Source organism: Anastrepha obliqua, chromosome 5 (assembly GCF_027943255.1).
Source record: "Anastrepha obliqua isolate idAnaObli1 chromosome 5, idAnaObli1_1.0, whole genome shotgun sequence".
Taxonomy (NCBI): domain Eukaryota; kingdom Metazoa; phylum Arthropoda; class Insecta; order Diptera; family Tephritidae; genus Anastrepha; species Anastrepha obliqua.
This window is the reverse complement of record NC_072896.1, coordinates 128,491,775-128,741,030: the sequence shown is the minus strand read 5'-3', so window position 1 is coordinate 128,741,030 and position 249,256 is coordinate 128,491,775. Positions and strand designations below refer to the sequence as shown.

Genomic DNA, 249,256 nt, shown 5'->3' with positions numbered 1-249,256 from the left:
TTCACATGCCGGACATGTGTTTGGAATGTCGGGGTCGATTCTGGATATATAGGAGTTTAACCTGCTACAGTATCCAGAACGTAGTTGTGCCAGTGTTACACGAGTCTCACGGGGAAGTTGGAGGTCTTCGTCTGCAATAGGTGGTGGTTGGACTCCGATTACGGCATTCACAGGACGGGAGTTCATGAAGGTGGTGACGGTCTCCCGGTGTATGTCGTTTATTGACTGTCTAAATACTGTCCGGTCCAGTAGGTTGCGGTCAGTTTTGTCTTGGATTTCGTCAGCGTAGTCTAAAAGATGTCTCCTGACGTGCCTGGGAGGCGGCTCAGGCTCAAGCAGGTGTCTGCAGGGGTGAAACCTGCGGTAACATCCAAGCAGGAACTGCTTGCTGAGCAGTTTGTTGTGCTCCACTACTGGGAGGATTTGTGCCTCGTTGTGTAGGTGTTGAATGGGAGACATTAGGAGGCACCCGGTCGCTGTCCGAATGGCGGTATTTTGACATGTCTGTAGCTTTATCCACTGCGTGTCACTAGTTCCAGGCGACCAGACAGGCGCAGCATAGTTCAGAACCGACCGACTAATTGCCTTAAATGTCGAAAGCAACAGTTCTCTGTCTTTGCCCCAAGTACTGCCAGCCAGCGATTTGAGGACCTTGTTGCGATTTTGGACTTTAGTGGCTATTGCGGTTATGTGCGCAGAGAAGGAGAGCAAGCTGTCAAAGGTTACACCCAAAATGTTGGGGTTATTTACCGTCGGAACTGGTATGTCCTCGACTTTTACCTTAAGGGACAGCTTGACCTCCTTTGTCCAGGTGGTGAAAAGGGTCGCCGTGGACTTGGTGGGGGAGAGTTGGAGATTCCTCGCAGTGAAAAACCGAGAAAGGTCGGTGAGGTAGTCGTTCACTTTGGAACACAGGCCATCGATGTCATTGCCCGACGCCATTATCGTGCAGTCGTCAGCGTATGAGATCAGGGAAACTCCCGCTGGTGGTTGGGGGAGCTTCGAGATGTAGAAGTTAAAAAGCAAGGGACAAAGGACACCACCCTGCGGTACACCTTGCTTAATCTTCCTCTGCTTTGATGTTTGATCTCGAAAAATCACTGACGAGTGCCGACCGCTCAGGTAGTTCGCGGACCACCTCTTCAGCCCTGGCGGGAGTGTCGACTGATAAATATCATCTAGTAGCGTGGAATGGCTGACTGTATCGAAAGCCTTCTTCAGGTCCAACGCTACTAGGACAGTCCTCTCGCAGGGGCGGTTTTGGTTAAGCCCTCGATTTATCTGGGCGTTTATGGCGGTGAGTAGAGTAGTGGTGCTATGCACTCGTCGGAATCCGTGCTGATGTGGGGCTGGGGCCAGGTGTGTCGTGTAGAGTGGGAGTAGGAGGGCTTCAAGTGTCTTCACTACTGGGGAAAGGAGAGTTATCGGCTGATAAGATTCCCCTTGGTTGGCGGGTTTCCCAGGTTTCAGTAGTGGGACCACTCTCCCTGCTTTCCACTTGTTAGGGATGATGAGAGTGGCCAGGGACAAATTGAAGACCCTTGTGAGGAATCCTACTCCCAGGGGTCTCAGATGCTTCAGCATCAGCGCGTTTAATCCGCCAGGGCCAATGGGTTTCGATGATTTCGACTTGTTGATGGCCCCCTGAACATCATCACCGGAGAAAGTAAGTGGCGCACTGTCGTTCGTCAGTTTGTGCAGCCTTCTGGGAACACGACGTTTGGTTCTGTCGCCCGGAGGATGCAGTATGAGAAGCCGGCTAAAATAGCTCGCGCATCTCTTCGGGTCCGACGAAGTACAACCGTTGAAGGTGATAGCCACCTTGTCGTTGTGCTTCGTCGGGTTCGACAGGGACCTAACGGTGGACCAGAGCTTACTCACCCCAGAGGTGAGGTTACAGATCTTCAGGTGCTCAACCCATTTGGTCCGCTTATGTTGGTTTACCAGTTGCCGGATCTCCAAATTGAGATCCCTTATGCGGGGATCCCCGGGATCGGCCTGGCGTAGGTGATCACGCTCGTTTGCTAAGCTGGCTGCTTCGGCTGGGAAATAGGGACGAATGTCCTTAAAACTTCCAGCTGGGATGAAGCGAGCCGCAGCAGCTGTGAACACCTTGCGGAATGCGCGTTCGCCTACGTGCACATCAATTAGCTTTTTTAAAGTTAAAGTAGGACCGGTGATTCGCGGAAACAAAGGCGGCAGGTCTCTCAATCAAGACGATAATGGGCAAGTGGTCTGATGCAAGCGATAGCATAGGTCGCCACGCTATGCTATTTATCAGACCCGCGCTAGCTATTGTTAGGTCAGGCGAGCTGCTGCAATTGCCCACTACCCTAGTGGGGGCGTCGTCGTTTACACTGCAAAATGTCTAATCGTCTATCTGCTCTGCCAATAGCTGTCCCCTACGATCATTTGGCAGGCTTGAATGCCAAAGATCGTGATTCGCGTTAAAGTCACCTACTACCAATCGGTTTTCTCCCCTGATGAACGCACCAATATCAGGGAGATATCCTGCCGGGCAGCAGGTGACAGAGGGAATATACAGGGTTGGCCATATTAAACTGACCCATGTGATTATTAAAAAAATATGGAAAAGAAACATTTTTTTGTGTTTCATTGTAAAAAACATTTAATTTAGTTCAAGGAGATTCGTTTACATCACTTTTTGAATATGATATCGCGCAAGTGGTCGCCCTTAGCACGTATTTGGATATGTACAGGGTTGGCCATATTAAACTGACCCATGTGATTATTAAAAAAATATGGAAAAAGAAACATTTTTTTGTGTTTCATTGTGAAAAACATTTAATTTAGTTCAAGGAGATTCGTTTACATCACTTTTTGAATATGATATCGCGCAAGTGGTCGCCCTTAGCACGTATTTGGATATGTACAGGGTTGGCCATATTAAACTGACCCATGTGATTATTAAAAAAATATGGAAAAGAAACATTTTTTTGTGTTTCATTGTGAAAAACATTTAATTTAGTTCAAGGAGATTCGTTTACATCACTTTTTGAATATGATATCGCGCAAGTGGTCGCCCTTAGCACGTATTTGGATATGTACAGGGTTGGCCATATTAAACTGACCCATGTGATTATTAAAAAAATATGGAAAAAGAAACATTTTTTTGTGTTTCATTGTGAAAAACATTTAATTTAGTTCAAGGAGATTCGTTTACATCACTTTTTGAATATGATATCGCGCAAGTGGTCGCCCTTAGCTCGTATAGCGTAATGTGCCCGTTTTTCGGCGTTTTCCATAGTTTTGGCCAGCGTCTCGGCCGATATGGCGGCTATTTCCCGTCGGATATTGGCCTTAAGTGCGCCTAGTGTCTTTGGCTTGTTGACGTAAACCTTAGATTTCAAATTACAGAAAAAGTTATAGGGTTACTCAATGGGTCAGCTTAATATGGCCAACCCTGTATACGTTAAATATTTCGAGCTCGGAATCGCCTGTCCGGACAGCTATGCCTTGACATTCTAAGGTGCTGTCCCTGCGGTCGATTCCTTCATCGATGAGACTATACTGCACTGTGTGGTGGACTATAAACGCTAGGCTAGATCAGAGATGACCTAGCGTGCAGCTTGGTTTCTTGGACCGCACCTATTTTAATACTGTGCCGGCTCATAAAGTCAACTATCTCGTCGACCTTACTCGTGAGTCCGTTGCAGTTAAATTGTAGAAGCTTGAAGCTTCTCGGTAAAGTCTGTGTAACTCGGTGGGTGAGGGACGCGTGGGGTTGTCTACGTTGGACCTGCTGCGCAATCCACTGTGGTTGTTGCGACCTGATGGTGGTGGGCGGCCGCGCCTCCGGGGGCGGTAGTGGGTGCAGAGCTCTGCAGCAGGGGGCAACGTAGGCAGTTGTCCACTCACGGGTGGTGCGCAGGCTGGAACATCTCCGAAAATGGCACCAGCCATTGCAAGAATTGTATTGGACTGATACCAGATTCCTAGGTATTACGGTCTGACACACGGAACAGACTGTGCGGGGGACCAGGAGCTGCTGGTTTGTCCGCGCACTGGAGTTGGAGCAGGAAGGAAGGGGAGTTGTGTTGCTCCGATAGGCTCCTCACCGTGGAGGTGTGGGTTATGGTGACGGTTGGTAGTGCCGGTCTATCAGGGGGAGTAGTAGCCGTGGAGGCATCAGACGCCTGCTGGCGGGAGCAACACATGGCCACATACCGTGTGGACAACTCCCTGTGTGACTTAAGGCCTGAACAGGCGAGTGTAGGACGTGGTGTAATTAGTGTGGTTAGGATTAATAATGGACTAGTGATGACTATAGAGAAAGCTCTGCTCATACTTTCGATGTACTATGTTTATGGCGTTGTAAAGCTCATACAGTTCATCGTTCCATCGCCTACGATAATCACCGTCGCCAACGTGCAAAAGTCCAAAAATATTCCGCAGAATCTTTCTCTCAAACACTCAAAGGGAGGCCTCATCGAATATTGTCATCGTCCAAGCTTCTGCGCCATATTATAGAACTGACATGATAAGAGCCTTGTAGAGTCTTAGTTTTCTTCGTCGAGAGAGCACTTTACTACTCAATTGCCTACGTTGCATTTCAAGGCTGACATTGTTATCGGTGTTAATGCTGTTTCCTAAATAAACGAAGTTTCTTACAATCAACAGTGATGTGGGTGCCGATAGACGAGAGCACCGACTGTTTGTTTCATGACAGGAGTGGCAGGCAGAGCGCAATTAAATTCCAATCGGCAGGCAAGCTTTCATACGACAATATATTGTATAGGAGCTGATGCATACACCTTACCTGCTCCATGACGCGGCTTTGTTGTTCTTTGGCCGCGTTATCGCTATTGCACCTCGCCTTGATCGGATAGCGGAACGACAGTCCCGTCCTCAACGATAGGGGTATCGGGGTCTGCACATTACCTGTGTCATGCGCAGCTATCACTGTTTAACAAGTTCGAGAAGAGTTGCCTCCATAATTTAAGTATGCTCTGGATGTCAGTAACCAAATCGCCGTGTTTGTTCTTACAGGAAAACGCCCCGGTCTTGAAACCTTCTGCAAGTCGCCGAACTTTTTGGTAGAATTTTCGGGCGTCGTTCCTATTGGCCAGCATCTCAAGCTCCTCGCATTCACAAAATCGGCCTCTCGTTTTTTCTTCCTGGTAATACGTCTCTCTTCCTCTCTTAGCTCCTGGTAGCGATCCCACATTCCACATGGCTCACGTTGCGACCGAGATTGCAGCGTGGCTCTATCGGCAGCATTCTTTCTTTGCGCAGCAGCTTGACATTCCTCGTCGTGCCAACTGTTTTTTCGGGCTCGTCAAAATCCTATTTCTTCTTTGGCGGCGGTCCGTAAAGAACGAGAAATGTTTCCCCAAAATTGATGTTTCGTCATTCTACTTTTATTAATTTTATTCTTAAACCCCTGCCTGGGTTTACTGGTTATTCTTTAATTCAGTATAGATATGGAAGTGTAATTATTACCTCAGCATGTGTGTTGATTTTATTTCATATATTCTGCTTGTTTCATAACTTTACATTGCAAGGTCTATATGGTACTCTAGACAATGACTCGTTTACACTCTTAAAAACAAACGACTAATTTCTTTATGCAATAAAGTAGTTAATGTCCGCTCTTCTCATCATTAAAAGTAAACTCTTTAAAAACGAAATAAGTTTAGAAAATGACAATTTTTCATTGCGGGCATTATCCAAAGACAGAGAGGATTCCTTTGAAGTGGTTTTCCAGTTATCACTGGGCGATTACTTTAATGTTTTATCGTTGTAAATGTAACCGGAAACAGGATATTCAGTGGGGTATATGACAATGAAAAGGTATAATTCCTCCATACGTTTTAAAATGTACGTGTGTGCATGTGTGTATATGTTTTGCAATACTTATAATTCGCCGTTATTAATTTGTGTAATGGATTCTGTTTCACAAAATCAATTACCCTTATGAGCTTAACGCTAACTATTATCAGCGATCTAGGATTTTTTTATAGGCACTTCATTCATTAAATATCCATACAGTATTGAAAATTATGTACTCGTAGATGCGAGTTTATAAGCTGAAGGATTTACGGCGTTCCTGCGGTAGACGTATTTTAACACTTTGATAGTCGCGGATAGACACTTTGGTAGATTTGGTGGGACGTAGCATGACCACAATTTGATTATTAGCATGCCGTACAACAAAGTAAAACCTTCGATTGTCCAACATTATCACATCGGCTATAACGAGTTCTTGCGACGTGCTTCGCAGGATAATTCAATTTTCAAGGATATTAGAACCATATTATTTATTCTGAAAGCGACTGGCCTACTGCCGATCTATGAGGAAGTTTCCAGTTATGAAATAGGACCACCCACAAAACCTAATGTTTACTATTCATTTTTCATACGTGGCTTCGTGCAAGCACTCACCATTTTCAATCTCTACAACCTTGTGACGCCTGGGGCGGCACAGCTTTTCTACTCCTACAGTGATACAGATAATGTGAATAAATGGATAGAGATATTGCTGTGCATGCTGGCACATTGGGCAACTGTCGTAATTTGTGCGAGAAATTCAAAATCATTTTTGAAAATCATCAACGAAATTTTAAAAGTGGATGAGGATGTATTCGAACAGTTCGGCACGACGCTGGAAAATAAATGCGGCTTCTTGCTGAAATTTATAGTGGGAATATGCATTTGCCAATGGTATTTAATGGTCCTTCAAGTACTAGCGGCCAAGGGCCCGCTTACCGTCAATTCGTACATATTCATTGTCTTTTACGCAGTGCAGAACAGCATGTCAACAATTTTCATTGTATTTACGGCAGCTTTATTAAGAATCGTCAAGATGCGTTTTGCTCATCTAAACACGATTCTGAAAGGCTACACGTACACTAAGCAACGTAAGCTGCGCCGTTTTTTAAGGTGTGGTAGAAATGCTCATTCGATGGATTTGGAATGGATGGATTTTGCGGAGGATTCCTTGTTTACATATCGCATGCACAACAAATTACTGCGTATCTATCGCTCAATTAATGACTGCTGCAGCTTAATTCTGGTGACATACATGGGCTACGCTTTCTACACCATCACCACCACTACTTATAACCTCTTTGTGCAAATAACAACACAGAGCCCTACGTCCCTAAATGTATTGCAGACTTGCTTTGCCTGGCTAGCAATGCACACCTGTGTACTGGCACTGCTGTCGCGGAGCTGCGGACAAGCCACTGATGAGGTGAAAATCGTATTACATTTTATAGAACGAAGTTCTTTTAAAGCAATACATTTTTTTGAAAGGCTAACGGGACGTCGCAGGTTTTGTCACGTGTCTATAACAAATCCAAGGATCTCAAAAATATCGTAAACGCATATTTTAAATAATCACTTATTAGATTAATTTCTCCGTTCAATTATTCATTTCAGGTTGACAAATTTTTGACAAAGAGCATTAAACAAGAGGTGCAATTCACTGCTTATGGTTTTTTTGTAATTGACAACTCCACACTTTTCAAGGTATTACCTGCCAACACTGCAGATAAAATCCCGTTTATTTGTGTTTTTTAGATTTTTTCAGCTGTAACAACTTACCTGGTTATCTTGATCCAATTTAAGCAGCTAGAAGATTCCAAGCTAGAAGACGACTCTGTTTAAGCTTAATACCCAATAAAAAATGCTTTTCTTAGGTCATTATTACCAAAATTCCATTTTTATTCAATCATGCTACACACAGAGATATACAAAATTCTTCTACAAATATTAGAAATTGCAAATGCGTTTTGGTGTTTTTCCTTCAACCACTAGTTCTTAAAAAGTAAGAATTACAAAGCGAAAATGCTAAAGTTATCCATCATGACATACAAGTGCTGCAAAGAGATCTTGATGCACTGTACTCTTTTCCTCAGCTTGTACTCACAGTGTGTTTATTTATTGTTTATAATACATACAAACTCAAATAGCACACAAAATATTAAACGTAATTTTGCAGCACGATTTTGTTTAAGTCTTGGTTGAACATAAAAGAGTAGGGAACTCATTTAGCAGTTGATAAGATTCGATTTTCGCCTTGTTTCGCCAAATAGAAATGAGCAAAATCTGTCCAACGCGAAAGCAGCTATTGTATCTGCCAACAAAACAAGCACAAGCTTTTTGCGAAACTGAAATTAAAAAAGTTTTATTTTAATTAATATTGATTAAATTCAAATAACAAACTAAAAGGTAAATCTAATAACTAGCCATAAATTGCAACACAATTTAGTTTCCAGTAAGAAATTAGTTTGACTGATTTCAGCAATATTCTTGTATACAACTCACATCTTCTGGAAATGATACGATTTCAAAGGTTTCAGTCAGATCGGATGATAGGTCCAAGGATAGGAATAACACTAGTCCAGTTGACACCAGTATGGATGTCAGTAGAGGGCGGTTTTCACGTAAACTCTCCATAAAAGGATGCCCCTGCCAAGATTCAATATATTGAAACGACTTAAAACTAAAATTCACATATTTTATGAGTCATTAATACCTTGTGATTGACCGCAAATGTGGATACTTGTAATGCAAGGCAAATTATATAAACAGTGCTGTTTATAATGTTTGGTTCGAATGTTTGTTTTTCTTCTGGATCCATATCTATGTAGAGCTTTATCTTTCCTTCCCTGTTGCAAAGTGTTTACTGTATTTAGGTGCCTCTAAAGGAATAATTAAAGAAAAATCAACTCACCTCACCGGTACATGTGCGGTTGCCTCTTGTGTTAAGTAGTAAAGTGCGCCAAAATGAACGGCAAACTGAGAAAGTATGGTTGATATACTGTACACGTTAAATATATTTGGCAATGGTGCAGTTTTCGATAGTGTTTTTAGCGGCTAGAAAAGGAAAAATATGAATGAAATTCCGTGTACGAGTAGTAAGTTTCGATCGCTACGATTTGATTCTAAATCTTACCTTCGAACGTGTTATACAGAGGAAGCAAGCAGCAATGAAAAGCCCTTGCAGGGTTGCTTGCATATCACTGAATTTGACACCGTCAATGTACAAAACAGATTGGCAGTAGGCTGATATGAGTGCGTTAAGGGCTAAAATTTTGAACATTTGTAGTGTTGTTACTAAAGTGCAGCGGCCCTGTTTGATAATGTGATTCACTACGGAAAACGGAAAAAATTACTAACAACAAACGCTCATAGATAGACTATGCTCAACATACCGCACATTATCGATGATGTTTTACTAGTAAACGGCGCAGCTATACTAGCATCCCCTAGTTTAACGACAGACGTCTCCTCATAGATTTCCTTCAGGTCCGATTGCAGACGTGCCTGTGTAGCATTAAGATTTTCCCGATGGCGTAAAATTGCTCGTTCACGCGATGAAAGGTTCTGCCGCTCCGCCGCATTAGCGGCAGCACCGCCAATATTTCTATTGCCCCCTAAACCGCGAGTATTGACGGAGTTACCGCCAGACGAAAAGGCGCCTGCCTCCGTGGTAATTGATCCTGTGCCATTGGTCACTTCTCGTTTCTTTTTCGCTTTTGTTGGTGCATTACTTAGAAGAGAGACACCTACATGTGCATGTTTCAAAGCGCCTACGTCGTTGGTTCCGTCACCGCACATCAGAGTGTAATATCCGAGATGCTTTAAAGAAGTGATAACGAACTCTTTCTGTTTCGGTGCAAATCGTGCGCACACTGTAATATGTGGTAATATTCTTAACAAATACGAATTTTCGTGCTCCCTGAGGTATTGCAAGCCCTCGCCAGTTATACACAAATCATAGTCACTTAGCATATCTTTCAAATCATGCTTAAGGGAATAGAAAGTATCTGTATTAACCGAAATCCATTTCCATTCTATACTTTTGTCGGTTTCAACCTTGCTGGGTGTGAAGATAAGCAGTTTTTTACGTGTAAAGCGCACCTCTTTGGCTACATGACAGGCTGTTAGTGGATTATCACCAGTTATCATAACAACTTTGTGCGACGCGTGTATTAGCTCTTTGATTACGCTTTTGGAGTCTGGCTTTATGGGACACGATATTATGACAAAACCAGCGAATGTCAAGTTGCATTCAACGTCCTCCCGCTTTAACTCGCGCACTCGCTGGGCATCCATTTGACCGAATTCCTTTATACCTAAAGCCAAAACGCGAGCGCCGCGACGCGAGTATTCAAGAAATGTCTGAAAATAATTCAATTATGGGAAGGAAAAGATCAGACTTTTTTTGGAGAAACGGTTAATCTATTAATTACTATATTTACCTTTTCATAGTTTTTAGGCACTTCTTTTAGCATTTTCTGAATAACTTCGGGTGCGCCTTTCACTGTACCAATATAAAAAACATCATTACTGAATGGCACTAAATAGCCTGCTAACACCGACATCCTTTTTAGAGCCGATGAGAAATTATAGCGGTGAAACATTCGCAAAGGCCTTAATTTGCCACGTTTTGGAATAACGCTGTCTTGCTTTGTAAGACCCCAATCGACCGAGGTGAGTATAGCCTTTTCAAGGGGATCACCTACCATCCCGTCGTCAAGCATCACCAAGGAATGACAGGAGGCGAGCACTTGAATTGTCTTGTCTTCTGCTTTATCCATTGGCACTATAGCATTGTCGTCGGCCAAACCAGCTACACCTTCAACCATCAAATTGTCTGAGGTAAGCGTTCCAGTCTTGTCGAAGCAGCAGATTTCAACTTTTCCAGCAAATGGTATACGGAATGGCTCGGTACAGAAAACATACAATTTTGATAATTGCATAAGTGAAGTGTTGACTGCCAATGTCAATTCAATAGGGAGGTCAGGAGGTATAATGGACGTCAATATGAGCGTACATTCCAAGAAAAGTTTATAGCGGCTACGTTCTGAATCCTCTGTACCCTTAATCCAAACATAAGCGGCAGCGGCCACAGCAAACACCATTAGAAAAAGGATAAACGCAAATGTTTCCAAATTATTTTCAGTGACGCGGTTAACACCGAAAAGAATTGTTCGCAACAATTTTCCCTGAGATGTATTGAAACCATTGCGCAGTACATAACCTATACAACCTCCATCTGGAGCTCGCATTGCATCTTTTGTGGGAGCAGTGTGTTGTACCACTTTAGTACCACCGAAAAGAACAGACAGTTTACTCTCACCTTCCATATCCAGTTCCACATCCAGATTATCAAATGTTTCCAATGATTCTTTCATTTGTGGCACCGACTCACCTAAAAAAGTATATTTTATTTTTTTAAAGATGAATATCACATCTTAAATCAAAAGCTCCTCTCCTACATACCTGTCAACATACTCTCGTCTACGATGCAACTGCCACGCAGTAATATTATATCACAGGGCACCAAATTGTCGCTTTGCGATCTTGTTATTGACAATACATCTCCAGGTACTAGCTGATCGGAGAGTATTTGCCGCCACTTATTTTGCCTAAGTACATTGATCGAATATGGTTTGTTTCCCATTTTTCTAATTTCGGCCATATTGTGAAGTTGCTGTCCAACAAGAGTGCATTCAAAAATAATCATCATAACCAGCGTAAATAGCGAATAGTACCAATATTCATCCAGACACCACAACGCCACCGAAAATATTTGAAACACAAAAAATGGCGCCGTGGCACGCTCGATAAAAAGCTCATGAAATTCCGGTACGACCATTTTCATCTCATTCATCCCATATATTTGCTCTGCCATTTTTAGTGCAGTTTCCGTTTCGTGACCTCGGCTACGAGTATAATGACTTAAGAACTCGTGAACGGGAAACGCAATTCCTCGAAAAAGACGCTTTTCATCATCCCAAACATATTTTGTTTTTTGGAAAACAAAGTAGTATTGCTGTTCGCCGTTGGGTAATTTGCTGCAATGCACGTGCACTAACTGAGAGGAGCCATTGTTTGGTGTTGGCACGACTTTGGCCAAAACGCCTACTCCCGGCGTTTTAACTTTACGGCAGTTAAGAAACGCAAGCAAATGCACACTCCAGTAGCAACAAAGTAAAGAAAGTATCTGAGCAAAAGCTATTACAGCTACCGTGATAAGGCCGGCCTCGTAATGAACATCAATCCCATATATAAAAATCCATGCATAGAAAGTAGCTAAATACAATAGAACAAATGGCATTACTATTCCACTTAGAACTATTGGATTTCGGACGTGCAAGGTCACGTATTGTATCAAGTCATCAAGAGCTCGTTCTTTCTTTTCATATTTGCCACTTTTGTATGTTGAAGTTGTAGCTGATTCGGCATTGGCATCTTCCAAGTATCCGTGCTTCATTATTGAATTCTCCATTTCTCCGCTACTAATGTTGACAATAAACTTCTTTTATCAAACACCTTTATTAGTGTCTCGAATCCATAATTCCCGATTAATTAACAATTTTATTCGTCTACCTATTTTTTTATGATGATTGTCATAAGTTAGTATGTCAGATTTGCCGTTACTGACGTGTCCTGATGTTACCACACGAAAAAAAAAAACAAATAAAAAACGTAACCAGTAGCGGTGTTCTCCACTAGCAAATTCATTTATCGGACATCGAACATTAGTATTCGTTTTTTTTTTACTTTATCAATTTTTATTTCATAAAATATATAAATATCAATAAAGTTTGATCATTAGAATTTATAACTGACGCTATAATAATCATTTCGATCCACGGAAGGGCTCATTCTTAATTAACTTCGAATCAACCTTCGCATTACGTATTTCGTCAACTAAATTTTGAGAACGTCAAATAAAAAATGTTGCTTCATTTGTAAGTAAGTTGGTCTTAATTTCCTTCTGAATTAGGAAACAATCGTTGTTCCCTAATTTGTAAGGAAAAGAAAGAGTAAGCCAAAACAAAATTAAGAAACGTTGAAATTGTTAAGCTTTAATAATGAAAGCAAAACAAGATATTTTCAAAAATGTATTATGTCGAGAAGCTCGCTGAATACATCAAGAATTATGGAGGTAGTCTCCTCCAGATGTCTTCTGAGGAACTGTTTCACCTTCATGAAGAGCTGTTGCAGCACCTGCATCTTTTAAGAACTGTAGTTGTGTTGCTGTTACAGCATAAACATTACCTGTACATATACGGGAATGCTGTTGGGATGGCACTCCTTGGCCGGATATAAATCCGTGTCGTTCCGGTAACGAAGAATCGACTGCTGCGGGAAGGATCTTTTAACAACTGCTGCCATTTGCTGGCCCTTTTTCTTATTGCTGGAAAATGGAAGGAATAAGTTAATACAATTTTCGCTATAAAATTAAGTAAATTCTTAAGAAGGGCAGCTGGGAGCTGTAGTTTCGACGATTGCATATTCTTAGATGAGATTAATTTTACTTTACCAAACGCTTCGCTAGTCATATTAAATAGGTTGCGTTTGGTTGAATGCTAAATAACTACATAAAGTGTTGTCACCTCGAGCATCGCTCGCGAATGAACTTGTCTTTTGCTATGACTTCTTTTTATCGCACCTGGTTGCCACTCTCAATCGGAGATGCAAGTGCATTAGTCTGATTTCAACTATCCGCTTGGATCTCTCGACCTTGGGATTTTCTTTACACTCTATACCACCAGGTCCCCGAGATAGTGAATCCACGTTTCTATGTGGTCCTCTTTATGAAAGTTGAGACGAATTTCTCCAGCGTCTTTTGCTTCTACCTGAGCTCGCCTTCGGTTGACTTCGAGGCATTCTACAATTACGGGCAATATTTACAGTCTTCCCGCAGTTTGAACACATTATATCCGAACTACTGAGTCGTACCACTTGAGATAAGGACTTTCGTATTACTCTTCTAATGGTTTCTTCCAGCGAGGTAGACTCTTCAACTTCAACCCGATGGACTTTGTGCATTGGCTTGCTCAAAAGAGCTGTTGTTTTCTATGCCAGTGAAAAATATACGGTTTCAGCAAACGCCTATTTTCTCGATGAGTATGCTGTCCGTTTCGTGCCTGAATCTTGTATACTGCTTAAAAATACCTGCCACTTCATCTTTTCCGCGAAGTCTGCTGTTTCCTTCGCACACGCCCAATCAGCTAAACGCTTGATCTCTGTCCCATATTATGCAAGACCCCATTTGTCTTTTGGCAGCGATTCGTCAAATCCATTTGGAACATTCGTTGCATGTGCCCGTAATGTTTCTTTATTGCTGAGCTTTTGATGTGTGCGACGACATTTCTGATGTTGCAGCCATAGGCACACAGTTATGCCTATGCCTGGTGAGGGTCCTGGATGCCTTACCTTCTTTTTCCCTCTAGTCGATGATTCCTTAGCTTTCAGTTGAAACACTTAATTATCTACATTGACGTCCTTTATCTCTATAAAAGCTCTCACAGACATGACTGGAACTTTGTTTCCTGAAGCTGATAAGCCATGCCGTTCCAACGCCTTCTTAAGTTGGATACGGATTTATTTGAGAAAATACTTTCATGTTGAACGCATTTAATTTTTAGTTGCTTGGAGTAATATCTATATGCAATATATTTTATGTAATAGCTCATTTATTTTTAAAATATTAATGATATGTGTATTAGTAAGATGACTTCAGGTAATTAGAATGCAGAACAAAAATAAATTAATTAAAACTATTGTAAATGAAATAAATTCAAGTTATAACAAAAACCAATTACTATTATTTATGAAGAGTGTGGTATTTTTCAAAGCAAGTAGCACAAGTAGGTTGTCTAAACATTCCCATGGCAGCCGGTTCTACGTTACCGGAATGAGTCGAGTTTTTATTCCCGACCAAGGGCGACCAAGGGCTGCGAAGCTTCAAGCTTTTGCAACTGAACTGCAACGGACTCACGAGTAAGATTGACGAGATAGTCGACTTCATGAGTCGGTTCGGAATCAAGATAGCTGCGGTCCAGGAGACAAAACTGCACGCTAGCTCCCCCCTGATTACCAGGGACGGCTACAATGTGCACCGAAAGGACCGCGAGCGAGACAACGGTGGTGGCCTAGCGTTCATAGTACACCATTCAGTGCAGTATCGTCTTATTGATGAAGGCATCGACCGCAGGGACAGCACCTTAGAACGTCAAGGTATAGCTGTCCGGTCAGGCGATGCCGAGCTCGAAATGTATAATATTTACATACCCCCTGTCACCTGCTGCCCGGCAGGATATCTCCCCGATATTGGTGAGCTCATCAGGAGAGAAAACCGATTGGTAGTAGGTGACTTTAACGCGCATCACGATCTTTGGCATTCAAGCCTGCCAAATGATCGTAGGGGACAACTATTGGCAGAGCAGATAGACGATTCGACGTTCAGCACTGTAAACGACGACGCCCCCACCAGGGTAGTGGGCAATTGTAGCAGCTCGCCTGATATAACAATTGCTAACGCTGGCCTGATAAATAGCATAACCTGGCGACCTATGCTATCGCTTGCATCAGACCACTTGCCCATTATCATCTCGATCGAGAGACCTGCCGACTTTGTTTCCGCGGATCACCGGTCATACATCAACTTTAACAAAGCTGATTGAACCAGATTCGCGGAATTTACTGAGAACATCTTCGCAGCCCTACCCACTCCCACCGATCTACGCGCAGGCGAACGCGCATTCCGCAAGCCGCCGCGGCTCGCTTCATACCTGCTGGACGGATCCGGGAATTACGTCCCAATTTCCCAGCCGAAGCAGCCAGCTTAGCAAACGAGCGTGACCGCCTACGCCAGGCCGATCCCGGGGATCCTCTTATAAAGGATCTCAATTCGGAGATCCGGCAACTGGTCACCCAACATAAGCGGACCAAATGGGTAGAGCATCTGAAGTCCTGTAACTTCACCTCTGGTGTGAGCAAGCTCTGGTCCACCGTAAGGTCCCTATCGAACCCGACGAAGCACAACGACAAGGTGGATATCACTTTCAACGGTCGTACTTCGTCGGACCCGAAGAGATGCGCGAGCTATTTTAGCCGGCAATTTATATTGCATTTTCCGATCGACAGATCTAAACGTTGTGCCACCAGACGGCTGCACAAACTGCCATACAACAGTGCACCGCTTGCTTTCACCAGCGGAGAGGTTCAGGGGGCCACCAAACACATGAAACCATCAAAAGCCATTGGCCCCGACGGACTAAACATGCTGATGTTGAAAAAGCTGGGTCCATTGGGAGTAGAATACCTCACAAAGGTCTTCAACCTGTCCATGGCCACTCTCATCATTCCTGATAAGTGGAAATTAGGGAGAGTGGCCCCACTGCTGAAGCCTGGGAAACCCGACAACCAAGGGGAGTCTTATCGTCCGATAACTCTCCTTTCCCCAGTAGTGAAGACGCTTGAAGCCCTTCTACTCCCACTCCTCACCGAACACCTGACTCCAGCCCCACACCAGCATGGTTTCCGTAGAGTGCACAGTACCACCACGGCACTCACCGTCATAAACACCCAGGTAAGCCGCGGACTGAACCAAAACCGCCCCTGCGAGAGGACTGTCCTAGTAGGACCGCGACAGGATGTCTCCTAATGTCCCCTATCCAACATTTGCATGACGAGGCGCACATGCTCCCGGTTAAGGAGCACAACAAAATGATCGGCAAGCAGTTTCTGCTTGGGTGTCACCGTAGGCCTCACCCATGCAGACACCTGCTCGAGCCTGAGCCATCTCCCAGGCACATCAGGAGACACTTCCTCAACTACGTGGACGAGATCCAGGACAAAACGGACAGACCACTCCAGGATCAGACAGTGTACAGACAGGCAATTAACGACATTCATCAGGAGGCCCTTACCACCTTCTTAAGCTCCCGACCCACGAATGCCGTTATCGGAGTCCAACCACCACCTATCGCAGACGAAGAGCTCCAGCTTCCCCGAGAGTCCCGCGTAATCTTGGCACAATTACGTTCTGGATACTGTAGCAGGTTAAACTCCTACCTATCCAGAATCGACCACGACATACTAAACATATGTCCAGCATGTGAAGGTACCCCGCACGACACTAAACACCTCTTCACATGCCCCATCAAACCCACTCATCTAACACCTCTCTCCCTCTGGACCCAACCCGTCGAAACTGCCAGTTTCCTGGGCCTACCGTTAGATGAGCTAGACGAAGACGACCGGTAATTACACTACACTGACAGGGCGAAGATACTGCTACAACAACAACAACAGTAGGTTGTCTAAACTTAAATAACGTCTTAGGCAAGTCATCCTCTTCTAGGGCAAACAAGTGCATGACGTGTTTCAGATGCAAATGTACGCAAGGGGTTAAGTTCACTCAACTTGGCATTTTACGATCCTGTTCTATGAGACTTTATTCACCAATCCCATTTCTGACACCAATTTTACGTTTTTCATCCAATATAACAGTTCTCTATAATTTCTCAGAGTTCGTTCACTGGATTACTAAATAAAAGTGAAAAAATAATGACAACACAACTTGCTTGCTGTATAGAATTTCAGTGCTTAATCGCCAAGAATGAATGATAGCGCCTTCCGAATTCGCCGTGTCGTAAGAGCGGATGAATGAACAAGCAAAAGGAAGGGAAATTACTTGTTTGTGGAGAAGAAGCAGAGAACGTTAATTATAGAGAAGTCTCACGAGCTACGAATAGTGTGAATTGTCAAAAATGAAGTGAAACCGCGAACACTATTTCACCTCGCATAACTCGACAGCGGGGAAGTTCTTAACAGAGCTGATTGCAGTGAATTATGTGCAAGTACATTGGCTCTGCTCAGTTTTTGGTTTCTGTATGAAATCAAATTGACGAATGCCGACGGCATTTTGCAAGGCATTTGCTTGTGCATTTTTATGTTCCCTTGATAAACGAAAATTTATTCAATTTATATTTTCAAACAAATACAACCAAATAAATATTTAAAATCCAACATTTAAAATCAAAGTAACTTTAATGTTTGTTGCTTTAATTTTAAAAGAAGAATTTAATGTGCGCTTTAGTAAATTTGATGAAAATTTTTACTAATTTTTCGAGTCGAAATTTATTTTAGACAAGAATTCAAAGAGCATATTTGTATATTGATGAATATATGTATATGTATATCAATATGTGTATATATACATATATTTTGTTAGTTATATTTGTGCAAATGCAACAATGACCTATCTCACGAGCATCGCCTTATCATATTTCATGCAATAACTAGGGAATAAATATTCGAATGATCGAATTCCTGCAAATGCTAAAACAACTTCTTCTGCATATGCATCGACGTACATATGTGCATGCGCGTATATGCACACTTGATGCCCTAACTACATATATCTATCTATGTACGTTCAATTGATCAAATCAATAAATTCTGTATACAAAACGCTTCATTACCAGGTACACAGGAAGATGGCATATGCAAATATAAATATGTGAATTGAATTCAAGTAAAACAATGCTTATTAATATACACATATGCATGTACATACAACCGCACACACATGGCACTCACTTTATTCCTCAAAATGCGTATGTCGTTAAAAGCTAAAATTCTATGCCAGCGACTACAAGAACAAAATGCAGTCATAGACGCAGGCGTAGCGGCCATCATTCTAGTTGCCATAGCGGTGAACAGTCGCGGCGGCGCCGAACAGTTTCCATTATTGTACTGTGCAACAAAAACTCATCATCAAAAAATTCATTGGTAATTCGAGCTCATAGTTCTAAGAGCAAGAACTTTCATTCATAAAACGAGCCGCCCATATGCCAGTTTTCTCGACAATTCGAAAATAGTCAATATTGGAATATTTCGCGTAGAACTATTTGCCAATATTTGATAAATCTTCAATTTTTGTCAAGTCGAGTGCCCGCGGCTTCGTACATACGTGTGTATATGTGCAATGCTGTGCCTATGAATGTGCGCTGAGCCTATGATGCGCGCTGGATTTCTTGAGAAGTTTTACCGTTTTATCTTGAGCTGTGGCTGGTGAGCATACATACACACAGCATATACATATGCGCAAATGTATATAAATTCACAAATTTACATTTGCATATGCCATCTTCCTGTGCGCCTGGTAATGAAGCGTTTTCTAAAGAGGATTTTGATTCAGTTGAAGGGATTCAACAAAGTTTTACAGACACCAGACAGACAGACATAACATATGTATATAATTTTGGATGATTTGGAAAAATTCAAATGTATATAGGTCATATTAAAAAGCTACCTAACATTCTTTGCTTCTAATCACCAAGAAATTCTTATCGACTGCTGCTAAATTTACATAATTCAGCCCCTTACTGTTAATTTTTGTTGAAAAATGTGTCTGTGGTGAAATTGTCTTCGCGAGACGAGTACCCCTCGAAATTCCATACGTTCCTGTCATTGAGACTTCTCTACACATTAACGTTCTCTGGAAGAAGAGTAGCCGAAAGCAATGGAAACAACCAAACACAAGAAGTTATACGCACACACACACTTGTTTGCCACGGCGTCTGTTGCACAAAAACGCAAACCAACTGCTTCTGGAGGCTTTATATTAATTTATACTTTCACCTACTAGGAAAGGTGAAAGTGGCGGTGTTACCTCTGTTGCATACCGTCTGGTTAGTATTGATAATAAAGTCGTAAAAATACTCACCTCGTTCGTTCGTCTCCAAACTGCCCCATAGAGAGTGCCTTGTGTTGGCATCGCATCCGAGTAGCAGGTTCTTATTTCTGGCTTCACGCACAAGCCGACGAGCCTACGGGGTGGTGCTGGCCGATCATGTGCCATGTAGATGGAAGCCAGTATGATGCCGACACCGTCAGCGGCTTCTATCTCCACAGCCGTCACATCCTGTGAACAATATGATGGGATTAAAAATATGTCCAAATGTTTCTTAGCTACAATACAAGATCTGGGGTTACCTTCAGTCTGTTTGCAGAAAAGGTTGTGTTTGTTTCCAGTAAACCCCTTCACCTCGGTGCTCCGCACCCAGGGTTCCTGGATTAATGCGATGTCGACATCCTCCTCCGGCAGGAGAACGGTTAGGTTGTCCGTTACAGTTCGCGAGTGCTGCAGGTTTCTTTGGACAACCTTGAGACCCATGTTGCTGGTCGCTTTACAATTTGACGACCCCGCCAAGCTGCACTCCCGGGTGCTGCTCATTGGCGCCATCGTTGGCGCCGTCAACCTCGTCCTGTTCATCCTCCGGATTTACAGAGCGGAATATCTTCAGTTGCGTTTTCCTGAAGCCGAACCGAAGTTTACTGCCCACTTTTCCCAGTGGCTCGATGCTCTCCTCCGATATTTAAAGAAGGAAGGAGACACTGTTCTTTTGCGGGGCCTCCGCTTTGATGATGCTCCAGTCATTCATCGGAATAGTGTGGTTGTGTGCCTGCAAGTATGGAATTAGTTGCTTAGCTTCGAACTCCATTTTCGGTATCCACATACGAGCCCTCGGTCGTCGAGGAATTTCGCTGGCCGGGATTAGTTTGAACGTCAAACCTTCCCAGTCGTTCTGGATCTTGTCCACTCTGTTAAGCTTATACCTGGACCGGCTTTTTTTAACGTTTTGACGCTTTTGCTCCTTGGCATCAGCGGATGTGGATGGTTGATTTAAGGTTGCTGGCGTGCTGTGGCCCACCATCTGGGGACGCGTCTTATAGGGATAACAGGTTCCCCCAAGGGTAATTTCTTCTACTTTTGTTTTTGAAGTGAAAACTTCTTTAGAATCGTTGGGAGTGATTTGAGGAAAAGTGAAACGAAAAAGCGACCCTCTTGGCTACGAAGCGTTATATTATATGTTGATATAAACGTAGCGACGAACTAAATAAATAAATAAAAATAACTTTTATTTTTTCTTGTGATTCGAACCAAGGATTTTGGATCGGAAGCTCACATTGCTAGTCGCTCGGCTACCGCGCCATGCTGTCATCGCTGGCCTAAAAGTTATTTAGTTACGAAGCGTTATATTATATGTTAATATAAATAATTTTTGTGAGCGTGTAATTCTCAAAAGGTTTATTAGAAAATCTATTGAAGTAGGTAGTGTGGTATCTGTTCGTATCAGCTTAACATCTGATAGATCCTCCATCGGAGGACAACAAATGTTAAACTAATTTTTGGAAATGGGCGGAGTGTTTTAGGGGCTTGCTCTCCACCTCTGCCACGGGTTGACCCGGTATTGCAGTACCGCCGGGATTTCGGCCTTGAATAAATACAAGAAGAAATATACTAATACATTTAGCTTTGGTGGGAAGAGGCATAAATTTTTATATGAATACATGTAGACGAAAATGGAATTTGTTTTTTTTTTTTTTGAAATTTGCATTGTAGGACATTTCTGATTATTTATTGAAAACAGTTTTTTGGTTTAGATACTGAAAGTCAGTTTAAGTGAATCGGTATAAATATTTCGTACATTAATTTTTGTGAGCGTGTAATTCTCAAAAGGTTTATTAGAAAATCTATTGAAGTAGGTAGTGTGGTATCTGTTCGTATCAGCTTAACATCTGATAGATCCTCCATCGGAGGACAACAAATGTTAAACTAATTTTTGGAAATGGGCGGAGTGTTTTAGGGGCGGCTTGCTCCACCTCTGCCACGGGTTGACCCGGTATTGCAGTACCGCCGGGATTTCGGCCTTGAATAAATACAAGAAGAAATATACTAATACATTTAGCTTTGGTGGGAAGAGGCATAAATTTTTATATGAATACAAGTAGACGAAAATGGAATTTTTTTTTTAATTTGCATTGCAGGACATTTCTGATTATTTATTGAAAACAGTTTTTTTTATTAAAATTGATTTTAGAAGAAAATTGAATTTTTTCCAAGGTGAATTCATACACTAAGCTAAGTAAAACGTTTCGTAATTCAATTTTATGTTGACATCCAAATGTACACGGCGGAAGAAAAAAATAACAAATCAGCTGTGTTATTGCTACCACCTCCAAAAGATTCGCCTTGATTTTTCATATAAAAATTATAAATATCATCACTTGTGACAACTGTACCCAGTCGATCGACAGTGTGTGAATCATCTTTAAATTCTGCAAGAATACCCCAACCTGCGCAGCGCACAGTAAAATCGACACAAAGCTGAACGCAGAGCACAATCGTACAAACACACTAACGTACATACATACATATATACGCTCGAATACATTTTCTTACTGTGCTCAGCCAAGGCTGGTAGTCATGCACTGTGGCGATATGAACGCACAAATGCACATACACAGGCACGAACATGAAATCAAACAGCTCGCCATGTTTAAGTGAATCGGTATAAATATTTCGTACATTAATTTTTGTGAGCGAGTAATTGTCAAAAGGTTTATTAGAAAATCTATTGAAGTAGGTAGTGTGGTATCTGTTCGTATCAGCTTAACATCTGATAGATCCTCCATCGGAGGACAACAAATGTTAAACTAATTTTTGGAAATGGGCGGAGTGTTTTAGGGGCGGCTTGCTCCACCTCTGCCACGGGTTGACCCGGTATTGCAGTACCGCCGGGATTTCGGCCTTGAATAAATACAAGAAGAAATATACAAATACATTTAGCTTTGGTGGGAAGAGACATAAATTTTTATATGAGTACAAGTAGACGAAAATGGAAGAAATTTGTAAGTCTGTTTCTTCGGTCCGTTTGGGTATTTTTTTTTGTCAACATCGAAACCAAAGCATTTGTATCATATTTTATCTATCATAAGCCACTCGTATCATTTGTTGAAATTGAAAACATTGAGGATGAATAATAATAAAATGAAGAAAATAAAATATGAAGTTTATAGCAATATTATAATGAACCTATAATTATCACGCTCCTAATGCTGCTTTCGTCTCATTCTCTCTCAGTTTGTTTTACGGAAGGTTTCACTTCTATCGCGTCTAACCGTTAGACACGTATTTTTTTTTTTTTTGTATTGCGGATTGAGCTGACATCAGACTTGTCAAAATCACGAAAAATAAAGTACCTGGCAAGGTGGATTTAATAAGGTGACAGCATTCACCCAGCTGAATTTTTCGCCGTAGGGATGGCTTACGTCAAAATGATATGCTTTGTTTGTATGTATTGGTATGTTTGCATTCGTATGTTTACATTTGCTTGCTGATTTTGACATGATGCTTGCACCAAACGCAACAACAAATACATGTAGGGTTTTACTTATATGTGTTTGCTGTCACCTGTAATAAATTCGCCTTGGTACCTGGGTTTTAATGGCGTCATCTGAGTTTCTCAATTCGCCTTGCTTAACCACTTCACTTTAAGTTACCGTGTGAAGGCTGTGTTTTAATGGCGCCGCCTTAGACACTCAATTTGCTTTGTTTAATTACTATTTTAATTTCTAGATGTGGTAACTCGTATTTTCTGGCAACTTCTGTCTTGTCATCTGGCATTCATGTTTTTGCTTGTGGCACTTCGTTTTCATTAGTTTGTGTCAAGGTGGATGTATTATAAATAATAATATAATAAATTCGCCTTGGTTTGTGTAATGTGAAACTCAGAAATCTTGAGATGAAGGAAGGTCGTTAAATCGTTGTTATAGCAGCTCACTTAACCCCCTCAGTATAACGTAGTCGTCAGTCAGTCGTCTTCGTCTAACTCATGTAACTCCTAGAAAACGTGCTGTTTTGACAGGTTTGGTCCAGATGGAGACGGGTGTTATGGAGCATGTGAATAGGCACTGAGTGGATGAATAAACTCGGATTTTTCCCGATCAAGGGTTCAAGTAAACTAGCTCTGTCTAGTGTACCGTCTAGTTTCTATAGCTTTTGCCTACTCTTCCTCTACACAAACTTGTAATTCCCCATCTTTTTGTTTGTTTTATCATGGAGTCAGACGATACAGCGAATTCGAAAGGTATAACCTTATATCAAGGCGAATTTATTATAGGTGACAGCAAGGTGGATTTATTAAGGTGACAGCATTCACCCAGCTGAATTTTTCACCGTAGGTATGGCTTACGTCAAAATGATATGCTTTGTTTGTATGTATTGGTATGTTTACATTCGCTTGCTGATTTTGACGTGATGGTTGGACCAAACGCAACAACAAATACATGTAGGGTTTTACTTATATGTGTTTGCTGTCACCTGTAATAAACTCGCCTTGGGTGACAGCAACCACATATAAGTAAAACCCTACATGTATTTGTTGTTGCGTTTGGTCCAAGCATCACGTCAAAATCAGTAATCAAATGTAAACATACCAATACATACAAACAGAGCATATCATTTTGACGTAAGCCATATCTACGGCGAAAAATTCAGCTGGGTGAATGCCGTCACCTATAATAAATCCACTTTGCCTTATATTCTATCATATTTCAGGTTTATTGATACCAGTCGCTTCACCTATTCATTACTTGCTAACTTAACGTCTCGACACTAAATTTATCGAAGTATGGCATCATTAGTTGATCTTGAGTGTGGTGACGTTAGCACATGTCTATTTTATACAATGACTGCCACATGAACATGAACATTTGACTGTTTCGCTCATAGATAATATAACACGTGGATTGCCATTATAATTCAAAAATGTTGGTTTGAGAAATAAAATTTGCAATTTTCAATTGGAGGAAGATGTCGTATAACAGCTATGGTAAAATGGTAAAGTAAGGCAAAATATTTTATTTATTTAGTTTTTGAATCTATGAACTGAACTGAATAAAACAACAATTTGTCAATTATGCATGTATGTACATACATATATGTAGTATTAGTTAAATTTGTATGAAACTATACTGCTGGCTTATTTTTTAGATGATCCTGATTATGTGACTTGATTGTACCATGTGAAGAAGCTCTAGTAGTGCCCTACGGATGGTTATAGAGTAAGTTCAATAAAAAATTACAGTAATGATAGGTATTTTCAATTATGATGAGACCTATAGATGGGGACATCTTAAAGTCAATGCAAGATTCATCAATTACTGATAATTCGGAACAAATAAATATCCTTTTTTTATGGAGTGATCCCTTTAAACTTAGTCTTTATTTTTTTAGATTGCCCTGATGTTGTTGTTGTTGTTGTAGCATCATAAACATTGCCCATACTTACATACGGGAAATGCTGCTGGAGTGACAGTATGACTGTCGTGGAAACGAGATTGCCCATGATTATAAGAGTTGATTGGACCATGTGAAGAAGCGACTAGTAGTGCCCTACGGAGTAAGTTCAATAAAAAATTACAGTAATGATAGGTATTTTCAATTATGATGAGACCTATAGATGGGGACATCTTAAATTCAATGCAAGATTCATCAATTACTGATCGTTCGGAACAAATAAATATCCTTTTTTTATGGAGTGATCCCTTTAAACTTAGTCTTTATTTTTTTAGATTGCCCTGATGTTGTTGTTGTTGTTGTAGAATCATAAACATTGCCCATACTTACATACGGGAAATGCTGCTGGAGTGACAGTATGACTGTCGTGGAAACGAGATTGCCCATGATTATAAGAGTTGATTGGACCATGTGAAGAAGCGACTAGTAGTGCCCTACGGAGTAAGTTCAATAAAAAATTACAGTAATGATAGGTATTTTCAATTATGATGAGACCTATAGATGGGGACATCTTAAATTCAATGCAAGATTCATCAATTACTGATCGTTCGGAACAAATAAATATCATTTTTAATGGAGTAATCTCTTTAAACTTAGTATTGTTTATTTTTTAGATTTCCCTGATTATGTGAGTGGGTTGGACTATGTGAAGAAGCTACTAGTAGTGCCCTACGGATGGTTATAGGGTAAGTTCAATAAAAAATTACAGTGACGAGAGGTATTTTTAATTATGATGAGACCTATAGATGGAGACATCTTAAATTCAATGCAAGATTCATCAATTACTGATCGTTCGGAACTAATAAATATCATTTTTAATGGAGTAATCTCTTTAAACTTAGTATTGTTTATTTTTTAGATTGCCCTGATTATAAGAGTTGATTGGACCATGTGAAGAAGCTACTAATAGGGCCTTAAGGATGAATATAGAGAAAGATACCATATATAAAAAGCTATAGTGGCGACAGATATTTTTGTTGTAGCAGCATAAACATTCCCCATACTTACATACGGGACAGTCCTTGGCCGGATATAAATCCGGGTCGTTTCGGTAACGTAGAACCGACTGTCGTATGCTGCTACAACAGATATTTTCAATTATGATGAACGAATGGATATCCTTTGTTTTAACGAGTGATCATTCTTTTGTTTTGTTTGCTAAAGGCCGATTTATTTTGTATACATATTTGAAATCTGAAAAAAAAGTACGATTTTTCGGCAATAATATAATAGTATGCACTGATTATTCAAACAATAAAAAAAAGTGGTTGTCTGTAAAGTCGGTTTACTGACGATAGTTTAACGTGACAACGGCCCCTATTATGAGCAACATTCGATCTTCGACTGTAGTCGAAAGTGCTGATCGAACGAATTTTCATTTGGTATTATGCTGCTCATTCGTTGAAGAATAGGACTATTGCGAATTTCGATCGCTCGACGCATTTACAATAGATAATTTTTTCTCAGCTGATACAGCAAATCAAAATAAAAGAAAAACCGATTGTATTGAAATTCTTTGCTAACAACATTTTTAAAAGTTAAAAAAAGTATTTTTTGTGAAAATGAGTACAACGGAGTTGTGGTTGGACGATTTATCGGACGATGAAAGATTAGCGGAACTAGCTAGAAGTAGAAAACAGTTGAGGGGCGCATCCAACCCCCTAGAAATGGCTTCCACTGAGTACGTTTAGAATTTTCAAAAAGTGTTGACGTACTTAATATTACAGAAATTTCCTTACAGATTTTTAAAGAACTTTAGATTATCTTAAGAGGCGTTTGTGAACCTACTGTCCAGTACAAAACCAGTTACAGCAGTTCACCCGAGCCAAATCCATTCCAAATATGTTAAAGCTAGCCACAGTTCTGCGATTTTATGCTCAGGGATCGTACCAATTGAGTATTGGTAATGAAGGTATGCTAGGACTTGCTCAACCCACTGTGTAGGATGATGCTGAAGATATTGAAGTGGAGTCAAATAACGGAGATGTAGAAAACATAAGAAATGAAATTTTGAGAATATTATAGAAAAATCTAAAAAGTATTAAATAGAAACCCTTACGCCACAGTTTCTGTTTTATTTTTGTTATAAATTTTCTTTATTCAATTATTCGTTATTCGAAAAAAATATGTATTTCAGTTCCTCTACGTATTTCAGCCCATACCTGCCAAGGGAAAATAAAAATGTATTTCTATAAACATCACAAAAAAACCATTATTAAGCTTAATCCATTTTGCTGCCGTTCTCACTGGTGATCCCAAGCAATTCAGCTCCGTTGTAAATTCCTCCCATTTTTTTGCTGCTTCAATTTTGGTGCAAATCCCTTTTGCGAATTGTGGATTCTCTTTTCTAATTGTTGTTTGGTATTCACGACTTTCGACCTGCATAAAATTAACAAAATTAGTATATATTTATTATTTGGTTACTATAAAACCATAAATAATCGCAAACAACTTACACTTTAACAAGTTTTCCCACAATACGCTACACGATCGAAAGCAAAATTGCATTCGACTCTAAATTCGGTAAACAACGAAAATTTCGATAGGGTTGCACCGCTCATAATACCAAATTGGCATTCGATTTTCGATCTTCGACAACCAGCGAATATCGAAGATCGAATGTAACTCATAATAGGGGCCAACGTCATAAGAAAATACTGATGCAAGGGTTGCAATTTTCAAAACAAAATTTTAATTTTATTTGTTTGATAGATATTTTGTATGGATATAAGAGGAGGAGGTAAATGGAATTGCAATGGAATAGGTCAAGTTACATTTACACAAACGTGAGAAATGCCGAAACATTTATCAAATTCATGAAAGATATGTTCAATTTCGATTGTGCATCAGACGTTAATAAGTCAACAACACTAAGAGGCACCATCATCGATTTGCCTTTTTCAAGACACTTTACACTCGAAACACTCCCTTTCATATCCTACTTTTTCTATCATCGCCCTATTCTCAACAGAGAAATGGTTCATTACCAGGCACTCAGGAAGAAGGCATATGCAAATACAAATATGTGAATTTATATACAAATGCGCATATACATACATATATATGCTCACTCAAGTAGGACAGAGCCAGATGTCGAACGTTGCCGAACGTGGGGGCCGCTTGTGCTCTTTGTCGTTCATTCCGTGTGTCGTTACCTTGCTCATTAGTGTTACCTTGCTCATTGCCGTTACCTTGCTCATATGTCGTTACCTTGCTCATTGCCGTTACCTTGAATGAACTGCAAGCGAAAGCGCGGAACGAACGACAAAGCAAACAAAGCAAACGAACGGCAACGTTCGACATCTTGCTCTCTCCTACTTAAGTGAGCGTATATATGTATGTACATATATGCGCATATGTACATATATAAATTCACTTATTTGTATTTGCATATGCCTTCTTATTGATTATTATTAATTTGATTTACTTGAAGAATTTAAAATAAAACCAAGTTTGTTAATAATACCTGTTGTTTTAATGTTATTATTATTTTTTGACGTGATAACGTCTTATAATTCTATGTAGCCAGCTGCACGCACCAAAAAATGCGTCGTTATCTTGCTCATGCGTCGTTACCTTGCTTGAACAGCATGTTATGTTATGTTATGTTATGTTATGCTATGTTATGTTATGTTATGTTATGTTATGTTATGTTATGTTATGTTATGTTATGTTATGTTATGTTATGTTATGTTATGTTATGTTATGTTATGTTATGTTATGTTATGTTATGTTATGTTATGTTATGTTATGTTATGTTATGTTATGTTATGTTATGTTATGTTATGTTATGTTATGTTATGTTATGTTATGTTATGTTATGTTATGTTATGTTATGTTATGTTATGTTATGTTATGTTATGTTATGTTATGTTATGTTATGTTATGTTATGTTATGTTATGTTATGTTATGTTATGTTATGTTATGTTATGTGATGTTATGTTAAAGTATATTATGTTATGTTAATGTTAACTCATTCTCTATATCCATACAAAATATCTATCAAACAAATAAAATTAAAATTTTCTTTTGAAAAATGCAACCATTCAATTAGTATTTTCTTATGACGTTATCACGTTAAACTATCGTCAGTAAACCGACTTTACAGACAACCTCTTTTTTTTATTTCATTTTTATTAAGTATAATAAAATAAAATATTTGCCCTTTTGGTAGTACTCACATTTTAAAAATTCGTTATTAAAAATACTTTTGCAAGGAAAAATTTTTGGGATCAGGTGTAAAAAAAAACCATAAATAAAAAAATTCTCCAAGGCGCTTAAAAAATAATACCATTTCGGTTTAAAAGCAATTGTTGCAAACTTCAACTTTGTGTCGCTTACTAAACCTTGTCTTTGTGCTCTCGACATATGCTTTTATTGCCCTTCGCACACGCGTAAGTAGATTTGTTCATTCCGCGCTTGGTTTTTAAAAATTTGTCTGTTTTTAAAACTAATTTTTCCATCCTGAAATAACAAAAACACAGCTTTACCTCTAACTCGAGAACAAAATGTTGCTAAAAAGAAAGCTGAAAATTACGTAAATATTAATTATTAGTCGAATCGATTAACGCAATTTTCATAACTACAAAACAGCAACACTTTCTGCAATGACATCGGCAAGTGAGAATTCGCCATATTTGAAACCGATCGGCAAAGTGAGAGAAAAACTGATACGAAGTATAAATTATGTTAGTCGGGTAAAAAATGCATGGGACTAAATTTTATGTTGAAATAAAAAAATATAATTATAATTAAGTTAAAGTTACATTCAAATTTAAGTATATTTATATGAATTATGTAAATAATTCCGAAAAAAGCTTAACCAGCGGGTACTCTGCCACGACCTTGAAACATCATCATCGACTCGGGGCCACGGATAACTCTCGACATAAGTTCCCAGCACACTTTTGCAGGTAAAATACTGTTAAAAATATATAAGTATATACATACGCATTTAAGTGTTTAGGAGACATAAATACACACACATACTCACCATTTGAGTGGGGTGAATGTGCGTATTGAGTTGGGAAGCACACACCACACTTCGTTCTTTCGAATTGCTTCTAGTATGCGGTCAGCTACATACTGAGGCTCCAACATTGGAAACATGCGTGGTCGTACACCAGAGAACATTCCGGTATTAATGTAATATGGACAAATCAAAGTCATGTGAATACGATCGTAGCCATGTGTCTTCAAATCGGTCAATAAACTTTCATGGAATCCGATGCAGGCAAATTTCGTTGCACTGTAATCACTGCACCCATAAGTACCTAACATACCAGTCACTGAACCGACTGTCACAATGTGGCCATGGTTATTTTGCATCATATAAGGCAAAAAAGCTTTTACAGTCCAATAGTGAGAAATAATGTTAATGTTATAGGTGTTCTGTATGACGCGGTCCGGAAGATCCCAGAATGGGCGGCAACATACGACTCCAGCGTTATTGCACAGAATTTCGACATTACCCACTTCGTTGATGGTTTGTGCAGCGCGCTCGTATACTTGATCGCGGTCCGATATATCAACAACGTATCCTTTGCAAGTGTATCCATTACGGCCGAGCAAATCAGTAGTGGTTTTGATGGCTATGGAAAGAGGGAAGTAATGGTTGTAAAAGTCAAAATGTTTGTGGTTAAATACTGTGCCTCTACGTTACTAAGAGCATGCATACCTTCTAAATTAATGTCCCAGATGACGACGCGAGCATTCATTTTGGCAAAATTCAGCGCCAACAACCGTCCTACTCCACCTCCACCCCCGGTGATTAACACAACTTGTCCCGAAATGTCCTATGTATAGAAATTGAAAAAAAATCGTGTCAATACATACATATGCATATGTAAGTATGTAGATATATGCATGCGTCAATTCAAATTACAATAAAACGCATAAATGAATTTGTATGTATATTACAAACTACTAACAGTTTTGCATTTATTCACATATTTGATAATATTTGATTGATGCCTGTGTGTATGAAAATTTGCATGATGAAAAGTGAAAGTTGTTAATACGCATACTTGTTCAAATGTGTTCATATACGAGTACAAATACGTACATATATATGTAAGAGTATAGGTGAGGTAAATATTTAGTGTGTTGGTGTTAATAAGCATATTTGAAAATGAGCCATGTCGGCAAAGTACATACATATATACATATGTACATCCATACTTAAACTGCATCAGTTGGAGATTCAGTAGCTGAATTCTCAATAGATGTCAATAACTCTGGATAATACGACCAATGTGAATCTAACTATCGCGAGAACGTGCGCTCACTCCGTCGTAGTTCCCGAACCCAAGAATTGCGTACATACATATGTACATACATACGAATATATGACCTGTGAAGCGATATTTAAGTTGAAGGCGCCCATTCGAAAACCGAATGAAATCTACCATCGACCATTGTGTATGTGACACGCATGCGTGATAAGTAATTTATATTCGTATATTCGTATGCGAACTATTGCATTTGTTGGTATATTGTTTTGTTTTCGCATATCAATACATACGAAGGCAACGTATCATCATTATTTGGTTATTTTGTACTTCAACAAATCACGAGTTGGAAATTTGCAAAGAACTATAAAAACATGTAAAAGAAATAATTTTGAGTAAACTGCAAAAAGTTTTTTGTTTACGACGATAATACATTTATGAACCGAAATATTTATTTAGACGTCTAGCACCTTTCTTATTTTGTTTTCTCAATATTTTGGGTTTTTAAAATGCCTTTGAAAAGAGCTGTGCACTATTGGGGACTTACGTTAGGTGTTTGGCTGAGCTCCTCCTTCTATTTGTGGCGTGCGTCTTGATGTTGTTCCACAAATGGAGGCACCTACAGTTTTAACCCTTTAGCCTATAGCCACGAGTCTGACTCGTGGTAAAGAATTTGTGCCATAAGCGAAAACAACGAGTCTGACTCGTGGTAAAGACTTTGTGATCAATTGATTATGATTACTTCCTAGACATCTTAAAATTACTATTTGTACCTAAACATTGTTTATTATTTCACAATTCCTTTCGTTGCATTGAAATATATATGTTACGAAAAGTATACACTTTGCGCCAGTTCGGGTACACGGCTGAACAGTTGAATGGCACGGCGCGCGAACGAATTTCTTGCGTATTATAGCTCGCGCAATTGGTAGATATCGTGTAGGCTAAGGGGTTAAGTATACTCCGAACGTCAAATGTTTTGTGTCTGGAGTTTTTTCATGGCGGAAATACACTCGAAGATTTTGCCATTGCCTGCTATTAGAAACAACCTATGCTTCATTTTGTTGTTTTATGCACGAATATTCGGACCTACGTTCTCCGAATTCCGAATGGTAGTCACACACCAACCCATTCTGCTACGGTGGCCGCCGAAATAGATTAATGTCGATACACTCGTATATGTACATAAAAAATTGAGGAGTTCCACATTCGCGTCGTTGGTCTGGCCGCAATGAGTGAGAGTCTGGAAAGTCTCTATTTCGCCATACGCAGGTGCGACTTAATGCGTATGTACATTCTGTAAGAAAAGTACCGGGAATTGTTCAGTAAAACGCAAAATAATTGTTTAATCATCAAAATTGATTTTATCGCCTTCAAAATAGGCTCCATTCGAAGCAATACACATATACCAACGATTAGTCCAGTCATTAAAGCACCTTTTAAACGCGTTTGGAGCGATCTTCTTCAGCTCCTTCAGCGAATTCTTCTTAATGGCCTCTATCGACTCAAAGCGGCGTCCGCGGAGTAGCAGTTTAAGTTTTGTGAAAAGGAAAAAGTCACAAGGGGCTAAGTCCGGTGAATACGGTGGATGTTCGATGATTTTTGTCGAGATTTTGGTCAAAAAAGTGTTCACAATATGAGCCTTGTGAAACGATGCGTTATCATGGTGCAAGATCCATAAGTTTACTTTCCATAAATTGGGCCGTTTCCTACGCACATTCTTTCTCAAACGTCGCATAACTTCCAAAAAATATTCTCTATTTACCGTAAAACCATTTGGAATGAATTCCGAGTGCACAACACCATGATAATCAAAGAAAACGAGTAGCATGGTTTTCCCTTTTGACCGACTTTGATGTGGTATTTTAGGTTTCGGCTCATGTGGATAGCGCCATTCAGCCGCCTGTTGACCGGTTTGCATGTCAAACTCATATACCCACGTCTCATCACCTGTTATGATGCGCTGGATAAACATTGGGTCCGAATTCACTTGCTCAAGCATGTCTCCAGCCACCTTCTTCCGATGAATTTTTTTAAAGGAATGCAACTATCTTGGAACGAGCCGAGCAGCCACGCGTCTCATGCCCAATTGATGGTGTAAAATGTTGGGAATTGATTCGTGAGACACGCTAAGGTCACGAGCTACCTCTCTCAAACTTAAATGATGGTTTTCCAGCACCATTTCCTTGACTTTGTCGACGTTTTAATCCATTGAAGACGTTGATGGGCGACCAGATCGGACCAAATCTTCCACGACTTCTCGGCCCTCTGCAAAAGCCTTATACCACTCGTATACCCGTTGTTTTGATAAAGCACACTCGCCATAGGCTATCTGCGACATTTTCAACGATTTGGCAAACAAAATCCCGTTCAAAACACCAAATTCAAGACAAATTCTTTGTTCGATATTTTTATCCATGGTGAAAATCGCAGGGCACACCTGCGGTTGACTGATTTAATTAAACGCCAAAAACAAGCAATTGACAGATCACGTTCAAACTCTGCGACACTATAGAGGAACAGCAAAAAAACAATTTAGTACACATATGCCGCTCGCTTTTTAAATGAACAATTCCCGATATTTTATTGGCAGAATGGGCTTTCTGCTTTACGTATCTAGCTGGTACTATCAGATAGAAGAATAAGAAATTTGAGAATTTACGCACAAATAGCGAAATAAAGAAAATGTAGAGAAACGGAAATATAACACAAATTAGCAAGTAAATAGTTAATGATCATTATTCATACTTAATCCGTGGTTTGAAATAATTGAAAATATTTGGAGCGATTTTTCTAGTTTATAAGTTAAACATTTCGACAACGAATACCATTCTCGTTAACAAAATGAATGGAAACGTCATAAATAAGAGTAAAACGATAATTCAGCGACTGTAAAATGGAGAATAAAATGAATAATGAAGTAACTTTTGTTTGTTTATGTCATTAACAGCTCTTTTTACAGCAACTGAGTTCAGTTAACACTAACTTACTGTCTGAAACTATCTGCTTTATTTCTTTTAGGGTATAACCCTATGATCAAAAAGTATCGGGAATGTTTAATTTAAACGAACCGCGCACGTGGGAACCGGTCCATATTTTTGCCTTATGTTGGTAGGACTATAAGACACACATCTATACTTTTTAGCGCCATGGGATCATTAGTGTCTGCCTGGCCGGCTGGAAATGCCGGCAAATAATTCTTGGATTTTGCAGGATTGATCAAACACCAAGTAAATACCATCGTGCAAGCACCGTATTTACCTAATATGGCCCCGTGTGACTTCTCTTTGCTTCCCATGTTGAAGTTACCACTTCGTGGAAGGAGATTTTAGTCGATAGAGGAGATCAAAGAAAATACGACGAAAGAGCTGAAGGCCATCTCTTCGTCGGGCTACCAGGGGTGCATGGAGGATTGGGTTAAACGTTGGCACATGTGTGTTACTTCAGACAGGTCATATTTTGAAGAAGATAAAATAAATTTGCCTGAAAGTTAACTCTGTTTGGTTTATTTAAACATTCCCGGTACTTTCTGGTCATGGGGTACTCTCCTTCAATGTTTCCTGCAATAAATTTGTAAATAAATTAACACCCACATACATATGTATGCAAAGAAAGATTTACCGCTACTACAAAATTGCTGATTTGTTTAAATACGGTAAGTCTTTATTGTAGCATGCCCCCGCGTTTTGCACGTCAGCTTTGTGGCAATAAACGAAATGTATTCGTTTTGACAGACGTATTCGTACATATTATTCGTATCAAAGCATCTGTCACCCTTTTTGGCCTCTAAAACTTCCAGACTTTTTTCTTCGTGGATAATTATGTAGGTTTTTGTACATACAGCGCCTCACAAAAGTATTCAAAATTCTAATTTTCTTAGTAAAGAGTGATCAGATTGGAGGTACTTTCGCAAATAGAGGTTTTTTTGGCAGATCACGCCCGACTACTGTCAGACTAAATACATAATTTTTTTCACTATTCATTGACATGTCATAAAAAGGCTTACGCCTCAATAACATTTACAAATCGTATAACTGTATTACGAAAAACGACGATCTGTGGAAAGTGTTAATCGCGTGCTCAGGCCAACTTTGGTGTTCAGCGAGGAGCCGTATTTGGGCTGAAGAGCAACCCGAAGCCATTCAAGAACGGCCATTACATCCATTGAAAACAACCATTTGGTGCGTCCTATGGGCTGGAGGAATCATCGGCTCATATCTCTTCAAAGACGAGGCTGACGCCAATGTAATAGTGAATGGCAAAAACTATGGCGCCATGATAAACGACTTTTCGATGCCAGAAATTGAAGTCCGTGATCTCTCCAACATTTGGTTCCAACAAGACGGTGCTATTTGCCATGCAGCCCGTGAAACAATGAATTTACTGCGTCGTCCTTTCGGTGAGTAATTTATCGCTCGTGTCGGACCAGTGGATTGACCACCAATATCGTGTGATATTACACCTTTCATCACTTTTATTTCAGGGGGCATGTAAAGTCTAAATGCTTTGTGGATAAACCAGTTTCGATTGAGACATTGGAAGCCAACATTACTGAAGTTATTCAAGAGATACCAGATACTGACCGAAGTCCTCCAGCGAGTGATTCAAAATTGTTGTTTAAGGATGGCCGAATTACGGCGCAGTTGCGGCTAACATTTGAAAGGGATTATCTTTAAAAAAATAAATGTCATGAATAATTCTACACAAACATAATAAAAATTGCCAATCAATTGGAATTTTCGTTGTTTTATTTCAATTTAAAATTCTATACCTCAAAAATTATATGCCAAGGTCAACATTTCTCAACGCCAGACACAGCTGTTGAAGCCTTTAATGAGCTCGTTTTAGAGGTAACCACTTCTGAGTGGCAAAGTTCAAGCGAATGCCGAAGTTATTGACTGCCAATGAGAATATTTTGAAAATCAATAAAGTAATTTTCATTATTTGACTGTGAAAATATAAAAGGCAACCCTCGTGTAACCGGCTTAGCGTAGACAAAATATGTAGGTAAAAAAAATGATTTTCTGAAGTTGATGTCGAATAAATGTATAAGTAGGTAAGTACGGTACAATTGTTGGCGTATACCGATGATATTGACATCATCGGCCTTAACAACCCCGCTGTTGGTTCTGCCTTCTCCAAACTAAATACAGAGGCGAAGCGAATGGGTGTGGTGGTGAACGAGGACAAAACGAAGTACCTCCTGTCTTTAAACAAATAGTCGGCGCACTCGCTTATCGGCACCCACGTCACTGTTGACAGTTATCATTTCGAGGTTGTAAAAGACTTCGTTTATTTAGGAACCAGGATTAACACCGATAACAATGTCAGCCTTGAAATCCAACGTAGAATCTCTCTTTCCAACAAGTGCTACTTTGGACTAAGTAGGCAAATGAGTAGTAAAGTCCTCTGCCGACGAACGTATGGCGCAGAAGCGTGGACGATGACAACATCGGATGAAGAGACGATTGGACTGTTTGAGAGAAAGATTCTGCGGAACATTTTTGGGCCTTTGCACGTTGGCAACGGCGAATATCGCAGGCGATGGAACGATGAACTGTATGAGCTTTACGACGACATAGACATAGACATTCGATGCGGTACCAGCTGGTGGAAGCAGAGGAAGGGGAAGGCCTCCTCTGCGTTGGAAAGATCAGGTGGAGAAGGAGTTGGCTTCACTTGGTGTGTCCAACTGGCGTCGGTTAGCACGAGAAAGAAATGACCGGCGTGCTTCGTTAAACTCGGCCAAAGTCACGTAAACGGTTATCGCGTCCATTAAGAAGAAGTTATGTACGAGTATCTACACGCACAGTTAGATCAATAAGAAAGGGCCGAAGATGAAAAACCCCTGATCTTAACTCTGCGGTTAATATATATAAAAAGCTTTTGCCAAAAGCTTAATTACAATTTAAGTTCTCTAAAGAGACATGATTACCTTCTGGTCTGGCATCTGAAACATAAAGTACAAACTTGAGCTTCCAATAAATGTGTGCATACATTACATACACAAATTGAGAGCACCATATATGGGTGTGTATGTATGAACATTTTTATGCTTATACGAGTTCAGTTTCGTTTTAACATGCCAATGTAACGAGGAATAGCAGTTTCTGCAAGCGCTTGAGCAAAATTTTGACAGTAAAATTTGACGACTGGTATAATTGCTCTAAGAAATGCTGCATATTTCAGAAAATATATATGTACCTTTTTTAATTAAATTATAGATTTCTGTAGTGATTTTTTTGAAGTGAAAACTTCTTTAGAATCGTTGGGAGTGATTTGAGGAAAAGTGAAACGAAAAAGCGACCCTCTTGGCTACGAAGCGTTATATTATATGTTGATATAAACGTAGCGACGAACTAAATAAAAATAACTTTTATTTTTTCTTGTGATTCGAACCAAGGATTTTGGATCGGAAGCTCACATTGCTAGTCGCTCGGCTCGGCTACCGCGCCATGCTGTCGTCGCTGGCCTGAAAGTTATTTAGTTACGAAGCGTTATATTATATGTTGATATAAATATTATATGTTGATATAAATAATTTTTGTGAGCGTGTAATTCTCAAAAGGTTTATTAGAAAATCTATTGACTAGGTAGTGTGGTATCTGTTCTTATCAGCTTAACATCTGATGTCATGATAAATGTTAAACTAATTTTTGGAAATGGGCGGAGTGTTTTAGGGACTTGCTCTCCACCTCTGCCACGGGTTGGCCCGGTATTGCAGTACCGCCGGGATTTCGGCTTTGAATAAATACAAGAAGAAATATACTAATACATTTAGCTTTGGTGGGAAGAGGCATAAATTTTTATATGAATACAAGTAGACGAAAATGGAATTTTTTTTTTTTTTTTTTGAAATTTGCATTGTAGGACATTTCTGATTATTTATTGAAAACAGTTTTTTGGTTTAGATACTGAAAGTCAGTTTAAGTGAATCGGTATAAATATTTCGTACATTAATTTTTGTGAGCGTGTAATTCTCAAAAGGTTTATTAGAAAATCTATTGACTAGGTAGTGTGGTATCTGTTCGTATCAGCTTAACATCTGATAGATCCTCCATCGGAGGACAACAAATGTTAAACTGATTTTTGGAAATGGGCGGAGTGTTTTAGGGGCTTGCTCTCCACCTCTGCCACGGGTTGGCGCGGTATTGCAGTATCGCTGGGATTTCGGCCTTGAATAAATACAAGAAGAAATATATTAATACATTTAGCTTTGGTGGGAAGAGACATAAATTTTTATATGAATACAAGTAGACGAAAATGGAATTTTTTTTTTTTAATTTGCATTGCAGGACATTTCTGATTATTTATTGAAAACAGTTTTTTTTATTAAAATTGATTTTAGAAGAAAATTGAATTTTTTCCAAGGTGAATTCATACACTAAGCTAAGTAAAACGTTTCGTAATTCAATTTTATGTTGACATCCAAATGTACACGGCGGAAGAAAAAAATAACAAATCAGCTGTGTTATTGCTACCACCTCCAAAAGATTCGCCTTGATTTTTCATATAAAAATTATAAATATCATCACTTGTGACAACTGTACCCAGTCGATCGACAGTGTGTGAATCATCTTTAAATTCTGCAATAATACCCTAACCTGCGCAGCGCACAGTAAAATCGACACAAAGCTGAGCGCAGAGCACAATCGTACAAACACACTAACGTACATACATACATATATACGCTCGAATACATTTTCTTACTGTGCTCAGCCAAGGCTGGTAGTCATGCACTGTGGCGATATGAACGCACAAATGCACATACACAGGCACGAACATGAAATCAAACAGCTCGCCGTGTTTAAGTGAATCGGTATAAATATTTCGTACATTAATTTTTGTGAGCGTGTAATTCTCAAAAGGTTTATTAGAAAATGTAATGACAAGGTAGTTTGTTGGTTGTGTATGGTTATCGCTTCTCGGCCTTATGGCTAAGATCAAAGTGATCAAATGGGCGGAGTGTTTTAGGAGCTTGCTCCACCTCTGCCACGGGTTGGCCCGGTATTGCAATACCGCCGGGATTTCGGCCTTGAATAAATACAAGAAGAAATATACAAATACATTTAGCTTTGGTGGGAAGAGACATAAATTTTTATATGAATACAAGTAGACGAAAATGGAAGAAATTTGTAAGTCTGTTTCTTCGGTCCGTTTGGGTATTTTTTTTGACAACATCGAAACCAAAGCATTTGTATCATATTTTATCTATCATAAGCCACTCGTACATTTGTTGAAATTGAAAACATTGAGGATGAATAATGATAAAATGAAGAAAATAAAATATGAACTTTATAGCAATATTATAATGAACCTATAATTATCCCGCTCCTAATGCGGCTGCCGTAGCCGAATGGGTTGGTGCGTGATTACCATTCGGAATTCACAGAGAGGTCGTTAGTTCGAATCTCGGTGAAAGCAAAATTAATAAAAACATTTTTCTAATAGCGGTCGCCCCTCGGCAGGCAATGGCAAACCTCCAAGTGTATTTCTGCCATGAAAAAGCTCCTCATAAAAATATCTGCCGTTCGGAATCGGCTTGAAACTGTAGGTCCCTCCATTTGTGGAACAACATCAAGACGCACACCACAAATAGGAGGAGGAGCTCGGCCAAACACCTAACAGAAGTGTACGCGCCAATTATTTATTTTTTTATTTTTAATGCTGCTTTCGTCTTATTCTCTCTCAGTTTGTTTTACGGAAGGTTTCACTTCTATCGAGTCTAACCGTTAGACTGGTATTTTTTTTTTTTAAACTGAAATGGGAAAATTTGGCAACTTTTGGCAAAGGAAAACATAAAAACCAAAGTTATGTATGAATTCATGTAAAAAAAGAGGTTGTCTGTAAAGTCGGTTTACTGACGATAGTTTAACGTGATAACGTCATAAGAAAATACTAATTGAATGGTTGCATTTTTCAAAAGAAAATTTTAATTTTATTTGTTTGATAGATATTTTGTATGGATATAGAGAATGAGTTAACATTAACATAACATAACATAACATAACATAACATAACATAACATAACATAACATAACATAACATCACATAACATAACATAACATAACATAACATAACATAACATAACATAACATAACATAGCATAACATAACATAACATAACATAACATAACATAACATAACATAACATGCTGTTCAAGCAAGGTAACGACGCATGAGCAAGATAACGACGCATTTTTTGGTGCGTGCGGCTGGCTACATAGAATTATAAGACGTTATCACATCAAAAAAAGAGGTTGTCTGTAAAGTCGGTTTACTGACGATAGTTTAACGTGATAACGTCATAAGAAAATACTAATTGAATGGTTGCATTTTTCAAAAGAAAATTTTAATTTTATTTGTTTGATATTTCATTTCATTTCATTTATTGCCCAAAATCATTTTAACATAGGAGTTTACAAAGTTATGATAAAATTAGATTATTATACGATCAAACGAACTTACCTGAGTGAAGTTCGATCGTAATTATGCTAGCTGTCTCGTCCGAAGAGATCAATTGTAACTTGTAGTAACGCCAGTTGCCAGATCTAGTCACAACATTTCACAATAAAAAATAAAATTTTTACCAGGTGGTAACCCTTTACTTACGCTCCATTTTCCCGCTTTCCTCATTAATTTTACAATTTTCGACAAATCGAACCGGGGCCATAATGAAAAAAGGAATACTTCTTCATCTTACCCTTCCTGTGGTGGGTGGGTTTGATCTCTTCGGACGAGACAGCTAGCATAATTACGATCGAACTTCACTCAGGTAAGTTCGTTTGATCGTATAATTATACTACGCTGTCTCGTCCTCGAGATCAATTATAACTTGTAGTTATTTACAAAAACATGAGATTTGTCCTTCGCTTTAAGATCTTTAAAAGACCTACACTTTATTTAAGTATTTTTATTAGTCTCAATTCTAATAAGAGACTTTGCAAAACCTGTTTCATTAGTTATTGGTCGATTATAAAATCGAGCGAATGTTTCCGACTTCTTTGCCCATCCTGCCGTCTTGCGAATAGTTTCCACATCGATGCCCTTCCTAAACGCCGCCGATGTTGATGCATGACGCGTGCTGTGCGCTGAAAACTGCTTTATATCAAGACCACTCTCCATCATTGCTTGCCCCACTAATCGTTTGGGACATAGCTACCCTGTAAGGCTTCTTAAACGTTATAAAAAGATTTTCGTTTGTGTGACTTCTCAACTCTCTTGTCTTATTCAAGTAAACTTGAAGAGTTTTAACTGCGCATATTTTGTTATTTTCAATAAACGTCGGAATTATTAAATTAGGTTGTGTGTTACCCACCGCCGTAGTTTTAATTCTATCAGGTATTTTTATAACTGCTAAATTATCTTGGAAAGTTATATTAGCCGTTTTTATTTTCAACAAGGTCTGCACTCTTTGGGCAGTAACCAACAATAAGAGCAATGCGAGTTTTTTAGACAAGTCATCCAATTTTAATTCGCTGTTCTCTTCCCGACTTGAGTAAAATTCTAAAACTATACTTGGATCCCATGTCTAATCGTATTTGGGGCGTTGTGGTTTTATTACGGACACTCCCCTGCAAAATTTTCTGATGGTTGGATCTCTCCCAATATCCCACGTTGACAATAACGATATCGCCGACCTATAGGTGTTAAGAGTCCCATACTGACTTTTTCCCGCTGCCAATGGTAATAAAAACTCTAATACTGCCGCCACCGTAGGTTCAAAGGGTGAGATGTGCCTTGTCTTACAAAAGGAGTACCAAGAAATAATCGGCTTGTTGTACTGCTTTAGTGTATTTTCGGATAACGATGCTAAAATGAATTGCAACGATTCATTCGGTGCTCTTTTCTTAATAAATGCTTCCCTGATAATTTGCCTGCAATCAAGGTAAGTGATTTCCATGCTGGGTGAAATTCTCTGAAAGGAGAGTGCAGAAGAAGAATATCCCGGTTTAAGTATATTGGTTGACTTATAAGCAATTCGTTAAACAGTGGAAACCAAGGCCGAGATGGCCAATTTGGCACAACTAAAACCCCTTCGGCTTGATCATTGATTATTTTCCTGATTACTTTTAGTATAAGCGCAAAGGGAGGAAAAGCATAGAACTTCAGACAGGACCAATCTACTGCAAATGCATCTACAGCTGATGCCTCTGGGTCCGGAAACCAAGAATAAAAAATTTGACACTTTTAGTTAATGTTTGTGGCAAACAAATCAACATGTGGTTTACCAAAACACAAAACAATTTCTTTGAAAGCATAGTCTGCCAGTTCCCATTCTGTTTCTTCTGATATTATACGCGACTCCCTATCAGCTTCAACATTTCTTGATGATTTAATATATGTAGCCCGAATCCATAAATTCCGGTCTTGACACCACCGCCAGATTTCTCTACTAAGCTTTGTTAGTTTTTGGTACCGAATGCTACCCATTTTGTTAATATAGCTAATCGCTGTAGAGTTGTCTATTCTAAGCAAAATTTCTGCAGATTTTAACGCAAATGCAAAACATTTTAACCCATAAAAGGCAGCTTTGAGTTCAAGCAGGTTGATGTGATCTTGCTTCTCTTCAACACTCCACCAGCCATGGGAATAATTACCCCCACATGAAACTCGCCAGCCAGAAAGCGAAGCATCCGAAAAAATTTCTAAAACATACTTTCCCTCTCTTATAGGGTTATTTGCTCGATCGATATTATTAATCCACCTATCAAGATCTTCATGAATGCACACATCAATATGAACCTTCTGCTCATAGTTTGCGTTATGCTTTCTAAGAGCTAAAACCTTTTGCCTCTCTAACTGCTTCGTGTAAACCATTCCATATTGCACAGCAGGGCAAGCTGCCACAAACTGCAATCTTTACCATAGGTTTCGTTTTCAAACTTTTTGCTGATGATTTAAGTTTGTCCCGCTTTTCCTCCGGAAGCCTCATACAAAAACATTGCGTATCGATTATAAATCCTAAAAATTTACATATGCGAGAAGGCTCTAACTGAGATTTTTTCACGTTAATCTTAAAACCCAAACTTTGCAAAAGAGACGTAGTCTCCGCAATGTTACCTTTGCAAATTGAAACCGAGTCTCCCATCAATAGTATATCATCAAGATATATAACCGATTGCCACCCTCGCGATCTTAGTTCTTTGATGACTGGTTTCATTACTCTAGTAAACATGTACGGAGCTACCGATAACCCAAACGGTAAGCAATTGAATTCATACAATTGTTCTCTGAATGAAAATCTCAGAAATTTCCTGAAATTCCTGTGAATCGGTATCAGAAAATATGCATCTTCAAGGTCGACTGAAGCTAAAAAGGCATTTCTTGATACTATCTGTGTTACCGTTTTCCAGTCCTCAAGCTTAAAATGAGGAGCAGCTATAAATTCATTCAACTTTTTCAAGTTTAAAATAAATCTTTTCCCCCCGTTTGGTTTTGCAATTAAAAAATACGGTGAAACAAATTGCCCTTCACTTGGAATACACTCACTTATTGCCTTTTTTTTAAGAAGATGTTTAATTTCTGCTTCATAGTCTAAAATTTCCTCACTCTTAACATCAGGTACTTTGGGTGCCTGTTCTTGTTTTACTGGTGAGGAGAATGGAATTTTATATCCAGCTATGGCTTGGAGTATCCCCTCGTCTGAGGTGAGTTGCCTCCATTGGTTTATAAAAAATCTAAGTCGTCCTCCCGTATTGCTTACCTTATCTAGCGCCGGTGATTGCTGCGGTGTTTGCTGTCCCGATGGTAACTTACTTTGTTCCGAGGCAAATTGCCACCTGTCTGGTAACTCTTCTTCTGGTTGTACTTCCTGACAGGGGGTTTTGAGTTTAAATATTGCTTCTGAGTATACCCCGACGCTGCTTTCGGAGCTACGGATTTTGTGCTTCCTGAAGCCGATCTTAGCATATCTTTGCCTGCCTTCTCTAACGTTGACGCTGTCTTGACTCGTTCCGTAAACGATTCGCCAAATAGTAGCGTGTCAACTGGACCCTCTGTTGCAACGTTTTTTGATAGCAAATTGAGGCTAGGTAAGATGAAGGAGCCTCTGGTTGTGGATAATTTATAATGTAAATCCGTTAAAATTCTGCCAGTGTCTCCAAGAGCTGCATTGATGGCTTTGCTTGCTTCGTCTTCTGGGTTTTGTTTCAATGTTTTCGAAAATGCTTGACCCAACGCGCTCAATGCTGCCCCCAGTTGATTTTGAAGCGCTAATTGATAGCTATCCTTTTTGATAGCCTGAGGTGCCAAGGTTAATTTCAGTTCCGGATTCAATGCTGGCCCGCCCAAACCAGGACAGTTCTCTGGTATTGGATATTTTCCCAAAAGTTCATCAACGTTTTCTTTTGGCAGTCCTGATCTTGCAAGCGCCAGCCAATTATCAGCAATTGGTTGACCTATTTTTAACCCTTGACTAAGTGCTGTAATGTTTGGCCCAATGTACGCTAACATGGAATCAGGGAACCCTTCTTCTGGGCCTGGAGACATTGGCGATGTACCCGAGTATCCGTGCTGTACGCCTGCGCCGCTTGCTGACTCGCTCGGTAAATTTGAGCTTCTATTAATATTGTCAGGTGAGTTGCCTGACTCCCGTGTCGTACCTCGCGGGTGACGCTCGCCGGGATTAGTTTCTTGACGTGTCGTTCGTCTCGCGATACGCTCACCGTCATTATGCTCAGAATTTCTAATAGACCTTTCGCCACTTCTTGAACGTGAAGAACGGGTAGTACCCCTGCTAGAGGATGATGATGAATAACGCCTACGTACATAACCTCTATACTGAGAATTTCGGCTTGCCTGCTGCGTCGTATAGCGACTGCTTGAACTGTAATCTCGAATAACGGAACGCCGATTTTGCCGCTTCGTTTGATGGCTTCGACGCTTTTCATGGAAATCGTTTCTACGACTTTCCACGTCTCTCTCTAATTGCGCAATTCTACGCAGAGCATCATCTAAAATTGTTTATGAAGCATCCATTTTTTGTTCCACAACCAATTTTTTATGATTAAATTTAATAAAGTTTCAATTATCGCTTGAGTAATAAAAAAACACGTGTGATCTGATCTGCACAACAAAACGTAATGAGGAAAGCGGGAAAATGGAGCGTAAGTAAAGGGTTACCACCTGGTAAAATTTTTATTTTTTATTGTGAAATGTTGTGACTAGATCTGGCAACTGGTGTTACTACAAGTTATAATTGATCTCGAGGACGAGACAGCGTAGTATAATTTAGCATTATCCTAACATACATTTGTATTTATCTAGGAGTTTAAAACTTATTTTTCTTTTGATTTTACAATAGGTTATGATTATTATTTGGAATGTCTTTGGCATAATTTTAAAACTTATTTATATTCTCCCAAAAAGGGCTTAAAAAGGGGATAACGTATAATAAACTTCTATAATTTATTTGACTATAAATTGATCAATGTTATAAACATAACATAACATAACATAACATAACATAACATAACATAACATAACATAACATAACATAACATAACATAACATAACATAACATAACATAACATAACATAACATAACATAACATAACATAACATAACATATCATAACATAACATAATCACGTCAAAAAATAATAATAACATTAAAACAACAGGTGTTATTAACAAACTTGGTTTTATTTTAAATTCTTCAAGTAAATCAAATTAATAATAATCAATAAGAAGGCATATGCAAATACAAATACGTGAATTTATATATGTACATATGCGCATATACATACACATATACGCTCACTTAAGTAGGAGAGAGCAAGATGTCGAACGTTGCCGTTCGTTTGCTTTGTTTGCTTTGTCGTTCGTTCCGCGCTTTCGCTTGCAGTTCATTCAAGGTAACGGCAATGAGCAAGGTAACGACATATGCGCAAGGTAACGGCAATGAGCAAGGTAACACTAATGAGCAAGGTAACGACACATTTTTTCGTGCGTGCAGCCTCTTACATCGAATTATAAGACATTATCACGTCAATAAAATGCACTCAGTTCATATAATTATTTTGATTGAATTTTGCGTGAAGGATTTAGATAGCTAAGGTTTGATGTTAAGGTTATGTTAATTTTTTACAAAAGGTAAATACATATCCCATAAAGTCTGCGTTCACTTAACAAATCTTTTTGTTGTTTAAAAACATATTTTGTTTATTCATCCATTATTATTTCTTATTATTATATTATTATTATTATTTCTTCATTGCATTCTTAAGTTACAAAAGCAAAAAAAGAAAAACGAGATTCTTCACTTTCATATATTTACAAGTTGCTGCAATTACTTACCGTTATGTATGTTTTGAACTTTAGATTTATATTGACTTTTTAATCCACTTAAAAATATTTGTAAAGTGAACGCGGACTTGATGAGCTACAGGCGTGAAAAACGTACGAATGTTTGTACTGGTTGTATACCGTTTCGTCTCATTACATCCAAACGGCGCAGTCAAAATAAACGTGACAGATGTGCGTCAATCTACATCTACTTAAATATGCACAAGGTGGCACAAAACTGTTACCCGATCGGAAGATTTATAATTTCTCATTAATCATATTTGACATTTGTGAACTAGACAGCTGCAGTATACAAACAGACAAGCAATGGCGCGCGTAAGAGTCAAAATAAAGATTTCCATCCCTCAAAATAGTTATTTTATTTAATAAAAAGTTATTCAAAAACAGAATTGGGTGATTAATTTTGCACCACCTTGTAGATGTATATGCATGTACATATGTTTATTTGTCGATATTTCGAATGTTTTGTCGATAAATACGGAAACAAAGTAATTCTATTGTTTTACCTTTTATGTACATATGTATATTTGTATATATGTATTTATATATTTATGAACTTCCATTTGAATTTTTATTGGAATGGAATCATATATACACGAATATACATATAAATATATAAAATTACATATTTATGAAAATGAATGCATAGAAATTTGTATAAATGATTTCGCTCACTTCGGCATCTTTTGAATATTAATTCATTTTGAGTGTGAAGTTTGCCCAACATCTAAAGATTAAGGTAAGACATGCGAACAGAAGTATGGGCATAGAAACGTACATGCACGTACTTTGTCTGATTGCATTCGTTTCGAAACTGTTAGGGCTTCTACTGAATTAAGATCGTTAAACTGTTATATGTAGGCTTATCTTTGCACTAAAAATCACATAAATATTTATATAATATAATGCAAATGCTATAAAACAGCCAAAATCAAAAAACTGTGACACACGTATATACATACATTAGCGTTGCCAAGCCCGGGATCTCGTTGGTTGTAAGTACCGGTAATTCCGGGATTAGTTCACATTCATCCGCAGACGAAATTTTTGTATTTTGCCATGAAATACATAAATATGAGAGCGCAATAATGCTAATTCAAAAACATGTGCAACACACGCACGTGCTTTTTGTCGGCGAGTTATTTGGTCATTAAGGACCAATAAATATAGATGACGATTAGAAGACTCTACTTTTGTATGCTTAGCTACATATTATCAGTGGTATTAAGTGGAAAAAATAGTAATAATTAATAAAAATAAATTTTTAACATTAGCTGGCAGCAATACGAACAAATTATTAGTAAAAAAATAATAATTGGCGTGTACACTTTTGTTAGGTGTTTGCTATTAGAAATAACTTTTTCTATCTTTTAGCTGCTTTTTTCGCTCGGCCCCAAAAACAAACAAACGCTAAACGGCGAACGACTTGGACTTCAAAAATCACTGTAACCGTCAAAAAATGTTAAATGAGAATACTTTTTTTTTGCTTAACCATTTTAACCTGTGAACGACTTTCGCATTTTGACTTCAAGACTTGTTTGTGCTATTTTGACCCAAATGATCTATAAATTTCAGCAATTTCCTGGGATTACACTAAAATCTCTCCTAGCCTTACCGCTAATACATATGCGTACATCCCTGACTGTCGATATAGCTTTGACTAAAACATTCACTTGGGTATTGACATGAATGAAATACTTGTATTCCGCCCTTGGTGTAATGATTTCCTTTTAGAAATATGCGAGTGCAATGTAACCAACCGCTCTATAACTTGAGATCAGTGAGTTCGTGTCTCAATTCTTTTGTATAAACTTTTAATCAATTCGCCTAAAAACGCTTATACACACCTTCATTTTTCTGAATCGATTCGGTAGCAACGAGTAGTAAATGGACTCCATTGTATAGAAAGTAGTCTTGACGAAAAACACCAGCAAGTCCCAGATAAATTGGCAAATTGCATACAGAGGATTTTCCATATGAAGAAGCCGCGACGGATCCGTTGAAGTGGGTCCAAACATTTTAATGCTTTTTACTTCTGTTGTCGCCTTCTTTTAATATAGATTGCTTGTTTGTAGCTCTGTTAAGTTCGTTTCACGCGAGAAATTTTAATCACAAAGCGAAAAATGAAAGACACCAACAATTGGCAAATACGTTGCTTATACTTTGAAATTTTTACGTTCATACATACATAATTTTATACGCGTCAATTATTCCAACCAAATGGTTGCCTATCATTAAGTTATTGTCCAATAATGGTTTTATATACCATTTTTTGTTTTTATATATTTACTTGTATATATATATATATATAAAGAAAAGTTAAATATTTTCCGTAAAAGGAATATTGTGCAAGTAAATATTTCTAGCTTCTTTGCATTTAACCGCGAATTTCTCCTTAATGCAATCGCGAATATGCGTATGAATTGCCAATGTTTTCTGGTTTCTACTTTCCCGCCGCTATGACCGATAGCTTCAAAACCGCGACAACGACTGAATTGTAAATTTGGCTTCAAACGAAACTCAACAATGGCTTGGCCACAAATACCTCAGCAAATAAATAGACACCGCATGGACTGTGCCGGCCGCTTGTGTGCATTTACTTGTATGTACATATGTATGTGTTAACAGCTGTGCTTTCAAAAGTTACATGTTAAATGTGCGTGTGATTGTGACTAAAATCAAATGTCTCAAATTCGTATGCACTATAGGTGAAATGAATACATTTTTGGTCAAAACCTCCATTTTCAAGTATTACAAACAACAAAGCGTTTGCTCTTTTGACCAAATAGATCCTCCAAATATAAAGCAACATATTAATATTTGTTTTTGTTTTCCAACAGCTGGTTGTTCACCTATAGACTTTTGAACTTACCATAAAATTTTTTAAATATTACCAAACCATACCTACATAAATGTGTTAGTTGTCTTTGACGAGCTGCAGTTGTGCGAAATAATCAACATCAAATATATTCTGCAGATTGTAAGATTGAAAATGAAGTTTATTTACAATAAGCAATTGTTTCAGATATTGTATTTTTGTAAACAGAAGTGTAAAAGCTTTCGGATTCAAATTTGGTGGTTGGCTACGAAGAAAAATACGATAGTACTTGATGGCGTAGATGTGGCAGTAGGATCAAAAGATGACCCCCCGCTTCATAGTTATGACAACTCAAATCGTAGAAAAAGAATGAAGAGAAAATTATACCGAAATGTCTAGTATTTATGAATTTGTAATATTTTCTCTGAGAAAAGTCTCTATTAACTCATCTCGGGGGCCACCGTAACCGAAGATTTTGGTGCGTGACTACCATTCGGTAATGCACGAGTTCAAATCTCCGTGCATGAAACATCAAATAATAGAAAGAGTGGTTTCTAATAACGGTCGTCCCTCGGCAAGCAATGGCAAACCTGCGAGTGTATTTCTGTCAAACTGAAAAAACTCTGCATAAAAACCATCTGCTGTTCGGAGTCAGCTCAAAACTTTAGGTACCTCCATTTGTGAAAGAACATCAAGTAGCACGCTTCAAATAGGAGGAGGAGTTCAGCCAAACACCCATAAAGCTACATTTAAAAAAAGCGAAATATTACATAGGCTAACTTCATAAACTTATATATTAAAAAATATTTTCGGTAACCAATGGCTGCTACTGTTTATAAAGTTTCTAACTCAACCAGAATTTTTAGAATTTCCTAAGCATGCAGTTTTAAACCTATTGAATTTTAATACAACCAAGTGCAAGTTTCAAGTGACTACAAAATACCGTTGATTTTTTGTTTTTTTTTTTGTTTTAAAGGTGTTACGCTTTTTCTTCTGCATAAAAAAATTCGCGCGTGTACTTTGCAAGGAAGAAAAGTTGTGACACCTCAGCGAAAACGAAATTGGAGCCGATGACATTTATCTGATCTCCACATCACTGCCATTTAACTACTGGTCGAAGGGGCTACTGCAACCTCAACTACAGTCATTTAGTTTCAAAATTATTTACGAGGGCTACACATGTATGTATTTTCGTTTGCATAAGTACCGTTAAAATCATTATTTCGTATGCGCCAGTTGAAAGTACAAACAAAAAATATTTTCAGATTTGACTGATACTCCGCACTTCATAGACTTTCTTCACAAATTAGCACATCTACGCAAATGCCAATGCAAGCGATTAAGGGGTAACACCACTGTAGAAATTTCAAAAAATTGATTTTTTTTTAAAAGCTTAAAAAATTCTTTGAACCTTTTAAAATAGAGAACAAAAAGTTTTGTACGTTACCGAAGTTTATTTCATAAATATTTTAAGCTTTTAACCAAGCGTTAGTGACTGCTACCTAACGACTTCTCCAAATTTCCAAACTTTAAACGCGTTTTTCTCAAAACACGTTTTCTGAAACTGGCACGCAGCATAACTCAAACAATTTTAAATATTTTTAATCAGGTTTTTCACTACGTCTGTATAATAACCTTCTTAAGAGAAGAGCGTAGGGGATTTTCGATAGATTAATTTAAACGATTGTTATAATTATTTAAGTGCCGTTTTTTTAGTCCAAAATAGAGTCTTTTCCTTCAAATGCTTGCTAATTCCACAAAAATAAATATTTTTTAAATCTCCTACGTGTTTCTCTAGCTATTCTTATCTAGATTAAGAAAAAAAATGTTTCTTTGTTCCAGATTGAAATTTGCACCCTCTGTGCTGCGTGCCGCGGAGCTCTTTCAAGAGAAACCACATTACAAAAATGTCTCCTATGCCGCCATTTTGTAAAATTTTTCGATCAAACTTTGTAGTTCTTTATTTTAGTATATAAGTAATAACTTCCCAAATCAGAGTGATTGTTTTCCCCTTCCTTCTAAACAAAAAAAATCTTTAAAAATCGTGTTTATTTTACGCGTGTACAGTGGTGTTACCCCTTAAATTATATTTTTGAGTATGTGCGGCCAAATGAGAGAGTGTCTACGAAAGTGGGTGTTTATCTCAAAAATAAAATTTAGCAAGGTCAAACTCAAAATGTATTTTTTGATCTTGAAGGGAAATAATTTGAAAATTTTCAATTTGTAAATGGACCAACATAAATTTGGAAGGAATAATATGTGATACATTAATCCGCGATCCAAGGAGTTTCATTCAGTTCTCTGAGTTGTACTCCTACTTTGAATAGAAAATATCGGATGATAGATATCGGTTCTTCTAACAGCAGTCCCAAGTTCTAAAAAGAACGATTGAAGAAAACGCCTTTCGCCATGTAACCATTTGGTTGCTGTGCTTCTTAAGTGATCATCATAATTTTGTACCTATTGAACTTTTTTTGTATCTATTAGGTCAGTGTACGTGTACACAACACATTATTAACAATTTTGTTTTAAACTTGCCTGTGACTGCAGAATGTATCGCTTGCTAGCAGTAGAGATAGCCATGGTGACCTTTCAATGCTTTATCACACGTTCTGACAACAAATCTTCCACAGCTGTTAAGTAATTTTTATTGCGGACCTTGCTTTTTGCCTTGCCCTTTCTTCCGTTTTAGTAAAAAAGAAACAAAAAATTTAAAATGCAAATAGCCCAGTTTACCAATGGATAATTTGAAAAGCACAGAATACGGGCATAAAAAATGGAGCTCTATATTACTATTATTTACGTTTCTTTGACTACCTTTCCAATGATGTACTTGGCTTTGTAAACGGCAAAGTAGTTTTGGAGATACGAGTATTAACGTTTTTAGAATGTGTAAAGTTTACCTGGAGAAGGATGGTTCCATGTGTAGAAGTCCACGCAAGTGGGGAAAGTTACTGACCGCCATTCACTTGGGAGTGGCCAGGACGATTCTTCTGCATATGGTTCAAGCAGCTCACAACATCCGGGATTAGCCCACGTATCCTCTGGGTAGCTTCCGAACATCCGTTCAGGAGTGAGCTAACGTGAGAAGGCGAAGCATTCCAGGATAGCTGGTTGTGCGCTGGGTTTGGGACCCTCCACTTAAAAATCCCCCCCCCCAATGAAAACAGCAACAAAGCCTCGGATGAGAACTACCTTTACTGATGACGACCCCTGCAAACGAAATAAGGATAACGAATTGAGGGCATGCACCTGGAATGTCCGGTCCCTTAATGGGGAAGGACATCACTGCCATTTAAGAAATGCGATGGACGGGGCAAGGCAAGAAAAACATAGGACCTTGCGACGTCTACTACAGCTGCCATGTAAAGGAGCGCAAATTCGGTGTTGGATTTGTTGTGGGAGAGAGACTTCGTCGCCAAGTGTTGTCGTTCACTCCGGTGGACGAGCGTCTCGCAATAATCCGCATTAAAGCCCGTTTTTTTAACATTTCGGTAATTTGCGTCCACGCCCCGACTAAAGAGAAGGACGATGTGACCCAAGATTCCTGAGCGCTTGGAACGTTCCTATGAGCGCTGCACCCGACACGACATAAAAATAGTCTTGGCGACTTCAACGCCAGGGTGGGCAAGGAGGGAATTTTCGGTCCCACAGTCGGAAAATTCAGCCTGCACAACGAAACATCCGGTAACGGACAGAGGCTGATCGATTTCGCCGGGGCCCGAAACATGGTAGTCTGCAGAACCAGATTCCAGCATAAAAAGATACACCAAGCTACCTGGCTGTCTCCTGATCAAAAAACACGAAACCAGATCGATCGTGTTGTGATAGATGCAGCAAAAAACGTATATCTACCTTCGCAAAGAATGTTCGACATCGAAAAGATGCAATCACAACAGACAGCCAGAAGATTCGCGACTCGACTCTCACTCCTGCTCTCAGAGGTACTCCCCAACAAATCGGCATGCACGAGCAATGGAGCAATATTTCTCGTTCCCTACGTACCGCCGCCGAAGAAGAAATCGGATTTCGGAGAGCTCGAAAAAACAGTTGGTACGACGAGGAATGTCATGCTGCCGCCGAAAGAAAAGATGCTGCCTATAGAGCCACGCTGCGATCGGGCGCAACGCGAGCCGTGTGGGATCGCTACAGAGAGCTAAGAAACGAAGAAATAAGAAGCCGAAATACGCGAGTGCGAGAAGCTTGAGATGCTGATGAACGAGGACAAAACGAAGTACCTCCTGTCTTCAAACAAACAGTTGGCGCATTCGCGTATCGGCAGCCAGGTCACTGTTGACAGTTATAATTTCGAGGTTGTAAAGGACTTCGTTTATTTAGGAACCAGCAATAACACCGATAACAATGTGAGTCTTGAAATCCAACGTAGAATCTCTCTTGCCAACAAGTGCTACTTTGGACTAAGTAGGCAAATGAGTAGTAAAGTCCTCTGCCGACGAACAAAACTAACACTCTACAAGGCTCTCATCATGCCCGTCCTAACGTATGACGCAGAAGCTTGGACGATGGCAACATCCGATGAAGCGACGCTTGGAGTGTTTGAGAGAAAGACTCTGCGTAAGATTTTTGGACCTTTGCACGTTGGCAACGGCGAATATTGCAGGCGATGGAGCGATGAACTGTATGAGCTTTACGACGACATAGACATAGCGCAGCGAATAAAGATCCAGTGGCTACGCTTCCTGGGTCATGTCGTCCGAATGGATACAAGACTCCGGCTTTGAAAGTATTCGATGCGGTGGTACCGCGTAGTACCGCGTATTCGATGCGGTGGTGGTAGCAAAGGAAGAGGAAGGAAAGATCAGGTGAAGAAGGAGTTGGCTTCACTTGGTGTGTCCAATTGGCGCCGATTAGCACGAGAAAAAACGACTGGCGTGCTTTGTTAAACTCGGCCAAAATCGCGTAAACGGTTATCGTGCCAATTAAGAAGAAAGTTTACCTGTTTTGTAGGTGTAAAAAAACCTGTTGGAAGGGATAACAATTTTTCCTGAAAGTTTTATTTACATTTATTAACAACTCAGTAAATATCGCTTACCAAGGTCCATTTTACTGGAAGGTTTTGTTGGGCGTAATCTATTGGGCAATCTTGTGGCGAGGGAGCACTAATTTACATTGACTCGGTTTGAATTACGTTTTAGGGTCCTCCTTTTGAGTGGCGATACACTTCTAAGCTGGCAATGTGTGCGAGTTTGAAGCAACGCTTCATTGAATTTCTCACATCTCGACATATTTATCAGTAAATTCAGCATCCTATTTCGCTTAGAGTGATAAGTCTCCGTGTTAAAAAAAATTACAATACAGTTGGCTCCAACCCATTTTCGAACTACAGCATTAACTTTTAATGGGTCACATTTATAACCTTGCAAAATGAGGAAAGATAGTCTGAAACGCACAGGAAAAGCAGCAAACTCATAATTTTGCAAAACGTGCGCAACTCAATTTCACTTTTTAAAGTTTTTTATTGCTATGTTATTACAATTTTTTGGACAGTACTACAGTTGTAATTTTATTTATTTATTCATTGAAGAGTTTTTCTCTTTAATAATTAATTACAAAAACTTGCATTAATTTCGCTACAACATAGATTTAATTAAAAATGCTGCTTTTGGTTTTTTTAATTGGCAAAAGTTAATAAAAGTGACAATTCGATCATTTTTAGAGACGGGACATATTTGCCGCTGATCTGCCAACTGGGGCAATTCTGAAGGCAAATCAGTAATACTCCTCTCACATTTTGGAAATGTTAGCAGAGGAATATCGGGATCGCCTTCATGAAGCGGTCAGAGGTAGATATCTCTTATTTGGTCGAATGTCACTTGTACAGAGATACATTCTCTACGTATGCGCATTTGCATTTTGTTACTCCTTTTGTGGTATTTTACGAAAAGTCTATACTTTTTTGCACCATATTTTTGTGGAAAGCCACTAGCTCGTTGTTCCGAATTTGCTTGTAAAAACTACAACTATTCACTCTAAGAATTTTATAATTTTTCACTAATCATTATTTGATTTTGTTAACAAATCGTCTACAAAATCTTCATTGCAAAATTTATATTTGAAATTCTTCCCGGAGATTTACAACCGTATAGGAGAGAGGGAAAAGTAACATATTCTCACTTGTTGGTGTTTTTGTTTGTGTGTTTATTAAATATACCCTTGGCTTTCGTTTTCTTCTCTCAAACCAAAATCAAGGTCTCAGCTAAGGTCTAGTAAAGGGATGCCGATCACTAAATTTTGCTTATTTTGGAAATTAGGAAAGGTACCGGGAAGAGGAACAGCGGGTAACAACCAGTACAGGAATATTTGTGCAAAATGAAAACTTTTCTGCTGGTAGAAGCATATCTTCTGCCAATAGTCGGAAACGCGCCTACCAAAAGTGCCGTCGAGAACTTGTTGGAGTGTAGCCAATCTCTTTTGCAAATTTTCTACGTCGTGATGGAGGCGAACATTATTAATTATACTTTCATCAATACGGCGCGATTTCCTATAAATACGAGTTATTGGAATTTTGTCGTTCAAGAGAGGATGCATGGGAGATTACTTACTCTTTCAAATCGGTTAACTCGGCTTCAAGAAGTTTCACTTTGTTCATGGTGCGCTCCAAATCAACTTCCTTCCTGATCAACTCTACGCGATATTTATCTTCAGTTTCGCGACTCTCTTTGCTTAAATAGTACAGCTGATAAAGCAAAAACAATGAGAAATACTACTTGTATGTATGCATGTTCGGCATAAATGTAAATGAGCTTGGCTGTAGAAGCCTGAGCAAAAAGTTAAAATATACGGCTTGCTTTATGTTCCTATGTGTGTGTTTCTATGCTTGCGTGTGGTTATGAATACATACCTCATTAATTAATTTGTTTTTCTGATTTTCTAGCACTTGTACCGAACAGTTTTCTTTAGCAAGGGAATGGCGCAAATTACGCTGCTCAACCATTGACTGAAAAAGCTCAGCTTTCGTTTGGCTTAGTATGCCACTAAGTGCTTCAAGCTCCTTGTTTTTATTTGCCAAATCTTGTTCCAGGAGTGCACGTTCCGCTTTCAGGCTATGGACGTTGCTGTTGAGGTTCTCACACGAGGACTTTGCCTGAATTACACTTTCTAGCGAACACTTGAGCTGGCAAGCGAGGTCATCATTTCGCTTCTGTTCGACACGAAACAAAGTGTTGTAAACATGAATCTGAGTTTTGGCCTTTTGTGACTGACAGAGAATAAAATTAAACCTTGGTCGTAACTTTATTTGTAAACATTGTGTACTAACCCCTCTCTTCAGTTCTTCCACTCTCAATAACAAACGTTTAACATCCTCTCGACGGCGGCGCCAGGCATTCAACATAATTGTGGTAAAGATGCGTATACTCGCTAGTCGCAGCTCCGTCTCCGCAGGGTACGGATAATACGCACTGGGTTTCGCGCTTGTTTCGCATTCAATATACCGGTTACTACTCCGTTCCATAAGCATTGAATTATTATTTGGCTTGTATTCCCGGCAACCGGAAAGACTTGAATAATTATTGGGGAAACATTTTGTTATTGAAAAAGTGCTGTGGGAAGTGCACTTCGGGTTTTGGAAATTGCAACCTGGCAACTCCGATTCTTCTTCTCCTCGATTGGAGTCAATGCCTAAAGTGCCGTTGAACATTGTCTTGCCCTGGGTCTAGCGGCAACATATGTAAATAAATGCATGGATAAAATAATTTTTTTGTACACCGGTGCAGTTACTCATAGCAATATACATATATGTAGGTATACATACATATGCAGTTATATATATATTCCCATAGCCATGAGGTTGTGGCGTATACTTACATAAGTATTTTTCGTATTTTTACCTGGATAGGTAATTCTTGCTAATAAAATCGTACTCGGTATTCGTATGCAAAGATGATACAAATTTAGGAACGCAGTGGAATTTCGAATTTGAACGGCAGTAACCATAGCCACGTCACCAGCCCGACTACGAGAGATGTATTATGTTCGTGACCCGAAATCACTTTGACTGAAATAATTTTCCAAAATCTGGTTGCTAAAGTAAAACTGTAAAACTAGTCTCCAAAACCTGAATTCCGCTTTAAAATTTTTCGTTTTTTTAAATAAATGAGCATATCTTGAATATGAAACCAAAAGTTACTTTTATTACTTCCAATTGAAAGTACTATATACGGTGTTTTCAATACCGTAGAGACTACCCCTTAGGAAATAGGGTAAAACATTTTATTACAATTTGTTGTCATCCTCCCACCTAAATGGTGTTGAGCTGGCAAGAGGGTGATGCCATATCAATAAACCAGCTGGAGATTATGAGCGAAGTTTTCTTTCGCTAATACTATCACCCCTATCATTCAGTTGCTAATAGCACAGGCCTGCGAATTCTCGCTTTTTTACAGTTTCTAAAACCGCTATGGGTGTTTCTTGAAGGCTTTTTTATGCTGAAAACGAATATGACCTTGAAATTGCTCCAGCACGTCAGGATTTTTGGCAATTTGAGGTTAAATAGTCAAAAAATGCAGATTTTGGCGCAAAAGCGGCAGACATTGGTCTCGGATAGACCAATATTGTTTAGATGGTACCTCAGGCTGCAGTGACCTGTAAGGTATCCGGTTAAAAGGCGCAGATCTACTCTGTTTAGTGAGAGAAGTTTGTCAGATATTCCTTTGTTGGGACTTAGGAATAGTTTGGCTTGACGCTGACCGGCACAGTTTAGCCAGTGTGCGGCAAGTTTTCTTTCCTCCTATTTCCTAAGGAATTCATTAATGTGGCCTTTTGTCAGTCCACAGAAAGGCTCAGAACCAGTAAGTTGCATAATTGTTCCTTGTTTTGCAAGGTCGTCAGCCATTTCATTTCCCTCATGTCCCGGAATCCAACATAGTGTTACTGTGTTGAGGTTTCCTAACGTGTTTAGGAGGTTTAGGCAATCGTTTACCAATTTGGAGGTGATGGTTGTTGATAGAAGGGCTTTTAAAGCCGCTTGGCTATCTGAAAGTATGTAGATGTGAGTACCTCTCATTTTCCTTCTAAGGCATTCTCTCACACATATTTCAATGGCATGTATTTCTGCCTGGAATATTGTTGGGTAGGATCCCATCGGAATCGATTTTTTGAATTTGGGCCCATTGATTCCTGCCCCTGTTCTACCATTTTCCAATTTGGACCCATCAGTAAACCATAGCTGGGAGCCACGTTTGAAAGTGATAGAGTTAGTTCTCCAGTCTGTTCGTTCATTGATTATAACTTGGAAGTTCCTGAAGAGTATTGGTTTGGGTGATAGTATATCATCCCTATGAAGAATGGGACTATGTAGGAAGTCTTCTAAGATCTTTAAATGTCCTTTCATATCCCCACTTTTAAGTTCAGATATACCTTTTAGTCTTAAGGCACTCGAGCGAGCTTCCCTTTCAATTAGAATTGGAAGCGGTGGTATGTTCAGGAGCACACCCAATGCATCCGTGGGACACGTTTTCATAGCCCCTGTAATACCAACACATACCAGGCGATGCAGTTTGCTTAATTCGTTTGCCGCCTTTCTTTGCTTGACCTTGGGCCACCATGCTAAGGATGCATAAGTGACTATGGGTTTTACAACTGTGGTGAATGTCCAGAAGGTCATTCTGGGGCTTAGTCCCCATGTCTTACCAAAAAGCCTTGTACAGGCAAAGAATGCCCTTGTGGCTTTTGAAGTAACTCTCTCAATATGGGAGTTCCACGTAAGTGTTTTGTCAAGACTAACGCCAAGATAGTTCGCTTCTGTCGAGAGTTCAAGTGTTGTTCTATTAAGGGTCGGACATTTGAGATTTATGTTCCTTCTCCTAGTAAACGGTACAAGTGTTGTTTTGGATGGGTTGATGGAGAGCCCTTTTTCCGTGCACCATTTGTTTATTATTGTAAGGGCTTGCTGCATGCGATCCGAAATGGTTTCCTCATGGCAGCCTAATACATAAACTACTAGGTCATCAGCGTAACCCTGAGTGTGAAATCCTAGGTTATTCAGCTTGTTGATATCGATAGAAGTGCTCGAACTAAATTTGCACTGATAGGTACATCAGCTGGAATTGCGGCAATACGTTTGGATGGTGGAGAAACATCGCACCAAAAGTTCAGGCATGAAGTTTTCCACTAATGTAAACTTATCATATGGGACGGATGCACGATGGTTCACAAAAAATTTGATCGCACACTGAAAGATTTGAGGGGAAACGGACTGTTTTTCCGTGGACCATTCATTTGGCCTGATGATTTTCGAGAAACTGCCGGTTATACGTTCGGTTGTACAACATTTCGGAAACCACTTGCTGAATATTGGGAACAGAAAAATGACAATCGGCAGATTCCACCAACCAAAGGCGTATTCGTGCAAAAGGTTTTCCCAAGTAACGCGCGGGGTTACGAAAATCATTAGAGGCTGAGTGCACATGCGGCTGCGTACAACAATGTCAACGGCCCCAATTTCAGAACTCACAACGGAACACCATCCACGCTTTGATGAATCAAGACGGAGATGATGGCGAGCTCACGCGGCGGAGAACTTCTGATTTATTTGTGTATGTACCAGATGGAAAGCGAAAAGTTTCGGTAATATCCTAATAATAATTAAAACTAAAACGACACTGAATTATTTTACCGATGAAAATGTAAATGTTCAATTCAAATGACAGAAACTATGGTGAGTTGCATAATAACGGGTTTCCTTGAATTTCCTTTCTCCTGAGATCGCAGCAGCAAATGCGACGGGTAAGCCAGATACCTGTTAAAATGACTTCACTAATTTCGCAAAATTTTTATATAAAAAGTTTACTTTGATTACAAAAGTGCTTAAAAAACTACTAATTTTTGTTCTAGTCTCTGGAAAAAACTGAATACTTTACACTTGTGATATTTTTTTCCCTTTTTTTAAAATTCTATAAGTGTGTAAAAAATTACTACATAGCTCTAAAAAAGAAAGCTTTGCAACTAATAATTTGTATGTTTTCGACGAAATTACTATCTTTAGTGTAGCCTTCCTTTTTTATTCCTTCAGTAAAAACAAATTAAACAACTAAGAAGATTAAATTCGGTCCAGACGGGACTTTATATACCCTTGCACGTTTTAGTAAAATTTGGTTTGGGCTGGATGTTAATTTTTGTTTCAATAATATTGGCATATGTCGGATCTAACTGAGGTGGGGAGTAGCACGTGTACCAAGTTTGGGCGGATTTTATTAAGTCGTTATCGAGATACATGCATTTACTCAAAAGTGGGCCTGGCACCTCCTATTTTCCAACACTTTACCCGCGTCGTGTCCTCTTCTGTGTTCAGCATTACTAGCAAACCTAAGAAATTTTAAATAATTTAAAAGCGGAGATATCTCGTTTTTTCCTTCTTCGACCAATTTCGCCCATTTTCAATACCAACTTACCTGGCATAAAAAGTATTAAAAGAGTGCAACAAGTTTCATTGAAATATATATATACGTATATTAATTTTACCTGGAGTTACCGTTTGCATGGACAGACGGACTGACGAGCAGACATAGCTAAATCCACATCCTGCCCATTCTGGGCATTTTGGTATTTATAACTATAGACATCTCGATCTCCCGTTATGTAAACAAAATTGTAAATTATTAAAATATCCGATGGCGTTAATTTTATTTTTTTGTCTTCATTAAATGCTTTTGGTGCCCTTAATATTTTTTTCGTATCATCTTTTCAACGCCCGCTTTCAAATGTAAAGACAAAATTGTTGTACTGCTTTATAAATACAATAAATAATAAGAAAAAAGAACGATCCGTTCTTAAAATGAAATTTTCCTGTTCCTTTCCTGGCAAGCAATTACCAACTGGCCTACTTTTTTCAGCACTGAATTATTTTGCTAGTGGGTGCGATTACAAATTAGTGCTCTTGCTTAAATAAGATGAGTTATCATTTCATTTCATATTGCACAAAGAATTGAACTAAAGAATTGATGGGCTGTGTTATTTTAGCTCAAAGGAAATGTGTGTAGAATATACTCAGTTACATTAGTTTGTTACAGAGTGTAAAAGTAATTTAACACTCATACTATGAAATTCACAATAATTTCCTCAGAATTTCTCAGAAACGGCCAAGGTCAAATGTTAGTCGGCCGGCATGCGAATTCTCCCTTTGAAAATTGTACACTCACTTCGATTTTCTACACAGTTCATGGCAAAGCACACATTGCCATAGAAAATACACTTTCGTTCACTTTCACCTTCGCATTGAACCCAGGCGTTTGCGCTTCTCAAGGACATCGGTTTCGACAATCACTGGCTTTGCGGTAGTTGTGTAAGTAAAAAAGTTAAAAAGCATTAAAAGCGTGCGGAAAGTGTTTCATGTTGTTGCGTGTTTCATATGCACATAACTACGTACTAATACATATATACACACATATAAGCATAAAAGTAAACAAAGCATGGGAGACACCCTGCAGAAAATCTGAAGTATTTTCACTATTTTCACTTTTTCCTACACTGGGTCTGCCATAAAAAACGCGCACTCCTGTGGCACGAGAACGAACTAACCCGATTCTAACAAAATCGGCACTTAATGATGAACGCAAGTTTTGTTTAAAAAATGCATTAGTATGCTCACACCAAAGTTTAAAGTAGCCTTGATGTTTTAAAATACCATTTTTGAGCGCAACTACTGCGAAGAAAATTCTTTTTAGGGTAAAAAAATAAGAAAGTTACTGCGAACTCTAATGAGTCATTGATAAAGCAAACAAATTTACAGACCGTTCCATCGTGAATGTAAGCCCTTTTCCAACAACTTCCTATTGAAATAATTTAAAATTAAGTGAAGCGAATGATACAGGTACTTAGAATATTAATTATTGTTTTTGCATAATTCATTAAAACTATTTAGTTCCTTTTCCTACAGGGTACTCTTGTGCAAATGAACTCGTCAGCATGAAAAGGACGCTCTCATTTTTGAAAATGTGTGTTTGTGGTCTTTAAATGTTTGATTCGCCAATTTATCGGAAGAGATTCGTCGTCAAAAATGTTTACATTGTTTGATCAATTCAGCTCATGTACAGTGGGGCTTAAGTGTACAATGTTTTGCAATTTTTTATTTGCAGGTAAAGCTTTTGCAAACTACATAAATGTTATCTTTATGAAATGGTAGGTTTTACAATTGACTGAGTTGAAATGAAAGTCGCTCTTGTACTCTTTACACATCAGTAGGTACCATAAATACATTTGCATATTTTACAAAGTTCTGTGCCTCGTATGTACATTATAATGGCAGATTAGGGAGTAAAGCATAGTACACGTTCGCGTTTCATGTAAAATGGGTGTCAAAATCCATACAAATTACATTGCCGTGAAATGTGCGTGAAATTTCGTATGAATGTCTCGGCCAAGTTGTACTCAGTTCACACCGTGAAAACACCGCGCAACATGCCGCAACATTTTTTCCCATCAATTCGAAATGCCATTTAAATTTGAGCGTAAACTGCCAGTTCGTTTACGAGAGAATAGAATGGATGGTACCATAGTTCCATATGCAGTAGTCTGTCTGATGGTTAGTGTTGGACAGAGGTCTAGGATGTGTGGGTTTCCTACCAAAATTACCTCTGAATATCAAAATCAGAACAAATCTGCTACCCACTGTGACATGTAAATGAAATATGAACACTTTTGATAGCTTGCACTTTTGGCATGCTTCTCCTCCTCAGCCTTGGAATAACAAAAACAAGCATTTTTTTCTTAATTCATTTCATTTAATTATTCGTAAATATTAAAGAGAAAAGTGTATTGAAAAGTTAAACCACATTTGTCACACTGTAGTTGCACGTGTAAATGGCCCACGGAGCAAATGCTATGAGACAATCATTATTTATTGACGCTTACCTAATTTTTACATTGCAAAGTTTATTTACTTGAGCAACATTTCATAGTGGCGGCATTTACCTTATTTAAGTACGAGGGTTGATGTATAGTATGCATGCGGTTCGAGCGTTGTATCGCCTAATTACTGGGGCTGGGGTGCCAAAGCTCGCTTCTCCAGTTGAATCAAATTACAATGGATTTATTGGTAAAAACTACATTAGTTACCTTATTTCATAGCATGTAATCGTTTGTGTCAGAGCAAGTATTATAGGAAGCCAAAACGGAATGTGAAATTATGTACATATGTACATACATATGTATGTATATGAAATAATTCCAGGCTGGACTAAGTGGAGACCATTAGTCACCAAAAATCGTGTCAGACGACACATATAAAATATCAATAACAAACTAAATGGCTCAACAAAAGCAAAAACTGTAAGATGCGTGTATCCTTTTCCAAGAAATCCAGTGTGAGTCATATTGCTTTTTCGAAGGAAAAGTGGGTTGTTAGGCACATATATACATATGTATTTAAGTGACAGGATATTCATGTACATTAAAAGTCTCTCGCAAATACTATTGTACTTATGCATGTACATGTGTGTATGTATATGTAATTGCATGTATGCATGTATGTTTGAGTTGTAGTAATATTGCATAGGTTCTTGTGTTGTTGCAGAAAGCTTTTCATTCATAAAAGCTAAACAATTTGTATTGCAAGTAAACGAGTATTTGTGCTGGTGCAAAGTCGAGAGAGAGAGAGAGAGAGAGAGAGAGAGAGATATTTACTTGGGGCATTGTGTATTTGTATGTATTGTGAGAATATCGGTAATTGGTAGATTCGCAGTATCATGTGTGAGTAACAAGCCTATGGATCTGAAAATATTGCGGTCATATTAGTACAGGAAGGGGATAGGATTTCTTTCCACTTTGTTGTTGTTCACTAACTTTTTGACAGAGAAAATATTTAGTATTCACACTAACTTTTTTTCATTAAAATTGTTTCAGCGTTCTGCGTTTTATTATCGGAGAAAATGCATGTAAGAACTCACCTTAAATCATCTGAAATAATGAAACCCCAGTTAATTAATTTTTACTGCATGGAATTCCATTAGTATTTACAACGTTATGAACAGGCTCCCAATTATCTGATATTGTTTACCTTTTAAAATTCCAGGTCAAATTGACCTCCCTCGCTTAAAGTATTTCAACTATTTCTAAGATTTTGCTTGAAAGCTGCGTAAAAACAATTAAAATAAGTTAAGAGCAGGTTCTTTAATTTTTAGATATTCTCGATCGTTAAAATCGTCCAAGAGAGTTCGTTGGTGGGGTGTCTTTTTCAAAAAAGAAACTGGAAATGCGCTTGCCTTCGATCGATTGCCATTTGCAGATAAGTTGACAGCGTTTTTAGGCCAACTGTTAATGGTATACATTTTGACGATATTTAGTTTCAATAAGGCGATATGAAATGCCGTTAATTTTTTCCCGGGAAGAATATTTTGCAGCAATTTGGCCCTCAAAATCACCCGTTTCCCGATTGGACTTCTTTCTAAGAGGTCAACTCGAAGATCGAGATTAAGTGAATAAACTAGAATCGATTCCCTATTTGATGCATTCTTGCCGTCAAAATATTATTTGGATTTAAGAAATAAACTCTAAGTTGAAAAACCCAGCAGATACTTTCAAAAGATAAAATGAAAAAGTGTCGCCTTCTAAATCGAAGTGAAAACTTCAATTGAAGTTATGGCGGCAGCACTGTTCAACGGGTGTGAGCAATCAAACTGACAAGTGGGTGTACATACATACATACATATACTTGTATGCATATACATACATACCTGAATTATTTCAAATTATATGGAAGAGATGACAATCACGTTGATAAGTCGGCATAACAAGTTATGAGCAACAACTGTGGTAGTAATACGAGTAATGGGAGGTGACTTAAAGAGCGTTGAGCTTAAAACCCCTGTAGTGGATATGACTCTTTTCATATTGTCATCATTTTGAAGAGATCATGTCCGATATTGTTGCTTTAGTCTGCAATTCGCTTTCACGTTGAGGCGTCGTGTTTTATTACTGAAGTCACAGTGGACGGAGTGTTTGAACGTTTTCGACGTGTTTAACGTGTATGTCTGAAATGCGTAATTCACGGGTATATTAAATGTCGTCAATTAAGCGGTTAAGGATTAATCGGAATTATTAATTTGAAAAGAAAATCACGCAAATGAACTCATACAAATATAAGAATATTGCTTGGTGCTTTTCTACTGCATACTTACATGCCCTATGTACATACATACATACATATGTATGAATATACGTATATAGAAAATTTAGCTGAGACACACTGACCATTCGACGGCCATATGTATGTATGGACATAAAACAATACTTTTATATGTATGTAAATTGATTTCGTATAAATTCACGTATATATACTTACGTATAAATAGTTACATACTATATGTACATAAGTATGGATATACATACATACATACGTAAGCTACAATGCAACCCCACTGAACGTTTATGTCGATCACGTATTGTTGTCGACACAAAACGGCTATCAATAAATATGCACATACATACTTATGTACATATGTATGTACATGTGAAAGAGCAGATATGTAGCGGGAACTTGTAGCAAAACATTAGTGGAAAAATTATAACCACACTCGTAATGGCGGAGCTAAGAGCAGTGAGTTTGATTAGATTGATTCAATCGCAGAATATGATAAAACAGCAAATGCATCCAGATACGGTTTCACTACATACATATGCGCATGTGAACATACATATGTATATTTTATAATCACTTTACGTTAAAACCCTTGCATTGAGTATCTATTATTTCGGCCAATATTTAGAAAGGGTTATTTATATTTCTGAATATTGTGTTTATCAGTCGTACCACATCGGCGCTGACACGACCAGCACCCTATTTCAACAACGAAATGATAGAATTATACACGGTTTCAATTTCTTATTCCAATTTGTTTCAATTGATCATAAAAGGCTTTATACAATTTCCTTATACTGTTCTAAGTAGTAGCTGCCTTGTTTACAAGCAAATAAAAGTCGGTGGTGCCTTAAAATTTTTTGGACTTTCCCAAAGAGTCATTATAATTGATTCCGATCGGCAAAGCAGGCACTTGCTGATCAACGAGCTATGTATATACACACATGTGCACATAAGCCGAAAGTTTTGTGAGAGACTGTGTGTGTATATGTATGTATGTACATGAATACTTATGTACATATGTGCGTATAGAAATTATAAGAAAATGGAAATTAAGAGAAAAACAACACACACAAAAATAACCCAGTGCATATAGGAAAAATATTTAAATATTTTAAATATATTAAATTGAACTCAGCAGAGGAAGCTTATTTCTAAAGAAAAGTAGTTGAGAGGTTATGACTAACATTTATGCGTTCCGTATTTTGAAAACGATGCAAATCAGTCGATTCTCTTTAACAACCGATCTAAGTAAATTAGAGTGCGCCAGAGAGTTGAATTGAGAAAGCAATGCGAAATGTCATGTGGATCGCTACATATGTATTTACATACATACACTTTCTTAAATATTTCATTACGAAATCAAAATATGAGCTCGGATAGTTTCTCTTCCTTTGCAGCTATCTTTGTTCAGTTGGTATATAAAGCTAAATACACACCAGGCCATGTTGAAGCAACCGTTGCCTCGTGTGTAGCTGTGTTGCCAATTGATTTTCGTGTTGCTGCAACCGTTGCCTAAAATATCAAATAAATTTGATTTTTGGGATAGGTTGCTGCAACCGTTGCTTCGTGTGTATCATTGTTTACTGCTTTTACTCGTTCAGTTCGTTGAAAACAAGCAAAGAAGAAGGTTCGTGCGGAGTAAAATAAAGTGAAAAAGAAAAAAATGGCAATTGAAAATAATGAAAATTATGTTAATTTTATTAACGAATATAAAAATTTGATAGAGCTGTGGGATATAAGTAGTGAAAAATATAAAAACAAAAATTTTAGAAAAAAAGCATACGAACAATTAAAAAATGAATACAATAAAATTGATAAAAATTTCAAGTCCGCAAAAGAGTTTCCTGTTGCAAGATACCGCAAAGTTATTGCCAGTCTAATTTCTGCTGATATTGCCTCTCTCATTATGGTATCTTGTTTCGTTATTTTGGCCTTTACGAAGTCCAACAATTTTCTAAACAGGGCTTCGTCCATCCTCATGTAATTTTTATAGTCCGCTGGCTCATTTTCCTTCAGTTCTTTCAGCAGCCTCTCGTTCGAAAATTCGATTTTTTTTCAATTTTTGGACCAAATTTTATTTCTCTTCCTTTGTTGCATCTCTTCTCCTCATTTTCGTACAAAAGTTCGTCAATTATAATAAGAGAAATAATTTTACGTATTTCGTCGATCATTTAAAAAAATTAATTTTACGTATCTTCCGCTTGTACCTTTCCTGCACCACAGTTATACACAATACTGAGATTGAAGCAACGGTCGCAACGTGTTTCTTAAACAAAGGCAACCGTTGCTGCAACACGTTGCTTCAACGGTTGCCTCGTGTATATCTAGCTTAAGCGCTAATTACTCTTCGCCCCTACTTGGGCTTGCTGCTGCCTGCCTCTTTGTTCTGAAGCAAATATTCCTCGCTTTTAATGAGCGGCAGAGTGGAAAGCGTGTTGTATCCGCTGCTCGTGATTGGGCTGATCGTGTGGTGTTTAGCAGTACTGAGCTGAACATAAAAACAAAAAACCGGTTTTTCATATGCACAACAACAAACTAATATCCACACGTAGATGCATGGAACAGGAAAAAAAACCGTAAAAAAACAAAAAAAGAACTTAAGTGAACTCACACAAAGACGTACATATATATGTATGTACATATATCCGCGGAAAAACGATGAAGTGAATTTTGTTTAACTAAAGTGAATGCGAACTTTTCAAAGCAAGCACAAGTTTACACATATTTTCGATGCAGTCCGTGCATGCATACTTGCATACATAAATATATGTACATAGAAGTATGGTAATAGTTACAGCCCTTCGCGAAACGCATATCAACATACGTTTGGATCCACATGTTTTTTAGTATCATATACATATGTATGTAAGTATGTACAATCCGTAACAAAAATATTGAACACACATGTAAATTTCCTGCGAAAATCTAGCTCATAGCGTTTTCTTTTCTCGTAAAAATGCAATGTTGTCAACCACCAAAAACGTTTCCACATATATTTTTCAAAATCCCCTAAAATTAGCCTAAAATCAACGAAAATCCCCAAAACACACGATTGATTAGCGAACAGAAAAATCTGTAATAGTAAAACATAAACTGTATTATTGATGACTTGCATTATTATTTTTCAAATCATACATTTTTGGATTGCATTGTATTATATACATATATGTATGTACATATATGGAATACACACATATGTACAGCTGTTGACAGCTAATTAGAAACGACACTTATTTCAAAATAAATTTTCCATTTTCTTTTTAAACACGTATTTTCATAACTTTTTGCCAATTTTATTTAAACATATGATAAACTTAAAAACTAGTGGAAAACAATTTTATTAAATATATATATATTTTTTTAAAGCATGTGAAATGCACGATTTGGATAGGGCAACTAATTAGAAACAGTAATGCATTATCAGATCAACATAAAGATTATGTTAGTATTTGGTTCCATAACCCTTTTGCTTCAACACTGCCTCACATCGATTGCGCATTGATGTAGTGAGATTCTGACAGCGCGCCACAGGTATTGCTTGCCATGCCGTTTTTACTTCGGCAAAAAGGACATCCATATTTGGGATATTTTTGACACTCACGGCTTTTTTAACGTCCCCCAGAGATGCTCTATTGGGTTTAAGTCGGGACTGGATGATGACCATTCCAAAACATTGATGGAATTTTCGTCGAAAAACTGTTTCGTCAACTTTGCCGTGTGCTTTGGATCATTATCCTGTTGAAACTTCCATATAACAGGCAAATTTTCCTCAGCCCACGGCAACATTACATTTTTTAGTATATCGACGTATTTCTCCTTATTTAAAATTCCATCAATCCTATGGATTGGGCCAACACCATTCCACCAGAAGCATCCCCACACCATGATTGATCCTCCACAATGCTTCACTATCCGTGAAACGTAGCGAGGATTAAATTCTTGGTTGATTGGCCGTCGAACATACCTTTTACCATCTGGGCCTACGATATTTTTCCATTGTTTTGGAGTCCATGACCAATGGGATCTCGCAAAGACTACTCGCCGTCTCCTTTGTATCTTGGTTAGAAGGGGGTTCTTGCGTGCTGCTCTGCCATGCAGACCAGATTCGACCAGACGCCGAGTAATTGTCCTCTTGGATATTTCGAAATTATATTGATCCTGAATTTCCCGTTGGATGTCGGTGGAAGTCTTTTTTGGGTCTCTTTTGGAGGTGATTGCTATCTTGCGGTCAATTTCTGCTGAAGTTTTCCGGGGCCTTGGAACATTGGAACATTGTCAACAGTCTTAAAAAGTTGGATATGCTTTAAGGCGTTAAAAACCATTTTTTTTGAGTATTTGACTTGCTTAGAAATTTCACTGTACGACTTTCCAGCTTTACGAAGGTCAAAAATGGAGCTCCGCAGGGCAGGTGTACAGCTGCTGCTTTTTCCCATTACACATCTTGAAGACGAATATTTTAGTTGCTTTTAAACAACCAATTTAAAATATATACATACCAAAAAGTCGATTATATTACTATTAAAATAACACAACTTGCCGAATATGCTTCCATTGAACAACTGTTTCTAATTACTCGTCTCAGTTTATTTACCTTGAACTAAGTAACCCATGCACTGCGTTGGATAATATTAACGGTACTTCCATTTCACAACTACAAAACTAGGTGCATTGGGTAGTAAATAGAGTAACAAAAGCAATGCAAATGATTTTAAGAGAAAAAATAACGGTAAATTTAAACAGTTTAATATTATGCTCATCAAGCGTTTATCAAAAGGGAGCGTTTCTAATTAGCTGACAACAGCTGTATGTATGTATGTATTTAGCATTTTAGAAGATGGATTCAATTTAACACATAAATAAATAATAGTAAGCACAAATATTTTCTTCCTAAATATTACACCTCAACCAGAAAGAAGGATTAATAATATTAATTGATAATAAATAAACAAATATAAAAAAAAAAAAAGAAGGAGCAAGGCTATTTGATTTTGAACCTTTTTTATATATTGATAGCAATTAGCCCTTCGGTTCATTTTTTCGAAAAATTGAGGGTCCATTTCTGTGATGTTCTGTTTCAGCCATTATGTGGGTAAAATAATAAAAATATTGTTAAAAGCTACAAGAGAGAAAAAGCGGCCTTAGTTTTTAGTGAAATCAAAGTTTTGAAGACTCAGGTAGCAAATTATTTGTTGCATTATATCTCTTTTAATAAAAGAGAGCTAACCTCCTGAATTTATGATAGCTGACCATTCGAATTTTTTATAGACATTTTAAAACATCAGCTGGTGCTACTTCTATGGAGAAACAAAAGAGAAAAAAGCACTCTGCACTACGACGTTCTACTATACAGAGGCACAAGTTCGAAAGTGATTTTTCTAGAACCCGCATTCAAACATTACCATTGCCACAGTCAACAGTCATAATGTTGTCAAATATGCAGAAAGTCATGCTTTGCTATCAGGTAATCGCACGTCAGCAGCCGGCGTACCGCATAGAGAACATAGAAGTAGAATTGCCGCCTATTGCATAAGTGTATATGCACATACATACAGATACAAATATGTTTATGTACATGCATATATTATATGTATTCTTGGTCGTTCTATTACTACCGCTGAGAGCTATCAATAATGCTTATCAGGTCATTTTATGGTTTGCTTGAGATTGGGCCTGTGAATTGGGTAAAAAAGTGGTAGTCCCATTAATGATTCTGATACGATTTATACAATTTTAGTTCAGCCTTCATTTATATTCACCTAACCTCTGGAAATGTCAATCTGACAGTCAATGAAAGTTTTCACATTAGAGTTAAGAGCGGTTAGTTCGGCTGCGCTGTTTCAGTCACAGAGTAGATCTCGACTAGAAAAATGCTGCAGTAACTGGGAGCTTTTTAAGTTCTGAACATAGCAAAGCAATTCCCACCAGTTTTTTTATGCGCCCGTGGAGAAATTCTAAGTGTGGCTATGACACCAAATCCCCCTCTCCCATCCATCCTGGTTTGTATGACGTGCGGTTCCTTCTTCAAATTGGGGAGAGGAATAGCGTACTTCGAACTGCTGCTCAATTCTCGTATAGGTGTATTATTTTGTCCCATATTCCTATATCCAGTGCCTGGGATGGCTCGTCGTAATTAAAACCATATGTATATTATAGTATTTTCGCATCTACTTAGAGGATGGAGCGATTCCATGTCAAGTGATCCAAGTATTTTGGACGTAGTCTTACTTTTTATGGAATTGGTTTACTTGGACGCTTGAGCATAAGAAGAAGTAGAGTTAGGAGTTCAGTTGAGCTAATTTCCTAGTTTAGAATGAGCAACTATGGAGAAGTTCTATTGTACTGATTTTTTATTTTATTTGTAGTGAGATTCACATCAACCGAAATCATTAACAAAAATATGAAAAACGGTTTTTAACAAGTAATTTTTTTTTTTTTTTTTGTAAATATATAAAGGGTCTTTCAAAAGTGACGTCTAGATGGCAATAGTGAATAATTTATAGTTTTTTATGTTATATCTAACATTTGTAAGTAGACAGATCTAGAATTTTGCACGATAGAATAACGTCTTAATCTTATTATAAATATTCTCGATGTTTAAGAACAATATATTGCAAAATTCGTGTTATAGGTATCATGGAGGACATCTAAATGATGTAATTTTCAGTTCTGATTTTTAAGAGCCATTAGAAGTTCGCCAGTGTTCAACGAGCTTCTTCTCCCTCCACTTCCTGAGAAGTTCGTTGATGTGGCCCTTTGAAAGTCCTAAGCTTGATGGTCTGCTATTTTATTTCTCTCATGTCCTTCATGTCCAGGAATTATAATGTGTTGAAGCTCCCTGTTACGAAGGTTCAGGCAGCCGTGTACTAATTTTGAGGTGATTATAGTTGAGTATCTGACTATCTGAAAGTATGTAAATGTGGATTCCTCTCATTTTTCTGCGGCGACATATCCTCAAAAAATTATTGAATCCAATTGATGAATTTAATCATTTATGTATATTATAATATTTTTCCTCATGTATATCACTCTGAGGTCTAATTGACATACGCATAAACAAATTATAAACTCTGCAAATATGCATTATTTCTGTGTGAGCGTTTTTCTGTGCATCAGCTCCTGCACTGCTCGGTCGGACAATGAAAACAAAATAGTCAAAACATAATATTTAGGAACATATTTTTCTTTTTCTCTCTCTCTATCTCTCTTCACAACAAATATTGCGGTCGCCAGAAGCTTCCACATCGCCGGTATTCTCGTATTCTATATTAACAAATTCATATTTTGCCGTTTTTCTTAGAATGATGTTGCAAAAGCTCAACGCAATACAACTCTAGCCCCCTATTTGTCCGCTGCCGCGGCTTCAACTCGTTCCACTACAATCAAATACTAATACAAACATCAGTCCGTTACTAAGGTGGATTAAACTTTAACTACAAAACAGTTCAGTGGTATTTATTAACATTTCCAACATTCATTCGACCAACCGACCGATAGGCAGCACTTTTACTACTATGTGCTAGGCAATATACAAATTGACCATGATAATTCTAACTCAATTCATTGTTAATTTAACGTTAATAGTGGACGGTTGTAAAGCACGGCGTATAAGCAACATTGGTGCCCAATTTACGGGCGCATTTAGTGAAAAGTATACGTGAATATGTGAAGTGGAAAGCAGCAAATACACAGATATTTTCCAGTTCCAAATTTCCCAGCTGAAGTGATGAAATTGATCTCAATAAACAGAATTTAAACTACGTTGGAACGAGTCGTGGCAAAAAGTGTTAAATATATTAAATACTGGATTGAGTACAACTTTAATTTTGATCTAAGTTTTTATGAAAGGTGAGGATGTCCAAAACTCCCAACGTGAATTGTTCAGTAAGAAATTATATACTTGCATATCATAATGAATTTTGTGCGTTTTTTGATAACATAATTGAAAAGGTTTAATACCAATAAGTGTTTTGTGGCAAATATGTTTTGGTATTATTGTGAAAAGCAGTTTGTTGCTTATATATGTGTGTGTGTGTTGTATAATCGGTACTTGAATTGGTTTTGTGAATGAGTGAGTATTCAAATATTCGAGTGAATATTTAAAATTTTTATTAAAGATTCAGATTCACCGAAACTCTAGCTCTGCACTTTCTGAGAGGAGAAACAGAAGGCTTTCGATTATTAATTTTCATCAAACTGCGCGCGAAAGAAAATGTGTGCTGATAAAGTTCGGATAAGATTAGGAAGTGTTCTGGACAGCGCGGTGTCAATATTTTTGTTTTTGTACCACTGAATAAAAATTGACAAAATAAACATCAACAAGAAGTTGAATACAAGTTTCCTCTTGGTAGCATTTACATATGCCTGATGGTGCTCAAGTATTTTTTCATTTGAAAATTTTGTTTGTCTCTTAACTCAAGTTATTCTAATTTTTGATTAATTAAGATATAAATTTAATTCAGTAATTAAACTACGGATTACTAAAGACCAAATAATCGAATTTTTGATTAGTCATATCTTTGAATAAAATGATTAATCACAGCATTTACTTGTATGTACGTATGTACATAAAGTCTGAATGTTTTCTATAGCAACCCATAGAGTTAGTAAAATACCTTTTTTATTTTATACTTTTAGATGCTTACTTTTTGAAGCATATTTTTTATAGATATATTTTTTTAATTATTCAATTATTTTTCATATTGCCATATGAACACAAGGAATCATTGAATAATCATTCAAGTAATGCTCGCTGTGAGTAATCAAGTCATTGGTATGTAACTGGAGTTTTAGTCTCTGACCATGCAGAGTAGGGCCGATTGTATATGGTGTTTTTCACAATTTTTAATTTATTTTTATTTTTATTATTTATTAATCCACAAATACTAAATCATTCAAAATTTAAAACGTATAAAGCGAAAAGTACGGTAGTACTTTGAAAATATTTCATATTATTAAACCAAAACCAATTCAATGGCCACAATGACGGCCAAACCAAAAAGCCCTGATACACAAAATTGTTAGTTTCCTGTGTATAGTAGCTTCTTGTGTAGTAGTGCAATGACGGAAAACCTGTGAAGATACACACAAACAAACATATGTACACATACACATACATATTGCCAATTTGCTGGAAGAACGCCATAACTCAAAAAGAGAAAAATTCTAGAATTTACTATTTCTCTCTAAGTAAAAGTAAAGACACATTTTCATTAATAATACCGTTAATAGTTATCGGTATCGATACAGCTTAAAAGCTAGTAGTTTCTGCATAGTTGACCAAGTCTTTTTTTGTTTTGTTTAATGACAACAAATGTCAAAATATATTCAAAAATGATTCAGTAGGGATGTCCCATAAAATAAATTTGTTCACACACATGTTCCAGAACCTTTTAAAGGGTACTCGGATAGTCAGAATTTTATGCCAGATTTGCAGTTGAAATGGTCTTAAATGATAATAAATAATATTGGTGTGTAAAATCAGAGCATTTTGTACAGAAAACAAAAAGCAGCAGCAGGCGTCGTTTTAAAAAGTGAAGCAATGATATTTTATTAATAAATCATTATAAATAAAAGGAATCAGTCATAAAAGCATGAATATTATGGTAATAGGTCCACCCCTTGCTTCAATAACATTTGCACATTCGGTTGTACTCGCTGTATGCCGCTCCACTCGTGAATTAAAGCATTTTTCGGGACTGTTTGCGATGTTATGCTGCTATGTTTTATCTTACATTTTAAAATAGCTCACATGTGCTCTATGGGGCTTAGATCTGGAGACTGTGCCGGCCAATCTAGCAAAACCATGTTGTTGTCTCTAAATCAACGCATCGTAGTCGCTGATTTGTGACAAGGATTATTGCCTTGGTTGAATTGAACTCTATCAAAATTAGTGTGACCGAAAATACGCGTTAACGAAGGCAAAAGTACAGCTTCGAATACATTTATGGACTTTTGACTGTCCATGCGACCCTCGCAAATGAACATTTCGCCGACACCACCAGCAGCCATGTAGCTTCAGATCATAATACTCTTTCCCCCATGCTTAACAGTGGGCACCACATAATCCGGATGGTTTTCCTTGGCAAACAGTCAGCTCACGAATGTTACTCCAGGTGCCCCAAATATTTGTAGGAAAGGAAAAAAATCGTTTTATAAGATTTGTGTTATTTCCTCGAAATTGGATTAGGGTGACAAGCTATGGTTGTTGATATTTTAAAATGATGCAATCTAAACCTCTATCGAAGGTCGATTCATCAGACTACAGAACATTCGGCCAATCTTCCTCCGTAAAATGTTGGCATCGGATCGTCCATTCTAAACGCTTTTTTCGATTTTTTTCTGAAAGCCACGCTATCTTTCGAGCTTTGTTTAAAGGAAGACTTCGGAAAGCACCTTATTCTAGCTGTTCGAGGACTAACGGGTTTTCCTATTTCTTCCGACAGGGCAGCTAAAAGGGCGGAAGAGGATTTTTATGAACTTTAAGAGACTTGCAGTATTCGGTTTTCCTGTACACTAGTGAGGGGTTTCCATTTGTGGAACAACATCAAGACGCACACCACAAATAGGAGGAGGAGTTCGGTCAAACACCCAAAAAGGGTGTACGCACCAATTATAGTATAGTGAGGGGTTTACTTCCACTTTTCGATTTATTATGGTGCGATTTTGTCCCCGCAAAGAGCTTCATAGCACAATCTACTGCGCACCGTGATCATCCCACCAATTTCCAACCTTAGACTTTTGTTCCTCACTAAAAACTTGGATTCTTACTCTTTTGTCGTAACAAAGTTCACCTTTAGCCATTCGATAAAAAGAAATTATTTATGTCCGTTGACAATTTTCCTTCTATTATTCACTCATTGACTACCGAATTTAAAATGCCAAAATATTTTAAGTATTTCTTTAAAAATGCAACTTTTGAGACTTTACGCACCAAGTGTGCCATGACTTCTCCCGTAACACAATTTATTGTTGTAATCAAAGATTAATCATTAACGATTTTTTATGGCCGGAATTGGATGGTATTGATCTTGTCAAGAATAGCCAATTTATATTTATTCTGGTTAAAATTTACATTTAAAAAACTTGTAAATTATAATTAATTAAAAGAAATACGCAGATGTCAGGAACATCCACTCGCACCTTCAACGAACCGACGACTACTCTTTTCGAACGTCAACCAGCGAATGCCCTCTCACATGCAAACTGTCGGTGACAGCTCGGCCTTTCCTGACATTTCGTCCTGCATGGACGAATCATCGTCGTCATCATGAATGTCTAATTCTGGACTATTAGCGCACCATGGTTTGAGATTATCGGCGGACAGCACATTGCAATAGCGGCGCTGAGTGACCATCGTATCCGGTAAATCTTCCACGATATAGCGGTCGTAGTTTAATACCTTCGTCACCTGGTATGGACCCTTGTACATAGGATCGAGTTTGTGGGATTCACCCGTAGCTGTAAACACATTGTAATTACCACCAAGTCACCAACTTCGTACTTGTGCGGTTTCTGATGTCGTTTGTCGTATCTCTCTTTCCATTTCGTACGTTCGGTCATAATATTGGACGCTGCTATGTCGCGTTTCTCCTCCATGTCTGACACATGGACAACTTCATCATGCATAGCTTGGATCATTCGGTTGTGACTAACATCCCTTGGATCGAAGTAGAACACAAGTTCGTTTGGGCTGTATTTCGTTACCTCATTCTTCTGCGAATTTATACTCCATTGGATGGCCATCAATGACTCATTCCATACCTTGTTATTTTCCACTGTACATCTTAGAGCGTTCAATAGAGTTTTATTCGCGCGCTCAACCTTCCCATTGGCTCTTGGAGTTCTGATAGCGGTTTTGACATGCTGGATGCCCTTTTGGTTGAGAAAGCTCTCGAACAGTTTCGATGTGAAGGCTGTACCACGATCCGATGTAACACGCAGTGGTTGCCCGAAAATAGCCATTACTTCTTCCATTGCTTTGATTACTGGCTCGCCCTTAGTATTTCTGACAGCTTTGAGCAGCACATATTTGCTGAATCCGAAGACAATAACCAACACGTAGACGTTTCCCGATTTACTCCTGGGAAACGGACCCACATGATCGATGTGCAAACGTCTGAATGGTATCGGTAGTACATCGGCAACATGAAGTTCACTCTCCCTCTTACCTCCCTTGACCTTATTCAAACAACATTCTTCGCAAGCCGCAATATATGATTTCACGTAACGTCGCATTCGTGGGAACCAGAAGTGCTTTCTAAGACGGTCTAATGTTTTCTCCAGTGCAAAATGTCCTGCATCGTCATGACTTGCTTTCACTACCCGCCATCGCACTGCCTTTGGTACTGTTAATTTCATTTCGTCTTTAACCTTTCTAAATAATCGACTGTTATGCATCGTATAATCGGTTTTCATTTGCTGAATTGTAGCTTCATCTGCCGTTTCTTTCCCTGTAATTATATCGCTTATTCGTTTTAAATTTTCATCTTGAAGTTGCATTGAGTAAATCCAATCATCAGTTGTGGTGCCTCGGTTAAGGTTCAATACCTTTTCTGCAACAGTGTTTGTACTTTTCGATATTTCAACAGGCGCTCGACTAAGTGTGTCTGCGTGCTGCATCTTAGACCCAGGTCGATAGTTACATGTAAAATCAAATTCTTGTAGTCTTAACCACCACCTGGCAATGCGCGGCTTCAATGCTGTAGTGGACTTAGTTGTTGCAATTGCATTGCAGTCCGTTCGTACAACAAATGGTGTGCCGACTAAATAAACTCGTAATCGTTCAAGTGTCTCTACGATCGCCAATACTTCTAATTCATGTGATGGATACGTAGACTCAGCTGCATTACATCGTTGTTTTAATTTTTCAAACGCTGTGGCATGTTCGTCTGTCTACACGTATGTTTGTGCCTTCTTTAGTAACGTTGTTAGCGGCGTAGCGGTACTACCATAATCTGGTATAAACTTCCTGAAAAAACCTGTTAAGCCAAGGAATCGACGGACTTCACTTACATTAGTGGGTTGAGGAAAAGCTTTAATTGATTTTGTTTTCTCCTCACCAGGCTTAATACCATCTTGGCTTACGATATGGCCTAAGAATTTAACATTTCTTGACATAAAAGTACATTTACTTGGTTTTAGCGTGAGACCAGCATTTCGTACTGCCTCCAAAAACTCGGCTAGGACATCAATACCTTCACTAACATTCTTTGTTGCAATTATAACCTCGTCAACTTAGCTTATAATTTTGTTTCGGCTTCTCAAACCACGTACAAGTTGAATAATCATCTCCTGAAATACCATTGGCGCATTTCGAAGTCTAAGTGGCATTACATTATACTCGTATAACCCCTCAGGTGTCAAAAACGCTGTGAACTTCTTGCTCTCCTCATGTAATGGAATTTGATAATATGCTGCAGTCATATCAAGGGTGGTGAAAAACGTATTACCCCCAAGCTTTGACAACTGCTCTTCTACTATTGGCATTGGAAATTGTTTTTTTATCGTGACCGCATTCAGTGCCCTAAAGTCAACGCACATTCTATCTTCCCCATTTGACTTCTTCACTATTACAACTGGAGCTGCGTAAGGCGATGAGCTATGACGAATTATATTGTGCTTAAGCAAGTCGTCAATTATCGTGGACAGTACAGGTCTTTGGATGAACGGCACCTGGTACTGCCTACCTGTAATTGGTTTCTCGGTGCTGACAAGGATTTCCATAGTTGTTGTTTTATAACGTCCAAGCTTTCCTAAATCTTCTGCAAAACAATCATCGTATTTTTCAAGTAAATGAAGTACTTCATGCATTTCATCTTTACTTAATGATACGTCCACATTAAAACCGTGTGCAGTATTTTTCTGTATTTGCATATTTCCCGACTGTATAACTAATGAACAATCTTTTTGACACAAAACATCTCGTCCAATGAACAGATCGTATGGCATAAACTCATCGGGTACTATCTGCAATTTCGTATTCAGTGCGATGCCTTCTATAACTAAATTTACTTCAATTTCTTCTTTGCTTTCAACGCTTGCACCCCCAAATCCCTCTAGCTTTCTAACACATGCTTTCTTTTCCGCATTGGTTGGTACTTTGGATTCGGATATGAGTGATGTGCCGCTGCCAGTATCGATAAACGCCGAATACTGGTCACCATTCAGCAAAACATTTGACATTAACGGTGGCTATCAATTTTCAGTAACTACCTTCGCAACCGTTGATTTTTCAAAGCGGCAAGACTTAGAATCGTGTCCCACCTTGCTACATTTTGCGCATCTTTCCTTTCTTGGAGGCTTTGGACATTTTGCTGCAATGTGTCCATACTCGTTGCAATTAAAACATTTTATAGATTTCTTCTCTGTAGTAACATAGCGCGTTACCTCGTTTACATTTCTACTACCACTATCTGTACCTTTGAACGCACAATATACATCTGCTAAACTACACAATGCAAACTGTCGGTGACAATCTGGACAACGTTTATTTTCAACAAGACGGCGCTACGTGCCACACAAGCAACGAAACCATTGATCTTTTACGGGAAAAGTTTCCGGACCTTGTTATCTCTCGAAGAGGTGATCACAATTTGCCACCGAGATCTATTGATTTAACACCTGGTGAATTTTTTCTTTGGGGCCACGTGAAAGAGAAGGCTACGTTAACAGCCCAGGGTCGATTCCATTTTCATTTTTCTTTGAATATCAAAATAACACCTCTTATTGGAAAACCCTTTATATTATTTAATATATGTACATACATATATGGCTAGCAATTTCAAAATGGATTAGGAAATATTAAAATCGAAATTAAAAACGATTATACTATTTATTGTATGGCGCCGTCCAGGATTAATGTTACTCCAAGAGTTGAATAAGGATCCTTCGTCGTCTTTTGCTTTTAGATAATTTCATATTTAGTTTGCATATCTGTGCTAGCAAAGCATATCTACATATCTATAGACAAACATAAAGAATTTTTATTGCGAGTCGGTTGTGTGCAGGTTCTTTTATATTTATTAAATTTTCAGAAAAATCAAGCACATAGTATTTAAGGTATATAATTTTCTTTGCCCGTAAACACATTCCACGCGCACCTAGGATATTGGGGACATATTTGATTGCTCATCGTTTTCTGGGGAATTTCACAAATTCAAGCCATTTATTTAATTTTTTTTACCTATGTCCATACTATGTGTGTATGTGTTTATGTTCAATTTAAAAACGTATAAATACCTGCCGGGTAGGAAAATCGTAAACATGAGAAGTAGCGAAAGTTTCAAATTAAATTATGACTGCATGTGGCTTCCTTCGGAAGTAAGAACCAACAATATTTCTACGAATCGTGGCGAAAATTGTATGTTTAGTTTTCGTTATGTGAAGTAGACGAAATTTGGGAATATCCCGAATGCATAAAAACATTTTTACTTCGAATGTTTTAGTCGCGCTGATGCCATGCAACACCAAGGGCTAACTTGTGTTGGTATTTGAAAGTATAACTCTTTTCCTTCGAAAGTCGTTTTGAAGTCTAAAGAATATTGTTTTCTTTCAAAAAGCGCATGTTGCATTTACCAAGTTTCAATTTTTTATCTATTTTCTGAAACCTTATCTTGCAGCACCTAGTTTCAGAACATTAGAGGAACTGGTAAGCTGATGGTCTGTGTGATAAAATTATTTATCAACTTCTGTGAAGACTATGCCTGTGAAATATATTGTAAATGCGAAGAAGTTTGCTTGGATATTTGAAAGATCGAATATACGGAATAAATTAATAAATTTGTTTTATGGCATTTTTATGAATTTAGTTGGGAAATTTGGGAACTTTTGGCCAATCAGAAGGAATAAGCTTTTCTTCTATGTGAAAAGATTTTGTGTTATTCGGCTCTCAGCGAATTTGACAGAATAAACTGAGATTGTGTTGGGGATATACGAAAAAATCAACCAATGACACTTCGCTGCAGTCTGAACAACGACTGATTGGACGAGTGTGTGAATATGTGTGAAATGAGCGTGCAGAATTCGACTGGTGTATCCCCAAGTGACGTGGCAGCCAAAGTTACACTCACAATTTTCTTTTTCACCATAGTTAAAGAGCAAACCTAGTAAGTCTATCAGCCTTGTGTGTATACCAATCCTTGTGACAAATCGCATATGCACAAAAAAACCAGGTGTAGACGCGTAGTTAGAGGAAGTAGTTATAAAGTATTTTTAAATTGCCACAGTTTCTTTCGAAGCATCTTCCATATTTCACCGAGTGAACGTCGATTGTGCCAATAGTACATATGCATGTATGAACACAAATGTGGAAGCCATGTGAGCACTAACTTCTGATTAATCTTGCAAAGAGATTTTTGAGAAATACATACATCAAAGGAAGTGAAGCTATGTTGGCAGCCCAATCGCACTTTTACTCAAAGATTGAAGATTAGTCATAAACCTATTTAGAACCATTTGCTTCAGGATCGTCGAGAAAACACGAAAAACGTTGAGCACTATTTATATTTACATATGTATGTATGTATGTACCCGTATGTATGTAGATTTTCTCTTTGTGTTAAATGCCCAGATTCCAGGTTGTTTGTAAGCTGCGCTTTTCTGTAAGCTTTCACGTGAGACTTCAATATTTAATCAAAGCAAAACAATTTCGGAAAGCACATTCCTTGCTACGTCTAATGGTCTGTTAGCTCGACAGATATGCAAATACATTTTCTTTGTGTCTGTTGTGTTTGTGTCGCTGCGATTATTGTATTTAAATATCTCTGCAAAGTTGCAGTGGGTGTTCAAATGGTTTGTTTACATTTTGCTCACATACATATGCTTATATGCGTGTATAATTTCACATACGTCTATATGAATGTTTTCTGAATGAAAATGTACAAATATTGAGTGAGTCAATGATAAGGAATTCATATGAAATGAATATGCTTATATATTTTTTTAACCCTAGAACACACACCCGGGTACAAATGTATCCACTTCAACTTTGAAGTGTTGTAACTTTTGAACCGCTATACCGCTAACTTCGGATCTAGGAAGATTATTTAGTTTTGAGTTCAAATTCAAAATTTGAACCAGATCGGACCATTGGTTCAGGAGCTACAGCCTTCCAAACACATTATATACGTAAACACACACCCGGGATACGTTTGTACCCCAATAGTAAAAATCCTCATAATAATCAAAAAAAAAAAAACATTTTTTATATTATTTTTTTATTTGAAAAATTAAAAATATTCATTTCACACATTATATTATTGACTTTTATTATAAAAATTATAAAAATGCATCTTATATCTAAGGAAAATCATGGCAAATAGAGCAATTTGTTGATGGGACCGAATGTTCAAGACACATTGGCTTCTTACATTTGGCGCACAGCTTTCTGGTTTTTCTACGGCGTTTTTCCTCTTGTGCGTAACATAAATAGCAAGATCCGGCCACAGGTTTTGGCGTGCGCGCTGCGGCAGATGTTGATGCTGCTGTTGACACCATTGATTCCAGCGGTCGGTTGAAATATGCTTCAATAGCAATTTTAGTCGAAAAATTTCGCGTCACTTGACGATTCATGGCTCTGGCTTCAATAATGGGCATACACAATGCTTCAGCCAAGCTGCGCAGGATCTGCTTACGCTTGTTGTTTGTTCTCCAAGGCAACATAGGGTTATTCAAATCGTAGACAATGTAGGCTGCAAGAGCTGTAATGTCCAACATGTTGAAGAACATCGCTAGTGGCCATCGTTTTGTTTGTCTTTGTGTTGGATATTCCGCAAACATTTGGTCCATTCGATCAACACCACCTTTGGTACGATTATAATATTCAATTATTTCAGGTTTCCCACTGTCAGCTATTTCAGCATCATTATGCATGGTCGAAAGCAAAATTACTGCTTTATTTTTTTTGGGAACATAAGAGCACATTGTCACATTATTTTTGAGGAATATATGATTTGTTTTTGCGCAAAGTTCCAACGATCGTGAGTTTCCAGGTGAGAAGCAGTTCTGCAACTGGCAAGGTCGTAAAAAAATTGTCCATTGTAATGTTTCGGCCATTTCCTTGGTATTTGGCAGACAAATCCTTCACCACTCGTTCGCCTTGGTTCGTTTCCCTACCAGTTTCTGCTTGGCCAGTATATATTTGTCCATGCAGTGGATATGCATTTGTGGCATCGCAAATCCACCAAACCTTGACACCATATTTAGCAGGTTTTGACGGTATGTACTGCGTAAACCGTGTGCGTCCACGGTAAGGAAATAATTGTTCATCAATCGTCAAGCATGAGCTGGGCTTGTAATGTGCAGCAAGATTATTGTTCATCATCGTCCACAACTCACTGATCGGTACTGCTTTATCAGTTAGTAAGCGTGTTGCACGAGTGTTTTTATCGTCGAATCTTAGGAACCGCAATATCGAACAGAAACGGTTGACTTCCATTGTGGCGCGATATAAAGGATAGTTTTTGACGCTCCATAAATCTCGAACATGTTCTCCATTGCTATGGTTCGCACCAGTCATAATAAGTATGCCAAAAAATGCATACAGCTCTGTTATTGACACAGGCGTCCATGACTTAGGAGTTGTGTTTGGATGCGCATTGTTGTAAGCATTATAAGTTTCTTTTGCTAACTTATTTGTGTGGCGCATAATTATATCAGCCATTTCAACGTTCATGAAACATTTGAATGTTTGCTCTATTGACAATATTTCAGTGCATCTAGCTGGTCCAGAACGTTCTCTTATAATATTTTGTCTGAGTACCTGACGACTTACATTTGGTTCTTTCATCCACTCAGTACCATCACGTGCAACAAATTGTTCGCCACTAGCAGGTAATTCATTATTTTCTTCTACTTCTTCTTCTTCATCGTCTTCTTCATCATCCTCATAGTCCGCATAATCAGGTAATACTTCTGCGGCACTTTGCGAAACTTCAGCATTGTCATCAGCAATTTCAATGTCATTGAATTGAATTTCTTCTTCACCTTCTGAGTCAAAGTCACAGGGAGCGTCATCGTCACAAATTTCATCAAATAAAGATTGTATATATGATTCTCGCTGTTCCTCAGTTAGCCGGCATAATAAAAAAAATTAGTATATGTTTACATTGTTGCTTATTTTACATTTTTTACCTTCTATATGCTGCACTTGATAAATATTCGTTTCTTCTTGAAGTCATTTCGTATCCAGTTATTTATAGTTTCAGTTATATTTATTTTCACTTATATTTTCACTTCTTACACTTTTGAGCACCAAAACAATAATGAAAATATCAACAGGCAGCATTTATAACAAAACCTCGTGTGAAAACAACCCTTGCAGCTGCATATAAAATACAAAAACCAGTTATACCAGTGTATTTGCTACCTACGTACCCATACCTTGCGCGACCTTTTTGCACATATCTTTTGAACCAGGTAGAATATTTCAATGAAATAAAAACCAAAATGTGTATTCGTTGTTACTCTACAAGTAATATATATTATTAAAAATTATATTATTTTGTTTTGCATTTATCAGGACAACAACAAAAACAAAAATCCACTGTTGCATGTCCTGACTTTATTTGCCCATATCGCTGGAACCAGTAAGAATATTCGAATGAAACAAAAGACAAAATACTTGTTATATATTAAAATATACATTTAAAAAAAAAATCATAGAAATCGGTTGAATAAGCATTAAAAAAACCGCAAAATAAGGTCCCGGGTACAAACGTATCCCGGGTGTGTGTTTACGTGGTATTTTCTGGGTGTGTGTTCTAGGGTTAAGGTACATAAGAATGCTTTTTTTTCGCTAAAGACAGCTGACAGTTTGGCGCACTCTTTGGGCGCGTGGTAGACACCATCACATGCACTCTGCAGGAAAGTGCACTTTTACCTAGCGAGTACGCTCCTCGTGAGTTTACAGATTGACTAGTCCGCGTCGTTTTTCTTTTCCATAAAAGCAACTGGTGAATTTTAGTTGGCATTGGGACACTGGAAAAGCCAATTATTCTTTTCTTTTTTCAACAATTCGGAACTAATACTAAATTCTGCACAATAGACTTGTTTCCTGGCACTGCCACGTTTTTGATAGTTTCTATTAAGCAACATTAATACTGAAATGAATATTTATTCGCAAACTAAAGTCAGTTAAACAATTATAGTGTTATCTTTTCACTAAACAATATCACCTCATAATGTGCAACATTTGGAAAAAACTAAAAAAAAGATCAAGAAAAATTTAAACCTACTATATTTAATATAGTGAAATTGAACGATTTGCTTTAATTTTTTTGTAAGAATTAAATTTCGTGTAACTAATATATTTTGACGAACTTTTGTACAAAATACCCAAAAATCAGACGAACAACGCTCACTCTCACAGCCATCGCTCATATTACTTCGTTGCCATCGGAACAAAAACTTATTGGATGAGCGTGTGAATACGTGTGAAACGAGCGAACACAATTCTGCTGCCGAGTCCCCGGTGACGAGACAGCCGAGTTACTCTCAACATATTGCTTCGGATGGCCAAACCTGTTAACCTATCACCCTTGGAAACAACGGCTGATTGGGCGAGCGTAAAAAACGTGCGAAATTCGCGGGTACAATTCTGCAATTGGCACTTCTTGTCTCGCTAGAGAGTTTCACTGTTCGCCAAGCGAAAAATTTGTATGTGAAAGCAACAACGATTCAGCGAATATCAAGCGACTTAGTTTATAACCGCTTAGCTTCCAAGCCCCAAGTATAAGTAGTTAATATTTTTTAATAACGTTTCGCATACCTTGAAAAACAATGATTTGAAAAACAATGGAATAATGACAGTTTAAGCGACGTATTGAGATGCAGAACGCTTGTCTTTTGATCGTCCTATCAAGCCATTTTGCATATTTTCAAGAGAAATGTGTTGCTACATACACTACTTACTAGGTGTTGTTGGGTCGAGGGCAGTTAATATTTGCATATTATCGACACATAATGAAGAGTAATTTTTTCGAAAAGAAAAACCGCTATGAGACTCATGCACATCTTGCGCAACAAATTAGAGGAAATTAGCTGCATTTAATGTGATATCAGAGTCGAAGTAGCATGCAAAATCGTCAACAGTTTGAAAGCCACAGTGTGTCAGCTTATTTTCAGATGCGCGCCACATATAGCGTTTATTTTTAACGCCTAAATAGAGGCTCCATGTCCATTAACTCTTCTTGATTGGTGCGATTACCGCTTACGCGATTTTGGCCGAGTTTAACGAAGCGCACCAGTAATTTCTTTCTTGTGCTAACCGGCACCAGTTGGACACACCAAGGGAAGCCAAGTACTTCCCCATCTGATTTTTCTATTGTAGAGGAGGCCTCCTCTTCCTCTTCTATCACCAGCTGGTGCCGCATCAATATCTTTTAGAGTGTTTGTATCCATTCGAACAATATGACCCGGCCATTGACATTACGATTGTCAAATAGCCCTAATCTATTTTTTCAAAACAATACCTTATTTACTGAAAAATGGCTATCCGAGGTTTGGTTATCCGAAGCAAAATTAGGAGAGCAACTTTGGCTGCTACGTCACGGGGCTTTTGTCAGCAGAATTGTGCCCGCTCATTTCACACGTTTTCATACGCCCGTTCAATCGGTCGTTTTTAAGACGGCAACGAATAATTTGTAAACAAAGGGAAAAATAAAGTCAAACAAAAATATAAATTAACATACGTAAAGATAGAGTCAAAGATGATAAAAATAAAGGTAAAGGTAGAGATAATGCTGATTAGAAAGATGACAAAGAGAGAGAGGTAGAGATAGAGGGGATAGTAATAAAGATAAGTGGGCACAGATACAGTTTTACCTGGTTTTACCAGTTTTACAGTTTTATCTGGATTTGAATACAAACAATTAATTGTCCTAAGCCTTAAACGCTTTAAACTGCGTATCCAACTGTTATACACTCTCAATCTATTGCCCGTCAAAACTCTGGTTCGCCTTTTTTCCATGAAAGCAACTTTTTAATTCTGCATAGGAAACTAGAAAATTAAACAATTGCTCCAGTTTTTTCCTACAGGGTATGCCCGAATTGATTTGAAGGTACACTTGTATTGCCACATGCATACACCCATTACACGAGTGTGTGTACACAAACATTTATGCACGATTTTCCCGAAGATTTTGCTGTTATCGAAAATTTATATTTTCAGTGTTTAACGGCAAGGCTTCACGATCGCATCCATCTAGATAATTTACTTTTCAAGCGAAAGACCGGAAGAGATTTCAATCTGAAAAACGTCAAAAACACAAACGTCAAGGAGTAAGCATTCGTCGAATTTGGCAGCGCACGAACGCTGTGCCAGAAGTAGAAAACAAGCACAAACATGAAAATGAAAATTTTAGGCACAAATAATGGAAAAAGGCAAAATATTACTATTTGTAATAATGTACATATGTATGTATGTATGTACATATATTTAATCGCAAATGGAGTCTAATGCTTGCGAGCAAATGATTGGTAATTAATATGCCTTTATATCTAGAAAGGATTTACATGTATATGTGTATGTATGTAGATATGTCTATGCGGTTTTCTATTAAATCGGTATTTCGAAATTTCATCGTGAACAACCTTCTAATATACATATGTATAGTGAAGGCGCTTTTTTTATTTTTTTATAAACCAATATGCATCGAATATAAAATTACCTTTCATTTGATATACAATTTGTTATAAGAAATTCCATAACACGTATACGTGTGATTGTGTTTGCTACTGTATGGCAATGCGTTTGTTCGCTATCAATTTCGAGCAAATTTTGTTACTTTGCGACGTGCAAATTAAAGTCATTTTATTATTGTATTTTAATAGGTTTTTTATAAATAATAATTAAAGTCAAGATATGCCAACAGTTTTAAATTTTATAAAGTGAGCGTGGAAGTGAAACAATTGGGATCAGTCCTAATCTTCATAGGTAATATTGAGTGGTTAACAAATAACTCGCAAAAGTATAAGCTTCCGGTCGTGAAATATTTGGAGAGCAGAGGATTCCAGCTTTTCACCCTCAAAATCCGTTGTACTCACATTTAAGTTTCCCCATTTGTTGTTCTATGATAGTAGACTTTGTAAATTTCATTGAAGAGAGATTTGTGTTTACCTACAGGGCAAAAACAAAATAGGTGTAATACTGTGGCTCAGAATGGGGATTCGCTTCTTCCAGAGCTTTCTTTCTGCACTCATCAGCACAACCCCATTGCAGAAGCTGTGGGGGCCTTTCAGAGAAGGAGACTGTTGAGCACTTTCTCTGTAAATGTCCGGGTTTGGCAGGTAGATGATTAACATCACTGAGTGCTCTTTTCTTCGGCAGCCTGAGGCAGTGCGCCAACTTAAATTCCATCAATCGTCTCCATTACATCAACAGTTCTGGTTGGCTATAGATATATTCCTGTTGGAGGTCTCCTAATGATATCAAAACGGCGCTTTAGTGCTACATGCGGAGTGCCTGAGTGGTACTTCAACCATTTCACCACCTACTTACCCATGGGCACAGACAGGTATGCTAGGGCGAAAGCACCTTTGCCTTCAGGAGTTTCTGAGCAATTTGTATACCAGTGCAGGGTACACTCTTGCAGTTTGCTTTTGGGAATAAGGGCACTCCAGTTTGCTTTATTGTCCAGTTCAATCTTGAACCTCTTTTCAAATCTTAGGGCCTTAGTGTTACAATCTTTAGATGAATCGGTAAATGTGATCTGGAAATACACCTTTTAAATATTCTTGGATGATATTATGATCAAAGCAGATATGTCGGTACCGTCGATAAGGTTGTTCTCGAAACTTACGCAACTTACGTATGTTGTCATTGGTCTAATTATCATGATGTACATGAAAAATGAAAGAAAAAGAATACTCATATGTTAAGTGCTTTTAAAAGATAATAATCAGCGTTGCCAGATAACTATATATTCAATAAAATCTATCGTTGCTACCATTAGCTATAATGGCTGCACCTCTTTGTATACTTTGAATTTGCTTGAAAAGTTTTAAGCGTCTATATTTGTTTTGCTTAACAATTGCCTATTCAACAGAGTTGGACTGTGAAGGCCAATTCAACACTTCAAACTCATTTTGCTGTTTCCACTCTATACACCTCCCGCTTCGATGCTTCGGATCGTTGTCTTCTAGTAAAACCCAAGGTTGGCTAGTTCTTCCAAACATCTTTGCAGCTGACTTTAAAGGTGTTTTTTTGGTAAATTTCATTAATCAAATCTGCACCTGCACCTGCATCTGCGGTAAACACTAATAAACGATCAAATCCTTCTTCGCAGCCCCAAATATGAACCTTAAGTGGATGCTTAACAGTTGGTTGAAGTTGTCGATTATCAGTAATACTTCAGATTCAAATACCACGCCTAGTTCCGTTAGTTCCGTAAGGTCTTTCACATGATAAAGAACAACAGTGACTTGTCTACTATGTGAGGAGAGACTGCTTTCTAGCGGGGATGGTTGACGTTATAGCTGTTCGAGCTATTGGCCTTGTCTCCATGTACTTTTCCATCATATTCTTTTTAAAGAGTCCTCGTAAATGCCCGGTGAGGCCGAGTTTGGCCCGCTTTGGGCCGAATGTCATCAGTAGCTCCATTTAAAATGCGCCAGGCTGTGTGAAAAGCCTTTAAAACTGCCGTTATGTGCTTTTAGTAGTCCATTCCACTCTGCAAGATAGGGTGGCACACCTCAGTGTTCTGGTCCTAAAAGACCTGGTCTGAAAAAAACTGCCGATCCCTGGGCTGTGTGGTTGGTGCAGGGTATTCCATCCGCTTATACGCTCATATTCGAGTGCATCTACATGTATGCAGTAACATTCCAGTCCTCCCTGTCGCGGTCGTGCTCTCGCTCGTTGACCCTTGTGCACCTTGAAGCCGTTGTCCTGCAAATAAAGAAGCTTCTTTAAGGGGGGGGTAAGGGATAAACGCTAAAAAAAACACTTTTTTCATGAATTTATTGTAGCGAAACGGTTCAAGTCAGTTTATTAAAAGTTGTTGCATGTTATAAAGTAACATTTCAAGAATATTTGATAAAATTTTCATGTAAAAATATTGCAAAATGAGTGAATGAGAGCACATTTACGTATACGTCTTTTCAAAAATACATTTTGCAGTAGTCAGCATATCTCAGCGTAGAATCATCTGAAATCAAAAAAATCGAATAATTTAGTTAAAGTATGAGTTAAACTTCCCCCCAACGTTTATTTTGACGATTTATTTTCATTTTCAGCCATTTGGTAGTCGTTTGAAGTAAAAAGTGATTTTTGACGAAAAAATGCCGCCATTTTGTAGGTGTAAAACCACCTTAATATCGCAGGCGATGGAACGATGAGCTGTATGAGCTTTACGACGACATAGACATAGCACAGCGAATAAAGATCCAGCGGCTACGTTGGCTGGGTCATGTCGTCCGAATGGATACAAACGCTCCGGCACTGAAAGTATTCGATGCGGTACCAGCTGGTGGTAGTAGAGGAAGAGGAAGGCCTCCTCTGCGTTGGAAAGATCAGGTGGAGAAGGACTTGGCTTCACTTGGTGTGTCCAATTGGCGCCGGTTAGCACGAGAAAGAAACGACTGGCGCGCTTTGTTAAACTCGGCCAAAATCGCGTAAGCGGTTATAGCGCCAATTAAGAAGAAGAAGAAGAAGAAAACCACCTTAATATAAAAAAAAATGGCGAAAAAAAAACGTTGGGAGGAGGTTTTTTATATGTAAAATATGTGTGCAAAATTTCAAAAAGATCGGTTGAGTAGTTTTCAAATGCCAATGACTACGCACTTTAAAAAAAAAGGTTCGAGAAAACCGCGTTTAAAGTTTGTAACGGACTACGTGCGCAACTGCTGCGTCTCGGCAGATGTTTGAGGCGGCTCGGCTTTATGCTCTATAACTTAAAAAGTTTTGCTCGGATTGACTTAAAATTTTAACACGGTATTTTTGAAATGTTTTACTACAATAACATGCAACAAAAAAAATCGATTTTTATCCCTTACCCCCCCCTTAAAGGTTTTGTTCCCTAAATAGCGCTGGCACCATTTTACCTTCGCTAGACCGCTTTAAAAAACCATGTAATCAAAGTGCCTCAGGGGTGTTTAGCTCCTTACAGTTGTATTTAGCGCCCGCGCTCGCTGCCGGAATTTGATCTGGCTGATCGGTAACTAGGGCGACCAGCATCAGACTAAGTGCTCCTCGGCGATGTACGGCCCCTACCGTGAGATGGAACTGCTCGATTAGTGGCTAGCCCGGCTGCTGATACCCGTTGTTTCGCCACGAGATTTACCTAGCTCTCTCTATGACCCTCAAGTCAGTCCAGCTCACGGAATCTTAAATCTTGCAATGAAAAAGCCGCACCTTTTTTGGTGCAACACCCTAATGCACATAGGCATACATATATGTATGTATAGTATATTGCATTGTGCGACTTTGCAGTACTTTAAAAATACCCCCAAATGTGATGGTAAACACTAGCGTCTCCATCCTCGTCTTCATATTTTTCGTTTTGAAACATTGGCTGGCTTCCAATTGTACTATAGAATTTTAGACGTCATGACGTAATTAACGATGTCTTTTTCTTTCGTCCGAATTAGTTCTTGAAGCAAAACTTAAATAAAATATTAGTACAGGAACGAAAAAAAAATCTATATGGGGATTTTATCGAAACCTATGCACACATCGCCTGTCTACAGATTAGTACATAGGCACATACATACATACATATTTAATTATTAATAATTGGTTTAACACACTTTTTAGCTGCAATACTGTTGTAATGGTCGTTTGATGGTATTGCAGCTCACGTATCTGGATGCCGCAAAACAAATGTTTGATTAAATCAATTCATAACCAGAGGAATACGATTTTTTAACAATATCACACACACACTTGCCTATGTATTAGTAAAAAACATAAGCGCATATGACTTACATTTGGGACTCTCTACAATTCTTTTTTTGTATAAAGAAAATTGCAAAAGTTCTCTCTTCTGACGCGTTTACATCCATGCGACGTCATGATACTAAATTTCGCCAATGACACAACCCCGTATTTACATACGTATGTACATAACTAAACACATCAGTAGAGAAAAAACACTTGGCATTGCTCATTTGAGATCGAAAGACAGAGATGATGTGGCTTTGACACGCACGCATGCATACAAATAAAAATATACCTAAATACATACATAGGTCCATAATAGCTCCCATCAAATTATCTATGTCTAGACATTTACGTTAATCAGAGAAAATTGGAGGTCTTCTGTCTAAGCAAAAAGACGACATTGGTTTTTATGTTAGTATCTAGAAGAATTTTAAGAACTCCAGAGTTCGCCCAATGATAGAAATTCGACTGTGGCCTATCTAAAAATCTGAAGCTTAAGCGTGGTTTATTATTCAGTTGATTAAAAATTCTATTAAAACTGTATCAGTTCAATGTTGTTTTGCTATACAAAATTCAAGTTGGTAAAAATTCCAACTATTTGGTTATTACCACAACGATAACAATGCTACTGCTTACGTATAACATAGAATATTCCTCTAAAATTAGTTCAACATCAATCGCCCTTTAAATTTCAATATTCAATAGATTAAAATTACCTTTCAATTTTCTTAATTTGCACCATTTGCCTTGAAGTTACCCAGAATATTCTCTGATTTCACATGGCATAAATTTCTTGCTTAAAATTTTCTTTTAAATTTGATAAGATATAACAGACACGGCGAGGTACGACCGCCTGCTTTACAATGTCGAAGCTATGTTTTTGTTAATTTTCAAAATACCAGCATTACTTAAAATGCGTTGTTTAAGTTTGCTTCGTTAAGTTTTTAGATCTTCAAGTCGCTTGTTTGGTTGTTGATTATGGCAGCAAAATCTACAGAGCCTTGATTTGTCATTCGAAAGATGGTTAGGAAAATCTTCATCTCAAATTTACGGTGTTTATATTGAGGTTTCAAACGGCAGATGATTAATAATATTAATAATGATAAAAATCGTTTTCATGATGAAAACATATGCGAAGGAGAAGCGAGTCGAGAAGCGATATCTTCAAACTTCCGTCCCAGGGACTAATACCGTTAAAACTCACACAAACACACAAAATATCGCCAATGTGATCACGAATATGATCTTTCGAAATGCATCGTCCCAAGCACTACTCCACGAAAACGTGACACTCGTACTTTCTTTCGTCCGTACATATGTATGTATCTTTCGAACAAAAGATATTAATTAAATTCGATAAAGAAGCATAGCAGAAATTGGTTTCGCCATTTTTGATGTCACTTATTTATGTATAAGTATACCTGTAAAATGCATTCCCGTGGATTATAATCATGAGCGATGATATGATAGGCTGGACTCTTTAATTTGTACTTATGTATGTACCTGCATATGTTTGACTGATTTATAGTATTCAATGAAACATTGAAATTTAAATTCTTGTTTGCTTACACTGCCAAGATAAAACTCAATGAACCTTTGCGATTCACAGTTCACGCCTATAATATTGTTCGCCAATGTACATTAATACATACATATATGTATTAAACGTATGTATGTAAATGAATGTGTATAAGCATGTATTTTAGTCGCGGCACATGTTTCAATAATTTTGCGTTAGTTTAGTGTTCAAAATGTTTTGTGTTGAACATTTATGAAGGTACAAAAATGTATTTTGGGCTTTGTTAGCGATTCGGGCAGTCGGTTTTTCTCTTTTCAATGATAAAATTTTCTTCGGCTCCGTGTAGACTAATGGACCAGAGATGGTTGGAATCGCATATGAAAAATTTCGAGTTTTAGTATTTGCCGACGACTAACATTGTGATCATCACAAAATCTGTTCGGAAGAAGAAAGTCGCAGTTGGAAAAAGTAAAACATTTGTCTGCATCGGTCATCAGTTCGTTACCAATACGATGTAGGATTTATTTTTGGTGCAAAATAAATTGGCTAGAGAGCAAATTAGAGTCAAAGAGACAAAGTGTGCTCAAAAGCCATGTGAAAAATTAGTACATTGCAAGAATACTGAAACTCGCACCGAAAAAGTCAGATTTTAGTCTAAATGACACAGGCTAAATAGGCTCAAGCAGTATATACATGCATACGATCTTGCGAAAGAAATTTTTCTTTTTTGCATTTTTCATAAAATTTACAGAATTTGAAACGAAATTCAACAAAAACTTTTTTTTTGCAGTTAATTTTTATTAGACACTGCTATGTATCCTAACCAAGGTAACGCTCTTATGGGCGGAGGACCAAGTGTAAGTCCGAATGGGGAGCAACTGCAACACCAATCTCCACAGCATCACCAGCAGCAAAATTTAAGTTATAATGGTGCCCAAACGAAGCAACAGCAAGCAGACTTGCAACTAGCGACTCCCAATAAAAAAATCGCAAAAAAGGCATTTGTCAAAATTGTAGAGCAACCCGCAAGCAAAGCGTTGAGATTTCGTTACGAATGCGAAGGTCGTTCGGCTGGTTCGATACCCGGCGTGAATTCGACTCCGGAACTGAAAACCTTTCCCACCATCGAAATTGTCGGCTACAAGGGACGCGCTGTGGTAGTTGTTTCCTGCGTGACTAAGGATGCGCCATATCGGTAAGTAAATTATCTTTATGCTCTAACCAAAATATACAGATATGCTAGAATGTATTATAAGTGCGCAAGTGCGTGTCGATATCTTACCTACTACCTTTTCAATCTACATTTCCTTTCAAGACCGCATCCGCACAATCTGGTAGGGAAGGAGGGATGCAAAAAGGGGGTGTGTACTTTGGAAATCAATAGTGATACGATGCGTGCTGTATTCAGTAATTTGGGTATACAATGCGTCAAGAAAAAAGACATTGAAGGTGCTTTGAAAGCACGGGAAGACATTCGTGTCGACCCTTTCAAAAGTGAGTGGTAATAGAGATTTTGAAGATTTGAAATAATTCGATTATGCTGTATCTAAATAATTGAATGTATTTCCACAGCTGGCTTTTCACACCGATTCCAGCCGACCAGCATAGATCTAAACGCGGTGCGACTGTGTTTTCAAGTGTTTCTAAAGGGCGATATGGGTCGTTTTACAGTGCCTCTGCCACCCGTCGTCTCGGAACCAATTTATGACAAAAAGGCTATGTCGGACCTCGTTATTCGTCGGATATGTAGTTGCTCGGCTACAGTGCTAGGCAATACGAAAATAATTTTGCTCTGCGAGAAGGTAGCTAAAGAGGACATTGCTGTGCGATTCTTTGAAGAGAAAGATGGTGTCACGATTTGGCAAGCTTTTGGCGAATTTGAACAGAATGATGTGCACAAACAGACTGCCATTTCATTTAGGACACCAAAGTATCATAACACCAACATTACCAAACCAATCGAGGTAAACATTTTGGAACATTTTTTTATTTAAAAACTCAGACTGCAATAAGAGAGAATTAATTTAAATGAACGAATAATTTATTTATTATTGTTTCGTCCCACCTATAACTTACAAAATGTCTGAGTTTCCAGAACTTTGGTTTTGTCCTAAAATACAACAGTTTCTAACCCGTCATGTTTTCGTAGGTATTTGTACAACTGCAGCGGCCTTCAGATGGAGCAGTTAGTGATCCTGAGAAGTTTCAATACTTTCCGGCCGAATCGGGTAGGTATTCTTTAGAGAATTTGCGTCGAACCCTCAAACGGAAGCCCGACGATGACATATTTCAAGAAATATTAGCAGCAGCTGGCGAAATAAAGCCAGCAGTTGTTGATGTAATAGATTTGGATACACCAACCGCAGATCCACAACAGGAGGTGAATTTAGGTTTTAATAACGCAAAAACAGTAGAAGCAGAGGAAGCAGATAAACGGCGTAAGGAGAATGAAATTGATGCGATAATCGACGAGAAAGTACGGGAGCTGGAACAAAAGGAACAGCTGGGACAACAGCAAGAAGTGGCACAGCAGGCTAAACCGCAAGAACAAAAAGTTCCAGAACAGCAGGAAGTTCAAACCGGCATGGAACAGCAGACAAAAGAGGTGAAATTGTCTGCATCGGGAGAACAAAAACAGCTCTCCGTCAACGATAAAATCACTGCGTGGATGAAATCCAACGACTTGCAAGACAGCGAAGGTTCTCCGCCTCCTGACGGAGCGGCATCCATTGCCTCTATCGATGAGGATAAAGTTCTTACAGCTCTATTAGATGAGGCTGCAGAGCTAGACGAGATTTATACACGCCATGTGGTACAGCGCGCCTCATATAACGCTATACTCAGTGGAATGAATGAGATTAAACCTAAACAAGATACTCAAAATACCCCCATGGAAGTGGACGATAGTTTCGATGATGCTGCCACGTACAGTAGCTTACAGAAAGCATTTAAGAATCCTATTGATATACCATTGGATGATTTGATGCCACCTACCCCTCCAGCCTCCCAACTTGCTCCAGAGGATGCACAACATTATGATCATGTCGATACTTTCGCGTTGAGTACCGATGAGGCTCTAGCAGCGCTTGAGCAGTTATCAATACCACCGCTTCAACAACAACAACGAGCTCAGCTAGCAGTCTCACCGCCTCGCCCTGTTGCACCGAAATATCTGTCCCCACACATGCATGTGACCGCAGCCGAAGAAGAGAAATTGCCTCCTCTCCCTCCAAAACGTATTCGGAAACAAGATGGGAGTGTGGAAAATCAGTCAATTGAAGCGAATATTAGTGATGTAGCAGATCGTACATCTCGCTCTCCTGTTCCGATCATAATCAAAAAGACTCCAGATCAATCGCCACTTTCAAAACGTTTACCTCCGAAACCTGGCAACGGAAGTAATTCTAATACTTTGCCAAAGCAAAAGAAACCAGGTTTCTTCTCGAAGATCTTCTCTCGACGTAAAAGTAAATCGGATCTAGCTCAAAGTGGTAACGTCGGTCCCACCTCAAACGAATATACACCAAATTTGAGCCGAGAACCTAGTATTGGTCATTTCCGTATGAATGATCCGATTAGGGGCTCAGTGAAGTCCCTGCAACCAACTTCTTTACCAACAAGCCCCTATAAAAATGAACTTGGTAAGACAACAAAGCCAAGTCGTCCAGTTGGGCGTAGTGTAAGTAGCGTCTCCGGCAAACGTCCTACACGTCCAACTGCTGATGTCATCCACATACCGCTGAAGGGCGACAGTGTCAACAGTCTACCACAGAATGAGGCATATTCTCATGCCAGTACGGTAACACTAAGCAATACACTCGATCGCAAAACTGTTTCTGCACTGCAACTTGCCGATATTCCAATATGCGAGGGCAATATGGAGCTTGTAGCGATAGCAGATCGCCAAAGCTTGCGCAATCTATGCGAAGGGGCTTTCAATGTCCAACTTGATCCCGATGTGGACTTAACAGAAGCGGAGCATTTCGCGCTGTACACTAGCATACCCCCTCAGGCGACGGCAAGCGAGTTCGATGAAGCTTCTGCATATTATGCAGCAGTCGATGCAGGAGAAATTTTAACTCCAGACGAGATTGCGAGGCGTTTGGCGGCTGCGAACTGCATAAACTGAAAGCAAACATTCGAGGAGCTCTGCCTGAGCAAGGAATTTACTGTAATTAATAATTGTGTGTAGAAAATTTGATTGTTGGCCAAGCTTAAAGTCACAGTGGAGCGGAGTGTGGAAGTATCCTACTATATTTTAGCCCAATGGTAGCTTCCTTTCTCTGATTTGAAACGAAATTTGCATGAAATGCGTAACTGCGCACACACACATGCATGTGTTTTTTGTCACATATGTATGTCTGACTTTCAAATGTACTTATTTTGAAATGCAATCTTTAGAAACATTTACATACACACACACACATATGTAAAAGAATTTAAAAAAAATAAAATGTAAACTGTGCCGCTGTTACAAAAGGTATGCCTCTTAAATTTAAGGCATTTTACTTAACCTAAACGAAGGAGTTTGTTGAAATTGTTTTTATATATATACACACATACACATAGAGGAAATGCTCAAGTTGACACTTTTTGAATTTTAGAAAATGTATTCAAAATGGCTTTGAATGGCATTGAAGCATTTTGTTAATGGAAGACGGACTCAATCTCTTGGAAGCCGCCAAGAAAAATTAATTTGTATGCGTTAAAGACGACGTGTTTTTTATAAACGAAATTTTGATAGAAGAAACGGCTGCCATAAAGCTTTTACTAATGCAGCGCCTTTCACATTTTATAATATTAGTCCTGTGAACGCGTAAGCAAACTAGATAAAATTGTTGTTGTAAACTTATGGTACTTATAAACATTGGTATGCCCTACAAATGTTTCAAAACTCAACTATTGTATTTACTTATTTGCATACTCTGACAAATTGAAAAATAATCAATTCAACTTATTTATACTACTACTTAGTTTTGGTATAAAAGTTAATTTTAAGTTCGATTAAGGCCTTGAAATTGTGTATCTCGAATATTAACGAAATACTTGTACTTGTGGAAATAACTTTTATAAGAACTAAATTTTAGCGTTCTTTGAAATATTACTTACATGCATAATAAATCAAGAAATAACCCTTTTGATTGTAGGGCCAGAGGAATTAAGACGAAAACGTCAACGGACTGACGGTGATTCAATACATCTCTACCTGCAACAACAACAAAAGAAGATCCAAAGTGATCATCCGGGTGGTCGTAAGTCTATTTGCTCTTTTATTCGAAAAGTCCACTATTCTACGATAGTTATTTTAATGCCTAGTTGTACTTGTTGCGCTATTAGTAGTGGTGCTGGTGATGGTGATAATTGGGTGATGGGTGATGGTACTAATTTGCTTTTACTCGTATGCCGACATTAGTCCTTTGATTGTGAATTTCGATGCTAATCAAGTCACTCTATTGAACTTGAATATGTTGTATGGTGCACCTGGAGCTGCGCGTGCTTCGTGCAAGTGTCAATATATGTATGCAATTTTTGCGCATGTGTTGGGTACTTCGATAGTTGGTACTTCGCAGATTGCCGTTACGGCGGTGATTTTATACATTCTATATCTATTTCCCTTTCGCATGGTCATGTGAAAGCACAAAAGCTAGCGGGCTCAAGCACTGAACGTACCTTTTCTGCAAAATGTTGCTGAGTCATATTATTCCGAAGTGTATTGTTGTCTTACGTCTATTTTCCACCAGGTCCTGGGCCGCTTGATATTACTTTACATTTTGGGCGAACTAGAATTCTTTCATCGATGATGTTACTCTACATTAGCCGGTGTTTTATATAACTATTAAACAAACCAGATGGAAGAAGAATTTGATATTAATGAAGAAAAAAATAATATTGAACTAAATGTAACAATGCATACCTGATTCTAACTGAGAAGATTGAACATAAAGGACAGGATATGAAGTATTACTAAATTAAATTTATTTCTACTTTTTCGAGCTAGAAATGTAATGCCAAGAGGTGACCACAATTAAAAAAAGATCTATTGATCTATTAATTTTTATAATTAATGACCAAAAAGAGATCGATCCTATAAACTTTCATACATCCGATTACAAAGGAAATATCTTTAATTTAAATATATCACAAAAACAAAAAAACAAAAATAATCTGAATTTCCAAAATCTAAAACATGACTTATATACTTGCCCGGACTCATACTTAGTCTTTTATATCTTGATAGGGCATAATTTTTTGGTTGCATACCCAATTTTCCAATAGTAATAAATGCAGATGAAATGGAATAATAATATTTTTTGTATCTGCAGTGTGCCCAATGGCCGATAAAATGAAACACATATGGAAATGTCAATGCTAGGTTTCTGATTTTAGTCAAAGACCTACAATACAGTCATTACAGCCTTTTGTAAATTAAAAAAAATTGAAAATTCTTAGCTGGCAATATGAATACGCAAATGAACCGAACGACCTAAAATGAATCTTTGAACATAATTTGCTTATATATATGTATAAATAGACAAATAGTCTGCACTACAACCACACAGACCGTTTTCACCATCCATTCAGACCGAAAGGTTGAAAACAAACCAAACGGCGGGAAAGTCGAGGTGGGTTTTTTGTAAAAGCTCTTGGAAACTCAGAGATGTTGAAATAGATCGGAAATAGTGAGTGAGCTAAAGCTTTAAAGAAATATTACAACGTATGTATGTATGATATGAAATGATATGGAGATGCGAAAATCATTACATACACAAACGGTTGTTGCCTTAAGGTACCCAATGAATAAAAAGTATGGTTCTCTTTTTTCAATGCAGTCCCCTTTCTTCTGTTAATCAAATAAAAATAAAAGGGCGTCTTATTTATACGAATATTGAGTCACGCAGGTAGTGTTATTAATAACGACTAGTAAGTAGCTTAGATTGTAGTATTATCAGCCACCCCCCACCCCCCTCCGTCCCTAACATATGTAATTGCGTTGAGTTTGGTCGAGCCTCTTCTCTACTTTGTGGCGTGTGTCGTAATCTTGTCCTACCATTCTATGCCTACTGCGAACGGCACGTGGTTTTTAGCAGAAATATTCCCGGAAGTTTGTCATTGCCTGCCGAGAGATGGCAGTTATTAAAAAACTTTTACTATAATCTAAATTTGTGGGATGAGAATCTTTTGATACGACGGCCGCCTTACTTACTTGTACACACTTTCAAAAGATATCAAGCAACACATTAAAAGAAATGTCATAATTATTAACATTTTGAGAAAGAGACCAAAATATATCAATGAAACGAAATATTGAAATGCCAAAACTACTTAATAGCTCTGTTGTAATTTCATAACCACCGTCTAAGCAAATAAACGAAAATATTTACGGGAGCACTGCATCTCGACTTTGAAAGTCACTTCAAGACATAATCCACACAATTTTTAAAAATCTAAGTAATAAACAATCCGCACAGGATTTAAATAGACATAACAAAATCCCGCCATATCCCGAAAATAAAGATAACAGAATACCCAGACAAGGCAAAATCACGAAATTTTGAATTCTGACAGGACATTATCCAGAGGAACGGCAGATAGTTTTTATGAGTAGCTTTTGACAGAAATACGACTGCTATCAGAAAAAACTATTTTTATTAGTTAGTGTTTTGTGCCGGGGGTTCGAACCTATGAATTTCCTAATGGCAATCACGTGTCTAGCCATTCGGCTACGGCCCCCATTACGGGTACCATTAGAATAATTAGCATAATTTTTGAAATCATACCGGATATATACAGATACATTACCTGTATATGTGTGCGTGTACACATTTTTTGACAAATGCAAACACAACAAACAAAAAAGTTATTTCAAATTATAAATGAAAAGCAAACAAAGATATTCAACGTACCTACGGAAGAAAATAAAAAATTTAATATTTAGACTGATATTTAGAAACAAATATTCACCCACAAGAAAAAATATTAGAGCCAAAAGAGATATGAGAAAACACAATTATAGACAAAGCTTTGCAGCTAGATATTTAAAAAACTCTTCTTTGAAATTGTTCTCTTTTTTAAACAAGAATGTTTTGATACTTTCTACCCATAACATCGTCGTTTTTGTTCTTTTATCTTCGTTTACTTTTCCATTTTTGTGTCACTAGCATTTTTCCTTAATTAGTTGTGAATTAAATTATAAATATTTGTATGCATAGGATCCATGATATAAAAAAACAAGGTAGTTTCATTGACATTTTTGGGGACTCTGACCTTTTGGGTTTAAGAGTCAGCCAAGGTTTATGCAGCATCTGCTCACCAGGACGTGCAGTTGCAAGCGGGTCGTTATATAAATGAGCAACAAACCAAGTATCCTGAGAAGGTCGATAAAAAATCCTTTCAATCAACTAGCAATCTAATTGAAACTTTTCCAAATTGCTCACGGTACAACACAAAAAAACTAAACAAAAAACATTTCTTCGTTGTGAGCAGCAAACAATCACCTTTGCAACCAACAAACGTCTTGAGTGAAATTAAAGGCTGGATAACGGGGGGCAATGAAAGTACAAATACTGTTAAAAAGATCAATTAAGAATATGCACTCTTTGTTTCCCTGCTTTCAGAATAGTTGGAGGACACTGCGTCCTTAAATGAAACGAATTCACTAACCAATATAAAGTGGATGGTTTGGAGCCCCCTTTGAGGCATATGTGAGACTAACGCAGTACGAGTACAAAACATGCAAAACGTGGAAATATATTAAACAAAATTTTGCGTACATAAGTAAGCTTATAAGTACTTTCCGAAGGAGTCCTAATTAAACCAAATGTCGAGTTTTCGAATTGCTTAGAAGAAACTTGTTTAATTTTTTATTATTATAATATTGATTGGCCATTTGCTTAGTACTGCACCAAATTGCAAAGAAAATTAGCTCAAGAGTAAAACTCTATAAAATTCGATAATTCTGCAGTGGTTTTTTTGGGTAGGACCTTCTTTAGAATAAAGCATCTTGACCGAAAATTAAAGAAGCCAAAAACTTAAATGCTAGCAAAAAAATTAAGAAAACTACATCAACTAATTTGTTGGTTTTAGATTTAGATTTATTTGATGTTTGACGTTCGACCTCATGGTCTTTTCTGTCCTCTACTCATCACAGTATCTCATCCATCGGAATAAAATGCTTGGCTCTATTTTGTTGCATTTAAATTTGTTTATTTTGTTAGAACAAAATGACTTAGTGAAAGAAATCGTTGTTTATTAACATCTAAAGCTTTTTAATAAATAAAAGTGTCAAACGCAGATTTCATTTTATTTCCTCATATCTGCGCTGCACTATTCTTCAAAGGATCTTCTAAGCGGTTGAAAAATCTATAAAATTTGTCTATTCATCTTGTCTCAAATACAATATTTCATAAAAAATCTCCCTTCTCCAAAAATTCCAATGTGACAACTGGAGACATTTCCAAAATCTGATTTTTAATAAAAAACGATAATAATGAAACTGCCTTCTTTTTGCATCGTAGCAAGACCTATCAGGCAACCTAACCTGCTATGCCGGAGATTAGTCCAGGCAAAATATATAAATAATGAAAAAGTAATAACGCGATTTTTTTGAATGACGATATATTTGCTGTGGATAATGTCTTGTCGGGATTCTGTACTTCGGGATTTCATCAGCATCCATTATTTACAAAAGGCTTCGAAAGTAAATGTAGGATTAAACGCCTATGAGCAGGTTTAACAAAATCAGCACTAAAGTTAAATTTATAATAACTGTAAAAATTTATAAGACTTTCGAACAACACGTATTAAATGTAACTGTTAACAATATTAAAAAGAAAATATATATATGTAAGTACAATAATTAAATAAATTTGTATTTAATACTTTTGCATTGCTCTGGAGGGAAAACTGTGGGGCACACTTTTCAAAGAATATTTATCTAACAATTTTATAAAAATAGGAAACAAAATTTTTTATCGTAGGTATACCTAAATATGTACGTACAAAAGTAGGCTTGTAGTAGCAATAACCATGAATAGGCAACTCAGCCATAAATGATCACAAGTTGAACTTTTCGCGAGTCAAATGTGACTAAAAAAGCAGAACTACTCTGTGCACATTTAAATTAAGGAGAAGAAAAAGAAATTATTCAAAGTGGATAATGTGGCTTTATGGCATTAGAGTTTGTATTTTTTGAATAATAGTAAAATTTTGGAATAAAATCACTTTAAAAACGATTAGATGATTGTTGTTCTTGAAGTTTTTTAAATTGCATTGGCCCGGAAAAGGTAATCAAGTTTCTTAGGTACGTACCTCACTAATGAAATTCTATTTGCTTAATGGCTTTTCGTGCTCATGTCTTCCGACCCTTAGCAGCTTTTTAAAAACAATTACTCAATATTTTTGCAAATATATTCAAATCATGTTTGTGTTTGCATGCGAGAATTTATTATGATAATACAAGAATTTTGTGTTTTTTTGAACATTTTTTACGAGAATTTGTTAATAATATACATAAATGTACATATGTATGTATATGAAAAATGAGCTTTGCTATTAGTTTAGATTCTAGAATTATTTTTATGTTGCTGTTGTTATATCCCCTTGTGAATTGAACGCTGAACACTGAACACTTTTGCATCAAAGCTATCTTAGCCTGAATTCTGAATGTTGCAACAGCATTAAATGTTTGCACGACAGATTTTTTTTTAATTTTAATGTCATTTAATAGAAATTCTAACTAAGTATATACGTATGTATGTATGTATATGGGGCTTCTTCGAGACAGGAAATAAAAGCGGCAGTATTGCAGGACTTACAAACGTCTGCCACCTTGTTACAAATGCTAAGCAAATACTTTTCGGAGGTTCGGCACTCATAAGTAATTTGCCTATAGTGCTGAAATATAAAATCAAAGTATGCATACGTCAGAAATTAACTGCAATATATTTTAATATGGTAACTATTTTGCTCACATTTCGTTTTCCAAGGCAATTGTGCCAACAAAATTTTTACTGCGCTAATTTGAAAGGCTTTGCGCGCAACCATGCCCTAATTTTTGACGTTTAGAAGGCTAAACTTTAGCCAAAGTTGCCTGAATATCACAGCGAACGTGAAACTAGCACGCATCTTGAACTACAGCGGTTGCGATTGCACCCAGTAAGTGTTAGTATGTGCATACATGTGTACATACATATGTGTCCCCCTCTATGCATTATTTATATTTGTTTGATATGTATAAATCCATTATATGAAAGTTGTGATGTTACCGTTTTCAAATTAAATTATTTAAATTATAATTTATTTTTATTATAAATTTTCTTATTATTTATTAATTAATTAATTTTTATTTTTAATATAAACTTATTTATTTAAATTGTAATTTTTTCTGTTTCTTATAACACCCCCAGGCATGACGAATTGGAATACTCCAAACATACCCCCGATTAAGACGGAGCCAAGAGGTAATACAAGTCATTCATTTGCCGGTTTATGCTTTGCAATATTGCCATGTGCTTTCTATACTTACTCAAAATTCTTTCACTTCTAATGTGCAGAAGCATCGCCCCAACCTTTCAATTTGTATCGTGCACCCTCCGAGATGACTCCATCTCCACAGCCGATGTCGCCGTCGACTACCTACAAACAGAATGCATCCTCGCCGTACAACATTACCGTGGGCGGAAATACACCACTGGTGTCACCTAGTCATCAATATCAAGGAAGTACGGCGGGAGGAGGCGGAGGTGTAGGTCTACTCAATACAGATTCAACTCCTGCCCAACTGGAGATTCACAATGAATACAACGTTTATGGAGGTGAACAGCAGCAGCAACACTTACAACAGTCCCACCTTTCACGGCACTATGTGCGTCAAAATCAATTGCCCCCGCAGAATGAACCACATCGGCAGCCGCACCATCAACAGCAACAACAACAATTTCATGGCATTCTCTATGACAACGCCGATGTGGGAAATTGGGAGGAGAAGTTTGCTAGCGTCGTGGCGAATGTCAGCAACGCGAGTGAAGCAACAATGAATAATTTGAATAACAACAATAATCAGTTCAACATGCAGAATTTGTTGACGACTACCGCGACAAGTGTAACAGGTGTGCCACAACATCCGCAGTGGAATTTTCCACCCAACAATGTGGTGAGTATGGCAATCCAGTTGGCTTTTAAATTACGCGAAAAAATTTGAATAAATTAATATTTATAATTTACGATCCCAGCAGGACGCACAATTGCAGCAACAGCACCATCACCATCAGCAGCAACTGCCAGCTCAACAACAACAGCAATCTAACAAGAACAACGTGACAATGGTGGACGTGATAAGGGGCGATGCCGGAGGCGATGTGAACAACGCTGACATTGTCGAAGGTGGTGAGCAGGGCCCCACAATAAGCAACCTGTTGAACTTCGATAGCGAACAGCTGGTGCATATCAACTCAGAGGAACAACAAATGATTCGACTCACCTCCGATGAATTGCGACTTTCCAATCTTTCCATATCGTCATAACACTGCAAGACGGAGAATTCGGCATAAAGCTACATGTCCTTGTGTTATATTTAGGTGCTGTCCCATTGCATAAAAGCAATGATGTTTAAGTGGCAAGAGAAAAGAATCACATGTAAATATGTACGTGCAAGTCAGAACCCCCACATACGGATATTTGCAAGAAAATTTTAAAAATGCAAACTTTAAAAATTGAAGATTGAACTCATGGGCTGCTGAACTTTCAAAACTTCAATGTAAGAAAAAACGATTATATTTGTTTTATCTTAAAATTGAATCGTCAGGCTTCACAACATATTAGTCCTTATGCCTAGGACTTTATTGTAATCTTGTAAATTATGTAAAGGTTAGTGTCCCCTTAGTCCTTGATTTGTGCTTTAAGTTAGGTTTCTACTAAATATTAATTCGAAAACTAAGTAATGATTTAATATTTAATCGGCATTGGACTTCGTGGCTAATGTAGTCGCGAGTACTATACAAAGTAGTGGCAAACTGCAAATTGTCAATTCATATGAAATTTTAGTACGCACCACCTCGGTTTGTTTTCAAAGTTGACTTTAGGTTGGTTGCACCCTGCGCCCAAGCGGTTATGACTTTTATAATAAAAGTTTCGAGAAAAAGTTATTTTTTTGAAGTTGACTTTTATTTCCGGCAAAAATAATTTTTCACTCCAAAAACAGGCAATCCAAAATTTCAAAACTCTCAAACTTTCAAAAAAAAAACCCCCATTTATTTAAGCTTGTGAGTGGGCACCTAAAGCAAGTTTTCCAAGCCATGGTAAGGAATATTTCTTTCTGTTCCAATATTCAATCAAATTCGCGGCAATATCGATTCGCTTCTTTTTAGGGATCAATCTGGCGGAAAGCTTTTTGGATTCCATGCTCAAGTTGCAAGAAGTTATCATCGGATACCGAATTTGCCAACTCAAGTTCAAAGGCAGGATGAAGATTTATCAACCGAAAATGAAAAATTTTCACTGCGTTGCCTGTTCTGAGAAGATGAATCGCGATACTAAATGGAAAAGGAGATATTTCAAAAATCAGTACAACAAAACCTCTTTCGAATTCCCCATGAGACGAATGAGTTTTGAGAAGGTTTTTGACGGATTCCATCTCTTGATTCCTTGTTTATATATTCATAATTGCCTCTTACACCCTTTATTGAGTGTTTGACCGAGCTCCTCCTTCTATTTGTAGCGCGCGTCTTGATGTGCTCTAAATGGAGGAACCTGCAGTTTTAAGTCGAATCCGAACGACAAATGTTTTGTATGGGGAGCTGTTCGATGATCACGCTATCAGAGCTTTTGCGCTGAGGTCCTACTTTTTATACCAATTTATGCAAAAATCGCCCATTAGCAAGTGAACATATGGAAGATTTAAAGTTAACCAGTGATTTATTTTTTATATAGTAACTTACAATTTAAGATTATGAGCTACATTTGGGAAAACTAATCTATGACAACAATGGGATTAATCTAAAAGCGAGTGAGAAAATGTCTACAATTCTATCTATTAATTTCCGCTAGCCAACACTCAAATTTTGGAATGATTTGAAATGCATTACGCGAAAGTCTTTAAAAAGATGACAAAGCCCAGTCATCACTTTGCACATAGATCTCTAAAGAGTCGGAACATGTAGTTAAGGATTAGAGACTTCGGTCTTTTATCTTTAACCTGGAAGTTATAAACAAAATCATTTCAAAAAGCTATAAAGGGAGATAGTTGATTAAACCAGCGACTGAAAAAGTGGAGTTCCGGCGAGCATTGCTTATAATTCCTGGACAGAAAAACTCATCATCATCCTCGTCGGCGTGGCCGTCTCTGATAAAGTCTCAACCGATTTGATCGAATGTCTGCTCATACAGTCATGAATTATTAAATTCTCTCACGCTTCCTGTAATGCAGGCAACGACACTTTTGAGGAAGCAGATGAGTTAGAAAAGTTCGATTTGGAATCGAAATATAGCCTAAACCGCGTAGATTGCACAACTAATTACAGAGCTGACTAATATTTAATGTTATCATTTATTATAAAGTTTTTGAGTTATATACAAATAACTTCCGTTTTATCATAAATCTCCACCTAACAAAGATAAAAAATGCTGAAATAAATTAAATTATTGTAATTAAAAGTAAAACAGATAGCTGTAGTCTCCAGGTGCAATTCGCTCTGGCCAATTCCAAAGATGCTGATCGACCAACATTAAGGTTTGACAATACTAAGCGCCTTCTCTAAAGTGAGTCCAAATGGGAACGTGGTGATCTTTGGTGGGGGCGTTGCAGGCAGTGTGCAATATGCGATCCAATGCAACAGTTGCAAAGTGGCGCGCTGGTACGTGATCGACTTGGTCCAATAGGTGTGCAGACGATTGCCTAATGTAGCGGCCAAACACTGCTTCAAAGTTTCCACCTCGTGCGAAAGACTGGTTACTTCCTTCCGCAAACTGGCCTCTACCTCCAAGCAGTCCTCCAAAACTAATGTTTTCCTAAAAAAAGAAGTAACCAGAAATGGAAAGTTGCTTGCTAGATATAAATATGATAAAACTATGAAACATATGTGTGGATGTATATGTAAATATGTGTGTACATTCGTGATGCATAAGAGGCGTAGGCTCTTTCTTTATATTCTACTTCCAGAACCAGATAGAAACCACACTTCGCAGGATTTGGCGAATACAGTGGATGACCTATCACTAGAATACTGATATGTAGCATAATTTTTATTGGCGCAAAACTACTTTAAATACGTACGACAGCTATGGCTTTGTTTACTAAAGGGGGAGGTGCTACGCTCGAAAAGAAGGTAACTCGTTAAACAGCTGGCAGTCTTTGGCGTTTGGTTCATGTGTTCTTCTGTATCAGCGTCAAGCGCTTTAGTTGACCCCCTGAACGGAAATGACGAGTCCAGCTCGCCTGAAAACTGACAATGACGAGCTAGACTGGCCAGAAATTATTGCAGTTTGATGCTTTTTATGAGAGCAGTGTATATAAGTGATATCGAGTCTACTGCTTTGATATGCATGCTTCTAATTATCGTTAGAATGTAATGTGCATAAATCTATGGAACCCGTATCGCTGACTGAAAATAAATCGTCGTTCAAGAGGTTAATAGTAACGCTTCCTCAGCTTGTTAGTAGAATTACGGTTTTTTAGAACTACGGTTTTTCTGGATCCGTACGAAAACGCAACTCGCTTGCTCAAAAATAACTAGAAAAAATATGGCTTTGAAGTTATGCGGGAGGCAAAGTACTCACTGTTTCTGCTCAGAGATTTCCAATTCTAGTGACTCCAATTTGCTCAGCGCCGTAGCTAACGCGTCATCTTTCTCCTTAATTTCATTATGTAGTTTCTCCTCCTTTAGTAGTGATTCGTTGTTAACTTCGCAAATCTGAAATCATCCAAAAATTAGCAATGGGCCGAAATAAATTTTTATAGGTTGTACTACCTCATTAATTAGCTCATTCTTTTGTGCCTCTAAGGCTTGCACCTTTCGTTGTTCCCTGGACAAATTGGCCTGAAGTTCTCGTTGTTGCGACATTGCTTTAAATAGTTCTGATTTAGTCTGGGTGAGTATCGCGTTGAGACTATCAAATTCCTGCTCTTTAATTTGTATCTGTTGTTCGAGCACTGCTTTATCCGCATTTAGACTGATGAGCGAAGTGGTGAGACTCTCGCAAGAAGACTTTGTGTTGTTGATATCTTCTAGTGAGCGTTTCAGCTGAACACTCAGCTCATCATTACGCTTTTGCTCAACACGAAAGAGCGTATTGAAGACGTGTAACTGGTTCTTGGCCTTTATTGACTGCCAATTGACAAAGTGTACAAACATACATAATTCATTAAGAAATATAAACATATGTATCAAATGTATCAAATGACATTCGACTTACGCCACGCTTTAAATCGTTAACTTCTTCCATAAGACGTTTGACCTCATCCCGCCGCTTTCGCCAGGCGTTCAACATAATGGTTGCGAAAATACGCATTCCCGCTACCTTCGGATCGCGATCCTGTATCACATAATAGTAGTTGTTCTGACCGAAAATTTTCTTCACCAGTGAGGATTGACTGGAGCCTCCGATCATACCGACTATGTCAGTAGTGCTATTCGTCATCAAAGCCCTGGAGTCATTTGAAAGCCCACTTATCGACTGCGACTGTGACGAGGCTAATACTTGGTAGTTGCTGATGTTGTCGCGACGTGTGCGCTTCAAATCCATTTGCGTAACCGACTTTCGTATTCGGAAATTCAGAGAGGCAACTGTGAATTGTTGCTTCAAGGAAATCTGGTTTGTGGGTAGTTTTGGTGCTGTCGTTACAAATTTGAGGTTACTGCAAGTATCGTTACAGCTTGGCTGCGGTGGCACCGAGCGCGACGCAGTAGACGGCTGATCTTCAGTTGTGGTTGTGAGTGATTTTAAGGCCTTGTACTCAGACCTATTCGTTTTGGCATTTGGCTCTGGCGATATATTGCGGGAGGCGTTTGTGATAAGCGATGCTGACGATGATGACGGCGTGAGTAACAAGGCACGAGGAATTTGAGATTTCAAACAGAGGGCGGTAGAGCACTTTTGCGGTGAACTGATGTTGACGGAGAGGGAGACGGAAGTAGGGATGTGGTCAATTTAAAATACCGTTTTTTTTCTTATTTATTAAAAATGTGTTTTCTTGCTACGATTGGGTGCGCTAACTTGTTGTGGACAAGCGAGCAAATATCGAAATTTTAACGCAATTCAGTTATACAAAGAAAAACCGAAAATTTTTATGTATAGTTCTTTTGAAAATTTCAGAGTCGAAAAACTGAATAATCTAATTATAAAACTGACTGAAATTTCTTTGTAGCAAGTAGATATGTACGTATGAGAAATAACGAGTGAATATCGGCCGGTGCCTTAAAACTTACCTTCTCGAAACATTCGGAATAATAATGTCAACAGATGTTTTCAACTCACCCAACTTTCATTGACGCTTTCTTTTGATTTCGACGACCACCAGATCTGCGCGATCTTTTACTCTGTCCGTTATTCGTGTGATGTTGCTTGCGTTTAGTTGCATCTTCATGGGCAGTTCTAAGTCTGATACTCCTGCCGGGTGTACCGCTGGTAGGGGTGGTCGAACGATCTGTGGCGATACCGTCCGTCTCGCTTAAATTCTCGATGGTCAGCGTTAGTTGTGGAACAGTGGTTAGTATTTCCGGCATATTGAGAGAGCTTGAGTCGGTTGAAATTAGTATTACTGGAAGTAATGTACACAATAAATAAACAGATATAATTCAATTGGGTTTGACTTAGAATTCCTTTTTATTTTGTTCTTCGAATTTTTCCGATTTCTTTGTTAAATTTGGCTACAGTTCAGGTGCGTACAGTGCGTTTTCTTGGTGTCTTTCAAATTAACTTGATATGCATGAAAGTACGTACATGTTTAAAACATTTGTAGTAATTAATGAATTACTATTATTAATTCCTGAGGCAAGGAATCTCAACGTAGGGGATAAATTCTCGTTTGGCGTAATCGCGTCTCGCATTAATGTATTTTTTAGATATTGCAGGCATTACCAATTTGAGAATGCAGTTGTAAGTATGCACGACAATTCATGCCGATTTTTTTGCTTTACATGTTATCTTTTTTCTTCTTTTGTTAGTCAATCATTTACCCAAACTTTTCTTTTTGTTTTTGTCTCATTGACTTTATCTTCTTAAACAGGCATGCATAACAAACTTTGCTATCGCATCATCCACGTTTTAAAGATCCATCTTTACGCCACCAGCACAAAATTACATATGCACCGCTCACAGTCTGTATCCTACGCAAGATTAAGAAGCCTTAGAAATAATATTTGTATGCAACTGCATTCATACATAGTACATACATACATAAGTATGTGCATTTGTATATGGTATGTATCCACCTGCGTGAATTTAAGCATAAAATAATTATATGTTATCAGATTCCATAGCCGAAAACCGACCCAAAACCCATTCAACTTGAATTATTTTGCATTTAATTATTAAATTTGTTCGTATGGTTGTATGTATGTATACTAATATGTACTTGGCTGCGTGTATGATAGAACACAATTTTACCACATATGCCACCACCAAATCCAACCATCAGATGAATACACACAAGCCCAGAACCTCCACTTGGATTCAATTAAGTAAACATACAAAAAACTTTGATCCAGCATGGACGTACATATTCTGACGTATGTATGTATGTACATATGTGCAGAATCATTCGAAAAATTTTGCTCTTAGAAATGTGCTCGTTATGTGCACATTCTTAGTTAGCGAAAAGCAATTTCCTATATGCCATACTATTGGAGCATAAACTCAACGTATAGACTTTGCGCCCTCCTGGTATGTATTGGAGGAAGCAGCGTTGGCGATCTCGCTAAGTATCTTGACCAAAGATAAACCAGCAGAAATGGAATAGCTTAACGAGCTTAACTTCGTTAGCTTAAGATGCGCTATATTCGCTACATCTGTTAAAAATGCACTACCAAGCGTGTGAAGTCTTTTTCTAGCTAATCCCTCATGCTCACAAAGGAGGTGTTTAATAGTTTTCTCTTCTTCTGTATTGTAACAGCTTCTACAATAATCATAGAATGGAACTCCTAGTCTTCTTGCATGGTTACCTATTATTCAATGACCGGTTAATACACCGAAGACATAGCGAAGTAGATTTTGACTTGACCCAATTTTGAGTGGTCATGGATGTTTTAAATCCTACCTCCATAAATTCAAACACGAGAGTGAATAACTCTGCGGAAGCGGAAAGGACAAGGATGTGTATCATGCCTTGAGTGCTTACGCTTTATGGCAAACAGAAGCAGATTAAAAAAAAAATTCATTTTTATGAAGCAGTTCAGGACCCAGAGGAAGCTAGACGAAGCAACGACGATTAACGAAGTCCCAACTCACCCACAAGAAATGCCTGGCGGCTGTCTAGTGGGGTAAGCAATTCTTCGTAAAACAGGTATATCGTGATTTCAGTTGGTCACTTGAGGGTGGCGCCATCACAACGCCCATCTCGCAAATCTCTTTGATAAGTGCAAATTGTACTGAAGTTGCCTTAAATCGTTCGTATGTGCATTATGCCTATGTGCGTGTATTATCTTGTGTACGTTAACACATTGACTGCCACGGCGCATGTTTTTTTACAACACCTAATACTTCCTGGGGTGCCACGTGGCAGGATAGCCTACGTCAGGATTTGTTTCACATTGGACCATATCATGCGTTCTCCTGCTACCCTGCCTGAAATTTTTTATGTTTTAGAATAGGCTAATATTTGCAAAAATTGTTGGCCCAATTTTTATTGCGCTTCCGATTCCGTCATATTGGGCCATGTCGTAAAAAAACCAACGGTATGTAAGCTCAGTTATAAAATCCAAAATAAACAACAAAGCAGATCGGGGATCACTCAGAAATCAGCACACAGCACCCTGTTCGGGCTCCGCTGAAGGCTGTCGTTAAATGCGCTCGGCACTCAATGTGTTAAAGTAATTGTTCTTATTCCTAATTAACTGTGAATAGATTGAATGATATTTACAGCCAAAAGCACACACATACAATATACACACGCATATGCACAAACGTAAAGGCAAAAGTACATCAGATAGCGAGCAGCACCCAAAAGTGGATGCGAAGGAATGAAAAAGCAAAACCGGGAGCTACGATATAAGCCGATTTGCCCTTATAATTTCAATTTTCAGTTTGGTCAATTGAAACTAGGCCAATTTCTGTACGATGTCTGTCCAAATCATACTGTTACATGCACATTGAAGGCCACACACAGCCACACAAATATAAACAAACTTTGGATATTCGGACATTGCCCTTTATTGATGGCCATAGGACACCAGAAGTTGTCCCCATTGATCTGTAGGCAGCACATCAAAGCATTGTAGCAGGAGCTCATCAAAGAAAAAATAAATAAATAAAATTACAAAAAAAGGAGGTGAGTATCTACCAAACGAGTAACGCGTTTGCGCGGATTTCACTTTTGATTAAATGCCTGTAGGAGTTGGAGAGGCTGGCAAATATACTCAGCGGCTGCCATTAGCATCACACATAGCCGTTTAGGTGCTTCATTGTCAGTTCGGCTACGGTGGCAATCGGTCGATTTTGAAAATTCGAACGCAAAATCATTTACTGTAAATATTTATATACATAGAAGCAAACTACCGGGGCATATTAAATATTCGAATCATTTGATAATCGAAGCATTGCGTTTAGCGGTTAAAAAAAGCACTAACAATGGAACATTTTTGCATTTCGACATGACTATATTTAAAAGAAGATAGAAACGAACGACTTTTTGCACTTAACGCTTGTTCAAAAACTTGAATTTGGGTAAGAAAAAACGAAATCAGGTAATTTAAAATAGACATTTAACACCCTAAGTCCTACATTTTAGATAAAAATTAATATACAAATATTTGTACATTTATTTAATTGGTAAGTGTTTTCATAACGGCAATTTACAGAAAATGCAATGGCATTTTTAAGCAGAAATCCCAGCTGGCATTCTAGTTTTTAGAATACTTTCTTAGTTCAAACTCTGGCTGCAGTAGTATGTACAGTAGTAGAGACATGTACATATTGTATATTTGTATGTATTAAATATTTGAAATAAATGAAAATGGTTGTGTCCCGACAGGCAAAAATCAATTAGGAAAACTTAGCGAGTTTCTTTAAATGGTTGAAGTAAATATTACTAAGCCATCTATGCATTTGGTCATTAAGATATTTAACAAACAATACATACACACGCACATATGTATGTACACATAAATAACGGCTATCGGTATTACAAACAACATGCAGGCCGTCTAACTAGGCAAATTTCAAGCCCTTTCGCTTATAAATACAATAGAACAGAATTTGATCGATAAACTATAAATAGAAAGTTATTGGACGGAGTGGAGTGGTGAGGTACGAACAAAAAACTTACAAAAAGCAAACCAATTGGTTGATGATGGAAAAGGGAGCGTGTCATTATTCTGTATTACAAAATTCTGGGTGACAAAATTCTGTAAATTGCAAAAAAATTCTGCTTTTTAAAATTCTGCTTTTTTAAAATTCTGCTTTTTAAAATTCTGCTTTCTAAAATTCTGCTTTCTCAAAATTCTGCATGTTTAATGCGAAAAATTCTGCTTTATTCAAGTTTTGTGATTTTCGTCATACAAGAAGAGAGTCAAAGTTCTCATCTCCAGGTAATATTTGATTGCAAACATATGTACATACCAATGTATAACTGTTATCAACTATAATTAATGTAGGTATGTACATATGTACGAGGGGATTCTGCTGTTTCCGTGGCGCCGCAATCTTATGGCGGATTCTTATAGAACTCGACAAAAGAAAACGAAATGACAGAGTAAAATTTTTTGATATCTCGCTTAGTTTTCGAGATATTGAATAAAAAAAAGGCCGGAAGGCCTCAATGGTTTTAACACGGAAAGGAGTTCTACGCAAAAATACTGTGGATTGCGTAGCCGGAGTTGGACTGATGAGGGTTATTTTTTTGAAGCGCGGACGAAGGCCGCCCACGCGAAAAGGAGTTCTACGCAAAAATACGGTGGATTCTATCGAAACTGAAGAAAAAATTATTATTATTTTTTATTTAATATCTCGAATAATAATAAAAAAAAATAATAATAATAAATTAAATAATTACATTACCTCTTTAACATTGTTAACATTATATTTTAATACAGAATTTTCTAATACAGAATTTTGAAAGCAGAATTTTAGAAAGCAGAATTTTAAAAAAGCAGAATTTTAAAAAAGCAGAATTTTAAAAAGCAGAATTTTGTTTTTAGAATTTTGTACATACAGAATTTCGACACCAACCCGATGGAAAATACTTACCGTAAAATAAATTTAAAAAATTTATAAGCACATTTTTTTCAAAATTTGTTTAAATATTTAAAACCTTAAATGCCTATGTGGATATTACCAAATAGATGTACGTTAAAATTATGTAAGACGGTTGTTGGATAACTGTGAGAATATTTCCTTTGTATTAAATTATCTGTTAAGTTTATCGCAACAATATCGGCAGTGCTATTTTTATCGGAGAAGTCCAACAACAAAATGGTGCGGAAGCGCTAGTTGAATTCTGGAAGAATCACCACTTTGAAATGTGCTCAACACCAAGTCTGCATAATTAGTTTTTATGGGATCCCTGTGCTATGTGCATGGATCTAAAATTTGTCACATATCACGAACTACTAGTATAATAAACAAATTTTTAGTCTTCATTGCGCTTAAATTTCAGCTCTTTAGCTTGCGAATTGGTGGACGCTTAGCGGATATGAAAACAATAGGAGTTATTAACTCAGAAAAAATTTGGATGTACTTTTGATTAAATAAGTATAATTCTCTTTCAAGCTCCCTTTTTTTAACTGAATATATAAGAATTGTACATATGCGGGACAGCGAATAGCTGAGTGTGAGAAGGGCATGTTTTCTATACGCACACATCACTCATTTGCTGAAAGAGCGTCATAATTCAAAAAATTATTAGAACGCAACCATTACCACCAACTCTTCGGTTACACGTTCGTTGCGAAAAAAATCGCTTAATAATATAATTACTTGGGACTGTGTCTTTACTTTTGCTTCAGAAAGAGTAGTAAATTGAGAACTGTGAAACCATTTTTGGCAAATTCTTGATTTTTTGAATTGTGAAGTTCTTTCAATAAACGAGAAGTAAGTATTTGCATATGCAAATACATTTGTATGTATGTAAGTACATATATAGTTGACACATGCATCCTTTGCCAGATATTTCGCCCAGGTTTTCCTGTAATTCAAGGAAATTTAGGGACGCACAGTTTTCATGAGAAATTGCTTTGGCGAACAAACATACATACCTACATATGTATACATAAGTATTTATGTATGCATGTGTTTTTTTGCAACCGTAGCGGTTCTAATTTTCAACCATAAATAATGTTGGTTATTTTTCAATACTCCAAACACACGGGTATATACTGATACACATGCAAACATTCACATATATGCATAAATACATACATACTTATGCACGTATTTACTTATAAAACAATTGGCTCGGACGCCGCTGTTGTGTTTGACATTTTATACGACCTTCTTGAGATGCTAATTCAAACAACATCACATTGGTGATAGCTGAATAGAAGAAAACAGCTTACAAAATATTCGTGTGACCAAGTATGATTCATACATTTATTCGGGGAACCCAGCAGGCAAACAAGTTTTTGACGCCGTTGTCTCCTCGAACTAAAATAAAAGCTCTGTTTCACCTCTTTTGTACGCACGCCCGAGTTGTCAATTGTTATTTGTTTGGTTTCCATTTATCTACAATTTTACAGCCATGGAGCCACAAAGCGAAGAGACGTTAATTTTATTACATATTATTGCGACGTCGTGGTATAAACGGTTTGAATTTTAATTTCTTATTTTGAGGACAACCTTTTAGCTAACTTCAATGATTTTTTGTGTTTGTGTCCCGCCTGCACCAGTAAAGATTAACTTCCTGCTCTGTTTCCTATTTATTGAAACAAACACATGAGGGTACAGCTGTTTTTTATATACATATGTGTATCTGTGTATGTATATATGTATATTTTGTATTCCACTGAATAGCCATTTCCTTGCATTCGGCATTTTGCTATGTTTTCAATAATCGATGAAGTGCATATGTTGTTGTTGCCGTAAGGTCACATTACGGTCACTAGTGGAGTAATAGTTCCATATCAATCTACCCTTTGACTGTTTTGACTCCCTGAAATCCTGTGAAGTACACAAAAACTCTAATTTTTCATATGACAATCGGTTACTTTTTTAGTTTATTTTTATGACAAAAAATTGCGCGATAATTGAATTTAGAATAAACAAATGGGCCCATCAAAATACACTAGGTTATTCCCGAGAGATCCCCAATATATCCCCAAATAATAGCGACACCTGCATGACTATTCTGGTATTCGATAAATACCATTCACACAAATCTAATCCGATCCGCATTCCATTCATTAACCCGCTGTTACGGTATTTGTCGGCTGACTATTCACACTACAAAAGCTTGTAATGACAGCTCGCCGTGTTGTCAGTTGCTCCGTGGTACAAAAATAGAATGTGGTTCCATCCACTAACATTCTTTATCGTTGTCTACCACTTGCATTTTAAATGGTTTATGAAATTTCAGTAAAACCTGCTTCCAGATTCACTAGCAGCTATATTTTTTTGCTCGTGAAGGTAATCCAATTTAGAATTCTAGTGAAGTTGTGTGAAAATATTAAAGTATTGAAGAAAATATCTTGAAAGGAAGGAAAAACCCAGTTCCGCATCTCCAAACTGCAGGAATTCTGTGCCCCTACTTAAATGGTTGGAAGTAAAGTTTTTTGCTTTTTTAAAGATCCTGTACCTAAGAAGAGTACCTGAAAGTTCATAATGTTAGATGCATCGCTGCAAAGATGCCCGAAACTATGTGATTAACTTAAGGAGCGTGGAGGAACCGAGGATAACGAGAATAATACCTGACCTTCTGGGTGAGCTCTTTTACGTGTTTATTTATCTGAGCTTGATAGTTCACAGGGACACTATTTTGGCGTGACTACGCATCTTTGGATAAATTTATTGAAAAATACGTTTCAAATTCTTTAACCTTTACGTTACATACATATGTGTACAAATTGGATTTGTATGTGTACTTTATTTTAATTTTCAAACCTGTAATCGATTGACATAACTCTCGACTCTGAAAATATAAAATAAAAAAAATTTGTAAAACAAAAATGGCTGGCAAATTGTGTCAAACCAGAATAACGTTGAACAATGAAATCGGGATGTATGCAGTTCCCAGTGGTGCTTTTCAAAGATAATAAAATGAACTCACTTCGAGAAGACAGGTTGGAATGCTTGATAGGCTTAATCATAAACAACCTACCTTTGAAAGACAAATCTTAAAATGGTTGATAAATTGGGCGATACAGGTTCAAAAAACCCAACATCGGAATTTTTATAAACAATTTTTTATCAAAGCTATATATATATAATAAATCTTCCAAATTTATCTGAATATTTCTGAGCGCAAGACTTTTCCACATCCTTATTGGAGGAAAAAAATGTTAAACGTAAAATGCAATTTCGTATTAAGTTCTTGAACAACAAGCTTACTTAAATCTCAGCATTGAAGTAAAAAACTATTGACACTAGCAAAAAATGGACACAATCGAGGTTTATTTGAATTTTGTTGTACAAAACACTGACTCTATCTCCGGCGTTTGTTTGGTCAGGTTTTTGGCTAGCCAGGTCAGTTTGTGGCAAACTTAATTTTCTCAACTAACAAACAAAACTACTCATGGTTTGTGGTCCGAATTCTAATATTTAAATATGCAAGTAAGTAATTTTCAATCAAACCATCATAAAATGATCTACTTTTTAGTAAACTCCCAATTGGAAGATATTCTGCAAAACTTTCAAGGGTAGGTACAGAGCCTATTTATTCCGAATGAAAATCGGTATACTTGTAAGTGCCGGTTTAAATTGCGGAGTTTTCGAATTGTTTTATCTATAAATTTTTCGTTGCCATTCGTTCGAAAAAGAGAATATTAAAACTTCTCAGCTCGGAAAAAGGCATGATTCATTACTAGATCTGGATTTCTTTCTTATCAATAACGGCATTACCTACGAGCTATCGTACAGAGACTATCTATCTTGCATTTAATAGTGTACGTACATACATACTTATTTTAAATGGGTCAAAAATAAAGCCAGCGTTACGTATTGAACAATTCCGAATCAGATTTCACATATTAGTTGACAGGATTAATTTATAATCTTCTATTAGGTATTTGGCCGAGCTCCTCCTCCTATTTATGACGGGCATCTTGATGTTGTTCCGCAATTTATGCATTAGCAAAATAATTTCATGTATTTTTTAATACAAATATGTTTTTACAAAAATGAAGGGGAAACGTTTTACTCTCCGATAATAAAGGTCCGTTTTAATACCACACAACTCATTTTCAATATTATCAACTATTGGCGCCACCTTCAGCAGTTTTTAGTAGACAATACAGCTTCGGATCAAAATTTTGTCAAGAATTATGAAAATTTGAATAGATTAAAAGAAAAAATCAAAATGTCCAGGAATAAAAATCTTACCAAATTTGGCTGCCGTTTTATTTTCATATTCGATATTTTCAAACTAAAATGAAATAGTGAATTAAAAACACTAATCCACAAAATATAATTTTCAAAACATTTAATTTTATATAATATAAGGTTTGTTTTGCTTAGTAAAGGAAATATAAATGGTTGCTTCGCAATTGATCCAATTCAAGTTACAATCCCACTATTGCAAGCCTAGTCATTAAATTGTAATACAGACCATCCAACATCACTATTTCGAATTTGGACTGAATGAACTCACACAAGCATATGCATACATAAGTGCGTACGTAGTAAGTATTGCATATATGCACATATACATATATCTACGTATATCACCCAATTGATTTATGCGGCCTTGATTTTTCCATAGCTTTGTTGCATTGTTTGGCATAGAGTTCACACTAAATCATACGCGTGCATACATACATATAATATGTGCAATACTGTTTAGATACGTGCAAGCCCCAAACTGATCGATACTAAATATATGTGTGTATGTACGAGTAAATACTAACAACGACCGTGCGCAAATTTGGAAAATTGTATGTACAATGGGTAAAGAGTATCTGTTGCTCATCTTCGCCACGCCAACCGGGTTGTAAGTCTAGAAGAAAATTTTTATAGAAAACGCTGTCGAAAGGCTAACAAATACACAATTTATTATTGCATGCTAATCAATTTTACGATCGCAATGTGTGCTCCGTTGCAGATGCGGAATCGAGTTTTTCAGAGACCATATTTTGCTATGGGTGAAAACATATAAATATGTGTGTATATTGTATGTATGAGAGTACAAATAGATACAATATTTTTTAGATATTGTAATGGATAGTAAGTATACGCACCGTTGCACCAGAAACATGGGAATTCTACATTACTACATATCGTCCCCTTAGTATTAAAATAGCCTATAAATTTTTTGATGTTTTGAGAAAATGAATTTCAAACTTTTTGTCGAAAGTAGCTCTCACTCAAATCTCGTTATGTCTGTAAATATTTATCATTTTTTGACTGACGTTTTGACCCACTTTGTGGAACTAGAATTTGACAAAATTTTGACCACGTATAAAATCGACGATGGAGAATCCAAAAATTCAATAAAAAAATAATAGCCTATGAGTACATAGGCTATTGTTATACTAAGGGGACGATATTTGCATTTAAAAATATGTATGCATACAGGAAAACTGGTTGGCATTTATTTTGAAGAACATTTAATGAAGCTTCGCGAATTCCCGGATAACTCGCTGTTTTCGAGTTTGCTCCGACATAAACTGTTTTCTGCGCGTAGCGTAGGATTGATACCGGAGATATTGATGGACAACTCGACGCATAAGACCCTCAGAAATATTGAGGTCCCTTGCACGGACCCTCATTGATTTTGAAGGATCCTCGTCAATGATCGCTTGCGTTCGTTAAATAAAATCAGCAGATCGCACAGTATGAGAACGTTCCTCATGTTTTTTTGCGTTTTGCATCGCCTCCCGATGCTTCTAATTCACGGCGAACTTTATGAACGATCGAACGATAACTGCAATTCTCTTCTTTTCTTGACTTATCTGAAAAAGAGCAAAAAGAAAAATAATGGTTTCGAGAAGTTATAGCCAAATAGATGCATTTTCTCAAGTACCGTATGCACCATGTACTAATACTTACAGCAAATAATATAATAATTACAAGAATACATCTATTCATAAGTTTGTTTTTGTTTACACATATTTATATTCACGAGTATATATTACCAATTCTAAGGGCTTTAAAGTTCCTACAGGGTGTTGGAATTAATTTTGTTGCTCAATGCTAAATAAATAAATCGGTTTGAAATTTTTGCTGTTGGAATATACACAGGAGTATCTCTGCATGTATGAATACTTATATACATATATGTATCTAAATACTTATGTACACGCTTATCCTGGCAGAGCATTGCTTGATCACTCATATGACTCGTTTTTTGCAGAATATTTACTAGTGCCCACTTACATACATACTATATGTATGTATGTACAAAGGAATATCAATCCGAGCAAGTGTCTAGATTTGAACACATTGCTATACATATTTAGGCATGTACATATGTACATGAGCACTTACATATATAAAAGCTCTGCATTCATTTGTTTACAGGTCAATATCGTGCAATTTAAGTGCTCCACAACTAAAAAACCAGTTTTGTGTACGATTAAGTTATTGCGTCACATTGTTCAGCCAAATAAAGAAACAGAAAACTAAGCAGGCGACCGAAAAACGCGCCGAAGAGATGGTTTACTTATTTTTAAATTTTTGCTACAATATTAGTAATAAACAAAAGAGTGAGGAGAAAACCACATAACACACCATTCACTGAATATGGCAAAGTATCGGTAAAGTGATATTTGTGCTTGTAATGTTGCCTCTCTCTCCAATCATTAATCAGCCGGAGAATAAAATAATTGTTGTATGTGAACGTGTTTGAATTTAAAAAAAATTGTGAAGAGAGCTTTTAGTGAGCTCCAAACGGAACAGGCATGAATACTCAAGACAATGTTGCTGCTGTGAACTATGGAGAGCGCACAATCCGATACGAAGTCAATAAGCGAACAAATACTATGGAGCAGATTAAATCACAGCCTCGACTCCATCGCGGTAGACTATCAAATACCGAGTAATTGGAAAATATATACAATAATAATGAATGCACATACTTACATAAATATATAAATACATGCAAGTATAATCATGCATAGGAATTTATCAACATATACATATGTATGCATGTATGTACGCATAAGAGCGAAGTACTACGCAGAAAGGGAGGTGATCTAAAAACCATTGATTTTGTTGGTATTCGGCGCCAGCAGATCGTAACTTAACCCAACTTAAACTCAGTTGGAGACGCGATTCGGTGATTGGCGGATGGTCGCGATAGAACGATTCGAAAGTGAAAATAGAAACGCAAAGTGTTTAAATGAGTTAAATATAATTAAATACATATAACTATTTAATATATTTTGGTTTACAAAGTACATACGTGAGTTGTGTTGTTTATTACGGATTATTACTTATCTTCGAATGGTAATAATCGATATGTATAGCGCTCACATGCTCGAAACTTCTCGTGTGTTTTAGTAAAATGATTGCGAAAACTATTAAAAGCGTGGAAAATAAATTTAAAAAATGTATCAAGTGAATTTAATATAAACTGCTGGCAGGAAAATGTATGAAATAAACTCTTGTTGAAAGCCTCAGTAGTAACAAGTTAACATCCAAAGATCTTTTTCACCTTTATTAAGAGAAAAAGATCTCGACACAAATAGCGAATCTCTTGCGGTGTACGAGTAGAAATATTTAAAAAAAGTTGAAGTTGTTATTGTTGAAAATCAAGTTATAATACACAATGGCCCATTGAATGCGGAAATCAATCTTTCCGATCGCTTCAAGCGCGCCAACATCAGCTACACTTTTTCATGTAGGTACATACATATGTATGTATGAATATACAAACACATATTTGCGAGCGAATACATGTAATTATACAATTGTTTGTATTTGACCTGTAAGACAATTCATTGATTCCTAACCGGAGTGTTTCTGGATATTCGGAGCCAGAACGGCAACATATTGAAAATATACTTTGAAGATAATTGAATACCCTTTTTAATATTACTGGAGCTGATGGGGAATAAAATGGTAACATATGGGCATTTCCACCATGTCAAACGGGGCCAACGAGCAGGTTCAAACTGAAAAAACTGTCGTCTAATACGTTTTTTTATTTTAACAATGGGCTTAATTTATAGCTCTTAATTAGTCCAATAATAGGACTAAGGTAGCACAATAATTGGTGCTAAGTTTCATTTAGAAACGACATACAGCCATGGACAGATAAATAGCACAAATGTGAACCTTATATCTTAAGTTAAGTTTTTAGTACGAACTCTGCGAGGAATTTACTGTTTTTTTTATCGATGGAATTTTTTGCGTTCTATTTTATTTATGCTTATTGCTGTTTTGAAGTGGACACAAAAATAACACATTTTAACTTGTGCGGCGGAGAGTAAAACTTTAATATTGTTTCAGCGATTTTTAGTATAATTTTTTGTTTCTTAAATAAAATTTTAAAGTAATTACTAAAAATCGGACGTGGAAAGCATTGCCCGCCGGAGAAAAGAGCTCTTATATACTATATGAGTCAAAACGGAAAAATCTATGCAGAAATAGCTGAAATGATGATGTGCTCTCGGAAAACGGTTTATAATGCTCTTAATTTAGTTAAGAAAGATTCATCCTATCTAAGCAAAAAAACGGGAAGAAAACCAAAGTGGACAGAGCTACAATACGCAAGAGCAAAGCAGATCCTTTTACGTCAGCACAGCAAATAATGCTTGAAATAACCAAGAATCTGGTCTACAGGTGTCCAGAAAGCTTGTAGGAAAGCGACTTAACGAAACCAAGCTGTTTGGCCGCATAAGCAGAAAAAACCACTCCTCTCAAAAGGACATATCAAACACCGACGTGCCTTTACAAAAGCCCACAAAGACAAATCTATTCAGTTTTGGAAAAACGTACTTTGGACCGACGAAACCAAAATAAATAAGATGGGACCAGATCAAGCGCTAAATCCTAGGTTCACGGCGGCGGAAGCATTATGGTTTGGGGAGCTTTTTCCTGGCATGGTGTTGGGCCGATTGTTCGCATGGTTGGTAAACTGGATAGATTTCAGTATCTGGATATACTCCAGAATAAAATGGAGCCATTTAGGTTTGAGTTTATGCCATTAAATTGGACATTTATGCAGGACAATGATCAAAAGCATACTGCAAAGACAGTGAAGCAATGGCTCAAAAGAGAAAAAATGAATGTACTGGATTGGCCGGCCCAGAGCCCTGATCTCAATCCAATAGAAAATTTGTGGAATGACGTTAAGGTCAAAATCGCTAACAAAAATTTTAAAAATTTTTATGATTTGTGGACCGCAGTTGAGGAGGCTTGGTACTCGATTCCAAAGAAAAGATGCCTCAAGAAGTAATCAAAAACGGTGGTTATAGTACAAAATACTAATCTGGTAAAACAATATTATTACTTAACTATCTTGTTTGCTTACTATTTTCGCTTTTATTTGGAATTTTTTAGGATGTGCTCTTTATGTATCCAGGAGATTTCGTGAGTTATCAATGTTCTCGTAAATTAAATCAGAACTGAAATTCTTTTTGACCATTTTTTTTGTTTTAAAGTGGAAGTAAATAAGTTTTTTATTTTTTATGTTACTTTTTTCCCAATAAAAAATAATTAATAATCAACTTTTTGGTTTCAATGTCTAAATGTGCTATTTACATGACCATGGCTGTATGTATCGTGTTGTATTCCAATTCTGTCTGCGCAAAGAAATTACGTTGGTATATAACAGGGGGCGCTAAAGTAATCCTCCTATCAGAAAATGCTATAAATTTTGCGATTGGCCCCTAATGTCAGTTCTGTTTTGACATTTGTGTAGTAAACACATGCGAAATACACGTTAATAAACAATGTTACGCTACACTGCTCCAGAACGCGGAATATTGCTGACTATTTATTTGACCAATAATCGGTTGGTGACTTTGGCACAACGTGAATTTCGTCGCAGATTTCCTCGCCGTCCAACGCCTACTGGTGAAACACTGCGACGTTTAGCCGCTCGCCTCGAAGAGACTGGCACAACACGAGATGCTGCCAGGCGTGGCAGACCCCGGAGTAGCCATTCTGCAGAGAATATTTGCTGCTGTAGCCGAGGATGTCATGGAAGCGCCGTCGACATCGACCAGACGACTGCCATGCAAATGGGTATCAGTCGACGGTCTTTACAGCGAATTTTGGTACAAGATTTGAAGATGTTTCCGTACAAAGTCCAGACGGTCCATCGCTGTTAGCTGCTGACCGCTAATCGCGTCTAACATACGCTCAAGCCATCCTTAATCACCACCAAGAGGAAGATGATTTTTCATCAAACATAATCATGAGTGATGAGGCCCATTTCCATCTTAGCGGGTACGTAAATAAGCAAAATGTACGCTTCTGGGGCACTGAAAATCCGCGTGTAACCCACGAAGAGCCATTACACCCGCCCAAAGTCACTGTATGGTATGCTGTTTTCGCTGGAGGAGTCATCGGGCCTTTTTTCTTCGAAGACGTCGTGGGCCAAACGGTTACTGTGAATGGTGAGCGCTACAGAGCAATGATCAACGAGTTCTTTTTGCCGCAACTTGATGAATTGGGATTGGAAAACATGTGGTTCCAACAGGACGGTGCCACGGCACACACTGCACGTGCCACAACCGATATGCTGAAGGATGAATTTCCCGGGCGCCTAATCTCCCGTTTTGGCGATTTGCACTGACCAGCAAGATCGCCTGATTTGACCGCTCCAGACTTCTTTTTGTAGGGCTTTTTGAAGTCGCGGGTTTATGTCACCAAGCCTCAGACTCTTGCAGCTCTTAAATGCAATATCCGTCAAGAATGTGAGGACCTATCGCCGGAAGTTTTGGCCAAAGTGATGGAAAATGCCATAAAAAAAGGCTCAAATGGCAATCAACTGTGGCGGCGGCCATTTACATGTCATCATATTCTCGACTTGATGTAAAAAAAATTAAAAGACCAAATAAAAATAATCCACAAGAAGAATCAAAGTTTTTCATTTTTTTTTTTTTAATTACAGCCAAAAAACATCGCAAGGTTACTTTTGCGCCACCTTGTATTACACCTGGCACGGCGAATTAGTGTGCATAACATACATAGTTAATATATTATATATAACGAATCTAACGATTAGTTTATTATCTATTTGCGCTTTTCAAGAGCAAGAAGCAAAAGGATTCTGCGGTTAGCTGAATTATATTAATAATTTATTATTTTGTCCTTTTTATGAAAACTGGTAAAAAATATTGTAACTTGAGGGAATGTCGCATTTTTTTCAGTGCAACTCTAAAATTGTGCAACTCAAGTACGGTGTTGCTCGTTTTTGTTACTGTTTTTGTGTCTTTTTATGAAAATCTATGTATATTCACTATATTAGTAAAAATATTTTTGAAATAACAGAAATACTCAGACTGTTTATTTTCACATAATAACAACAAACTTAACAAAAATATGTAGTAAAGTGTAGCATTAAATATAATAAATAAAAATAAATTGAAATATTATATATTAAATATAGTATCAGAAATAACTTGAATTGGGGGCTATGAATTCATACATCAAACTGGTCTACGTTGAAATTGTTTGTTTGCCTATGAAAATATACTAAAACAACGTAATTCTCTTAACTTTTAATATTTTGTTTTACCTGCGGTAGACCTTCTGGTAGAAATGTAAATACGAGTATACTTACTCATTAGTATCATTAGCCATAACGTTAATACCATAACACTCTACTAAGTTTTCTACAAGGGGCCTCGTACAAATCTACGCTTAATTCGTTATACATTTTGTTTGAAAAATATTTGCTGGAATAAAGTAGCGGATTTTATAATATTATATAAATAAAACTTACTTTAGTCATCAGAGTCCATTGCGTTGGTGAAATTGTGTTAACTACCGGACAGTTACTATTTTTGAAAGACTTGAAACAGTGGCCTAAAATTCTTGCATGCATTTGAAAATCGAAGCGATTTTGGCGGCAGTAACAAATATGAGGTAGGAGGATTACAAATGAACCCTTCTCCAACTACCCAGTTACAATATTTTTCATTCAGATTTCCGCGCAGGGTGGCATACAATCAAATAATACGCAGTTTTTATAGCACAAAGAGATACAAGTATATATTTGTGTATGTATATGATTGTGGTGATTTTTATATACCTCCTAGGTAGTTCAATAAATTGTGCGGTTCGATTAAAGGGGGAGTTGCTACTAGCCCTTTTTTGGCGCACTCTTCATATGAACGCATGTGAAGTTTCAGTACAATCTACCATTTATTAACGACATTTCACAGTATTTCTACAATGGAAAAAATCACGTGTCGTGCAATGATTGGATTTTTATTTTTGTAGTAGGCAAACTAAGCAACTCGTTAGCAGTGTAAGCAATATTTTGACGAAAGTATTGGGCTTCAGAAAGCTGTGTGCCCAATGGGTCTATTACCATGATTCTAAATCAAAACGAGTGGCTAAGGTGTAGTGTGAACCTGGTTCTTCGGCTCCGAGAAACGAGTTCGTGTTCAGAAATCGGCCAAGAAGGTGTTAGCATCAGTTCTTTGTGATGAGAAAGGTATTTTGTTTGTGGATTACTTGCAAACTGATAAAACAATAAATTCTGAATATTATTGCAACCCTTTAGACCAGCTGAAGGAAAAAATTTGTAAAAAATACCCAGTTTGCAAAAGAAAAAACATCTTTTTAAAGAATTTAAAATTCATTTTTGAATTAAAGTTCAAATTGTTGGAGTGTCTACTGTCTTCGATAGATGTGGCCCTTAGCGACTTCCATCTGTTTCCAGACCTAACAAAATGATGATGTCGTAACAGCTGCCCTTTGCCCTTTGCAACCCTTCTAGATTCTCACCTCACGGATGGAATCCTTAAATTAGAATCTCGTCGGCGCAAGTGTATTAATATTCAGGGAGACTATACTATAATAAAGTGTATTTCAAGTCATAAAAATGTGTTTTTCTAATCGAACTGCAAAACTTATTGAACAACCTAGCATGTATACAAAATAACTTTTGTTGCTTCTGTCCATTTGTTTATTGTTGCCAGTGATTGTTGTTTGTAATGCGCATAAATCATTTTCTCACCACAATCATTTCTGTACCTACTTATAATATTAACTTTTTTGTACTTACATGTATCTTTCATCAGCATAGGTTTTTAGTTGCGGACATATGTACATATATACAAATAGATACATGGTTTATCAGATATACATACATACATACATAAATGTATTCCCTTTTGAAGTATTTAAATGTGCCTATGAAGTTGTACAAGCGCATATATCCATACATATATTGTAGACCCGGGAAGATGGTTGTAAAAAATAAACACCCAATATCATAGACAATTAAGTATATACCTACATATCTTCGTAGGCAAACCTTTTACAAGTTTTTTTATTTTGAATATGTAAAACGAGAAATGTTACCTTATCCATATTCTTTCTGTTACATAAATATCAGCTCCAACGATTCATATAAATTAGTAGCTCGTCTTTAGGACTGATTTGAATTCTTCTGTCTTCCAGTATAATTCAATTGCTGCATGTTCGGGCACAAACTTCTTTAGAAAGACATTAATAAAAATCTTTGTGATTAATGCTTACATACCAGTGCGGACATATAAGCACAAGCACGTAAATATTAAAGTCGAATAAACCTATGCATACATACGTAATAAAAATACCTATAATACAATATTTTGCGTGTTTACTGCCGTTTGGGGATTTGTGATGCTACTGATCGCAGTCGCCCGTAAATAGTGTTTGCATGCAATAAAAATGACTCGCACTGCTGAATGATTAGGTACTTTTATTTAAATATTTAGCATTATTTATACGTACATTTGCACCTACACATGAATACGTATGTATGTGCTTACATATGTGTGTAAGTAATAATAAAAAATGATTGCGAATATTCATTGCTGTTGAATCTTTTACACGTCAACAAAACGAATCTGCTAGTTTGCTTAACACGAACCCAACGCCATAAATGCTAGATGCAAAATTGGGAAAAGGGTTCCTTCTCCTACCCATTAAACTCGTCAATCTGCATGGAAGAGTTCTTATTGTTTTAGCGCACGTTCAGTGCAAAAAAGAGATAAACGGCGCGGATGGTTGCATTGTGTGCATTAAGTTTTGAAGAGTGTCGCACAAGAAAACGTTGGCTTCTTCGAATTGCATTTTGTATTGATTAGCAAATTTTTTATTTCCATCAATCGAGGCATCAATGAGTCTTTGTGTTGCATACACTAAAACTTTGCCAATATTGATCGCATAAAGCTCGTATATATTGAATCTTGTGTTTTTTTAAGATCTTGAGAACTTAAAATGATAATACAAAACAGAAATACATATCGTTGGATTGTTAACTTTGTTTATTACATAGTTCATGACAATTTAATTAATTTGTTAGATAGTTTCATATCCGGCATATGTCCGCCGCGGATACAAGTTACATGGTCCATTCGACAGTTTTATTTTTTACTACTTTTTCCAAGATATCTGAGTAATAAATCTAAATGGGTCCAATCAGCAAAAAATACGACGGAAACGTTGGCCATTTGGCGTTAATTCTTGCACGAGCTGTATTTTATAGACTCATAAGCCAAGATTTTTACGTAAAATTTTCCACGTAGTCGAAGGCCGAAGACCAACAAGTTGAGAATGGCGATGAATCGACATTTCGGCGTCTTCTTCAACATTTCGCGAACAGATTATTTATGTTTTTCAAAATAAATTACACAATTTAGAAGTGTTGTTCTGACGTTAAACTTTTCATGATGACTTGTCAAACTTCACTCAGCAGATATGTCAACACAGTTTGCCATGCTCAGCTGCCAAACCATAGTTATCGATATCGATAGTTCTCATGCAACTAAAAGCCACTCGATATAAATGCATGTACATATATAAGTACATACGTACATACGCATATTTGATTGAAAGATCCAACATTTATATTATCTCAATTAGGGAGTGACCAACGGGTCATTATTTTGTAAGTTGAAATTTAAAATGCATATAAATGTGAGCATCCCATTTAGGAAATACAGTAGGTTCTGTTTTTATGCGGTAGATACGTTCCGCAAGAAGCAGCATAAAAAAAGCTACTAGTTCTATAATAAAACTATAGATACGTTTCAAATGCTAAAACCGCATAAATCTGAAATAATGTAATAAAATCGCATAAAAAAGGCCACTAGTCCCATATTATAACTATAGATACGTTCCATAGACCGCATGAATCTGTGATGAGTTTTTGCTTAGCTGGTTTAGAATCTTGTTTATATGTACAATTCCCGATAGGTCGGCATGCATTTTGTAATTTAAAAAAAAACCGCACTATTTCAAAACCGCATAAAAAAAGCCGCATAAAAACAGAACCTACTGTACTGCTAAACATCACAAAGGGTTGAATATTTTGATATGAGCTTTCTACAAATGATACTAATCTACCGACCCGCTCAACTGAATCAAAGTTGTTTGTTGTAGTCGCTTGCAGCTGGTTACAATTGCATCGACTGATTTTGCTGAATAATAAATATCTCATACGAGTATAATTACATATATTTCATCACTAGTAGAGAATCTGTGTCACATTAAGCAACTGAAATTCGCTGCATATCAATTTAAAGTTTCGTGAAAGTCAGTTGAAATGCGAACAAGCTAACACTGCTTTCTGAAATTGAAGTCATCTCAAGACTTCAAATTATCTCTATTTTACTATTCCTCATCATTAAAAATTTCATCCATTGTAATATTTGCCTTATCACTTAAGCTAATGAAAAAGGCTTTTATATTACTGTTGGCTGATATTTAATTAAAAAGTAAATTGAATAGTTCTTATTAGGTACATAAAATCGGAAAACATTGGAGATGGTTTGAGTACACCCATTTTCGATCAAATCCAACCAGTGTGGATTAAAAGCCTTAACAAATACAGTGAATATACGGACTGAGTATCCCTTGTTAAACTTTTCTACCCTGGGTAGGGATTGTCCATAAAACTATTTTTTGTCACATAATACAAGGTGTGTTAAAAAAATAAGGAGAATTTTCATTTTTCTCAAAAAATGTTTATTTATTCATCAATTTATATTTTATCTCCTTCAAAGTAGTTCCCCTCGATACGAGTGTACCAACATAAAAAAATAATAATCGAAAGTCGAATACACGTAGCCCGCGAAATTTCAAAATTCACCTTATTTTTGAACACACCTCGTGCATTGCGTTAACCCAAAGGATAGAGGGGAATGAGCGGGTCGATCCACTTAAACCAGAACTAAACTTGAACTTCGTATCGAAGCCAGTGTAATGCATTTTCTTTTGACTGCAAAAATCTTAATTGCTTTCATTCACTCTCTTAGCACAAGTTCTAGTTTATGCGAAAGAGATGATACATTTTCAAGCCCTTGTCCGGCAACGTGATCACCCAGTGTCAAGTTCCAGTGAAATTTGCTTTTAGTTTGTTTTTCTTGCCATTTTTAAGGGATGATTGAGTAACGTTTAGCACAATCCAGTAAACTGCGCGTATTGTAGCCCTTCTAATTTTCAGGCCTTTTATAAAAATCAGCTCCCCCCCAGAAACTGTTCTGCCTTTAAAATATCTAGACCTGAGCTGCTCCGAACTGCTTCATTGGCTATTTCGTTCTGGTGAACGCTCCGATGTTCCAGTAACCCAATTAGCGTAAAACAGCCAGAAGCTTAGTCCATGACGTACTTTCTACACTCTTTTACGAGGCTTGTAATAGCAAATCTGGATCTAAAATCACTAGTAGTTCCGAGGCCAGAACAATTTCAAGGGCCTCTCGGGTTATGAAATGTAGTTTATTTTCATTATTAAAAAAGTATTTATGATACACACAAACTTGTGCATGTTGATATTTATTTCATCTAGGAATTGCATTGACCTGCGCATATTAATTACGATGTGCCGGTAATAGATTACATTACAATTACATATTTTAAATACATGCATTCATATACACCCGTGCTTGTGTGCTAAATTTATTTGAACGCAAAATTGTTTCTTGTCAATCGACTTGTTGAATGGAAAAAATACAAAATAAATAAAAAATAAAAAATATAAATAAAATAACAAAAGTCATACTCACTGCATTTGAAGTGAAGCAACGAAGCGTTATGCAAGTGGGAAAAACCCAGGATTTGCTTCATTCACAAGAAAAATATTGCATTTTTAATGAACAAAATTATTATCTGGTGGTAATTATATTGAATCAGTTGTGGCTGTTATGACGGCTTTTATTTAGTGAGTTCTGTTTGTTGGTAATAATACAGGTATTTAAAGCAGTGTGAGTCGATTTCTAAGCCAGACGATGTTGAGATGTGCTGGCATCGCGTTTTAAGTATGCATTAAATTCCGGAGAATTGCTGGATAATTATTATTGTCAATTATTACACCAGGGAAAACCCAGGATTCGTTTGACTCATTACAAATTACGTCGTTTTCGCGAAAAGTTTAAGACACTGAGATAATTGCTATATATACATATGGTATGTATGTATAGATGCATAATTGGTGCTTACATCCTTTGTTGTGTGTTTGACCGAGGTCCACAAGTGGGACAACCTACAGTTTTATGCTGCCTCCGAACGGCAAATAGTTTTTATAAACCCGTCTTTTGATGAAACGCACTCGGAGGCACTACCGAATGGTAGTCACGCACGAACCATTGAGCTATTGCGACCGCCTGAGATATTTACTTAGTTTAAAAAATAATAATTTACGACTCTTCTTATGCCAGTCTGACCTAGCGGCATTACAATTCTGGGTCAGCTATTTTCTAAATATTTATTATTCTTACTTGTTTTAACATTGACTAGAGGATATTTAATACTAGAGCCGTAATTTTTTTGCCGCCCTCCTATTTATCCATAATATAAAGAAGCGTGCATACTTAAATCCAAACTGTGTAAAAATTTCTCAGAATTGGTTTGGTATTTAAGTGTTAATTTCAAAGCTTTCTCGTCATAGTTCAAGTTTCCAAGAATAAAGTCTTGGTTGCAATTTAAAAGCTCTCTCCCGCGGCACCAGTCAGATGTCAAGAAAGGCATTTACACACACATGTTTGCATGCACATAAACTCAATTGATCGTATGCGCATACATATGAAAATATTTTCTCGGGTTATTCAGAACACAATCCAATGAAGAACGCATTGCCCTCCCGAGGCAGATTTACATCCGTAATATCAGTCAGATTAGAAATACTATTAAAGCCGCCAATGGCACGAATTAGCATTCATTAAACTCCACTTATAGTAATTTTGGAATTTCGTTTTTCAGACCAGAAGTAATGCACTTACGTATTCAGCTCTAACAACAGCATTTAAGTTAAATTGATTGCTACTTGCACACACGTCATGGAAAGGAAAATGCCTGGTAAGTGAGACGAATTTATATTTTACTGTTGTGTATGCTAAATATTTTTATTAACCGATTACCTTTATTCTATATGTATTTTCTTGATATTAACTGCATAGACAGTACTTGCATCACGATTATGTATCTCGTCTTCCATATTTCGGCAGTTTATCAGAAATAACATAGTGAGGAGAGTAGAGTTGCCAAACACAATTCAAGTAAAGTTGGAAGCGGGTTATGTATATTCCGCAATTGGAAAGAAAATTAAGAGAGGTTGTTTTTGTATATGTACATGTGTGTACTCACTGGACCATGTATTAATTTGGGGATAAAGAAATCCATTATTTATTCGGTAGATGGCCGTAATGATCGATATCTCGTAAAGTACCGATCAAACAATTTAAAGTTTATGCTCGTTGTCAAGGTGACATGTCACACTAAAAACATTCTTTTGCTGTTTTTTGTTTGTCCCATTCCGTGAGTTAGAAGGTGTTGACAATGGAAGTCGACGAAGAGAAAATTCGGTACATTTTACAATTTTTCTTTAGTAAAGGCGAACATGCAAGCCAAGCCGCTGAAATTGTGAATGGTGCCGACTGTAACAGCGAATTGCGTGTAATTTTGATTTTGTCGAATCTGTTGAGGCATTTTTGAAATTAATTAAAATGTCAATAATGTCTAAAGCGTCGATAAAATCACACAAATAATCGATGTTGACCGACATGTTAGTAGTCGTAGCATTGTCCAGGAGCTAAAGATCGACCATAAAACAGTTTTGAACCATTTACACCAAAAATTGTACGCAAAAATAATGGACTTCTTTTTACCCAAACTAATATTAGGTATTGTATTAAAACAAGCGGTGGAATTTTAGTTTTTTTATAGTATGGTGGCATGGCAAACTTCGAAGTGTATTTCTGTAGCCATAGAAAAGCTCCTCATAAAAACCATCTGCTTTGAGCAATCAGTATAGAGCCGCAAGCAGTTTTTCTGACCAGGTATATTGTTAACCCACTCATGTCCAGCTGGAATTCAACCTATTAAAATATGGTTCATTCAAACCATAGTCAACAGGATTAGTTGGCTTAGCATGTCCTTACTTAAGAAAAACAATTTCTGTTTTTTGTAATAGGCGAGAACATCAATAACTGGGCACTGTTTTCGCTCATTTGTATGTTTGTCTGTATTGTAATAAACTAACGGAAACGAGTTAAACATGGACATATGTATGTCAAAATCTTGAGATTGATGAGAGTAATCGATTTAACCATTTTCGTCTATTCATCCCTCCGCCTGTTCGTCCGTCCATCGGAGTACCCGATATCTGAATGAAACCAATCTTTCACTTTTCCAAACTGCAAAAAAAAATATAATGCAGTAATTAGTAACAAAAATTTAGTTAAATAAATTGTATACGGGGCAATAATAAGGGGAAAAAATTTAAATATTTAATACAAAAAATTATGTAATAAAGACGACTTGAAATAGGGAATAACCATTTTCCAATATATTTCTCATATATCCTTGAACACTTTGGATTAAGACTTCTAAACAAATTGGTCTTAAAAGTGTTTAAAAGATTTCCATTTAACGACGATGCCTACATTACTTGAAGAGTGGCAGATCTAGCGTGGATGTGGTGCTAATGTTTTACATGAATACCGAAAACAAAGCAATGCTCAAACAGCTAAAAATAGTATAGCAAAAGTGCGGAGTTATCAGTTTTTCGCATATGAACAATAAATGAAAGAAATTTGCACTTGAAGATATCCTTATAAAACCTTCTTAGACCTATCTAAAGTTTCTTATTGTCAACGTCTTTCTTGTTGTTGAATGGAAAGTGATTCGTTTCTCCATTTATTTCCAACACATTTCATCAACTCACTAGATTTTATTTTGTTTTTGAATTTATGTTCCACTGCATTTTGGCATTGAGCCGAAGCATTTACGCAAGCATGAAAAATATATCGATATTAAATTGATTTTTGTCTAAAAATAGTCTTAGTTATTTCAATTTCCATTAAATTAATCACCAACCCACCAAAGAGTCCTTAATTAGTTTGTTGGGAATCCTGCTGAGCGTCTCGCTTGTCTCTGTGGGTGTCCTGCTAAGCTCTGGCACTTTGCTTAATACTGCTGAGTTTATCGTAATGAACAATTGATAAATAATTTGGTAAAACAACAACAAAGTTATGTACGCTCTAAAGGAAATTTGTAATTTAAACATCTGAAGACACAAAATTGTGCAAAACGTGTGTGGGTATGCAGTTTTGTTTGTGTGGTTGTTGCCTCGTGCCGCTTCACATTAAGTCGATTTTTCGGGGCAGCTTGTCAAGGAGGCAATCGATTGGAAAACGTCTCTTCTGAAGCGAAAATAACCAGGCGACAAAGCGACTATCAGTAGCATCCAGCTCGAAGTTAGTGTTCAGTTTCGGATCCGGTTTTGGTTATTAATTGCGATTATATTTTAAAGTGGCGCTCGCCGTAGCAGAAAAAGTAGTCATGAAACATTAAATTTAGGGAACAGTTTTTTTCTAATACTGATCACTTCTCAGCAGGCAGATTGGTAGTCATGCTCAAAACATTTGGCTATGACGGGATTAAAAAAGTAATAGCACATTTGTAATTTTAATGAAAAAAGTAAGTTTTGTTTTTCCAATATGTCTAATAGGCATTTGACTTTTAAGCTTATTTTGAAAGAATTAAATATATAACTACATGGTAATATGCCATGGTGCGTGACTACCATTCGGAATTCGGAGAACGTAAGTTCGAATCTCCGTGAAACACCAAAATGAAGAAAAAGTTGTTTCTAATACGGTCGCCCCTCGGCAGGCATTGGCAAACCTCCGAGTATATTTCTGCCTGCAAAAAGCTCCTCATAAAAAATATCTGCCATTTGGAGTCGGCTCAAAACTGTAGGTCCCTCTATTTGTGGAACAACATCAATACGCACGCCACAAATAGAAGGAGGAGCTCGGCCAACTATCCAATAAAATATGTAAGCGCCAATTATTTATTTTTTTATAATGGGTGATGTATTGAATGGCATACGATATTGTTTCGAATCTATTAGATACTACGACTGCCTGAAAAACTACTACAAAACAAACGATAAACGGCGCAAGGATACGCAATATTTTTCTTTTATTTTTTTTTTCATTACAGGTAATTCCATACATTTCTTTATAAAAGTCTACATTTCAAACCTATGCCATTGTTAAGTAACGCTCGATGGAATTCGAGCGAGATTCTTGCCATTTTAGTTGTTATGCTCCCTCCAAAGTTTAAAGCTCAATTGTTTAAAGTCGGCAAATTTATATTCAGTGCATGGCACGATGCTTGGTTCTTTGATCCCCGCGTTAGTGAAGACGAATTTGTGTCCTTGGAAAAATCTGTTTTACAGTTTAACAAAGCGTACAACTCTTTGTTAAGCTGCTGGGTGAAAGAGGAGTCCGCTATTGTTAAGCAGCAACATAGTAACCTTCTAGTATATATTTATATATGAAACGGTTGTATTTTATGCATTCAAAACGACATTTGAATTTATAATGCGTTTTATAATATTAGTTTGGGGAAAAAGAGATCGATTATTTAAACTGTTTTATGTTCGATCTTTAGCTCCGTGCTGACGTGGAACCTCGACAACAAGCATAAACTTGAAAATGTTTGATCAATACTTTACGATATATCGATCCCTACAGCCATCTACCGAGAAAATAATGGATTTCTTTTTCCCCAAACAAATATATTAAGACATTTATTAATGTATTTTAACATTAATTTTTAAGTATGCCTAATCACTTTTTAATTTTTTAGTACATGTAAAATGTTATGTAGAATATCGGTTTCGGTTTCGGTAGGGCACTAAGTGCAAGTGCAAACGAGACCCCACACACCCATGTGTTTGTGCTTACATACATACATACATAAATACAGGGTTGGCCATCTTAAACTGACCCATGAGATTATTAAAAAAATATGGAAAAAGAAACATTTTTTTGTGTTTCATTGTGAAAAACATTTAATTTAGTTCAAGGAGATTCGTTTACATCACTTTTTGAATATGATATCGCGCAAGTGGTCGCCCTTAGCACGTATTTGGATATGTACAGGGTTGGCCATCTTAAACTGACCCATGTGATTATTAAAAAAATATGGAAAAAGAAACATTTTTTTGTGTTTCATTGTGAAAAACATTTAATTTAGTTCAAGGAGATTCGTTTACATCACTTTTTGAATATGATATCGCGCAAGTGGTCGCCCTTAGCTCGTATAGCGTAATGTGCCCGTTTTTCGGCGTTTTCCATAGTTTTGGCCAGCGTCTCGGCCGATATGGCGGCTATTTCCCGTCGGATATTGGCCTTAAGTGCGCCTAGTGTCTTTGGCTTGTTGACGTAAACCTTAGATTTCAAATTACAGTAAAAAGTTATAGGGTTACTCAATGGGTCAGTTTAATATGGCCAACCCTGTACATGTATCTTTATATTCACCTGAACGTACACTTGCGGGTAAAGCGTTTCGTTAATGTGAAAGCAGTTCACGAACATGCATACATACATACTTAAACAGCTATAGGATATAGGATGGTAGAAGGGCAATAATGGTATTACTTGCCGCCATCGTAGCTGAAACCCAAACAGAAGCTGGCATCTCCCATTCGAAATCTTTGGCCGTCAATTGTGTGCGGAGTGATCGAAAATGGGAGGGTCAGAATAAACAAATCGTCGAAAAAACGCCATGTGAAGCGAACAGCTAAATGAGCGTTGTTTGATAGTTACATTGGCTCCAAAGAAAAAAGGGCATTTGTATACTCACATATATGTATGTATGTGCATATGAATGTATGTCTATGTTGCTTATTTTAAAATATCATCGAAGCAAGCTCCTTGAATATGTGTCGGACAAGTTAAATAATGAGGATACTTCACACACATACATACATATTTTTACTTACATACATATATAATATTATGAGAATAAAAATTTCAATTAAAAAAAATAGAAAATCTGTTCAAGCCGCACGTTCACACCAAAACAAATGAAATTAAAAAATAGCTGGCATTCTAATGGGTTTAAAGCTCCTAAGTTGTTTTCATAATGAAATGATACACAAAATGTAATCTTAATCACTGTGAGATATATATTTGAAAAACGCTAATAGCTGAGTGAACAAAATGAGATCTTTTTAAATCAGTTTATTTAGTAGTATTGGCATGAACTCCATTATATGAATTCAAGAAAATTCTGACAATGACGACCTGTCAACACTACATGCTAGCTCCTTCCATTCTTTTACCCAATAAGCACATAATTTAATCGATTATTCGCACCACGCGATGAAACACCTTTATTGACGGGGGTGCATAAAAATTGCGGCAATAATCCGGTTTCAAGGTGTATCATGCACTTTGGGGTGTTGGTCGGCGAAAAGATTACTTTCTTAATAAAAAAAGCGTACAGCTTCTCAACTTGCTCAAATCTTTCAACCCCCAAACTGCGCCCCATAAAACATGATAGAAGTGGAGGCTGCCTCAAAGATTTTCAGTTTCTTTGAGGTATTTCTCCTTGAGTTATTAATATATTTTAACCATGTGGCGTTTATGTGGAAAACGTGAGATTATAATTAGTTAAGTACATATAATTCCTAAGTATGTATCTGTATGCATTAACTATTTCTATTGGGTCATTCCCATACCTCCAGTTAAAGTTGTTTGAGACTTTACCACCTATGCTCAAAACGACTGCTTTTGGCTTGGCAAGAGTATAATTTGTATACAAATAGTAAAAAATATATTCTTAATAAACCGTTATATGTATGTCACAGTTATCTAGAGCTCGAGCATTTGCAGCCAAAAAATTGGATCACTAAACTGAAATAATATCATACAGCTTGGGGAGTTCCCCAACGCGTGATTTCCCATGTGTGTGTGAAAGTTTAAAAAAAAAGTTCAGGCAAAGTTCGGCTTAGTAAAAAGCATTTTTTTGCACAATTTGCGTAAACTTGTGTACAGGTACGTAGGTATTGAACTATTTGCTTAAGGGGTTAGTCTACTTTGTCACTTTAAAATTTTTCAATTTTTTTTTTTGCATAATTTGAAAGTATATATATCCAGAAATATTGTGTAAAAATTTTAAGAAAATCCGAGCACTCTAACTATTTTTTTTTTTTACCTGAACATCATTTCGTCTACCTGCGCGTATAGCGTGCATTAAAAACTTTAAACGCGTTTTTCTCAAAACAACGTTTTCAAAATCTAGCTCCACTGTATCTCAAAAACTAATCAACCGATTTTCATAAAATTTGGATCACCTATTCTAGACATAATTTGCACCAAATTGACGCTCGGGGGTTTTGAAATTTTAAATTTTTACTATATATTTTTTTTAAATATGCGAAAAAAAAAACCGTTCTATCAAAAATTTTCCATTTTTATCAGCCATTTTTTTTGTCTTCATTAAAACCTAATATCCGAGGGTCATTTTGTAGCCAGTATCTTACTGAATCTGAAACATTTTGATTTTTTTGTTTCAGACAAGCCGTTCTTGAGTTCTGATGGAGCTGCCTCACCAACCCATGTTTGAGACGTTACGCTTCACTGCTATTTTTTTACTAAAAATACTATAAAATTGAATAAAAAAAAATTTATTTCTGAATTTTAAGACTTTATTTAATAAATCAAACAAATTTTATATTACTATCATTTATAGTTTTCTCAAAAAAAAAATCACGAATATAGCCTTTTTTTCGAGTCTCCAAAGTAGACTGACCCCTTAATGTCACAATTAGGTAAACAAGGAATTCCCCTGATTTCATTCAAACGAGCTTTTGCTTACGCAACTGTTACTACACATGCCCATACATACATACATATAGATTTTGTGAGCTTTGATAAGATTCTATTCGTTAGTCCTTAGTATGGCTCATAATTTGTTCTATGCTTCTATGGATACATATTTCCCTTCACAGGATATGAATTTACATACATTATGGCTGGCTAAAGCTAAATCGTCTTTAAACTTTTCACATTAATGTGTGAACCTACATACATACATATGCATGCACAGATGGTTGTGTGTAGTTAGACCTATAAAATTGTACAATTCAATGGACTGGAATATATTTTCCCAATGAACATATTCTTTTTTTGGTTTACTTAACGCAAAATTCTGTTCTTCTAATTTTCTCTAATAGCTTTCGGCCGAGACACCTCGCAGAAAATTTCACTGTTTCCGATGGGCGATGCCTTTGGGTATCTAAATTTAAAATTGGCATACGCGGATAAATAATTCACAAATTCTTGAAATATGTACTGCGAAACAATCGGCAAACGCGCCAATAACTAAGCAACCTGTCGAGTAATTGTGAATGTGTATGGCTGTATATGGGAAGGCGTACGAGAATCGCTTTTCCTAATCCACATGTAGTTTCGGGTGGAGTGAAAAAATAGTGTAAGTAAATTTGTTTCTGCAGCGCTCGGAATTTTTTGTTTATGCACAAACATGTGCAACGTCATGCCGATACTATTTATGTTCGCCGATCATTGAAGTCCGAAAAATTTTAGTTTGTTTTAAATTTTAATTTGTTTTTGTTTTAATTAAATCCATAGAATTCTTTGCGCTACAACTTAGGAATCTTTTTGTATACGGGTATTGTAATCAAAAAGAGTGCAAAATTGTGCAAATAACCCCCTTGTTTGCTGCCTTTCCCAATTTCGCTATGGTCGTCCAAGTTTTCAAAGCCACCTTGATTTAACAGGAAGTCGAGCAAAATTAACATCAAAGTGGGTCTACGTCATGATAGGCATGTGGTGACATCGAAGGCACCCACCACCACTTTCGTATTGTTCTACTAGATAGTGAGGTGTTAATTGGATGGGCGATCGGGCGCTTCTCGGTTCCAAAAAACAAATAGTAAAGAAATAAAACAGATGCGATTACAAGTACCCAGCGAGTAAGCATCACCAAACGCTGATTAAACTCACCTAAATACAAGTAGATATGTGTGTATGTGTGTATAAATAAACGCACGACTGTTCACATATTCACAAACATATTTCCTACTACAATTATTTATTGCCGATTATACATATATAGATTTCCAATTCTTAAACAAATAATGAGTTTCATACAAGCACATGTACACATGTACATACATACATACATACATATGTATGTGCAAAGGTATTTGTACACGTAAGACGTGTGAGCTTTCCGTTTTGGCGTTGAGTTTATAAACCTGTTCGAACGCGTTGCTTGTAAAAATATTTAGAAGTACCTCAAATAAATATTTGCATAAGATTTTCCTTTTGAGCGATTAAACGATATTTCGCCTTGGATTTCTTGAAAATTTCCACAGATCGCAGCAAGTGACTTAGTTTATCTGTATTCAATCAGCAAACGCGTATGGTTTCATTCGAATTTGGGATACACACACACCTTCAAGTGCTACCCGAAAATTCAAATACGTATGTATGTACCTATATGCATATATGCATACATACATATTTATATTAGACGAACATAGCACATTGGGCCTAAAATGCTAATGTTCCAGTCATAGGCTGATTTTAGGGCAATTTTTAATAGTTTCCGTAGGAGTGATTGGAAGCATGCGTGTGTATGTATGTATGTACGTAATATCATAGATATAGTACCAAAATGCAAATGCAAACGCAAAATGCTCTTTAAGTTCTAATTTCCACAATTCCTGAATTATACTACTAAATGTGGCTGGCTATTGTATATTTCATATTAAAAACAACTTCAAATAAATTACACTGTGTGACAAAAAAAAATTAAATATACTTTTATGGAGACCTAGCACAACTTATGGCTACAGAAAAACTAAACAAAATGGTATAGGAGAAATTTCCAATACACCCCCAAAATCTCGTTTTATGGCCATAAAACCGTTTTTCAGTAGGTTGATGTGAAGAATCACTCCTAACTTCGCCAATGTCCATCCGATTTCGAATTTGTTTTTTTAGTTCGAAAGAACAAAAACAAACCTTTTTCACAGTGTGTTGACAATTTTTCTGAAATGACAACTGACGAGACTGTAGACGGAAGTATTTGGAATTTTTTATTTTTTCTCTATTTTTTTTCAACTTTGACATAATTTTTACGATATTATCCGATATTGAGGATTTTTTTTAGTACACTACTGTTATAGTAAATTTAATTTTGCGTCGAATGAGCTGTATTTGACTGTAATTGAATTAAAATTAATAGAGTTGTGTGAGTTTTAAGATTTTTTTGTTTTTTTTACTAATTTGGTATGTAGGCATCGAAGCATGAAAATGATAACAAGTGTCATTATAAACACATAATATTTATTGGAGTATTGTGCAGTGCAGCATTGTACGGTATGGTACGGTGCGGTATGGTGCAGTACACAACGGAACTGGTTCCAAACTTAAAAATGCATTGGAAACGGCCCTTTGGAGTTTAGTATGGTACGGTACATTTGTCATTCTCTTCATCAGTTTTGAATACTTCTCTGTAAGAAATTCGATCATCATCATTCATCTGAAGTCGTCATCAACTAAATTCCGTTGTTTAAATCTAGAAGCGAGCGTTTCAGATTGTCTTCCCGATAGAAGTAAATCACGAGAAAGATCCTGAAAATCTGAATTATATACCATGTGTCGTTCTGAAGACTTAGAACCAGACGGAAAGTACTCTTCATCATCAGGTTTAGTGTTATCAGTTTGATCATCATCAGCAATGAGTTGAACTTCCTTCAGTTCATGACCTGCAGTTGAGTCAATCATATCGTCCAAGACTACGGGGTTCTTAACAGTTGCAACATCAGCATACTTTATGTGCTTTCGAGCTTTATAATGATGACCGTTTACGTCCGTTTTATAAAAATAACAATCATCTGGTTTATGATAAGGCTGATGATGCCACATCATTGGAGAATATTGAGAAATTCGACTTTTCTGGCAACATATTGATTTATATCTCTTGAATTTCAATGAAACAAACAATAAAACTTTGACGTTTTAATAAGGTTAAATTATAATAACAAACTTCTTTTGATAATCAATGTACAGTGTGAACTTTGGTACACTTGGGAGCTTTTCCATATTTCTATTGAAAAAAAAGTGCTATAATATGTCAGATATTTTCGTAAGTTCTAACCAGTTCTGTTGTATGCAGTACAGTGTACTCTTATGTATACATATATACTCCAATAAATATTACGTATCTATAATAACGCATCAAAACACGTCCTTATTCCCATTTAGCGTAAGTTATATAATACATACATACCAAATTAGAAAAAAAAAAAAAAAAAAATCTTAAAACTCACACAACTCTTTTAATTTTAATTCAATTACAGTCAAATATAGCTCATTCGACGCAAAATTAAATTTACTGTAACAGTAGTGTACTAAAAAAAATCCTCAATAACGGATAATATCGTAAAAATTATGTCAAAGTTGAAAAAATAGAGAAAAAATAAAAAAATTCCAAATACTTCCGTCTACAGTCTCGTCAGTTGTCATTTCAGAAAAATTGTCAACACACTGTCAAAAAGGTTTGTTTTTGTTCTTTCGAACTAAAAAAACAAATTCGAAATCGGATGGAAATTGGCGAAGTTAGGAGTGATTCTTCACATCAACCTACTGAAAAACGGTTTTATGGCCATAAAACGAGATTTTGGGGGTGTATTGGAAATTTCTCCTATACCATTTTTCTTAGTTTGACTATACCTACAAGTTGTACTAGATCTCCATAAAAGTATAAAATCACTGTCGCACAGTGTTATTTGGCTCTTGTCCTAATAAAGTCGTATGACTTTCTTATACAGTAGTGCATATCTTATGAGAGAAAACTCTAAATTCAGAAGGTGCATATTGTTTTCATTCTGGCATACAGACATATATATATATATTTATGTGATCCTTTAACTAATATTTGGAGCATAGGGCGTAATGTTACTAATATTTTATTACTATTACATTTTATTATATTTAGATAACGGCTTGGGGTGCATAATCTGAAGCTGGAGTCGGAAATTCGCATTTCTTTGAGGAATACATAATGAAATATGTTGAGGTCTACTTTAAAGCAATCTCGGTGAAAGCAAAATTAATAAAAACATTTTTCTAATGCGGTCGCCCCTCGGCAGGCAATGGCAAACCTCCGAGTGTATTTCTGGCATGAAAAAGCTCCTCATACAAATATCTGCCGTTCGGAGTCGGCTTGAAACTGTAGGTCCCTCCATTTGTGGAACAACATCAAGACGCACACCACAAATAGGAGGAGGAGCTCGGCCAAACACCTAACAGAAGTGTACGCGCCAATTATTTATTTTTTTTTTACTTTAAAGCAATGTGTTGAAATATTGTATTAGGCAATCCGGACTTGGAGGATGGTTCCATGTGTAGAAGTCCACGCAAGTGGGGAAAGTTACTGATCGCCATTCACTTGGGAGTGGCCAGGACGATTCTTCTACATATGGTTCAAGCAGCTCACAACGTCCGGGATTAGCCCACGTATCCTCTGGTTAGCTTCCGAACACCCGTTCGGGAGTGAGCTAAAGTGAGAAGGCGAAGCATCCCAGCATAGCTAGTTGTGCGCTGGGTTTGGGACCCGCCACTTAAAAAGCCCCCCCCCCAATGAAAACAGCAACAAAGCCTCGGATGAGAACTGCCTTTACTGATGACGACCCCTGCAAACGAAATAAGGAATATGATTTGAGGGCATGCACCTGGAATGTCCGGTCCCTTAATGGGGAAGGTGCCTCTGCCCGGCTGGTTGATGTCCTCGTGAGAGTAAAGGCTGACATCACTGCCATCCAAGAGATGCGATGGACGGGGCAAGGTAAGAAAAACATAGGACCTTGCGACGTCTACTACAGCTGCCATGTAAAGGAGCGCAAATTCGGTGTCGGATTTGTTGTGGGAGAGAGACTTCGTCGCCAAGTACTGTCGTTCACTCCGGTGGACGAGCGTCTCGCAACAATCCGCATCAAAGCGCGATTTTTTAACATCTCGCTAATTTGCGCCCACGCCCCGACGGAAGAGAAGGACGATGCGACCAAGGATTCTTTCTATGAGCGCTTGGAACGTTCCTATGAGCGCTGCCCCCGCCACGACATAAAAATCGTGCTTGGCGACTTCAACGCCAGGGTGGGCAAGGAGGGAATTTTTGGTCCCACAGTCGGAAAATTCAGCCTACACAACGAAACATCCGGTAACGGACAGAGGCTGATCGACTTCGCCGGGGCCCGAAACATGGTAGTCTGCAGCACCAGATTCCAGCATAAAAAGATACACCAAGCTACCTGGCTGTCTCCTGATCGAAAAACACGAAACCAGATCGATCATGTTGTGATAGATGGAAGACACGCTTCTAGTGTATTAGATGTACGTACGATCCGAGGACCCAACATCGACTCGGATCATTACCTTGTTGCAGCCAAACTGCGCACACGCCTCTGTGCAGCAAAAAACGTACATCTACCTACGCAAAGAATGTTCGACATCGAAAAGCTGCAATCACAACAGACAGCCAGAAGATTCGCCACTCGACTCTCACTCCTGCTCTCGGAGAGCACTGCCCAACACACCGGCATGCGCGAGCAATGGAGCAACATTTCTCGTTCCCTACGTACCGCCGCCGAAGAAGAAATCGGATTCCGGCGAGCCCGAAAAAACAATTGGTACGACGAGGAATGTCATGCTGCCGCCGAAAGAAAGGATGCCGCCTATAGAGCCACGCTGCGATCGGGCGCAACGCGAGCCATGTGGGATCGCTACAGAGAGCTAAAAAAGGAAGAGAGACGTATTATCCGACAGAAGAAACGAGAGGCCGAAATACGTGAGTGCGAGGAGCTTGAGATGCTGGCCAATAGGAACAACGCCCGAAAATTTTACCAGAAAGTTCGGCGGCTTACAGAAGGTTTTAAGACCGGGGCGTTGTCCTGTAAGAACAAAGACGGCGATCTGGTGACTGACGTACAGAGCAACCTTAAATTATGGAGGGAACACTTCTCGAACCTGTTAAACGGTGACAGCTGCGCATGTCATAGAGAATGTGAAGATCCCGATACCCCAATCGTTGACGACGGAATTGTCGTTCCGTTACCCGACCATGACGAGGTGAGAATAGCAATATCACGGCTAAAGAACAACAAAGCCGCAGGCGCCGACGGACTGCCGGCTGAGCTATTCAAACATGGTGGCGAGGAGCTGGTAAGGTGCATGCATCAGCTCCTATGCAGAATATGGTCGGATGAAAGTATGCCTGCCGATTGGAGTTTAAGTGTGCTCTGCCCAATCCATAAGAAGGGCGATCCTGCAATTTGTGCCAATTACCGCGGGATTAGTCTTCTAAATATCGCCTATAAGGTTCTAGCGAGCGTATTGTGTGAAAGGCTGAAGCCCACCGTCAACCAACTGATTGGACCTTATCAGTGTGGCTTCAGACCTGGAAAGTCTACCATCGACCAAATATTCACAATACGCCAAATCTTGGAAAAGACCCATGAAAGGAGAATCGACACACACCATCTTTTCGTCGACTTCAAAGCTGCATTCGACAGTACGGAAAGGAGTTACCTGTATGCCGCTATGTCTGAATTTGGTATCCCCAAAAAACTAATACGGTTATGTAAGATGACGTTGCTCAACACCAGTAGCGCCGTCAGAATTGGGAAGGACCTCTCCGAGCCGTTTGATACCAAACGAGGTTTCAGACAGGGTGACTCGCTGTCGTGTGACTTCTTTAACCTGATGTTGGAGAGCATCGTACGAGCCGCAGAACTTAATCGCTCAGGCACAATTTTTTATAAGAGCGTACAATTGCTGGCGTATGCCGATGATATTGACATCATCGGCCTTAACAACCGCGCTGTTAGTTCTGCCTTCTCCAAACTGGATAAAGAGGCAAAGCGAATGGGTTTGGTGGTGAACGAGGACAAAACGAAGTACCTCCTGTCTTCAAACAAACAGTCGGCGCACTCGCGTATCGGCACCCACGTCACTGTGGACAGTTATAATTTTGAGGTTGTAAAAGACTTCGTGTATTTAGGAACCAGCATTAACACCGATAACAATGTCAGCCTTGAAATCCAACGTAGAATCTCTCTTGCCAACAAGTGCTACTTTGGACTAAGTAGGCAATTGAGCAGTAAAGTCCTCTCTCGACGAACAAAACTAACACTCTACAAGACTCTCATCATGCCCGTCCTAACGTATGGCGCAGAAGCTTGGACGATGACAACATCCGATGAAGCGACGCTTGGAGTGTTCGAGAGAAAGATTCTGCGTAAGATTTTTGGACCTTTGCACGTTGGCAACGGCGAATATCGCAGACGATGGAACGATGAGCTGTATGAGCTTTACGACGACATAGACATAGCGCAGCGAATAAAGATCCAGCGGCTTCGTTGGCTGGGTCATGTCGTCCGAATGGATACAAACGCTCCGGCTTTGAAAGTATTTGATGCGGTACCAGCTGGTGGTAGCAGAGGAAGAGGAAGGCCTCCTCTGCGTTGGAAAGATCAGGTGGAGAAGGACTTGGCTTCACTTGGTGTGTCCAATTGGCGCCGGTTAGCACGAGAAAGAAACGACTGGCGCGCTTTGTTAATCTCGGCCAAAATCGAGTAAGCGGTTATCGCGCCAATTAAGAAGAAGAATCCGGACTTGTTTCAATCTTACCAAGGCATCAAGGCAGCGATCTTGATATTGTAATGTCTGGTGCCGTTAAGAAATGTCTCTACTAAATCATGTAACTAAGCAAAGACGGTTCTCTACAATTTTAATACTATTTGATAACGAATTATATGGCAAATATTTATTTAAATTGCTTAATGGGCCATTTTGATTGAGAAATTAGAAACTGTGTATATTTTTGCCGTTTTATAAAGTTTAATTTTTGCTTAATTCATGGTAATTTAAAAATTTGGTTTCTAAAAGTTTGTTAGAATGTGGACAATTTTCCATGTAGGGCAGTGTATGTACATACACACACACATACTAACGACATGCGGGATCATATTTAAGCACACATTCTTAAAAAGGCCGATACTGATTAAATTCAATTAACCAATAACTTATATGTATGTGTGTGTGTACTTTAATAATTGTATTTTCATCTATTTTCGGTAGCGATTCTTTGCAGTGGAACAGCCAAGCAACCTGATGTGCATATGTTCCAATAGGGTGTTTTGTTACCGACTACAAGGACTTTAAGGTTATATTCTTTGGTGAAACTGATCATGAAACTGACGAAAGAGACCTCAAAGTTGGGGTGTAACTCGAGTACCCTTGAAATGTCAGTCATTTTTATTTATATCTTGCCTCACTGAAAACTTGTGTCAAAAAAACTGGTATAATTCTTCATGAAATAGTTTTTTGTCGGATGAAAAAGATATTGCAACTGTGAAACTGTATTTTGAAAACATTTTTTTTTTTTAGTCTCGACATAATTATATTTTTATATTGACGGCTGTTGTCGTCTGGTATATTTTTGCGTGGAGTACGTTACCAATAATCAGTTACAATTGAAGCAGATTTGATTGCCTCAATTGAACAGTTTTGACGCCAACTTGAATTTATTTCTGAGTTGGACTAATAATGTTGGTGAACTGAGCAACTGCCGATAGTGAAAGCTCATCCTCTGCAGTATAACCGCCCTATCGTTATTAGGGAAGTTTTTTTTTTCTCAAAATCAGCTTTCTCTAACAAATTTATTGATTTTGACAACTCCGAGGCATAGTTTGCAAACTATCCGCTTATGACAGCACTAAAATATCTTTGGTGAGGGAAAAAAGTGCCTGAGAAAAATCCCTAAGGATTTTTGCAGTATTTTTTCAAACGCTCAGTATTCATTTTTCAGTATTTTATCAGTCCGCTTAAGAGAGGTGCTCGTTAGGAGAGAATACACTGTGCATACACATAATCCTGTTTACTTAGGTCTTACAATGGATACCAAACTTAATTTTAATATTCACATTAGCATCACTTTTATTAAAGAAAGAATAGTTTTACATTTATAAAGCGATGGTTACAATTTTATTTTTGAAGTGAAAACTTCTTTAGAATCGTTGGGAGTGATTTGAGGAAAAGTGAAACGAAAAAGCGACCCTCTTGGCTACGAAGCGTTATATTATATGTTGATATAAACGTAGCGACGAACTAAATAAAAATAACTTTTATTTTTTCTTGTGATTCGAACCAAGGATTTTGGATCGGAAGCTCACATTGCTAGTCGCTCGGCTACCGCGCCATGCTGTCGTCGCTGGCCTAAAAGTTATTTAGTTACGAAGCGTTATATTATATGTTGATATAAATAATTTTTGTGAGCATGTAATTCTCAAAAGGTTTATTAGGTTTATTATTTAAAATGTATTGACTAGGTAGTGTAGTTATCAGCTTAACATCTGATAGATCCTCCATCGGAGGACAACAAATGTTAAACTGATTTTTGGAAATGGGCGGAGTGTTTTAGGGGCTTGCTCTCCACCTCTGCCACGGGTTGGCGCGGTATTGCAGTACCGCTGGGATTTCGGCCTTGAATAAATACAAGAAGAAATATATTAATACATTTAGCTTTGGTGGGAAGAGACATAAATTTTTATATGAATACAAGTAGACGAAAATGGAAGAAATTTGTAAGTCTGTTTCTTCGGTCCGTTTGGGTATTTTTTTTGACAACATCGAAACCAAAGCATTTGTATCATATTTTATCTATCATAAGCCACTCGTACATTTGTTGAAATTGAAAACATTGAGGATGAATAATGATAAAATGAAGAAAATAAAATATGAACCTATAATTATCCCGCTCCTAATGCTGCTTTCGTCTTATTCTCTCTCAGTTTGTTTTACGGAAGGTTTCACTTCTATCGAGTCTAACCGTTAGACTGGTATTTTTTTTTATTATCGGATTTACGTAGATGGACTAGAATCTATTCAAAAACACTTTTTACATTAAGAGATCTACGATAGTACTCGCCATATAATGTTGCTCCTTAGAGTGCTTTGAAGCTCACCAATTTTCCTACTTTTGCTAGTCGTAGCAAAATACAGGGAGTAACATTTCTAGGTAAACTGTCTACAGGGTCTGATTTTAGTCCGTGTCTTCTGGTGGAAGTTAACCTTAATGTCCCATCCAAAGTAACAAGGCGTGTTTGACTTCTTTTTCAAACCATGTAACCCAAATTTTGAACTAAATAAACCCATTTCTATCCTTATGTTTCAATTTTCATTCCAGCATTATTGATATAACCGAAAAGAAAGCGAAAAAAACGATGCTCATGAATTTTTCCTCAAGGCCTCGAACAACATGACCCACAAATTAGGGTTTGTTAGTTTAATAATAATAATAATAGTGTGGTCGTGTTTGCTGAGGTGGACGTGTTTGCGGAGCTCCTCCTTCCATTTATGGTGTGCGTCTTATTTTTTCCACAAATGAAGGGACCCTACAGTTTTATGCTGCCTCCGAATGACAGATGGTTTCTTAGGGGGGATTTTTTACATTCATAATGATATTAAAGCTACACGGGCGTATGAGTTATGAGTATGAGTTATGTGAATTGAAGCAAAGGTTAGAGCTCAAATGGGCTTTAAATATTTGACAAAATATGAAATTTTCTTAACATACTCTTCCGTTGAGTAGGCAATATATGTTCGATTTCTACATTGGCATACCCTGCAACGAGTTATCAAACCCTGAAGAGCATATCGCTCATTTACTTCAGAAGTGTCATTATCCAAAAAACTATTTTTTTAGATGAGTATACAGAAATGACCAAAATACCTTCTTTTATGCTGTGCAAGAATGCATGACGATATCTACTAAGTATTTCAATAGATCAAAATATGTCTTTAGTTTTACACAGTAAATAGAAAACTTTAAAGCATTCCTCCTCGACATTTTGGTTGTTTGAGTCATGATACTATTGAAGTAAGTGAGCGTAAAATTGTCAACATCGTTTATTAAATTATAGAGTTTTTATACCATGTCAGTTGATTTCTGAGCGCACATAAACCAGTTGAAATATCAGTTTATAGAGTTTTAAGCTATGACAGTGTGAACTTTGGGGACATTATTAAGGCCAAAATGCCAATGGGAATAATACAAACGTCACCTACCCTGCTTCTGCCACATACATTCAGGCAAATTTCGATTTTTTTTTCGACATCTCAGAGCACAAGCGATCACTTGTTTGCGATAGTAATGCGTTTATGGCATTGGTCGATCGCGAAGTATTTAACTTGCAGCGCAAAATGACTGATTGTTTGAGTGTTGAAGATAATTTTCAAGAATCTTCGTATTACTTTGATACTTATGCTGCTTATGATACTTATTTACAAAATTTATTCTAATATTCAAAACTTCTTTCGATAGTCAAATTATGTTACGAACTATTTGAAAAAGACACAATGCTGTTATCAGTTATATAATACATATTTATGTCTTATTTGAAATTTTCTTTTTTTTATTACAGATAACAGTCGACTTATGGATACGAGCGAACACGAATTAAGTGACATTAGTAAGTTTTATGTTTGTAAATGTTTCAATTACAATAATAAAATATTAAATGTTCTTATTATTAGTAGTGTTATGAAGACCATCGTTCCCTTACTGGAGGATTTTTCATCTAATAATTTAAATGATCATGACTTCAAATCCCGTTTTGAACCTACAATTAAGTTTTTTCGCCAACCTCAAAAGCAATTATTTTGGCTTTTACCTCGATATTTGGTCTTCCAATATCATACATTTTTCATTCACACAAAAATCGTCTTTCATATCAAGCGATCTCAACACCCAATATACGAATATGTGCATGCACTTGCATAACGATCTTTTTGAAATAATAAAATAGTAGCTTAAATCAATCATTTCTCAATTTAATTACTGCTGTAAATTCGTATTTGCGCCAGACAATAAGTTTACTCTAATTTATGGTAAAATTAATTGCCATTCCGAATTATCTACATGTATCCATACATACAAACATATCTATGTAAGTTTATACTGCCGTCCTGATTCAAAATGCATCGATTTTCGAAGTTAAACTGAATAAATAAACAAAACGAGTCTGTACTTGGTCTATCCAATATTGGTTTTGTGCAATTGAACACAACAGTTTTAGACTAATTCGGATGTCATAAATACATAGGTAGGTTTGGCAGCCGCATCGCACATAGGAACAGTGATGCCACTTAGACCACGAAATGGGTCCGCTGTGAGCCGCAGAGGCTGGGCTACATAAAATTATTTATATTTGGGCTTGCAGGTACCTTCTCTTGCAACTTGGTCAGCCCTACAGTTCCCTGGTATATACTGTTTAACCATCTCATTAAGAGATTGGCTAAAAGTAAGACAATCCTTGATGTTATTTGGAATACATGCAGAGCTCGTAGGGAAGCTTGGCTGTCTGATGGAATTCAGATATCTTTTGGTGATATTCGTTTATCTCTAACCATCTTAAGGCTTATTTCCGCTTGAAAAACAGTACAGTTATCCGGTAGTTTTAAGGATTCTCTGATAAATATAACCCTGATCCTACACCGGTATTCATTTTAAATCCGTCCATGTAGATCTTAACGTGTGTGTTAGGTTTTAGATCTTCTTCAAGCCATAGTGTCATAGATACTGCACTCGTTTTACAGATTCCCACTGTTTTCGTCACGATTTCTCAAATCTTGCTGTAGATATTGGAACCCAGCAATTCGAAACGTTCAATAAATTTGTAAATTTTTATAATTTTAAAACTCTTGCATAAATAAATTCCTGTTTTCAAAGCGTACTCGACGTAAATAACTTATTTTCGAGCAAAAATGCAAATACCCACATTTTAAATCAGGACGGCAGTACATACATATGTATGTATGTCTCTTTTCTGGGATGACGCCCGTGAAGAAGAAATTCTCATGAGTACTGCTATACTCACATGGCTGTATGCCAACTTGTAGTCTCACAGCTACACCTCTCAACAATTTGTGTTACATGCGCGCAGATTCCTTGCCAGTTAACAGCTGGTTTCAGCATAAAATCTACAATATTTTCTCCGTTTAACATTTAAAGATTGCGGGAGCATGGCGTGGGCCTTGGAACGAGACGTGATCAACATTTTCTTTCCTCTGCATGCAGAATAGGCAGTTTGGTGAATTGGCTTGGCCAAAGCAATGGATACATTTTCTAAATACCCGTGCGGTAAAGAAATTAAGGTGGTTCCTTTCTAACCACTTCGTATGGATGGAGACTAGTTAACTCATGCGTCCATCTACCATTGGGTGATCTGTTCCACTGGTTTTGACAATGGGCGATTGACGCCTTTCTTCTGCTGCAATGTCTTTACGCCTTACTCTGCCATTGTGTTTGGATAGCCTTATATGTATGTATAAATAGAAGAGATATGGTTTAGAACAGAAAAGATATGGTTTTCATATTATTTATTTCTTTATTCTTTATTCAAGCGCTTTGGCATAAACAATATTTTTTGTTTTTCTATTTGTTTTTGAGTAAATATAAAATATAAATTGAAAATCTTTTTTCCTGATCATCCATGAATTTTTCGTGTCAATTTATATGCTTTATTTATATTTTTCAAAAAAAAAAACGAAAAAAATTTTTTTTCCACGAACACATAATTTCATCTGAACATTCGGATTTCACATTAAATTCCCAAATTTCGTAAGAAATTATTTACTGTTCCAAAATCCACTCCAAAAAAATTCACAAAAAGTTTTTACACTTTGCACTAACGTCTTCTCCTTATGGCATCCAAATCAGAAAGAAATATTGACACATTGTAACTCACACTGTCAATTTGACAGTTCAGTTCCGCCCCAAGCGTTAAAAAAGCAAGCGACATTATGGCTGGTTCAAAAGAACGCTGTACCCGCCACTGCTCCGAATTACAACCAAACTTTACGAAACCCATTTTCAATACTTACTTAACAATGTGCGTAAGTTTGGTTTAATTCGGTGCAAAGACACTGCGGGTCCACGTTTTGGCATATATTTCGAGACCCTAGTCATCAATAGGTATGAAAATTACCCCGTATTAAAGCACTTATCAACAGCTTTCATTTGGGAGCGTGTCATTATTCTGTATTACAAAATTCTGGGTGACAAAATTCTGTAAATTGCAAAAAAATTCTGCTTTTTAAAATTCTGCTTTTTTAAAATTCTGCTTTTTAAAATTCTGCTTTCTAAAATTCTGCTTTTTCAAAATTCTGCATGTTTAATGCGAAAAATTCTGCTTTATTCAAGTTTTGTGATTTTCGTCATACAAGAAGTAACAAAATAAATATTTATTCCATAAATATACATATGTATGTATATGTTTAAGCGATAACAATATTTTAGTCTAGCCAATTACAATATTTTTTGGAATTCTTTTTAAATATGTAGTGTGACTTAATTCATTTCTTTTCTTAATAATTCTTCGCAGCTGTTCGTTTTTTTTTAGAAGAGTTCTACGCAAAAATACTGTGGATTGCGTAGCCGGAGTTGGACTGATGAGGGTTATTTTTTTGAAGCGCGGACGAAGGCCGCCCACGCGAAAAGGAGTTCTACGCAAAAATACGGTGGATTCTATCGAAACTGAAGAAAAAATTATTATTATTTTTTATTTAATATCTCGAATAATAATAAAAAATAATAATAATAATAAATTAAATAATTACATTCCCTCTTTAACATTGTTAACATTATATTTGAATACAGAATTTTGTAATACAGAATTTTGAAAGCAGAATTTTAGAAAGCAGAATTTTAAAAAAGCAGAATTTTAAAAAAGCAGAATTTTGTTTTTAGAATTTTGTACATACAGAATTTCGACACCAACCCCTTTCATTTGATACCCATATTGTACATACACAACCAAAGGTTACCCGGGTCCACGTTTTTACCTATATCTCGAGACCCCAGTCACGGAGCGGCATGAAAAATACTCTGTACTAAAGCATTCACCAACAGCTTCAATTTGATATCCATATTGTACAAACACATTCTAGGGTCCACGTTTTGGTCTCTATCTCGAGACCCTAGTCACGGAGCGGCACGAAAAATACTCTGAACTAAAGCATTCACCAACAGCTTCCATTTGATACCCATATTGTACATACACATCCGAAGGTTACTCGGGTCCACGTTTTGACCTATATCTCGAACCCTATCCACCAATAGGTACCCAAACTATACGGAAACCATCTTCAATATCTTCTTAACAATGTGTGTAAGTTTGGTTTAATTCGGTGCAAAGACACGGCCGGTCAGCGAACACACACAAAAAGTTGCCTTTATTTTATATATAAGATGTAATATATGTATCTAAAAAACGATTCTCTGACGGCTCTATGTGCGTGCGAATGCCTACATATGGTGTGCCTCTGTACGTGCTTTTGTGCACAAATATGTACGAGTATATATGCTCGCTAATTAAAACAAACTAAATTCTATAACTAGCAAAACAAAAATTCTTTATACACTCGAGAAGCAAGTGAAGTTTTGGAAAAGAACATTTCTACATTTTGCAAACTAAAAAATAACCTTCATATAATAGAAATGCATACACATACATATGGAATATATGGTACACATGTGTACACATACATAGTATCCCTGGTCGTTGATGCAATACATAGGATTCTATGTCAAAAGACGCAAAGATCTTCTGAGAAAGTTTCGTTTAAAGTTTTGATGAAGTATTAGCCATTCATGATTTCTCGTTACCTATGTAGTAACAGTGCGGCATTGGTTCTTTGGGTATCAAAAGGAAGATCGTTAATCCAATTTTATGTTGTGCTAAAATAAAGACATTTTCATTTCGTGAAAGCTAACAAAAGCTCTTAGTGACATAAAAATTAAAACTCTGTCGATACCTATTTTCAGTTGAGATCATAACACCAGAATTGGATGGCACTACAGCCTCTTCAAAACCCTACCTACGTGTTGTGGAACAACCCACCCGTAAGCCTATGCGCTTTCGCTATAAGTGTGAAGGTCGCACTGCAGGAACCATACCCGGTGAGAACTCTTTTCAGGAAACGAAAACATTTCCGACTGTCGAAATTGTTGGCTACAAAGGCGAGGCATTAATTCTCGTGTCCTGTGTCACAAAGGATAAGCCCTATCGACAGCATCCACATCAGCTGGTAGGTAAAAATTGTAAAAGTGGAGTCTGCACTAAGAACGTTGGCCCTGGTTTGCCTCTGCGTGCAGAATTCAGCAACATCGGCATACAATGCGTACGAAAAAAAGAAATTTCCGAGTCATTAGAGGAGCGGAAAAAGAAGAAAGTCGATCCTTTCAAGAGTAAGAACCACAAAATACTTGGCATGAAAAATTTCTAATAACTTAACCCCTAATCTTTTCAGCTGGATTTGATCATATAAACGATCCGAACTCAATCGAACTGAATTCCTTACGTTTATGCTTTCAAGGTTTTCTAAAGAGTGCCAATGGTTGGGAGCCGCTCAGTCCAGTGGTGTCTGAACCCCTGTATGACCGAAAAGCAAAAAGTGAATTGGTAATAAGTCGTCTTTGCAGCTGCGCTGCAACTATCGATGGCGGTGATGAAATAATTTTGCTCTGTTCGAAAGTCAATAAAGATGACGTGAAAATTCGCTTCAAAGCAATCGATAACAATCAGGAAGTGTGGCATGCATATGCCGAGTTCGAACCGTCCAATGTGCACAAGCAAACAGCGATAGCATTTCGGACACCACGTTATCCGCAGGCGGATTTGCCGAAAACTGCCAAGGTAAGGCACTGTCAATTAGATCCAGTTATGTTCTAAAAGTATATTTTATTTGCCACATCGTAGCCATATATTGAGTTGGAATGCCCCAGCCTGGACAAAAGAAGCGACCCTTTAGAGTTCGTGTTTCATGACCCAGGTATGCTTTCCTTTGCCAGTATGCGTCGCAAACTTAAACGAAGATCTGACGTCGATATATTTCAACACATATTGTCTATGGATAGCGAGATAACGGCTACAAAATACTCCTGCCCACCCACTGATATCGATTCAGACTTGGATGACAATGGTACCTTATCGACTGAACGCACTCAGAGCACCGTCAGCAAACAGCATAGCTTAGATACACTCAATGAAACTGAAAGTATATCACGACGCAATAGAGAGAGTATTACCTATGACGGTGACTTAAATTTTGATCACGCCATTGGCATAGAAATTGAGTTAGAAGTACCACAAATGAAACACCAAGCTGAGGATGCAAACACACAGACGTCAACTCCCATAGACGAAATCCTTAGGCATCCATCGTTGGTTGCACCCCTATCATTGTCGGCCGTCGATAAGATTTCTGAGTGGATGCGTTCTAATGAATTCGAACGGACAGACAGTCTGACTGTAGAGAATGGTGATACGACTTCATTGAGCCCCATAACAGTGTGCACAAACGTCAACAGCTTATCGACCAACCACACAACCATATCGACAGGCACTGACGAAGATAAGACTTTTACTGACAATATGGAACATGCATCTGAACTTGATGATATAGGCATGGCATCGCAATCCCGTCGGGGTACATTCGACAATCCTGTTATACAAAATTTGTCTCTTGGTGGATCTCCTATTGGAGACAACAAATCTGTTGCAACAATGATTGAGTTTGTCGCTACAACTCCTAAGAATGCTAATGCTAGTATACAGCCCTCAGCAGGAGTAGATGAAAGTTTTGACGAAACGTCAACATATACCAGTTTACAGATCGCTTTTAAGAATCCACTGTCTATACCTTGTGGGGACAAGCAAAACTCTACAGTTATCGTCAATGACGAAGATGGTTTGGTGGTGTTGAAAAACCCACCAGCACCGAAAATACGTGTAAACGCCGTCCAAACACCCCCCTCGCCACCTTCACCCTCTCCTCCACTACCCCTACCACCCCGTACTCCATCACCCGGTCCTGACCGAAAGCTTCCACCCTTACCACCTAAGCGGAAAACGTCTCAAGAATTAGGTTCAAACTCACCGACTCCACACAGTTCCGTGGAGTACTCACTGGCCAGTAGTATTTCGTCACGACCACCATCGCAAATCATTATAATGCGAACACCCGATCAAAGTCCAACTAAACGGCAAACTACACCGACTTCTTCGCCAAAGAAACGTCAAGGTTTCTTCTCTCGACTCTTCTCACGACGCAAAAGTAAAACTGAGGTGGGAAATAATGACAAAACCACAATGAGCCAGCCACCCAAACGGGTAACACCCACTGACAGTCGAGAGCCTAGTATTGGGAATTTTTCAATTAACGATCCCAATCGTTCCTCCCTCCGTTCTATTAAATCTTTGCAACCTAATTACGACTCTTTAAATCCTCAAAACAGTTCTGCTCAGAACGAAATTAATAAAAACGGCAAGCCGGTGGGTCGAAGTGTGAGCAGTGTTTCTGGTAAGCGACCAGCACAATTAAATGCCGATGTAATCCATATACCGCTTAAAGGCGAAAACGCTAAAAGTCTACCTTCCCATGAAGGCAAGGCTTTCACTTTTGGTCAATATTTGGACCGCAAAACGCTCAGTGCACTCCAATTGGCAGAAATACCTGTTTGCGATGGAAACATGGAGTTGGTAGCCATTGCCGATCGACAAAGCATAAAAAATCTATGCGAAGGAGAATTCGGAGTTATTCTCGGTCCGGAAGTAGACTTGCAAGAGGCAGAACACTTTGCTCTGTACACGAGTATACCACCCGATCGTCAGATTACAGCGAATAACTCAGAGATCGATCTAAAAATGTGCGCAGGTAGGGATGACAGTCCAGTAATAACAGGTGACGAAATTGCAAGACGACTGAACGAAGCCAATAGAATGCTTGCCGACTAAAATGACTATGGAAGAGTATTTCGTCGTTTTTTGTATTTAGCGAATTTTAGAGTATATCACTCAAGTTGTTGAAATATCTAAATTCGGATGCTACATTTTAACAGTTTACCTTTATATGAGTAGTCTAACTTGTTTTTATTGTAGATCATTTCAAGCGAGAAAGAAAGCGTCGGAAAATAAGCGGGCAAAGTCTCATAAATCAGATGAACAGAGATTTGGGCTTAAACTTAAATTATCAAAGCATTTGTAAGTTGCATTTGGTTCTCAAGCGTTTTCAAGTAAAACTGCGCAAATTATAAAAACAAGGGTGTTGGAAAACATTTCGAAGTATTATATGACTAACATTTCATTCAATAACTTACAGTCATTCAAACTTTAGTACATCATTTTTAAGACTGGGTTTCGGTTAACATCCATTTCCCTCTCCTTTTCATCTGTAAACATATGGACATATCTATATACATATGTATATGTATGTAGAAAAGTACGTGAATTACCATATATCCACCTGTATTAATAGAAAAACAGCATAAAAATTTCATCTTCAAAAAATCAGAACTAGAAAAACATATATTCTTGTACATTGTGCAGAATTGAAAAAAAGTCCCATATTGATGTTTATAAACGAAGCCTTACCGCAAAGTGCCGTTGGAAGAAATTTGTGAAAAAATGATGAGCGTAGTTATGACAGATATAAGGTTTGTTCATGTAAAAATTAACATTCATGAACAGACCTACTATTGTTACTTACGTTGAGCTCCGTTGGTGTTTCGTTCAAGTCAATGCGAAATAGAATTCCTCAAAACGGTTTCAAAGCTGTGCATTTGTACTTAGTTTAGTATAATTTTATAGATTTAGTCAGACACGAACGGTTTCAGTTCATTTTATGAACAATAGATAATTGAATTAACAAATAAAACTATTTACGTAAGTTTAAAGGGGGCCTTTTTAATCTTCAGTAACTTCGATCGATACAAATAACATTTTGAGCTGTGCAAACTAGTTTTTGCTGATTTTAAAACCAAGTATAGTCATCACCCACTGCAGCAAGTGAATTTATCCTATTTATTATAAATATATATATAATATATAAATGTTCATGTATAAATGCAACTTGCATATATATGTGTACCATACCTGAATTGAACCCCACAAATGTATAATCGAATCTTAAAAATAAAGATAAAAAAGTATTAAAAATAGAAATATGATTGAATCATTATCTACTTATTTGTGCTTGAATTAAATATTCACCCCTGCAGGTGCAGGGTGTTTCAAGTTAGAGTTAATTTTTTAAATTCATATGAAAAACATCTTACGAATGGGAATCCATATTAGATTTAATGAACTGCATATCGTTCATTTACTTCACTAGTGTCATAACTTAGAAAACCAAAATGTCGAGAAAAGCAGCTTCAAAGTTTTAAATTTACTATGGCATGGCACCCGAAGTAAAACAAAGACATATTTTCAGCTATTGAGATATTGAATAGATATCGCCATCAATTTTTTACAGTTTTAATTTTCGCGTACTTAGCTAAAAAAACAACATTTTGTTCTTTTTGGATTATGAGGAGGATCTGGAGGTAAATTAGGGATATGTAATTTCTACAATTTATGGATAATAAACTATATTTTGCAAATGTAGATTTTCTTGTTAAAATTTTAGATGACATTTAGGCATATTTGGGGCTCTGTCTCGGAAATTTCGCTCGGAATGTTATGCTTCATAGCTTAAGTGATTTCTACTTTAGTCCATAAGTTCCATCTTTGAGGTGGTAAATTACTGCGGAGCATCATGGAAATGTTATTCTTGGGAATTTCGTTCACAATAAATTGATTGTAGGGCATGTCGGACCGTTTTGTCTAAAGTACATATCTTCAATATCCATTTCATCAAAAATAGACCAAAGAAAGACAAATTTGAATGCTCTTTAATGATTTCGATATTTGAATAGCGATATTTTCGGTTATTCTACTGTGTACAGATTTTTTTTAATTTGACGATTCATGAAATTGGAGCCGAAACAATCGAAAATGTGCTTCAAAATTGGGTTGATCGAATGGCCTACAGTAAAGCCAGTCGTGGCAGTCATTTGAACGATATTATTTTTCATTCATAAATGACAATGTTCAATCTTCAAAATAAAAAAAAAAGGTTGAAAAAATATTGATTAGTTTTTTTTTTATATCCGATTCAAAAAGCAAAATTTACATGGCTCACCCTATATATACATACATGCATATCTACTGGGTAATTAAATAACAATTATTTGAGTATGGCAGGGCACATTTGAGTTCTAGGTTTCATTTCATCGTTAGATTTCGCAGTAAGTCAATTTTCCACGTTACATAATTTACGCTATTTGATTGCACGTTGCTTAGGTGTCGCTGCATATATGTACATATGTACGTATTATATATATGCATATCCATCACTCGTATGTATATTTAAAAGGTAACGCGTCGTTCAATATTCCATTTATAATGCAAATGTACTACATATACACATACACATATATAATAAATATTATAAAAAGGAACAACAGTTGCACGTTGCACAAATTTCCACATGCACGGAACCCACTAGATTCATTCACGCATACATATGTACATACATACAAGATGCATGAAATTATTCTTGTAAGCTCATTTTGCTTTAGTTATAAAATGTAGTTTTCATTAGCTTTTGCTTAAAACTTCTTAAACATGTTTTAATTTGGTTAACCATTTTTTGTATTTGTTATTAACACAACTGCGTCCACGTCTCGCTTAGGTAGCTACCGTATTTTTTTTTTTTTTAATTTTTTAATGTCTCGCTAATATTTGTTGTAGATGTTTTATTTACCGGACGCATATTTTTAGTTCTTTTCAAATTAAAATTTGGTTTTTCTTTAAATAAATTTTTTAAGCAATGGAGAATGCTTTCAATTTGCCCACGATTTCACTAACGGTACAGCAGAATATCAAAGATGAACCAGGTTAGTTACGAGGCATAGACTCAGTTCAAATAAATGCATATTTCCTATTCCACACCAGGTTTTGACATGCCAGCAAGCGCAACCGCAATTGGCCAGCAGTTCGATACATATCGAAACACCTATCAATTTTCACCGGCACAGATGTCGCCATTGTCCCCAGAAAGCAACCGCAATGCAACGCCATCGCCGATCTTATTGGGCGCCAACGGAGCTTACACGGAGCAACTGTGCACTTTGATGCAGGTCAGTACTCTCCAGGCTGCAAACTGTCAGATGCATGAATTCGTATTTAATGAACAAGAAAACCATGGATTGGGCTATGACGCCGGCATGATGAATACTTACAATAACAACACAAATCACGCAGCAACGAACCACAATTTTTGTGGAACCATACGTAATAATACCAGCGGTGGCTGCTTTGAGCGCATCAACAACGCCGGCACTTGCGCTCCAACAGCGCACAATGTCCAGATTGCAGAGTCACAGCCACAGCTGCAGAACCTAGTTTCAGAAAAGGAACGGATTGAAAGAATTAAAAAGGATCTCATGCAAACACCAATAACGTTAATGCAGTCTTCTCCACAAGCAACGGTCCCTTTACAGAATGGTTGGCATGAGAATGCCAATATCGATTTTTTCCAATAAATCCCACTGATATTAGAGATAATTTCTGTTAAGGATCAATCAATCTACATTTGCTATTCTTTAGTTTTCGAACAAATTTTAAGATGATTTTTAAGTCATTTAAATTTTTTAAAAGCTGGTAGCTTCTGCTTTATGGAATAATCTACAGCTCCTTTTTAAAATCACACCTTTTATGCATTAAAATCGTAGAAATTAGCACATACTTAGATACATATGTAAATGCTAAAATATATACATAAAGACACAGTATTGATTTATTACATATTTACATCATGACACTTGAATATGAAAGTGAGTTCCTTTCAGTAATTAAGCAAGCAAGGAAGTCTATGCACGTCTCGGCAGTCGTCTTGATTGGCGCGATAACCGCTTACGCCTGTCAGTACATTCAGAGTTGGAGCTTTTGAACTCATACGCACCACATGATCAGGCCTTCGGAGCCAGCTATACTACTGACTTTGTGGGATGAAGCTTGGAGGATTGCGAAACAGAATTTTTTTATGAGGATTCACTTCATCAGTTCCAATGGTAGACTTGGCGTACCGAGAGGAGCGTGTTTGTGGCCCTAAGCATGGTTTGAAATTTCAGGAAAACGAATTTTAATTTAAATAAAAATTTACTATCGAAATGCGTTGATTAATAGCAATTAAAAACACAGTTTGCCAAAAAGTAGTATAACCAGCTGTGATAACAGAGTCCTGCGAGGTACAGTTTCTAAAACAGCTATGGATGTTTCTTGAAGGTTTTTTTATGCTGAAAACAATTATAACCGAAAATGCTTCAGCACTTCAAGCAAATATTTTTACGATTAATATAAAAAAAGTTATACTATTTTGAATTCGCCCTTTACAGGGACGTTAGAGAGTTAGAAAGGTTGAATTTGCATATCTAAAAGTCTCCAATTCAAAATAGAATAACTTTTTTTATATTAATGTAAAAATATTTTTAAAAAAGGACCTTAAAGCTTAAGAGTAGTACTTTGCGGTGCCGTTGTGGAAAATTAAAAAAAAACTTTACCTTGCTCAAAAAAAATTTTTTTAAATGACCAAAATCTTAATTTTTTGACTATTTAACCTCAAATTGCCAAAAATCCTTTTCAAGGTCATATTCGTTTTCAGCATAAAAAAAACTTCAAGAAACACCCATAGCGGTTTTTAAATAAATAAATAAATAAATAAAAAATAATGTATCCAAAAAACTTGCAAAGTAGAGAAAGTGAGAGAGCAAAATGGCATTTTATTTCGAGGGGAAGTTGCAAGTTTTTACTGGATAAATTTTTACTTGTAAGAATTGGCAATTGAGAAAAACAACGATCTCAAAGTAAAAGTAAACACGAATTAAAATTTGCGAATTGAGTGAAAGTTATAAATTTAAATAAAAACGGAGCGAGTGTTAGTAAATATATTTATATAAAATTTATGAAGTATTTTGAAGTCATATACTATTATACATATATTAAATAAGAATCTGCCATTGATATAGAGGTGTGCACTTCTGAACCACATTCTCCAGTCATCGTTGCTCCAGTTTACGAAATACAAATTGAAGATACCTTCAATCTTTTGTGTTTTATGCTTGTACTTCTTGGTTATTAATTAATTTGGCAATATATGCATATACATACATACATAGACGGAAGCAAGGAAAATGTGAAGAAAGTTGTGAATGTCCCAACAACACAATTGCTAATGGAATGTTCTTCATCTGGGAGCGACGATGAAATGTGGTGCCTAGGCTCGTTATTTTCCATTTTATTTTCTCTATTATTATTTTTTTTCATTTAATACGAGGTAGCTCAACTGAATTTTTTTTTTAATTTTTGTGATTTTTCCCGCCGACAATTTAATCAGCTTGCAAATTGTTACTGTATTTGCGTCCATGTACTTCTTTTGATATTTTCCTCTTTGATAGCGAAGCCTCGGAAATTAAGTAACTGGCAATTTACTGGATAACTTTTAAATGAGCAGACGTTGTGATATACCAATGATGATAGATTGCCCAAGAATGATAGAATACAAGACTGCACGGTGATTGCGCAACTAGGATATTTTGGGTTGTTGCTTTCCACGTAATTCCCGAATTTCCTAGTATTCTTTATCAGGTCGTGTGCAAAAATAACCTAGCTATTGTACCATGTATGATACCATCACATTGTTCCGTGTATGATTTTGCTTGCCCGTTTACTTTGCCGAAGCAAAAACAGCAAAATAAACCGATGAGCTATCCACAACAAGATTGGAGACATTTTTTTTTTTTTGAGTAGCTGACAAGGCGCATTCATTAAAGGTGGTGGCATTAGACCAACAACGATGCTTTGTACGTTTGATTGTCAAAGCAAAGTATTGGCAAAGTAGAAAACAAAGAATGAATTCGCCTTGTTTCATTCTGGGCTGACAGCCACATGAGCACGGCGATAGAAAAAAAAGTCAACTGATTTACCGATACCACCTTTAATAGGTACACCTTGATTGCTGGGTTCTGAATACGTTAAATTTTCCTATATACGACCAGTGTTTAAATCGCATTTTTTGTTTCTTTTGCATGCATATTTCTATGGGGTGAAAAAAAATATATATACGCGCTTAATATTTCCAGAAAAACATTATTATTTATCAAAGGTAATACATATTTTAAACTTATAACTTTTTTTAATGTCGGCCAAGGTCAATTGGGTCTGAATTACCCGAACAGGTAAAGGGCCGTCACTCTCGCAGTTCTGCCAACAACATTATTTGGAAATATTTTATGATGTTGCAAAACTTAATAACAACAAAAGCAACAACATATAAAACCATTTTGTTGTCGTTATCAAAAGCGTGGTTGTACCAGGTAGAAAGTAAAGAAGAAGGAACCTTTAAGATTTTCAATTGATTTCAAATTTTAATTCACATTTATTGATTTTTTAAGCTTCCTCAAAAATATACATACAAATTTTCTAATTTAATGCATAATAATTTAGACATGTGCAGGGAATAATTCTGAATGGAAACAAGAAGTAAGGGGAACATTTTTCATAAAAAGTCGATATACTGAATTTGTATTGATGTATTTGTACTTATGTACGACATTTGAATGAAATTATGTATGGTGTGTATTTAAACTTATCATATAAGGATCATATTTTCAGATTCATATGCCGTCTTTAATTTTCGACCTAGCGACAAAAGTGTGGCTGTCCTATGCCTGCATTTTTTTCGTTGCGCATCTCAGTAAAAAAACGATTAATGTCAGCCTCAGTGACGACTTTTTTGGTAACAGCGAACGTTTGTAAATACTCTTTCAATTTATCTTTCATGCGGTTGTACTCGGTTATAGCGTCTATTTGCTGCACCCGACCAATGGAAGCCAAGGCACGTATACCTTGTTCATATGTGGATTCAGTTGTCCCACGTTGCTTGCCTCGCTCTTCGTAAGATTTTGCTGAGTCTTCTGTGTCCAATAAGTACTCGACTTTTTCGGATTTATATAAAGCCAAGCATTGAGAACATTGGCATAATGCTGCTCGCCAGTCATTGGTCCAAAATGTAGGACCTGCAAGTTTTAAAAAACAACACAAATTATAAATATTCAAATAATTAAAAAAAAAATGTTAATTTTCTTATTTGTAAATATGCACAAAAATTCTCTCTTCAAGGTTGACTACACGAAACTACTCTATAAAAATTTTCTGGAAGCCAACTTCTAGTCAGCTCCATTTTTTTAATCAAAACTATATGTTTTTGTGCAGTTGAATATTTGCTCATATGCAGTAATAAAATACAAACATGAATATTGAATATTTCAATGAAGGCCTCGAATGCCTCATGTTTTGCGGTCAAAAACTTACTCCCGAGCAGAAGGTTCTAATTGAAAACTCGCTTATTGTTCTGCAAAAAGAAAATCGATTTTCTGGCATGCACTTCTGGGGCCGCATTAATGCCATAACTAGAGACTACTTCATCGCATTCGGCCATACCCAGGATTGCCTAAAAGACCGTAAATATTTCTATACGGTTGATGGATATCAATGGATGCTGTTGCCATTTGTACATAGCCCAAAAATCTTCCAAGCGACTATTTTATGTCGCGAGCCTTTTATTGGGGATCCAATTCTTATCACAACGGTGGAACTGGTAAAAAATATGCAATGGAAACTTGTGTTTTTAAACCCACATTTCTTTGTCGATAGGATCCAACTTTCGAAATCGATCCAAATCAGGTGATCTCTGCGAATTTCTCGGGAAAAGTTAGATTAAAAGAAGAAGAACGTCTCGCAGCCATAGTATTCATCATTACCGAGGAAAGTGCAGTCTGCCCACGCGGCGCACTTTATAAGCTCACTGATGGACGTGTTGTACCGAACCAGATGTTTCGCGGCCTTAACGACCTACAAGCCAAAAACATTTCCAACTACCAAATACTTCGCCTTCCTCGCTGTGAATTAAAGCACAATTTGCTAAAACGCAGTGATTATAACTACGCCATCGACTTTCTGGACTGTATAGCCGATGTGATTCCGTTACGTCAGGCTTTCTCCTTGAACTTAATGCGGAACGAACGTTTAGTAATTATAAAATCTTGCCTATGGCCAGGTATGACATTTTTTCATAAATTAAGCTCGCGCAAACATGGTTTTCTTTATTTTGGCGACGGCAAGAAAAACTACGACCTACTTTTTATGTACTAGGCAATTGCCTAAATATGAATTAGACTATATAAAATACCCAAAAATTAACTGTATGCACAACAATTTAAAAGCATGTGAAATTTATTTTAGTTGCTTGCTTTTATTATGCAGCGGAGCAAATTTATGTTAAGTCTTGCATTGCATTTTCATTAACAACCCTCAGAGTTATTTTTAATAAAACGTTCTGTTGTAGCATTGGGGTAGTGCACTGCATATGGGTTATTGAGAGGAAGAATTGCGATCAAAATATTAACTTACCTCCTGGGTACTCTTGTTTTCTTCTAGGGCGTCGGCAGTGTTCTTCTGTCTGCTCATTAAATTCTTGGTCGTTTTCAACCTTCCGCCGTTTAGCTTTTGAACAAATATCCTCGGTACATTTCTCAACGGCTTCACTTGGCTCACATGACGATTGCCCATTTTCTGCAGATGCTGCTGTTTTGATCTCGGTCATATTCATTATGTCCGATATGCTCTTATCTAAATCTGAATGCAACTTGTTGTCATTCTCCTCACGCAAAGAAGTATCGGCAACAACTTTCACATTAGCCACGGAAACGTCTGGATCATCTGGCATTTGTAGCGCCAGTCCTGTGTAGTCCTGCAAGAATGTGTGCTTTTGCATGCAATCGCAACAAATCATTTCACCACAGACATCGGTCTCTGCTATCTTTGCTGTCGATGCTGGCGCATCTAAATGATGCACGTGAAACCAATCCTCACAAACAGTACACTGCAGCATCACCTCTTCTGTTGTCCGCTCTGGATCCGGGTAGGGCCGGCGACACTTGCAGTATAAGCCCTGAAAGTTTTGGTTATACAAGTTTTCGGCATTGCGCACTTGTAGCGCAGTCATCTCTGAATTAAGCAAACAGCGGTTTTGACCTGCAAAGCGTTCTGTAGGGCAATCACATCGAAAATTACGCTTAGTATATAACTCGATAAGCTCGTGATTTTCGTGACAGCGATAAGAACATGCTAAACAAATTCCAGCACACTTATCCAAGTCCGTGAGAGCATCTGGACAACAAGTCAAGCAAGAGTAGAGGGCTTGCCGTTTAATCGAACCTCGGGAGTATGTGCAACAATTTTCATCGGATGCACCAAGCACGGCATTATATTCCTCTTCCAATTCGCGTTCTTCTTGCAAAACATCAACCATTGTGACACTGGACTCCTCTAAGGGATTCCTCGTCTGTTCCGGATCCATTTCAAACACACTTTTTCCACTATGAAAAGTTAACAATTTTTTAATTGACCTCGCAAACACCAACCCAGTATGTATATGTAAACAAACTTTTGCGCGCACAACCATCAAAGAACGTAAATTTTTATGAGCGTAGTTAGTCTAGACTTAACTTACTTAACTTAACTTAACCGAGTTTAATAATGAAGAAAAATGCGAAATAAGTAAGTTATAATATTTTTATTTCTCAGTTAATTTCGTTGATAAAGTATCAAAAAGAGATAATGGAAAAGAAAACAGAAAAGATATATTCAATTGCGTCAAATAATTAGCTGCAAAATTTAGAGTGTGAGATATAATGTTAATCAAATAGCCGGCAGAGAATAAATTGGTGTAGTGTGCTTCGTAGTGGTGATGTAGTGTGTAGTTCATATCACTTCATGTGATATTACGCTCCTACGGGATGCGATTCGCTCTCATATTCGTAATTCGTTCTCACATTTGTTATTTACTTTCCTATTACATTTCGAATTACGTAATTCGCCATACAGAATTTTTGGAGCGAATAACTACCTTGATCATGATTCATTAGGTAAAGATTTAAGAGGTGTGATCGAGATTAGACCATTAACCGGCCATCAACGAATTTGAAATAACCAGTTGTTGGGCTCACTTAACAGGGGTTATAATAGCTGTTTCAACTGGATTATAATAGAATTTCATTTATTTCTTTGTTCTTTAGCGAATGGACAAACCTGTCACCTTTATAATAGGTTCATATATAACTAGATTATATACTTTTTCGAGCTTAGCTCTCAATCCGTAATTAAAAAGGGAGATTACACATACAAAATTTCTCTCAGAGTATAAATATACTTTTTGCTGCGCAACCTTGTATTTTCTATGTTATCGATAATTATTGTTATCGTAAGGAGAAATGTCAACTAAAAAAACATGGTTGCGGGCAAAGAAAGAGGTTTGTAGATATAATTCTAATAAAAGCGTGAGTCCATAGGCGATTTGAACTGTTTTTGCTTATTATAAAATGTAATATCGATTTTGGCATGTGTATTGCTGGAATAATTTGTTGCAACCTCAGTAGACATCGTTTACGGATTTCATCCAACTGTCTATTAATAGCAGCAAATATCGCAATTAAATTAACTATTGCTTCTCTATGCATTTTTTTCATGTTGTTAATACTATGTGAATAAAATAATTAAATAATATCTGAACGTGCTTTTACTTGTGAAATGCGAGCAAATCAATGTCTTCCCTAATTTTTCGCCCCAGAAACAGAGGTGACCACTATTAGAAAACCCTGTTTCTTAAATTTGGTGTTTTATGGTGCACCTCTGATTGGTAGTCACACACCAACCGATATAGCTGTTAGTACATGTACGTATTTTAATTAGTGCTACCAATTGAAAAGAGAAACAATTATAACCACAGCAAATGTAGCAGATAGATTTCGTGTTCACCATGTACGCGATCATAACTATGGCCTAGTTTGTTGAATGTGCCTTGCCTTATGCGCACTTTATCTTCTTGTCAACTTTACCGTGCAAGCCTCATGTTACCTTAAAGTTTTTCCAGACTTTCGTGTTATCGATAAATGTCGTTTGACATTTCGCGGAAATATTTGCGGTTTCAATTATAGATGACGTTTTAACCAAAGCATTATTGTAATAAGTATTTTTCTTTATCCTTTAATAAAAAAAAATGAATGCTCCACCAACTTTCGAGTCTTTTTTATTGTACGAGGGCGAAAAGAAGTAAGTATATATTACTAGTTGTTGCCTAGCATAAATTTCTGTTTGTCGATTTCTAGAATCATCAAAGAGTTGGACACAAAAGTCACCAATGCCGCTATTTTCACAGTCAATAAGGAGGATCACACACTTGGCAATATGATTAGAAAGTACGTAAAAGTTTAATAATTATAACTAAATTATAATTTATAAGCGCTTCTAGTCAGCTTTTGAAGGATCCCAATGTTCTGTTTGCTGGTTATAAAGTGCCACATCCGTTGGAGCACAAATTTGTTATCCGTATACAAACTACTTCTGATTACTCTCCGCATGAAGCTTTTATGAATGCTATAACTGACTTGTTAGCGGAACTTTCATTGTTCGAAGAGCGATTTAAGGTAAACTAAAAATTATATATGCTGATTATTTGTATAATTTATCTAAATTCATTTATCAACACTTAGGAAGCAATTAAGGAGAAAAAAGAGGGTGGTGACTAAATGCAGCTTGCGTTCGTTCGTTTTATTCCTTCTTTAGTCTTACTGATTATTTATTAAGGTAGTGTTAAAAGCCTAACACATGGTTCTTTATTTCTGAAAGTATCCATTTTGTATATTTTTCAAAAAATTTATGCAATAAAAAGGACATATTTGCAAAGTTTTAAATATTAGTTTTAGAAATAAATATTTCAGCAATAGATTTCATTTATATCTATTTTAATACTATCGCTTAATTATATGTTTGAGGCGTGTATACAAGTATGAAGGGAGAAGTGATCGAATTAAAAACATATTTTCCGACTAATACCTACTTATTCAAACAAGAGTCGTGGAGAGGAAAATCAGTTTTTTTGGTTCAATGAGAATCGAAGGCTGTGGAAGTAAAAGAAGCTGCCAAATGGTACGACGGTGCCAAAAATATTTTGGGAAGTGTTTTGTGCTGTTACAAAAACAATAACAACAAATACTGGAATTCAAAAATTTGGGCATAGAATGTGTATGAATGTGTTGATAAATGAGTTATTTGGAAGTTTCAACATCAAAAATCATAAGTATGAGCCCAGCATATTCTATTTTTTTACCTCCGCACTTGCTCTTAAGAGTATTATAATTTTGCTCACATAACAGTTGTATGTAACAGCATAAAGGAATAGAGATGGATAGGGGTAACGTTTGTTTGATTAAAAAAATTAAATTTTACTAAGATGTGCGCTGGAATATAAAGTTCGGTTCGGACCGAATTTAGCCTTGCTTCCTTCTTTATTATATTATTTTTTTTATTTTTATTCTAAAAAGCCTCCATGATAATAAATGAATAGGTAAACTGAAGCAAACGCGGCACTAGCAGCAAAGGCTTTCGGCTGGCTGGTGTCGTGTGTTGAGTCAGATGCGACGGAGTAGATCGGTGTCCTCTATAAATTTTGTTTCTAGTGCCTTCGGTGGCGTCTTTTAAAAGAGGAAAGGATCACTGTTGTCGAAGTGGTGATGCCTTTGAAAAGCAAGTTCTGGGCAGGATACCAGCAGGTCATGCAGGCTGGCTGTAGCTTGGTAGATGGATGCTTGTTTTTTAATATATTTCCTATCATAAAAGAAAAGCGCACTTAGCAGATTGCATAAAATAGCGTAGTTTATTTAGAGAATTACTTTTATTAAGGTTTCAATAAACAGATTTTATTGTACATTATAAATTTATTCGCTATCTAATTCAGTTGTATAATTAGAAAATAAACCACAATAAAATTGTTAGTTAACAATTTATTGCATTTCTCCTAAGCAATATAACTAAAGCGAGTAAATAACTCTAATTACTACATAATATACAATAAACAAATTCGTTTAAAGTAATTTTATTCTAATAATAGTTGTACGAAGAATGCACGAATTGTTTGCAGTTCTTTGTAAAAAATAATACATATTACATATTACAAAGTAAGCAAGAACCAACATGGATTAATTTCTGTAATATTTCTTCAATAGTGTTGTAGTAACTGAATGTAGCAAATTTCTCATTTTCCGCTGATTATCACAAACGCAGAATGTGTTGTAATGTAAATTATTTATTTAAAAATAATATCTGGAAAACTCGAAAAGTTCAATATCATGAGGTTGAAAGCGTATTCTTGACGTAGGTTTCATAGATCGAGTTTATTTACCACTCATCATCTTCGCACTCGCCCGTTTCGTGGCCAAAAACTAAAAAAAACAACAATTCGTTGAAAGTGTGTCTAATTGCTTGTCTTTTAAAGTTGTACCTTCACATGTTTCACAGTATTTTCGTGGCTCTGGCAATTTCCGGTCCGCTTTCTTCGCGGGGTTATTGAGCGGTGGAGGTGAGTAGTCGCGGACGTCGGATGCTTGAAGTGGACAATCTTCGGTTTCGTGTTTGTCGAATTCATCGCAAATATCACAAAAAACGCGTGGAGCTGGTTTCCGTTTTGCGATCAGCTCAAACGCTTTAGGCCTGGGGAAGAAACAAATGGTGAACAGGAATGTACATAAATGCATTATAATAATTATATGACTGAAAATTTATGTATGCACAAGTACATAAACACACAATCTGGTATCCTTTGCTAATCTAAAGTTTTACATTGTGTCTTAAAAATTATTTTTTTTTTACTGAAATAGGTGTGAAATTAATTATGAGACCATTTTGTAACAAGAAAGCATCACCTGGTTATTTTGGATAACTAACAAGATATAGCATGCTTTCACTTACTGAGTGTAATCCGTGGGTAGAGTCTCGAGCGCCTCGATTTTGGCCTTCAATGAGTCATTCTTCTTTTGCATATCGGCAATTATGGAGTTTAGGAAGTTTATTTGTGCTGTATTGTCTTCTGTTTCTTCTACCTGAAAATTCATCACACAGAAACAAATACGTTCTCGGTTGCATCGGCAAAATAAACGTGGCTACTTACCTCTTTAGGAACGCCTGCAGCTAAATTATTTTGCCTCTGCGTGTTAATCGCATGCACCTCACGACTTTGCAATGCAATTATTTCGCGCGTTTTTTCCAACTCAAGAACTTCAAGTAGGCGTTGTAGATTACTGTTTTCCATCTTCAACGTTTTTTGAGCTTCCATATTACGCAAGTTCTCCTGTTCTAAAGATTTAATGCGTTCTTGTAAATGGTGCAGTTCTGTGCCCTTCGCCGAGGCGGCTTCATCCATTTCATCGATAACTTTTTTATATTCAGCAAGTAGGTTTTGTAATTCTGTATGCTCTTGCAGTTGTTGTTCTTTTCCTTTAACAGTTTTCTGTAAATTATCGTATGCCGTACTCAGTTCATTGATTTTAGTGTCTCGATCTAATAGTGTGGCTTGTACACTAACTAAAGCCGCTTGTGATGCTTCCAATTTCGCAGCAACACTTTCAAACTCCATTTGCTTTTCGGTTATAGCGGTCGATTGTAGTTGAAGTTGGGTCTGCGCATCCGCCAGTTTTTGTTTAATGTCGATGAGCTTTTCGCTCAGATTTTCCATATTTTGATCGGACTCCATTTCGAAGAGTTCGAAGATGTTGGCTGTTTCACATTTTTCTTGTTCCAATACTCGCAGTGCCTCCGACATCTCTGCATTGGTCGCTGAAATATTCGCATTGGCCGCCTGCACTACTTCAACCATATTGCGCAATTCTTCCATTTTGATTTTGTCCTCTTCTGCGATTTTCGTTCTAAATTCCTTTTCTGTATTCGCAAGGTCTAGTGCATTTTGCACGACCTTCAGCTGATCCTGAAGCTTTATAGTATCTTCGAGCGCATTTATTTGTGCCAATTTCAACTGTTCAGCTTCGCCGCGACTTGTCAACAGTTGGTCTACCGTCGTTTCCAGCTCTGATTGCAGACTATCAATCTTTTTTTGTAGTTCTGCTTTTTGCAGCTGTTCAATGTTAAGTGTGCTCGAACCCTCTATCTGTGCTTGCTCCAACCTCTCTCGCAGCTTTTCAGCCTCACTGGTCAGGCTTGTTATTTGCTTGTCCAGTTCTTCCTCTTTTGATTTGAAATCCAGCTGAGATTTAAGCAATTCATCCTGCAAAAGTTTAATCTGCTGCTGCAAACTGGATATCGCTTCATCCAATCGACCTTTCGTTTGCTCTGCGCTTTTAAGCTGTGTCTCGAAATTTTCTATAATCTTCCGCTCTGCCGCTTCTTTCTCTTTTATAACATTTAACTGGCTTGATGATTGTGTTTGCAGGTCTAGTTTTAGAGTTTCAAACTCTTTAGCTTGTGCAGATTTCGCTTCTAACGCAGCTTCTAACTCGCTTCGTAACACATTCGAGTCGTGCAGATTAGACTGAAGGCGCTGTTCTAATTCTTGCAATTGGTTGTCGAGTTGCAAACGGTCAGCGGTTGACTTATCTGTAAAGTCCTGTAGGAGTTTATTTTTCTGCGTGAGCTCCTCTGACAGTTTGGTAATAACTGCACTTGAGTCAGTCGATGCGTCATGTAAGGTCGCCAAATCTTTTTGAAGTTGCTCATTCTCACTCTCTAATCCAGTGCATTTTGCCATCAGAGCCTCAAGCTTTCGTGATAAGTTACCCAATTCCAGCTCTTGTTTTCCGCATTTTTCTTCCTCCAATTTGAATATTTCAATGCGCTTAAAACTCTCCTCTGTGGCGGTTTTTATCTCTTGTGTAAGTGTCTCTACTTGGCTACACAATGTATCGATGCGCTGTTGACTCGCTTGCAGCTGACCCTCAAGAATAGCGCGATCCGTGTTTGTTTTGTCCAAGAGTTCATCGTAAGCTCTCTGCTCCGCTGCGACTTGTTGTGATATCTTTAGAAGCTCAGAATTCGAGTCGATAGATGTAGTACGAAGCGTGTTCAAATATTCTTCTAATGTCTTATTTTGTGCGGCCAACGATTCATATTTGGTTTGCAAATTCTCATGTTGTCTTTGCCCATCACTGAGTGCCAGCTCCAGTTTAATGGTCTTCTCCTCGAGTACAGTCAACTGTTTGGTCTTTGTCGATATTTCGGTGCGAGCGCGTTCAGTGTTTGCATGCTCCTGCTCCAACTCCTTCGATGCATTAGCCAATTTCTGACCGATCTCTTCTATCTGGCTTTCTAACTTAAGTCGTTCGTCGTTGTTGTTCGTTTGCACTTCGAGTAAATGCTTTTGGCGTGTGGCGAGCTCTTCATTAAGCTTACGAACTTCATACTGCAGCTCAGTGAAATTCGAATGCGCTGATGCTACGTCGTTCTCCAATGCCCCATTTTGTGTTTTCAGACTATCACATTTGATATTTAAACTATCTAATTTGCGTGTCAAATCGCCGATTTCAAGTTGTTGCTGACTGCATTGCTCTCGTTGTGCGTTCTTGGTGGCCTCCAACTCGGAACATTTGGCTAACGTTGTGTCAAGTTCTTGCTTCAATTTATTTACCAGATTATTTGTAGTGTCCAAGGCAGTTATGTTTGAGTTTAAAGTATCCACTTTCTCAGCCAGAACACGCTCTAGCTGCGTGTACGCATCTGCTTTTTCTTTCAGCGCGTTTTCCGCAGATTTTACGTCTTCTTTAAGTTTTTTTGCTTCTAACTCGAATTTGTTGAGTCTGGAATTAAGTTGTTGCACACTTGCCGACGAATCGCATTCTAAAGTTTTAATTCGCTGCTGAAGTTGGCCAATTTCATTGTTGAGAGCCTCGATTTCTTGCATTTTTTTATTTAAACTTTCGTGGGATTTATTTGTCTCACTTTTTAGCTTCTCCTCCAGATTCAAATTCGATTTTTCATATTCTTCAAGTTTTTCTTTATACTCCTGATCCGTATCTTTAAGAATCCTTCGAAGCTCTGCTTCTGTAGAACTCGTAACGGCGTTGGCTTCCTGTTGTTTTTTTAATTCGGATTTAAGATTCTCATTTTCTACTGTAACGTTACTAATTTGTTTTTTCAACTCTTCCATAACCATGCCCAATTGCGTCATGGCAACTATCTTATCCTGATCTGCAGTGGTTGCAGCCTTCAACTTTTCTTCGAGGCTCTGCTGCAACTCAGCTAAATGCTTCACTTCTTCTTTAGCACTTTTCAGTTGCATTTCCGATTGCTTCTTAACTGTTTGCAAACTAACCACATCTTCTTCCAATTTCTTTATTTCTAGTAATTTTTCCTCCAGCTGCGTCTTCGCCTGTATCGTACCCGCTTGCTGGTTCTTCAACAGTTCTTCCAGTGTGGCATTCTCTGCCTTTTGCATACTGAACTCCGCTTTTAACTTCGACAGCTGTTCGTTAACATCATGCAATTGGGCATCACGGGCTTGCAACTCGTTTCGTAAGATCTGACACTCATCTTCGGTATTGGACCGTTTGCTTTCTAACGTTATAAGGGTGTTTTTCTGGGCTGTAAGCTCAGCGCTAATTGTGTTTAACAACACGTCTTTCTCCTCCAGTTTAACAAAAAAATCAGCTTGCAATTGTTGGCGCTCCTTCTCGGCTTCTTCTTTGAGCAGATCCAGCTCATGCCGCAGGTTCTGAATGCCACACGCTGATAGCGAGAATTTCTCCAGACTTTCATCCTTCTCCAGTAGCTCCTTTTGCAATGTATCGTTTTCGTTTCGCAGATATTCTGTGTTCTCCTGCAAGCGCTTTTGTTCATCCTCAATGGCAATAAGTCGGACTTCATATTCATCTTTTTGTTTTTGTAATTGTAAGGTAAGTTCGGAAATTTTAGCAGTGGCCGCATCCGCTGTCGCAGAATCAACAGCAGAGGTGTCTTCTGCGGACAGGTCAGATTTAATGGTGCCTATATATACAAATATATATGTATATAAATATGTGTATGTACATGGATTCGGATTCGTGCGTGGATTCGGTGATATGCACGTATGAGTCGTTTATTAGCCTTCAGTTAGAAAAAAGTACCTTTGCTTAAGCAAGCAAAACAGAAACCCGGTACAAGTTTTCTCACAAATAAATCAAGAGTACGATGCTCACATGGATTCAAATTATTAATGCGATTCTTATAGGAGTATATTTACTTTGATTACAAAATGTTGAAAAGAAGCATTGAAGAGATATTATGGCTGGCTTTCTTGGCTTTCTAGTAATAGGCAAATAAATATAAAAAGGCGGAACCAAAAATTCGATTTTCATGCCAAACACAGCCTAGAGGTTAATAAAAAAACGGCATTTTTGTAATTTCCGTTATTTGTTGGAAAGTGTGGTTATGGAGTTAACCTGGCCGTTTTCTGCAAATAGAATTCTAAAGGAATGTGTCTAACATCTTGAGTCAGACTGGTTGCATGATTTCAAGTTGCCATGCCCACTTCCGAATTTCTTAGTAAACGATGCGTTAAACATACTTTATTTGTTCCGTTAACCATTTTGAAATATATACATATATATTTATCGAGTCCAAAGCGGGCGCGATATCAGCTAATAATAATATTTATGGAGGAACATTAGTTGGTCAATGTTGTAAGGCATGTTTTCTCGAAACGTAAAAACGAGAAATATACGGGAATATCAACTCATATGTGCAACACGAAACTCAGATTTTTTCAAACTTCAGTTATTTCTTACCTATTGAAAGATCAGATAACTTTTTCTCTAATGCTTGAATTTTTTCCTTATATACATTTGCTTGGACCTAAAACGTAAGTATTTGCTTTAAAACATAAAAAAATAAATATAACATTTGCAAAAATGTGTCCCAAAAGTTCAAAGGCATCAGTAACAACATCATTGTATTTACAGAAATATTACCCCACTGCCTTTGAAAGCGGCAATCGATTATTTCCAGGTTTCATAATTAAACCTAAACCACAGTTGCAAGAAAAGACTCGTACCATCCCGTACACAGTGTGGGAATAGAGACGAATGTATGTGCATGCGTGTTCATTTAAGCGTATTTTTCCATTTGGAATTACAATCGAAATTTTGATATCTTCTTGCAAAAAAAAGTATTAACTGAGATGTATTGATTTACTTCTATAATCCCATTCTGAAAAACGCATCGAAATTTTAGTTTGTGGAATTTTTTGTTCATTTTTGTTTAGATATGTACATTCATCTGTATGCATCCTTTGTATGTTTTGAAAATGAGAAAAAAACTTGGGCTGGCTTTTAGGGCTATCATTGTTTTATGTTGGTGTTGTAGGAGTAAAACATGCATATACTCTTGTCGGACATAAAAAATAGGTCAGTACAAAGTTATATAAGAACCGTATACGGCAGTACAAACCAAAAAACCACTGCAGAATTCATTCTGAATTAAAGTGAAATGTTCTCCTAGAACTCAGCCTGTGTTGAGGATGAAATATTCCAGCGTTTCGCCATGATGGCATCACTGGTTTAACAATAATGATGCAATACAGTCCTTCATGTTAAGGATATGCCTGTGAACTTTTGGTAGCCATTTATGCGTATTAGATATACATTTTCCTTACATCGTTGCCACAGTACGTGGCCTCATCAATTGAAAATTGTAAATCCTCTGATTTCTTACGTTCATCGTCCAGAGAGCGCTCCAATTGAACTATTCGTGATTTCAGCTAAAAAAATGTCCAAATACGAGAACAATGAGTAAAAATGCATTGCAGAAAAACAAAGCACACAGCGGTTTAAAATTTATTACACATTTTCATCTTAATATTAAAAGCTTTATATGTTTACATATGCACATAATTATATTCGTTTTATTTATGCTGCTGATTAAGCAGTTGGATTTGGTAAATACAATAAACAAAATTCAATAATAATCGTTTAAAGCAATAAAATTCTCTCAAATAAGTATAAGTATTTGACAAGTAATCGCGCACAAGAGCACTTGCATGCCTTTTGTTTTATTCTTCATTCTTTATTCTAGATCTTTATTTTTAATTTTTCGTAATTGTTTGTAGTTGATTATAGCACCGGATTAACAACCGATTTTCCTGCTATAATTTAACCAAGTTTTGGTGTTTTAGTCAGAGCTCCAAATTATTCCCATCTATGTCGCTCTCAACGGGTTTGAGCACCAGTTACATCTAATCTGTATTAAATATTAGGGCATCAGCGTTTTGGGATCCTATTTGATGCGGAGCGGTGTAAGGATGCTGTGGAGGATGCAGTGTCGTTCGTGATTGCCGTACCAACCGCGAAATTCGCGGCGTAGATCAACCAGGCGAAAGCTGCGGCGAGCGATGAGACGGGCCCAACGATCCGAATCACTGAGTTTACCCTATATCGAATATTGTGACAGTATTTTGATTGAGCAGTGTTAAAATTGACTATGAAATATTAAATGAAATGTATGTATGTATGCCATTAAATTGGTATGGAAATATGTTTGTATACTATTTATGTATGTAAGTAGGTTACCCACTTATATAGCGACTTTCACGAAATTTTGTTATTTTATGGATTGCAAAATAATTCTTAAACTCGTTAGGGAGAACATATACTATATGTAGGGTTGGTGTCGAAATTCTGTATGTACAAAATTCTAAAAACAAAATTCTGCTTTTTAAAATTCTGCTTTTTTAAAATTCCGCTTTTTTAAAATTCTGCTTTCTAAAATTCTGCTTTCAAAATTCTGTATTAAAATATAATGTTAACAATGTTAAAGAGGTAATGTAATTATTTAATTTATTATTTTTTAATATTATTTGAGATATTAAATAAAAAAAAATAATAATAATAATAATAATTTTTTCTTCAGTTTCGATAGAATCCACAGTATTTTTGCGTCGAACTTCTTTTCGCGTGGGCGGCCTTCGGCCACGCTTCAAAAAAATAACCCTCATCAGTCCAACTCCGGCTACGCAATCTACAGTATTTTTGCGTAGAACTCCTTTCCGTGTTAAAACCATTTAGGCCTTCCAGCTTTTTTTTATTCAATATCTCGAAAACTAAGCGAGATATCAACAAATTTTACTCATTCATTTCGTTTTCTTTTGTCAAGTTCTATAAGAATCCGCCATAAGATTGCGGCGCCACGGAAACAGCAGAATCGCCTCGTACATATGTACATACCTACATTAATTATAAATAGTTGATAACAGTTATACATTGGTATGTACATATGTTTGCAATCAAATATTACCTGGAGATGAGAACTTTGACTCTCTTCTTTTATGACGAAAATCACAAAACTTGAATAAAGCAGAATTTTTCGCATTAAACATGCAGAATTTTGAAAAAGCAGAATTTTAGAAAGCAGAATTTTTTTGGAATTTACAGAATTTTGTCATCCAGAATTTTGTAATACAGAATAATGACACGCTCCCCTATATGTATATATATAGACTTTGTAAGCTTTTTTTCTAGTAGTAGTTGTTCTTCTGCAGGAAAATTCGCGCAGACAAAGACATTTGGCATTTGGAAAGAGATTCTCTCAAAACCAGTTGCCAATACGCGCACCAGGAATTGGTCGTCATCCTATTAATTATTACCAACACTCGAGCAATAGGATTTCTTTAATTTTTCCCATTTTCTGTTTATACAATTTTTGGAGTAACTGCAGTTGCTTATGTAAACAGAATAGCTCGGGTGTCAAGAGTTGTAACCCAAGAGTGGAAAGCCCCAACACCTTTGACATTTAGAAACCATAACCGAAAGTCTCGAAGCTAGTGTCGCTGTTTTTTAATTCATGCTGTAATTAATTGCTGTATAAAATATTATAAATAATTAAAAAATAAAATAGAAACATAAACGTATATGTATTTCATATACATACATACATGTGTACATATATCATTAAAAACAAAACAAAAACAGGTTCACTATAATTGATTTTATAATAGAAATAGAAAAATTATTATACAGCTCTTGCCTTTGTCAATGGTGTAGAAACTAACGAAAAAAAATATTTTATTTAAGTTTTATGAAGAAAACGAGAACAATGATTATTTCTGATGATTATTATTTATGCTTTGCTCTGACGCATCAACAAGCTTTGTTCCCAGGCCATCTTTAAAAATAAATAAACCAAGACTGTTGAAATATCTATTTAGTAAAAACTAGTTAGTGATTTTTTTATAATTTCCACATACCCAGACTCAATATACTCATACCTACTTAAATATATACATATATATGTGCATAAATATGTTGAAATAGATATATGAATAGCGATCATGGTACAGTTAACATGCGCGCAGGGTCCTTCAAGCTTAAGGCTTCTTTTTTAGCAATATTGGTCTGACTACCATAATTCGATGGCGTCTCTCTTCACAGATGTTAAATAAAAAATCTGCAATTCACAAATTCGATTTCGCTCGTGGACCTTACATAAACAATAAAAATTCATTGTATAGTATAATAAAAAATATGGATTTGGAAAATTTCTCAATTTCACATTGTTGTTATAGTTTGGGTCGTTATAATCGAAAAATTTTAGTTATTGTTGTTGTAGCAGCATACACATTCCCCATACATGGACGGGGAATGATGCTGCAGTGACAAGTTCTTCGCCGGATATAAATCTGGGTAATTCCGGTAACCTAGAACCGACGGTCGTGTTAGTTGGCTGTTTCAGTATAAAATGTAGAAACACCAGTGCACGTTCCCTCCGGCCATTCAATTGAAAATATTGCAAATGAAGATCAAAATTTGTCAAATGAACAGCGTTCACGGCAAATCGGAGTGCTTGATAACAACTTGTTTTGTTTGCTTATTGTTGATACGAAAGTCCTGGGAAGAATAATTTCACAATATTCTGCAACAAAATTAGCCGATCTCCCGATTTGGGGACCATCAAAGGTAGTTTATGTGAATAAATCAGAAATAGTTTAATCTTTGAAAGATAAAAGTCGACGCGAAATTGCCGACACAGGAGAGCTGAATTTATGCTTAAATGGCATCGAAAACTTTACTACAAGAATAAAAAAAATCATCAAAAGACGGCATTCACAAATTTTAGGGCCTCTCTATCGCATATGTCAATAACCAGGTAATGAATTCTCGTTCCTTCGACGTGCTTCGTTTGGTAATACTTCATATTATGACCCAAATACCTCTGGCAGGCGTTTAAACCAAGATTCTCTTAGAGTTCGTGCTGTGAGTTGTGATTGTCCTACAAATGGAGAGTTTCAGTTTTATGCTACTGCCATGGTCAAACAGTTTTTATGAGATTTTTTCATGGGAGAAGTACAGCTGAAGTTTTGCTTGCATTTGCCTGTCGTTGCTAGAAAAACTTGTTCTTTTATTCTTATATTTCATGTCTTCTGTAAAGAATGGGCCAAGTCCTACCGTCAGTATATCACGCACTTATTATATGCTATACCCTTATTTATTTCCAAATAGATTTCCTGTAATTTCCTGTAACATTTGCTAAAACACTTGTGCATGCATTCAAAAAACTGTTGAAGCAACTTTTTTATTTTTCTGCTGAAAATAGTAAATGTTGCTAAGGTTTGCTAATAAAACAAAAAGCTAGCTTTCCAAGTGACATTGTAATATTGAATATTTTATTTATTGAACATTAAAACAAACAAGTGAAACGAGACAGTAAAACTAGAAAAATAGCAAAATTTCTGCAAAAACATTAACCAGTTATTTTTCACAGTCAACATATTTTTTGCAATTGTGTTATTTGAAATGGTGGTGCAATTTAGCAAAAGCGCATAAGCAAAACTTGATACATATGTGCATATGAATGTATACTCATAAACTGGCGAAAATAAATGTAAACATTTACGAAAAATCATTTAAAGCAATGCCGGTTTTTGCTTTTAAAGAGTTATTCTTAAATAAGAATGCATGGTTTTCAATTTATTCTGCAATATTTTTTCGTTTGTTTCTTGTGCGGATTTTCATTTCTTTACAGCTTTAAAAAAATTAGGTTATATTACTGTTACAAGTGTGATAAACAAATTGTTGGTGAAAAAACTAGGCGCGCCAGTACCTGATGGCAAACACAAAATTTCTGTAAATCTTTTTTCACGCTGAAGGATGAGCAGGTTGTGGGGTTAGTACTGAACATAAAAGTATATGTATGTATGTATGTATGTATGCACGTACGTATGTACATATGTATGCCTGGAACATAATATTTACCTCTTCTAATTCAATATGTAATAAAATTTATCCTGCAAATAACTTGCTACTTCTAAACTTTTATGCGACTATATTTGACATTTGCTGAAAAAAATTTGGAATTAAATTTTATTTTCTTAATAGCGCCCCCGATCCAATGAGACATGTGCGTATGTATGGACTTAGTTTCCTCAGCGCTTAATTTAAGCTCAACTAAAATTGCAAAGCACCAGCGAAGTCCAATTGATAAACGTGACTGGCACTAAAATTTGTATAAAAATTGCACATAGCATACAGTGCCATGCATGTATGTACATATGTTTGTGATGCCCACACAAGTGCTTGGTTACGTTTATTTGCAAGATGATAAAATTAACAAAAATGAAATTAAAAATAAACTAAAAATCGAAAAGGTAACAAAAAGAAAGTAACAAAAAAATTTTAATTGAAATGTAAACCACACTTTGAGTGGCAACAGTGGTTGAGAGATAACCAAATTAGGCTGTTTAAACAAATTGTATTTTGGGTTGGAAGTATAACAGCACTCGTTGGTGAATAATACTGAACACCTAAAATAAACAAATCGTTTGCCAATTATTTTGCAGCTGTAGTCGTATTTTAAACGATCGTAATATTAACAAGGGTTGAGGTTGATGTGGGTATATAGTATACATATGTATGTATGTATTGTAAAGGTGTGTGCATGCATTTGGCGTGTGCATTTACAAGTGTGTGTGAAAGGTAAGCACGCGTCAAAAACAATTAGTAAAAACCTTTTTCTCCTCCTCCATTAAAACCTTTTCGTATATCTTAGCCCTTTGCTCTTGCCCAGTCGACTGGGCTTTGGTATTTCATTGCTTTCTATTTCTCACAATTATCATTGCTTTTTGCTTTCTTTACCAAGCAACTGTAATCAATTTATTTTTATTGCAAAACCAAACTTTCTTCGTTGGCGGTGTTGGGGAGCGCGAAGGCGTCCATGTCTCCACCAACGATGAACGTTTTTTCGCCGGCATAACGGGTGGTGATTGGGATGATCGTGACGACGGGCGCGGCGGTATGGTTGGCAACCGCACTCGTGTTAAGCGGAAGGGCCGCTTCTTGTCGGCATACACAACCGGAGCATAAAGTGTGTCTTCGTAGATAATTACCTCGTTTATATTCTTTTGGTACTGTAGCGCCTGGTTCTGGCAGTCCTCACGGTCCAGCTCCCGCTCTATCATCAACTGCTCAATGTGTTTCTGTTTCTCGTGCAGTATATCCTAGAAATATCCAAGGTAAAGAATAATTGGAAGAAAATAAGAGCAATTATTGGCCTTAAGCATTTCGCGATTTTTTTTTTACTTTTGCGACTTAAGAGGACAGATACCTGTAAAATTTCGAAAAATTTTTTTGTTTTTTTTTTTTCATAAAATGTTAATATAATCCTTTAAGAATATGTCAAAAAAATTTTAGAACGTAAATTTAAGTATTTCTTATATTATAGATCGTCAACCGTGACGACTCTATTTTTTGCGTTAGAGCGCTGGGAGAGGTATAGTTACGTTGTATTCAAACTTTAGACGAATTTTTCTCAAAACTATATTTTTCGAATTGGCGTACACGATAACTCGAAAAGTTATTGACCGATCTCTCTGAAATTTTGCACATATCTATTTTATGATATTACTTTTTATGTGTTTAAAGTTTCCGAAATTTTTTCGAAGCAAAAATAGTAGGAAAATTCGCCCCAAAATTAATTTTTTTTAAGCATTTTATTCCATTTTTCGTTAATTCATATAGAAGTTATGACATTAATAAACAAACAAATTTTTGGTTTTTGTATTCAGGTCACTGACACCGATGCTACAATGCCCGCCGATTGAGAAGCGACCTTCCTGGAAGAATTGAGTGTACAACCGCCATTTTAAATGATTTAAATATAAAAAAAAATGTATATTATTTTCATGTATAAATAACTGTATGCCAATTTTGAAAAAAATATATTGACTTCTTCATTTTAAATAATTTTAATGAAAATCAGGGAAAATATGACCGTTTACAGGTATCTGTCCCCTTAAGACTAGCTCACATTAAAGCACACAAACCCGTTGAAAAAAATACAGATATGTGTGGGGAAGTACACTTATTATATTAGACAGCTGTGGTCGTATACCAAAGTAGCTTAAGTCGACTTAAGTTTAAAATTTTTTTATTTAAAATTTTTTTTTTATTTATTATTATATATTATAGGAAAAAATAATGTTAAGAGTTTTTACTCAAACAAGCTAGAATCTAATTTAAACAAAGGTGGTTTCCATTTCGCCTTAAGCTACTAAATACTATGTCATACAGCCACAGATATTTATACTATAAACATTTACTAACACAACTGCATAATCCACAAAGGCATTTAACCAAGTTTTCCGAACATAAAGATCAAATACACCCGAATAATATAGAAATATAAATCAATTGTATAAATATACGATTATTGAAACCCTTTACTGCTATACCATGAAACTGTGAATATTTGCCGATGCCTATATACTGTGAAATGCCCAATACTGTGAAATAGGAAATATTTCTAAAGGTAAAAGGAATTATGTAAATGCCAATGTAAATAAGCCACCAAATCAACAGAGCCAATCGTAATAAAAATTTGCCAATTTTTAGAATCAGTCAACCGCTAATATACTTACAAATATATCCGGGTAGATCAGGATGTGTACATATATGTATATGTGTATAATATTGTATTATGTTTTTACAAGTACACTTTAAGTAAATGTATTTAAAGTAAATGCTAGTACAGGTAGCGTTGTGCGGGCGGGAGCGTGCCAATGGAAACATGCAAATTTTCAATTAATAATCGACATTTTAAAGAAGCTTTATTTAAATTTCAAATTTAAAAAGAAAATCAATCGTAGCGTGTATAGCGATAGTCGGAATTTGCTTTATTTTTAACAGTTTGGAAAAAATAATTATATACAACAATACGTAGTGCAATATATCGAATAATAATTTACATAGGTTTTTGTTAGTACTCTTAGCACGGCTTAAAACTAGGTTTAGGTGACCAAACGGAAATGCAAAATAACAGCAACTGAAACAGTGATAAATAATACAAAAAAAAAACACAAACACACAAAAAGATAAACAAATTGCCATAGGGTGGGAAATAAGCAACGGTGGAGAAATTAGTACCAGGAGGGTATTCGCACAACGAAGTACAGTTGAAGCAATCACCAATTTCGTTATTATCTTAATAAGATAGATTTTCAAATCGCAAAAAGTCTCTGCGTTTATGAATTGTAGGTTCTAGAATACTTCTTTGTGTGAATACCCCGCCAATTTATGCACACAAATGTAGACCATTTCAGTTCCATAGAACAATTTTTACAACTAAATTTTTCCCACTTGTCAAAATCCAATTATGTAAGTTGAAATTTAGCGTACCTGCATGGAATATTGCGATTTTGGTGTGGCAACGATCGGCTTGATTGACAAAGATTTGCGCTGTATAAAAGAATAATTCAAGTTCGTTACAGTTAGTCGTTTCGATTGCTTTGGTTAAGTGTGGAAATTTAAGTTGTAAAATTAGAAAAATATTAATTTAAAATTGAAAGTAATCGGTTTCTTTAGTTGCATGGGAAATTTTTTAAACAAATTAGTTTGCAGCCTGTTGAGTGCTCTAACTAATCAGTAGATGATAAACGCCAATATATGCGCATCCTCACAATCTCAATTTTATTATACCTGGGCATTCATGCGCAAGCGTGATGTATTCGTTGTGGCAATGCTGTTCATTGTGCCAATGGAGTTGAGAGATTCTCGAGAGCCGGTTCTGGAAAGACGGGACTTCTTTGACGAAGGTGAAAGTGAGACTTTCGCGATCGGCACGAAAACGCCGTATTTCGGTCTGCATTCAAAATACCTGCAGGAAAAATGATATGTGCTCGTATTAGTTATGCAGAATCAATTTACTGCATATCGGAGACAATAAATCACGGAATATATGATGCGCTTAATTTCAGTTATATATGAAAAGTAAAAAAACGAGTATATTTAGTAAAGGAGTCTCGAAGATGCGAAGTCATATTTTTTTTCTACTAGTGATGATTAAAAATACGAAAATATATAGGATTTTACTAACTTTACGCCATCCACAGAGCCATCGTTTTTACCAGAAGGCTCGTCTAATTCGACGCCACACCAATTGCCCGATGCGAACTGTGTTTCCCCCAAATAGCGTAAAATACCAGGACGACTACCGAAGCCAGACGATACAATAATGCGATCTCCAACTGTCAAACCATTTTCTGTTTATGAAATATAATAATGAAAAATTGATAAGTAATTCAAACAAAAAGCTACGAATAATTATTTGACATGTAAATTACTTTCCCTTTCCACACTTACTTCCTGAACTGCGTAGGAATGAGCTGCGTATGCTCGCAGTTGGTGACACTGTGCGTGAGCGATCTGGCGACATTTTAGCTAGCGGCGAAGTCGGTGTCTGTGCACCCGAAAACGGAGCCAATGTGAGACGCGTGAGCCGCGAGAAGATACCACGCCTTGGTTCGCACTGGAAATAACGTTTGCCAGCGACACAACCATCGTTTTTACCTAGAACCACACAAATTTACACAACATTTCAACAACGATCCATATAGAGTAAATCTAATCTTACCATTTGGTTCATCCAGCACAATACCAGCCCAATCACCGGGGGCGAAATGAGTCTCACCAATGTAGGCAATCTGGCCGGGACGTATACCGCCAACCCATACTTTTTGACCAATTATAAACTGTTCTGTATCGTGTGTGAGAACGGCACCATGATCTGTAAAAAGCGAGTGGAAACCAATTTATAACTCATCACAAATGGACTTTCATTAGTTGGCATTTAAAAGTACATGCATATGTTTGTATGCGTGTCAAACGAGGAGACTTTGCTAGTTGACAATTAAAAATATCTCATGTTGGATGCCAAGGCGGTAAACTTGCCTCCCAGTCTAAGATTTGAAAAACTCACTCAAATCAGTTGCTTTATTGCACTTGAATTTTTTACTTTTAAATGAAAATCGAAGTGAACCAATCAATCTTCAGCCTTTTAGGAAACACTCAGATATACAGGAAAAAGTGCTTAATTGTATCAACACTTGATTGGGCACTCAAGATAATTGCGCCAAATTTCTTGTTTATAAAGAATTGTATTATTGGATACTTTAGCATTTTGCGGTTGTACATATGTCTATTCTCAGCCACCAATGCTTTTCTACCATTCCGATCCTATGTCTACTCTGAGCCACCACAGCAAGGAACCATACCAATTTTATACCATATTTTTTACAGAACTAGTAAATCTGGTTTATACTCCATAATCTTACATATTATGTATAACTGCTTTTCAAAGGAAATTAATTCCGACCAGTATGACACCCATGTCCAAAATTTAATACGGCCGCAAAGGGTTCATTTAATTCGCTTGATTGCCTTATTTGGCCGACCAATTTTTCGTTTTCGTATGTAAACAAATAATATAAAACGCAGCATGATTTTCAAATCAAATCAAATTTGTGGCACCATACATAGAGGTCTTTTAGCGAAGTTTATACAAACCAAAACATATATTTAAAGCATCCTTTCATAAACAGTTCCTATTGTTTAAATGGAATAGTTCGTTGGCGGCTGATTCATCGGTGTGCAATGAAGTACATTGCACGGTATAGATACAAGAGCCGGCGATGTGAGGTCATCCAATGTTTAACACTACCTTAATTTACAAAATATTTTAAAAAATACATACAGTGGTTCAAACGTCTAATCGTACATGCAGAGGACTCATCTTAAATATTAGTTTTAAAAGAGAAAATTTGTTTAATTTAAAATAATATACACTGATTTTATTTCATAATAACTTAATTTATTTCATCATATACAAAAGTTTTAAGTTTTCACAACATTTTCTTAAAAAAAAAACAAAAGCAAACAAAACAAAAGAAATTCATGCCCAAACGAATAATCGTACAATACTGAATTTATGTTCTCAAACTAAATATTTTTAAAATTAATACTTAGTAGAGAGTCCTTTAGCTTTAAGCACAGCACTCAAACGTTTTGGCATCGATTCTACTAAGTTTTTACATACTTATGGTGAAATATTATACCACTCAGTTCGTAGTTTCTTTCAACTCATTAACATTTCGAAAGACTTTGTCCTTTAATGTTCTAGACAATTCCTCCCATACATGCTCAATTACGTTAAGATCAGGTGATTGTGCGGGGGTTTGGGGTAGTTTTGGACAATTATAAATAAGCCACATCCTCGCAACCATTGATGTATGTTTCGGATCGTTGCCCTGGTAGAAAGCAAAATTGTTTATTATCCCCAAACGCTCGGCACTTTGCTTCACATTATTTTTAAAATATCTAAATACTTGTATTTATCCATATTGCCTTCAATTAATTCAATATTTCCAATACCTGAACTCGAAACACCCGAGGCTTTTTTAATCTTTTCATTGGGGGGGATTTTTAAGTGGCGGGTCCCAAACCCAGCGCACAACCAGCTATCCTGGAATGCTTCGCCTTCTTCCTCCAAACTGGATAAAGAGGCAAAGCGAATGGGTTTGGTGGTGAACGAGGACAAAACGAAGTCCCTCCTGTCTTCAAACAAACAGTCGGCGCACTCGCGTATCGGCACCCACGTCACTGTTGGCAGTTATAATTTTGAGGTTGTAAAAGACTTCGTGTATTTAGGAACCAGCATTAACACCGATAACAATGTCAGCCTTGAAATCCAACGTAGAATCTCTCTTGCCAACAAGTGCTACTTTGGACTAAGTAGGCAATTGAGCAGTAAAGTCCTCTCTCGACGAACAAAACTAACACTCTACAAGACTCTCATCATGCCCGTCCTAACGTTTGGCGCAGAAGCTTGGACGATGACAACATCCGATGAAGCGACGCTTGGAGTGTTCGAGAGAAAGATTCTGCGTAAGATTTTTGGACCTTTGCACGTTGGCAACGGCGAATATCGTAGACGATGGAACGATGAGCTGTATGAGCTTTGCGACGACATAGACATAGCGCAGCGAATAAAGATCCAGCGGCTTCGTTGGCTGGGTCATGTCGTCCGAATGGATACAAACGCTCCGGCTTTGAAAGTATTCGATGCGGTACCAGCTGGTGGTAGCAGAGGAAGAGGAAGGCCTCCTCTGCGTTGGAAAGATCAGGTGGAGAAGGACTTGGCTTCACTTGGTGTGTCCAATTGGCGCCGGTTAGCACGAGAAAGAAACGACTGGCGCGCTTTGTTAATCTCGGCCAAAATCGCGTAAGCGGTTAGCGCGCCAATTAAGAAGAAGAAGAACTCGAAACACACTCCCACACCATCACTGATCCACCACCGTGTTTCACAGTAGGCTTTGTATTTTTACAATCAAATTCTGCATTGGGTTTTCGCCATACGTAGCACTTTCCATCGGACCCTTTTAAATTAAATTTACTTTCGTCTGTGAATAATACCTGTCAAAAAAGAAATTTAGTGTCAATAATTTAAATTTTATTTTATTTTTACCGTTTTCCAGAAGTTAATATCTTTTATAATATAGTCTGTACCAAATTTCATGCGAGCTTTTTTGTCTTTAGGACTTATGTATGGCTTTTTTCGTGCTATTCTGCCATGATAATTGTTTATTTTCAAAACATTTCGGATTGTCTCATCACAAACTATCTTATCAGTCTTTTCTTTTAATGTTCTGTTAATTTCTACTGCTGTTACCAAAGCATTTTTTTCACTTCCCTTAAAATCAAACGTTCATCGCGGTCACTTAGCTTCTTGCCTTGGCCAACACGACTTTTATTTACAATAGAGAGGTCATTTTTATATCTTTTAATGATATATTGCACGGTAGAATGAGCTCTATTTACTAAAACTGCGATTTCTCTAAAAGTTTTTCCGAATTCGTGCAATTTAATTATTAATTTTCGTTCTTCTACCGTTGTTTGTTTTCCTGAAGGTGCCATTACGTACCGATTAAGTTTATCACTTAAAGCAATCTGGATAACTAAATAAGAATTTATTTATAGTCCAGTGCAAAACTCAATTTGAAAAAAATGCTTATAGGATAACGGTATCCAGTCGACGTCTACTTATGTACGATTATTCGTTTGGACATGAATTTCTTTTGTTTTGTTTTTTTTTTTTTTTTTTTTTTTTAAGAAAATGTTGTGAAAACTTAAAACTTTTGTATATGAAATAAATTAAGTTATTATGAAATAAAATCAGTGTATATTATTTTAAATTAAACAAATTTTCTCTTTTAAAACTAATATTTTAGATGAGCCCTCTGCATGTACGATTAGACGTTTAAACCACTGTAAGTAGATATGTGCATATGTAAGAATTTTTCGTCAGACAATAATGTTGTGATCGTTGGCAAAGGCGTATGCAAAACACTAAATGCACGAAAATTCACTGGGCCATGAAATAATTTTTGCACACACAATTATTTGTATGTATTCATTTGAACATTTACCTACATAAGTATATATATTACATACTGTATATATCTATTTTTAAAACTTTCCTGTCATTTTAAACAAAAAATGGCTTTTCAGACTGCAAACCAGGCGATCCAAGGTTACAAACACACCGAGCGCAGCGAATAACAACGGACGGATTAAAATGCACTAAGGTATTTGAACGCGGATTGGAAGCGGAAAGTTGGCAAAAACTTAAACGAAGTGAAAACAAAAACAAAAAATACCAACTTATTAGTCGTGTGACCCTATATATGGGTGTGTATATGTGTATGCACTTATTCATATGTATGTGTCAATGTGAATATTTGCAGCTCAAAATGGCCCGATCGTGAGGGTGTAATGAATCGGACTTTCTAGAAACATTTAGTATATTTCTTTGTTAGATGAATTTCCAATAACAAATCCATGCATGCATCAATAATGGCCTGCACATACATATGCACTAAGGGTGAGCAGATGTGTGTATGTATATATGGTGTACGCGTAATTTATGTGGCAATGCAGCGCTATAAAAAATAGCTCACAAGCTCGATCGTACGCGACTCAATACTCAGTATTTATTACGAGTATACACCTACAAATGAGAGTGTGTTCATATATGTATGTAGTATATTCATATATTATATATAGTATGTATGTTTAGCGGTATAGATTGTTAATTGCGGCGTTTTCCATCGATTAGCGCCCACAACTAAATATTATGTAAAAAAAATAATATAATATATGGACATTTGTTGTTGTAGGTGTACCTCGCCTGCCATTCACAGATGCAGTCATGTCTGTGTGTAGAATTTGATGTCATTGATGTGATTGCACTAAAATATACTGCAAATAATTAAATTCTGAACTTTGCACTTGCCAAACTAAGTTGCGTTTCTGGGGCTAAATATGTACTTAGTTTTGCTATAAATTCTGTGACAAATTTTACAATGCATACGGCGAGAACAAATTCGCAGAAAAAGTTCCGTTATTTTTACTTTTGTTCGAGAACATGGCTTGTCGAAACCTCACAAAAATTGGGAGAGTCTCAAACAACCTTTGGTTCCAGCAGCGATCTCAAAATTCCTGCAAACCGTGCGTGCTGCATGACCTAATCCTTTGAAGGCTTGTGCAAAAGCAAACTGAGACCATTTCGAATGAAAATTTAAAAAATTGCATGATTAAATAAATCTAGCTTCATTAAAAAAGTATAATTTGTTTTAGAGTGTATACGTGAACTGGAGCTCGAGTGATTCCTAAAATTCGCAAACAGTACGTGCACCTTGAGTGATTGTGGTCTGGTATCGATATGGACCAAAACGGTCTTTGCGTGGCTTCGGGCAGGCAGTATAACCTAATCGAACTTTGCAGCTGAATAGAGTAAAGTGTAAGAGCTTATATTTCTTTTGGAAATGGAACAAACTAAAATGTGTGCCCTTGTTTTAATCCGTTAGACTTTTCCTTGCAATAGAGTTCCATTTTAACTTCAATTTGTTTTTATTAGCTTACTTCGTAAAAATAATCGAACGGGGCAATAAATAGGCTGTGATGAATGTTCCTCCTTAGCTTCTTTTTTTCAAAATCTTAGTTGGTTCTAGCGAAGCACAAATCTCACACCCTAAATCCGATTTAAACTGCTTTGAGATCTACCTAGTATTGTCAATCGGCATCTATAACTCCTTCATATGGATACCTTGCCAAAAAGCTAAAAACCGTTGATCTTCTGAGACCAAGAAAAAATCAAGCCAGTTTTTTATGCCTTCAGTTGAAGCGAACCGTATTGCCGAAAAAGATTTCTGCTTTGACAAAAACAATCCAAAGTCAGAATAAGCCAGGTAGAATACGATAAGAATCCCCATCTGCAGTTTTACAAATAGATTCTAATCGATTTTAGACTTTAATAATATGGTTGATTTTCTGCCAATATTCTCTTCAAACAAATCAGTTATTAATGATGCAGCTGCCCGTGATAGTTTAACCAGCTTTAAACCGCTCAACATCCCTTTCGCACCATTAATGTTCGGCTTTGGAGTTGGTGTTGTAGCAGCATAAACACTGCCAATACATTCGGAGCTTGGCTGGCTGGGTCTCACATTTAATATCTTGCATTTAGGGTTGTCACAAAGGTTCCAATTTTCACTCTATGCAAAAATTTTTTGGTGAGATTCAAGAAGCATTTCTGGCATGCAAAATCACGTTTCGACGTCGGGAGTTCACAGAATAATGCCCCAAATCTTCGTCTACAAACTACCATTTCGCTTAACCAGGCAGTTCATGGTCTTCGGTGTCAAAAATATTACATTTATAGCGTCGAAACTAGCATTCTTCGATAAGTTTCGGCAGTTTCAGCAACTAACACAAAAGCATGGAACCTTTTTAAGCAAATATTGCCCTCTTTGTCTACTGTTGACAATATGTCAAGCTGTGAGAGGGCGCCACAAAAATACATCCTGAAGTGCATTCAGTGTATGTTTGTTCGCGGTTTTTTTATTCTGTAAGCAATCGCAAGTTGAATTGGTAGAGCGCAGCAACAATAGCTAAAGTAATACGAGTTTATAAGCGCATGCGTTTTGTCCAATTAAGGCAGTAACAAGTGGCACACATCTGTTGCAATAATGCAAGTTCGCTGCAAAGGCACATACACCCGCAATTCGTTAGCCTTGACAGAAGCCAAATGAAATTGAAATTTCGGAGTATTGCCACAGATAATTGCATTCATTAAACTCGTCTCTTCAATGTTTAATCGTACAAGCAACACTGGAAATTATATTTTTCCAACGAAAAGTTGTAGTTCGCACAGAGAATCGCTGATTTTCATAGGCTGCGATGAATGCCCGTATGAATGGAATGTTGAGACATATTTACAAAATAATTTAAGTTGAAGTGCATTTATGCACTTCATTAAAGTTAATATAGTATATTTTAGTGGTTAATCTGACAAGATAACTGGTATCTTCACACTGAGTTAGTTGGTAGGAGTGTATTGTAAATGGTTTGAGTGGTTAATCACTGACTGGACTGCTTACCTGAACTGCGACGGCGACCTGTGGCCTCAAGATACAAATCGACTTTTCACACAAAGCCCAGAAAAAAACGTAGAAAAACAATGAAACACAAAAGCAGAAAAAATCGAAAAATATAAAGAAAAGACAAAAACGGAAAATGCAAATTATGGCAAAAACAGTCAAATGAAAAACTTACGTATGCATACATACATGGAAACATCTTGTAAGTGAGCATTGAGCGGTCGCAAATTACGATCAACATCGCCAGCAACCGCAGCAATGCACACATACTTGCACAGAAAATTATTCGCGGTGATGTGATAACTTACAAGAGGTGCGGCGATCTCCATCCCCGGATTTCTGGGATGTCGTTGTCGATTTGGTTGAATTACGTGATGATGAGTAGTGGTTCATTTCAGGCGAAAGAGAGGAGCGTGTAAAACGCTTCACAGTCTCTTGGTACAGATCTGCCGAATGTTGAAAAATTTCATGTGTGCGTATGTATCGTTGAAGTGGATGAGGTTCAATGTGCACAAAAGTGTATTGTGTGACATTCAACATTCCCCACCAAAATCAGAGTTTAGTTCAGGCAGATCACACACATACCATCATTGAAGCAATACAAACACATATTGTATATATGCAAGGTGGCGTTTAAAGATCAGCCATAAAAACGATGCGGTCACACGAAATGCGTGTGACAAAAGCATGAAAACAAACGGCAATAATTACACATTTAGTTGAATTTGCGACAGAAGTAAATATATACAGGTATGCATAAATGCCAGCACACAACTACATCAGTACGCATGCATAGGCAATGGTTTTAGTATACAAAACTAAGTGGAATTACGATAAATAGTTCGTTATTTTACAAAACACGAAAAAGCAACATAAAATCAGAATAATGAAGTGATGTTAAATCGTGCAATGTTATGTATGACAGTTAGAAATAGGATTGAATTGATGTTGGTTAATGACTACTTTACTTTCCCCTTGCCTATAAGATACGTGTTGAATATTTTAATACTTTAAAACTTAAATAATCCCTAATTAGCAATTCGTTTCAGAATTTAAGTCACACAAAGCATTAGTTTAAAAATCCACTTCTATAAAAGGGAACGTATTCAGACTTTTTCTAATAGCAGTCGTCCTTCGGCACGCAACGGTAAGCCTACGAGTAAAAAAAACTGTCGAGCATTCGTCATATGGAAGAAAACGCATAACAAGATCAACAAAAAAATTAAAAATCTGGACCACAACACTGCATTTGAAACTTTGATGAAAATTCGTTGAAATTTTTAAAGTTTTGTACAAAATTCGAATATTTGGAGTTATATGGTGTTTCTTGTAGTATGAACTGTATTTTTTATAAAAAAAATTAATTAAAAATAAACAAATAGTCAAAACTTTGCAATATGTCGCGCTGATATTAGGTCTGTTCATTTAAAAATTATCCAGTAACTTGCCAGTAAATTAATTTTTAAGAATTCGCGCTCAAAGAGAAAAATATCAAAAACAAAGTACATGAACACAAAACCAGGAACAATTTGCAAGTTTTACGAAAAGTTGATTAAATTGTTGGCGGAAAAAATCACAAAAATTTAAATTTTTGCAGCAAAAATAAAGCAAATAAAATGCAAAATAACGAGCTTAGGCATCACATGATTTATTTTGCCCACAATAATTTTTTCCAATTGATCATCGCTATGAGATGAAGAACATTCCATTATCAATTGAGTAGCTGTGACAATCACAGCTTTCTATGATATTTTCCTTGCTTTCGTCTATGCATCTATGCATGCACGGCCAAATTAGTTAGTTAGTTGTGGTTCAGAAGTGCACACCTCTATATCAATGGCAGATTCTTATTTAATATAGTGTATAACTTCAAATACTTTATAAATCTTATATAAATATATTTACTTACATTCCCCATTTTAATCACAATTTTTATTTAAATTTAGAACTTTCACTCAATTCGAAAATTTAAATTCGTGTTTACTTTCACTTTGCGAACTTCTGTTTTTCTCACTTGCCAATTCTTACAAGTAAAAATTGATCCAGTAAAAACTTGCAACTTCCGCTCAAAATGAAATGTCCCCCTCTCTCACTTTCCCCTACTTTGAAACTTTGTTGGATACATGAACACCAAAACTTGATTATTTGTATTAATTTTTACAAATTATTTGCTTCAGGAATAGACCTGTACATACGTATGTAAGTTACATACAAAGCGGCACAAAATTAGTCATCCAATTTTCTTTTTGAATAAATAAAAACAACGACTTTGAGTGATGGAAATATTTATTTTGACCTTTACGCGCTTCAAATTAAATTATTGTGGCTCAATTTGTAGGTAATTTCGTAATGGGGGTTTACAGCAACGTCAAGGGTATGTTTTAAGAAACATGTGCGGGAAGGCGGGCACGCTAAAACTTGTTGTTAGAGCCATTATAATTAGCAATTTCAGACAAACCAACACCAATTGCTGTGTATTATATGGCTACTCGTAGGTATGTACGCACAACCGCTTAGCAGTTTATCTGTCATATTGCGCGTTGCCATTTATCAAACGAGTCCTGCAGCCTACAATTCTTATAAAAACAAAAAATTCGGATAGAAAAAAGTAAATCCCAGCCTTTCAAGGTGATTCAAATGGCGAAACCTTTTCAAAGAGTGAGCGCGCAGTTGAGACGCGTTACTCTACTTTACTAAGTTGCGAAATCTAATTATGTGTATGCACACACACAGAGTAATATTTTATGTGCATGTGGTCCAAGGTATCCATTATTTTATGTGTCATGCCCAACATGTATAAATGTATGTATGTCTGCATGCTCTTGGCGGGTATGCGAACTTTCACTGTGTGAGCGGTAGTGAATGTCCATAGCGAACGGTTGTGTCGGGACGACAGATGAGACCAACCTAATCAAATACTCTACATATGCGAATATGTTAATACATACATACATATAATAAATATGTTTAAATACATTTATTATATGTATGTATTTGTATTTGTATGTGTTAATACATACATACATATAATAAATATGTATTTAAACATATTCAGATAGATGAATGGGAATTTTATTTATTTTTTTATTTTTTATTATTTAATTTTTGCTTTTAACTTATTTGCTAAGTGTTTGCAGCTCCATTTAGTGGCGATGTAAAAATAACTCGACGTTTACACTGAAAATTACTTGTAGATGTAATTTTGTTGTACATTTGCATTTAGTGTTGAGATCTAAGTTAATGTCATAGCAAAAAATACACGGCAATTCAATTGAGACTGATTGCCTCCACTGCACCTATTCTCTAACGAGGCAAGCGAAACAACGGTGGGGGGCATGGGATGAATTAGTCATACAACTATGCTGTGTTTGTATATTCAATGAATCATCAAAGCGAGAAAGCCGACAGCTAGACAGCCAGGCAACAAAGCGACCCAGTAAATTGTCAAAGACGAATGATGCCCTGGCTTACATCCAGCCGTCGATTGAAACCAGCAAGAAAATTTACTTATTGCAGCCTTTGCCCAATGCATTAACACAGATGCAAGTAATTCATTTTATTAATAAATTCCTCACTGCGAACGCTTAAAGCAACATCACAAAGTAACAGTCAAAGCAGCGGTATGTGGCGCCTAACAGCACGTTGCCGACACCAAAAGGAGAATCAACATGAATCGCCATGCAGTTCGTCGGAAGGGGATCACGGGATATCTCCTAAAACGTAACCCAAACTGACCCCGTTTCCACTGCGAAAACCAGATGAGGCTGGATAAAATTGTTTTCGCCATGTTGCTGCCACAACTTACATTGCTTTGTAACCGAGTTTCAGCTCGGCCAACAGCAATGCCCATTTTAGGAGAAGCAACGTGCAGGTCAGTTACTGCGTACTGCAAGCTCCAGAGCCAGCTAAGTAGCATACTCTTGCATTTGCAGTGCATGACACATACAACAACAGCACAGGCTAATGCCTGCCGCCTGTTTGTATTTTTGTTGCTTCTAATTAATGTAAGACTGCATAAATCGATTAGCAAACATTTTAACAAACAAATTAAATGATCATGTTTTTTCAAATACATTTAGCAGATGTGTTATCAGCGCTGAAATCAGCGTTTAAGCTCGCCCAATTGCATTGGAATTTAATGCAGTGGGCGCTACACTGGTTCACTTGTCAAATAGCAACTATAAATCAAAAGCAACGACCAATCAAACAAAAAAAAAAAACAAACAAAACACAAAAAACTATGGTGACAAATCACAGCAGTACTCCGAGCTTTGACGGCAATGCCAGTAGCGTTCCGTTGAGCCCACACGCTTGCGGTGAACGTGCGCGCTAATGCGTACCACGCAAATCTTCGTAACACCGGTAATTATACGTGTAGATATTACGAGCAAATATGTACAATAAATGCTGCAAAAAATGATTACAATAACAAGTATGTGGAGTTTAGGGTGCATCTTCTTTGAAAATAACTTTTTTATGTACTCGTGCATGCGTGGACATTCACGCTCGAATATTTGTTTTTTGTGTTTTTTTTTTTTTGACAACTGTTACAGTTTTACGACATCAATTTTGGCAGATGTTAAGTAATAGATTTACAATTTTTTAAGGTGTAAAAATTATTAAAATCTAATATGAAAATATGGTGGATGTGCAAGACTTTACACTATCCTAAAATTGTCGATATTTTCGTAAAACAAAGCTCGAAATAAAAAATTAAATCGAACAGTTGACTGGCTCGGTGCAGTGCACTCGAAAATATCACTGTGGGCCAAATGCGCGCTAATCAAGAAACATTAACAACTTCTTTTGCTACTGTTAATGGTACGGACATTGAAACACCCTTTGCATGCATATGCGTGATTTCTAGCCAGCTTTACTAGCTTGCTAATACAAGTTAATAAAATTACCTTTCACCTACTTAAATGTTAAGGTGCAGTCAGTGATTGATCAATCGATAATGTGGAAAGCGATTAATTTCAATTTAGCACATCGTAATTGCTCAAAAGTTATGTAAGGCCCTTCAATGAAAATTTAAAAATTTCTCTCCACTAAAAGCGAGAGGCCATCGTTATTGGGATATTTCTTAAAATCTAATCCATTAATCACTCCCTACAAGCTTCAAATTTTGTAAATAATCACACATTCATAACCAGACAAAACCCAAGAAATTTATTTTATCTATTACCAGAAAGCATAGCTAAAAGCTATGAAGCTGAGGGCTGGGGGCTGAGTGTTACAGTGAAAAAAGATACATTTCAAATTGAAAATCTTGTGACACATGTAGAATATCAAGATCACTTTTTACATTTTTTTAAACAATATGAACGTTAAAATTAAGAAAGAAACTTATTGCTCAAAAGAAATATTGAAGCAATTGTGAAAGGTGACATAAAAATCTGTTTAAGTAAATTTATTATTTCAATTATTGTTTGATTCAAGTTAGTGAAAGTATTCTGTGCAAGAGAAAATGTTTAACGATAACACCTTGGAAATACCTTTAGGCGATTCAAATTACCTCTATAAATGTTTGCTACTAAGATATGAACTCGTAATTTAGTTCCATGTTCCGAACCGACAATTTTAGAGAGCTTTCATGGGAGAAAAATTTCTAGCAAAGACATAATCAGCCTTATCACTGCGTCCGTCGTAGAAAATGTATAAATACAACCCTTCGGTACTTTGCTATCACGAAAAAAGTTCTGCCAAACTCGAACACCAAATCTTGATGTTTCGAAATCAACTGGCACGAAAACTTCGTTGACACCATGTAGAAAAATTTGATTTGCTTTTTTTCATTCGCCGTCCGCATTCCGACATTCGGATGTCCACGGCGAATGAAAAAAGCAAATCAGCTGATATACCCATACCACCTTCAATGGATTCGCCTTGGTTCACACTAAGTTCAAACAGCTTTTAGCATAAAAAACTAATTCTTTAGCGTTATTTTGCAAATATTTTTTTTCTTGCGAATGAATCAATTTCTATTTGGGAAAGCGGTAAAATAAGTTTTGAATGAAAAAAGAGACAAAGAATATTTTAAACCCAGCGGAAATCATTAAGATATGATTTTAATCCTTATGAAGTATATTAGATGACTCATTGTAAGGAAATTCTTGGTTTACCATAAAACTTTCAAATTTGTACCACCAATCCGAATCAATTAATTTATTAACTACTGTTAAAATGAAAAACGGAGTCTGTGTGTCAAGCACCACTAAGCGGGAATAAGCAGGCAAAGCAAAGATGAATGCTTTGTTAATATAAGATTATTTTCTGTTATGCAGTTCAACCCGTTTCTTTTATAACATTAATCAACGGTCGACAACGAAATCAAATTTAGAACTTCATGTTTTCTATTTTTTGTTCGTACTTGCGGTTCGATAAACGCGATTTCGGTAAATGAAAATAAAAAAATTTACGAAAAAGAGGATATATCGCAATGAAAGTTCCACGCAAATTACCCGTCAAACGTTGGCTTCCATTCCATCAAATTTAGCTGGTTTATAGGGGCGGACCAGTCCCCTAATAACTCTCACAAAAACACGCCAATTGAGCAAAATCAACTAGTCTTTGTGTTTTTGTTATGTCATAGATAAGTTTTTGCAGTATTTAGTAAATTTTTGATTGTTTAGCCGGCCGTCTTAAAAAAAATCTGCAAAACTAGTCGGACTATGTAACTGTGATTAAGCCATACGTAGTTAATGGTTGCCTTCAATATTTACATACATACAAAATCACACGCATACGTATTCACGCATACAAAATTGTACTCCGTTCTACTTTCCTTGTACGGAAAAACTGAACGAGCAAAACAAAGTTACAAATTTACTTTTATTTCACTAAAAGAAAACCAGTTCGCTAATGATTAGATCAAAAGCAGCAGACCAGTTCAAAAGCAGCTTAAATGTGGTGCCATTAAAACACTTTTTTCCTTTCCAACAAAATATACCAATATTGTATCTTTGCATCTTTGCTCTGCCAAAATTATGCAAACGATGCACGTAAAGCTGGAATTTCAGTTTACGCAGGTAAATCTCATTAGTTTTTTATTGGTGTTTGTGTATTTTGAGGCCAGAATCGGCAACACTAGCGTTGTCTTATGATTAAGGGCTATGTAGAAGATTAGATTCAATTGCGGGGCTATTGAGAGTTGCTTAAAAAAAGAGAAGGAAAATTAACTAGTAATTTTCACATAAAATACATTCACACAAATCACACCAGTTCGCAGCTTGTGAACTTCATTGCAGGGTTTAGGTTTAATTCCATTCTTTTGAAAGCCCTAGAAAGTTGAGCAGGTGTCAATTACAGTGCCAAAGTATTCCATTTATCTCCATTAAAGTGTTTTTAATATAATATACTGCCATATGTTTCTATATGTATGTACATATGCGTATGATTTCATATGTGCGCAACTAATTAATATTCATTTCGCCTTCGCCGGCGAATCTTATATGAAAACAATCGTGCTTATTTACATGGCTACGTTGACATGAAGCCTACAAATGAACGAGTATAGGCAGCAAATTGTAAATGTATTTGACCCACTCAATTACTATATTTTTGAAACTTTTTTTCTATTAGAATTCATTCAATAAACAAACACCTGCGCCGTATTAAAATAAGTTTGATTATCTCACCGATTCGCTGGGGGCTCAAAAGAGCATAGATATGTGCGTATATAAGCTTTATTGGGCGAATGTGTGAATAAACAATATTTACTTTAATTAATAAAATTAGCTAATTTTGACATAATATTCTATAAACGTATGTAGGTTGAGAAGAGTTTTAAAAGGAAATCATTATTTGCATATTTCATATTAAAGTCCAAAAAATAAAACTGAAAAAATAAATTATTTTGTAAAATAATATTAAGATTAAATTCCTCAAAAATTAAGAAGGTTTTTCAGTGAACCGACGTTATGCAAAATTTAAAAAAAATATGATTTATATATGTATGTATATGGACATTTATGTATGTTTATATGTGCAATTAAGAATTGTTTAATGAAGCCTACAGTAAAATTTCTCTACTGTCTCGCCATATCCATTATAAGAAAACCGGAATAATAATTTTCCCTTCTTCTTCTTCGCACACCTATTCTCTCAATCTGCTTGCTGAGGAAGCGCTGCTGTTAGAAAACATCCATCTTTTCATATATCTTAGTATGAAATAAATACTTTAAAAATATTTCTGCAGAATAATAAGCGCACAAAACCAATTACAAAGAAGTTAAGGACAGGCGAGTTTCGCGAGACCTATGGCAAAAATTCGAAAGGTACTATGATATTAAAGTTTGTGATAACAACATTTTACGACAAATATAAATAAGCTCATTTTTTTTGGGTTTTATTTGCCCGATTACAAATTCAATAGGAATATCCCAGCCCCATTGGGTTAGCAAAGATGACATTAAAAATGTGTTAAATTAATGATTAGAATTTATAATGCACAATTAGGGGGGATAGTCTCGTAAAGTTACAAGTCATAAAGCAAAGTCAGCCCTTAAATTTTGTTATGATAAATCAGCTTCTAATTATACTTTTATATGAATATTTTACATTGCATAGCAAAGGAGCACAATCCAAATGAACAGAAATCAGCTGAGCAGTTATAACGCCTCGGGCACGTAGCACTCAGAGGTGTATTTTGTTTATTTTTCAGTACAATTCAAAAACAAAATTTTTAAACTATTATAAATAATTATGATTTTATATATTATATATATTACGAAGTGAAATAATTATCCCGTGCCAGCGTGGTCTATATGTAAGTACAAATAATAATTATTAACAATTAGTTTAAATTTGTAGAATTTTTTGAAACTTTGATTTACACAGCTTTTTTATAGTAGGAACTATGGTTTTGTAAAAAAATTAGCGAAAAAGATTGAACATGGCAAACATTTTGAATTTTGTATATTAGAACTGAAGGCAGACCTTTTCTGGCTAGTGTATGGATATGAAAAATATAACACATAAAAAATAAAAAAGTTCCGAATCTGAACGCCTATTATTCGGTATCTCATGATACTTACAGCAGATTATTAGCGCTATTGCTAAAATATTATAGATATTGTTCTTTGGCCACCGTGGCTGAGAGTTTGTATGTGACTGCCATCAAGTTAGTCCCGAGCTCGACGCCCACTGCGGACATGAATTGCCAAAGGATAGCTAAGGAGGCATTGGTAAGCCCCAGAGATGTATTTTCTTTGTGAAAAAGGTTATCTCAAAAACCACCTGCCGTTTTCTGATACATTCAGATTTTTATTCAGCTAATGCATTTTTTGTCTGTAGCTGAACATGAAGACTGCGACAATCGTGTGGATTGGGCGCGAGGAGAGTAACAGCTGGGTTTATTATTATTATTATTAAAAAGCGGGATTTTTAAATTTCGTTTCATACTTTGGTTTTCAATTGCATATTTATTTATTTAGACTGTGCAAGAATAATTTCACATTAACCGACACGTCCACTGCAGGATTAAAATGAAAATTGTGTGGGGTTAAAATTGTAATTACAATAAAAATTGTTATAAACATGAAATAATTAAAAGAGCTACATTTATAAACTTAAATTAAACAGAATTCTGATTAAACCAAGAGGAGGAAAAATGTATTAAATAAAGTGTTATACCTGTGTACGTTGAATTAATGGAGCTCAAAGTGTCATCGCTGTCACGACTCATGCTTTTTAAATCTGTAAAATAAAACGAAATAAAAAATGAAAGGAGCAAAGCGTTAGCAAGCAAAGATTAAAACAAATAACACATGCAAGTAAAAATCATTTACAATAAATAAATAAAACAAGGGGCAGGGCAAAAAATTGTCAGCAAATAAGTTTTAGCAAAAACAATTTCTAAGTAAAGCATTCCGGGCTAAGCTCACAAGAAAATTTAGGTTATCCGTACAAATTTCGTAATTTAGCCATAAATTGACTTCGCTACAGAACTCTCTTTTTCATTGCATATCCAACGGTTTTACTCTTTACTGCCACTTCAACAAATGAGCTCACGTGAATGAAGAAAAAAGTTTAGTACACAACATTAAATAGTTTAAAGAATTGATTCAGATGAAATGCGTGCTTGAACAAAACCCTGAAAATGGTAATGTAAGCTGGATAAATAAACAAAAACAAAAAAAAAAAACAATTTTTGTTATTTTTCGCGTTGCCAGACTGAAAAATTTCTTACCAGGTTTCCACGATGTTTTCGGGCCGCACAAATAACAACAAATATTGAATTGTGATATCAGAATTTAATTAAATACTTACAACAGAGCAGGTTTTACAGGCCTGTCAGTCAAAAAAGATTACTTTATATGCGGCGAAAAATGTCTGGACAACTTATACTTATATATGGTATGTAAGTGAAAGAATAATTCCGCAATAAGCGAACTTTTTATAAATAAAAAGAACTACAGGCGTTAATAGAGTGGGTTATCCACAGAAAACATTAAAAAACGTGTGGATCTCATTAAAAATAATAGGAAATCTAGTTTGAGAACCAAAAAAATTGAATTGGGGGTCCCTCAGACAACTGTGTAACGAATAGTTTGATAATTGTGCGAAGCAGACGGCTTATACATATGTGAGTATGCATGTACATATATTGATTAATAAAAAATATTTGTCACAAAATGTTAACTGGTTTACAAATCGTACACTTGTATTACGAAAATCGACGCTCTGTGAAAAGTGTTCATCGCGCGCTTAGGCCAACTTCGTCAAAGGGAAAATAGACGTATTTAGGTTGAAGAACAACCCGACGCCATTCAAGAACAGCCATTACATTCATTGAAAACAACCGTTTGGTGCGGTCTATGGGTTGGAGAAATCATATATATTTCTTCAAAGACGAGACTGGCGCCAATGTAACAGCGAATGGCGAACGCTATATCCCCATGACAAACGACTTTTTGATGTCAGTAATTGAAGCCCTTATCTCCAACAAGAAAGCGCTACTTGCAAACAGCCCGTGAAACAATGAATTTACTGCGCCGTCCTTTCGGTGAGCAATTTATCTCTCACATTGAACCAGTGGATTGGCCACTAAGACCGTGCGATATCACACGAGATACTGACCGAAGTCCTCCAGCGAGTCATTCAAAAAATGAATGTTGTAAATGGTTCTACACAAAATTGATAAAGATTACAGTTTAAAATCTGATAGCTCTAAATTAGATTATCCTTTGTAACCAAAATATTATCTCAAATAAGCAATAAAAAATCATTTCATTAAATATATTTAAATGGCATCATTCAACGGAGCACACAAATATACTGGTACTTGCCAATATGCTCGAGATAGCTGGAATGATATATTTTTCAGTCGGCCAATCGTCAAGAAATTACAAAATAATTGCGAGCTATTGAATAATTTATAATCAAAAGAAAGCTGGCAGCAAAACACAGAAAGCAGTGTGGAAAATTGTAATCGCCTCTTGGCCAACACTTTGTCTATAAACGAATGCCAATTACAAGGTATACTCCAGCGACCGGTAAAAGTGAATAGCGAAAAAGGCAAAACTATTGCAACGATTGAAAATTTAATCAAAATTACTTGTGTAGAGTGTGTAGATTATTTATGTATTGTTTGCATTTGTTGTGTTCAAAGTGAGTCGATGCGTAAATAGCCTTTCAACAAACGTGTCCGAACTACGCGCAAACCCCGGGCGGGAAATTTCACTTCACTAGGTCTGTACAGACATACATATATGTAAAGGGTGGGCCATATAGCATTTGCTTTTTGAACCACCTATTTTTTTGAGAATGGTAACACAAATGACATGTCAAATGTGTTCATAATTTACTTAAAGGTTTGACTTTTACGAAACGGGGCGCTATTCGCTTGAACAAAATTGGGAAATATTGAAAACCTATTTCCAAAGTGGTGAGTCGTCTTCTTCTTTTCTGATTTTCACATCGGTGGCTACGTCAATAAGCAAAATTGTCGGATTTGGGGCTCAGAAAATCCACACGTTACTGTAGAGAAGCAAATGCATTCACAACGAGTCACTGTTTGGTGCGGTTTTTGGTCGGGCGGCATCATCGGGCCATTTTTTTCGAAAATGACCGAGGAGCCGCGGTTACAGTAAATGGTAAATGGCGAGCGTTACCGTGACATGCTCAAAAAGTTGTTTCCAAAAAGTGAAGAGGATAACATGTACGACATTTGGTTTCAACAGGACGGTGCAACTTGTCACACTACCAAAGTTACACACGAACTTTTGGCTACCGTTTTTGAAAACAGAATAATCAGCCGAAATTCCGATATCAATTGGCCGCCTCGGAGCTGTGTTTTAAGCCCGTTGGACTATTTTTTGTGGGGAGCCGTTAAGGACAAATACTATGCGAACTATCCACAGACGACTGATGCTTTAAAACACGAAATCGAAGTTGCCATTCATGAAATTGGAGCCCAAACAATCGAAAATGTGCTTAAAAATTGGGTTGATCGAATGGCCTACTTAAAACCAGTCGTGGCAGTCATTTGAACGATATTATTTTTCATTCATAAATGACAATGTTCAATCTTCAAAATAAAAAAAAACAAGTTTGAAAAAATATTGATTCGTTTTTTTTTAAAGCCGATTCAAAAAGCAAATTTTACATGGCCCACCCTATATATGTATTATATACTACGTTTAAGAAACTCAGCTTATGTGCAATTATATATGCAGTTATGTACGCATTCATAAGCATATGTATGTATGTAACCTAGGAAAAATTGCCTATATTTGTTTCTAGTGTCTTTAAATAAAGGTAAGTGAAATTTTAAGCCTACAGATTTTCAGAAGATTGTCTCATCAAACGATGTTTACATACATTCCTACATCCACAAGTGAACCGTTCAATTGAATTGTCAAAGGACTATGATTTAGCTGTCTTATTTGTCAATTTAAAATCAAGCATATAATACGCAAAGCAAAATAATAATAATAATAATATAAATGCAAAACAAAAATGCTAAAGGTACAAATTTATAATTATCTTCTACTCATACCGAGGATGGTTGAGTGAATAATTACCAAAAAAAGGAAGAAATCATTAACTTTGGCCATTGGAAAAAAACCTGAACAAGGGGTTAATAATTGTAATTTGTACCAAAAAAATGTTCGATTGCAATAAAAATAATTTAATTTCTAATTTTTTTTCCAAAATATATAGTTTACGTAGAAACATGCAAAAATTTGTACATCCACAAACATTTCTCATTCTCACAGCTAATTACCAACTACAAATAATGTAAAAGTCACTTTGTCAGAGAATCTGTGCAAGTCGGGACATGAACATTACGTTTAATAATTGAATGCAAATTAAGATAATTTAATGAGATATTAAGATGGAAAAAATATGTGAGACATTATTGAAAAAGAAACTATAATTGTTGGGCCATTTATTAAAATGGAATTATACTCGTATTTACTAGAAAAATACTATTATGGTTAACTTACAAAACATCTTCAGACAACGCACACACAAATACTTTAGAAAAATTCCTCCCACGCCATTTACGCCTTCACAATTTCCAAATCAGACTGAAATATAAACCCTTATATGAATGTGAGAAACTGCGTATTTATTATGGTTGAGAATTTATTTCTAGAAAAACAAACATTTACATTCATCGGATTCATCTACTTAAGCGAATATTTTTCCAATAAATTAAGTTTGTACCTAAAAAGAAATTTCGCAGTATGTGTGCACATAAAACCTGCTGACGAGTAAAATCACCACTTTTTGATTAAGATCGCGAAAAATTGGTATTAGAAATTAAGATGTAGTCCAGTCAAAAGAGACAAAAAAAATAGCCAACTAAGTAATTTTAGGAGTATGCGAGTTTATGGTTTTATTATGTAAAACCCATCACTGTGAACGTAAATTTGAGTTTTCGGGGTCGGGGGTTGTGTCCCGCGGCCGCCATCTTGGACATAAGGGTGCAACTGGTTTTTTGCGTTTATCTCGTGAATTCCGAAAGTTACGAACATTTTGTAAAATACTTTTTTGTAGACAATAATATTATCTACAACTTTCATTCAAAACTTTTTATTGTATATTAAAATTAATAATAAAAAAGTTATAAACAAAATTACGCGAAAAATTAAGGGATGCATTGTTTTAAAGCGTAATATCTTCTTTTTTATAGATTTTATGGAAAATATACTTAAGAGCTTTTTTATAGAGCATTCTTTGCATTCTATGCATTCTATACGTTTTTTCCGCTATCTTTATTTAGTCGTATGATTTTGAGCTGCTAAGCGGAGCAACCAATACATTAGCGAAGCGCGTACATGATTACACAGGCCGACAAAATTTAACCAACATTCAGACCCAGAAACCAGACTATATATTTCCGAAGGTTTATGATGCGCTGAATCCAAATCTGGCCTCGGAATTGCTCTATCTGCTCTGGTTTTCGAGATATCCTAATCTAAAAGTGCAAAAAACACCATTTTTGCCCATATTTGAGGTTATGTAGCCTTGCAGATGTTTTCTTTCACCAAAGTTAAAGGATGGCATCTTTAAATACAAGCCTTCTTTTTTCAAATGGCGTTTTGTTTGCTCAAATATCATTTTTTTCGCAGAGATATCGCATTTTGAAATTTTCATGTTTCTAAATTTTCCTACACCTGAAAATCGATTAAGATAACATAGACATGATATAGTCGATTACTAATTTTCTTGGGTTTGAGGGCCTGAAATATATGGATTAATAGTATGTAAATTTGGAGTTTGTGGGTAAGCCTGCTTGCGGTTAAGTGGGTTAGCCTGCTCGCGGTATGATAGGGGTGGTTTCTAGGAGTTAGGGCTGTGTGTGACTCGGTACCCAAAGGTTAGATAGTGTAGGGGGGTGGTGAGTCAGCACACTTATGATGTGAGACAAAATTTTAAGAAAAATAAGACTCAATTCAAGAAAATTAGTAATCGATCGAATCATGTACGCGCTTCGCTAATGTATTGGTTGCTCCGCTTAGCAGCTCAAAATCATACGACTAAATAAAGATAGCGGAAAAAACGTATAGACAAAAATGTTCACAAAAGAATGCTCTATAAAAAAGCTCTTAAGTATATTTTCCATAAAATCTATAAAAAAGAAGATATTACGCTTTAAAACAATTCATCCCTTAATTTTTCGCGTAATTTTGTTTATAACTTTTTTATTATTAATTTTAATATATATTACAATAAAAAGTTTTGAATGAAAGTTGTAGATAATATTATTGTCTATAAAAAAGTATTTTACAAAATGTTCGTAACTTTCGGAATTCACGAGATAAACGCAAAAAACCCGTTGCACCCTTATTTCCAAGATGGCGGCCGCGGGACACAACCCCCGACCCCGAAAACTCAAACTTAAGTTCACAGTGATGGGCTTTACATAATAAAACCATAAACTCTCATACTCCTAAAATTACTAAGTTAAATCTTCTTTTGACTGGACTAATGGTAATATACTTTAAGCGGATTTGTTTGTAATGGCTTAGCTCGTAAGCAACTTGCTTAGATCAGTTTTTCCATGCATACTAAATTTATGGTTTTTGAGAATAGTGTATAAGTATACGTGATTACTACATTTTTTATATTTTCTGATTATATTTTATTTATGTTTTCTTGCGCAACCGAGTTTCTTCACAACTATTTTCATTGTCAGTTGTCAACAAAATAGATCAATGCGGCCAAAAAGCAGAAATAATTGAGAAGGTGTGGCCAATAACAGACCGTTATGCGGCTCTCAGCAAATTTGAAAGAATCAGCTGATGGACTGACGTAACAGGGGATGTGTTTATAAAAACTCTTAAATTGTGTTAGTGATATACGAAAAAAATCAACACAATGCCACAATGGCGAATCAAAAGCAGGTATAGAAAAGTTGTATATACATATATATATAATTGGCGCGTATCCCCTTTTTGGGTGTTTGGCCGAGCTCCTCCTCCTATTTGTGGTGTGCGTCTTGATGTTGTTCCACAAATGGAGGGACCTACAATTTCAAGCTTACTCCGAACGGCAGATATTTTTGTGAGGAGCTTTTTCATGGCAGAAATACCCTCGGAGGTTTGCCATTGCCTACCGAGGGGCGACCGCTATTAGAAAACTGTTTTTCTTAATTTTGGTGTTTCACCGAGATTCGAACCAACGTTCTCTCTGTGAATTCTGAATGGTAATCACGCACCAACCCATTCGGCTACGGCGGCCGCCAAGTATACAAATGCATTTTAACATGTGTGTATGTGTGTTGGTAGGCACTTACTTCCTCAGCACAAGAGTGCAATACAAAAAAGGGACACAAAATGTATAAAAATATTATATAGTTCCTAAGTACGCGCAAAATGATCTTTATAAAAACTTTATCAGCTTTATTGAGAAATCGATGGGGAGAAATTCAATTTCACATGAATAAGTAGTTTTTTTTCTCGTTACATCATTTTTTTCTTTGTATTTTAAAAAATATCCATTTATTTGCTTCTTCAAACGGGCGATTCAAAAAGTTTGTGTTTTTCTCATAAGTGGAATCTCTTTTCAATAAATGCACTGTTTGGGCTGCACAAATTGTCTTTGGAAATAAGTTTACAATTATTTTTCAAAGTTATTCAAGCGTAAAATTAATCATTTCGCTCCGCACCACTGAGATATGATACTGCTTTCTGTCAATATTTTCAGAGGGAAAGAGTTGCTACTGTCAAAAGAATATTGATTCCAAAAGAAAAAAAAATAATTACTCTATGGTGATTAAAAGACCTTAGCTGGCCAGAGGCGTTGCACAACAGTAGTGCCCTCCATTTGACTTTCCTCTCTAAAAATGATTATCACAAAAAGGATAGTTCTTGGCCCGAATACCTGTCAAGCATGTAGAGCTTTTTATACACGTTTAATGGGCCAGCTGGTGGTAGCAGAGGAAGAGGAAGGCCTCCATTGCGTTGGAAAGATCAGGTGGAGAAGGACTTGGCTTCACTTGGTGTGTCCAATTGGCGCCGGTGCGACTGGTGCGCTTTGTTGATCTCGGCCAAAGTCGCGTAAGCGGTTATCGCGCCAATTAAGAAGAAGAGAATTTGCCCAAAACAACACAATTTTACATTAAACCTAAACCCCTATAATTGCTAAGAGCCAACGCAGGAAAAAAATATTTTTATTTTAATAATAAAAACCCCTTCACTAATTCAATACATGCTTAAAACTTTATACGTCTCTGAAACTATCAAAAATCTCAAAAAAACGTATATTGAGAATACACATATATATATATATATACTTCTACTCAAATATGAACGAGACGTTATCAATAAAACGGTCTGCGAATGACATATGGCAAAAATAAATTTTTTGTTTTTTGGTAGGACTGTTATAAGCTTACATGGCAAATTTCAGCGTGATATGTCACATAGTTGGTTTTCTGTGCTACTGTAAACAAGTCAAGCTCGAGTGTGTTCTTCGAATTTAACGATGGAAATTCAAAGAATTTGTTTGAAATTTTGTTATTCCAACAAAATTTCGGCTTCAGACGCTTCAAAAATGTTGCAGACAACCTATGGGGACTCTGCTCTATCGCGTGCACGTGTTTTCCAGTGGTACAAATCGTTCAAAGAGGGCCGTACATCAACCCAAAAAACCACGCCAAAGTCGCTCAAAAATTAAGGTTATGCTGACTGTTTTTTTCGATTACGAAGGTGTGGTGCACTCGGAGTTCCTTCCGCAAGGCCGATCGGTTAACGCTGAATATTATTTAGACGTTTTAAAGCGTTTGCGCGAGAACATTCGTCTTAAAAGGAAGGAATTGTGGGACAACAAGTCATGGTTCTTGCATCACGATGATGCACCAGCTCACACATCACGTCTTGTTCGCGATTATTTGAACAAAAATAATGTTAATATCTTTCCGCAAGCACCGTATTCGCCTGATATGGCTCCATGTGACTTTTTCCTGTTTCCCAAGCTCAAGTTGCCGCTCCGTGGAAAAAATTTTGAAACAATTGAAGTCATAAAAGAGAATTCGAAGAACACACTCGAGCTTGACTTGCTTACAGTAGCACAGAAAACAAACTATGTGACATATCACGCTGAAATTTGCCATGTAAGCTTATAACAGTCCTACCAAAAAACAAAAAAATTTTTTTTTTCCATATGTCATTCGCGGATATTTGATAACGTCTCGTTAATATTTGAGCAGAAGTTATATGTGTGACCTGGTCTACGAAAAGGTACCTTACGTGCGAAAACAAGTTTTCGAGAAAACAGCAGTTAAAGTTTAAACTTCTAAAAACCCTTGTAACTTTTTCAAATATTAATATTTTTCAATCTGGTTTGGCTTATTTTCTTCAGCATAGATCACAGTATCAATAAAATCACAGAAGCAATGAAAAACATTTTTTAATACATAAATAAATAAGAAAAAGTTAATGCAAATCGCAGAAATCGTTTTAAAAAATAAGTTAGCTTTTGTAACGACATCATGCCAAAAAAAAACTTATAAGACCCGGTGACAAAAATTTTTTGAAGTACTGAATACGATTCTTCTACGATTATTGTCTTCGTTATTCTAATTTGTATCATGACAAAAAAATCAGTCTTTTTTCGTATTTGTACTTTTCTTTTTTTTTACGTTTAACAAACTTTTAAACAAATTATGACTTTCTGGTTTTCACCAGTTTAAAGAGCCTTTCACACACTATTCGAAAGTGAAAAATGATTTTTTGACACGTAAGGTACCTTTTTATAGACCAGTTCACATATATAGAGACCTATATAGACCTATATGTACATACATACATACATACATACAGCGTTTTGTGAATTCGAAATACCATTTATCTGCTACGTATTAAGTGAAGAATACTCAGCAGCATTTTATTCATTTTGTTCATTCAGTTTTTATCTATTTTATGCCTTCCTGCGACCTTATTTCATGTTTTGCTTGCTAATTTTACTTAAAATATTTTATAATGAGAATTAGAATTTTCGGCGCGCAATCAGAATTTACAAGGTGCTATAAAAGATACACTGCATAGGCCACGAGTACTTTCAACATAACTTTTTGGAAAAGTTTCGTTTAGCTCGATTTGTCAAAGCTTAAACTTCCATACGATGCGATCCTGCACTGAGGCTAATGCCAAAAAGTGCCTAAATGTTATTGAATTCCGCAGTATACTAAAGGAGACCCCAGACAGGCCTATTTATGTCGAATCAACCAAACCACCGATCAATAGAAAATGTCAACACATTATTACTTCATAAACTGTTGGAATTTAAAGTTCATTAAAATGCATTTATTTAACTGTATTTACTTTTTTTACTTTCATACGAGTATATGGAATGACGCAAAAGTAAAAACTGCAAAGACAAGTATTTTGTAAAAATGTTTACGCAGATCTTGTCTGTTTTTAGTTGAAAAGGTAAAATGAAAGTCAAAACGAATTTGTGCTTTTGTTTATTTATGACAAGTTTTCATTTTTTTTTCACTCTAAATGATTCCCTTTGCTTTATTTACATTAATTATTTACAGATTTACGCGGTCAAATAATCACTTATATGCTCGAGGTGGCAAAGCGACTCCAAAGTGCCATTGAATATGGCAATCGAACCAAACGGCTCAGAGTATTCTCACACATCTCAAAACATCGAAAAGCGAATGCTTACATACTCGTACACACATACACTCGCACTGAGAATTTTCATCGCCAATATGGCGCCGTGCAGAAATGCTTATTTCATTTCATTTTATTTATGTCAACGTATCGTATTTATAATATTTTCTTAATTAGTGGTTAACCGCAATCGTCGATAAATAGCGTAGCAAACGTAAACAGAAATAATGAGAACAGTCACATTCAACTCTAACTATGTATAAGCAGATGAAAAAAAATTTCGCAACTTTTTAGTTAAACTTCGGTATTATGATGAAAATTACGTTTATTAATTAATTAAGTAAATGGGTTCTTATTTTTTTATTTAACAAAAGTTTAGTATTAATCTGCTAAGAATTAGCCACTCAAAAAGAAATCCATTGAGTTGAAATTTTTCGCCAAGCCATACCTTCGTTAAGTTATTCAGTCCGAATTACATACATTAGAAAATTACTTCTTGAATACTTCCAATAAATCACCACAGCGAGAGTGTCACACCACCACATATCAAATAAAAGTATGCTTAACATATGCCTACGCACATACATCCATCAACTACAAATATATTGCAATAAATATTTATGCTTATCTACCTAATTCTTGTTTATTTTCTTTCACCTGAGTGTGACCGGCGGGCAAGTCCCACTTTGGTGCGCTCTTACTGTGGGTGTCAGTTATAAGTAATCATTTATTTTATCTATGGTAAACCTTTAATTTCAGTACATTTACTGATAAAAAATAAAACATTTTAACGCAGCTAACAAAGGTTTGTAAACAAAAAAGAAAAAATTCGAAAATAAATCACTTATTCTTGAAATACTAATTTTACACGTCTTAAAAGGTAAATGGCATTTATTACATTAAAATTATTATTTGCTTTTAATATTCCGGGTATCTTTATTCAACTTTATTACCTCGTTCAATCCAGTTGGTATTAATTCCACAAAATTTTTCCTTTTCATTTTTAAGTCGGCCCGGTTGAATATGATCTATCTGATTTATACATATGTACATATATAAGTATATATGTATATCTTCTATCTTCTATATATATAAATGTGAAAATCTGTCCCTATATTCGCTTAAAACTCGCGAACGGCTGAACGGATTTATCTTATCTTGGTCTTGAATTATTCGTGGAGGTCTAGGGAAGGTTTAAAAGGTGAGAAAAATTCGAATAATTGCCGGGAAAATGGTCAAAACGTGGACCCGGGTAACCTTTGGTTGTGTATGTACAATATGGGTATCAAATGAAAGCTGTTGATAAGTACTTTAATACGGGGTCATTTTGATACCTATTGATCACTAAGGTCTCGAAATATATGCCAAAACGTGGACCCGCCGTGTCTTTGCACCGAATTAAACCAAACTTACACACATTGTTAAGGAGGTATTGAAGATGGTTTCCGTATAGTTTGGATACCTATTGGTAGATACGGTCTCGAGATATAGGTCAAAACGTGGACCCGGGTAACCTGGGGATGTGTATGTACAATATGGGTATCAAATGGAAGCTGTTGCTGAATGCTTTAGTTCAGAGTATTTCCATCCGCTCCGTGACTAGGGTCTCGAGATAGAGACCAAAACGTGGAGCCTAGAATGCGTTTGTACAATAGGGATATCAAATGAAAGCTGTTGGTGAATGCTTTAGTACAGAGTATTTTTCATGCCGCTCCGTGACTGGGGTCTCGAGATATAGGTCAAAACGTGGACCCGGGTAACCTTCGGATGTGTATGTACAATATGGGTATCAAATGGAAGCTGTTGGTGAATGCTTAAGTACAGAGTATTTTTCATGCCGCTCCGTGACTGGGGTCTCGAGATAGAGGTCAAAACGTGGACCCGGGTAACCTTTGGTCGTGTGATGTATAATATGGGTATCAAATGATAGCTGTTGATAAGTGCTTTAATACGGGGTAACTTGACTGATTTTCAATTTATATTTTATATTTACTCAAAAACAAATAGAAAAACAAAAACTATTGTTTATGCCAAAGCGCTTGAATAAAGAATAAAGAAATAAATAATATGAAACCCATATATTTTCTGTTCTAAACCATATCTATTCTATTTTAGTGTGCCCAGCGAAGCGGGCCGGGTTTGCTAGTCTTATATATAAAATAAAGTCAACTTTTTGTGTGTGTTCGCTAACCGGCCATGTCTTTGCACCGAATTAAACCAAACTTACACACATTGTGAAGTAGGTATTGAAGATGGTTTGCGTATAGTTTGGATGCCTATTGGTGGATAGGGCTCGAGATATAGGTCAAAACGTGGACCCGGGTAACCTTCGGATGTGTATGTACAATATGGGTATCAAATGGAAGCTGTTGGTGAATGCTTTAGTTCAGAGTATTTCCATCCGCTCCGTGACTAGGGTCTCGAGATAGAGACCAAAACGTGGACCCTAGAATGTGTTTGTACAATATGGATATCCAATGAAAGCTGTTGATAAGTGCTTTAATACGGGGTAATTTTCATACCTATTGATGACTAGGGTCTCGAAATATAGGTCAAAACGTGGACCCGGGTAACCTTCGGATGTGTATGTACAATATGGGTATCAAATGGAGGCTGTTGGTGAATGCTTTAGTACGGAGTATTTTTCATGCCGCTCCGTGACTAGGGTCTCGAGATAGAGAACAACACGTGGACCCTAGAATGTGTTTGTACAATATGGGTATCAAATGGAAGCTGTTGGTGAATGCTTTAGTTCAGAGTATTTTTCATGCCGCTCCGTGACTGGGGTCTCGAGATATAGGTCAAAACGTGGACCCAGGTAACCTTCGGATGTGTATGTACAATATGGGTATCAAATAGAAGCTGTTGGTGAATGCTTTAGTTCAGAGTATTTTTCATGCCGCTCCGTGACTAGGGTCTCGAGATAGAGACCAAAACGTGGTATTGAATAAAGAAATAAATAATATGAGAATAAAGAAATAAATAATATGAAAACCATATCTTTTCTGTTCTAAACCATATCTATTCTATTTTAGTGTGCCCAGCGAAGCGGGCCGGGTTTGCTAGTATTGCATATAAATTATGCTGTTTAAATGCAGCTATAAATAGCGTTTCTCATACCATATTTAAATATCTACATTTTAAGGTGCAGCTCATAGATTTCTCCAATCTCGCGCAGGATTTCATGGGTGGTCTGCTAATCCATTACTTAAAACTCGCTGCGTTCGCGCTATCTTCTACAACAACAATATAAAACTTCGGAAGAAGAATATTTTTGCTACAATCACTCACTTGACTAATAACATTCAGAAATCCTGAAATATCTTCTGCTCAAATATGAACGAGACGGTATCAATAAAACGGTCCGTGGATGATATATTATATGGCAAAAATAAATTTTTTGTTTTTTGGTAGGACTGTTATAAGCTTACATGGCAAATTTCAGCGTGATATGTCACATAGTTTGTTTTCTGTGCTACTGTAAACAAGTCAAGCTCGAGTGTGTTCTTCGAATTCTCTTATATGACTTCAATTGTCTCAAAATGTTTTCCACGGAGCGGCAACTTGACCTTGAGAAACAGGAAAAAGTCACATGGAGCCATATCAGGCGAATACGGTGCTTGCGGAACGATATTAACATTATTTTTGTTCACATAATCGCGAACAAAACGTGATGTGTGAGCTGGTGCATTATCGTGATGCAAGAACCATGACTTGTTGTCCCACAATTCCTTCCTTTTAAGACGAATGTTCTCGCGCAAACGCTTTAAAACGCCTAAATAATATTCAGCGTTAACCGATTTTGCGATTAGTGCGATTTTCAAGCACAATTTCCTTTACTTTTCGAATCGCTCACAGTGTTTTCACAGCAGTAACGCGCTAAGAAATGGTATTTAAACCGTAGACCATTGACTTTTAATGAAAAAGCCATGAGAATAATAATGCCGGCAAATATTGTATAGATAAAAAAATAAACACTGAGCCTCAAGTAGCCAGGTAAATAATGTGTGGTTATCACAAGATAAAAATACCTTTGCTGATAAACGGGCAGAACATTTTTTTCATTCACCCACTGATCTGGCTATGTTAACCCTTTGCGGTCGTATGTCTACTCTCAGCCACCACAACAAGAAACCATTCTAATTTTATACCGTTTTTATTTATAGAATTAATTAATCTTAAATTTTATTTATCACTGCTCTTTCAACGGAAACTAATTCCGATCAGTACGACAGCCATGTTCAAATTTAATACGACCGCAAAGGGTTAATATTTAATTGTATTAGTGCAGTTCTGGACTCAAAAACCGATTGTCGGTAGGAGAAACTGATTCTATGGGGTGATTCAAGTTATCCAGATCATTGACAGCAATTATTTGTGGTATGTTAACTTTTTTAACTAATTTTTTTCTCAGACGATTGGTACTATAGGCTTTAGCATTATTTCACGAAACAACGAGGTCAAATCGGCGCTGAGTTCGTTCCATTTAACACCATTGCATTTATTTCTCTGGGGTTGCATGAAAAGTATGGTCTATGCCAATAAGCTCAAGATGATTCCAGAGCTGAAGAACGTAATAATACGCCTTCTATATTGTATACAGCTCGAACTATGCGGAAAAGTCGTAGACAATTTTTATATGGGCAGCCTGTCTGGCCAGAGGAGTTGTGGTGGACATTTAACGGATTTTATGTTTCGAGTTAGAGAAGGTCTGCAATTTATAAATGATTACTTTTGATGCAGAAAAATATGATTTTTTTTATTTCGCCACATATGGTAAATATTCATACCATCAACGCGCTACATTAAACATATCCGTGAACGCCGTTCGATCTATTTCAAGGCCTTCCTTAACAGTCAACTCCTTTGGCTATATATACCGGGTTCTTTTGGACGATCATGAATACCGAATATATTGCGAAATATAGTTTTCGAAAATCCATTAGTTTCGTAGAGACAGCCGTTAAGACGCAGCACACTAAACAAAGCTCGAACTTTCAACTCCCTGTGCATATGTATGTATGGCGTTGAATACTTGGAATGTTTTATGTATCTACATTTTTTTACAATTTGATTTTCATTTAAGCCAACAACAAAGCAAATGGGATCAAACTTGAATAAGCTTTTTTTTTTAATTGTTTAGTGGTTGTTTGAAATTAGAAAAAAATAATAATTTTATTTGAAATAAAAACCTAGCTGCTAGCGCTGAGTTTGCTTGAGTTTACTTATAATTTTATTATCATGTAAGTTTTTAAAAATAAAAACAAATAAAATATTTCCAAACAAGATTCTAAAGGCAATGACAAACCCCCGAGCCAATTTCTACACCCTAATCGAAAGAGAATTTCGGCCTAAACACCTTTCAAGGACGATTTTGTTATTATTTATATTTTATATGAAACGTTTTTTTGTAATGAAAATAACGCCTTTGAGTAACGAGTAAAAAATGTGATTTCTCATTTTGAGTTAAGGAATTATACGTATGTGTGTATGTATAAATGTGAATATGAATAGCATTTTCGTAGATATATCGGACGGACTCACTTTATTTTAGAATATATGCTCGTACACGTACACTCATACATACATTTGTGTTAACATACATATACAGGGTTGGCCATATTAAACTGACCCATTGAGTAACCCTATAACTTTTTACTGTAATTTGAAATCTAAGGTTTACGTCAACAAGCCAAAGACACTAGGCGCACTTAAGGCCAATATCCGACGGGAAATAGCCGCCATATCGGCCGAGACGCTGGCCAAAACTATGGAAAACGCCGAAAAACGGGCACATTACGCTATACGAGCTAAGGGCGACCACTTGCGCGATATCATATTCAAAAAGTGATGTAAACGAATCTCCTTGAACTAAATTAAATGTTTTTCACAATGAAACACAAAAAAATGTTTCTTTTTCCATATTTTTTTAATAATCACATGGGTCAGTTTAAGATGGCCAACCCTGTACATATCCAAATACGTGCTAAGGGCGACCACTTGCGCGATATCATATTCAAAAAGTGATGTAAACGAATCTCCTTGAACTAAATTAAATGTTTTTCACAATGAAACACAAAAAAATGTTTCTTTTTCCATATTTTTTTAATAATCACATGGGTCAGTTTAAGATGGCCAACACTGTACATACACTTGCATATTTCGTTTTGACAGCGACTGCTGAAGAAAGCTGTGTAAAGAAACAAAAAAGTTGATAACAATGCAAAATATGCCACTTGGCTTAACATTCGAACTTCAAGCAAAGATTGCGAAAAAATCCAAGCTTCCAGAACAAATATACATAACCGCATTTTTAAACGGATGCCTGGAGTTTGCTTATGTCACGTTTAGTATACATATAATTGCACATATGCACATATATACGTGCTAACTTTCGTGAGAAAGCACCCAAATGAAAACAAAAAACGCTAACTTAATGTTAACTAATACGTGCAAATGCATATGGACACCAGCTATACATTTCTGTATATGAAGGTATATTCTCAGCTTTAAGTCAAAACAGTTAGACGCCACTAAAAAACCGGAGTCGAGTTTTTAAACACATTTGACGAAGCTGAACTAAATTTCTCCACAATTTATCACAGTTCCATAATTTTTTTGTTCATCAGCGGTAAAGGCTCAAATTACCTCAAAAAAGTTTACAAACAGCTTTTTATTTGGAACCGAAAAAATTTCCAAAGTATTCCTAAATTTTTAACATTTTCTAACACAATATTACAAAACGCTATAAAATCACCTTTTAAACAATAGCGGATTTTATGATATTTGTTGGAAAATTATTGTGAACGAAAAAAACATCCAAATGCTGACGATGTCTCCTCCTAGGAAAATAACGTCTCTACTTGGAGTCTTAGTTATGCTTTTATTCTTTTTTTGAATTTCGCATCGAGATTCAGCCGCGTGCACGTCCGTCTCGCAAAATGTCGTTCAAGTAACTAAAAGTTTCACCGAAGCACCTTAAACCGCTTCTTAAGCTTTGTTGGCAGCAACAGCAGAAATGACGATGTACTGAGCGTAAAAACGCGAAACGTAGTCCCGGCGATAAAGAAAACAACAAAACCACACAACCATCGTAATTACCAACATCGTTATGACAATCATTAAACAATCATTATTGAATTTTCAATCTACAAGTCGTTTTCGTTGTAGTTTCCACACCCGCCGCCCCTATCTTGACTGGAGCGGTTGCCAAAGACGAGCTATAGCTTTTTTGTTTTTGTAGTTGTTTTGGCTTTGGGATCGACTGTTTGTTATTAAAGCATTGCAGTTGGTGTTCCAATGTTGCCTGAATCGCGCCCAAACAATTTGCGATCTTGTGCCGTAAAAACTCACAACAAAATGAGCGAGCAAGTTAAGTGGCGTGCGAGCGGAATGAGCTCAGCGGAGAACATCGAAGCGCATATGAAAGCTTGTAAATATTAGATACAAATGTATCTACATTATTACCTATTATATACACATACATTTACACGTACATACATACTTACGTAGAAGAAAATGAGTAGAAAGTTATGTACCTATATTTGAGACGTATATCTCTTGATTATTCGTATCCCAGATAGAATACAATATGGGGCGAAAACTAGAAACAAGTCGTATAAAAGAAAGTCTTGAATATAAATTTAAAAATACATAGGAGAACACAAATTCCGCTGAAATTTCGGGCCATAAAATCTAAATCTACGAGAAGTAGCGGGTATGTGAAATTGCGGAGGTGCACGCTTCTGGGTGTATGATTCTAGGCGATATTTTTAGAAGATTTGGGGGGCCCCGTATGCGCGGACAAGCCACACAAATCACAGAAACAAAGTTTTCCTACCACTGGAAGGCAATGCCGAATTCCCGAATTTATTTCTGCCATTAAAAATCTAATAAAAATCGTCGCTATGAATTAGAGGAGAAGTTCTGCTAAACACATCGCAAAACATGTATAAGTATTTTGTTACCGACCTCGCAGACTTTAAGTTTGCGTTCTGTGTATCATTCATTTCCGAAAGGAACTTAAAAAATGGGGTCAAACTCCAATCACACAGCAGTGGCAACCATTTTTATGTGGTTATATTTTGGTTTAGATTCGTCTACTCGCGGTTGCTATATCTGGAAGTGAAAGGTCCCCAAGTCAAAATTACGAAGCCATTCCGTTCTGTTCCCATATACTATTAGATACATATTAGAATAATATGATTTATAATTTTGAGCTAAGTTTCTACCGGATTTTTGCACTATTTTGTTGGAATGTTTTATTGTTGGAATATGGACTTATTTTTTTTATATTATATGGCATAATCATGGTCAGCATAACGTAAGTACATGAAAAAAATATAGCCGCGAAGATAGAAATTTAGGATAGGTTATGGTGGTAGTCGGTCTGTACCACGAACTCATTTAGACCTTACAGGTCCACTGTGTGACACGATAACCTCATTTTTTTTCTTCGTGAACCCATTTCGTGGCTCTTATGAATCACAGGATTGGTCCAATCCCCATGCAGGATAGTTCCGGTGTGTAAAAAGTCTCTACCTAGAAAACCTGTTCTGATTTTAGCTAAGGCTAGACAATTGCATAGGAAGTGCTCAACTGTTTCTTCCTCATCATTATAACTTTTACAATATTAATGGGAGAAAACTCCTAGTCTGAAGAAATACCTGACAAATAGCCAATGGCCGGTTATACATACAAGCTACGACCTTCGAGATATCCTCTCTTAAAAGGCTAAGCAGTTCACAGAAGTCTCGCGGCTAAGCATGTGCCTTCATCTCTACACAGCCTATGGGTCTTTTGGATAATGTTGCTTTTTAATTATTGGTTTGGTCGTGGTCATAGCTGCCCCAATGGTACATCTATCACTAAGCAGTTGAAGAGTAGAGCCTTTCCGGCGTAACTCATCGGCTTTACAATTTCCCTCAATATCTCTGTACTCCGGAACCCAAATAGGGGTGATATTGAATACGTCACATATACCGGCATTCCGGCGAAACCTTTGGTCTTAGTATAACCGCAATCATTGATTTAATGACCGCCTGGGTATCCGAGAATATATTTATTGTAGTTTTAGTTACGACATGCGTATTTAGATACGTAGCCACTTCTTTTATAGCTGTAACTTCTGCCTAGTAGTAGTCGAACGGATAGTTCCAGTCCTAATTCCTTCGAAAATACTCCATAGCCAACCCTAGCTTGGAACCATCTGTGTAGAAATTTACTTCTTTCCTTCCCCATGACCTTGGTGTTTGCCACTCTCTGCTTGATGGTATGCTCGGCGTGAAGAGTTTGTCCAAGGTGAGTCTAAGAATAGACTCCATTTCTTGTTTGTGACTATTCAGAGTATGCAAAATAGAGGTGGGTCAAACCGCCATACTTTTATGTCTAACCGCGGTGGCGACGGCAACGTGTCTTCCTACAAAATTTGGTGCAGGCAAGTTAATTAGCATTTCCAAAAATTTGTTTGGGGTAGGCCTTAGAGCACCAGAGATGTATAAAAAAGCTCTTCTTCGGACCTTACTCAAGATTTTAGCGTAACTCGCCTTTTGAGCAGATGGCCACCCTACAAGTATTCCATATATTAAGGTTGGTCTAACTACAGACGTATGGAGCCAATATGTAACACGAAATGTTAATACTTGGAATTCTCCTTCAAAGGAATCTCCACACCCTTGAAAACTAGCGAGGAGATTATAGGAAGTCTATGTTTCTTTGTAAGTTAGAAACTTACTTTGAAACAAGTGCGCGGCTTTTTGACGTGATAACGTCTTATAATTCAATTTAGCCGGCTGCAAGCACGAAAAAATGTGCCGTTATCTTGCTCATGGTCGTTACCTTGCTTGAACTGCAAGCGAAAGCGCGGAACGAACGACAAAGAATACAATCGGCCCCCGCATTCGGCCACATTCGATGTATGGATGTATATGCGCATATATACATATATAAATTCACATATTTGTATTTGCATATGCCTTCTTATTGATTATTATTAATTTGATTTACTTGATGAATTTAAAATAAAACCAAGCGTATCATCATCATCCTTACCGAATTTATAATTAGTGACGACTAGTTGTTAATAAAGCGTTTTTCAGTAAGAGCGCTTCAACTTTTTTTTTTAGTAAAACACAAACGGTTTGACCTTTTAACTAGGGGAAAATGGGGAGTTGTGAGACACAGGGAGTTGTGAGACATTGTTACCTTTTGGCATTATTCATTTGTTTACATTCGATTTTAAGTGTCAACAAGTGTTCTCGATGCGATCTCATTTTTCAGCTAGCATTGGTCATATTTACACGCATTCGACGCGTCTCTCCAGTTACTGTGTTTTGGAATTTCTCGGTAAGTTTTTTTCATCGTTTGTTTTGCGATACATTCGATCAGTTGTTGAAGCAAATTGCAAATGCTAATATATACAAATTATTAATTGTCCTATTAGCTTTGAGTTTACACATTCACTTGGGCATGAACGTTCGATGTGTTTATGACTACGCGGCCATTTATAAAAAAAGCGATTTGGGGGGTTGTGAGGCAACAAATGTGGGGAGTTGTGAGACACCGTTTTTTTCGACGTTTTAACGCATCTTTCATAACTACCTCGCAAAAATTCATGCATTGTTTGTATATAATATATATCATAAAATTTTTGGTTAAATATGAGTTTTTATTGTTTTAAGTTAAGCAGAAACAACTCTATTCATTGCAATGTATGCGATCGAGCTGTGCACCTAAAGTGTGTCAATTTACGAACTGGTTATTATACATGTTTTCACTGCGAATCATCAGATTGATGGCATTGCATTTTTTATACACTTTTTTATAACAATTGTCTTTTCTTTTTTATTTTTCATCTTAATAAAGAACTAACAACTAAAATAAGTCATTTTTATTGATTTAAACCATGGTGTCTCACAACTCCCCACATTTTTGTATTTTGTATTATATTTTATATTATTATATACAATTTTAATTTTAAGGAAAACTGTAGTTTTGTTAAATAGGCCATACCAATATACCAGTATTCATTGACTAAAGATTCCATCGTTGACATATGCAGAATATTAAGATTTTGAGTTATACGGGTCCAAAAACAAAACCCGTCACACAACTCCCCATTCTCCCTTAATTTTTTTTTTATTATCGAGTTTGAACATATACATATAAGTATGAAATTCGATTTCTTTTGCATGACCACCGCGTGCACGTTTCACGAAGTCCAATCGTTGAACCCAATTTTCGACCACTCTTTTGCATAAATCGGCCGAAATTCCAGCAATTTCGCGTTTAATATTGGCTCTGAGCTCACAAATCGTCGCCGGCTTGTTACTGTAGACCAATGACTTCACATAACCCCAAAGAAAATAGTCTAGAAGCGTCAAATCACACGAGCGCGGCGGCCATTCGACCGGTCCATTTCTGGAAATAATGCGCTCATCGAACTTACTCTTCAACAAATCAATTGTAGCGAGTGCTGTGTGGCTTGTGGCCCCGTCCTGTTGAAGCCACATGTCGTCTAAGTCCATACCATTCAATTGCGGCCAAAAATAAACGTTTATCATGTCGCGGTATCGATTTCCATTCACAGTAACGTGGCGATCGTTCTCGTCAACGAAAAAATATGGGCCAATTACGCCGCCGGCATGTAAACCGCACCAAACAGTAATTTTTTCGGGATGCAACGGTGCCTCATGAATCACGTGTGGATTGTTTTCTGCCCAGTAACGCATATTTTGCTTGTTGTCAAAGCCATTGAGCCAAAAGTGAGCTTCATCACTGAAGATGATTTTTTGGAAAAAATCTGGATTAAAGTAGCAGCAACAGAACGATTATTTTCATAAAAAATTTGCACGATTTGCAATCGTTGCTCAAGTGTGTAGCGTTCCATGATGAAATGTATACTAATGAAGTTTACAAATGACAAGCGAAAAATAAAAAATATTGCGTCGTTCGCCCTCCCTATCGGAAAAAAGTTGAAGCGCACCTATTGAAAAACGCTTTAATACCTGTTGTTTTAATGTTTTTATTATTAATTTATTATTATATATGAAGGAAAAAATGTATGGTAATATTTGCCACATACCTTATAAGATATGTTGTATACTAATATATAGTGTTGGAAAAAATAATAGAAACGACAATCACTCCATATTTCATATAAAATTTTTAGTTTGTAAGTATGTACCTATTTATGCAGATACACACTGTGTAATACTGTTTGATAACGGTACTTTATTTTGTCTTGTTTTTATGTGCATAATCGCAAATATTTAGGCTCAGTATTCTTTTTGGTGCAGAACCGCGTGTTTTAGTTGAAAAAAAAAAATAGAAACGTTTCGGAAAAATTTGAATAGCTACAGTTAAAATTAATAATATACTGTTATTTTTAAACTGTTTGATATTTTGTTGGAAAAGTATGTAAAAAATTATATTTATTATTGTCTTGTTCATAAAATATTTCTTATCTTATGAATATTGCATTCAGAATGGGACGTGGTAAACACTATACTGTTAATGAAAGAGAAATTATAAAAAAACTAAAAAGTGATGGCCTTTCTATGTCACGGATTTCCGATTTAATGAAATGCTCAAAAAAAAGGTGTTTTCTGCGATTAATTTTAAAATTACGGAGGAAAAACGAGGACGAAAGCGCGCAACATCAAAGAAGTTGGACCAACTGCTTATACGAGAATCGAAAAAAAACCATTTGTATCCTCAGAAGAATTGAAAAATGTTTTACAAGCGCCAGTAAGCAGTCGAACAATCCGAAATAGATTAATATCTGGGGGATTAAAGGCCTATAGTGCAAGAAAAGTACCATACCTTAGCAGAAAAACATAACCTGCAGATTATTGTTTGCAAAGAAACATCTACTGCGTGCAAATTGGAAAAACGTATTATGGCCAAATGAAACAAAGATTAATTTGTTTGGGTCTGATGGCAAGGTACATGTAAGACGACCTACCTAAAAACTCTGCATACGATCCAAAGCACACGTTGAAGACCGTGAAGCATGGAGGTGGTAATATACTACTTTGGGGATGTTTTTCGTCGGAAGGAGTTGGTTCTTTATTCTGGATTAAAGATAAGATGTGCACTGCGGACTACGTAAATATTTTAAATAATGTTATGCTTCCATATGCCAAAGAAGAAACGCCATTGATTTGGGAGTTTCAACAAGATAACGACCCAAAACACTCCTCTAAACTGGCGAAGAAATGGTTCCAGGATAACAATGTAAAGTTAGTAGAATGGCCTTCACAATAACCAGACTTGAATCCAATAGAGCACCTTTGGGACATTCTGAAGAAGAGAATTGCCGCCTATAAGGCAAAAAATAAAGCAGATTTGTGGGAAAAAGTCCGGGCAGAATGGTTTAGTATAAACCCATCAGTTTGTGCCAAGTTAGTGGACTTAATGAGCCGGCGTTGCACCGCAGTCATTAAAGCCCAGGATGCAACAACCAAATATTAATTTGTTTACAATTTTAAAAGTTTTGTTTAATTATCTTAAAGAAAAATACTTGTGTTTATTAGCTTTAAGGACGTCGTTTCTATTATTTTTTCCAAGGACAATAAAATGAACTTCATGATTTCTTTTTCACAAAAATGTAGCAAGAGTTGAGTACCTCTATTTTTATATATAAAACTATTTCTTTATAAAAAGATATGAACTTCAACATCAAAAATTATTTTGCAAGAAATATACCCAAAAGAAAGAAAAAATCACATCGTTTCTATTATTTTTTCCAACACTGTATGTATATAAATATGCACACATACATATACTTTGGTGCAATTTTCATAGTCTAATATACATATCGCTCATTTACTTCAATAGTGTCATAACTCAAAAAACAAAATTATTCAGGAGAGCAATTTATAGATTTCAGCTTTCTTTTGTGGGTTAAATAAAAGCTAAAGTCGCAGATTTTCTATGCAAACTAGTGATATGTCATATGTAGTATACATTATAGAAGAAAATTCGACCGAAATGAGCGATTTGCTACTTTTTCTTGAACAAAAACTTTTCTGCTTTGAATTATGTCATTCTTTCTGAAAAAATATAATATAGAAATTTCTCCGTCATAAAGTAAATGTGTCATTATTGTTGAGAAATAAAATACAATATTTTTACATTTAGAAATTTTATTTTCGAAGTTTTTTTAATAAAACATAAATTAAATAGAAAAATTCATAGCATTAAAACATATTTTTATATGAACTTCATTTTCAGTTTTTAAAAATGGTACTAATAATAAGTACAGGAAAATACAGGGAAAATTTAATCACAAATTGCTATAAAATTCTTGATAAAAACGTGGAATCAAGTTCTTTTTAATTAATTCCTTGATATCTTCTCTTTTATTATTAGGAATTCCGATTTTGGAGTGGTAGGCTTTTTGTAAATCAATCGATGTGCTATGTTTCTTCTTCGATTTGATTATAGTGGCTTCTCTGAACTTCTCCTCAGCGTATGATGTTTTGAAAAGCACAGAGTTGGGTGACTCTCGTTGAACCTTCAAGATTTTCACTTCAGAGAGTTTAATTTCTCCCATATTCAATGGACCCATGTCATTAGAGAGTAATTTGATGTCAAAGAAGTCTCCATAAGACATTTCTTGCACTAAGAATGGGTGGCCTGTTTTCTTTGCTGATCGAATTATAGTAATGAATGAGTCAGTGTTGTATACTGGACCACTTTTAATGATTGGTTTGGTATCTCTCTCAATAAGGGAATGTGCTGAGTCACCTTCGTTTTGGGTATGGCCTTTGATGAGGTACTTGTGGGTGATGGACTTTATACCCAAGTAACGAACGGCGTATAAATACAAGGCAACCATGAACTTGTTTTTCTGTTGTCCAGCACAATTATCGGAATAAAATATTATTTCATCTTCATCAGTCTTTGCCAAACTTTTAATGTATTCAAAAACGCATGTTCCTAATTCGTTATTTGGACATTTATACCGGCAGCTCTCACCACAAGGAATTTTAATTTTCGAATGATTTTTTTAAGCTTACATAGTATTCACCACTATTTCTCTTTTTTTTGACAATGTTTTTCTTTCAATTTTCCGGCTGCTTCCTTTTTTTTCCCTTTCATCGCCGGACTAGCCAAAATAATGGGAGAATTGTTTATATTTGAAGTTGATGTGCTTGGCTGTAGATCAAAAGAGTTTTGTTTAGCTTCCTCGAAACAGTTATCATAAATTTGACTGTTTACCGCGGTCGGATATGGCGGGTTATCTTCATCATTGCTGTAGACAGTATCTCTGGAATCGTTAGCGGAACCTGGGAAGTATGTCACGTCAGCTAAGGAATTGTCACTATCTTCTGGCAACGATGATGAAGAAAATGCACAATTATTTTTGGATAACGACATTTCCAAGTAAGCTAAAAAAAGTCGAAATTCGTCATTTATTATCAGCAAGAGCGTATCATTTTGCGTTATTAGAAGGTGTTTTACATTATAGCGGATACAATTTTCGTAAACAATGACATATTTTTTATTAAAACAAAATCGCTATGTCTGTAGAGCCTATTTTTTCACGAAAAAAACGTCACAAAACAAAATATCTAATTACGCAATTAATTTGTTTTCAACAACAACGTCACATATTGTATTGCGCAAATTATGAGGAACTAACATTTTTCAGCAGTACAGTCACAACGCGAAATAATATAGTTTACATGAAAATTAACAACACGAAAAATATAACTACCTTTTCACATAAATCGCTGTAATTCAAAATATATCGTTTTTTCGGAAAAACTAATAATCTTTACACGAAGACGACTGAAGTTAAACTGAAATGTGTCGATGCCGTTGTAAAAAAATAACGCGTCACAACAAGTGGAATAACGGCACATTTTCATCTCACGCGCTCAATTTTCTACTAATCACAAAGACTTTTTTATACAATATTAACCATGATATTGAGCACACTTTTTCGTATTTAACTAAAAAATCTTGTTTTTTGAGTTATGACACTGTTGAAGTAAATGAGCGATATGTCCTGTGCCAAAACATATAAACATGCATATACATATACAATTTCGTGCAATTTTCAAAAAAAGAACAAATCTATATGTGGAAAGATGCATACAAATCATATGTACATATCAAATGTACGAATCTATTCTGTACTCAAGCAAATGTAAGCTAATGTACCTTGCTGGAACTGCAAGTGAGAGCGCGGAACGAACGGCAAAGAGCACAATCGGGCCCCGCGTTCGGCAGCGTGCTACATCTGGCTCTCTCCTACTCAAGAATGATAGAAAGAAGATTGCGCCCATCAGAGCGTACGTGACGTCACGTTTGCTGAGTTGTGCAGTATTGCCAACCATTTGCTCTTCGCAATAAATTTAGTGCTTTTTTGTACCGAAAATGCGAAAATTTTGAAGTTTCGTGTTTGTTTCTTTTTTTTAATTTAAAGCTACCGAAACTTTAGGCTAAAAAACAAACTATATTATTAAACAAAAAAAGGTTAAAAAAGGTCACTCTGAGAAGATTTTGGTGCTAATGAAAATTAGTTGGTTTTTAAAAAATTTGATATTTTGAAAGTGTGAATTTAATTTTTGGCTCCATTTAAGGTTATGCAAAAATATTAAATGCCCCTCTCTCAACTCTTCTTAAGATTGAAAACCTTTTTACACATTTTAAAAAGCCTTTGAATTTATTGAATGCGAATTAAAACCATAGAGGTGTAATCGTTTCTTCCGGTCATCAATCCTTAGTGAGACATAGGACATTAAGAGTTATACTATACTATACAGAAAATATTAAAGAAACATTTTGTCATTTTTACAAAAAGAGTACCTTATCTAGTTACATAACTTCAAATATAGCAAAAAAGTCGTTCCCTTAACAAAAGAGTCTCGCTTAAAAACAAAACTCATAAATTAAATTATACATAAGCATAACACATTTATTTAAGAAAACGCAAATTTTAAAGACAATTTGTCACGCATACAAAGTTCTTTAAGTGATTCAATAAAAATTTGTTGGGTTATTTTCTTTGAATGGACATTTTAGTGCGTTTTTATATCCAAAGTTAGACAACACTGCAGAAGCGAGAGAGAGATTTGACTGCCGAAAGCAGAAGAACACCAACAACACCTGCAATCGCGGGGAATGCCACCAGATGTTAAAAAAAGTAAAGCTAAATAAAACTGAGTGAATTATTAAATAATTATTAAAAAATGTATATTTCACAAAATTATAAACATGACATTTTAATTAGAACAACTAGAAAAATGTCATGAAGAAAGAACTAAAACTCCGAGACACAAAATAATAAAAATAACAAAAAAAAATGATAAATCAAGTTACGAAAATGGTAATCTGGCCATACTGGAGCTAAAATCACGTAACTAGTTGTCAAATTCGCTGAGCGCAAAGTAACGGGACCACGATAGGCGCCACCTCATTATTCTTTCCATCATGAGCAAAAGTAGGAAATGAAAGGGGGTGTTTCGAGTGTAATGTGTCTTGAAAAAGGCAAATGTTGTTGTTGTTGTTAACAGCATAGGTAGCCCTGTCAGTGTAGGCATATCATCGTTCGTCTTCGTCTAGCTCATCTAGGGGTAGGTCCAGGAAACATGTTGTTTCGACAGGTTGGGTCCAGAGGGAGAGGGGGGTTAGATGAGTCGGTTTGAGGGGGCATGTGAAGAAGTGGTTAGTGTCGTGCGGGGTACCTTCACATGCCGGACATGTGTTTTGTATGTCGGGGTCGATTCTGGATAAGTAGGAGTTTAACCTGCTACAGTATCCAGATCGTAGTTGTGCCAGTGTTACACGGGTCTCACGGGGAAACTGGAGCTCTTCATCTGCAATGGGTTGTGGTTGGACTCCGATTACGGCATTCACAGGACGGGAGTTCATGAAGGTGGTAACGGTCTCCCGGTGAATGTCGTTTATAGACTGTCCAGTCCAGTAGGGTACGGTCAGTCTTGTCCTGGATTTCGCCAGCGTAGTCAAGGAGGTGTCTCCTGACCTGCCTGGGAGGCGGCTCGGGCTCAAGCAGGTGTCTGCAGGGATGAGACCTACGGTAGCATCCGAGCAGGAACTGCTTGCTGAGCAATTTGTTGTGCTCCACAACTGGGAGCATTTGTGCCTCGTTATGAAGGTGTTGGATGGGTGACATCAGGAGGCACCCGGTCGCTGTCCGAATGGCGGTATTTTGACAGGTCTGTAGCTTTGTCCACTGCGAATCACTAGTTCCAGGCGACCAGATAGACGCAGCATAGTTAAGAACCGGCCGGCCAATTGCCTTAAATGTCGAAAGCAACAGTTCTTTGTCTTTGCCCCAAGTGCTGCCGGCCAGCGATTTGAGGACCTTGTTGCGATTTTGAACTTTTGTGGCAATTGCGGTTGTATGCGCAGAGAAGGAGAGCAAGCTGTCAAAGGTTACACCCAAAATTTTGGGGTTATTTACCGTCGGAATTGGTGTATCATCGACTTTTACCTTAAGGGACAGCTTGACCTCCTTTGTCCAGGTGGTAAAGAGGGTCGCCGTGGACTTGGTGGGGGAAAGTTGGAGATTCCTCGCAGTGAAAAAGCGAGAAAGGTCGGTGAGGTAGTTGTTCACTTTGGAACACAGGCCATCGATGTCATTGCCCGACGCCATGATCGTGCAGTCGTCAGCGTATGAGATCAGGGAAACTCCCGCTGGTGGTTGGGGGAGCTTCGAGATGTAGAAATTGAACAGCAAGGGAGAAAGGACACCACCCTGCGGTACACCTTGCTTAATCTTTCTCTGCTTTGACGTTTGATCTCGAAATATCACTGACGAGTGCCGACCGCTCAGATAGTTCGCGGACCACCTCTTCAGCCCTGGCGGGAGTGTCGACTGATATATGTCATCTAGTAGCGTGGAATGGCTGACCGTATCGAAAGCCTTTTTCAAGTCCAACGCTACTAGGACAGTCCTCTCGCAGGGGCGGTTTTGGTTAAGCCCTCGATTTATCTGGGCGTTTATGGCGGTGAGTGCAGTGGTGCTGCTGTGCACTCGACGGAAGCCGTGCTGATGTGGGGCTGGGGCCAGGTGTTTCGTGTAGGGTGGGAGTAGGAGGGCTTCAAGTGTCTTCACTACTGGGGAAAGGAGAGTTATCGGCCGATAAGACTCCCCTTGGTTGGCGGGTTTCCCAGGTTTCAGTAGTGGGACCACTCTCCCTGCTTTCTACTTGTCAGGGATGATGAGAGTGGCCATGGACAGATTGAAAACCCTTGTGAGGAATCCTACTCCCAGGGGTCCCAGATGCTTCAGCATCAGCGCGTTTAAGCCGTCAGGGCCAATGGCTTTCGATGATTTCGACTTGTTGATGGCCCCCTGAACCTCATCACCGGAGAAAGTAAGTGGCGCACTGTCGTTCGTCAGTTTGTGCAGCTTTCTGGTAGCACGACGTTTGGTTCTGTCGCCCGGAGGATGCAATATGAAAAGCCGGCTAAAATAGCTCGCGCATCTCTTCGGGTCCGACGAAGTGCAACCGTTGAAGGTGATAGCCACCTTGTCGTTGTGCTTCGTCAGGTTTGACAGGGACTTAACGGTGGACCAGAGCTTACTCACCCCGGAGGTGAGGTTGCAGGTCTTCAGGTGCTCAACCCATTTAGTCCGCTTATGCTGGTTCACCAGTTGCCGGATCTCCGAATTGAGATCCATTATGCGGGGATCCCGGGGATCGGCCTGACGTAGGTGGTCACGCTCGTTTGCTTAACTGACTGCTTCGGCTGGGAAATGAGGACGGATGTCCTTATAGCTTCCAGCTGGAATGAAGCGAGCCGCAGCAGCTGTGAGCACCTTGCGGAATGAAAAAGGCAAATCGATGATGTTGCCTCTTAGTGTTGTTGACTTATTAACTTCTGATGCACAATCGAAATTCAACATATCTTTCATGAATTTGATAAATGTTTCGTAATCTTTCACGTTTGTGTAAATGTAACTTGATCAATTCCATTGCGATTCCATTTACCTCCTTCTCTATATCCATACAAAATATCTATCAAACAAATAAAATTAAAATTTTGTTTTGAAAATTGCAAGCATTACATCAGTATTTTGTTATGACGTTGTCACGTTAAACTATCGTCAGTAAACCGACTTTACAGACCACCTCTTTTTCATGATAATGTATGTTTGTATGCATTATTGAAAGGGCGTCTTCAATTAAATTAAATTATTTTTCCAAAAGTTCAAAATCATTGATACCATCCTTTGTTATAAAACGATTACAGTTCTTAAGTTCAAAGCGAGTATCAATTTTAACACAAGTCATGTAACTGAATAATCAACGTATCGGCAATTATTGGTTTACTATAGTAAGACTTTTACTGCTTTAAAAAGTTCATTTACGGCTGTTGTAGATGATGATTGCGAATTTTTTCACACCTGTTGTGAGTTATTTAGAGTAAAAGTAAGTTAAAGCATGAACACAACAACACAGGAAACAGAAAATTGTAAGAGTAAGGCATGAGTAAGCGGCAATGGCAGAACCAAAATCATTACAGCGATGCCAACAGCAAAACATGTTAAAATATAACACGCAAAAGCGTGATAATATAATTACTTACATATATTACATCTGGACTTATATCATATTTTAACGATAAATTTGTCGTACTTGTCATAATTCATATACAAGCGTAAATAAAGATTTGTGCGTAGTAATACTGCATTTTCTGAAGACAAATTCTACAACGTCTCAGCTCATGGCTGCATAATTTTGTAGCCGATAGTCTGCCGATGACGATTCTGGCGGTAATTCTATGGGTTAACGCCATTACATAAACAACAGAAGCGTTTGTGTTCAATTTATTGTGATTTCTTAATTATTTTAGTATTATTATGGCTATGAGTTAAATGCATGCCGCCAACGCATACAATAAGAGCGCTGTACAATTTTCTAGATTCCAAAAGCGTTTAATACTCTGGTTACACGAAATAAGTATCTGAGCGGAAAGTTGTGATTTCGACTAAAACTGCGTTAGTTATTTCCGATTAGACTTTTGAGTAGAACAAATCGTTTGTTATATGTGGATTCTCCAGCACTTAACTACGTATTTCGGGAAAAAATTAAATAATACAGAAAATATAAAAAATCGGTAAGTAATCGCGTTTTAATGTCCGATTGTGAGCTATTCATCGAAAGATGCATATTGTACATACGTGGAAATGTCGAGCTAAGCGACCACAAACGAACTCGCTCAAGGTCGGCTATTACCATGACAGCCGGTTCTACGTACCGGAATGACTCGGGTTTTTCCCAACCAAGGGCTGCCCTGTCTGACCAGTAAACTAGTCTGCCCAGTGAACTGAACCTCACCTCTCGTTTATCATCACTGGAGCAGCTCCATGCAGCAAGACTGCTCCCAATACTTTTTCTCAGAGCTTGCATTGCGCCTAACTCTGGACCAAAAGTATATCTCTGCTGCGTTCCCCAAAGACGGCTCTGCCCAAACTCCTCATCGATTAGATGTAACCAGTGCAACGGTCCCACGTTAAAACCTGCTCAGGCCCTAAAAACCTGTGGCACATTATGCTCCCGCCATCTGGAATCCTTAGCCCTCACCCAATGTGCTAGTGCAATCACCCAACAACGCAAACAAACTCCACGGTTCCACGAAGCTCACCTAAGCAACATTACGTATATATACCCCCTGCCACCTCCTGCTTAGCTGGATATCACCCTGAAATAGGTGCAATTATGAGGTGAAAATCGTTTGGTTGTACGTGACTTCACATCATTATCTCTGGAATTCAAGCCTGCAAACGATCGTCGGGGACAGCTTTTGGAATAATAGATAGACGATTCGACATTCAGCACAGTGAAAATTAAAACTAATTATAAATATTACACTAAGTAAAAATGTATTAAAAATTCATAAATTGTATTTGAGAACTTTTACAGCCAAAGATATATAATACTAAAAAGTACAAAATACCCACTTTTACCTCCAAACATATATACAATAAATTTATAAATAAATGAGGAATTAAATTTTAACAATTACCTCGTGGTGGAGGTCCGGCCTTCGGGATAGCATGCGAGCACAGACGGCCAATTTTTGCAACACTGCCCGCTGTATCGCCACCATAATTAGTCGGCGCACGCAAACGGCTTGTGGGTCCACCTGTAATAGATGAGGCTGGTGTTGATGGTAGAGATGCTGCAGTTGTGGCTTGTGAAGGCGGTACTACCGATTTCGATTGAACAGGCATGGTTTTCGTTTCTAATAGTGCAGCACCGTCAGCAGGTGGAGTAGCTTCAGACGACGGCAACATAGGGGAAGCCGTTTCTCCCGCATAATTATTATCACTCATTTTTATCACTTATGTGTATGTATGTATATTGAAATATTTTACCCTATTCTTTTGTCGCTTATGTTTCTTTACTTTAAAAGAAGAAAAGGTGAAATGGGAATAATGGCACGCATTTTAATTTATTACGACTATATGAGTGAGTGTATTTTGTAAACATTTTAGCACCCTGCACCAGCTTTGGTAATAAGGTGGGTAATTATCTAGTTTATGGCCAGGGTGCCAAAATTGGCAATACCAGTTAATTTTCATCGCGCGTTGTGTGTCTACTTCAGGGTTACTGGGTGTTCAAGTTGTGTAAAACGGCTATTTAGTGCGTTACTGAATGAGTGACTAGTAATACAAAATATTACATTACTCTTACGGAATTGTCTTTCATTTATATTTTTTGAGCGGCCTAAATAATATCCCTCGGTTTCTGAAATATTTTATTAATATTGGGACCAGTCCGTAAACTAGACAGTTGATCTCATTAAATAGGCGAGTACTAAAACTGTTTTACAATTTTTTAATGTTTTCTTTGGTAAACTACACAAGAATGTTTTTTTTTGAAGTGAAAACTTCTTTAGAATCGTTGGGAGTGATTTGAGGAAAAGTGAAACGAAAAAAGCGACCAACTTGGCTACGAAGCGTTATATTATATGTTGATATAAAAGTAGCGACGAACTAAATAAAAATAACTTTTATTTTTTCTTGTGATTCGAACCAAGGATTTTGGATCGGAAGCTCACATTGCTAGTCGCTCGGCTACCGCGCCATGCTGTCGTCGCTGGCCTAAAAGTTATTTAGTTACGAAGCGTTATATTATATGTTGATATAAATAATTTTTGTGAGCGTGTAATTCTCAAAAGTTTTATTAGGTTTATTATTTAAAATGTATTGACTAGGTAGTGTGGTTATCAGCTTAACATCTGATAGATCCTCCATCGGAGGACAACAAATGTTAAACTGATTTTTGGAAATGGGCGGAGTGTTTTAGGGGCTTGCTCCTTCTCTGCCACGGGTTGACCCGGTATTGCAGTACCGCCGGGATTTCGGCTTTGAATAAATACAAGAAAAAATATACTAATACATTTAGCTTTGGTGGGAAGAGCCATAAATTTTTATATGAATACATGTAGACGAAAATGAAAATTTTTTTTTTTTGAAATTTGCATTGTAGGACATTTCTGATTATTTATTGAAAACAGTTTTTTGATTTAGATACTGAAAGTCAGTTTAAGTGAATCGGTATAAATATTTCGTACATTAATTTTTGTGAGCGTGTAAATTCTCAAAAGGTTTATTAGAAAATCTATTGAAGTAGGTAGTGTGGTATCTGTTCCTATCAGCTTAACATCTGATAGATCCTCCATCGGAGGACAACAAATGTTAAACTAATTTTTGGAAATGCGCGGAGGGTTTTAGGGGCTTGCTCTCCACCTCTGCCACGGGTTGGCCCGGTATTGCAGTACCGCCGGGATTTCGGCCTTGAATAAATACAAGAAAAAATATACTAATACATTTAGCTTTGGTGGGAAGAGACATAAATTTTTATATGAATACAAGTAGACGAAAATGGAAGAAATTTGTAAGTCTGTTTCTTCGGTCCGTTTGGGTATTTTTTTTGACAACATCGAAACCAAAGCATTTGTATCATATTTTATCTATCATAAGCCACTCGTATCATTTGTTGAAATTGAAAACATTGAGGATGAATAATGATAAAATGAAGAAAATAAAATATGAACTTTATAGCAATATTATAATGAACCTATAATTATCTTGCTCCTAATGCTGCTTTCGTCTTATTCTCTCTCAGTTTGTTTTACGGAAGGTTTCACTTCTATCAAGTCTAACCGTTAGACTGGTATTTTTTTTATTTTCAGTTATACTTATACGGCTCCGCTGTCTACAGTATTTCTGACTATAACAGTTTATAAAATCTAATTAGTTTATAAATAATAACATGAAATGAATGAGAATACCGATTTGTGGACTAATTAGGGACTATAAAATTATCAATGCATAAATCAAACATTCACACCTATATATCTAGTGGCAGGGCATGAGAGTAAATTTTTTTTTAATTCGACGCACGTATTTAGGCACAATAAGCGCAGATAATCAAATCCACATTACTTAACTCTGCCCTCTTATCCACCTCTTGGTAATTATCTAGTTTATGGTATTTTTGATCAATTTCGACACTCGGGCCTTAAACTAGATAATTACCCTTAGAAGTTAAGGAGATTTTGAGAGAAAAAATAAAATACACATGTTTCTTATTTCTTGTTTGCATACATACATTATCAGGTTTAACATTAATGTTTGCTGGTTTTTCGATTTTATCACACACTGTGGCAACTCCACCAACATATACTTTTGCCCAGCAGAGTTGCGATTGATTTAAACAAATTTTAAATAGGCTATAACAAAAGTGTAAGATTTAAAAATATTACAGCAAAATTAACCAGCTATCATTTCACTTGAAGCGTAAATACATATATCGGTCTTTGTAATCAATATATCGGTCAAAACTTCACTCTGCTCTCTGCATGAAACGGTTGGCTAAGAAAAAGAACACAAAGCACACTCGAAAATAAACAAACATTTGCGCCATTCATATTGGGCCAAAATAATTCAATTATAAATTATTTGAAACAGGTAGAGATTATTCACACAATCATTTGATTAATTGGCATTTACATTTCAATGGTAGATTTTGTTACTTAGAACCACCAACAATTTTTGAATTTATTTCTCTAATATTTCTACATTGATTTCTATTCACAATATTTGTCGTTAACTAATACGGTATAGGAAGCAATGAAAATTTCTCATTGCTATTATTTGCTTTTCTGAATTTTTTATTTTCTTATTCAGACATGGATGCATTTTTAATTTTGGTTTAGCTTCACTTTGAAATGGTTTTACACAATTGTTTTCGAAAGGACTTCAAACAGAAGAAAATCAACGTTCTTTGGCCTACATAAGTTCCTTGCCCTTCCTCACACTTTTTTCGCGACCAATCATTTCATAGAACGCATACGTTTTCTAGCACAAAATAACACGATTAAAATAGATCGCCAATGCGAATTCAAACTAATTATGCCACATAATTCTCGTATGTATTTTAATATCAATATAAGAAACCACCGGACTCACGTATCATAAACTTAATCAAAATAACTTGTCTTCATTTACTAGTTCACGAAAAAGAAAAAAAAAATTGCCCATAAGTAATTTAATATAAAACGAAACTGAGAAATTTGACAGTCAAAACTGAGCTCGTGATTGACAGTTGACCCTTATTTGACATTTCTCCCTTTGACATTCTGAGCTAAATTTTGACATCATACACAAAAGCCCAGTGGCTTTCAAAACGTGTACAGGGTATACCAAATGATTAAAACCCCATATTACATTATTGAGAGATTGACTATATTACTTTTAAAGTGTTTAAAATTAAAAGTTTTAATATATGTCTGACCAAAGCTGGGCATCCAGTTTTAGTACTCAAAACAAAGCCGAAAATTATGTTTATTATTATTCAAAAATGTAAATTAATTGAAAGAATAATTTGAATTTCTATTAATATGAAAATAGTATTTGTTGGGGAAAAAACATTGTATGTTAACAATGACTCCAGCTGTTGTATCTTGACTTATAATGTTATTCAATGACATTTTATACTCGTTTGTTATTCTAGAGTGACGAATTCGGAGTCCTGTAAAGCGGCGAACCAGTAGTGGTTCGAAAATTTGCATGTTTTTACTTACCTATCTCTTTCGTTGTGTTTGTTGTTGCAGAAGTTCATTGGGTTCTGCCATTGCAGTGCAGTCACCGATCATCAGCGCCTAATTCATCTAACGGTAGGCCCAGAAAATATTCTGTTTCGAGAAGGGTCTAGAAGGGGAGGGCTGTTAGGTGAGTGGGTTTAAGATTGAATTTGTGAATAGGTGGTTAGTATGGTGCGGTAAACCGCCACATGCCGGACATATATTGAAAGTGTCAAAGTTTAGCGGATCTCACGAGGCAGCTGGAGCTCTTCGTCTGCAATGGGGGGTGGTTGGACTTAGATAACGACATTCGAGGGTTCGGAGCTTAGGAAGGCGATGAGAGACTCCCGATGAATATCGTTTAATGTCTGTCTATATACTGTCCCGTCCAGTAACTGCAGATGTGTTTGGTCCTGGATATATTCGGTATTGTCGAAGAGATGTATCCTTACTCGCGGGAGGTAGCTAAGGCTCTATTAAATGTCTGCAGGGGTGATTTCTTCTCAGACCTTCACAGACCTCAACAATTCCAGGAAGCAATAATAAAATCTCCCGACTTCATAAGAACTTGGTTGCATAAAATGAGAGGGCTGGAGAGGGCAAAGCTAAGAAATTGCTGGAGAAATGCACTTACATGCAGTTGTGGAAAATTTGGTAGAACTGACACCGTAAAACATTGAATAGTCACAAAAGATACAAAATCAATTCGTAAAGTTCCACTAGCACTAGGAAGGTCTTCATCTGTAAGCATGAACTTGTTTAAAAACCTTTTCCTCATCTTCGCAGCAAAATCTGCAGGTGCTCGTGTTAGTTATGCCTAATTTATGTAGGTGTTTGTTGCAGGTGAAGTGACCCGTGAGGGTGCCTGTGAGAGTGCGAATGCTCTTTTTGTTTAATGTGAGGGCCATGTTAGCTCTTTTAGCGTTGAAACTTAGGAACTTTTTGGAGTGTCTAAGACCCTCTACGTTATTCCAATGCTGATTTAATAGAGTTTTTGCCTAGTATTTTACTTTTTTTTAGGTTGTTTTTGTTGAATCCAAACATGGGACTAGCTCCGATGAATTTTACATCTGCCCTTTTTTTGGCTTGAAAGTCTGCCTTTTCGTTGCCAGCATATCCCTCATGTTCTGGTACCCAAATTAATGATACATTGTTTTTGGATGCCAGGTTATTGAGTGCCTTGTGGCATTCTAAGAGAAATTTTGAGTTGTAGGTATAGCTATCTAAAGCTTTTAGAACTGATTGGCTGTCCGAGAGTATTCTAATCTTTACTCTCTTGTGGTTTCTACGTTGCATGATGTTTGCTGCTTCCATTATTGCGTATAATTCCGCTTGGAAGATGGTGGTGACCCTGGTGAGAGTGAATAATTTGTGGATTCTGGGCCCCACTACTCCTGCTCCTACCATAAGGTGTTTTTGATCCATCAGTGTACCATATTTGTGAATCATCATTCATCCATTTTGGGTTTGTTTTCCACTCGATCCTCTCAGAAAAGGTAACTGTGTATCCTTTTGTGAAACAGAGTGTTGGGTCAATGTGGTCTGAGACTTGAGCCATGCTTATGGTGTTTTTGATTTTATTTGGGAGACTTAGTTGACCGGTGAGGTTGCCTAATTTGAAATTTTCTTTCATGTGTAGCATGAGTGCTTGCGTAGCTGCTTCCTCTTGGATTGCTATATGAAGTGGTGGGAGATTAAGGAATGCTTCCATGCCAGCTGTTGGGGTAGTTCTCATAGCCCCTGTGATGCATAGGCAAGCGAGCCCTTGTACTTTTCCCAGTTTGGTTATCGCTGTTTGTTGGATAGATTTGCTCCACCATACTAGTGCCCCATACAGTATGATTGGTCTAACCATTTGGGTGTATATCCAGAGGGCCATACTAGGGCTGAGGCCCCAGGATCTCCCTAGTAATTATTTGGTTGTCCACAAGGATTTCGTGGCTTGTTTTTGTTATATTATTTATATGTGATTCCCAAGTGTGTTTTTTATCTAAGGTTAACCCTAGATTCTTGCCCTCTTCCTTTAGTTCTATCACTGTTTCATTTATTTTCAATATAGGAAACTCCAACTTTCTTTTTCTTGTGTAGGGGATAATTGTGGTTTTGTTAGGGTTGAACGACAGCCCTTCTTTTTACACCATTCCCATGTTGCGTTCAAGGCATTTTGCATTAAGTCTGTTAGTGTCCTTTCGTGGTTGCCTTTTATTATAACAGATATGTCATCTGCATAACCAATGGTTATAAATCCCTTATTGTTTAGGTGCTGCACCAAGTCATCAATTAGTAGGGAACATTGCAGTGGAGAAAGAACTCCTCCTTGCGGACATCCCTTTACTGTTGTGACATTAAGTTCAGCTTGGCCTAACGAGGCTTTAATAATCCTCTGATTAAGCATTTGGCTTATCCAATGTGCTAATATTGGATTTGCACCTCTTTTCTCGAGTGTTGTTTCCATGGATTTGTAATTTGCGTTGTCGAAGGCTCCCTCTATGTCTATAAAGGAACAGAGTGCTATTTCTTTTTGATTTAGAGCCTTTTCTATATTGACAACGAGTGTGTGCAGTGCTGTGACTGTGGATTTCCCTTTTCGGTAAGTAAATTGCAGCTTATGGAGGGGTTTTTTGAAGATTACTTCTTCTCTTAGATGGTATTCAAGTAGTTTTTCCATTGTCTTTAACATGAATGACGATAGACTGATTGGTCTGTAAGATTTAGGAGAATCAGGGGGTTTGTTACCTCCCTTAGGAACCCGGTTACGGAAAGCTGAATGAAGTCACGAAAAAGGACAGATACCCATTACCACAAATAGATGACACTCTCGACATTTTATCCAGTGGGCAATGATTTTTCACCCTTGCTTTAAATAGTGGTTACTGGGAGGTGGCAATTGAGGATTGCGATTGTGAAAAGACAGGAAATGGGTTGTGGCAGTTTCCTGTGATGCCATTCGAATTATGCAATACTTCAACAATCTTTGAGCGCTTGATGGATCAGGTGTGGAAGGGACTCTACTGGATGACATCATCACTACAGGTAAATGTAGCGACCACTTTAGATAATTGGATCAGGTGTGGAAGGGACTCTACTGGATGAGATCATCACTACAGGTAGATGCAGCGACCACTTTAGATAATTGGAAGACTAGATGGGACTCAAGGTGGATTTATTATAGGTGACAGCATTCACCCAGCTGAATTTTTCGCCGTAGGTATGGCTTACGTCAAAATGATATGCTTTGTTTGTATGTATTGGTATGTTTACATTCGTATGTTTACATTTGCTATTGTACGTTGACGTGATGCTTGGACCAAACGCAACAACAAATACATGTAGGATTTTACTTATATGTGGTTGCTGTCACCTATAATAAATTCGCCTTGATGGGACTACAATTGAATTCGACAAAGTGTACATTCTTAAGATAGAAGTTACTTATCTTGGACTTAAGGTGAAAACCGGAGGCGTTAAGACATACGAGGAAAATATTAAGTCAGTTAAAGGTTGGCCACAACCAAAAAATGTTTACGGAGTGCGAGGTTTTCTAGGACTGTGCATGTATTTTCCTTTTTTTGATCCAGCAACTGAAAGGGCTTTTTTGTACTGCACCTATATTAGCAAGGTAAATAATAGGATGTAAACAAAACAAATAATTTTGGCGTTATTCATATTTACGGTGGCATATTTCCACTGCCTCTAAAAATCCGCCGAGGTATGTAATAAATAATACCCGTCTATGACTATACGCTATGTGTGTTGTGTACATAAGGCTTGTATTGTGGACAGTGTGTCATAGTTTCATACACTTCCTACAGTTCTCTGCAACCATGTATTGTGTTTGCGAGGAAAATGTACAAAAGAAAGACGCAGAAAATCATCTTGAAGGCGAACCTCCATGTATGAGTAATTTTATAGTGATTTTGTGGCTGAAGTGAAACGTTTTTCAGTGCAATAATTTTAAAATTGTTCAAGAATAGGGTAAGTTGAATGTAAAGTTAATAATTGGAAAAATAAGTACCATACTTTTTGGAACAGTTTAATTTTTCGTGTACATAATGAACAATATACCTAAAAGTGAAGATTTGGGCTGGCCGCATACTGAAATGGAGAGAAATTTTCTTGCCGGCTCCGCTTGCATAGGGCCGTTTTAGGCGTTTCTGTGCGCGGTTGCCTGACCGGCTGAAAGATAAAAGAGTGCACCGTTTCGGTCTGCAGATATCAAGGCCATGGATAATTGTAGAGGCTTTTGGGTGTATTTTAAAGCAATGATGAAGGTGGGGTTGGCGAAAGAAAAAATACGTTCGTAATTGTAAAAATTGTCGAAAATAAAAACAAACGTAGGCGTTTTGTTTTATGAATTCGTTGTGAATTGCCAAAGTTCCTCCAAGACCAGCAGCAGTAAAAGCAATTTCGCATAAGTAGACTTGGCAGCTGTTCGGTTTTATCACATTGGCTAAAGTAAATTTTTATTTTTAGTTGATGATTCAACATGTAATTATCATCAAATGAAGTAGCTTCGTAAAAATAAATTATAATATTTGTAATCCAGAAAATGTGTGTATAGTTAAAAAGGCAACTCCGCTCAGCTGCGCTGCAAACTAGTTTCAGCAAACACGGTGCTCCCAATGTGAGTAACCTCATATATATACATATAAATACGTATATAAATATATACATATGTATATGTTCATGCAATTATCTACTTCAGAGCCCGGTGCCAAAATTTATCAAAAACAGTCAATATTGGTTACGATCGACACAGTTCCGATATTAATGTTCCAAAAACAGCGGAATTCTTTTAGACCTTGCAAGAGTTATTAACAAAAAACATTCTTGGTAATTATTTTAACAACTAAAACTAAATTGAACTTCGGCAAATAATGGTCTGGTATTGCCACTTACTGCATTTTGCTTTAATCCATTTATAAAGTGTCTAGATATATGCCTACATATAGTATTATATGTAGAGTGGTGGTCAGGATTTTAGCACACTATACACAACCTTGACACTGTCCCACTTTCCTCTTTGCTTTTCGACAATTCACTACGAATATTTTTCTCTGGGTGTTGTTTACAATTAAAATAACAAGAACCGTTATAATCCGTAGCATTTGTTTTGCAATTTTTTTCTTAAAATTCAGTTGAGTGCAAGAGCTGCTTGTTTGAGCTGGACACGAAGTTAGCACATATCAATAAATAATTCCTACCACTAAATTTTTTCTAAGTATTTGAACTTTATGGTAAGTTTTTATATTTTAGCTATTATGTTGATTGTAATTAATGTGAAAAAAAATATGTTAGACATGGCGAAAGGTTCTTGGTGCTCCGAAGCGCAGCGGGAAGTAATTCAACGTATGAATTCTTCTGGGAGCTCTGTGTCTGAGATATCCCGACTTCTAAGGTGTTCACGCAAAATGATTTATAATGCTCTTGCTCATATTAAGCGCCATAAGACATTTAAGAAGGTAAAACAACGCCCACGACGCCGAAAGACAACAGCTAGGGAGGATTTACTAATATGCAAAGCCTCGCGAACAGACCCTTTTAAGAGTTCTAATGCCATAAAATCGCAAGTTTTATCGGAATATGGAATAAATGTTTCTTCCAAAACCATTAGAAGGCGTTTAAATGAAAACGGGTTGCGTGGGTGCATAGCTCAACACAAACCTTTGGTGTTAAGAAAAAATTTGGAGGCCAGGCTGAACTTTGCAAGGGAACATATCCATAAACCAATAAATTTCTGGAAAAATATTTTCTGGAGCAATGAATCGAAGTTCTGTCGTCTCGGATCTGACGGGAAACAATATGTTTGGAGACCGCAAAATAAGGAACATGATCCTCGCTACACATTAAAAACGGTGAAGCATGGTGGTGGAAGCGTCATGGTTTGGGCATCATTTTCCTGGCGAGGTGTTGAACCCATACACAAAATAGATTCGCGTATGGATCAATATGTTTACAAAAACATACTAACTAATGTCATGATTCCTTATGCGGAGGAAAATACGCCCTTAATATTGCGTTTCATGCATGACAATGATCCTAAGCACACTTCACGTTTGGTGAGTTGCTTGGAGGATCACAAAATTAGTGTTTTGAAGTGGCCAGCTCAATCACCGGATCTCAATCCGATTGAGAATTTATGGAATGATGTCGAGAAGCATATTCGAGCCGTGAAACCGAGGAATTTGAACGATTTGTGGTCGGAGATTAAGACTGCTTGGTATGGAATACCCCAGACGAGATGTGCTGCCCTAGTGGAAAGTCTACCACGCCGATGCGATGCTCAAGATGGTGGATATCCAACTAAATATTAAGTTTTTCTTTCACTAATGTGTTGTTCTTTGAAAATAAATGAGAAATATACATATGTGTGCTAAATTCACGTCCTCCATTATTATAGGGTGCTTGTATTTAAACCAGTTTTAATAAGTAAGGAGAAAAAAACAAGGTTCTGATTATAAGGCCTCTCTTTCTCCTTTCTACAAAGACCCGCCAGGGATAAATATTGCCGCTAGATTATTTGAATATAAGCAATAAACGTAAAATGAATATTACTGCATTATAGTGTGCTAAATTCGTGACCACCGCTGTATATACATATACAGTACTATCTCGATAATCCGGACACCCTTAATGTTAGGGGTCGTCCGGATTATGGGGGTGCCCGGATTATAGATGATTTTTTTTTTCAACTAAACGTTGTTTTTTTGAAATGAACATAACGCAATTCAGATATATGTACGTACATATGTAAATAGTTTTATTAAATACAGTACAATCATACTTACATAATAATATGTACATCTGTACATAATCAAACATTTTTTTTATTTAGTATGTACTATTTCAAAAAAATTATTAATATTGGTCTGCTGCGAGTTCGCCAGCAACATTTTATCTGCAGTTTTATCTGCAGTCTTAAAACTAAAATATCCATAGCCGAAGCGTCAATTTGTTCTGCCCATTGTATAGCCTTGGAAAAAATATTTTTTGCTTCACCGCTACTTATAGTATTTACCGCTTCAACTATGGTTCAATCAGAATCAGCTTCTTCTATATTATTATTTTCCTAATAATAATGTCCACTCAATTCAGTTTGTCATTAAAGAATAAACACAACGCGTGATTTATGCTGTTGCATTTCGTATACATATACCATATTGTTGTTAAAGTACCGCTATTTTACGAAAAACTCACAAAGCAAACTAAAAATTAAAATACATATGTATGTACATATTGCGAAGCAAATTTGAAAAATGTCCGGATTATAGAGTAAAAAATGTTAAACTGTCCGAATTTAGCAGTTGTCCGGATTATAGATGTGACCGGACTACCGCGTGTCCGGATTATCGAGATAGTACTGTATGTATATTCATATTTGAGTAGTCGTGCGGTGGACTACTGAATTCTTATCATCTAGTGTGGAAGTCTCCGATTTTGTGTGGTCATATTATATGTATGTTGATACATTCATGTACAGTACTATCTCGATAATCCGGACACGCGGTAGTCCGGTCACATCTATAATCCGGAC

At 36.9% G+C, this 249,256-nt stretch overlaps 11 protein-coding genes, 1 long non-coding RNA gene, 3 other non-coding genes and 6 pseudogenes across 47 annotated transcripts; 14 read left to right on the top strand and 7 right to left on the bottom strand.

The window, feature by feature from the left end:
* The first annotated feature begins 5,871 nt into the window (after positions 1 to 5,871).
* LOC129247069 (gustatory and pheromone receptor 32a) lies at positions 5,872 to 7,725 on the top strand. Of its 2 annotated transcripts, none has more exons than XM_054885965.1 (4): positions 5,872 to 7,216; positions 7,279 to 7,341; positions 7,405 to 7,494; positions 7,546 to 7,725. In XM_054885965.1, exons 1-4 carry the CDS (start codon positions 6,164 to 6,166, stop codon positions 7,630 to 7,632), a joined length of 1,293 nt encoding a protein of 430 aa, XP_054741940.1. In that variant the 5' UTR covers positions 5,872 to 6,163; the 3' UTR covers positions 7,633 to 7,725. The 2 variants fall into 2 exon arrangements, with proteins under 2 accessions (XP_054741940.1, XP_054741941.1); XM_054885966.1 differs by having other exon boundaries at positions 7,556 to 7,620.
* Positions 7,726 to 7,816: 91 nt separating this feature from the next.
* LOC129247068 (endoplasmic reticulum transmembrane helix translocase) lies at positions 7,817 to 12,413 on the bottom strand. The gene is made up of 8 exons (XM_054885964.1): positions 11,257 to 12,413; positions 10,233 to 11,185; positions 9,183 to 10,152; positions 8,924 to 9,120; positions 8,702 to 8,844; positions 8,504 to 8,636; positions 8,293 to 8,436; positions 7,817 to 8,135 (listed from the first exon to the last, which is right to left on the bottom strand). Exons 1-8 carry the CDS (start codon positions 12,263 to 12,265, stop codon positions 8,016 to 8,018), a joined length of 3,669 nt encoding a protein of 1,222 aa, XP_054741939.1. The 5' UTR covers positions 12,266 to 12,413; the 3' UTR covers positions 7,817 to 8,015.
* An 8,464-nt stretch (positions 12,414 to 20,877) lies between these two features.
* Positions 20,878 to 21,065, top strand: LOC129249652 (U2 spliceosomal RNA; annotated as a pseudogene).
* Positions 21,066 to 21,311: 246 nt separating this feature from the next.
* Positions 21,312 to 21,500, top strand: LOC129249662 (U2 spliceosomal RNA). The gene has a single exon (XR_008582700.1). It is a non-coding gene; the product is annotated as a U2 spliceosomal RNA (small nuclear RNA).
* Positions 21,501 to 22,192: 692 nt separating this feature from the next.
* Positions 22,193 to 22,381, top strand: LOC129249663 (U2 spliceosomal RNA). Its single transcript, XR_008582701.1, has one exon. It is a non-coding gene; the product is annotated as a U2 spliceosomal RNA (small nuclear RNA).
* Positions 22,382 to 24,237: 1,856 nt separating this feature from the next.
* Positions 24,238 to 106,906, top strand: LOC129246858 (embryonic polarity protein dorsal). 14 transcript variants are annotated; one of them, XM_054885537.1, is made up of 13 exons: positions 24,269 to 24,463; positions 24,617 to 24,687; positions 24,860 to 25,025; positions 25,198 to 25,363; positions 25,537 to 25,608; positions 94,555 to 94,959; positions 95,080 to 95,258; positions 95,337 to 95,728; positions 95,914 to 95,992; positions 98,912 to 99,016; positions 105,170 to 105,223; positions 105,317 to 105,915; positions 105,998 to 106,906. In XM_054885537.1, exons 6-13 carry the CDS (start codon positions 94,577 to 94,579, stop codon positions 106,283 to 106,285), a joined length of 2,079 nt encoding a protein of 692 aa, XP_054741512.1. In that variant the 5' UTR covers positions 24,269 to 24,463; positions 24,617 to 24,687; positions 24,860 to 25,025; positions 25,198 to 25,363; positions 25,537 to 25,608; positions 94,555 to 94,576; the 3' UTR covers positions 106,286 to 106,906. The 14 variants fall into 14 exon arrangements, with proteins under 14 accessions (XP_054741498.1, XP_054741499.1, XP_054741512.1 ...); XM_054885536.1 differs by having other exon boundaries at positions 24,270 to 24,463; positions 105,995 to 106,906; XM_054885523.1 differs by lacking the exons at positions 98,912 to 99,016; positions 105,170 to 105,223; positions 105,317 to 105,915; positions 105,998 to 106,906 and having other exon boundaries at positions 24,238 to 24,463; positions 95,914 to 98,887.
* Positions 29,732 to 52,045, bottom strand: LOC129246861 (short-chain dehydrogenase/reductase family 16C member 6). 3 transcript variants are annotated; one of them, XM_054885543.1, is made up of 4 exons: positions 51,816 to 52,045; positions 30,601 to 30,718; positions 29,917 to 30,514; positions 29,732 to 29,844 (listed from the first exon to the last, which is right to left on the bottom strand). In XM_054885543.1, the coding sequence occupies exons 1-4, from the start codon at positions 51,858 to 51,860 to the stop codon at positions 29,742 to 29,744; spliced, it is 864 nt and encodes a 287-aa protein (XP_054741518.1). In that variant the 5' UTR covers positions 51,861 to 52,045; the 3' UTR covers positions 29,732 to 29,741. The 3 variants fall into 3 exon arrangements, with proteins under 3 accessions (XP_054741518.1, XP_054741516.1, XP_054741519.1); XM_054885541.1 differs by lacking the exon at positions 51,816 to 52,045 and adding an exon at positions 48,307 to 48,934; XM_054885544.1 differs by lacking the exon at positions 51,816 to 52,045 and adding an exon at positions 31,701 to 31,784.
* On the top strand, positions 37,723 to 37,904 carry LOC129249527 (U2 spliceosomal RNA; annotated as a pseudogene).
* Positions 38,142 to 38,337, top strand: LOC129249673 (U2 spliceosomal RNA). Its single transcript, XR_008582709.1, has one exon. It is a non-coding gene; the product is annotated as a U2 spliceosomal RNA (small nuclear RNA).
* Positions 39,071 to 39,196, top strand: LOC129249609 (U2 spliceosomal RNA; annotated as a pseudogene).
* LOC129246860 (uncharacterized) lies at positions 55,332 to 57,427 on the bottom strand. Of its 3 annotated transcripts, XM_054885539.1 has the most exons (6): positions 57,105 to 57,427; positions 56,557 to 56,952; positions 56,140 to 56,496; positions 55,841 to 55,974; positions 55,559 to 55,779; positions 55,332 to 55,501 (listed from the first exon to the last, which is right to left on the bottom strand). In XM_054885539.1, exons 1-6 carry the CDS (start codon positions 57,231 to 57,233, stop codon positions 55,491 to 55,493), a joined length of 1,248 nt encoding a protein of 415 aa, XP_054741514.1. In that variant the 5' UTR covers positions 57,234 to 57,427; the 3' UTR covers positions 55,332 to 55,490. The 3 variants fall into 3 exon arrangements, with proteins under 3 accessions (XP_054741514.1, XP_054741513.1, XP_054741515.1); XM_054885538.1 differs by having other exon boundaries at positions 55,332 to 55,779; XM_054885540.1 differs by having other exon boundaries at positions 55,332 to 55,779; positions 57,128 to 57,220.
* Positions 106,907 to 108,287: 1,381 nt separating the features above from the next.
* Positions 108,288 to 121,681, bottom strand: LOC129249179 (uncharacterized). Its single transcript, XM_054888845.1, has 6 exons — positions 121,633 to 121,681; positions 111,234 to 111,516; positions 110,172 to 110,862; positions 109,727 to 110,083; positions 109,536 to 109,669; positions 108,288 to 108,767 (listed from the first exon to the last, which is right to left on the bottom strand). The coding sequence occupies exons 1-6, from the start codon at positions 121,664 to 121,666 to the stop codon at positions 108,485 to 108,487; spliced, it is 1,782 nt and encodes a 593-aa protein (XP_054744820.1). The 5' UTR covers positions 121,667 to 121,681; the 3' UTR covers positions 108,288 to 108,484.
* A 12,745-nt stretch (positions 121,682 to 134,426) lies between these two features.
* Positions 134,427 to 164,228, top strand: LOC129249180 (embryonic polarity protein dorsal-like). The gene is made up of 8 exons (XM_054888846.1): positions 134,427 to 134,522; positions 152,977 to 153,024; positions 157,380 to 157,802; positions 157,865 to 158,250; positions 158,314 to 158,386; positions 160,495 to 160,596; positions 163,263 to 163,331; positions 163,390 to 164,228. The coding sequence occupies exons 1-8, from the start codon at positions 134,504 to 134,506 to the stop codon at positions 163,977 to 163,979; spliced, it is 1,710 nt and encodes a 569-aa protein (XP_054744821.1). The 5' UTR covers positions 134,427 to 134,503; the 3' UTR covers positions 163,980 to 164,228.
* LOC129249181 (uncharacterized) lies at positions 134,441 to 161,311 on the bottom strand. The gene is made up of 6 exons (XR_008582642.1): positions 161,102 to 161,311; positions 160,848 to 160,981; positions 160,713 to 160,784; positions 135,605 to 135,859; positions 134,585 to 135,541; positions 134,441 to 134,519 (listed from the first exon to the last, which is right to left on the bottom strand). It is a non-coding gene; the product is annotated as an uncharacterized LOC129249181 (long non-coding RNA).
* On the top strand, positions 150,860 to 151,045 carry LOC129249544 (U2 spliceosomal RNA; annotated as a pseudogene).
* A 2,618-nt stretch (positions 164,229 to 166,846) lies between the features above and the next one.
* On the bottom strand, positions 166,847 to 169,953 carry LOC129248194 (putative E3 ubiquitin-protein ligase UBR7). The gene is made up of 2 exons (XM_054887655.1): positions 168,904 to 169,953; positions 166,847 to 167,510 (listed from the first exon to the last, which is right to left on the bottom strand). The coding sequence occupies exons 1-2, from the start codon at positions 169,850 to 169,852 to the stop codon at positions 167,134 to 167,136; spliced, it is 1,326 nt and encodes a 441-aa protein (XP_054743630.1). The 5' UTR covers positions 169,853 to 169,953; the 3' UTR covers positions 166,847 to 167,133.
* On the top strand, positions 167,687 to 168,794 carry LOC129248195 (radial spoke head protein 9 homolog). The gene is made up of 2 exons (XM_054887656.1): positions 167,687 to 168,091; positions 168,148 to 168,794. The coding sequence occupies exons 1-2, from the start codon at positions 167,744 to 167,746 to the stop codon at positions 168,643 to 168,645; spliced, it is 846 nt and encodes a 281-aa protein (XP_054743631.1). The 5' UTR covers positions 167,687 to 167,743; the 3' UTR covers positions 168,646 to 168,794.
* A 1,507-nt stretch (positions 169,954 to 171,460) lies between the features above and the next one.
* LOC129247847 (DNA-directed RNA polymerase II subunit RPB11) lies at positions 171,461 to 172,244 on the top strand. Its single transcript, XM_054887196.1, has 4 exons — positions 171,461 to 171,603; positions 171,660 to 171,749; positions 171,803 to 171,977; positions 172,044 to 172,244. The coding sequence occupies exons 1-4, from the start codon at positions 171,551 to 171,553 to the stop codon at positions 172,077 to 172,079; spliced, it is 354 nt and encodes a 117-aa protein (XP_054743171.1). The 5' UTR covers positions 171,461 to 171,550; the 3' UTR covers positions 172,080 to 172,244.
* A 1,140-nt stretch (positions 172,245 to 173,384) lies between these two features.
* LOC129247336 (restin homolog) lies at positions 173,385 to 241,216 on the bottom strand. Of its 15 annotated transcripts, XM_054886428.1 has the most exons (18): positions 241,109 to 241,216; positions 240,249 to 240,369; positions 237,655 to 238,035; positions 205,700 to 205,762; positions 196,375 to 196,542; positions 196,067 to 196,108; positions 189,205 to 189,357; positions 188,934 to 189,140; positions 188,668 to 188,833; positions 188,271 to 188,448; positions 187,971 to 188,030; positions 185,684 to 185,794; positions 179,963 to 180,067; positions 179,097 to 179,163; positions 174,497 to 178,317; positions 174,298 to 174,428; positions 173,831 to 174,039; positions 173,397 to 173,771 (listed from the first exon to the last, which is right to left on the bottom strand). In XM_054886428.1, the coding sequence occupies exons 3-18, from the start codon at positions 237,962 to 237,964 to the stop codon at positions 173,728 to 173,730; spliced, it is 5,835 nt and encodes a 1,944-aa protein (XP_054742403.1). In that variant the 5' UTR covers positions 237,965 to 238,035; positions 240,249 to 240,369; positions 241,109 to 241,216; the 3' UTR covers positions 173,397 to 173,727. The 15 variants fall into 15 exon arrangements, with proteins under 15 accessions (XP_054742406.1, XP_054742408.1, XP_054742403.1 ...); XM_054886427.1 differs by lacking the exon at positions 240,249 to 240,369 and having other exon boundaries at positions 241,109 to 241,213; XM_054886429.1 differs by lacking the exon at positions 240,249 to 240,369 and having other exon boundaries at positions 173,398 to 173,771; positions 196,375 to 196,512; positions 241,109 to 241,213.
* LOC129249536 (U2 spliceosomal RNA) lies at positions 238,826 to 239,009 on the top strand (annotated as a pseudogene).
* LOC129249661 (U2 spliceosomal RNA) lies at positions 239,252 to 239,439 on the top strand (annotated as a pseudogene).
* Positions 241,217 to 249,256: the final 8,040 nt, after the last annotated feature.

What these genes read in the sequence shown, in the direction of transcription:
- LOC129247847 (XM_054887196.1), top strand. Translation starts at nt 171,551, where the DNA reads ATGAATGCTCCACCAACTTTCGAGTCTTTTTTATTGTACGAGGGCGAA. An exon ending in TTGTACGAGGGCGAAAAGAA is followed by an intron (nt 171,604 to 171,659) that starts GTAAGTATATAT and finishes GTCGATTTCTAG; the next exon opens with AATCATCAAAGAGTTGGACA. An exon ending in CTTGGCAATATGATTAGAAA is followed by an intron (nt 171,750 to 171,802) that starts GTACGTAAAAGT and finishes AAGCGCTTCTAG; the next exon opens with TCAGCTTTTGAAGGATCCCA.
- LOC129248195 (XM_054887656.1), top strand. Translation starts at nt 167,744, where the DNA reads ATGAATATTGAATATTTCAATGAAGGCCTCGAATGCCTCATGTTTTGC. An exon ending in TTATCACAACGGTGGAACTG is followed by an intron (nt 168,092 to 168,147) that starts GTAAAAAATATG and finishes CTTTGTCGATAG; the next exon opens with GATCCAACTTTCGAAATCGA.
- LOC129247336 (XM_054886428.1), bottom strand. Translation starts at nt 237,964, where the DNA reads ATGAGTGATAATAATTATGCGGGAGAAACGGCTTCCCCTATGTTGCCG. An exon ending in AGGTCGCCGTCGCAGTTCAG is followed by an intron (nt 189,358 to 196,066) that starts GTAAGCAGTCCA and finishes CGCTTTTTACAG; the next exon opens with ATCATGGTGCCGTTCTCACA. An exon ending in GTTATCTGATCTTTCAATAG is followed by an intron (nt 178,318 to 179,096) that starts GTAAGAAATAAC and finishes TTGTATATATAG; the next exon opens with GCACCATTAAATCTGACCTG.
- LOC129246860 (XM_054885538.1), bottom strand. Translation starts at nt 57,233, where the DNA reads ATGGTTACTGCCGTTCAAATTCGAAATTCCACTGCGTTCCTAAATTTG. An exon ending in AAAATACGAAAAATACTTAT is followed by an intron (nt 56,953 to 57,104) that starts GTAAGTATACGC and finishes TGTTGCCGCTAG; the next exon opens with ACCCAGGGCAAGACAATGTT. An exon ending in AAAACAAATTAATTAATGAG is followed by an intron (nt 55,975 to 56,139) that starts GTATGTATTCAT and finishes TTGCTTTATCAG; the next exon opens with CTGTACTATTTAAGCAAAGA.
- LOC129249179 (XM_054888845.1), bottom strand. Translation starts at nt 121,666, where the DNA reads ATGTTCTTCAAAATAAATGCCAACCAGTTTTCCT. An exon ending in AAAGCGTCAATGAAAGTTGG is followed by an intron (nt 110,863 to 111,233) that starts GTGAGTTGAAAA and finishes CGTCAACATCAG; the next exon opens with TTCACCGCAAAAGTGCTCTA. An exon ending in TTAACGATTTAAAGCGTGGC is followed by an intron (nt 110,084 to 110,171) that starts GTAAGTCGAATG and finishes GTCAATTGGCAG; the next exon opens with TCAATAAAGGCCAAGAACCA.
- LOC129246861 (XM_054885541.1), bottom strand. Translation starts at nt 48,477, where the DNA reads ATGTTTGGACCCACTTCAACGGATCCGTCGCGGCTTCTTCATATGGAA. An exon ending in ATCGATTCAGAAAAATGAAG is followed by an intron (nt 30,719 to 48,306) that starts GTGTGTATAAGC and finishes TTCTATACATAG; the next exon opens with GACATTTCGGGACAAGTTGT. An exon ending in CTGGGACATTAATTTAGAAG is followed by an intron (nt 30,515 to 30,600) that starts GTATGCATGCTC and finishes CTCTTTCCATAG; the next exon opens with CCATCAAAACCACTACTGAT.
- LOC129248194 (XM_054887655.1), bottom strand. Translation starts at nt 169,852, where the DNA reads ATGGATCCGGAACAGACGAGGAATCCCTTAGAGGAGTCCAGTGTCACA. An exon ending in AAAACAAGAGTACCCAGGAG is followed by an intron (nt 167,511 to 168,903) that starts GTAAGTTAATAT and finishes TAAAACTTGCAG; the next exon opens with GTCCTACATTTTGGACCAAT.
- LOC129247068 (XM_054885964.1), bottom strand. Translation starts at nt 12,265, where the DNA reads ATGGAGAATTCAATAATGAAGCACGGATACTTGGAAGATGCCAATGCC. An exon ending in AACATCATCGATAATGTGCG is followed by an intron (nt 9,121 to 9,182) that starts GTATGTTGAGCA and finishes CGTTTTCCGTAG; the next exon opens with TGAATCACATTATCAAACAG. An exon ending in TCTGTATAACACGTTCGAAG is followed by an intron (nt 8,845 to 8,923) that starts GTAAGATTTAGA and finishes TTCCTTTTCTAG; the next exon opens with CCGCTAAAAACACTATCGAA.
- LOC129247069 (XM_054885965.1), top strand. Translation starts at nt 6,164, where the DNA reads ATGCCGTACAACAAAGTAAAACCTTCGATTGTCCAACATTATCACATC. An exon ending in GCGGACAAGCCACTGATGAG is followed by an intron (nt 7,217 to 7,278) that starts GTGAAAATCGTA and finishes TTTTTTTGAAAG; the next exon opens with GCTAACGGGACGTCGCAGGT. An exon ending in CCAAGGATCTCAAAAATATC is followed by an intron (nt 7,342 to 7,404) that starts GTAAACGCATAT and finishes TATTCATTTCAG; the next exon opens with GTTGACAAATTTTTGACAAA.
- LOC129249180 (XM_054888846.1), top strand. An exon ending in GAAAGTCGATCCTTTCAAGA is followed by an intron (nt 157,803 to 157,864) that starts GTAAGAACCACA and finishes TAATCTTTTCAG; the next exon opens with CTGGATTTGATCATATAAAC. An exon ending in GTTCGTGTTTCATGACCCAG is followed by an intron (nt 158,387 to 160,494) that starts GTATGCTTTCCT and finishes TTTTTATTGTAG; the next exon opens with ATCATTTCAAGCGAGAAAGA.
- LOC129246858 (XM_054885523.1), top strand. Translation starts at nt 94,577, where the DNA reads ATGTATCCTAACCAAGGTAACGCTCTTATGGGCGGAGGACCAAGTGTA. An exon ending in ACTAAGGATGCGCCATATCG is followed by an intron (nt 94,960 to 95,079) that starts GTAAGTAAATTA and finishes TTTCCTTTCAAG; the next exon opens with ACCGCATCCGCACAATCTGG. An exon ending in ACATTACCAAACCAATCGAG is followed by an intron (nt 95,729 to 95,913) that starts GTAAACATTTTG and finishes ATGTTTTCGTAG; the next exon opens with GTATTTGTACAACTGCAGCG.